This window comes from Coregonus clupeaformis, chromosome 29 (genome assembly GCF_020615455.1).
Source record: "Coregonus clupeaformis isolate EN_2021a chromosome 29, ASM2061545v1, whole genome shotgun sequence".
Classification (NCBI taxonomy): domain Eukaryota; kingdom Metazoa; phylum Chordata; class Actinopteri; order Salmoniformes; family Salmonidae; genus Coregonus; species Coregonus clupeaformis.
The window spans coordinates 64,955,149-65,243,506 of NC_059220.1; the positions used below are offsets into that span (position 1 = coordinate 64,955,149).

General features: G+C 44.3%; 4 protein-coding genes across 6 annotated transcripts; 3 read left to right on the forward strand and 1 right to left on the reverse strand.

Moving 5' to 3' along the window:
• The first annotated feature begins 19,728 nt into the window (after positions 1-19,728).
• Positions 19,729-89,791, forward strand: LOC121544762 (sprouty-related, EVH1 domain-containing protein 1). 2 transcript variants are annotated; one of them, XM_041854891.2, is made up of 7 exons: positions 19,729-20,377; positions 21,803-21,892; positions 62,820-63,033; positions 72,748-72,916; positions 76,674-76,720; positions 82,622-82,786; positions 85,281-89,791. In XM_041854891.2, the coding sequence occupies exons 2-7, from the start codon at positions 21,876-21,878 to the stop codon at positions 85,980-85,982; spliced, it is 1,314 nt and encodes a 437-aa protein (XP_041710825.1). In that variant the 5' UTR covers positions 19,729-20,377; positions 21,803-21,875; the 3' UTR covers positions 85,983-89,791. The 2 variants fall into 2 exon arrangements, with proteins under 2 accessions (XP_041710825.1, XP_041710824.1); XM_041854890.2 differs by lacking the exon at positions 21,803-21,892.
• Positions 89,792-103,856: 14,065 nt separating this feature from the next.
• On the forward strand, positions 103,857-115,136 carry LOC121544330 (protein FAM98B). The gene is made up of 8 exons (XM_041854252.2): positions 103,857-104,075; positions 106,401-106,549; positions 106,649-106,777; positions 109,026-109,192; positions 110,969-111,049; positions 111,164-111,280; positions 113,540-113,707; positions 114,265-115,136. Exons 1-8 carry the CDS (start codon positions 104,038-104,040, stop codon positions 114,598-114,600), a joined length of 1,185 nt encoding a protein of 394 aa, XP_041710186.2. The 5' UTR covers positions 103,857-104,037; the 3' UTR covers positions 114,601-115,136.
• Positions 115,137-121,687: 6,551 nt separating this feature from the next.
• On the reverse strand, positions 121,688-152,769 carry LOC121544761 (tyrosine-protein phosphatase non-receptor type 21-like). Of its 2 annotated transcripts, none has more exons than XM_041854887.1 (19): positions 151,726-152,769; positions 150,268-150,573; positions 148,391-148,560; positions 147,893-147,990; positions 146,473-146,540; positions 146,283-146,353; positions 145,385-145,472; positions 143,938-144,026; positions 143,100-143,187; positions 139,267-139,346; positions 138,608-138,668; positions 138,299-138,380; positions 136,530-138,043; positions 135,711-135,845; positions 124,940-125,158; positions 123,308-123,436; positions 122,914-123,148; positions 122,538-122,698; positions 121,688-122,307 (listed from the first exon to the last, which is right to left on the reverse strand). In XM_041854887.1, exons 2-19 carry the CDS (start codon positions 150,445-150,447, stop codon positions 122,179-122,181), a joined length of 3,597 nt encoding a protein of 1,198 aa, XP_041710821.1. In that variant the 5' UTR covers positions 150,448-150,573; positions 151,726-152,769; the 3' UTR covers positions 121,688-122,178. The 2 variants fall into 2 exon arrangements, with proteins under 2 accessions (XP_041710821.1, XP_041710822.1); XM_041854888.2 differs by lacking the exon at positions 151,726-152,769 and adding an exon at positions 151,501-151,640.
• Positions 152,770-178,799: 26,030 nt separating this feature from the next.
• Positions 178,800-210,987, forward strand: LOC121544329 (potassium channel subfamily K member 10-like). Its single transcript, XM_041854251.1, has 6 exons — positions 178,800-179,204; positions 206,062-206,179; positions 207,271-207,431; positions 208,471-208,663; positions 209,163-209,305; positions 210,049-210,987. The coding sequence occupies exons 1-6, from the start codon at positions 178,839-178,841 to the stop codon at positions 210,727-210,729; spliced, it is 1,662 nt and encodes a 553-aa protein (XP_041710185.1). The 5' UTR covers positions 178,800-178,838; the 3' UTR covers positions 210,730-210,987.
• Positions 210,988-288,358: the final 77,371 nt, after the last annotated feature.

Below are 288,358 nucleotides of genomic sequence, written 5' to 3' on the forward strand. Positions count from 1 at the left end.
GGTTGGATGGGGAGCATCGCTGCACAGCAATTTTTTTTGATGTGAGAATGTGTTTATCCTCCTGCAAACTTTAGACCATGCGTACGCACATTTTCTATTGGTTAAAGTATTGCATTGCAAGAAGGCAAAAGTAGTAGCCTTGTGCAAATGAGAATATATGACACTCTTATTCATAACAAAATAACTGGTAGCCTATGTAAATATAATAACAAGATGTAAACATTTGCTGTTAGTAAGAAGAGCGATTCTTTTGGATTCTAAAATAATTAGAAACAGGCATACAGTGCCTTGCAAAAGTATTCATCCTCCTTGGCGTTTTTCCTATTTTGTTGCATTACAACCTGTAATTTAAATGGATTTCTATTTGGATTTCATGTAATGGACATACACAAAATAGTCCAAAATTGTCATTTACAAAATAGCCTCCAACACTCTACTTAGCAAATTGGATGTAGTCTATCACAGTGCCATCCGTTTTGTCTCCAAAGCCCCATATACTACCCACCACTGTGACCTGTATGCTCTTGTTGGCTGGTCCTCACTACATATTAGTCGCCAAACCCACTGGCTCCAGGCCATCTATAAATCACTGCTAGGCAAATCCCCGCCTTATCTTAGCTCATTGTTCACCATAGCAACACCCACCCGTAATATGTGCTCCAGCAGGTATATCTCACTGGTCATCCCCAAAGCCAACACCTCCTTTGGCCGCCATTCCTTCCAGTTCTCTGCTGCCAATGACTGGAACAAATTGCTAAAATCTCTGAAGCTGGAGACTCTTATCTCCCTCACTAACTTTAAGCATCAGTTGTCAGAGCACCTTCCCGATCACTGCACCTGTACACAGCCCATCTGAAATTAGCTCACCCAACTACCTCATCCCTATATTGTTATTTATTTTGCTCATTTGCACCCCAGTATCTCTATTTGCACATCATCTCTTGCACATCTATCATTCCAGTGTTAATACTAATTGTAATTATTTTGCACTATAGCCTATTTATTGCCTTACCTCCATAACTTGCTACATTTGCACACACTGTTTATATATTTTCTGTTGTATTTTTGACTTGTTTTGTTTTACCCCATATGTAACTCTGTGTTGTTGTTTTTATCGCACTGCATTGCTTTATCTTGGCCAGGTCGCAGTTGTAAATGAGAACTTGTTCTCAACTGGCTTACCTGGTTAAATAAAGGTGAAATAAAAATAAAATAAAATAAAAAAACAAGTTAGTATAGGCTACAATTCGTCCCATCTCTCATGTAATTGGACCCACTTTACAGTAAATAAATAAATAAGCTAGTTCAAGTATTTTGTTCTATTCAATGTAATCCGACGCTCAGTTTAACGGATGGTTCCTCTTTTCTATTGACGTTTGTAGGCTACTTCTGAATACTGTAATGGCACATTTCTCGAGTAGACAATATTTCATTTATAAACATAATACATACTGTATATCATAACCATTGCAGAATAAATTCTTCACCTTTTCTGGCTATGTTGAGACAGTTTAGTTCATATTCATGAAGTAGCCATATAACATCTCTCATTTAATTTGGCCTATTAGACAGGCTATTATAATTTCAAGCTTTTGCTCTATGCATCCAACAGGGAGCACGGTTTATAACATACAGTGGAATTTAACGGGTGAACAGACAGTTGATATTTTGCATTGAAGTGTGTAGGCTACCACTGTAAGTAGGCCTACTATAGATTCCATTTTTTTTCTTCAGAGTAGACAATGTTTCAGAATTAGCGGGCAGTGCAACATATTTAGGTTTCGGAAAAAGTGAATGCAAACATTATTACATTCAAACGATCTGTTTGCAGGTCCACAACAATTTGCAATTGTTTTCGTCTTTCAGAAACGGTCAGATACAGCAAATGTCACTCCAAAAGAAAACATTCTGCCAACACCTCCAAAGACATTTGATTAAGTTTGCCATTGCTATTTCCTTTAGATACTGTCTTGGCCTAATTCCAATACTTCCAAAGTATACAGGAAATAAGGATGTTATTGTCACCATAAAAGGTGAATTATGGGCGTTTTAAAGCTTGTTCATGCGCACACCTTTTTACAACAGGTCTGATTTATAACGGGAAACATGTTGTATGTATGGCATGCACCAAGTTTACAATCTCAATATTTTTGTGAGTGCGCAGTCTTTTCAGAAATGCCTCATGCAGATATTTAGTGTTACATTTACGCAACGGTTATAAATGAGGCCCCCGGACTCTCTCCATTCAGAGACATCAGTATCAAGCCCATCTGTCAGATTGGACTTCATCACATCATCTTGCAAGTCTCCATGTACTGACTCCTACATGTTTCTGTGAACACTGTTCTATTACCAATGGCAGTTAGGGATAGGTGATATCTGACACACAAACATACAGTATACTATATTGAAGTTTGATCAAGTTAGACTAAACCTACATAATTCTGTTCTTCCAATCGATGACCGTTGGTGAGCAGGCAAGATGTGAGGCTGGAGGTGAGGTCTTTGCAAGAGCCCCATTCATGGGCATAGCAGCTTAGATCAGCTCCTGGCCCCTCATCAAAGATACTGGTCGGTCACACACAAACTCACACACACAGAGCACTGACTACATTATCAATGGTGGTTACGATTAGCCTGGTGGAAACAACCTGATCGCTGCGTTCACATTTCTATTTCACTTCAGATATCATAAAATGTGAAGTGAAATAGAATGGTGAACACAGCGATCAGGCTGGTTCCACCAGGCTAGGTTATGCCCTGGACATTATATGCATATAAGAAGTAGAAAATAAGCAACAAATAATGTCAGTTCACATAAATTATTTTTCACAGCTGGGTTATCAAATGTATCAAAATAATGAAGTGGGTTACCTTCTGTATTTGTACAAATGATGAGCCTGTGAAAGTTGTTGCCGCTGACAGGTGAAGGTTGCTGGCCGGATACTTGCCAACATGTGGCTGACTGTTCCATTCATAGGAATGCTCACAGCGAGGGCATGTCTGCACGATGCTGATGAGGGCCTCCTTGCTGACCTTCTCTATGCTTCATGTTCGGCTGCAAACTGGACATCTCTCGAACAACTGCAGCAGGCAATCTTATGAGGTGGTGTTGACTGGGAGGGCCTGTGACAAGATTATATAATAGAAAGCCAAGTGGTAAATTGCATTTTGTTCTAAAGAAAGGACAAATCTTTTTGCTAATGTATTTCACAACCAAAATGACTCTAATCGTTGTATCTGCTTGGCTAGGGAATTGGCCTACTATTTTATCAAGCCGGGCACAACTTTTTACATAACAGACATTACCTGTCATTGTTGATTAAGCCGTCTGTGTCATCAGGGCAGTAACTTGGGTCACTATCAGAGGCCTCATGATGGCGTATCCTTTTCATAGGAGTCGAGGGAGAGTCTGGCAATAACGGAGGAGGTGTCACAAGGGTACTCATAAACATAGCTTGAGAAATAAAGTAATCTCGTTTGGAAGCTAATTCTATGCTTTACAGATGTACAGTAAACTGACTGGCACCAGATTGGATTAGATTCAGGCCGGTGATGTCGTTACACTATGCAACCAACTGTGACATGTTTTGCTATGGCGCTGGGTTGGTTTGAGTTTGTTGCTGCTAGTTAGTACACTGTTGTAGTCAGACATTAGTTAGCTAGTATCACCATAGCTGCATCCAATAGTTATTGATAATGGCGCCGGAGGAGATGGCTGCCGTTTTACACGCTCCTAACCAATAGTTTTTTTAGGTTGTTTGTAACTTATTTAGTAAATAATGTTTCTGCCACCATCTCTTATGACCAAAAAGAGCTTCTGGATAACAGAACAGCAATTACTCACCTCGAACTGGACAAATATTTTTTCTTTAACGAGTCGGACGAGAAGGATTTACTGCAGATACTGGACCAGGTCCAAATCCCTGTCATTAGCATGAAGAAAAGACGCTGATACAGGGGACGCAGGTCCAGGTGCCTTGTGAGAATTAGTTGCGAGTGGCTAACCTGCCTCTACCATCCGTCCTATTGGGCAACGTGCAATCATTTGAGATAAACTGGATGAGCTCCGTTCAAGACTATCCTCCAACAGGACATTAAAAACTGTAATATCTTGTGTTTCACCAAGTCGTGGCTGAACAATGACATGGATAATATACAGTTGGCTGGGTTTTCCGTGCATTGGCAAGACAGAACAGCTGCCTCCGGTAAGAGAAGGGGTGGCGATCTATGTCTATTTGTCAATAACAGCTGGTGCGCAAATCTAATATTAAGGAAGTCTCAATGTTTTGCTCACCTGAGGTAGAGTATCTCATGATAAGCTGTAGATCACACTATTTACCAAGATAGTTTTCATCTATATTTTTCGTAGTTGTCTATTTACCACCACAAACCAATGCTGGCAATAAGACCACACTCAATGAGCTGTATGAGGCCATAAGCAAACAAGAAAATGCTCATCCAGAGGCGGAGCTCCTAGTGGCTGGGGACTTTAATGCAGGGAAACTTAAATCCGTTTTACCTCATTTCTACCAGCATGTTACATTTGCATCCAGAGGAAAAATAACTCTAGACCACCTTTACTCCACACACAGAGATGCGTACAAAGCTCTCCCTCGCCCTCCATTTGGCAAATCTGACCATAACTCTATCCTCCTGATTCCTGCTTACAAGCAAAAACTAAAGTAGGAGGTACCAGTGACTCGCTCAATACGGAAGTGGTCAGATGACGCAGATACTAAGCTACAGGACTGTTTTGCTAGCACGGACTGGAATATGTTCCGGGACTCATTAGATGGCATTGAGGAGTATACCACATCAGTCACCAGCTTCATCAATAAGTGCATCGATGACGTCGTTCCCACAGTGACCGTATATACAGTTGAATTCAGAAGTTTACATACATGAAAAAAACTCATTTTTCAACCACTCCATAAATTTCTTGTTAACAAACTATAGTTTTGGCAAATCGGTTAGGACACAAATAATTTTTCCAACAATTGTTTACAGACAGATTATTTCACTTTTATTTCACTGTATCACAATTTCAGTGGGTCAGAGGTTTGCATACACTAAATTGACTGTGCCTTTGAACAGCTTGGAAAATTCCAGAAAATGATGTCATGGCTTTAGAAGCTTCTGATAGGCTAATTTACATCATTTGAGTCAATTGGAGGTGTACCTGTGGATGTATTTCAAGGCCTACCTTCAAAATCAGTGCCTCTTTGCTTGACATCATGGGAAAATCAAAAGAAATCAGCCAAGACCTCAGAGAAAAATGGTAGACCTCCGCAAATCTGGTTCAGCCTTGAAAGCAATTTCCAAATGCCTGAAGGTACCACGTTCATCTGTACAAACAATAGTACGCAAGTATGAACACCATGGGACCACGCAGCCGTCATACTGCTCAGGAAGGAGACTCGTTCTGTCTCCTAGAGATGAACGTGCTTTGGTGCGAAAAGTGCAAATCAATCCCAAAACAACAGCAAATGACCTTGTGAAGATGCTGGAGGAAACAGGTACAAAAGTATCTATATCCACAGTAAAACCAGTCCTATATCGACCTAATCTGAAATGCTGCTCAGCAAGGAAGAAGCCACTGCTTCAAAACCGCCATAAAAAAGCCAGACTACGATTTGCAACTGCACATGGGGACAAAGATCATACTTTTTGGAGAAATGTCCTCTGGTCTGATGAAACAAAAATAGAACTGTTTGGCCATAATGACCATCGTTATGTTTGGAGCAAAAAGGGGACTGCTTGCAAGCCGAAGAACACCATCCCAACCGTGAAGCACGGGGGTGGCAGCATCATGCTGTGGGGGTGCTTTGCTGCAGGAGGGACTGGTGCACTTCACAAAGTAGATGGCATCATGAGGAAGGAAAATTATGTGGATATATTGAAGCAACATCTCAAGACATCAGTCAGGAAGTTAAAGCTTGGTCACAAATGGGTCTTCCAAATGGACAATGACCCCAAGCATACTTCCAAAGTTGTGGCAAAATGGCTTAAGGACAACAAAGTCAAGGTATTGCAGTGGCCATCACAAAGCCCTGACCTCAATCCTATAGAAAATGTGTGGACAGAACTGAAAAAGCATGTGCGAGCAAGGAGGCCTACAAACCTGACTCAGTTACACCAGCTCTGTCAGGAGGAATGGGCCAAAAATTCACCCAACTTATTGTGGGAAGCTTGTGGAAGGCTTCCCAAAACGTTTGACCCAAGTTAAACAATTTAAAGGCAATGCTACCAAATACTAATTGAGTGTATGTAAACTTCTGACCCACTGGGAATATTATGAAATAAATAAAGCTGAAATAAATCATTCTCTCTACAATTATTCTGACATTTCACATTCTTTAAATAAAGTGGTGATCCTAACTGATCCAAGACAGGGAATTTTTACTAGGATTAAATGTATTTGGCTAAGGTGTATGTAAACTTCCAACTTCAACTGTACATACCTCAACCAGAAGTCATCCGGCAACATCCACACTGAGCAAAATGGTAGAGCTGCCGCTTTCAAGGAGCGGGACTGTAACCCGGACGCTTTTAAGAAATCCCGCTATGCCCTCAGACAAACCATAAAATGCTAAATGACTACCAGATGCGCTTCGAGGCCAGCAACACTGAATCATGCATGAAAGCACCAGCTGTTCCGGACGACTGTATGATCACGCTCAATCGTTGACCCTGCTGTTTTTCTGTTAGACAAAGTGCACAGTTGGGTGCCAGACTGATCCCCTGGTCATGAACGGATGCCAGGACCTACCAGAACAGGTCAACATTCAGAAGGCAGCAGGGCCAGATGGATTAACAGGACGTGTACTCCGAGCAAGTGTCTTCACTGACATTTTCAATCTGTCCCTGGCAGAGTCTGTAATACCTACATGTTTCAAGCAGACCACCATAGTCCCTGTGCCCAAGAACACCAAGGTAACTTGCCTAAATGACTACCGACCCGTAGAACTCACGTCTGTAGCCATGACGTGCTTTGAAAGGCTGGTCATGGCTCACATCAACACCATCATCCCAGAAACCCTTGACCCACTCCAATTTTCATTCCGCCCCAAAAGATCCACAGATAACGCAATCTCTTTTGCACTCCACACTGCCCTTTCCCACCTGGACAAAAGGAACACCTACGTGAGAATGCTGTTCATTGACTACAGCTCAGCGTTCAACACCATAGTGCCCTCAAAGCTCATCACTAAGCTAAGGACCCTGGGACTAAACACCTCCCTCTTCAACTGGATCCTGAACTTCCTGATGGGCTGCCCCCAGGTGGTAAGGCTACAACACATCTGCCACGCTGATCCTCAACACTGGGGCCCCTCAGGGGTGCGTGCTTAGTCCCCTCCTGTGCTCCCTGTTCACCCATGACTGCGTGGCCAAGCACGACTCCAACACCATCATTAAGTTTGCCAATGACACAACGGTGGTAGGCCTGATCACCGACAACGATGAGAGCCTATAGGGAGGAGGTCAGAGACCTGGCAGTGTGGTACCAGGACAACAACCTCTCGCTCAACGTGATCAAGACAAAGGAGATGATTATGGACTACAGCACGCCCCCATTCTCATCGACGGGGCCGTAGTGGAGCAGGTTGAGAGCTTCAAGTTCCTTGGTGTCCACATCACCAACAAACCATCATGGTCCAAACACACCAAGACAGCCGTGAAGAGAGCACAACTAAGCTTATTCCCCCTAAGGAGACTGAAAAGATTTGGCATGGGTACTCAGATCCTCAAAAGGTTCTACAGGGGCTGCTTGGCCTCCGACCGCAAGGCGCTACAAAGGGTATTGTGTACGGCCCAGTACATCACTGGGGGCTTCCTGCCATCCAGGACCTCTATACCAGGCAATGTCAGAGGAAGGCCCTAAAAATTGCCAAAAACTCCAGCCACCCTAGTCATAGACTGTTCTCTCTGCTACCACACGGCATGCGGTACCGTAGTGCCAAGTCTAGGTCCAAAAGGCTTCTTAACAGCTTCTACCCCCAAGCCATAAGACTGCTGAACAGCTAATCAAATGGCTTGGACCCGGACTATTTGAATTGACCCCCCCCCCCCTTTTTAAGCTACTGCTACTCGTTGTTTATTATCTATGCATAGTTACTTTACACCTACCTATACAGTGCCAGGTCCTTCTCAATTATATATCCTTCTCAATGATATATCAGATGAGGTTAGGGTAGGCTACATCACAAAAAATACACACGGCATTGCACAATCAACAGACCTAAAGACACCTGGCAGGTGTGTTTCCTCTTGTCTTGTAGATCTGTCAGTCAGTCAGGCTTCCTTCCCCTCCAGCCTGACTCAAAGACACTTCACAAGGAATCCTCCAGGCTTGGTACTATTGCCAAGATGTGTAGACCTACACAACAGATTCGCACACAGCTCCTCAGCACACAGATATCCTATAAATCAGTTCTCTATGTAATTAATAGTTTCATCTCCCACTTCCAGCACCCATGAAAATAAGAAAATTAGGAGCGTGTGTTGACCAATAGGGTTGGCAGTGATGGTGATGCGCAGCATACCAAATATGGTTATATATGTATAGGGGAGAGTGGGGTAAGTTGAGCCATTTTTCACGTTCAGCCTCACTCCATCAAGGGAAATTTACATTTACATTTACATTTACGTCATTTAGCAGACGCTTTTATCCAGAGTGACTTACAAATTGGTGCATTCACCTTATAGCCAGTGGGATAACCACTTTACAATGTGTTTATTTTATTTTTATTTTTATTAATTTTTTGGGGGGGGGTGTGGGGTGTGGGTTGGGGTAAGGGAGGAAATATAGTATTATTTCTAACAAAGATATCTACATATATTTCAGGATGTTGTGTATCCCTGGAAATAATCAGCCATCTTCCTAAATTGAGAGTATATTTTAAAAAGCAAATAGACAAAAGGTAATAAGTAGCTTACATCATTCTTATTTGTTTTACAGTCTATGGTCAATCATTTTATTGCACTTACTTTCTCTTTACACTAGGTGGCAGGAGAGACCACAAAACAGCCTTATACAAGAAAGTAGTTCATATCAGTTTTTTTTTTCATTTAGCAGACGCTCTTATCCAGAGCAACTTACAGTTAGTGAGTGCATACATTTTTCATCTACACACCTATCTAGTCACTGTTCGGCACACGTTTTTTCTCTTCCACGTTCACATGCAAAAGTAATTAATCACAAGCACATACAAACAACCACATACAGGCACACCCAACATGTGCGTGTGCACTCTGTACTCCCCCCGCCACACAGAGACACACACACGCTCACTCTATTTGACTAAACAGTGAACTCTGCCATTTCCACTCTGAAACCTGAATTGAGAGAATAAGCCCCACCAGGCTCCAGCACTGGGGCAGCTGGGGGCTGTGCTGGGTTTGAGCTGGGTCTGTGTGACACCAAGCCTCTGTCAATCAGCTCAGCGCTACTGTCAGCACACATAAAGCCACTTTAAATGTGAAAGGAGACGCTTTGAGTTTGCTTTCTAGCCACGGTCAGAGTCAATGCAACAGGCCCCAGAAGGAATGGAGTTCCCCTTGGTTTGCCTTCCCCCCCCTCACCCCTTCCTCACCCTTCCTCCCCCTTTTTCCATCCTAAACAAACTGACAGCCCCTGCTTATTTGTCCCGTTTGAGAAAACAAATCCTAAAATCCTAGTGCTGTGCAAGGGATCAAAAAGCAACGCAAAAATCAATTGGCTCTGCGAGTCTCAAGACTGCCATGCAGCAAATTGCCCCTGAAAGACGGCACTATGCGAAGGCTTTCTTTTTATAGCTCCTCTCTTCAAAAAATATAACTAATCTTTAGGAGGGGAGAACAGAGTGCAGAAGGTCTCCTTCCTGAAATGCATTTGAATCATGTGGATGGAGGGACTCTTCATTAAAAGCAGTGTGTGTCTTGTGCCACATCCAATATCCCCCTAAAATGGATAAAAAGGGTACATTTAGGTAGAAGTTGCGCCAATACCACAGATCTAGGGTGAGATTACCCTACTCCCAATCCTAACATTTACAAGTATGAAGAAGAAAAATAGATCCTTTATCATTTGCTTCCACCTTTAATTTCTATATGTGCAACCAAACATACACTCACCGGCCAGTTTAGTAGGTACACCCATCTAGTGTTGGGTTGCTGCAGATTGGAAGGCAACACACCACTGGCACCAGCCTGTACCATTGACACCAGGCAGGATGGGTCCATGGACTCATGCTGCTTATGCAAAATCCTGACACTGCCATCAGCATGACGCAACAGGAACCGGGATTCGTCACACCAGGCGATGCTTTTCCACTCCTCAATTGTCCAGTATTGGTGATCGCGTGCCCACTGGAGCCACTTCTTGTTTTTAGCTGATAGGAATGGAACCCTGTGTGGTCGTCTGCTGCAATAGCCCATCCGTGACAAATATCGACGAGTTGTGAGTTCCAAGATGCTGTTCTCCTTCGACCTCTCTCATCAACAAGCTTTTTTTGCCCACAGGATGCTGTTCACACCACTGTTGTACTGTGTCGTTATTTGCCTGTTTGTGGCCTGCCTGTTATCTTGCACGATTCTTGCCATTCTTCTTCAACCTCTCTCATCAACGAGCTGTTTTCGCCCACAGGACTGCCACTGACTGAATTATTTTTGATTGTCGCACCATTCTCGGGAAACCATATGCACTGTCGTGAGTGAAAAACCCAGGAGGGCGGACGTTTCTGAGATACTGGATCCGGCGTATATGGCACCGACAATCATACCACGCTCAAAGTCGCTTAGGTCACTCGTTTTGCCTATTCTAATGTTCAATCGAACAGTAACTGAATGCCTCGATGCCTGTCTGCCTGTTTTATATAGCAAGCCACGGCCATGTGTCCGTACGAGGGATCCATTTTGGTGAACGGTGAGTTTATTCCCAGAGTTTTGGTCCCTGGAATCCCATTACTTTTTCCCAGCAGAGTTGAACTTTGTCCAGATAATCAAATTTGTCAGGACCCCGAAACTTCCCCTCCTCCCCCCTCCACGCTGAAGGAAACAGACAAATTACTCCTTATCAATTAAGAAGCCTAATTTTTCAGTCTGCGTGCGTTGTAAGTCCGGGCTGGAGGGGGCTCACAGGGGTGTGTTCATGCTGCCTCCCACCCACACAGAGGGGAAACGCTGACATCCTCAAAAAAGGTATTCTGCAAGGGGCCTAGCCTCACACCCCGAGTGGAAATGGTCAATGATACTAAACTATAGTTGACCGGGAGACCCATGGGGCGGCGCACAATTGGCCCAGCGTCGTCCAGGGTAGGGGAGGGAATGGCCGGCAGAGATGTAGCTTAGTTGGTAGAGCATGGCGTTTGCAACGCCAGGGTTGTGGGTTCGATTCCCACGGTATGGAAAAAATACAAAAATAATAATGTATGCACTCACTAACTGTAAGTCGCTCTGGATAAGAGCGTCTGCTAAATGACTAAAATGTAATGTAAATGTTAAAGTAGAACAGGGACTAAAACACACATCCAGGACTTGATTTGATCATTTCATTGTGATGCTGATATGTTCACTAAGGTCATATACTGTACATTCACATATCAGTCACATTGTGAGTAGTGTATACACTCTTAGAAAAAAGGTTCCAAAAGGTTTCTTCGGCTAAGGGTTTTACATTGAACCAAAAATGATTCTTCCTGAAACAAAAAAGGGTTATTCAAAGGGTTCTCCTATGGGGACAGCCGAAGAACCCTTTTAGATTCTAGATATCACTTTTTTTCCTAAGAGTGTATAATACTGTTACACTTAGCGTGCACGCGCACGCATACACACACACACACACAGACACACACAAACACACACACACCGGGACCAGAAAGTAGAGGATGAGGGTAAGGGTAAGTGGAGTGGGGGTTGAGCTGAAGAGAGCAGGGGGAGAGATAAGGCAGTTTCTAAAAGAGGCTGTAAGCTCACTTTGTTGGTTGGAATTTGCAGCACCATGGAACGACTTAATAACAATGCGTGAAGCAATGAAAATTACACAGCTTCTGCTCCAAAGGAACAATTAATTGCTCTCAGGTTGCACTCCAGATACATTTGTTCATCCAAGCACAAACACGCACAGGCAGGCAGGGAGGCACACTCGACCAAACACACACACATACATACACACGTACACACCCACAGTCTCTCTCTCTCACACACACACAAACACACACACAGGTGCATGTGGAGCCCTTGGCTGCAGGCTGATCCTGGCCTACAGACTATGAGGCCTGATAGTAGTGAGTGCAATCGTGTGTGTGTGTGTGTGTGAGAGAGAGAGAAAGACTGTGTGTCTGTGTGTGTGTGTGGGGTGTACCTGAACCTAGATCTCTGTGCAGTGGAAAGAAAGAGAAAGGGCCTGGGCCGCATTCCAGCCCAGCCTTCCTTGGTGAGAGACGGGTCTGCAGTATTCCACCGCCTGCCTGTCAGGCCAGGTGCATTCCACTCTGTGAGGAGGGGCCAGAACACACACATATACACATACACATACACACACACACACAGACACAGAGAGCACCCCCCACACAAACACACACACTATTCCCATGAATGCATCATACACCAGTGGCGGCTGGTGGGAGGAGCTATAGGAGGACGGGTTCATTGTATTGGCTGGAATGGAATCAATGGAATGGTATCAAACACATTAAACATATGGAAACCACATGCTTGACTCCATTCCATTGATTCCATTCCAGCCATTACAATGAGCCCATCCTCCTATAGCTCCTCCCACCAGCCTCCACTGTCATACACATATGGTATGTGGGGAAGGGTGAGACAAAATCCCATTGTCTGTGCAGTACTCCTTTGAGAGCTGCGTTAAAAAGCTGCTCTCTGTCTCTTTAATTCATGTATGATTTAGTCATTTCTAATGCATGGATTTTTCTGTTCGGAGGAGGTAGAGCTATTTAAAGAGCAGGGGTTGAATACACAGTGAATGTACAGCCAGACTCTTTTTGAAGTTCTCACGGTGCTGCTGCTGATGCGCTGTGAGTCACACACGGACAGTGCAGACGGGGGTGGTGTGTGTGTGTGTGTGTGTGTGTGTGTGTGTGTGTGTGTGTGTGTGTGTGTGTGTGTGTGTGTGTGTGTGTGTGTGTGTGTGTGTGAGTATGTGTGTGTTTGTGTGTGTATATGTGTGTGTGTGTGTGTGTGTGTTGCACCATAGGGGTCCTTTTCTCTCTGGTTCTCTCTCATCACCAGGTTTGCTGCCTCCGTCTCTGAGCTCTACAGGAATCACAAGGCAAAGGCCTGATGTCTACTTCCTCTCCTCTCCTGCAGGCTCGGTCAAATGTAAAAAGCCGCAACAGCCTCGGAAACAAAAGCGCCATTCAGCGTGAGCGCGCGGCTTCCCCTCCACACTACTCGACCCTCACACACAGAGAAAGAAAAAAAGTCTGCTGGTTACATGCTATTTGACAGGCACGGGACTCCATGCTTGAAAAGCCCTGAATCACACCCATTATTCACTGGCATGACAGACTATACATTCTTGCCAGACTATACACCCTTCACGGTTCTTCTTGCTTCCCCCTTTTCCTGCACCTCCCCCACCCCTTTCCCTCTTCTTCCACCCCTCCTCTCCTTCCATCCCTCCATCCCTGTTCACATCTGCTGGTAGAGTGGGCCAACTCCCACCTCATCCCCACCCCTGCCCAATACTCATCCATTTCCATACGGCTACTTTTCATCTCTGAATTGCCGCCCCCACCCAGCACCAAGCTTGTCTGAATGGATGTTGCAGGGAGCAGCCAGGGAGGATTCCTTCCTTTGCTCTCTGCATGCCACCCCTTTGGCTGCCTCCGCCGATCCCCATGTGTCTCCCCACCCACCCCAGGTGGCTAGGCGGCCCCGGAGAGGCTTTTCTGGACGGGCACCTGGTCTTCCTCTTTTCTCTTCCTCTTTTGTGTAGGAAAAGCTCCGACATCTGAAAACAATAAAATAATCTGGGCACAATGCGGCTCTTTAAGGAGGGGTCAGTGTGGTTCCCAGATGAAGCAGGGAGGATTAAGGGGAGGAAGGGGGGGTCACACAGCTGAAGTGGGAGAAAAAATATATAAATATTCTTGCATAGAGTAAGATGAGGAGTCATGTGTGACTCAAAGCTTTCGGTCAGTGAGTCCTCCTCTGGGTTTGAGGGCAGTCCGGAAACGTCTCCGGGCCAGGTTAGGCCCTGGGGGACTTAAATTGAAACCAGTTTTCGTAGAAAAAGGGAAAGGCCCCAGTGTTGAGTAATCACCACATTCATCAGGGGCGGACTGGGACCAGAATTGTTTTTCCTTGAGACCCCCAAACCGGCCTATTTTTTTTTTTTTGCCAGATAGTGATATTTGTGCTTAGAATGGACCAACTCATCTGGCATTTGCCCAAAATGCCAGATGGCCAGTCCGCCCCTGACATTCATAACTAATTTCAGTGTTTGTCAATGTATTTATCATATTGGCTGTCTCTATGTGCCTCTCTCTCTCTCTCTCTCTCTCTCTCTCTCTCTCTCTCTCTCTCTGCTCTCCGTAACAACCCCATGAGAATGATAAACAGTCATCTGTAACTTCCTCTCCAACGTGTTCATTAATTCCTTTTATCCTGTGGGGTCGGATGATTACAGGGAAGCCAACTGAACTGCCGCCGCCCAAATACCCCCCAGCAACAAAGGTCTGTCCACCTCACCCAAAACACAGTTCCCCCCTTTAGCAGGCTCAGCTTTCAATAACGCTAACATAGGATACAACCACAGAAACTAGTCTGAAACCACTAGGAAAGGCCCATTGTAGGTGAAATGAAAACAAACAGTCCAGGTATTCATTTCCTATAAGCCCACACACTGTGCTGAACTAAACAGGAGCTTTTTCAATTTGGTCAAGCACATCCCTCATGTGTCTTCTGAATGGCATTTAAAGTGTTATTACATCCTCATAGCGGGGTAAATTACTTATCTCCTTACCCAACATCATCATCTATGGATGCTCACATTGACACACATAGTTCACATTCTACCTATTATCTATTTCCATAGCTGGGGCCATCCAGAATAAGCATTTCTCTCTCTCAATTGCTTCACAGCAATGACCCTCCATTTGAACTTATACTGTATATATAAAAGTATGTGGCCACCCCTTCAAATTAGTGGATTCGGCTATTTCAGCCACACCAGTTGCTGACAGGTGTATAAAATCGAGCACACAGCCATGCAATCTCCATAAACAAACATTGGCAGTAGAATGGCCTTACTGAAGAGCTCAGTGACTTTCAATGTGGCACCGTCATAGGATGCCACCTTTCCAACAAGTCATTTTGTAACATTTCTGCCCTGCTAGAGCTGCCCCGGTCAACTGTACGTGCTGTTATTGTGACATGGAAACGTCTAGGATCAACAATGGCTCAGCCGTGAAGTGGTAGGCCACACAAGCTCACAGAACGGGACCGCTAAGTGCTGAAGCGCGTAGAAAAATGCAACACTCCATACAGAGTTCCAAACTGCCTCTGGAAGCAACGTCAGCACAAGAACTGTTCGTCGGGAGCTTCATTAAATGGGTTTCCATGGCCGAGCAGCCGCACACAAGACTAAGATCACCATGCGCAATGCCAAGTGTAGGCTGGAGTGGTGTAAAGCTCACTGCCATTGGACTCTGGAGCAGTGGAAACATGTTTTCTGGAGTGATGAATCATGCTTCACGATCTGGCAGTCCGACGGATGAATCTGGGTTTGGCGGAAGCCAGGAGAACGCTATCTGCCCGACTGCATAGTGGCAACTGTAAAGTTTGGTGGAGGAAGAATAATGGTCTGGGGCTGTTTTTCATGGTTTGGGCTAGGCCCCTTAGTTCCAGTGAAGGGAAATCTTAACGCTACAGCATACGATGATATTCTAGACGATTCTGTGCTTCCAACTTTGTGGCAACAGCTTGGGGAAGGCCCTTTCCTGTTTCAGCATGACAATGCCCCCGTGCACAAAGCGAGGTCCATACAGAAATGGTTTGTCGAGATCGATGTGGAAGAACTTGACTGGTCTGCACAGAGCCCTGACCTCAACCCCATCTAACACCTTTGGGATGAATTGGAACGCTGACTGCGAGCCAGGCCTAATCACCCAACATCAGTGTTCGACCTCACTAATGCTCTTGTGGCTGAATGGAAGCAAGTCCCCGCAGCAATGTTCCAACATCTAGTGGAAAGCCTTCCCGGAGGAGTGGAGGCTGTTATAGCAGCAAAGCGGGGACCAACTCCATATTAACGCCCATGATTTTGGAATGAGATGTTCGACGAGCAGGTGTCCACATACTTTCGTTCATGTATTGTACATTCTTGTGGTCACAAGAAACACTGTCTAAGCATGACACTGTTGACACACTTTACCCATCCATTTAGCCAGATCCTCTAACTGGCACATTCCCTGGATAAGCACACTCCCCTTAGGGGCTCAACAACAGGTCGAACACAGTCACGTCGCTACTAATATACCTAAAAGGTACCTCAATATTACCATGCAGTGTTGTCTTTGTTTACTCTAAACCAGTTTTAGTCACGTTCGGTTAAAAAAGTCCCACAGGCAGTCCCACATAGGTCTACATACATAGGCAGTAGTCAAACATGCCTGAAGGCCCTAACACTTCCTCTCCTTGGAGCAGCTCCACCTTTTCCGCCGGCCACACAGCAATTAGCATGCCTGGCAGCCACAGGCTTCCGAGGCCGGGCCCGCACTAATCATAGGTATGAATTGTTGTGTTCAGCTGGCAGCCCTTTAAACATCACCTCTTGTTTAAAGCCCCACCTCTCTGTTGAGTTGGGCACAGGCCCAGCCCTTAGACTAGGCTAGTACATTGTCTGGTTAGATGGCAAACTGAAGGGGAGATCTCCAGATTTAAGAATGGGCTGAGGAGAACAGAGTTGCTCCGCCACAGGTATGCTATTGGGAAACAGGAATCAACAACATCAACAGGAACCAACAACATCAACAGGAACATAAAGGGAACCCAAACCGGTGTGGCTTAAATTAAATAAACAAGAGAGGGAGGGACACAATGTAGATAAAAACGCAGAGGATCCTTAGATTAGTGTCTTTAGGAGTTGTTGTTTATCATACTTTCTACAGGCTCCAGGAGGTCTCCACAGACTGAATGTCTGATGTACACACACATCCAGTTCTCTCCATAATGTTCATACAAAGAGTGGCCTTCACTTCCCTTCACTTGTGACCGGAGGTTGTCTGTCTACTCTAGATCACTCTGCTGCTTACACTAGTGATCACCTGAGTTTGAGGTCGTCACCTGATTGTGGTCATGCATGAGAGCTAGAAACTGGTGCTGCTTTGAATAGAACACATTTTAGTTTGGACATTTCACCTTGAGCAGGTTCATCTTCCTTCAGTAGCCACGTTGTGTCCCTAGGCTGTGTGTTTCAATGTGTGTCTTGCTCTGCACAATCCTGACTTTCATAACTCACTTTCCTTGAAATGTTTTCAATGTTGGTGTGCATTCTTGCAGTATGTGAGTGAGTTGCTTAATCTACTGCATCTATGATATGTGTTTATAAAATGCTATGAGTCGTTGCTTCCTTAAAACTTGAGTAGGTAACCCTGGTCTAGATCTAATCTTCAGGTATTGAGGTCACCATTGAAAATCTTATTGATTCATTATGTTATATTCCCCTATGTGAAGGAAGTAGTGCAATGAGGCTTCTCTCTTTGAGCTAAACATCCTGTTGCCCTTGTGCTCTGTACACTGTGTTGTGTGTGAACAACACAGGAAATGCACTAGGCCATCCATATTTGTGAGATGAGAAAACAAACAGACTTCCTGAACTCTGAATAGCACTCCAAAGTATAGAGGCAATGATCGTGAGAAAATTCAAAGATGGTCATTGTTTTTCTGCTCAAATGAAACAAGGGACACTTTATTTGGGCTTGTGGACCTAAGCCTAAACATGAGGACACTTGATTCTATTAAAGAACGGAGGGGTGAAAAATGTACTACTGTAACCTACTTTTCAAAATGAGTTCATTTTATGAACCCATTGCCACAAATGTCTGTTTGGTGACATCAACATGCTTATAAGACTGCAAATAACATGGCCATCAAGACTGCACCATACTGATTTTTTTAAATAAGAAAAATAAAGAACTTCCAAGAATATCAGCAGCAAAAATGTATATTTTTGTCTTAATTTAAGGTTTATGTTAGGCATAAGGTTAGCAGGGTGGCTAAATTTAGGGTTTCCAATCAGATTTTAAGAAGAGAAATTGAAGAAATAGGTGGGGTTTAGCCAAAAGTTTGACTTTGTGGCTGTGGTAACTAGTGGCTGTTTGTGCCACAGCCTTATATAGCAGCCGTATAAAACAAGCTGTATTGGAGCCAGTGAAATACAAAGAAACTTCTCACACAACATACTGTCACTATGACAACCGGGCAGAATCATTTAACCAGATTCCTCGCTATTCCAGACAGCTCAGAAATCCAATAGCATTAAAGTCTTATATAACCACCCCATTGGTTTCTCATGGCATATGACACATCTTCCACGAGTGAATAAGATGAATGCATATCATATGAATTTGGGGTTAAGTTGTCAATTGGTATTGCTTTTGTTTTCTGGCTGTCTTTATCTCACAAAATGAAAATGTCCAATGGTTGTTTGCAGAATGCCAATGTAATATCACTATATACTACATTCATACTATCTTTTGGAGAAACATGTAGTTAGAACAATACAATAATCATAATAAAGTTAAAGATCTGTGGGTAGTGTTTTTCAAAGGCCTACACTTGCTGGTTAATGTAATTTTATAAAATAATCTCTTTTCTAAAGCTATGTGTGTGAAAGGCTAAAATAACTGTCTTCAAATGTCATTTCGATCAGAATAATGTTTATATTGCTGTCTATTATAATCGCCTTTTACATCCAAGACGACATATTTATTTTATTTTAAACGGATATTCTGGTCCGAAGCAAATATATTGAAGATTACTCATTTACCTGGCCCGATCAAGAAGTCACTACAGAGACAATATCATTTTATGGATTCTTTGTAGCACTTCCCATCATGGTCAACATGAAACAATCATTTTCTGGAATTCAAATAAATTACATTAATCATCATTCACATATCTGGCCTCAGACCTAAATGTGAGATCAAGCCTACAGCCAATGAATGAGAAAACGATTGAGGAATACAGCTGTAGCCGTCGTTCTCTGTTCTTTGAAATCATGAAGTGGAATCTGATGTAATTCCACGTGCTGCCCCATGTATTCGGCTCATATGTCTATACAATCTCCTCCATTTTATAGCACTAGTCTTCCAGTATGAAAGCGGTTGTTTTCTGTGATGCTAAAGGCGCGAAATGCAACCCACACCAACATAATCTACACATGATAGCCTATTGGTGGTGGTATCACACGCACAATCCTTCCTACAGATTATTTTATATTTTGCGTGCTATCACACAGACGCTTCCTTTTTCTGTATCACTGCGTGATTGAAGGGAAACTTCTGTTGGGAAGTGCAGGGACTACTTTAGGTCAATTTTGGATATAAATAATCCGAATATATGCCTAATGACACAGGCATATTTTATCATATTTTACTCACATGTGGTTCGGGTAGATGTAAACAATAGTATTGATAGTTGAGATTCCTTTGACATATCATATGTTTTTTTTGCAGCCACGCGGAAGGATTTCATTGTAGAACTGGGGGTGGACGCTTCCGCCCAGTTTTCCGATGTTCATTGCCCGAGTTGAAAATGGAGTTCGATTAAAGCAGATGTCCAACAACTTCTTCGGGAAAATGTAACTCACTGTCTTTACCTTTTGTATTTCAATTTCATAATTGAAATTCTTTTGTACCTTTTTCCAGTTGTGGAGGCTATAATTCAACGTACACTGACACATTGACGGACCAACCAGCGCTTTTCAAGTGTTGTCCTGGACCTGAAGTTGGAGAGGGGAATGCTCGATAGTTAGCCACTAATAACGTGCCAAATGTCTGGTTTATTGTGTACACTTTTTATCATCTGAACGCATTGGATTTCGTGTTGCCGAAGAGGATGACGAAGATGTGCATTTTGTTGTGGTTGGATTTTACTTCCAGGGAAGATAAAATTAATAATCGGTTGTCATTCCTCCTCGCAATTGAGTTACACAATTAGCTAGGCTACTTGGTTTTCCGAAGAGAGCTCATTTATGCATGCACCATTGTAAGACCATTAACTTTTATCCAATATCTAGGGGTTTTATGTGAAGGAAAATGTTGATATTTGCGGTTTATTTCCCCGCCGTCACTGCGTCCTCGATGCTATTGCCAGGATTTGGATCCCCGTGAGAAAAAATGAGCGAAGATTCGACAAATCCAAAGGAGTGAGTACATTTTTATCCCACATTCTAGAATGCGATGATGTCCTGCCTTCATGTATCTAATCTTCACTGCAATGATTTGCATGATTCTAAATGACTGTTCCACTAGGATAATTGGTTCTGCAAATACCATTTTGTGAACTTTCATATTTAAATGAGAACTATTGAAGCAATAAATACACATCCATTTATTTTGTTTGGTTTATTTTCCATGGTCACAACAACAATGTGTTTTGGGACTTGATGCAATAGAAATAGAGCCCTCGTATTATATTATGGCAACGAGAGGTGCTAAATGTAATTTTGACGACTAACATTAGCCTCATAATTAATGCAATATATATGATAGTTGTTTCATCAAGACTGTCTTTGAAGAAGACCTTATGATTGGACTGCAATTGGATAATATCTATTGATAGTTCAGATTGGATGTGTGACTAAATCGTGTATTTTTTTTTACAATCACTGTGGCTAGATTTGTTTGTTTATGCATAGGATTTAAGAAGACAAATTATATGCTTACTGTACCTTCAGATTCAGTATTATACGATAGTGTTTTCTTGACATTTGATAACAGGTTACTCTGTTAGTTCATGTAGAGGAGTTATAAAATGGTAAGGAATAAGTATCGATGTGGTTTAAAAAAGATATATTCCCTCAATATTATAATTTTTTCAATGGAAATGTGGCTGTAAACTGGTTGCTGCAAAAGTAGAAGACGCCATATTTTTTCACAATCGCACTCATTTGCATATCACAATCTCCATTCATAAAAAAATCTTAAAATAGACGTATTGCGTTCCGAATGCGGAAAGCAACATTTATGCGATTGTGAATTGAAATAAGGTCCTTTGTATACATCTCGCTTAATTCTCGCTGTAAATCCGTATTGTTTTAATGGGCTGATCCCTTGCGTTGCTTGTTGACAGTAAGTGAAAAATATCTGCTCGGGAGGTGCTGTGGTCACGTGACCGCTTCCATTCATAAAGAGTACCTGGGTGCCCATTCACAGTACGCTGTGCAGTACAGTGTCTCGCAACGCACTGGCGATCACACAAATATTATATCTGCATTTAGGATGAGCTTAATCCGGATGTAGACATGATAGACATCCATTCATTAGGAAACAAATAAATCATGCAAGGATGGTTTGCTCTTTTCGCAGTCTTCCGATGCTCTCAAAACTGGCTTCCATATTTCTTATTCTAGACGGTTGAAATCTGTTCCTAAACTGACATTTTCAGCGTTTTTGTGTCCGAAAGACGCCCATGTTCTCCATCCATCTGCCTCGCACACATCAGGTGGATTGATTTAATGTGGGACACTTTGTCCTTGAACTAGGAAATGTAGGCATATTGTTGTTTCATATTCAATATATTACATAAGCAAGGACTATGATGTATGGTGCTGTGCGTTTGTTCTTCCTAGTGACTGCAGCAGCACAACACATAAGATGGCCAACATATGATCCAATGTATCTGGCAATTGAAGATCAAGGAAGATGGTGGGAAAAGAACAGTAAGCCCCGCCTGATCCATTTTTATATTTATGCTGTCTGGAATTTACCCTCAGTCTAGCAGCTGTTGTACATAACATACGCTTCTGATGACAAAGAACACACAAACGCACAAAGAAGCAAGATTTTTTTAATGCCACTGGATGCCATTTTGACATATTTCAGCTACACTAATGTATCAAATGTTCAGGTCTATCAGGTTTTGTACTTGCGAAGCATATATGACAGAGCCATTGCCATGCGTATCTTACTATTTCTTCTCACAACAGCATTAAAGTTAACCATGTCAATGAGTAGCCAAAGACAGTCATTAAACCACACACTTATTGCTGTGAGCCGTATCTGTATGAATACAATGGGATGCTCAATAGGTTACATAGTCGTCTTGTTTTTTTTTTTTCTCTGTTAGCATCACGGGTCAAATGAGATGTATATGCTTTTATTTTGCATAGTAATATATAACACATTACAGCTTGTTGCTTCCTCAAATGATCACAAAGCTGTGTGATGAATAAAATGTGGTTGAATGTGTGTGCGACTCACCCACACGCGCGAAGACGCACACGTACAGGTTATTAAAAGCTTTTTTGCTGAGAATGTGAAATACATACCACCATGTTAAATATCCAGTCTACATGTTACACTGAAAAGAGGAATGACTAGGCCTAACATGGCCTATTCTCACTCTCCCTTTCTGTGTGTGTGTGTGGGGTCGAAGAAGGTAGCGTAGTCCTTCAGATAAGCAAAAATAATCACACAGAGAAAGTAGAAGAACCAGGTGGTGTCTGTCTTGGACTATAGGAGACATAACAGCATTCATCCCTATCCTTATGAGGGAGCTTAAAGTAGTCTTTCATTCCGTTCTTCTGCCATCCCAGGATTTATAATATTACCAGCATAGCACACAAGGGGGTGCTAAAAATGCAAAAAAATTTGCCCAAAATGCTAACAAAATAGCACAAGTAATAGCAAAATCACACCTGCTGTTAGCTAAATGCCAATGAGCGAAACCAAACAAAGTAATTGCAAAGAATGGTAAATCCAGCTCATAGTTATACAAGCATAGCTAGTAGCTACCGAATGTCATTTTTGGTGAGTGTGGACATTTTTACAAGCGAAAGTGAATGAGAAATTGTGCAAATTAACAAAGTTGTGATGCATGCTTTTCTGAAGGAAGAGCAGCATGTGTATACGGAGCAGAGGGGAGAAGGATGGAGAAAAAAAATGCTAGTAGGAAGCACAGGGAAAGAATGTCATATATATTTAGGGGTTAGCCTAATGGTTTTGGATTGTTGTTCTGTCTTCTGTTTAGCCTAGTTTGGCAGTCAGGTGATTCCTCTCTGACTCCTCTTCTTCCTATCTGGGTGATGGATTTGACAGCTCAGCTTTTGTCTGTCAATGCGGAGTGTCATGATCTTATCATCTGGGGGCCTGTTCTGCCCTTCGCTCCATTCCTCTGACGGGCTTCCCGAAACACATTGCACCCAAACAACCACTGATTGAATGTGAGTATCGTGCCTTGATGACAGACCATAGCTTCTTCAGCTGTTCGGCTAGTCGTTTATGGTGGTGGTAATTGCTCAGGTAATGTCCTGTGGAACTCTGTGAAATAATGTTTAGGAGGCTACCTTTTGTTCATCTCTTTAGGCTAGTGTTTTGGGTGATGCAGTATAGTGGGGGGAATTAATAGCCTACATTATTTTTTTTGTGTCATTTAGCAGACACTCATCCAGAGCAACTTACAGGAGCAATTAGAGTTAAGTGCCTTGCTCAAGGGCACATCAACAGATTTTTCACCTAGTCGGCTCGGGGATTAGAACCAGCGACCTTTCGGTTACTGGCACAACGCTCTTAACCACTAAGCTACCTGCCGCTAACACCACTGGTGCTTTTCCATCGAGACTTACCCCCACACCAGTGGGCAGCCAGTGTTTTAGGGCGGCAGGTAGCCTAGCGGTTAGAGCATTGGGCCAGTAACCGAAAGGTCGCTGGTTCTGGAAACAAAAGTCTGAGCCTTGGGTATAACATCAGGGTAAATCCTCAGTGGAAATGCACCACACCTGTAGTTCTGAAGCCTTCGTGTAGCCTAGGCCTCACACTCCTCCTAGGCCTGAGTTTCAAATACCCATTGGTGTGATGTAGGCTTGGGTGGTATCCAGATTTTCATACCGCTCTTCTGCCATCCCGGGATTTATGGTATTACTGGCATAGCACACAAGGGGGTGCTAAAAAAAGTCAATTGAGCCTCTACGAAAAAGTATGAAAATGTATGCATTCACTACTGTAAGTCGCTCTGATAAGAGCATCTGTTAAATTACAAAAATGTAAATAAAAAAAAAAATGGTTACCAAAATTAGCACAAGTAATAGCGAAATCACACAGATGCGGTTAGCAAAATGCTAACTTGCGAAAACGAACAAACTAATTGCAAAGGAAGGCAAATCCAGCTCATAAAGTTATAGAAGCATAGATAGTAGCAACCGAATGTCATTTTCGGTGAGTGTGGACTTTTACAAGAGAAAGTGAACAAGATAAATTGTGCAAATGAACAAAGTTGTGATGCATGCTTTTCTGAAGGAAGAGCAGCATGTGTACACGGAGCAGAGGGGAGACGAACGGAGGAGGATAAAAAAGTTAGTAGGAAGCAGAGGCAGCTGTACAGAACTTTGACTTCTCAAACATGGCAGAAAGCCGTTATCAGATATCTGATGGCAAACATTTAGTAGTGAATTGCATACAAGTGTAACTTCATCACCTCATGTGCACGGCACAACAGACTCTCCGATGTGTATATATTGAATGTATATAGAACGCTTTCTCCCGTTGTGCTCGTTACAACGAACACGTGACTGGCTCAACTGTTCTGGGGAACTAGGGTAAGCTTCATAGTGTAAAATAATGTGACTGGTGAAAGGAAGAACGCAATCTGCTTTATCTCTCAGCGTATTGCACAAATTGACTGCAGGTATTAACTTCAAAAGTAGCTACAAATATTCACATTTATTGAAAAACTTCAAATAAATCGTTTTGACGGTATTGAAAAACCATCCCGTGGCATTTTCCAAATACCCCGGTATACGGTATGGTCCTCAGAGTTGTCTGTAGTTTTGCTTCTGTATTCTTTTTGGGAACTAGCCTTTTAGAATATTTCTGGCCACTGCTCTGTATTGATTGAATTGGAACTTGTTATCTGTGCAACAAAATGTACAAAAATATGTTTTGGCTAACAACCTGACTTTGGATTGAGTCAGAGCTCATTGTTATTTTCTAACTATATCAGCTGGCTGGCTTAATAGGTTGTCAAACGATCACTGATTCTAGCTCCCACTGATCTCAAGATATATTTTACCAAATGTCAGAACATTCTGTCTGTTTTTCCTGCCGCAACATCATAATTTCTCCTTCGTTTTTTACAGATTCTTAACATATGATAATTAGCTATGGAGGATAGGCTTGGGCGGTATACCATATATACCGTATACCGGGGTATTTGGAAATGGCCACACGATGGTTTATCAATACCGTTAACTATTTATTTTGTTTAGTTAAATACATTTTAATATTTGTAGCTACTTTTCAAGCAAATACCTGCAGTCAACTGGTGCAATATGTTAGGAGATAAAGAAGATCACATTCTTTTGACCTGTCCAAAACATTTTCATTATGAAGCTTACTGGTAGTCCCCAGTCACTCACTCTTGTGCAGCATGAGCCAGGTGATCTAGTTACAGTATGGAATTCACAACTAAGTGTTTGCCAGCTAGATATCTTAACTATTAAAGGGACACTTTGGGATTTTGGCAATGAGGCCCTTTATCTACTTCCCCAGAGTTCGATGAACTCGTGGATACCATTTTCTATGTCTCTGTGTCCAGTATGAAGGAAGTTAGAGGTAGTTTCATGAGCCAATGCTAACTATATTTACATTTAAGCGTTACCCATAGGCTTCCAGTCATTGCGCCATCTACTAGCATGCTAAGGATCCCTTTGAATTAACTGTCTAAAATGTGCTAAATGCTCTGCAGTTGTTGATTTGGTTTGCTAATTTGGTAGCTAGTTAGCTAAGTGGTTAGCTTCTTCCTAAATCAATCTTTGTTTGGTAACAGCAGAGAATCCCCTCTTGGATCAAGAGCCTTGCTGTCTTAATATTTGTTTAATGCTTGCTGCAAACTGTGAGTAGCTTTTTTTAGTTACTTGTATAACTTTATGAGCTGGGATGTCGGTCCTGCAAATAGTTTAGGTCAGAGACTGTATAAAATGTTTGTAATGCACTCATTAGCATTTAGTTAGCATTCTCTATGGGATTTTACATGTACTTGTTAGCATTGCTAACTTTCAGTGGGGTTTGAAAATAGCGCCCCTTGTGTTCAATGCCGGTATTACTGAATATCCTGGGATGGCACAAGGTCTGTTACCGCCCAAGCCTAATGGAGGATGAGCAGTTGTATAATCTGTGAAATTACCCCGTGTACAGGCTATTTATAGTCTGCTTGTTCTGTTAGAGGGTGTTGTATTGTTTGCATGACAATAATCCTCTATAAACCTATCTGGCGAATGGGATGGTTTGTTACTGACTGTGTTACTGTGCAACTGAACAGGCCCTGTACAGTATGAATGTAGTCTGTTCTGGCTGTTCTCTTCCCATGGCCAGAGTTACGATTCGGTATATTTTAAACCCGAGCAACTTCCCTCTTATAATTCTCATTTCCTCTTAAAAGTATTTTAGGAGCGAACTTAAACTTGTAAATGTCATCAGTGTATTTGGAGCGTAAAAAAATAAAAAATCCTTTAAAAAAACACAGTACCTATTTAGTTGATTGTCATAACAATCAAGACAAAATTATAGATAACACGTATGCAATGCACATATTACCTTTGAAAATGCTTCTTACTAGGCTATGCTGTGTCCTATTAGGCCAGGCAAAAAAATTCCTCCCCATTTCTTTATTTTGTCACCAGATGGATCGTCACAACGTCTTTTTTTCTAGGAGCTCCACTCTCTGATGTGCCTTTGCCATATCTCAGAAGTTCTTTGAGCAGTAAAACGTCTGAATTGTAGATATTGTTTTCAGTTGTGCTGCTGCATGCTGAAGTATGAAGGCTTTGCTGGGAGCTGCTGCAGCTGGGGTAAGACGGTTCTTTCCTGTGAGACCACTGACATAAAAGGGCACATATGTCAATCCTAAACCTTGTCTTTTGATTGAGTTTCCAAACTCTTTGAAAACAGGAAGGAGTTGGGGCCTGTGTGTGTATTCGCATGTGTACATGCTTGTCTAGTGTGTGTTTGTCTATAACAAATAAGTAGGTATAGGCTTGAAGCAAACACAACTTCATTTTATAGAAGGAATCTTTTATGAACCAAACACCAGGTATGAAGCCTATTAAAGGGAAATGGATGCTCATCTGCTGAGTCATCTTATTAGCAGATTTTTATCAGGCCCGCTGCCATTTTTAGGAATTGAACCGGACTTTTTATGAGAAGCCACTTCTCCAAATGTGTAGCCTACACCTGTGAACTGTTTATCACAAGGTCTTCTAGCTAGAACACTTTTCAACGCAGTTTCTCTTTACAGCGTGATAAATTGTAATGGGCAGTACAGTAGAAGGTTTCTTTACAACTCACCACAATGTGATTATTATTTTTAAAAATTAACAGTATGCTGTGGTTGTGATGCTTTAACAACAGTATGGATTACAGGGATAGTTTACAACATACTAATGCTCCATTTCTGTGATTTTTACAACCATGGTGGATGGATGATGGCTTCTTTACAGCATGGTGGATTCCTTGTAATGAGGGTTTGCTTCTTCTCAGCCTTGTCCTAGTACCCGTTCCTAGCAGTCCCCAGTCTTGAGTCTGAGTTTCTGCAGTAACTATTACAATTAGAAGCAAGGTGTCCAAAGAATACTTTCACATCAAAGCCGCCCTGGAGACGCCGTAGCAGTCCAAATTTGCGGTTCCTCTTTCTGTAATGGCGAGTGCAAGGTTTTAGTTTTCCAAATGCTTGCGGTTTGAATTAAGATAATCTCAATATGTGGTGCTTTGATGTTTGAGAATAGTTTTGGGGCTTTTGATACACATATGGGATTCTTTTGATTTATTACAGTACACCGGTGCTGTGGTACCCACAACATTGTCGTTGGGTTTACAGGCTGAAACGTGTAATGAGAGGTTGGTTAGCTTTGGTGTGAGGCAGAAAATCATTGTTACAAAAACGTTGCTGGAGTAGCTTGGTATGGCGCTTTAGGGCCCGTTCAGATTTACTAGACTTGTTACTAGCACCGGTCTCTAAAATCACATATTTCATTTTTTGGTGTTCACATTAGCTACACTTACTGTGGCTTCAGCGACACTATGTTCTCTCTGCCCACCTCTAGTACTGTAAATCTCACAGAATGCTCTATGAGCAGCTTCTCATCTTAACATTTAGGCCTACAATACTTCAATAATACAACATGATACACCAATTCACAAGCATGTGCAGACAATTTAAGAGGGTTTATTTTCCCATTTGCAAACTCAAATTACAGGATTCAGACAATAACACGGAAGTCTGTTACGACGCCAAACTGCAGTCAGGTCAAGACCCTGGTGAGGACGAGAAGCATGCCGATCTGCTTCCCTGAGACTGGTCTTGACAGTTTGTGCAGAAATTCTTCGATTGTGCAAACCCTCAGTTTCATCAGCTGTCTGGGTGGTTGGTCTCAGACGATCCCGCAGGTGAAAAAGCCGGATGTGGAGGTCCTGGGTTGTGAGGCCGGTTGGACGTACTGCCAAATTCTCTAAAACAACGTTGGATGTGTCTTATCGTAGAGAAATGAACATTAAATTCTCTGGCAACAGCTCTGGTGGACATTCCTGCAGTCAGCATGCCAATTGCACCCTCCCTCAACTTGCGACATCTGTGGCATTGTGCTGTGTGACAAAATTTCACATTTTAGAGTGGCCTTTTATTGTCCCCAGCACAAGGTGCACCTGTGTAATGATCATGCTGTTTAATCAGCTTCTTGATATGCCACACCTGTCGGGTGGATGGATTATCTTGGCAAATGAGAAATGCTCACTAACAGGGATGTAAACAAATGTGTGCATCAAATTTGAGAGGCTTTTTGTGCGTATGGACAATCTCTGCAATATTTTATTTCAGCTCATGAAACATGGGACCAACACTTTACATGTTGCATTTATATTTTTGTTCAGTTAGATTATATTACAATTTAAGATAATTACCTCAACAAACCAGGCTTCGTTTTATACTATAATGCAAATCATTACAATCATTACATGGGATACAGTGCATTCGGAAAGTATTCAGACCCCTTGACATTTTCCACATTTTGTTAGGTTCTTTTTTTAAAACTGATTTAAATTGTATTTTTTCCTCATCAATCTACACACAATACCCGGTAATGACAAAGCAAAACAGGTTTTTAGATTTTTTTGCAATTTATGAAAACAAAATAAGGAAATATCACATTTACATAAGTATTCAGACCCTTTACGCAGTACTTTGTTGAAGCACCTTTGGCAGGGATTACAGCCTTGAGTCTTCACAGGTATGAGGCTACAAGCTTGGCACACCTGTATTTGGGGAGTTTCTCCCATTCTTCTCTGCAAGTCCTCTCAAGCTCTGTCAGGTTGGATGCGGAGCATCGCTGCACAGCTATTTTCAGGTCTCTCCAGAGATGTTAGATCGGGTTCAAGTCTGGGCTCTGGCTGGGCCATTCAAGGACATTCAGAGACTTGACCGAAGCCACTCCTGTGTTGTCTTGGCTGTGTGCTTAGGGTTATTGTCCTGTTGGAAGGTGAACCTTCGCCACAGTCTGAGGTCCTGAGCGCTCTGGAGCAGGCTTTCATCAAGGATCTCTCTGTACTTTGCTCCGTTCATCTTTCCCCGATCCTGACTAGTCTCCCAGTCCCTGCCGCTGAAGAACATCCCCACAGCATAATGCTGCCACCACCATGCTTCACCATAGGGATTGTGCCAGGTTTCCTCCAGATGTGACACTTGTCATTCAGGCCAAAGAGTTGAATATTGGTTCCATCAGACCAGAAAATCTTGTTTCTCATGGTTCGAGAGTCCTTTAGGTGCCTTTTGGTAAACTCCAAGCGGGCTGTCGTGCCTTTTACTGAGGAGAGGCTTCCGTCTGGCCACTCTACCATAAAGGCCTGATTGGTGGAGTGCTGCAGAGATGGTTGTCCTTCTGGAAGGTTCTCCTATCTCCACAGAGGAACTCTGGAGCTCTGTCAGAGTGACCATCGGGTTCTTTTGTCTACCCTTCCCCAGATATGTGCCTCGACACAATCCTGTCTTGGAGCGCTACAGATAATTCCTTCGAACTCATGGCTTGGTTTTTGCTCTGACATGCACTGTCAAGTGTGGGAACTTATATAGACAGATAGTCTGTGCCTTTCCAAATCATGTCCAATCAATTAAATTTACTACAGGTGGACTCCAATCAAGTTGTAGAAACATCTCAAGGATGATCAATAGAAACCGGATCCACCTGAGCTCAATTTCGAGTCTCATTGCAAAAGGTCTCAATACTTATGTAAATAAGGAATGTTTTACATTTATTTTTTCATAAATTTGCAAAAATGTAAAAATAAACTATTTTCGCTTCGTCATTATGGGGTATATAGGATTTATTTTATTTTATCCATTTTAGAATAAGGCTGTAACGTAACAAAATGTGGAAAAAGTCAAGGTGTCTGAATACTTTCCGAATGCGCTGTATACAGTGCCTTCAGAAAGTATTCATACCCCTTGACTTGTTCCATGTTGTGTTACAGCCTGAATTCAAAATGGGTTAAATTGATTTTTTTCTCACCCATCTACACACTACCCCATAATGACAAAGTGAAAACATGTATTTTTTTATTACATTTTGCTAATTTATTGTAAATAAACTGTAACTAGGCCACTCGGGAACATTCAATGTCATCTTGGTAAGCAACTCCAGTGTATATTTGGCCTTGTGTTTTAGGTTATTGTCCTGCTGAAAGGTGAAGGTCTCCCAGTGTCTGTTGTAAAGCAGACTGAACCAGCTTTTCCTCTAGGATTTTGCCTGTGCTTATTCAGTTTATTTTATCCTTTAAAAAAACTCCCTAGTCCTTGCCGATGACGAGCATACCCATAACAGGATGCAGCCACCACCATGCTTGGAAATATGAGGAGTGGTTCCCAGTGATGTGTTGGATTTGCCCCAAACAGAATGCTTTGTATTCAGGACATAACGTTTTTTTTCTTTGTCACGTTATTTGCAGTTTTACTTAAGTGCCTTATTGCAAACAGGATGCATGTTTTGGAATATTTTTTATTCTGTACAGGCTTCCTTCTTTTCACTCTGTCATTTAGGTTAGTATTGTGGAGTAACTACAATGTTGTTGATCCATCCTCAGTTTTCTCCTATCACAGTCATTAAACTCGCTAACTGTTTTAAAGTCACTATTGGCCTCATGGTGAAATCCCTGAGCGGTTTCCTTCCTCTTTGGCAACTGAGTTAGGAGGGACGCCTGTATCTTTGTAGTGGCTGGGTGTGTTGATACACCATCCAAAGTGCAATTAATTACTTCACCATGCTCAAAGGGATATTACATTTCTGCTTTATTTTTTATTATTTATAAGGTGCCCTTCTTTGCGATGCATCTGAAAACCTCCCTGGTCTTTGGTTGAATCTCTTTGAAGTTCACTGCTCGATTGAGGGACCTTAAAATTATCTGTATGTTTGAGGTACAGAGATGAGGTAGTCATTCTAATATCATGTCAAACACTTATTGCACGCAGTCCATGCATCTTATTATGAGATATGTTAAGCACATTTTTACTCCTGAACTTATTTAGGCATGCCATAACAAAGGGGTTGAATGCTTATTGAGCTTTTCATTTGTAATTAATTTATAAGCATTTCTATAAACATAATTCCACTTTGACATTATGGGTTATTGTGTGTATGCCAGTGACACAAAATCAATTTTAAATTCAGGCTGTAACACAACAAATGTGGAAAATGGGGGTGGAGGGGTGTGAATACTTTCTGAAGACACTGTAGCTAAGTAACAACTCCATTCGTAAAATGTATATAGTATGTGTAAGCTGGAGGTAGAAGCCTAAGTGTTGTTGCCCATTAGTTTACTCCAATTAGGGGAGGGATGATAGGGTTAGAGGAATATAATAAAGGAAAATATATTATTTCTAACAATATACACTACCAGTCAAAAGTTTGGACACACCTACTCATTCCAGGATCTTTCTTTATTTTTACTATTTTCTACATTGTAGAATAATAGTGAAGACATCAAAACTATGAAATAACACATATGGAACCATGTAGTAACCAATTTTTATTTTACACAAATCAAAATATATTTGAGATTCTTCAAAGTAGCCACCCTTTGCCTTGATGACAGCTTTGCACACTCTTGGTATTCTCTCAACCAGATTCATGAGGTAGTCACCTGGAATGCATTTCAATTAACAGGTGTGCCTTGTTAAAAGTTAATTTGTGGAATGTATTTCCTTCTTAATGTTTTGAGCCAATCAGTTGTGTTGTGACAATGTAGGGGTGGTATACAGAAGATAGCCATATTTGGTAAAAGACCAAGTCCATATTATGGCAAGAACAGCTCAAATAAGCAAAGAGAAACAACAGTCCATCATTACTTTAAGACATGAAGGTTAGTCAATGTGGAAAATTTCAATAACTTTTAAAGTTTCTTCAAGTGCAGTCACTATGATGAAACTGGCTCTCATGAGGACTGCCACATGAAAGGAAGACCCAGAGTTACCTCTGCTGCAGAGGATGTTCATTAGATTTAACTGCACCTCAGATTGCAGCCCAAATAAATGCTTCACAGAGTTCAAGTAACAGACACATCTCAACATCAACTGTTCAGAGGAGACTGCGTGAATCAGGCCTTCATGGTCGAATTGCTGCAAAGAAACCTCTACTAAAGGACACCAATATGAAGAAGAGGCTTGCTTGGGCCAAGAAACACGAGCAATGTACATTAGACCGGTGGAAATCTGTCCTTTGGTCTGATGAGTCCAAATGTGAGATTTTTGGTTCCAACCACCGTGTCTTTGTGAGACGCAGAGTACGTGAACGGATGATCTCCGCATGTGTGGTTCCCACCGTGAAGCATGGAGGAGAAGGTGTGATGGTGTGGGGGTGCTTTGCTGGTAACACTGTTGGTGATTTATTCAGAATTCAAGGCACACTTAACCAGCATGGCTACCACAGCATTCTGCAGCGACACACAGTCCCACTAAGCCCAAACCAGATGGGATGATCATTTTGTTTTTCAACAGGACAATGACCCAAAACACACCTCCAGGCTGTGTAAGGGCTATTTGACCAAGAAGGAGAGTGATGGAGTGCTGCATCAGATGACCTGGCCTCCACAATCACCCGACCTCAACCCAATTGAGATGGTTTGGGATGAGTTGGACCGCAGAGTGAAGGAAAAGCAGCCAACAAGTGCTCAGCATATGTGAAAATTCCTTCAAGACTGTTGGAAAAGCATTCATGGTGACTACCTCATGAAGCTGGTTGAGAGAATGCAAAGCTGTCATCAAGGCAAAGGGTGGCTACTTTGAAGAATCTCAAATAGAAAATATATTTAGATTTACTAAAAAACAATTGGGTTACTACATGATTCCATATGTGTTATTTCGTAGTTTTGATGTCTTCACTATTATTCTACAGTGTAGAAAATAGTAAAAAATAAAGAAACCCTTGAATGAGTATGTGTCCAAACTTTTGACTAGTACTGTATATTCTCCACATATTTACAAAAAAAATGAGGGATTGGAAATGATGCAGACATTGACGGGTACTAAGCTAACATATGGAATTGTTTTACGAAGGTCATACCAAGGATCATTTAGTTATTTGATTTTGAATTTTAAGACCCCTTGAAGTATAAAAAAAAATATATAAAACAATTATTTGATGAAGCATTTCGCTATACCTGCAATAACATTTGCTGAATATGTGTATGCGACCAATACATTTTGATTTACTGCTATTAGCCCATAAAAACATATTGAATAACAGATTCACCTACATGGAACAACAGAGTCCTCCCAAAAAAATCTAAAGAAAGTTTGCTGTCCTTTATCTGAGAGATATAAGAGATCAGGAAACTATTTTTTTGAAATGTATTTAACACCTTAGTTTAGTGCCAAAAATATCTCCATATATACTTCCATACATTTTTACTGGTACCAGGGGACCTTCAGATGAGTCTTGTGAGGGTGTCCTATAGCAAACCAACCAACATGTACATGTTTGTGAGAGTCTCGCCATATTAGTGTGTAGCCCAAACTGTTCTGACACTACAGACAGAAGTTGGCAGATCGGCTGTCCCAAGACTCTTGTGGGGGTCGTAGAGCAAAACGGATAACACCATCGTGTTCATGAGTCTCTTCTTTCCATAGAGTAATAGTTTGTTGGCCGTTTGGACGCTACAAACAATTTAGTGAGAAGACCAATTTTGGGGATGTCTCATGGTTTGCCACACTGCTCTAGCTCTGCCACCTTTCACCACAGATGTGGAAGTGCGACATCACCGGATGTTGTGGATTGAGACGCAGGCAATGCAAAAAAACGGATCTTTAGCTTAAACTGACTGATATGGATGGGGATTGTTTTATTATGCTAATTATTTTTCCAGGGGCCGTGGAATTCCACTTTAAGGGGTTAAGATTTTTACTGTACGAGGTTTGGGCTCAACGAGACAATTCACTTTTACACAGTCCTGCTTGGAGGGGGGCAGCTCTCTGGGAAGGGTCATGCGCTAACTCTGGAGGTAGCGTTCAAGACGTGAGAAATGTGCTGCTCTAACTGTTTTTCTGTGATTAGAGCTATAAAAGGTTGTCCTTCAACCAGTCTCTCGTTCCTTGTTACACTTCTATATAGGCTAGGATATGTAGCCTATTTATAGCCAACTTGATGGGTAGATTTGCTCTTGTGCGGAAGGCACGTTGCATTTCAGGATAGCTAGGCTCATTGCTAACTACCCTAATACTTGCTCTACATAGATGGGAGTAGGCCTATTTGATATTAACACTACATAGAACCCTTTAGAAGGTCCTGTGTGGCTGTTGGTAGAGCATGGCACTTGCAACGCCAGAGTTGTGGGTTCGATTCCCATGGGGAACCAGTATGAAACTGTATGCACTTACTAATACTGTAAGTGACTCTGGATAAGAGCGTCTGCTAAATGACTAAAATGTAAAATGTAATCGTGGGGTTCTGTCATTTGTCCAGCTTTCAAAGGGTTGTGCTGGTGTTTTGTTTTGGGTCTGCATGCCTGTTGTTTATTTGTAAAACATTAAAACAGTAGCCTATGTTCTTTTGGAAACGTAAAGATGTGTGTGTTAGCATATATTTGTCCTTGATGCAGTTGCTCAGTTTGCATGGAAGAAGATATCCAGACGTTTCAGCCACAAAAAAGAATGAGTCACTGCTAGTAAAAAAACAAAAACATTTCTGTCCTCTGCTAGCGTTTCCTTTCCCACTCTGCGGAAGGATAATCTATAGAATCCCATTGGGATAAGTAGCTTGTTTATTTTCGGAAAGATTTTTATTCTAAGTCTTAAACCCAAAGTGGACTGCTGAAGCTTGACGGCCTTCCTCCGGTTTAGGTACAGTGGGGGGTGTCTCTCCCCTTTTCTAATGCTAATGAAAGAGGAACGGTTTTCCAGCTTTTAGCTTGCAGAGTGTGTCTCTCCTGTAGCATGCTCCATTGCCTGGACATTGTGAGAGCACAAAACTCCAGGCCTGGGATCCAATAACGTGAAATTTCAGCAGAGAAGCAGCCATTGTGTAGAGAGGCAGCCGGGGAGGGGGATGGATAGGGGTGGGAGGATAGGGAGGACGGGTGGGAAGGAAGGGAGGGCGATCACCCAGGGCTAAGGCCACATCGTCCCTCTCCTCCTCCTACTCTCGCCCTCTCCTGTCTTACTTTGAGGCCTCCTTCCCCTCCTCCTCTCCCCTCGGGCTGGGAAGCCCGGGGGCTGAGGCAGAGCATGATGGCATGCTGGAGCTCTGTGAGCCACGGGCCAGGGCCACAGACAAACGGCCACTTTGTCAGGCCAGGAAATGGTTGTCCCAGGATCCCCCTTCTCCACCACACACTGAAGCAGCAAGACCCTCTGGGCGCAGGCCTGGCCAGCACGTGCTCTCAAGTACAGCCCTAGCCTACAGCCCTTTATGTTGCTGTTCCTGCTGTGTGTTTGCTGTGTGTTTGGATGGCTTGTACTGTGGTGGTGTGTGTAATGTATAGCCTAGTTTGGGGAAGTTGAGCTGGTTTAGCGGTAGTTCTGGGCTGTGGGAGTCCGGGAGGAAAAAACAATTGCAGAACAAGCTCTATTTTGGTGACCTCTGGTACATTCTAATGCCGTAATTCCATCCAAAATACACAGCTAAATAATTGATTACTTTACCTCCCATATTTACAGTTTTACTGCAAGGTATGAATTGCCACAATTATGTTTGTTTTTCAAATTATATATTTGGGTGAACTATCCCTTTATCAGTTTGGCCTGTCAATCAAGGATGTTTGTGAGTCACGTGGTAGGGTTTCAGACCTGTCAGTCAACCACAGTGGGTGGGACTTTGAGGGAAGGCACTAGATTAGTATTCTAGTCAGAAAAACGAGTCTAGTCTACCATTTCAATTTAATTTATTGTGACAAACTAAAACTAATCTACGCTTTTATATTTTGTTAATTTTGTTAACCTAAGGAAAAAGGTTGTGTTCTGTAAAGTAAACATGGATTCAATATAGAAATACGGGAAAACATTTTATTTTTTTTATGTTCAGGGGGAGGACCCCCAGACCCCCCGCCAGATTGTGCACCTCCACTTTTATACATGAATAGACTTAAAAGTTTGTTTTGAAGAATGAAGCAGGTGTTAAACATGGGCTTTGCCACACAGAAGCAGTTGACTACTCCATTGTTGACACTAATCAAATCAGTAGGCCTATATCAATATCTTTAACAATAACATAAGTACCTTCGGTAAGTATTCAGACCCCTTGACTTTTTCCACATTTTGTTAGGTTACAGCCTTATTCTAAAATTGATTAAATTGTTTTTTCCCCTCATCAATCTACACACAATACTCCATAATGGCAAAGCAAAAACAGGTTTTTAGACATTTTTGCTAATTTATTAAAAATAAAAAACATAAATAACATTTACATAAGTATTCAGGCCCTTTTCTCAGTACTTTGTTGAAGTATCTTTGGCAGCAATTACAGCCTTGAGTCTTCTTGGGTATGACGCTACAAGCTTGGAATGCCTGTATTTGGGGAGTTTCTACTATTCTTCTCTGCAGATCCTCTCAAGCTCTGTCAGGTTGGATGGGGAGCGTTGCTGTACAGCTAATTTCAGGTCTCGCCAGAGATGTTCGATCGGGTTAAAGTCCGGGCTCTGGCTGGGCCACTCAAGGATATTCTGAGACTTGTCCCGAAGCCACTCCTGCGTTGTCTTGGCTGTGTGCTTAGGGTTGTCGTCCTGTTGGAAGGTGAACCTTCACCCCATTCTGAGATCCTGAGCGCTCTGGAGCAGGTTTTCATCAAGGATCTCTCTGTACTTTGCTCTGTTCATCTTTGCCTCGATCCTGACTATTCTCCCAGTCCCTGCTGCTGAAAAACACCCCCACAGCATTATGCTGCCACCACCGTGCTTCACTGTAGGGAGGATGCCAGGTTTCCTCCAGACCTGACGCTTGGCATTCAGGCCAAAGAGTTGAATCTTGGTTTCATCAGACTAGAGAATCTTGTTTCTCATGGTCTGAGAGTCCTTTAGGTGTCTTTTTGCAAACTCCCAAGTGGGCTGTCATGTGCCTTTTACTGAGGAGTGGCTTCCGTCTGGCCAATCTACCATAAAGGCCTGATTTGGTGGAGTGCTGCAGAGATGATTGTCCTTCTGGAAGGTTCTCCCGTCTCCACAGTGGAACTCTGGAGCTCTTTCAGAGTGACCATCGGGTTCTTGGTCACCTCCCTCACCAAGGCCCTTCTCCCCCGATTTGCTCAGTTTGGCAGGGCGGCCAGCTCTAGGAAGAGTCTTGGTGGTTCCAAACTTCTTCCATTTTAAGAATGATGGAGGCCACTGTGTTCTTGGGGATCTTCAATGCTGCAGAAATGTTTTGGTACCCTTCCCCAGATCTGTGCCTCGACACAATCCTGTCTCGGAGCTCTACGGACAATTCCTTCGACCTCATGGCTTTGTTTTTGCTCTGACATGCACTGTCAACTGTGGGACCTTATATAGACAGGTGTGTGCCTTTCCAAATCATGTCCAATCAATTGAATTTACCACAGGTGGACTCCGATCAAGTTGTAGAAACATCTTAAGGATGATCAATGGAAACAGGATGCACCTAAGCTCAATTCCGAGTGGCATGGCAAGAGGTCTGAATACTTATGTAAATAAGGTATTTAAGTTTTTATATTTTAATACATTTGCAAAAAAATCACTTTGTCATTGGGGTATTGTGTGTAGATTGCTGAGGATTAGTATTTTATTTGATCCATTTTAGAATAAGGCTGTAGCGTAACAAATGTGGAGAAAGTCAAGGGGTCTGTATACTTTCCGAAGGCACTGTGTGTATATACAAAAGTATGTGGACACCCCTCCAAATTAGTGGATTCGGCTATTTCAGCCACACCCATTGCTGACAGGTGTACACAGCTATGCAATCTCCATAGACAAACATTGGCAGTAGAATGGTTTTACTAAAGAGCTCAGAGACTTTCAACGTGGCACCGCCATAGGATGCCACCTTTCCAACAAGTCAGTTCGTCAAATTTCTGCCCTGCTAGAGCTGCCCCGGTCAACTGTAAGTGCTGTTATTGTGAGGTGGAAACGTCTAGGAGCTACAACAGCTCAGCCGCGAAGTGGTAGGCCACACAAGCTCACAGAACGGGACCGCCGAGTGCTGAAGCGCGTAAACATCATCTGTCCTCGGTTGCAACACTCACTACCGAGTTCCAAACTGCCTCTGGAAGCAACGTCAATGCAATAACTGTTCGTCGGGAGCTTCATGAAATGGGTTTCCATGGCCGAGCAGCCACACACAAGACTAAGATCACCATGCGCAATGCCAAGCGTCAGCTGGAGTGGTTTAAAGCTCGCCACCATTGGACTCTGGAGCAGTGAAAACGCGTTCTCTGAAGTGATGAATCACGCTTCACCATCTGGCAGTCTGACGGACGAATCTGGGTTTGGCGGATGCCAGGAGAACGATACCTGCCCCAATGCATAGTGCCAACTGTAAAGTTTGGTGGAGGAATAATGGTCAGGGGCTGTTTTTCATGGTTCGGGTTAAGCCACAAAGCAAGGTCCATACAGAATTGTTTTGTTGATCAGTGTGGAAGAACTTGACTGGCCTGCACAGAGCCCTGACCTATACCCCATCGAACACCTTTGGGATGATTTGGAACACCAACTGCGAGCCAGGCCTGATCGCCCAACATCAGTGCCCGACTTCACTAATGCTCTTGTGGCTGAATGGAACCAAGTCCCCGCAGCAATGTTCCAACATCTAGTGGAAAGCCTTCCCAGAAGAGTGGAGGCTGTTATAGCAGCAAAGGGGGGACAACTCCATATTAATGCCTATGATTTTGGAAAGAGATGTTCGACTAGCAGGTGTCAACATACTTTTGGTTATGTAGTGTATCGTGACGTTAGCTTTTGTAACCTTCAATCTGTCTTCTTTTTATCGTATTTTGTACCAGAATGAGGCCCTCTCCACTACCTATGGTTCCTGCAGTGAGGATTCAACTTCTTCATCGAATGTTTTCATAATTGATCTGCAGATTATCGCCAAAAAACAGTAGTAGCCTACCAGTATGCAAATTAGGGAAACAAATGAACTGCTCTCTCACCTACGCGATTCAGGTTCCGTTGACCTAACAAATTAGTTCAAAAAGAGCAGTTCGTTCACGAACAACCCATCACTAGGCTACACTGACATGTCACTTTAGCAGTCATGGGCTTCGAATCCTAGGAAAATACAAACAAGATATTTTGGTTTACTTGTCCTGATGCGATACCATGGACATGACTATGTTGTATGTTTATGAATAGCAAAGGATATAGGAGATTTACTTTATTCAGTCAGTTCAACACTTTTTATAAGCTAGTCGACACAAGCTGTTCGGTCGGCAATCAAAGCGCAGTAAATAGCCTATGTTCCTTGACTACGTGGCTGGGTATATAGGCCTATGAAACACAGAAAATATAATAAATCAATGTGCCACAAAATAATATAATTAAAGGTGCAATATGCAGAAATCGCCCTGCCTTTTCCTGGTTGCTAAAATTCTAATAGTTCGCCTAATTTCATTTTTTGAGAAAACAAGCAATGTGTAGAGAATCATTGTACCATCTAAACCGCTGTGAAATATCCTTTTCATAACCAAAAATATTGTATTTTCAGCTCTTTTGAAGCTGGTGTACAATACCGAAGTAAAAGATGCAAAAACGAAACTTAAATCCAGGAAGCCTAGAAATAGCGCACATAGAACAGATCTACCACTTCTTAGATTTGCTTTCAATGAGTGACAGATCTATAACTCACTTTTCGATGTGAATTTGGTCGGGTTGCCCAAAAAGTATATATTGTTGCTTTAAGTGGGTTTCAACTCATCCTTACCACTACATGGGACGTGTAAATTAACTCACAGGAGACTCATCATGCTCTCTCTCCTCCGTGAAAATAAATTTGACTGCAGCCAACCACAGCACACAAAAATAACACAGGTGCCGAGAAGCCGGACAGACTGCAGACTGACAAACTAGCAGTGTTTTCCTGTAATCACTCACTTTTTGACTGACAGGTGCCTGTCCTACCAATAGAAAACTAGAAGATGCGTATCGTTATTCTATAGTTGGAGAAGGCGATACAGACTTTTCTGACTAGAGAATTGAAACTTTTAAATTAAAAGAAGCCTAGTTAATGAAATGGAAACAGTAGCCGACTGACAATGAGTCTGTTATCGGCTGTTTAGCGCTTATGGAAAACACTGGTTTAGGTATGAAATCACAGGCAAGCAGTTGTGGTATAACAAAAACTGTATGTGATTGAAAGTGTCTTTCTGTTTATTTCACCAAAGCTTATTAGGTAATTTAGACAGTTCTATAATTTTTTGTTGTTGACAAATACATTGTTTACAAACAATGGCGTAAAACCTTATATTTTTTTGCTTTGAAATCTCACATCTGTCTTCATACATCCAACTAGATTGTATTGAGAGGGGTGTTTGAGTGAACTCAACAAACCTGTTTGGCTAGCCTATGTTGAGGAAGATTATATAATCCTGAAATGCGCATATAGGCTACGCTCTTATACGAGAAGAGGAGACCTATGCCCTAGTTTGGTGATGAACTTGAGGGGTTTTAAATCCGGATGAGAGCTGTCGACTCCCTCCCTTCCCCTTCCCACACCCCCTTTCTCCCCCTCGCTCTCTCATTCCCTCTGTTTTCTTCTACTTTTTGTCGGAAATGAAGTCGGTCATCCATCAGAATAACTTGGAATAATTTTGAATGGGGGGGCTGAGGCAGGGCTCCTCTCTCTCTTTTCTCTCTCTCCCTCTCTGCTTGCGGGCCCAAGCCAGCTGATCCACTTCCGCTCTCATTGTGTGTCCAGTGGACTGTGCACCCAGTGAGGGGCACGGAGCCCAACCTTTGTCTCCATGGACCGCCCCGCTCTGTACAGGACAGGGGGGTTGTGTTTGTGCATGTTAGGGCCCTATAAAATCTGTGATGCAGAAAACACAGACGTAATCACGGAATCTAGATATTAAAACTGAATTCAACAATATAGAAAAATATATTGAACTTCGTAGGGAATCAACTAAATGTATTGAAAACGAATGTGCCTAAGTTGAACAGACATGAACATAATGCATCAGCGATTCGTATTTCCTGCTAGTTTCTGAAGAGGCAATGAGAATTGCCCCTGTCTGTATGTGCGGTGGCTGTTGGCAACGATGCTAATGAAAACATCTTCTAGTAGATGGAAAGGCTTTCCCAATAACCTTTTCAATCAATCACATGTATTTATAAATCCCTTTTTACATCAGCAGTTGTCACAAAGTTCTTATTCAGAAACCGAGCCTAAAACCCCAGAGAGCAAGCAATGCAGATGTAGAAGCACGGTGGCTAGGAAAAGCTCCCTAGAAAGGCTGGAACCTAGGATAAAACCTAGAGGGGAACCAGGCTCTGAGGGGTGGCCAGTCCTCTTCTGGCTGTGACGGGAGGAGATCATAGGAGTACATGGCCATAATGCCAGATCTTTCTTCAAGATGTTCAAACGTTCATAGATGATCAGCAGGGTCAAATAAGAATCACTGTGGGTTATAGAGGGTGCAACAGGTCAGCACCTTAGGAGTAAATGTCAGTTGGCTTTTCATAGCCGAGCATTTAGAGGTCGAGACACAAGATGCAGAGAGGGAGAGAGGGATGAAACAGCAGGTCCGGGACAAGGTAGCACAACCAGTGAACAGGTCAGGGTTCCATAGCTGCAGGCAGAACAGCAGGAACTGTATCAGCAGCACGACCAGGTGGACTAGGGACAGGGACAGCCAGGAGTCATCAGGCCACGTAAACCTGAGGCATGGTCCTAGGGCTCAGGTCCTCCGGGAGGGGCGGGGGGAAGAGGGAGATGGGAGAATTAGAGGGAGCATAGTTAAGATCACACAGGACACCAGATAAGACAGGAGAGTTACACTAGATATGCCAGATTGACCCTAGCCCCCTGGCACATAGACTATTGCAGCATAGATACTGAAGACTGTGAGCGTGTGGGGGGTTGGGGGACACTGTGGCCCGGTCCAAAGTTCAAGGGATATCAACAGACCACTAACCTACTACGCTCAGACAAGGTAAAGTATAGCCCATGAAGATCTCACCTACCGCCTGAGGACAGGAACGATGGGAGAGCGCAAGCAAGCCAGTGACCCAACCCCCGTAATAGGCTCAGAGGCAGAGAATCCCAGTGGAGAGAGGGGTTCCGGCCAGGCAGAGACAAAAAGGGTGGATCGTCGCTCCGGTGCCTTGCCGTTCACCTTCGCTCCCCTAGGCCAGACTACACTAAATCATAGGACCTACGGAAGAGATGAGTCTTCAGTAAAGACTTAAAGGTTGAGACCGAGTCTTTCTCTCTCACATGGATCGGCAGACCATTCTATAAAAATTGAGCTATATAGGAGAAAGCCCTGCCTCCAGCCATTTGTTAAAAAAAATTGAGGAACAATGAGGCTTGCGTCTTTGGCAGATAGGTAGGAAGAAGTCCATGTAATGCTTTGTAGGTTAGCAGTAAAACCTTAAAATCAGCCCTAGTCTTGTCAAGATTCAAATAGCTGTATTTTGGACTAGCTGAAGTTTATTTAGTGCCTTATCTGGGTAGCCGGAGAGTAGAGCATTGCAGTAGTTTAATCTTGAAGTGACAAACACATGGATGAGCTTTTCTGTATCATTTTTGGACAAAAAGTTTCAGATTTATGCAATGTTGCAAGATGGAAAAAGGCTGCTCTTGAAATATTTTGGATATGTTCGTCAAAATAGATCAGGGTCCAGAGTAACACAGAGGTCCTTCAATTTTATTTTAGATTACTGTACAACCATCAAGATTCCTTGTCAGATCCGACAGCAGATCTTTGTTTCTTGGGACCTAGAACTTGCATCTCTGTTTTGTCTGAGTTTAAAAGTACAAAAATTGAAGTCATCGTCTTTCTTATGTCTGAAATCGCATCTCTGCATGTCTGGCAGACATATCAGTATGGATGACGGATCACCACCTCAAGCTGAACCATGGCAAGACGGAGCTGCTCTTCCTCCCGGGGAAGGACTGCCTGTTCCATGATCTCGCCATCACGGTTGACAACTCCGTTGTGTCCTCCTCCCAGAGTGTGAAGAGCTTTGGCGTGACCCTGGACAACACCCTGTCGTTCTCCGCTAACATCAAGGCGGTGACCCGATCCTGTAGGTTCATGCTCTACAACATTCGGAGAGTACGACCCTGCCTTACACAGGAAGCGGCACAGGTCCTAATCCAGGCACTTGTCATCTCCCGTCTGGATTACTGCAACTCGCTGTTGGCTGGGCTCCCTGCCTGTGCCATTAAACCCCTACAACTCATCCAGAATGCCGCAGCCCGTCTGGTGTTCAACCTTCCCAAGTTCTCTCACGTCACCCCGCTCCTCCGCACACTCCACTGGCTTCCAGTTGAAGCTCGCATCTGCTACAAGACCATGGTGCTTGCCTACGGAGCTGTGAGGGGAACGGCACCTCCGTACCTTCAGGCTCTGATCAGTCCCTACACCCAAACGAGGGCATTGCGTAATGCTTCTACCCCCTTACCCCCCTCAAAAAGTCGCTCTGTATAAGAGCGTCTGCTAAATTACGTAAATGTAAATGAAACACAAGTTTCCAGGGTAGGCAATTTTGGGCCTTCACCAAGTTTCATCGAAATGTACAGCTGTGTGTTGTCCGCATAGCAGTGAAAGTTGACATTGTGTTTCCGAATGACATCAACAAGAGGTAGGATACAGAGGGAAAACAATAGTGTTCCTAGAACGGAACCTTGACGAACACCGAAATGTACAATTGATTTGTCATAGGACAAACCTTCCACAGAGACTAACTGCTACCTATCCGACAGATAAGATCTAAACCAGGCAAGAACTTGTCCGCGTAGACCAATTACGGTTTCCAATCTCTCCAAAAGAAGGTGGTGATCGATGATGTCGAAAGCTACACTAGGGTGTAGGAGCACGAGGACAGACGCAGAGCCTTGGTATGACACCATTAAAAGGTAATTTACCACCTTCACAAGTGCTGTCTTAGTACTATGATGGGATCTAAAACCAGACCAGAGCATTTCGTATACATTATTTTGTCTTCAGGAAGGCAGTGAGTTGTTGAGCAACAGGAATGGGTGATAAGATTTAGGCCAAATTTATTTAATTTTATAGGGGTAAAGGTTTGGCTTTTTCAGTACAGGCATTATTACTGCCACTTTTAGTGAGTTTGGTACACATCCGGAGGATAGGGAGACGTTGATTATTTTCAACATAGGAGGGCCAAACACAGGAAGTAGCTCTTTCAGTAGTCTAATTGGAATAGGGTCCAGTAGACAGCTGGAAGGTTTAGAGGGCAACACTATATTTGTGAATGTGTCAAGAGTCTCCATTGAGCCGACGTCCTGGCAGTTATGTGCTGGCTCAGGACAACTGAGATTTGGTGAAATACGCATATTCCGTAATTGTTTTCTAATTATGATATTTTCATCGAAGAAGTTCATGAATTTGTCACTGCTTGAAGTGAAGGCCATCCATACTTGGGGAATGCTGCTTTTTAGTTAGCCTTCCGACAGTATGAAAAATAAATGTTGGATTGTTTCTATTCTCCTTAATCAGGTTGGAAATGTAGGATGATCAATCAGCAGTGAGGGCTTTTCGATATTGAATGGTACGGTCTTTCCAAGCTAGTCGGAAGACAATTTTCTGGATGCTTGCTTCAAGGCTCAGGTATTTTCTGTATATCAGGAAGCTAGTTTTGTTTGACAATATTTTTTGGTTTTTAGCGGTGCAACTGCATCTAAGGTATTACGTAAGGTTACGGAAAGTTTATTTCCTCGGTTAGGTGGTTAACTGATTTTTGTACTTGGATAGGTGGAGGGAGTCTGGAAGGGCATCTAGGAATCTTTGGGTAGTCGAATAATTGTAATAATCCTTAGTTGGGGTCTAAGCGAATGATTTGTTGCGATTGCAAACGTAATAAGATGGTGGTCCACTATCTATTTCATGGGACAAAACTAAATCCAGGGTATGACTGTGGGAATGTGTAGGACCCGAGACATGTTGGGCAAAACCCAAGGGACCAGAGGGAAAGAAACTCTAGACCACCTTTACTCCACACACAGAGACACATACTAAGCTCTCCCTCGCCCTCCATTTGGCAAATCTGACTATAACTCTATCCTCCTGATTCCTGCTTATAAGCAAAAACTAAAGCAGGAAGCACCAGTGACTCGGTTAATAAAAAAGTGGTCAGATGACGCAGATGCTAAGCTACAGGACTGTTTTGCTAGCACAGACTGGAACATGTTCCGGGATTCTTCAGATAGCATTGAGGAGTACACCACATCAGTCACTGGCTTCATCAATAAGTGCATCGATGACGTCGTCCCCACAGTGACTGTACGTACATACCCCAACCAGAAGCCATGGATTACAGGCAACATCCGTGCTGAACTAAAGGGTAGAGCTGCCGCTTTCAAGGAGCGGGACTCTAACCCGGACGCTTATAAGAAATCCCGCTATGCCCTCCGATGAGCCATCAAACAGGCAAAGAGTCAATACAGGACTAAGATTGAATCGTACTACACCGGCTCTGACGCTCGTCGAATGTGGCAGGGCTTGAAAACTATTACAGACTACAAAGGGAAGCACAGCCACGAGCTGCCCAGTGACACAAGCCTACCAGACGAGCTAAACCACTTCTATGCTCGCTTCGAGGCAAGCAACACTGACGCATGCATGAGAGCACCAGCTGTTCCGGATGACTATGTGATCACGCTCTCCGTAGCCGATGTGAGTAAGACTTTTAAGCAGGTCAACATTCACAAGGCTGCAGGGCCAGACGGATTACCAGGACGTTTACTCTGAGCATGTGCTGACGAACTGGCAAGTGTCTTCACCGACATTTTCAACATGTCCCTGACTGAGTCTGTAATACCAAGCAGACCACCATAGTCCCCATGCCCAAGGACACTAAGATAACCTGCCTAAATGACTACCGACCCTTGGCACTGATGTCTGTAGCCATGAAGTGCTATGAAAGGCTGGTCATGGCTCACATCAACACCATTATCCCAGAAACCCTAGACCCACTCCAATTTGCATATCGCCCCAACAGATCCACAGATGATGCAATCTCTATTGTACTCCACACTGCCCTTTCCCACCTGGACAAGAGGAACACCTACGTGAGAATGCTATTCATTGACTACAGCTCAGCGTTCAACACCATAGTGCCCTCAAAGCTCATCACTAAGCTAAGGACCCTAGGACTAAACACCTCCCTCTGCAACTGGATCCTGGACTTCCTGACGGGCCGCCCCCAGGTGGTAAGGGTAGGTAACAACACATCTGCCACACTGATCCTCAACACGGGGGCCCCTCAGGGGTGCGTGCTCAGTCCCCTCCTGTACTCCCTGTTCACCCATGACTGCATGGCCAGGCACGACTCCAACACCATCATTAAGTTTGCAGACGACACAACAGTGGTAGGCCTGATCACCGACAACGATGAGACAGCCTATAGGGAGGAGGTCAGAGACCTGGCCGTGTGGTGCCAGGATAACAACCTCTCCCTCAATGTGACCAAGACAAAGGAGATGATTGTGGACTACAGGAAAAAAAAGAGGACTACGCATGCCCCCATTCTCATCGACGGGGCTGTAGTGGAACAGGTTGAGAGCTTCAAGTTCCTTGGTGTCCACATCACCAACGAACTATTATGGTCCAAACACACCAAGACAGTCGTGAAGAGGGCACGACAAAGCCTATTCCCCCTAAGGAGACTGAAAAGATTTGGCATGGGTCCTCAGATCCTCAAAAAATTATACAGCTGCACCATCGAGAGCATCCTGACTGGTTGCATCACCGCCTGGTATGGCAACTGCTTGGCCGTCTGACTGCAAGGCACTACAGAGGGTAGTGTGTACGGCCCAGTACATCACTGTGGTCTAGGTCCAAAAGACTTCTCAACAGCTTCTACCCCCAAGCCATAAGACTCCTGAACAGCTAATCATGGCTACCTGGACTATTTGCACTGCCCCTCCCACCCCCATCTTTTTACGCTGCTGCTACTCTGTTAATTATTTATGCATAGTCACTTTAATTCTACCCACATGTACATATTACTTCAACTACCTCAACTAGCAGGTGCCCCCGCACATTGACTCTGCACCGGTACCCCCCTGTATATATAGCCTCCCTACTGTTATTTTATTTTACTTCTGCTCTTTTTTTCTCAACACTTTTTTGTTTTATTCTACTTTTTTATTAAAAATAAATGCACTGTTGGTTAAGGGCTGTAAGTAAGCATTTCACTGTAATGTCTGCACCTGTTGTATTCGGCGCATGTGGCCAATAAAATTTTATTTTATTTGGTTGCATCACCGCCTGGTATGGCAACTGCTCGGCCTCCGACTGCAAGGCACTACAGAGGGTAGTGCGTACGGCCCAGTACATCACTGGGGCCAAGCTTCCTACCATCCAGGACCTCTATACCAGGCGGTGTCAGAGGAAGGCCCTCAAAATTGTCAACAACTTCAGCCACCCTAGTCATAGACTGTTCTCTCTTCTACCGCACTGCAAGCGGTACCGGAGCGCCAAGTCTAGGTCCAAAAGGCTTATCAACAGATTCTACCCCATAATCCATAAGACTCCTAAACAGCTAATCATGGCTACCCTGACTATTTGCACTGCACAAATCTGAGCTGACTACACAGACTGGGGCAGACTCCACTAAGCTGGCAGGCTGGCTATCTCATTGAGGAGTTAGAGCCCTGTCTATGTTGATGGATAAGATGAGAGCACCCCTCCAGCTAGGATGGAGTCTGTCACTACTCAGCAGGCCAATCTTGGTCGTGTTTGTGGGTGAGTCCCAGAAAGTGGGCCAATTATTAACAAGTGTGATCTTTTGGGAGGGGCAGAAAACAGTTTTCAACCAGCAATTGAATTGTGCGAGTCTGCTGTAGAGCTCATCACTCCCCCTAACTGGGAGGGGACCATAGACAATTACTCGATGCCGACACATCTTTCTGTCAAAGTAACACGCTGAAACTATGTTGTGCTTGGTGACCTGACTGTTTCATCCTAACATCGTTGGTGCCGACGAGGATAACAATATCACTATACACTCGCCAGTTTTAGCCTCAGCCATCACCATCTTCAGATTAGCCTTTACGTCGGTAGCCCTGCCCCCTGCTAAACCAATGTATGATCACTGGATGATTCTTTTGAAGTCTAATATTGTGGGTAATGGAGTTGCCAATGACTAGGGTTTTCAATCTGTCAGAGCTAATGGTGGGAGGCTTCGGTGGCTCAGACCCCGTAACTGGTGGAGGAGAGACCCGAGAATGCTCGGGTTCTGACTTTGACTCATTGCTTAGTGGGGAAAACCGGTTGCACATTTATTTTCAATTAAATGTTAGCTAGAATTAGCATATGCTTACCTGGCAGAATGATATCATGATTAGTTGCATCAATCCAGTGGGTATTTGTTTTGCAAACTCTACCATCATGTGCGCTACAAAAACACACCTGAACAACAGCCTCTTGCTAGGTACGCACTGGATATTAAGGGTAACTACACCCCAAAATCTAAATGTTTAAAAACATTTACCAGACTTCAAAAGTGGTCTCCTGCTGTGGACATAGAACATCCAATTTAGTTGTTTTTCTATTTAAAAAGTGTGATTTTGAGAGTGAAAACGGGAAAAAACGGAAACCTGCAAAAACTAAACGGAATTAGGCAGAAAATCTAACTGATTTTATAGGGCCCTAGTGTGTGTGAGAGGAGGGAGAGTGGAGGGTTTGTGTCCAGGCTTAAGATGCTTTTCTTTTCAAGAGATTGTGGGTTTCTGTTTTTAAGGAGTGGTGGAGGAGTTGTTGCATGAGAGAAAAAATATTAATTTAATTGGAATTAGAGGAAATAAATCAACAAGCAGGTCTGTTAATGTCTGGACAGTGCAAACCAATAGGCTAAGCTTACTTTTCAAGAGAAACGGTGCTCATTGCCATGTTGATGTGGGTTGCTTTAGTAAGCAGGGCAGAGTGTCAGTGTAGCATGTTGGGGGGCCATTATGGGAATGTATGCACTCACTAACTGTGGGTCGCTCTGGATAAGAGCGTCTGCTAAATGACGCAAATGTAAATGGAATAGTTGCACTGCTGGAAGCCTGATTGTGATGCCTCCACAGAAATATGGAAGTTCCTTTGTTTATGAAATCGTCAGGTTTATTAGACGAAACCGATTTACCAGGTTTCTGGGGTAACTGTCAACTTCATTCTTTGTGAGCTGCAAAAATGCATGTTAGCCTAGGTTTGGTTTCTTACGGTGTCAAACAATGGAAAACTGAACTGCATTCCAGCTTTCTGGCTGGAATGCTGTATGACTTATCCAGGAATCCGGGTAAGTGGCTTCAACAGTGTTGTGTTTGAGTTCAAATAGTGTTGAAAAGGCGACATTACGTGTTTACACACACCTGCCTATTTCCACTCTGTCAGTGCCCCTCCAGCCCGCATGGGTCTCCTGGCTGCTGGCATGTGAGTGATGGTGGGGCCTGGCTGTTGGTGGTCTGTTGCTGTGGGGTCAGACACTGGTCATTATAACCTGGTCATGGCTGAGTGACACCATCGCCTGCCTTCTGGTAGCCCCCAGGGACCCCCGCCTTGACTAACAGTTCCTCCAGGACCCACTGCCTTTATTGGGGGCTGTAGGGGCGGTGTTAGGGGTGCAATATCGCCCCCATGTTACTGCCCCCTTTACTACCCTACCTTTGCCCAAACTGGGTTGTTGTCCTCAGTGTCATCATGGTCCCATAGTGCTGCTGTCTCAGAAAAGGAGGAGCTAGGAAGGGGCTCAGAATAGGAGGAAACAAGAAAAGTCTCAGGCCAGGAGGAACCAGGAAGGGGCTAAGGTCGCCAGGAGGAAGTCAAGACCAACAGCGGTAGGGTTAGGAAAGATGTCCAAGATATGATATCTAGCAGGAAATGGTAAGGCAAGAATGGGTATGCGAACCAGCTAATTAAAAAGTTAAGTCTTCGTTGAATATTTGCGATGCGCAATTCAGTCATCATGGAATAGCCTACTTTGAAAATCAGACATTTCCTCTAGGCTCTGATTTAAAGTTCTACTGCGCCAATATAATTTATTGGATCCAGTTGCAGAGGGAGGTGTTTAGTCCCAGGGTCCTTAGCTTAGTGATGAACTTTGAGGGCACTATGGTGTTGAATGCTGAGCCGTAGTCAATGAATAGCATTCTCACATAGGTGTTACTTTTGTCCAGGTGTGAAAGGGCAGTGTGGAGCGCAATAGAGATTGCATCATCTGTGGATCTGTTGGGGCGGTATACAAATTGCAGTGGGTCTAGGGTTTCTGGAATAATGGTGTTGATGTGAGCCATGACCAGCCTTTCAAAGCACATCCTGGCTACAGACGTGAGTGCTACAGGTCGGTAGTCATTTAGGCAGGTTACCTTAGTGTTCTTGGGCACAGGGACTATGGTAGTCTGCTGGAAACATGTTGGTATTACAGGCTCAGAAAGGGAGAGGTTGAAAATGTCAGTGAAGACACTTGCCAGTTGGTCAACGCATGCTCAGGGTACACATCCTGGGAATCCGTCTGGCCCTGCGGCCTTGTGAATATTGACCTGTTTAAAGGTCTTACTCACATCGGCTACGGAGGGCGTGATCACACAGTCGTCCGGAACAACTGATGCTCTCATGCATGTTTCAGTGTTACTTGCCTCGAAGCGAGTGTAGAAGTAAATTAGCTCGTCTGGTAGGCTCGTGTCACTGGGCAGCTCATGGCTGTGCTTCCCTTTGTATAGTCTGTAATAGATTGCAAGCCCTGCCACATCCGACGAGCGTCGGAGCCGGTGTAGTACGATTCGATCTTAGTCCTGTATTGACGCTTTGCCTGTTTGATGGATCATCGGAGGGCATAGTGGGATTTCTTATAAGCTTCCGGGTTAGAGTCCCGCTCCTTGAAAGCGGCAGCTCTACCCTTTAGCTCAATGTGGATGTTGCCTGTAATCCATGGCTTCTGGTTGGGGTATGTACGTACAGTCACTGTGGGGACGACGTCATCGATGAACTTATTGATGAAGCCAGTGACTGATGTGGTGTACTCCTCAATGCCATCGGAAGAATCCCGGAACATATTCCAGTCTGTGCTAGCAAAACAGACCTGTAGCTTAGCATCTGCTTCATCTGACCACTTTTTTTAATTAACCGAGTCACTGGTGCTTCCTGCTTTAGTTTTTGCTTGTAAGCAGGAATCAGGAGGATATAATTATTGTCAGATTTGCCAAATGGTGGGCGAGGGAACGCTTTGTACGCGTATCTGTGTGTGGAGTAAAGGTTGTATAGAGTTTTTTTTTCCCCCTCTGGTCGCACATTTAACATGCTGGTAGAAATGAGGTCAAACGGATTTAAGTTTCCCTGCATTGAAGTCCCCGGCCACTAGGAGTGCCGCCTCTGGATGAGCATTTTCCTGTTTGCTTATGGCCGGATACAGTTCATTGAGTGCGGTCTTAGTGCCAGCATCGGTTTGTGGTGGTAAATAGACAGCTACGAAGAATGTAGATGAAAACTCTCTTGGTAGATAGTCTGGTCTACAGCTTATCATGATATATTCTACCGCAGGCGAGCACGGTTGGTTAAGAGTCCATAAAATGGCAGCCATTCCCTCCGGCGCCATTATAAACCTGTACTATGCAAATATGCATGTACTAACACTGTACCGTTTACACCTTCTGTATCCTGTGCATGTGACAAATAAACTCACATTTTAATTGATATAGCATGTGTTTACCACATGGCCTCACGTGAATCCTTAAAGAGATGGCTGGGACTAAGGCTTAAGAGGGTGTGAACGATGCTGAATGGGTGTAGACAAAGAAGAGCTGTCCAGTAGGTGTTCCAAAACATTCAAGGACCATTTTCTCAAAAGTGGGGTTATAAGTTTATCAATTTTCAAAGCAGAATTACTTTCCCATTGTTCCTCAACTGCAATGTAAAAAACACTATTTCAAAATGTTTTACATAAGACCGAATCGAGGTGGTCGGTTACATTTGCATCAATCCAGTGTCCATTTATTTTGGAAACTCATCACGAGTACGCTACAGAAACACTGCTAGCCAAACACAACTGTCTGGCTGGTTTGCACCTGAAATAAAGGGTAACTACAAAAAAAATCAAAATTTCTCAGATTTTTCCCAGACCTAAAAAATGGTCCCCTGATATGGTTTAATCTTTGTTGTGGACTTAGAACATCCAATTTAGTTGCTTTTCAATTAAAGTGTGATTTTGAGAACAAAAACCTGAAAAAAACGGGGGGATATCACAGTCCTCCCCGTTTTTTTTGGGGGGGGGGCCTTTGTATTGTTTTTGGTATCAAGTATAGTTTTTGCTAATTCTGCCTTCTAGAGGATTTCGCATAACACATAGCACTTTGAAACCTGGATAAATACATTTTGCACTTTATTTTAAGTATATTTTCTTTGCTGTTACAGTAAATCTACCACAATCAGTGTAAGATCACAAGGGCATGCTAATTTAAAAGATGGCTAGTCATTATTCGCCTGGTTCTGTATGGAATGCAGGCATATTATGGGACACAGGCCCGGTCATTATCAATTATTTTATAAAAAAATTGGTGTGACCAAATCATGTGTTGGTGCCACAAACTGAAAAAGTTGGTAGCACACCAGTGGAAATAGTTAGTGTAGAACCCTGTAAAGAGCTGCCAAATGGAACTCATCGTAAACTCCCTGTCTGCCTGCACTGTCAGGTCATCACAGCCCATTGTTATGGCCTTTTTACACTTCACTAGTTTGATAACACATACTAGTTCCAGGACACACATTTTTGTAGTGTAAAGAGACTGATCTAGATAAAAATCTCTCTTTCTCAAGCCACCTCCGTAGGTAGAGACACATCTACAGGCGCCAATGCTAACTGGCATTTGTGCAATGACTGGAAGTCTTTGGTATCTACTAGCATGCTAGCAGATACCATAGACTTCCAGTCATTGCGCTAATGCTAGTTAGTAATTGCGGCAACTATAGTTAGCAACTTCCTTCAAACTGCACGCAGAAACATACAAATGGTATCCACAAGTTCATCTGTCTCTGGGGAATTAGATAAACGACTTCATTGCCAAACTCCTGAAGTATCCCTTTAATACCAGTACACAGCATTTTTGTTGTTAGGCAAATTTGAAAATTAAAGGCTTTTAAAATGTCCACACATTTGTGCAACATTATGGGCGACATGGTTTAGATGAGCTCCTTTATAGTTTGATAGCTATCCTTTTTTTGTTTGTCTATACACTACTATGGTAGTTACGGTATGCTGAATCTACACACATATGAAGCAGAAATGTTGCTTTGGCCACACCACATCCAAGGATAATATAAGGATAGTGTAAACAGAAAAGTTGCAAATCTGATGTTGAAGAGAGGCAGATTTTACTACACATATTTTACTAATGTAAAGAATGCATTAGTTCACATCTCTCCTGTTTGTGTTACAAGCCCTAATGTTTGTAAGGAAGGCTACTTTTGATTAGCATGACCAGGAGCGTGTTACCACATTGTGTGCACAAGGGGTGTAATGCAGTAGGCCTCCTCCCCTCATCCCTCCTTCCTCCACTCCCACAGGGCCGGAATTGACTGTGTGGTCTCAAGGCTGCTGAAACCAACTTTCCTGTTTTGTTGGTTGATTTATTTTGGAGGTATTAACCTTGGTCGTTGATCATGGAAGGAACGTTAGTCAACTATTACCAGGGGTAGCTAGCATTTGTATGTAGGCCTACCTAAGTTTGGATGCTCGATGGCTCAAATGGATGAATCGATAACTAATAACCTCGGCATCAAGGTTTGCCAAGGGCGTGGATGTAGAGCAAAGGGCACCTGTTTGAGTTATTGCAGTGAAGAGACTTTACACTGGTATGAATGGAGAAAATGGAAAACGCTGCTCTACTCTTGTAACAGGAACTGCCTTGTGACGGAAACCATTAGCCTATTGGACATTGATTGAATAGGCAATCTCTTTGTAAACGTTTTGTAAACGTTCAGTCATCAAATTATTTAACGGACGGTATATATTTATTGATGGTGTTAAATCAGGTCTTCTGGACATAACAAAGGGTGTCCCACAGGGATCGATTCTTGGTCCGGTTCTTTTCACTATTTACATGAACAATATTGGTTTATCTGTAAAAAGTATATATACTTTCACCTGTATGCAGACTGTAGTGTATGCTTTGATTTTGATTTTATTTAGGATCCCCATTAGCCGACGCCAATGGCAACAGCTAGTCTTACTTGGGTCCGGCACATAACGAAAAAGACATTACAGGCAAAAATACATTACAATTGACATACATTTAAAAACATTAACATGTAGACCTTCCAGATTTATATATATATATATATATATATATATATATATATATATATATATATAAATTTTTTTATAAGAACAATAAAAGGCACACAAATTTGCTAAAAAATAAACAATACAGCGAAATAATAATAATAATAATAATAATAATAATGTGTGGGGGTGTGTGCATCTATCAGTTACACATACACTGAGTGTACAAAACATTAGGAACACCTGCTCTTTCCATGAGACTGACCAGGTGAATCCAGGTGAAAGCTTTGATCCCTTCTTGATGTCACCTGTTAAATCCACTTCAATCAGTGTAGATGAAGGGGAGGAGACATGTTAAAGAAGGATTTTTAAGCCTTGAGACAATTGAGAAATGGATTGTGTATGCGTGCCATTCAGAGTGTGAATGGGCAAGATGAAAGATTTAAGTGCCTTTTGAACGGGGTATGGTTGTGGGTGCCAGGCGCACCATTTTGTGTGTCAAGAACTGCAACACTGCTGGGTTTTTCACGCTCAACAGTTTCCAATGTGTATCAAGAATGGTCCACCACCCAAAGGACATCCAGCCAACTTGACACAACTGTGGGAAGCATTGGCGTGAACATGGACCAGCATCCCTGTGGAACGCTTTCGACACCTTGTAGAGTCCATTCCCTGACGAATTGAGGCTGTTCTGAGGGCAAAAGGGGGTGAACTCAAATTAGGAAGGTGTTCATAATGTTTTGTACACTCAATGTACATGTCAGTACATACATACACACAATAAGTAGGTCAGGTGTTGCTTCTTTTGTTTTCTGAAACCAGGTTTGCTGTTCACTTGCGCTACATGAGATTGAAGGGAGTTCCATTCAATCATTGCTCTATATAATATTGTAAGTTTCCTTGAATTTGTTCTGGACCTAGGGACTGTGAAGAGACCCCTGGTCGCATGTCTGGTGGGGTAAGGACTGTATGTCTGTCAGAGCTATATGTATGTTGATTGATTATACAGACAATTATTTTGACACATTAATATTTCTCACAAAAACAAGATTTGATGCAGTCAATCTCTCCTCTCCTTTAAGCCAAGAGAGATTGACATGATTTGTTTGCATTGAAGGGCAAGACATGCTGCTCCATTCTGGGCCAGCTGCAGCTTTTCTAGGTCCTTTTTTGCAGCACTTGACCATATCACCGGCCAATAGTCAAGATTAATACAAATTAGAGCCTGCAGGACTTGTTTGGTCGACTGTAGTGTTAAAAATGCTGAACTTCTCTTTATCACAGACAGACCTTGCCCCATCTTTTCAACAATTAAATCAATATGCCTTGACAATTTACAGTTTAAGATGACACCAAGAAGTTTAGTCTTCTCAACTTGCTCAACAGCCACTATGTTATTGCCCCCACAGCTGACCAGGCTCTGTCAGAGCTTCAATCTGCCTTTATTACCCTGCAGATAGCCTTTGTTGAACTGAAATGGGTACTTAATGAAGGTAAAACCAAGTATGTTCTTTTCCACATCATGTAAAAATGTATCTGATGATTTGTGCATACGTACAGTTGAAGTCGGAAGTTTACATACACCTTAGCCAAATACATTTAAACTCAGTTTTTCACAATTCCTAACATTTAATCCTAGTAAAAATTCCTTGTCATAGGTCAGTTAGGATCACCACTTTATTTTAAGAATGTGAAATGTCAGAATAATAGTAGAGAGACTGATTTATTTCAGCTTTTATTTCTTTCATCACATTCCCAGTGGGTCAGAAGTTTACATACAATCAATTAGTATTTGGTAGCATTGCCTTTAAATTGTTTAACTTGGGTCAAATATTTCGGGTAGCCTTCCACAAGCTTCCACAATAAGTTGGGTGAATTTTGGCCCATTCCTCCTGACAGACCTGGTGTAACTGAGTCAGGTTTGTAGGCCTCCTTGCTCGCACACGCTTTTTCAGTTCTGCCCACAAATGTTCTATAGGATTGAGGTCAGGGCTTTGTGATGGCCACTCCAATACCTTGACTTTGTTGTCCTTAAGCCATTTTGCCACAACTTTGGAAGTATGCTGGGGGTCATTGTCCATTTGGAAGACTCATTTGCGACCAAGTTTTAACTTCCTGACTGATGTCTTGAGATGTTGCTACAATATATCCACATAATTTTCATTCCTCATGATGCCATATTTTTGTGAAGTGCACCAGTCCCTCCTGCAGCAAAGCACCCCCACAGCATGATGCTGCCACCCCCGTGCTTCACGGTTGGGATGGTGTTCTTCGACTTGCAAGCAACCCCCTTTTTCCTCCAAACATAACGATGGTCATTATGGCCAAACAGTTCTATTTTTGTTTCATCAGACCAGTGGACATTTCTCAAAAAAGTACGATCTTTGTCCCCATGTGCAGTTGCAAATCGTTTTTTATGGCGGTTTTGGAGCAGTGGCTTCTTCCTTGCTGAGCGGCCTTTCAGGTTATGTCGATATAGGACTCGTTTTACTGTGGATATATATACTTTTGTACCTGTTTCCTCCAGCATCTTCACATGGTCCTTTGCTGTTGTTCTGGGATTGGTTTGCACCAAAGTAAGTTCATCTCTAGGAGACAGAATGTGTCTCCTTCCTGAGCGGTATGACGGCTGCGTGGTCCCATGGTGTTTATACTTGCGTACTATTGTTTGTACATATGAACGTGGTACCTTCAGGCATTTGGAAATTGCTCCCAAGGATGAACCAGACTTGTGGAGGTCTACACATTTTTCTCTGAGGTCTTGGCTGATTTCTTTTGATTTTCCCATGATGTCAAGCAAAGAGGCACTGATTTTGAAGGTAGGCCTTGAAATACATCCACAGGTATACCTCCAATTGACTCAAATGATGTCAATTAGCCTATCAGAAGCTTCTAAAGCCATGACATCATTTTCTGGAATTTTCCAAGCTGTTCAAAGGCACAGTCAACTTAGTGTATGTAAACTGGAATTGTGATACAGTGAATTATAAGTGAAATACTCTGTCAGTAAACAATTGTTGGAAAAATTACTTGTGTCATGCACAAAGTAGATGTCCTAACTGACTTGCCAAAACTATAGTTTGTTAACTAGAAATTTGTGGAGTGGTTGAAAAACGAGTTTTAATGACTCCAACCTAAGTGTATGTAAACTTCTGACTTCAACTGTGCTTTGGATGATGCCCTCATTGATCATGTTCCTGTTTATCTGGATTGACGAAAAGCCATCTTTCAAAAAGCTTGTTGATGAGTTAGTTAAGAAATTAAGAATCAAAATAGGCTCCTTCTATAGGAATAGGTATTGTCTTTCGTTAAATAGCAGAAAACAAATAATTCAGTCAACATTCATTCCAATTATGCAGCTGCCACTGTATTGAAGCCATTGGACGCAGTTTATCATAGCGCATTGTACTTTATTACGGGCGATAGGTTCAGTATACGTCATTGCATTTTGTATCAGAAAGTAGGCTGGCCCTCTTTTGAAGTCTCGTAGATTGATGCACTTTTATGACTCATAGAAGAGTCTTCAACTATAAGGTGCTTTTTTTTGTTCCCCTAGCTGTGCTGTTGAGGAACTAGAGCAAGCACACATGTAGTTGTTTACTTTGGAACATAGCCCTGCATTCCCGCCTTTTATATTACTGTTTACACAATCCAAAAATGGTTATTCTGTTCAGGACAACCCAGGGTATAACGCCATATCATCTTGTAACTGTACATCAAACATAGTGATCATAAACGTTGAGACTATATTAGCATACAAACGTTTTATGATATGGAAATTTGAGGTGCACATTTAGATTCCTGGGTGTTTGGCTTGCTTGTGTGTCGACAGACTGCAGCCAGAGAATTTATTATAAACCTCAACATCTCATCTTTCAAAATACATAGTCTCCGTAATTTACAGCATTTCTCTCACTCTGGCAACAAAAACTGCAAAAGTTCTTGTCTCACGCGGTGCTCAAGTTCAGAACGGCGGTCAGTGAAAACCCATACAGAGCTGTGAAGCAGAGACCCTGAGCTCTGACTTCATGTATACTATGTTACTTCACAGCCACTGCGTTCCAATTTAGACGCTTATCAGTGTCCAAATTTGCCATTTTCAACCCTTATACGGATACAAGTGTAAAGGGCCACAGCTGGTGGAGTTGGTGCCTCTAGGGCAATTCATGCAGATGTTAGAGGGCCTTTTTACTGAAGAATGTGTTTGTTTCATATGATTGTGTTTTGCTTTTCATGTATTGCATAATTGATGTGTATGTACAGTGCATTCGGAAAGTATTCAGACCCCTTGACCTTTCCCACATTTTGTTACGTTTCAGCCTTAGATATGTATAGTGTAATTGTTGTTTATTGATGTGTTCATGCAGGGCTCATCTGCAAAATCAAGCATAATTTGGCATTTTATCCCTCATCCCTGGCTCACTGACTACTACAATTGATTACATTAAACAGAAGGGGGTAAATACCCATTGTCAACCAAATCCAGTGGTGCTGGCTGCTTCATCAATAGGTTAATAAACTCTAACCCCTGTGAGGGTGCAACATGCCACAGAGAAAGACGTCTCGCGGTATATCTCTCACTCACTCACTCACTCCGCCTTTAATATGTTACTAGTAGGTTCTGTAACGTGCTGTCGTTTCCGGTGGCCCAGAGGAATGTTCTTATATAATCTGAGAGCCATCAGACTGCAGGGAGAGGGAAGATGGCTGGATACATTCACTACAGTAACCTAACAGTGACAGCCTCCGCTACCTGCCTGCTGTAGTGGAAAAGTGAGGCCACAGCATGAGCCTGACTCTGGAGTCTGTAGCCTGGCCACATGGTCACTCAACCACTGTTTGGCCTCCAAGAAGTGGGACACATCGTATGCACTGACTGACCACACACACACAAAGACAATGACTTTCTGGCTCTGACATACATTACCAGTCAAAAGTTTGGACACACCTACTCATTCAAGGGTTTTTCTTTATTTTTAAGAAATTCCACAAATTCACTTTTAAGAAGGCACACCTGTTAATTGAAATGCATTCCAGGTGATTACCTCATGAAGCTGGTTGAGAGAATGCCAAGAGTATGCAAAGCTGTCATCAAGGCAAAGGGTGGCTATTTGAAGAATCTCAAATGTAAAATGTATTTTGATTTGTTTAACACTTTTTTGGTTACTACATGATTCCACATGTTATTTCATCGTTTTGATGTCTTAACTATTATTCTACAATGTAGAAAATAGTAAAAAATCAAGAAAAACCCTGGAATGAGTAGGTGTGTCCAAACTTTTGACTGGGACTGTATGTTTGGGCTTTTAATGTGTCACTACTTAGTTATATCCATGGTGGGTTTTAGTTTATGGTAACCTGGGATTGATTATAGGTGTTGGTATCTTTACAAACTCTCTTAAACCCATAGGCCTTTAAAAAAAAACAGATGAGCCTTTTATGCTCCTGTCCATACCTTGTGGAGAACGCTGATGGAGTCATGGAATCCAGACATTAAAACGGAATTCAACAATATTCAAACATGTATTGAATTTAGTAGGACATCAACTAAATGTACTGAACTTATTTGAAAATGCATTAATTTGCCCAAGATTATCAAAACATGCTGACCAAACCACCCCTGTTTCGTGCGTGAGTGTTGCAAAATAAATGTACATGTTATTCAATCATTTCATCCAAACTGCTCGCACGCGTCAACGGGCGTCTGCGTAGCCCGGTGCTAAAATAGAACTTGGTTCTATTTTAGACACTTGACACACTGAAAGGCCTGCCTCTCTCATCTACTCATTGGTTTTTAGGAACATACTAACCCACGTGGGTGATTGAAAGATGAGCGAGGTCCACATTCCATTCCAGATGGTGGCGGTAATGTACCTTAAAGTTGGTTGCCAACCGCCATATAAAATCCATAGAAGAAGAATAAATATGAAGAGATTAATAATAAAATAAAATAAACTAGGTTTCCCCTTTTATCTGTGGATTAATTGTCGAAGTAGGGAACACATGATTTTGTGTGACTGAAAATGGGTCCAAATTTACAACGATCCAGTGGGAAAAAAGGAACATTCGTTTCAGGTAAAATGACAACCCAATGTTTATCTACGAGGACAAATTGGCTAGCAACAGCAAGTTAGCTAAATGTCCATGAATGTTTCATGTGTGTTTCAACCTGTCCTCAAATTAATAAACACTGAACAAAAATATAAATGCCACATGCAACAATTTCAAAGATTTTACTGAGTTATATGAACTGTAAGGAAATCGGTCAATTTAAGTAAATTCATTAGGCCCTAATCTATGGATGGATTTCACATGACTGGGAATACAGATATGCAGCTGTTGGTCACAGATACCTTAAACATATTTTTTTTAAAGTATGGCCGTGGATCAGAAAACCAGTCAGTATCAGGTATGACTACCATTTTGCCTCATGCAGCGCGACACGCTGTCTGCCATCTACCCGGTACAGTTGAAACCGGGATTCATCCGTGAAGAGCACACTTCTTTAGCATGCCAGTAGCCATCAAAGGTGAGCATTTGCTCACTGAAGTCAGTTACGACGCCGAACTGCAGTCAGGTCAAGACCCTGGTGAGGACAACGAGCACACAGATGAGCTTACCTGAGATGGTTTCTGACAGTTTGTTCAGAAATTCTTCGGTTGTTTAAACCCACAGTTTCATCAGCTGTCCGGGTGGCTGGTCTCAGACGATTCCGCAGGTGAAGAAGCCGGATGTGGAGGTCCTTGGCTGGCGTGGTTACACATGGTCTGCGATTGTGAGGCCTGTTGGACGTACTGCCAAATTCTCTAAAATGATGTTGGAGGTGGCTTATGGTAGAGAAATTAACATTCAATTCTCTGGCAACCGCTCTGGTGGACATTCCTGCAGTCAGCATGCCAATTGCTCGCTCCCTCAACTTGAGACATCTGTGGCATTGTGTTGTGTGACACAACTGCACATTTTAGTGGCCTTTTATTCATGAAACATGGGACCAACACTTTACATGTTGTGTTTTATATTTTTGTTCAGTATAGTTGGTAGTTAGTTAACCTGCGTGTCATGAACTGTCTGGTAGGGTTAGACAAAATCAACATGCGCACGATGGCACACACGGACGCACGCGCTGAGCCAGTGATTTTTGAGAGTTAAAACTTGAACTGGAAACCTGGAAAAACAAAACGGAGAAATCCGAATTTGGGAGAAAGTGGAATCGGGCAAAAAAAAAGATATAGGGCCCTACATCGGTCAGTGACATCTCATAAAAGCCCATGAGATACGGAGGTTGTAAATGATTGTTCAAGGTTTTAATATCCTCTTGTTTTTGGGATGTGTTGGGTTTTCAGGCCCTCCTGCCATTGTATTTCATGACCTGTCACTTCTAATTACTGTGTGTTTCTCTGACACCTCCAACTCTCTTTCTGTTGTCCTCTCTCTATTTCTCTCTCTCTCACTCTTACTGACATTTGTGAGTGTCACATTACGGTCGGTTATAGTGTGTGTGTGTGTTCTATTCTTTAGTGACAAGTCATGCATGTGTTGAAGCAGTGGTCGTGTTGCCGTCATTATGCCTAACCATGTTCTCTGTGTGTGCAATGGCAGCCCTGTACCCGTGAGGCGACATGGTTGTGTTGTCATAGTATCTGTGTTCTCTCTATATACAGAGGTAGTTGATGCCGTGGTCTTGTTACAGTCCCACCCTAACCATGTCTTTCTCTCTGTCTCTGTCTTCAGTGACAGTTATGCGCGTGTGAGAGCAGTGGTCATGACTCGGGATGACTCCAGCGGTGGGTGGCTGCCTCTGGGAGCCGGGGGCCTCAGCTGCGTCACCGTCTACAAAGTCAGCCGGACACCGGACAGCAACAGCAACAGCAGCACCACAGACCCAAACACCACCACCACCACAGCAGACTTCCTCATCAAGGGGGAGCGGCTCAAAGACAAATCGGTAAGGGTCCACCTCGCTTTCTACACACACACATCGAGTGCAATTCTCCTCATTTAAGCTATAAAATAACCGTCAAAACCGTTTAAACAGGCCTACATTCATTTTAGTATGTATTTAAGTTTTTATTAACGTTATTTTAATGTAGATAAACTTTACGTAATAGTGGGAGTGTTTACTAATGATTATAAGCAATTGTTTTTCTAACCTAGTCTGTATATTAAACTTTCTACATCTCCTATGGCACTTCAGTAAAAATGTATTTGATGTATGGACTTTTTTTTATACAATGCAGGTTTTCATTGCTTGCTAGTAATTAAATACATTGGTCTTTTAAAAAAAACGTTGGATATGTCTGACTATTGAGGCCTATAATGCGCTAATGTTGTGTCAAATGGACAATGCGGCAATCCTCTCCAACCTGGCATGGTATAATTTAATATGAATATTTTCTTAATTTCTAGACTAATCAACACTGATCATGCCCGATCCTGGCCAATATGCCGCCCTAGGCGAGACCAAGGAAATGACTGCCCTCTTATCCCTGCAAAGTAGAATCGTAGCCTAGGCTATACAGTATCAGCCGAAATACACTTTTATGAATGGCCATGTGGTAACCTACCGTTTGTAAAACAGGCAATTTACCATTAATCCCTGTCAGATGGTTACATTAATTTATGTTAATGCATGTATTCATTACAGTAATTTACCATTATCATTGTTGGAGTGGAAACGTTGTTTGCAGAGTTCACAACCTGCTACACTTGTGAGAAACAATTTTTGGTTTATTTTATACCATAATTTACGCACTCCATGTACGCAATGAGCATATGTCTGGTTTCTCTGTCCTGTTGATGTTGACGGAGCACGCATAGAAGTACCTGGCCTGCTTCTCGCAAATGTCAAAAGTAGGAATGTGCCCAACAGTGCTTATGTCATTGTTTTCTTCACCTCACACAGTAAATCAACCAAGTTATCCATTAAAATTATAATAGTTCCTCTCAGTATTTTAAAAATCATTCCAACACTACTCCTCGATAATCAGCATTACTGATTAATAGGCTATGGACATGTTGCATGTATTTGTTTCTATTTTAATGATTGTCAAATTCATCTTCATACTTTCCTTGTCAATTGATTATCTTATAGCCTACTTTCGGAAAGCCTAAGGTAGGCCTAGGTTTTTAAAACGTTTAAGGAAAGGATAAATATTTGCTCTCTTCTCTGACATACGCTGGTGGCTTTGATTGACGGGTGCTTTGACGGGGCTGTGGGTGTATGAGTTCGCTGATTCTCTGTAGGCCTACAATGTGGTCCTCTGTAGCTCAGCTGGTAGAGCACGGCATTTGTTACGCCAAGGTAGTGGGTTTGATCCCCGGGACCACCCATACACAAAAATGTATGCACGCACGACTGTAAGTTGCTTTGGATAAAAGCGTCTGCTAAATGGCATATTATTATTTATTATTATGCATTCGGAAAGTATTCAGACCCCTTGACTTTTCCACATTTTGTAAGGTTACAACCTTATTCTAAAATTGATTAAATTGTTTTTTTCCCTTATCAATCTACACATAATGCCCATAATGACAAAGCTAACAGGTTTTTAGAAATTTTTGCAAATATATAAAAAAAAATTAATAAATGAAATGTCACATTTACAGTATTCAGACCCTTTACTCAGTACTTTGTTGAAGCATTCTTCTCTGCAGATCCTGTCAAGCTCTGTTAGGTTGGATGGGGTCGCTGCACAGCTATTTTCAGGTCTCTCCAGAGATGTTCGATCGGGTTCAAGTCCGTGCTCTGGCTGGGCCACTCAAGGACATTGAGACTTGTCCTGAAGCCCCTCCTGTGTTGTCCCCTGTAGCTCAGTTGGTAGAGCATGGTGCTTGCAACGCCAGGGTTGTGGGTTCGTTTCCCACGGGGGGCCAGTATGAAAATGTATGCACTCACTAACTGTAAGTCGCTCTGGCTAAATGACTAAAATGTAAATGTCTTGACTGTGTGCTTAGGGTCGTTGTCCTGTTGGAAGGTGAACCTTTGCCCCAGTCTGAGGTCCTGAGCGCTCTGGAGCATGTTTTCATCAAGGATCTTGCTGTAATTTGCTCCGTTCATCTTTCCCTCGATCCTGACTAGTCTCCCAGTGCCTGCCGCTGAAAAACATCCCCACAGCATAATGCTGCCACCACCATGCATCACCGTAGGGATGCTGCCAGGTTTCCTCCAGATCTGACGCTGGGCATTCAGGCCAAAGAGTTCAATCTTGGTTTCATCAGACCAGAGAATCGTGTTTCTCATGGTCTAAGAGTCTTTAGGTGCCTTTTGGCAAACTCCAAGCAGGCTTTCATGTGTATTTTACTGAGGAATGTCTTCCGTCTGGCCACTCTACCATAAAGGCCTGATTGGTGGAGTGCTACAGAGATGGTTGTCCTTCTGGAAGGTTCTCCCATCTCCACAGAGGAACTCTGGAGCTCTGTCAAAGTGACCATTGGGTTCTTGGTCACCTCCCTGACCAAGGCCCTTCTCCCCCGATTGCTCAGTTTGGCCGGGCGGCCAGCTCTAGGAAGAGTCTTGGTGGTTCCAAACTTCTTACATTTGAGAATGATGGAGGCCTTCAATGCTGTAGAATTTATTTTGTACCCTTCCCCAGATCTGTGCCTCGACACAGTCCTGTCTCGGAGCTCTACGGACAATTCCTTCGACCTCATGGCTTGGTTTGTGCTCTGACATGCACTGTCAACTGTGGACCTTATATAGACAGGTGTGTGCTTTTCCAAATCATGTCCAATCAATTGAATTTCCCACAGGTGGACTCCCAAGTTGTAGAAACATGTCAAGGATGATCAATGGAAGCAGGATGCACCTGAACTCAATGTCCAGTATCATAGCAAAGGCTCTGAATAAGGTATTCTTATTCTTTATTTTTAATACATTTGCAAGAATTTCTAAAAACCAGTTTTTGCTTTGTCATTAATGGGTGTTGTGTGTAGATTGATGAGGAAATAAAATAATTTAATCAATTTTAGTAACAAAATGTGAAAAAGGGGAAGGGGTCTGAATATGTCCATTCAGAAGGTTTCCTAAAGTAGCCTGTCTGGACTCAATCTCATGATTTAGTCTTGTAAAAGGCCTGTTTTCAGTAGCTTAGGCTACATAATTTCTCTCAATATGGCGTCCTCTCTTTGAAGAATGACCGTAGTAGCAGGGTTTGTGACGTTATGCGAATATTTTGGGAAAGTAGGAGAACCCATCGGACTTTGTTTAAATGGTTTTGTTCGTCGTAATAGGATCTGTATTTTTTTCATATGCAGAAAAGCCAACAGACAAGGACATGGTAGGAATATATCTTTATTTTGACTCTGTTAATGTTGCGTCAATACAAAAATGCGACAGATCCTCTCCAACCTGTCATTTCTTTAATTTGTTTATTAATGTTTATAACTAATAACCTGAATAATAATAATGAAATGCATTGATAATAAAGAAGTGTAATGGCTTGTTTCAAATAGGTTTTTATTAAGAAGCATATCCATGTAAACAAGTGTACAAACAATTGTGACCTCCCCCTTTTTTTAAACCTGTATTCAAAGTGCCCACGATTAAATTCTTAATATAGAATTAGAATAATTATTCTATTTCCATTATTCCAACAGTTCACACAAGCGTTTTGATCTAAATCGCAATTGCAATATTTGGTTAAAAACAAGGCCTAGATTTTTTGCCCATATCGTGCAGCCCTATGTGGAAACGATCTCAAATGAGGAAATGCAGAAATTGCTGAAAAATGATTTTTGGTTGAAGTTTGATTGTTCTATACTGTTCAATCAGAATGGAGAAGGCCCCATTTTTTAAATCCCTTAGAATGTATGTGTTGCCACCCTAGAGTCATGCACTGCTCATAAAGCAAATGTAGAACTTTTATTATTCAAAAACATCAAATACCGTAAAAAATTTGGGAAATGTTGTGATATGATATTTGGGCCATATCACCCAACCTAGTGACATGTAGCCTAAGAATCATATAAAACTATACAAACCTCCCACTCAGGGAGTCACACACTCCTTACACAAACCTTACACACCTCACACTCCTCGCCATGCAACTCACACTCACTCTGAGGGCCTCATACACACCACACACACTAATCTATCACAATGGAGAGCAAGCATGTTCGCTATGTACTATGCATCGACTCAGCCTGTGACACATTCCACAGCGAGGGGGTCGTGGGATGAGATCACCATCAGCCTCCGCCTTACACACACAGTCACACAGGAAGTGGCTGTTTGGCTTTCCTCCGCTGCGCAGGGAAGGTATCTGTAAATAGGAGCGGGCTGAATGAGTGTGTGATGCATGCTGACATCATCAGAGAGAAGAGAAGGGCAGACTGCTCAGAAGAGGGGGATGAGGGATGTAGGAATTCAAACTAAAAAGATAGAGGAAAAAGGATGGAAAGAATTGAACGGATATTGGTGCTCTGAGCACTGATTCTAGTCAAATATTCCTATGCTCTCGTCCTAAAACTATCATGCCCTTACGTCTCTTTTTTCATGTTAAACAAATATATTGATGACCATTTCCTTTGACAAGAATGAAGAGATGACTGTCTTCATTAAGTGTCGTAGAGAAGTGGCTCCTGCCTGCTATGCCACTTTCAGTGTAACTGTCTATTCTGAGCCTGGGTCACCGTGCTACATGGAGCATGATTCTGGTGATGTCACCCACCCCAGTGGCTTGTTAAAGCGGGAGGTCCAAACCACCATTTTACTACAGACAATGGGAACATGGGAAGAGATGGAGACAGAGCCAGGGAGCGAGAGAAAGAAGGGATCAGTGAAAGAGATGGAGGGGAGGAAAAAGAGCGTGAGATGGCCAGTCAAACTGTAAAAAAAGAGACTGAAAGAAGAGAAAGTGAGGGGGAGATGGAGAGATGAGGTGGTGACTGCAATGTTGGAGGGGATCTGCCAATAAGCGTAATGATGCGGCACAGAGTGTACTGATGAGTCAGCTGGCTCCTGATATTGCCACCAATGGGCCTTCTCTCTCGCGTGCACACTTTTCTCTCTCGCGCTGTTCTCGCTCTGTTCTCTCTCTCTCTCTGTCCTATCTCTCTCTCCCTCTGTTCTCTCTGTTCTCGCTCTCTGTTATCTCTCTCTCTGATCTCTCTCTGTTCTCTCATTTCAATTTAAGGGCTTTACTGGCATGGGAAACATATGTTAACATTGCCAAAGCAAGTAAAATAGATAATAAACAAAAGTGAAATAAACAATATAAATGAACAGTAAACATTACACTCAGAGTTCCAAAGGAATAGAGACATTTCAAATGTCATATTATGGCTATATACAGTTTTGTAAAGATATAGTACAAAAGGGAAAATAAATAAGCATAAATATGGTTTTGTATTTACACTGGTTGCCCTTTTCTTGTGGCAACAGGTCACACATGTTGCTGTTGTGATGCCACTCTGTGGTATTTCACCCAATAGATATGGGAGTTTATCAAAATTGGATTTGTTTTCGAAATCTTTGTGGGTTTGTGTAATCTGAGGGAAATATGTGTCTCTAATATGGTCATACATTTGGCAGGAGGTTAGGAAGTGCAGCTCAGTTTCCACCTCATTTCGTGGGCAGTGTGCACATAGCCTGTCTTCTCTTGAGAGCCAGGTCTGCCTACGGCGGCCTTTCTCAATAGCAAGGCTATGCTCACTGAGTCTATACATAGTCAAAGCTTTCCTTAAGTTTGGGTCAGTAACAGTGGTCAGGTATTCTGCCACTGTGTACTCTCTGTTTAGGGCCAAATAGCATTTCTAGTTTGCGCTGTTTTTTTGTTGTTAATTCTTTCCAATGTGTCAAATAATGATATTTTTGTTTTCTCATGATTTTGTTGGGTGTAATTGTGTTGCTGTCCTGGGGCTCTGTGGGGTCTGTTTGTGTTTGTGAACAGAGCCCCAGGACCAGCTTGCTGAGGGGACTCTTCTCCAGGTTAATTTCTCTGTAGGTTCTCTGTGTTCTCTCTCTCGCTCTCTCTCTGTGCTCTCTCTCTGTTCTCTCTACCCCTCTCTCTGTTCCCTCTACCCCCTCTCTCTGTTCTCTCTCTCTGTTCACTCTCTCCCCACTCTCTCTGTTCTCTTTCAGTTATCTCTCTGTTCTCTTCCCCCTCTTTCTCTTTCGATCTCTTTCTCTCTGATCTCTTTCTCTTTCTGTTCTCTCTCCCTCGGTTCTCTCTCTGTTCTCTCTCTCTGCCTCTCGCTTTCTCTCTCACGCTCTCTCTCTGTTTTCTCTCTCTCTGTTCTCCCCCTCTCTCTTTCGCTCGCTGTTCTCTCTCTCTGTTCTTGCTCTCTCTCCTTCTCTGTTCTCTTTGTGTTCTTTCTCTCTCTCCCCCTCTGTTCTCTCTCCTCTCTCTCCCTAGCTTGTGCTCTCTCTCTCTCTGTTCTCTCTCTCTCTGTTCTCTCTCTCTGTTCTCTCTACCCCTCTATCTGTTCTCTTTCAGTTCTCTCTCTGTTCTCCCCTTCTTTCTCTCGCTGACTTTCTCTCTATTCGGGACAACAGTAACAACAATAAAATAACCATTGAACAATAACAATATAGAGGACATGTGCAGGTTGGTTGGTCTGTTCTCTCTCTGTTCTCTTTCTCTCTCTCTGTTCACTCTCTCTCTGTTCACTCTCTCGCTGTTCGCTTGCTCTCTCTGTTCTCTCTCTCTCTCTGTTCACTCACTCTCTCTCTGTTCTTTCTCACTCTGTTTTCTCTGCTCTCTCTCTGCTCTCTTACACTGTTCTCTCTCTCTCTATTCTCTCTCTCTCCCCCTCTCTCGCTCTGTTTTCTTGCTCTCTCTGTTCTCTCCCCCCCTCTTGCTCTTTCTCTCTCTCCCTCCCGCTCTCGCTTTCTCAGTTCTCTCTCTCTGTTCTCTCTTTCTCTGTTCTCTCTCCTCTCTCTCTCACTCTTTCACTCTGTTCTCTCGCTCTGTTCTCTCTGTCTCTGTTGGCTCTCTGTTATCTCTCTCTGTTCTCTCTCTCTCTCTGTTCTCTCTCTGTCCCCCCGTCTCTCTCTCTGTTCTCTCTCCCCCTCTCTCGCTCATTCTCTGTGTGTTTGTTAAAGAGCACAGATTTTATTGGCTGCTGAATTACCAGCTCTCAGATTATAACAGCTCTCTCTCTCTAAACTCTCTGACTCTCTCTAATATGGCAGTTCTTTCTCCACTGCTAGATTTAACCTAACCTTCTTAGATGTACTTATTTATTTGTGTAGCCTGCCTAATAGGCTACTTTTGTATTGGAGTGATTGAGAATGATTTGTAATCTTTTTTCCTGAACCAACGAATTTCCTTCAGGATTTTAACCCATAAATGAATAAAGATAAGAGATCGTACAAACTAAGAGGACTGTGCCCCAGTTACTCTATGTGTATCGGAAGTTGTTTTTGGAATTAGTTTATAGATATAGCATTGCTGCTTGGTAGATTATCAAATGGATAACTGAATGGATGGATGTGGCATCTATCTCTCTGATTTGGTGTGTCTGCTGTTTGGTGTCTGCTTGTCCTCTGCTCTCACACAGAGAAACAGTCCTGTCCTCTTGACAACAACCCAGAGTGGAATCAGTCCCCCTCCTTCAAACTCCCCCAATCTGTTAAGACTCTCACTGAATTAAATTGATCTTCTCTCTCCTTCTTTCTCTCACTATCTCATTACCAATCCCTCCCTCTCTCTCGCTCCACCTCTGTCTCCTACATACATAGGATCTTAATTTGATCACCCTGTTGCAGGAGAACTTGGTGTATTTGAGGTTTAAAAAGGCTTCTACAGTTTGTAATTTCCACGTTTAAGTTTCAGACTTGATTTTCCCTTACGAAAAATGTACCTCTACAAAAATGTCCATACATAAAAATTCACACTTCCTGTTGCTGCATGATTATTTTCCTGCTGTAGGAGACTGGCTCAAACTAAGAGCCTACATCTGTATTTTCACTTTCTCCCTCGCTCTCTAGGTCTCTCTCTGGTCTCTACTCTCCACCTTTCTGTGGCTCCACCTCTCTATTTCCCTGTGTTGAATGAATGTGGTATTGAGTGTCATCCTTCCTCAACAGCGATACGTCCTCCTCTCCCAGGCTAGCCGCTCACCTTACCCACTCCGGCTCCGCTCAGTCTCGCCTCCCACAATCAGCCCCAGAGGCAGACACCCCCTCACGCCTCCCTCTCCCTCCCTCCTTCCCTCTCCCTCCCTCCTTCCCTCTCCCTCCCTCCTTCCCTCCACAGGCTCTGTGTAAACACAAGGGCTAAACCCTTACTGCTCACTTTCTTACTGCTGTTTCTTATTCCTCTCTTTCTCTGGGCGAGCGAGACACACTCCTGTCTAATACACACCTGCATTTACAGCTAATAGGCCTATTTGTAATACATGAATGTTTTTGTGCACTACTCATGTGATCAGTCACACACCAGATATATCACATATCCACACACCCACACATACAGCTTCCACCTATGCTCTCTTATCAAACATAGACAAAGGTGTACACGTTGACAATGATTTAGATACTGACCATCATGATGCCGTAGGGGCTTGACTTTCTTTGACTGGTGATTTGTTTTAGGGGTTTCTTATATTGTTTTTGCATAGGTACAATTAAATGTTATTACCAATCTTTATTTACTAATACTGCCGTTTGGTTATAAACGTGACAATATAGCACAAATTACCATGTCATAGACAACCACCAAATAACGGTTTCAAACATGCACATCAAACAGAATGCACAAGTTACCACACAACAATGTCGTCCCTTCCTTCCCTCCCTCATTCTACCCAACGTGCACGCGCCCCCTCTCACTCACTCAGCCCTCGTCGTCGTGCACATTCACCCAAAGCCTCAAAGACTAATGGCCGTATCTCATTTCATTTAATCTGCCTAGAGGAAGGGCTGGAGACCATCTAGCAGTCTTGATTAATAATAGGCTTTTGGAAGCAACCGTCTCTCTTTCACACACTTAGTTTCTGTGCCTGGCTCCAAAACGTATCATAACTCCAGCTTTATCATTTGTAAAATAAAGCCCCACTATATTGTAATGTGTTTTACAAATGAAGAGGGGGGGAAGGGTTAGGGTTAATTATTGGGGACTTGGAGTGTTTCTATTTTTCAGAAGTTTCTCCTCATATCCAGTGTCGGGACAGGGTTGGGGCTTTTCATTTTTCTCCACGCGCTTCGTGTTGTGTTGTAATTAAACGTGACACATTTAAACAGCTTAGGGTGTTGAATAAGATGGAGGTTAAATGTCTGTTCCTCAAAGGTTCCCTCAGACAGGGGTAAATAGCATAGTTTCCATTGAGTGATTTTACACTCCTATACCATGCTGGATTTCTACTTAACCATAAAACGGCATTGCTTATTGAGTAAGGAAACTGATTTTGGGGCTTTCTTGCTGCTTCTGGAGAAAGCTATAAGCTAGCTTATTCTGCATTAAAGTAGTGGGTCCAACATTTTACCATCTGGGCAGGTAGCCTAGCGGTTAAGAGCGTTGGGCCAGTAACCGAAAAGTTGCTGGTTTGAATCCCCAAGCCGACTAGGTGAAAAATCAGTATGTTCTGTTGAGCAAGGCACTTAACCCTAATTGCTCCAGTAAGTCACTCTGGATAAGAGCGTCTGCTAAATGACTAAAATGTCAATGTAATAAAATTGGGAACTTCAAGTCACTAACAGATGGCTCTCTGTGTTCAGGTTGTTCTGGAGTGTATTCTAAAGAAGGACCTGGTCTACAACAAGGTCAACCCCATATTCCACCATTGGAGGATCAACGACAAGAAGTTTGGCCTGACATTCCAGAGTCCTGCCGACGCCAGGGCCTTCGATAGAGGGATCCGCAGGGCCATCGAGGACATCAACCAAGGTGGGTTAGGAAGGACCCCTGAGCTTCAGTCCACCTCAGTACAGTCTCACCTCACAGAACTCATGCTTTTGTAGACTCCTTGCCTCTGACATTATGCCTGTATTTGTATGAATTTGTGTGTGTTCGTTTCTGTGTGTGTGTGTCTGCGTGTGTTTGTGGGTTGGTCTGTGGCATGTAATGGTTGACCTGCTGTCTGTTCTCCTGGTGGTAGATGCTTAGTGTTGATTAGCTGTGATGACTTCCCCTGCTCCCTGCTCACTCACCCATGATTGGCTCTCCTATCTTATCTGTGCCAGCTGTGGAGGACATAATGGCACAACTTCCTGTACAGACTGACAACCCCAAGCCTGTGCCCAGACAGTTGAGTCAGAGGATAGGGGCACAAGCTGAGGGATGCATTTAGGTCAGGATAGGGGCTGTGTGTGAAATTTGGAGTTCAGGCTTTAAGGTACAGGTGTAGGATCTTAATTTGATCACACGTTTGTTGAGAATTTTCCTGCACCGCAGGAAATGCAGATGAGCTTTGTGATTTGCGTAAATTCACTGAAAACCCAAACTAAAATGGGAATATTAACAGTATTGCACATTTCCTGTAGCCTAATTTTGTCCAGCTATTTATTTTATTATTTATTTAACCTTTATTTAACCAGGTAAGCCACTTTGAGAACAAGTTCTCATTTACAACTGCGACCTGGCCAAGATAAAGCAAAGCAGTGCGATAAAAAACAACAACACAGAGTTACATATGGAATAAACAAAATGTACAGTAAATAACACAATAGAAAATCTGCAAATGTAGAAAGTTATGGAGGTAAGGCAATAAATAGGCCATAGTGCAAAATAATTACAATTTAGTATTAACACTGGAGTGATAGATGTGCAGAAGATGATGTGCAAATAGAGATACTGGGGTGCAAATGAGCAAAATAAATAATAATGTAAATAACAATATGGGGATGAGGTAGTTTGGTGGGCTAATTACAGATGGTCTGTGTACAGGTGCAGTGATCGGTAAGCTGCTCTGACAACTGATGCTTAAACTTAGTGAGGGAGATAAGAGTCTCCAGCTTCAGAGATTTTTGCAGTTCGTTCCAGTCATTTGCAGCAGAGAACTGGAAGGAATGGCGGCCAAAGGAGGTGTTGGCTTTGGGGATGACCAGTGAGATATACCTGCTGGAACGCATACTACGGGTGGGTGTTGCTATGGGGACCAATGATCTAAGATAAGGTGGGGATTTGCCTAGAAGTGATTTATAGATGACCTGGAGCCAGTGGGTTTGGCGACGAATATGTAGTGAGGGCCAGCCAACAAGAGCGTACAGGTCACAATGGTGGGTAGTATATGGGGCTTTGGTGACAAAACGGATGGCACTGTGATAAACTACATCCAATTTGCTGAGTAGAGTGTTGGAAGCTATTTTGTAAATGACATCGCCGAAGTCAAGGATCGGTAGGATAGTCAGTTTTACGAGGGCATGTTTAGCAGCATGAGTGAAGGAGGCTTTGTTGCGAAATAGGAAGCTGATTCTAGATTTAACTTTGGATTGGAGATGCTTAATGTGAGTCTGGAAGGAGAGTTTACAGTCTAACCAGACACCTAGGTATTTGTAGTTGTCCACATATTCTAAGTCAGAACCGCCGTGAGTAGTAATTCTAGTCGGGCGGGCGGGTGCAAGCAGCGTTCGATTGAAGAGCATGCATTTAGTTTTACTAGCGTTTAAGAGCAGTTGGAGGCCACGGAAGGAGTGTTGTATGGCATTGAAGCCCGTTTGGAGGTTTGTTAACACAGTGTCCAGTGAAGGGCCAGATGTATACAAAATGGTGTCGTCTGCATAGAGGTGGATCCGAGAGTCACCAGCAGCAAGAGCGACGTCATTGATATACACAGAGAATAGAGTCGGCCCGAGAATTGAACCCTGTGGCACCCCCATAGAGACTGCCAGAGGTCCAGACAACAGGCCCTCCGATTTGACACATTGAACTCTATCTGAGAAGTAGTTGGTGAACCAGTCATTTGAGAAACCAAGGCTATTTAGTCTGCCAATAAGAATGCAGTGATTGACAGAGTCAAAAGTCTTGGCCAGGTCGATGAAGACGGCTGCACAGTACTGTCTTTTATCGATCGTGGTTATTATATCGTTTAGGACCTTGAGCGTGGCTGAGGTGCCCCCATGACCAGCTCGGAAACCAGATTGCATAGCGGAGAAGGTACGGTGGGATTCTAAATGGTCGGTGATCTGTTGTTGCGGGGGGGGGGGCATGGGCAAGTTGCAGCGGAGGGTGCAGAGATGGTGGCCGGGGTAGGGGTAGCCAGGGGGAAAGCATGGCCAGCCGTAGCAAAATGCTTATTGAAATTCTCGATTATCGTAGATTTATCAGTGGTGACAGTGTTTCCTAGCCTCAGTGTAGTGGGTAGCTGGGAGGAGGTGCTCTTATTCTCCATGGACTTTACAGTGTCCTAGAACTTTTTGGAGTTAGTGCTACAGGATGCACATTTCTGTTTGAAAAAGCTAGCCTCTGCTTTCCTAACTGATTGATAATAAGACTGCTGCCTGGCTCTCAGCGCTCTCAGAGCCTGTTCTACTCCTCTCCTCTCTGTATCCTCTGATCTGTTCTGGCTTCCTCTGTATTCCACCAGTGTTGTGTAATGCCTCTTCTCCACACAAGCAGGTTCCTTTGTATTCCTGTTGCATCGCTCTGCTGCCGGACTGCAGTGTGGTGTGTGTGTGTTCTTCTTAGTGTGTGTTTAAGAGTGTGTGTGTCAGCCTTGCGGTCCTCAGTTGCCATAGCAACAGTGGACACATGGCCCTGGCAGCTCCGTGGCCCAGCACTAGCAGAGTCGTGCTGCAGGAAGTCTCTGTCTCAACGTGCTACAGACAGACAGACAGCATGGGTCTCACCGTAGCAGAGACTGACAGACAGGAAGATGGATACCCGCACACTGTTCAATACTCCAACAATTTTCTTGTGCAATGTTTCGACCCGACGGTCTTCTTCTCTAAACTAGACTGAGAGACACAGACAGATATACAGACAGACGTACAGACGGGGACAGACAGAGGTCCGGTTTTTCCTGCTGCCTGCCTGGCTCGTTTTAAATGAGGTCTTGGTGATCCTAATTAAGTGAACTGGGAGTCTTAAAAGAGCCTCTTGATGCCTCAGGTACAAACAGTTTCCTCTTCGTCCGTCCCAGTGGAAATGAGCTAATCTCTGTTTTCTACACTACTGCCAACATTTAACTTTGGACTAATTTATTTTCCCCAAGATTTCAGGAAAAGCTTGTTTTTAGACATGATGTCGGGTACAAGTTCAACAGTACAATTACTTAGTATTCTTATCATAAGTCAACTTACTTGAAACTTGTCGTCAGTGAATGCAACATTTTTGGACTGAGTCATGGCTTTTTAGCCTCGACCCGAGAGCAGATTTCATTAGGCCATGTGTCCCACTAACAGAGTAGCTTTCATTTCCCCTTTTAGCTGTTCTTGGGCGAATGTAAGTCTTGGCCTACCATACCTCCCTCAATGGCTTCCCTCTTCCTTCAATCACCAGTGGCGTACTTGTGGGGACATGTGAAGTCTGGGGACTTTTTGACATTTTAGGGAATTTTAATATATGGCTTGGTGACGTGGGGACATACTGTATGTTATGTGAACTCTTTCTGTCTCTTTCTGTCTCTCTCGCTGTAGCTCATCTGTATCTGTGTAGCTGGAAGTCTTATTGAATATCTGATTTTATTCAATCTTCTCCTTTCCAGGCTGTCCTGTGTTTGACGACTCAGACTCTCTTGAAGATGGATTACAGGTGAGTCCACGTACCTGTGTCTCTATTTGCTAGCACTGAGGTTTGCTGTAGGACTAACTTGACTTCTCACTAGTCTAGTGTGTTTCAGTTCTCTTGCTGGTGCTTGAATCCAGGAAGCAAAGCATTGGGAAATCTAAGCAGTCAGTGGCTCAACAGAACACTATCCCAGTACTACTTCAGGCCCTTTTGTCTTCTACTCTGCCAGTTGTCTTTAGGATTTGAGTCTGTTTGAACAGCCAGGACCTTACCTTCCATTGCTGGGGAGTTGTTGAGTGTGCCCACGGCTTAGGTGTGCACATCTGTCATCTGGTCAAAACTGATACCTGGGGGAACCCAATTGCGTAAAAAAAAATAATAAACATGGCGAAATGTCTCCCATTTGGCCTCATGGATTATCTGAAGCCACTCGTATTTACTCATGTTCCTCATCTATTAATAGATTGAGCTATGCTCGGACGTATTGTGTTCGGAAGCTGATAAAGGAGTTGGTTATCACTTTGACCTCCTCAGTCTGAGCTTTCACAAGCTACAGGTACTGTTTTCAAGTGTGGTTAGCAAGGTTTTCTCAATCTCAACAAGATGGAGTACAGGTATATGACTACACACCTAAGCTGATTTTGCTTTAGATATTGGGTGTGTTGTAGAAACATAACACTGCTCCTTGAAACACCACAAGTAGACACGACGGTACAATGCGTGGTATTTGCTAAGTATACATGGCAAACTGAACCTCTTAACGAAAGGCCTTGTTTCAGATGACCTGCCAAGCCAATCATTTAGTAGCTCCTGCTGCTCTTTAGTTCCCAGTATCTGTGGGTTTTGTGTCCGTCAGTGATCCGGTGGCTGGGCTGCAGTCACCTTTGACCCTCAGTATCTGACATTCACTGAGTGGAGTAGAGAAGGTCAGAGGGCGTGAGAGGGAGGCTGAATCTGTTCTTGTTCATGTGGAGAGCAGCTTTAAGGAATCAGCCATACAGGAAGTCCAATGGCACCGCTGTTGCTAAGCAGCAGAGGAGCAGGCAGTGGGAGGAGAGGGGGAGAGGGGTTCAGTGAGTGAGCAACAGAGGGTGTCGCCATAGTAATTTGGCATCCGAGTGTTGCGGTCCGAGACCTGAGCTACACGGGCGAGAAACCGTGAGGCTGGTCACTCTCTAACACCAAGCCACGCAGCTAGAGAGCGCTAACGAACGCTCCACTTAAATGCCACCACACAATGTGTGACATTAGTCTGCACCTCTTCATAATTTAACACGTTCCAGTCTTCGCTCCTTCACAGAATTTGACTCAGATGACGAGAACTGTGTGTACAGACAAAACATTTGTTCAGAGTTTTGTTCAGTTTCATTTCTTCATCGAAGGTCTGACATGAATTGATTTAGCTGAAAGTGACCTTGTGCTGTAGCCCAGCCGAGAGCCACGAGACGAGTCACTTTGACATGGGATGGAGGGCACTCTGGAGCGTCATTTGGGCCTTTATTGGATTTAGCCTAGTCATTCTCTGTATGAGCTGGACTGGACTAGGAACATGTCTGCCATGTAGAGTGTTTTGGGATGTCTGGTTTTCCCCTAATACTCTGATGGCCAGCCAGGTCTCTTGGTATCTGGAACCTCTTAACCCGCAGTCCGTGTGTGTGTGTGGTGTAGGACATTCTTATCAGCCCACATCGTGCCCAGCAGGGTTCAGCACCCTCTACCAGAACACCACAGTCTTCCTCTCTCACCCTGACACCACACACCGCACACCCACAGCCAGTCACACACACACATGCATAATCACACACACACACACGCATAATCACACACACACACACACACACGTATAATCACACACACACACACACACATGCATAATCACACACACACACACACGCATAATCACACACACACACATGCATAATCACACAGTCGACACATACAGTACCAGTCAAAAGTTTAGACACACCTACTCATTCCAGGGTTTTTCTTTATTTTTACTATTTTCTACATTGTGGAATAATAGTGAAGACATAAACTATGAAATAACACATATGGAATCATGTAGTAACCAAAAAAGTGTTACACAAATCAAAATATATTTGAGATTCTTCAAAGTAGCCACCCTTTGCCTTGATGACAGCTTTGCACACTCTTGGCATTCTCTCAACCAGTTTCGTGAGGTAGTCACCTGGATTGCATTTCAATTAACAGGTGTGCCTTGTTAAAAGTTAATTTGTAGAATGTATTTCCTTCTTAATGCATTTGAGCCAGTCAGTTGTGTTGTGACAAGGTAGGGGTGGTATACAGAAGATAGCCATATTTGGTAAAAGACCAAGTCCATATTATGGCATGAACAGCTCAAATAAGCAAAGAGAAACGACAGTCCATCATTACTTAAAGACATGAAGGTCAGTCAATCCGGAACATTTCAAGAACTTTGAAAGTTTCTTCAAGTGCAGTCGCAAAAACCATCAAGCGCTATGATGAAACTGGCTCTCATGAGGACCACCACAGGAAAGGAAGACCCACAGTTACCTCTGCTGCAGAGGATAAGTTCATTAGAGATAACTGCACCTCGGATTGCAGCCCAAATATATGCTTCACAGAGTTCAAGTAACAGACATCTCAACATCAACTGTTCAGGGGAGACTGCGTGAATCAGGCCTTCATGGTCGAATTGCTGCAAAGAAACGACTACTAAAGGACACCAATAAGAAGAAGAGACTTGCTTGGGTCAAGAAACACGAGCAATGGACATTAGACCGGTGGAAATCTGTCCTTTGGTCTGATGAGTCCAAATTTGAGATTTTTGGTTCCAACCACCGTGTCTTTGTGAGACGCAGAGTAGGTGAACGGATGATCTCTGCATGTGTGGTTCCCACCATGAAGCATGGAGGAGGAGGTGTGATGGTGAGGGGGGGCTTTGCTGGTGACATTGTCTATGATTTTATTTAGAATTCAAGGCACACTTAACCAGCATGGCTACCACAGCATTCGGTAGCGATACGCCATCCCATCTGGTTTGCGCTTAGTGGGACTATCATTTATTTTTCAACAGGACAATGACCCAACACACCTCCAGGCTGTGTAAGGGCTATTTGACCAAGGAGGTGAGTGATGGAGTGGTGCATCAGATGACCTGGCCTCCACAATCACCGGACCTCAACCCAATTGAGATGGTTTGGGATGAGTTGGACCGCAGAGTGAAGGAAAAGCAGCCAACAAGTGCTCAGCATATGTGGGAACTCCTTCAAGACTGTTGGGAAAGCATTCCAGGTGAAGCTGGTTGAGAGAGTGCCAAGAGTGTGCAAAGCTGTCATCAAGGCAAAGGGTGGCTTCTTTGAAAAATCTCAAATATATTTTGATTTGTTTAACACTTTTTTGGTTACTACATGATTCCATATGTGTTATTTCATAGTTTTGATGTCTTCAATATTATTCTACAATGTAGAAAATAGTAAAAATAAAGAGAAACCCTGGAATGAGTAGGTGTGTCCAAACTTTTGACTGGTACTGTACATACCCACTCAAAGGCTGACATACTGTACAAATTGCATACACCCGCCACCCTCCTTGACAGCCTATGCAGAACCTTGTTTAGGTGCACCATTTGACAGGTGTTTGAGACGCAAAACCACATCTGTTTTTTACTGCACGACCTCTGCTGAGAAGGATGGGTGATCCTCTCCTCATCTTAAATGTAGAAGATAGAACTTGTAGAAATGTAGTTTGTGTTTGCAGCGATTTCAATTCAATCAGGTTTTTGAGAGGAGGTGGGGTGCTATAGTCCTGGAGAGATTAAAGAAGTGGGTCAAACGGCGCCTGGAATGTTCTAGTCAGGTTAGGTAGTTTGGTTGAGGAGAAAGCGTACTGGAGAGAAGCCCCAGTAGAATCTTTGTAGAGCAGGGCTGAGCAGCATTACGAGGATGCATTCTAGGGATGAGTCATCATCCCTAACACTGAAGAACTCCTCATACACAATCCCACTCTCTCCCCTTCTCTCTCCCTCTCTTTAACACACATCTGAATTCTTTTTACTTGATGTTTCACAGTGAAATACTGTGAACATACAGATGCTTGGACCTGTGAGTCTTTATGAGTCACTGATAGAATATATGCACACACATAACGTAGGACACACTCACACACAGCAGGCCAGCCCCTTCCCCTGTGTGTGCCTGGGAGGGTGGAACTGCGTGGAGCTCTGATGTTGGTCCTGAGCCAGGCCCCCCCCACCATCTCCACCTCAACATCTCTGGGGTCAGATCGGAACCAGATTGGCCCCCACGCATGCCTTTGAATGGTGGGGCTCAGCGCAGCGCTTTAAAAGGAAGCCCAAGTCTGGTTCCAATTTCATCCCCCTAACCCCCTCTCTCTCTTTCTCACACAGTCACAAACACACACACACACACACACACAAACAGCTGTCATCTGGCATTTTAAATTCTGGCCTGCATTTCTCCAGCTGGAGTTGGTTTATGACATTCCCTCAGCAGACTTGTTGGCCGTGCTCTCTCTCACACACATGCATAAACACTCACGTATACATATGCTCACGTACACACACTTATTTTTTCCTGTTCTGTTCTTTCTCTCTCCCCTCCTCTCCTTATTCTGGCATTCCTGCTCAGACTGCTAACACACCGGGTGTGTGACACACACACACCACACACAGTATTTTAGCATTCAGAGAAGCCAAGAGGAAAAAAGACACGCGCACACACACGGTTTGTTAGCAGTCTGAGGGGGGAGAGCGAGAGAAGTGGGTAAGAAGAGAAAGGGGGGGTGGGGGGGAAGAGTCAAAGGAAGCATCTCTTAGCAACCACTAATTACTGTAGCAGCAGCTGGGAGCAAACCAGATTTCCGCTGTGCGTTAAAACACTGGCGTGGGCTACTTTACACACAGCACTGACTAACCAGAGCCAGCAGCCTCCTCCACACGCAGCGAGAGAGAGGCAGCGAGAGAGAGGCAGAGAGAGGCCTGAATGAGGGAAGGGTGTGTTTCTGCTTGTGTTTGAAATATAAAGTATATGCTTCTCTGTGTGAGAATATGCATCTTTTTGTGACTGCATATAAGGTTGTGTACCAATATGTGTGTGAGAATTTGTGTGCGAGTGCATGTCTGAGTGTGTGTTTGTGTCTGTGTGTACGTGCGCAGATGGGAGCTCCATGCTCGTGTGAGTGCTGAAATGTGCTGGCCATCATTAAGAACTCACCATAAGGCCTTTCTCTGTAATGGCTGCTTTTCTTCCTCTCCTCCACACCTGTTCTTCCTCTCTTCCACACCTGTTCTTCCTCTCCTCCACACCTGTTCTTCCTCTCCTCCACACCTGTTCTTCCTCTCCTCCACACCTGTTCTTCCTCTCCTCCACACCTGTTCTTCCTCTCCTCCACACCTGTTCTTCCTCTCCTCCACACCTGTTCTTCCTCTCCTCCACACCTGTTCTTCCTCTCCTCCACACCTGTTCTTCCTCTCCTGCTGGGGCTGGGCTCAGAACTCATAGTCCATTGTTGTCACCTAATAGGCAGGTGGGTGTATGTATACATGTATTTTGTATTTGTGTGTGTTCGAGTTCTTAACAGTAGTTGTCCAATACAGTTGACTAGGATCTGTCACACCGATAAAATGCCTGTGGGAACACATGGGGGGGCTGCTAGGAACTCTGTGTTCTCAACAGAAGGGGCTTGAGTCATCTCATCTCACAGGCAGAGGCACAAGGAGAAATGTGGTCTCTGGGCGCTACCTGGTGGACAAATGTGAGAGAAATATAGTTAGGATATCAGTGGTGTCTGTAGCTAATGTGAGTCAGTGGTATGCTTCTTATACCTACTTGTGAAGTATAATAATGGCGCCTTGTATAATTAAGGTGAAATGTGAAAAATGAATGATATATTGAAAATAGTACTTTTGTCGTTGTGTTGCAGACCCTGTGTGAGGAGCCGCCCTCCATCTGTACGCCCATGAAGGAGCCCTTTTCCCCCCTGAGTGTCCACAGTGTGGTGTCCACTGAACCCTGCCGGGGCTGCTACGTCCGCGCTCAGCCCTTTGACGAGTTTCCCTCCAGCAACCGCCGCTACCTGCCTCCTCAGGTCAGTACCAAACATGTCTGGACTAGAAGTCTTCACGGGTCCAACAGACCTGGAATTCTGAGATTCGACTCGGGAACCGAGCGGGACCGGGCCCTAAATTATTACTTTTATCTGCTTGTTATCTGTGTCAGCCAATTGCAACTCAATAAAACTGAATTTATGTCCAGCTGAAACTGGTTTCCGCCACTCACCTCACGTGCTCCTGCTGCTGAGGAGAGAGACAGAGGGAGCGAGTGAAAGGAGCCTTGGCCTAGGCTACTGTTGATTGCAAAGATGGCCTTTTTAATTGAAGTAAAACGAAAATTAGAGGAGAAAGAGTATAGTGAAAAGAAGCCGACCAGGGGAATATTGTGGACAAAGATGAGAATAAGGTTGATGTGGCCAAATGGACTGTGTGCAACTCGCTATTTTTATTTTTGTGTTTATTATCATTTGTTTTATCATTATTATTATTATTGTAGGCCTATTTACGAATCTAAACCAGTTCTTTAAACCATTTTCAGGTCTGGCCATAGATTTTCAAGTAGATTTAAGTCAAAACTGTAATTCGGCCACTCGGGAGCATTCACTGTCTTCTTAGTAAGCAACTCCAGTGTAGATTTGGCCTTGTGTTTTAGGTTATTGTCCTGCTGAAAGGTGAATTCATCTCCCAGTGTCTGGTGGAAAGCAGACTGAACAAGGTTTTCCTCTAGGATTTTGCCTGTGCTTATCTCCATTCTGTTTATTTTTTATCCTGAAAACCTCCCCAGTCCTTAACGATTACAAGCATACCCATAACATGATGCAGCACAGGAGGTTGTTGGCACCTTAACTGGAGAGGATGGGCTCGTAGTAATGGCTGGAGTGGAATTAGTGGAAAGGCCCTTTCCACTAATTAGTTCCAGCCATTTATTATGAATCATCCTCCCCCAGCAGCCTCCACTGCGATGCAGCCACCGCTATGCTTAAAAATGGAGAGTGGTACTCCCCAAACATAACACTTTGTGAATTGCCTTGCCGCATTTTTTGCAGTATCACTTTAGTGCCTTGTTGCAAATAGGATGCATGATTTTGAATATTTGTATTCTGTACAGGCATCCTTCTTTTCACTCTGTCAATTAGGTTAGCATTGTGGAGTAACTACAATGTTGTTGATCCATCCTCAGTTTTCTCCTATCACAGCCTTTAAACTCTGTAACTGTTTTAAAGTCATCATTGGCCTCATGGTAAAATCTTTGAGCGGTCAGATGCCAAGCAGTTGCCATACTAAGGTGTTCTCAATGGTGCAGCTGTATAACTTTTTGAGGATCTGAGGGCCCATGCCAAAACATTTTCAGCCTCCTGAGGAGGAAGGGGCATTGTCGTGCCTTCTTCACAACTGTGTTGGTGTGTGTGGACCATGATAATTCCTTAGTGATGTGGACACCTAGGAACTTGAAGCTCTTGACCCGCTCCACTACAGCCCTGTTGATGTGGATGGGGGCGTGCTCGGCCCTCCGTTTCCTGTAGTCCACGATCAGCTCCTCTGTCTTGCTGACGTTGAGGGATGAGTTGTTGTCCTGGCTCCACACTGCCAGGTCACTGAGCTCCTCCCTATAGGCTGTCTCATCGTCGTCGGTGATCAGGCCAACCATGTCGTGTCATCAGCAAACTTATTGAAAACGTTGGAGTTGTGCGTGTCCACACAGTCGTGGACATAAGTATTTTACATAAGTAAAAAAAAAAATTAAAAAAAAATTGCTTTTCTTTAGAAAACAAGAATTTCTATGTGACCCCAAACTTTTGAACGGTAGTGTATATATTTTTTTCAATATTAATATCAGACAGTGGACACCTATGCCGATAGGCATATATGCATGCAATGCCCTGGCGCATTTAGCACTCAAATCTCCGACAGCTGAACCGTGAGGTGGACAATTATTGTTTTAAAAACCAATATAACAATAGGCTATAAAGTTTTGAATATGCTACACATCAAAACACAACAAATATTTTGTATTTGTTTTAGGCAGGTTTTAAGGACACACAACTGTTGATCATTTGACTAATATCGCTAGTTTATTGATGGCGCCGGCAGCACCCAGTCTGAGGTTTCTTTCTTTCTACTCTGAACGGGTCTTCGGATCCAAATCGGAAGGGGTTTGTTCGAGTCTGTTTTTCCACAGGCCTTTTCGGAACGTGTCTCCATTTTTAAAAATGTTTTTTTATTCATATTGGGTCGGGTGGGAAAGCCATGTTCCATTTCGTAAGTTGGACCTGTGAAGACCTCTATTCTAGACCCACTATATTACAGTATATCATTAGCCCTTTATTGCCACTAGAGATTAAACCTCCATGTTAGATCTAGTTCAATAAGGTATACTTATTCTGAAGAATGTCTTACATGACATGGAAGGACAGTAAAGATCATTCAAGATGAATACTCAAATAAATTAAATATATACTGACACACTGCTAAAATGTCTGTTGTGTTCTCTGAACTGAATTAAATGAAATAACGCTATGTCTCCATCAGGTCTCCTTCAAGTCTACGCGCCACGTGAGCTTTCACATGGACGAGGAGGAGATTGTAAGGATCAACCCCCGTAAGGACGTTCTGATCCGCGGTTACGAGGACTACCGCCACCCCGTCATGTGGAAGCAGGAGGCAGAGCGAGAGGACCCTGACTTCCCTGCCCTCTTCCACAAACTGGACAGCAAGAAGTGTGAGTACCTCTTCCCCGAGGGGCCGGGAATGGAGTCCCACTCGGCCCCTGGAAGTATGGGCATGGGCACAGGACTGGGGCTAGGGCTGGGTAAAGACTCATCCATCAAGACGCAGCCCTCGCCGCTGCTCAAGTCCAAAAAAGGGCGGCGGAGGCGGGAGGACGGTGAGCGTTCGCGCTGTATCTACTGCCGAGAAATGTTCAACCATGAGGACAACCAGCGGGGCCAGTGCCAGGACGCTCCAGACCCCATCAAGCAGTGCATCTATAAAGTCAGCTGCATGCTTTGTGCCGAGAGCATGCTGTACCACTGCATGTCTGACTCGGAGGGAGACTTCTCGGACCCCTGCTCGTGTGACGCGGCTGACGAGCAGTTCTGCCTGCGCTGGCTGGCCCTGACGGCACTGTCCTTCATCGCTCCCTGTATGTGCTGCTACCTGCCACTGAGAGCCTGCCACCACTGTGGGGAGGCCTGCAGATGCTGCGGGGGCAAGCACAAGGCCGCCGGGTGACCTGAATGAACTCTGACCCCTCACCCGGGATGACCTACCCACAACACAGCTAGCTGACACAGGAAAGCGGAAAAAAGCTGGGTATTAAAATACCGGCAACCTTGTTTTTCATTCACCTCAGAGGGGGTGACGTTGTTGTAGACGCCTAGCTCTGGAGGTCTTTTGGAGATGTTTGTGTCTTCCGGCGCAGAGAGCAGCGGAAGACGAACCTCGTGCTTTACGGGCTCTGAGCGTGAAGTTAAGTTCGGGAGCTGAACGCGAGGAGAAGGCGTTGAGATTAACAGACGTGGAGATATTACTAAACACACACTCTTACTCACACTCGTACATAATAAACACAACAACCAGGCCACCATGTCACTCTCCCTACAAGTAATGTGTAACTTTATGAAGGAATATTGTATTTTGTACAGAGAGCAAAAACTACACAACAACAGCAAAAAACAAAACAAAACAATTGTGCATACAGAAAACATACTTAGTGTTTGAGTATGCTAAAAGGGATATGTTCTTGTGAATTTGCAGTTGGGTAACAGTGGCCGTTCCTTTATGACTCGAGCATTAAAGTGCACTATAAATGTTTTACCCCCCCTTCACACAATTCTAATGGTACATTAACCTTAAGACCATTCTTATTGAGTAAATTAACAGTTCAAAGATGTTGCTGTGGTGGATGTGTACGTGTTTCCTTATTTTTCCTATTCATCAAATGTTGAACAAAAAAAGAACGTAACACCTTTTTATATTTTCGTGGTACAGTCTGACATAGCTAGATGTTAGAGTGATTTGGACCACTTAATTGCATTCCAACATAAAGGGATCGATTCCATGAGCAGAAGCGAAAATATGGTAATGTGTTTTGCAATCCTCCATCTTCCGAACAAGTCAAGAATTAATGTTAGCACTTCTTGACTCACCTTCCTTGAGACCAAAATGTCACAATTCCAGGTACTTTACCAGATTTTCTATTTTGAGTCCATCACATCTTTGCTTCATGGTAAAACTGTTGTTTTTTATTTAAAGCTGAAGTTTTGCTCAACCAGCAAGTTTTTCAGTTTAATGTTGGTGAGTAAGGGGTCTTGAGTGCCCCTTTGTTGAACAAGGCACTTAAATCAGGCTAGTTTGGGGAAAACACTTTATTTTTTATTTTTTTTATTAGTCATCAACTAGAAATTACCAACTAAAACTCAAATTTAGTGTGCGAAAAGCCCACCTTGAAAGCACTGGTCTCCAAGCTTTGGTTACAGCACCATCTTCATATTTCAAACGTACTGGATGTCTGTCCCCTTGTGATTGAAGCATTTGTAAGGAGTCAAATGTACTGCTGTTATTAGGTCATTTTGCAGTTTGTCCACGGTAACTCCTAGAATACATAGTTTAACATTTGCCCAGTCATGAATGAACAGGTGCCTCATTTTTAAATGTCACAAAGTGCATTTGCCTATAGGTAATTATAGCATATGGGTATGATTGTTTGTTACACACTGTATGTGCATAGGTCTTCATATGCAGTGGCAGTGAGATGTCAAGCACAGTGATCATAGAAACTGATATGTGTTTACTCGTTGTAACAAACCTGACTTTGTTGAAGGCTGATGGGTAGATACAGTATGAAGGTCCTTGTTGAAATCCATATTTCACTCAGAGGAACATAGCCACGATAACAAACAATAACTGTAGACATACCCCCGGTTGTATTAATTCGATACTGCATCTTTAAAAGACAGTATGCTAATTCCACACATCAGAATGAACTGTTTTGATAAATCTTTCTGCCTGTGTACCTGAATAGTTTTTGAGAACAAAGAAATTAGTTTATTTGATCATTTAGACCAGGGGTGTCAAACTCATTCCACAGAGGGCCGAGTGTCTGCGGGTTTTTGTGTTTTCCTTTCAATTAAGACCTAGACAACCAGGTGAGGGGAGTTCCTTACTAATTAGTGACCTTAATTCATCAATCAAGTACAAAGGTGGAGCAAAAACCCTTAGACACTCCGTGGAATGAGTTTGACACGTGATTTAGACAAAATCGTTATCAAAAGGTTTGAAAATTGCCCTCCCCTATTTAAAAAGCTTGTCATTACAGCCCTGTACTGTAGCCAATAGATATGCACACCATCCCCCGGCCCGCCACTTCTTGAGAAAAGGAAGTGGCAACCCTGTCTCGTCTCCAGACTGGATGGGGGCAGTCAACTTCTTCCATATCCCTCCCTTATGCCCCATGCGAGGCACCAACCAACACTCTTTACTTTCTATGCAAACTATTGACCATGGGAAACACATAGACCTCTCTCCACACTGAGTCCGTGACGGGACACTTTAATAACGCTATTTACACGTTACCCAGGTACCAAACTCCAAACACCTGTAAATAAGTAACACTATATTTAAATACCTGATAATAATCCCATTTTGTTTTTTGGAAATGAAAAGATATAGCTGTATTTATCACTGCTGTCAGCATATACTGTAGCTTCAATTGACAGCATTATGTACATAGGTCACCTTTTAGTATTATTTCACATTGAAAGTAGAGGGCGTTCATGATGGAAATGACTATTGAGCTTTTAATGGAGTTTCTTTCTAGTTTTCTACGAAGGGAGGAAGGCTAGAGTGCTAACATGGTACAGTAGTGGCAGTCCACTTATTTAAAAAAAAGTTATATCTATATATATATAAAGCTGCTAGATACAATCACTAATTTTTTATTGAGTTGAGTGAAAAGTCAGCTACGAAAGACTGTTTAAACAATACCTAGTTCCTATGATAGCATATAACCGTGTGTGTGCGTGCGCATTTGGTTGGTTTATCAATGTTTTTGTTCTCCCATATTGTAATTTGGATTGCCCTGCATATTGCAAGCTGAACCCAAGATTTGATGAACCTGATTAAAAACTTGCTGGCTGAGAAGCAAAGTGTTGGACGTACATTCATACAAGTTTATCTGAGAGATACTGAAATCATCCGTTTCATTCTGCATTAACCAGCATAGTGTAACTCGCTATCATGTACTGTATTATATATGCAACATGTCTGTCTGCTTTAATATATTTATGTTTTACCTGTTAACTTTGCATAAGACTTCAGTTTTTAACCACTTTGCTGCTAGTCTTTTATACTTATTTCAATCTTGGAAAGTGTGCATATCTTTGGATTGCTTAAAAATGTACATTCTTGACTTTGTGTGCGTTAAAATAGAAATGCCTATATAAACGTATTTCTTCAGTGTATTGTTTAAAAAGGTTTATTTTCACAGCAGTTGAGTGGTTACTTTTCAATTATCCAACGCTTTGGTGCACTGATGATGTATGTATGCTTTTTTCTTATTACAACGCTTGATGATGTAACGTGATTAGTTCTAAATAGTGGAAAACATTTGTGTTTTGAAAATTGCAGTATAAATGGTACTCTAATTCTTCTGTAAACACTGCCTGTTTACTTTCTTTCTCATGCATCTTTTCTTTCAGTTTCTTAGTGCCCTTGGCTTCACATCCTGACAACCTTGAAAAAGTGCCTCACGTCCATCATAGTTTCCATCTAAAACTTAACAGCTCTTGTTCTGGTTATATTGGTTTATATATGTCTAGGTATTTCTATCATGGTTTGAAAATTCCAAGTATATGATGTAAAATGTATAGTTCAATAACTCATGTCATAGTTGTACTTTCTTTATACAGATGTAACTTGTTACTTTTCATAAATATATAATGTAAATATGCATACATATGTTTAACTGTTTTTATGTTACATCATACACTTGTAATTTGTCATATCAAATAACATTATCATAATAAAATGGTGAGTTTTAATCTTGTGTCATCTTGTGGGATTATTTTGAAGATTTTTATCATTCTCTTTCCACCTCAGGTTTCCTTATGATCCGAGGGGAGTCCATAGTGTTATATTTCTATGGTGGAGACATTGCATATGTACAATGCAACCAAATTGTACATAACATTGCAAACCATTAAAGAGTAACTTAAATGACAAATTCTGCTTTTCATTTTGTCAGTTCATTGCAAAAGTTATATTTTGGTCTTTTAGTAAGTAAATCTAGCTCTTTTTGCCCCTAGCAGTTCAAAATATATGCAAATTCTTAATTTCATGCATGCCTTGTGGTCTCCTGTTCTTCACCACATGAAGAGCAGTAGCCATTTTGAGCCAAAAAACACAACCCCGTTACTTGTTTGACCATAACAAGGTTGTGAGACTGTGACAGGGTTGAGTTTGTCACTTTGTGAAGTTATTCAAATTAATTATTATTGTTTATCTTTATAACGACATGCATATGTTGACTGTAATGTTGTCCATGTTAAGTATATACAGTGCATTCGGAAAGTATTCAGACCCCTTGACTTTTTCCACATTTTGTTACATTTCAGCCTTATTCTGAAATGGATTACATTTCCACTCATCAATCTACACACAATACCCCATAAATGTTTGCACATTTATTTTTTAAAAATTAAAAGCTGAAATATCACATTTACACAAGTATTCAGACCCTTTACTCCATACTTTGTTGAAGCACCTTTGGCAGTGATTACAGCCTCGAGTCTTCTTGGGTATGACGCTACAAACTTGGCACACCTGTATTTGGGGAGTTTCTCCCATTCTTCTCTGCAGATCCTGTCAAGCTCTGTCAGGTTGGATGGGGAGCGTCGCTGCACAGCTATTTTCAGGTCTCTCCGGAGATGTTAGATCAGGTTCAAGTCCGGGCTCTGGCTGGGCCACTCAAGGACATTCAGAGACTTTTCCTGAAGCCACTCCTGCGTTGTCTTTGCTGTGTGCTTAGGGTCGTTGTCCTGTCGGAAAGTATTCAGACCCCTTGACTTTTTCCACATTTTGTTACGTTACAGCCTTATTCTAAAATGGATTAAATAAATAAAAATCCTCAGCAATCTACACACAATATACCCCATAATATGAACCCACGTCACCGGCACCCGTGGAGCAGCTGTAGTAGAGAGACCGAGACGGATGCAGAGAGAGACAAATAATTTTACTTTCAAACTGACTGTCCTATCTGACCATAGGAAGAGACAGAGTGAACTAGAATGCAGAACTGAATGCCTCCTCCACTGTTGCCCAGCTTGTCCAGTGGAGGAGACCAGCACATGATGCCCATGACGTTGGGCACCACCAGTAGGATGCCCCCTGCCACGCCCGACTTGGCTGACAAGCCCACCTAGAGACACAAAGACACAGGGAGAGGTTACCCAAACTAAATAAATATATCTAGAAGAAGGGAAGAGGGGGAGAAAATAGTTAAATAAATACAGCTGGAAGAAGGGAGGAGGGGAGGAAATAGGTAAATAAATATAGCTAGAACAAGGGAGGAGGGGGAGGAAATAGGTAAATAAATACAGCTAGAAGATGGGAGGAGGGGGAACAAATAGTTAATTAAATACAGCTGGAAGAAGGGAGGAGGGGAGGAAATAGGTAAATACATATAGCTAGAACAAGGGAGGAGGGGGAGGAAATAGATAAATAAATATAGCTAGAACAAGGGAGGAGGGGGAGGAAATAGATAAATAAATATAGCTAGAACAAGGGAGGAGGGGGAGGAAATAGGTAAATGAATATATCTAAGAAGGTGTCTGATATCCAGCAGATTTCCTCCTGTAGCCTACTGTGTGGGTCTTCCTACCTTATGTCAAAGCTACTTCTCACTAGAATGAGCAGAAGAATGCTATGTAGCTAAAGAAGAAATGAAGTAATGTTATGTAGCTAACCAAGAGATGAAGTAATGTCTGTTTGGTAACATCGCTAATAGACCAGACACTAACTAGAGGCAAGAGACAGAACTAGTCTGTTTGGTAACATCGCTAATAGACCAGACACTAACTAGAGGCAAGAGACAGAACTAGTCTGTTTGGTAACATCGCTAATAGACCAGACACTAACTAGAGGCAAGAGACAGAACTAGTCTGTTTGGTAACATCGCTAATAGACCAGACACTAACTAGAGGTAAGAGACAGAACTAGTCTGTTTGGTAACATCACTAACAGACCAGACGCTAACTAGAGGTAAGAGACATAACTAGTCTGTTTGGTAACATCGCTAACAGACCAGACACTAACTAGAGGCAAGAGACAGAACTAGTCTGTTTGGTAACATCGCTAACAGACCAGACACTAACTAAAGTCTATGAAGTCCAAGTGGACATTCTCTATTTTCCCCCTGACCCATCTGTCTATCTCCTCATTTGAATTCCATGCTGTCACAGTCACTAGCCCATTCCCGGGGAAGGACTGCCCGCTCCATGATCTCGCCATCACGGTTGACAACTCTGTTGTGTCCTCCTCCCAGAGTGCAAAGAACCTTGTGGTGACCCTGGACAACACCCTGTCGTTCTCCGCTAACATCAAAGTGGTGACCCGATCCTGTAGGTTCATGCTCTACAACAGGGTTCTTCAATCCTGGTCCTGGAGGGCCGAAACACCTCTGTTTTTCATCCTCTCCTTCTAATCAGGGGCTAATTCAGACCTGGGAAAACCAGGTGAGTGCAATTAACTACCAGGTAGAAATAAAAAACAGAAGTGTTTCGGCCCTCCAGGACCAGGATTGAAGAACCCTGCTCTACAACATTCGCAGAGTACGACCCTACCTTACACAGGAAGCGGCACAAGACGATTATAATGGCGCCGGAGAAGAAGGCTGCCGTTTTACAGCCCTCTAACCAATTGTACTATTATGTCTGTTTTTCCGCGTTATTTGTAATTTATTTTGTACATAATGTTTCTGCCATCGTCTCTTATAACCAAAAAGAGCTTCTGGATATCAGGACAGCGATTACTCACCTCGTATTGGACGAAGATCTTTTCTTCAACGAGCTGGCCGCGAAGGATATCCTACAGACACCCGACAAGGCCCAAATCCCTGTCATTCGCATGAGGAAGAGACAGAGATATCGTGGACGTAGGTCGGGGTGCCTTGTGAGGATCCGACGGCGAGCGAGTAAACTGCCGCTCCCATCAATCCTATTAGCCAATCTTCAATCATTTGAGAATAAATTGGATGATTTAAGATTACGGTTATCCTACCAACGGGACATTAAAAACTGTAATATCTTATGTTTCACCGAGTTGTGGCTGAACAACGACATGGACAACATACAGCTAGCGGGCTATACGCTACATCGGCAGGATAGAACAGCTGACTCCGGTAAGACAAGGGGTGGCGGTCTGTGTATATTTGTAAACAACAGCTGGTGCACAAAATCAAATACTAAGGAAGTCTCAAGGTTTTGCTCGCCTGAGGTAGAGTATCTTATGATAAGCTGTAGACCACACTATTTACCAAGAGAGTTTTCATCTATATTTTTCATAGCTGTCTATTTACCACCACAAACCAATGCTGGCATTAAGATTGCACTGAATGAGCTGTATAAGGCCATAAGTCAACAGGAAAACGCTCATCCAGAGGCAGCGCTCCTAGTGGCCGGGGACTTTAATGCAGGGAAACTTAAATCAGTTCTACCTAATTTCTACCAGCATGTGAAATGTGCAACCAGAGGAAAAAAAACTCTAGACCACCTTTACTCCACACACAGAGACGCATACATAGCTCTCCCTCGCCCTCCATTTGGCAAATCTGACCATAACTCTATCCTCCTGATTCCTGCTTATAAGCAAAAACTAAAGCAGGAAGCACCAGTGACTCGGTTAATAAAAAAGTGGTCAGATGACGCAGATGCTAAGCTAGAGGACTGTTTTGCTAGCACAGACTGGAACATGTTCCAGGATTGTTCAGATAGCATTGAGGAGTACACCACATCAGTCACTGGCTTCATCAATAAGTGCATCGATGATGTCGTCCCCACAGTGACTGTACGTAGATTATTTATGCATAGTCACTTTAACTCTAGCCGGTGCCCCCGCACAGGTACCCCCCTGTATATATAGCCTCCCTACTGTTATTTTATTTTACTTCTGCTCTTTTTTTCTCAACACTTTTTTGTTGTTTTATTTTACATTTACGTAGACGCTCTTATCCAGAGCGACTTACAGTTAGTGAGTGCATACGTTTTTTTTTTGTTTTTTTTTCATACTGGCCCCCGTGGGAATCGAACCCACAACCCTGGCGTTGCAAACGCCATGCTCTAACAACTGAGCTACATCCCTGCCGGCCATTCCCTCCCCTACCCTGGACGACGCTGGGCCAATTGTGCGCCGCCCCATGGGTCTCCCGGTCCCGGCCGGCTACGACAGAGCCTGGATTCGAACCAGGATCTCTAGTGGCACAGCTAGCACTGCGATGCAGTGCCTTAGACCACTGCACCACTCGGGAGACGTGTTATTCTACTTTTTTATTAAAAATAAATGCACTGTTGGTTAAGGGCTGTAAGTAAGCATTTCACTGTAATGTCTGCACCTGTTGTATTCGGCGCATGTGGCCAATAAAATTTGATTTGATTTGATTTGAGGTAATAATCCAGGCACTTGTCATCTCCCGAAAGAAAGAAAAAATAATATTTAGAAAAATAAAATAAGATGAATTTAAAATTTAAATTTAAAATTAAATTAAAATTTTGAAAAAAGAAATAACAAATATATATAAAACTAATGAAAATTAAGAAACTACTCTAAAAATTAAAAAATATAAATTAAAAATAAATATATATAAAAAAAAAAAAAATGTAAAGTGGTTGTCCCACTGGCTATCATAGGGTGAATGCACCAATTTGTAAGTCGCTCTGCATAAGAGCGTCTGCTAAATGACATAAATGTAAATGTAATAATGATAAAGCGAAAACAGGTTTTTAGAAATGTTTGCAAATGTATTAAAAATACAAAACAGACCCTTTGTTATGAGACTTGAAATTGAGCTCAGGTACATCCTGTTTCCATTGATCATCCTTGAGATGTTTCTACAACTTGATTGGAGTCCACCTGCGGTAAATTCAATTGATTGGACATGATTTGGAAAGGCACACACCTGTCTATATAAGGTCCCACAGTTGACAGTGCATGTCAGAGCAGAAACCAAGCCGAGGTTGAAGGAATTGTCTGTAGAGCTCCAAGACAGGATTGTGTCGGCACAGATCTGGGGAAGGATACCAAAAAATGTCAGCATTGAAGGTCCCCAAGAACACAGTGGCCTCCATCATTCTTAAATAGAAGAAGTTTGGAACCACTAAGACTCTTCCAAGAGCTGGCCGCCTGGCCAAACTGAGCAATCGGGGGAGAAGGGCCTTGGTCAGGGAGGTGACCAAGAACCCAATGGTCATTCTGACAGAGCTCTAGAGTTCCTCTGTGGAGATGGGAGAACCTTCCAGAAGGACAACCATCTCTGCAGCACTCCAACAATCAGGCCATTATGGTAGAGTGGCCAGACAGAAGCCGCTCCTCAGTAAAAGGCACATGACAGCCTGCTTGGAGTTTGCCAAAAGGCACCTAACAACTCTCAGACTATGGCCTGAATGCCAAGCGTCACATCTGAAGGAAACCTGGCACCATCCCTATGGTGAAGCATGGTGGTGGCAGCATCATGCTGTGGGGATGTTTTTCAGTGGAAGGGACTGGGAGACTAGTCAGGATCGAGGCAAAGATGAACGGAGCAAAGTACAGAGAGATCCTTGATGAAAACCTGCTTCAGAGCGCTCAGGTCCTCAGACTGGGGTGAAGGTTCACCTTCCAACAGGACAACGACCCTAAGAACACAGTCAAGACAACGCAGGAGTGGCTTCGGGACAAGTCTCTGAATGTCCTCAATGTTATTAATGCCTGCTATGTTTTTAATAGTTTTTTATTGCAGTTGGGTTACTAAAAGTTTAATTTAAATTGATATCCATTGTCCTCATTACATGGTTATACAGTGGGGAGAACAAGTATTTGATACACTGCCGATTTTGCAGGTTTTCCTACTTATAAAGCATGTAGAGGTCTGTAATTTTTATCATAGGTACACTTCAACTGTGAGAGACCGAATCTAAAACAAAAATCCAGAAAATCACATTGTATGATTTTTAAGTAATTAATTTGCATTTTATTGCATGACATAAGTATTTGATCACCTACCAACCAGTAAGAATTCCGGCTCTCACAGACCTGTTAGTTTTTCTTTAAGAAGCCCTCCTGTTCTCCACTCAATACCTGTATTAACTGCACCTGTTTGAACTCGTTACCTGTATAAAAGACACCTGTCCACACACTCAATCAAACATACTCCAAGCTCTCCACAATGGCCAAGACCAGAGAGCTGTGTAAGGACATCAGGGATAAAATTGTAGACCTGCAAAAGGCTGGGATGGGCTACAGGACAATAGGCAAGCAGCTTGGTGAGAAGGCAACAACTGTTGGCGCAATTATTAGAAAATGGAAGAAGTTCAAGATGACGGTCAATCACCCTCGGTTTGGGGCTCCATGCAAGATCTCACCTCTTGGGGCATCAATGATCATGAGGAAGGTGAGAGATCAGCCCAGAACTACACGGCAGGACCTGGTCAGTGACCTGAAGAGAGCTGGGACCACAGTCTCAAAGAAAACCATTGGTAACACACTACGCCGTCATGGATTAAAATCCTGCAGCGCACACAAGGTCCCCCTGCTCAAGCCAGCGCATGTCCAGGCCCGTCTGAAGTTTGCCAATGACCATCTGGATGATCCAGAGGAGGAATGGGAGAAGGTCATGTGGTCTGATGAGACAAAAATAGAGCTTTTTGGTCTAAACTCCACTCGCCGTGTTTGGAGGAAGAAGAAGGATGAGTACAACCCCAAGAACACCATCCCAACCGTGAAGCATGGAGGTGGAAACATCATTCTTTGGGGATGCTTTTCTGCAAAGGGGACAGGACGACTGCACGGTATTGAGGGGAGGATGGATGGGGCCATGAATCGCGAGATCTTGGCCAACAACCTCCTTCCCTCAGTAAGAGCATTGAAGATGGGTCGTGGCTGGGTCTTCCAGCATGACAACGACCCGAAACACACAGCCAGGGCAACTAAGGAGTGGCTCCGTAAGAAGCATCTCAAGGTCCTGGAGTGGCCTAGCCAGTCTCCAGACCTGAACCCAATAGAAAATCTTTGGAGGGAGCTGAAAGTCTGTATTGCCCAGCGACAGCCTCGAAACCTGAAGGATCTGGAGAAGGTCTGTATGGAGGAGTGTGCCAAAATCCCTGCTGCAGTGTGTGCAAACCTGGTCAAGACCTACAGGAAACGTATGATCTCTGTAATTGCAAACAAAGGTTTCTGTACCAAATATTAAGTTCTGCTTTTCTGATGTATCAAATACTTATTAAGATTCCGTCTCTCACAGTTGAAGTGTACCTATGATAAAAATTACAGACCTCTACATGCTTTGTAAGTAGGAAAACCTGCAAAATCGGCAGTGTATCAAATACTTGTTCTCCCCACTGTATCTATGAAATAGAATGTTTATACAATTTGAGAGTAAACAAAACCAAATTATATGGAAGCCATATTTGTCTCTTCAACCCCGTTACCCTAGTCACAACCAATTATGTATATAGACCCTGGATTGCTGATGCAATGTATTGGCCAATGAGAGGCTTTGAAGCCACTGGTCGGCCATATTGGCACTCCTCAGAAAAGCAGATCTCCATAGGAATTAATGGAATTCTACAGTATTTCATTTAAATGTTTCAAGGACAAAATTACATGTATTTAAGTAGAGTAACATAAGTACTTTAAAAATATATATACTTTAAGGAAAATGTTAAGAAGAAAATTATGTTTAGCTCACATATCATTTAAAAGTATGCATTACGGTGTCTGTAATAGAATAAACATGTCAAAAATAAATGTAGAAATGTATTAATGCATTTCTATAGTTCCAAAATAATTTTTATAATGGTGGGGGAGTGCCAAGATGGAGACACGGTGGCTTCAAAACAGCGCCCCCTGTCAGTCATCTAGTGACGACACAACAGTGGTAGGCCTGATTACCAACCAAGACGAGATCTCCTACAGGGAGGAGGTGAGGGCCCTGGCGGAGTGGTGGCAGGAAATAACCTCCCTCGACGTCAACAAAACGAAGGAGCTGATCGTGGACTTCAGGAGACAGCAGAAGGAGCACACCCCATCCACATCGTCGGGGCTGCAGTGGAGAAGGTGAAAAGCTTCAAGTTCCTCAGTGGTACACATCACTGACAAACTGAAATGGTCCACCCACACAAACAGTGTGGTGAAGAAGGCGCAACAGCGCATCTTCAACCTCAGGAGGCTGAAGAAATTCGGCTTGACCCCTATGACCCTCACAAACGTTTACAGATGCACCATTGAGAGCATCTTGTCGGCAACTGCACTGTCCACAACCGCAGGGTTCTCCAGAGGGTGGTGCGGTCTGCCCAACGCATCACCGGGGGCACACTGCCTGCCCTTCAGGACATATACAGCACCCGGTGTCGCAGGAAGGCCAAGAAGATAATCAAGGACCACAGCCACCTGAGCCACGGCCTGTTCACACCGCTATCATCCAGAAGGCGAGGTCAGTACAGCTGCATCAAAGCTGGGACCGAGAGACTGAAAAACAGCTTCTATCTCAAGGCCATCAGACTGTTAAATAGCCATCACCAGCCGGCCTCCACCTAGTACCCTGCCGTGAATTTAGTCACTGTCACTAGCCGGCTACCACCTGGTTACTCAACCCTGCACCTTAGAGGCTGCTGCCCTATGTACATAGACATGGAATCACAGGTCACTTTAATAATGGAACACTGGTCACTTTAATAATGTTTACATACTGTTTTACCCATTTCATATGTACACTATACAGTGGGGAAAAAAAGTATTTAGTCAGCCACCAATTGTGCAAGTTCTCCCACTTAAAAAGATGAGAGAGGCCTGTAATTTTCATCATAGGTACACGTCAACTATGACAGACAAAATGAGAAAAGAAAATCCAGAAAATCACATTGTAGGATTTTTAATGAATTTATTTGCAAATGATGGTGGAAAATAAGTATTTGGTCAATAACAAAAGTTTCTCAATACTTTGTTATATACCCTTTGTTGGCAATGACACAGGTCAAACGTTTTCTGTAAGTCTTCACAAGGTTTTCACACACTGTTGCTGGTATTTTGGCACATTCCTCCATGCAGATCTCCTCTAGAGCAGTGATGTTTTGGGGCTGTCGCTGGGCAACACGGACTTTCAACTCCCTCCAAAGATTTTCTATGGGGTTGAGATCTGGAGACTGGCTAGGCCACTCCAGGACCTTGAAATGCTTCTTACAAAGCCACTCCTTCGTTGCCCGGGCAGTGTGTTTGGGATCATTGTCATGCTGAAAGACCCAGCCACGTTTCATCTTCAATGCCCTTGCTAATGGAAGGAGGTTTTCACTCAAAATCTCACGATACATGGCCCCATTCATTCTTTCCTTTACACGGATCAGTCGTCCTGGTCCCTTTGCAGAAAAACAGCCCCAAAGCATGATGTTTCCACCCCCATGCTTCACAGTAGGTATGGTGTTCTTTGGATGCAACTCAGCATTCTTTGTCCTCCAAACACGACGAGTTGAGTTTTTACCAAAAAGTTATATATTGGTTTTATCTGACCATATGACATTCTCCCAATCCTCTTCTGGATCATCCAAATGCAATCTAGCAAACTTCAGACAGGCCTGGACATGTACTGGCTTAAGCAGGGGGACACGTCTGGCACTGCAGGATTTGAGTCCCTGGCGGCGTAGTGTGTTACTGATGGTAGGCTTTGTTACTTTGGTCCCAGCTCTCTGCAGGTCATTTACTAGGTCCCCCCGTGTGGTTCTGGGATTTTTGCTCACCGTTCTTGTGATCATTTTTACCCCACAGGGTGAGATCTTGCGTGGATTCCCAGATCGAGGGAGATTATCAGTGGTCTTGTATGTCTTCCATTTCCTAATAATTACTCCCACAGTTGATTTCTTCAAACCAAGCTGCTTACCTATTGCAGATTCAGTCTTCCCAGCCTGGTGCAGGTCTACAATTTAGTTTCTGGTGTCCTTTGACAGCTCTTTGGTCTTGGCCATAGTGGAGTTTGGAGTGTGACTGTTTGAGGTTGTGGACAGGTGTATTTTATACTGATAACAAGTTCAAACAGGTGCCATTAATACAGGTAACAAGTGGAGGACAGAGGAGCCTCTTAAAGAAGAAGTTACAGGTCTGTGAGAGCCAGAAATCTTGCTTGTTTGTAGGTGACCAAATACTTATTTTCCACAATAATTTGCAAATAAATTCATTAAAAATCCTACAATGTGATTTTCTGGATTTTTTTCCCTCAATTTGTCTGTCATAGTTGACGTGTACCTATGATGAAAATTACAGGCCTCTCTCATCTTTTTAAGTGGGAGAACTTGCACAATTGGTGGCTGACTAAATACTTTTTTCCCCCACTGTACATGTGATTCAATCATTTCATCCAAACTGCTTATGTGTGTCAACGAGCATCTGCGTAGCCAGGCGCTAAAATAGAACTTGGTTCTGTTTTTGACGCTTGACGTGCTGTAAGTCCCGCCTCTCCCATCTCCTCATTGGTTTTTAGGAGCATATACCCACGTGGGTGATTGAAAGCTGAACTGAGGTCCACACTCCAGTCCAGTTGGTGGTGGTAATGCACCTTAAAGTTGGTTGCCAACCGCCATTTAAAGTCTGAAGAAGACTGAAGGAGGGGAGATTACTAGAAGCTAACTAGGTTTACCCTATTATCTGTGGATTAATTGTTGGAGTAGAGGACCTTGAGCATTTCAGGTAAAATAACAACCCAATATTTATATCCCAGGAAATAATTTCTAGCAACAGCCCGCTAGCTAAATGGCCATAAATGTTTCATGCCTTTCAACCTGTCCCCAAATTAATATAGTTGGTTCAGAGTTCGTTTTTGATATTTCTTGTCCTGATCGCGTCTGGTGTGGATGGACAAAATCAACATGTGTGCGATGGCGCACACGGATGCACGCGCGTGCCGGGTCTAGTCAGCATGTACAGTGGTGAAAAAAAGTATTTAGTCAGCCACCAATAGTGCAAGTTCTCCCACTTAAAAAGATGAGAGAGGCCTGTAATTTTCATCATAGGTACACGTCAACTATGACAGACAAATTGAGGAAAAAAAATCCAGAAAATCACATTGTAGGATTTTTTATGAATTTATTTGCAAATTATGGTGGAAAATAAGTATTTGGTCACCTACAAACAAGCAAGATTTCTGGCTCTCACAGACCTGTAACTTCTTCTTTAAGAGGCTCCTCTGTCCTCCACTTGTTACCTGTATTAATGGCACCTGTTTGAACTTGTTATCAGTATAAAATACACCTGTCCACAACCTCAAACAGTCACACTCCAAACTCCACTATGGCCAAGACCAAAGAGCTGTCAAAGGACACCAGAAACTAAATTGTAGACCTGCACCAGGCTGGGAAGACTGAATCTGCAATAGGTAAGCAGCTTGGTTTGAAGAAATCAACTGTGGGAGTAATTATTAGGAAATGGAAGACATACAAGACCACTGATAATCTCCCTCGATCTGGGAATCCACGCAAGATCTCACCCTGTGGGGTAAAAATGATCACAAGAACGGTGAGCAAAAATCCCAGAACCACACGGGGGGACCTAGTAAATGACCTGCAGAGAGCTGGGACCAAAGTAACAAAGCCTACCATCAGTAACACACTACGCCGCCAGGGACTCAAATCCTGCAGTGCCAGACGTGTCCCCCTGCTTAAGCCAGTACATGTCCAGGCCTGTCTGAAGTCTGCTAGAGTGCATTTGGATGATCCAGAAGAGGATTGGGAGAATGTCATATGGTCAGATGAAACCAAAATAGAACTTTTTGGTAAAAACTCAACTCGTCGTGTTTGGAGGACAAAGAATGCTGAGTTGCATCCAAAGAACACCATACCTACTGTGAAGCATGGGGGTGGAAACATCATGCTTTGGGGCTGTTTTTCTGCAAAGGGACCAGGACGACTGATCCGTGTAAAGGAAAGAATGAATAGGGCCATGTATCGTGAGATTTTGAGTGAAAACCTCCTTCCATCAGCAAGGGCATTGAAGATGAAACGTGGCTGGGTCTTTCAGCATGACAATGATCCCAAACACACCGCCCGGGCAACGAAGGAGTGGCTTCGTAAGAAGCATTTCAAGGTCCTGGAGTGGCCTAGCCAGTCTCCAGATCTCAACCCCATAGAAAATCTTTGGAGGGAGTTGAAAGTCCGTGTTGCCCAGCAACAGCCCCAAAACATCACTGCTCTAGAGGAGATCTGCATGGAGGAATGGGCCAAAATACCAGCAACAGTGTGTGAAAACCTTGTGAAGACTTACAGAAAACGTTTGACCTGTGTCATTGCCAACAAAGGGTATATAACAAAGTATTTAGAAACTTTTGTTATTGACCAAATACTTATTTTCCACCATAATTTGCAAATAAATTCATAAAAAATCCTACAATGTGATTTTCTGGAGAAAAAAAATCTCATTTTGTCTGTCATAGTTGACTGTACCTATGATGAAAATTACAGGCCTCTCTCATCTTTTTAAGTGGGAGAACTTGCACAATTGGTGGCTGACTAAATACTTTTTTTCCCCCACTGTAGGCTATGAGGATTATATATTTATCCACATAACTACATCCATCATAACAAGAAATAGATGACAATGATCATCATGTCAAATCTGAGTACTTTTTAGCTAACCGGTTTTGACTGATTGGTAGCTCAATCCGCTAAAACCATAGGGTCATACAGCAGTTCAATGGTTGTAAATTCTAATCCCACATGGGGCAGATGTTATTCAGCTGATGTGTGGTCCTCTGTAGCTCAGCTGGTAGAGCACGGCGCTTGTAACGCCAAGGTAGTGGGTTCGATCCCCGGGACCACCCATACACAAAAATGTATGCACGCATGGCTGTAAGTCACTTTGGATAAAAGCGTCTGCTAAATGGCATATTATTATTATTATTATATGTCCACACACTTCTAATTCTGAAAAGTGAAAGCATACCTGTGAGAGGGTTCGCCTTGGTAGTAGTTGTAGGTTTTTATACAGTACCCAAGACCAATGTGTGAGTAAATTTGACCATTGGAAAAATAGCTACTGTTTAAATACTACAATGCGGGTTGGATTTAGTTGAGCCCTTAATCTTAATTTTCAAGGTGATGATTGCACTTTTCTTCCCAACACAATACCGCAATAAATGTGAATCCACATTTCAAATATGTTTTTTTGCGCCCAATGGGGGATTCGAATTTACGCAGGAAATGGCAATAATGTCAAGAAGTCGGCGCCTTACCACTGTCTACAGCGGTATTTTCTCACGATGCTTTGGGAGAAGGTGTTGGCATCAGGTACAACTACATTAACCCTCCCACAAAATGAATATTTATGAACAATTGCCCCCACCCACAACTTCTCACCTGAATGTATTTAAAAAAAAGTTTTATTTGAAGGGGTTAGGCAAAGGCTGAAATTGTGGTTGAGTTACCCTTTAACCAGGAATATTTTTCATGTATTAGACTATCCCTAGCTAGTGAGCAAATATCAAGACTGATCAGCAGGATGATTTTATTATAGTACCAATTCCTTCCATTCGAGTGAAATGCATCGCATAATGTTTTCCCATGTGAAAGTCACATATACTATAATAGTATTCTGTTGAATTACCTGACAGATAATTACGGTTATATAGTAGATTGACAGCATTATTTATAGATCATGGGCCATGGCATAACACAAATAACACGTTTATTTTCATTCACATAAATTAATGGTAAATGATAACATTTCAGAATGGGATGTCATGTAACTCCCTTTTCAAAGTGCGCTTTTTGATGATATGTTGATACTTTTTCAGTCCACGGAAGATATGAAGATAGTCCGGGAGGTTATTAGCGGGAACACACTAAGCGGAATGGAAGTAACCAAGATGCATGTTCTATTACGGATGTAATTTTCGTTACTCCTGACTTGCGGCATGTTTTTCAAAACGGCGTAGCTAAATTAGCTAGTAGACGATGAATTAAGCTAATTATATGTTTGTATCACAATGTCAACACACTCAAGCTTCTATCGGTTACATCTTTAAAGTAGAAGGAATCTTCTGATATTGTTGTCTGCCGCAATGGAAAGTGATATTTTAGATGCGCTGGAACAAGTCGGGTAAGCAAGTCAGCACAACAACAACACCACTGATGATGCTGCTCGGTTAGGGTTAAGGTAGCATGGGTGTTGACAACATAACAGTGTTGGGGAGTAGTGAACTACATGTAGTTCAACTAGTAATTTAATTACATTTGCAGTATCTTGGTGGTAGTTTAACTAAATTCAAATATAGGTAGCTAGCTAACTTTAGTGTTTCAATTACTTTTTTTGCCATGTAGCGGTGTAGCTAGCTAACTTCTGGAACTGCACGCTACTTTTTTGTGCAAAAATAAAATCTGGGTGAATTAGGCAATCATTTCCTTTCTCTTTCGGCATCAGACCGGCCCAATTCTCACTTCAAACATAGTTTTTGTGTTTAAATGGGCTGAATAGAGCCCCACAGTGGAGGAATAATAATACCCATAAAACCTAGCGGTCAAACAGGCAAATGGATCCAATTGTTTATTTGTTTTTGGTTCCAATTGTTTTTCCACCATACATTTTTCCCATAGGGGATTTTAGTAAAAACTTTAAATAAGGGCTGTGTTTTGTGTAGGCGTACCCTGGCGTGACGTTTTGATAACCATGTACATGTCTCTCGGACAAGGTGACTTTTATCAATATATTCGGCTCTATTAACTCTGATTCGAAAATGCTAATTAGCATGAAAGTAGACCATGCAAAACTACAAATCCCTGCAAGCTCCCTCACGTCATCTTTAGCAGACACCTTTGCTAACAGGTATTGTGTCAGTTCACAGAATTGTCAATTTAAAGAGATGTTGCCAATTTATTCATTACTACATTTAGCTAACATTAGTTAATCCAGAGATTCTTACATTTGCCTAGATTCTGCAGTCTAGTCCATATCATCATGGCATTTGTAGTTCTATATGATAGTGACATTAGCAGTTAATTAGCATTTCATTTTGGGGGGGTAAATACAGGTGAATATATTGATAAAAGTCACCTTGTCCTAGAGAGATTTACACGGTTATCAAAACGTCACGCAAGGGTAAGCCTACACGAAACACAGCCCTTATTTATAAAAATTAATGGTGAAAAAACGATTGGAACCATTTCCCTGTTTGACCGCTAGGTTTGATGTGTATTATGACTCATACTGTGGTACTCTATTACACTTTCTGTTAACATATGACCCCAAAGTGTTTTTGATTTACATATGATAATTTTTCACTAAGTAGTTTGGATGTAGTGAACTACTTTTTCATAGTAGCTTTAGTTAAGTAAATTATATTTACTATAGCTTTAGTGTAGCTTAACTTCGTCCAGTGTGAAGTAATTGGTAGCTTGGTAAACTATATTTTCAGAGTAGCTTCCCCAACACTGCAATATACACTGAACAAAACTATAAACGCAACATGTAAAGTGTTGGTCCCATCTTTCATGAGCTGAAATAAAAGATCCCAGAAATGTTCCATATGCACAAAAAGCTTATTTCTCTGAAATGTTCTGCACAAATGTGTTTACATCCCTGTTAAGGAGCATTTCTCCTTTGCCAAGATAATCCATCCACCTGACAGGTGTGGCATATCAAGAAGCTGATTAAACAGCATGATCATTACACAGGTGCACCTTGTGCTGGGGACAATAAAAGGCCACTCTAAAATGTGCAGTTTTGTCACACAACACAATGCCACAGATGTCTCAAGTTTTGAGGGAGTGTGCAATTGGCATGCTGACTGCAGGAATGTCCACCAGAGCTGTTGCCAGAGAATTGAATGTTCATTTCTCTACCATAAGCTAACTCCAATGTTGTTTTAGAGAATTTGGCAGTACGTCCAACCGGCCTCATAACCGCAGACCACGTGTATGGCGTCGTGTGGTTGAGCGGTTTGCTGATATCAACGTTGTGAACAGAGTGCCCTGTCGTGGCGGTGGGGTTATGGTATGGGCAGGCATGAACTACAGACAACAAACACAATTGCATTTTATCGATGGCAATTTGAATGCACAAAAATACAGTGACGAGATCCTGTGACCCATTTTGAGGCCCATTTTCTTTAAGGTATCTGTGACCAACAGATGCATATCTGTACTCCCAGTCGTGAAAGCCATAGATTAGGGCCTAATGAAAATATTTCAATTGACATTTCCTCATATGAACTGTAACTCTGGAAAATAAATGAAATTGTTGCATGTTGTATTTTATATTTCTGTTCAGTATACTTAGCTAGTGTAGTCGTTCTAGACAGCGGTATAAAAATATTATGGACTTTGCTTATTCCCTCGCAAATGCATCCATGCAACATCCAAGTGCTATCATAGCTATGATTCTATGCTAGCGTACAGCTAGATAATTTTGTTGTTTGTTGGTGCGCAGGTATGACGGACCTCTGCAGAATGAGGAGACGCTTGTCAGAGCATGTGAAGGTGGACTGTCATCACCTGAGTATGTCAACCTATGCATGTGGTTAGCATCCCGTCTGAAACCGTTATGTGATCTGGAAGAGAGCATTACGTCAGGTTCAGGTGAGCCAAAAGACATCACCTCTCACTGTCCCATTTGATCGACATTTGTTTTGTTAAATCAGATACTATTGCTATGTTAATTCTGAAACGTGTGTTTAGGTGACACTGATGGCCTTCAGTTTGAGATGAGTGGCATGCTGAAGGAGTTGCAGTGCCCCTATCAAGGCCTTGTCTCCGGGATTCTACAGGGAGGGCTGCAGAATAATAAAGACTATCTAAAGCTAGCATGTAAGTATTGAATTTGCCATCTGTCCAGAATACTGGCCTGAGTACCATCATGTTATGATACCCTTTTTGGTATGTTGCGGCTCTGTAATAGTTCAGACAAATGTTATTGGTCGCATACACATATTTAGCAGATGTTATTGCGGGTGTAGCGAAATGCTTGTGTTCCTAGCTCCAAAAGTGCAGTAGTATCTTAACAATTCACAACAATACACACAAATCTAAAAGTAAAACAATGGAATGAAGAAATATACAGTACCAGTCAAAAGTTTGGATACACCTACTCATTCAAGGGTTTTTCTTTATTTTTACTATTTTCTACATTCTAGAATAATAGTGAAGACATCAAAACAATGAAATAACACATATGGAATCATGTAGTAACGAAAATGTGTTCAACAAATCAAAATATATTTTAGATTCTTCAAAGTGGCCACCCTTTGCCTTGATGACAGCTTTGCACACTCTTGGCATTCTCTCAACCAGCTTCACCTGGAATGCTTTTCCAACAATTTTGAAGGAGTTCCCACGTATGCTGAGCACTTGTTGGCTGCTTTTCCTTCACTCTGCGGTCCAACTCATCCCAAACCATCTCAATTGGGCTGAGGACGGGTGATTGTGGAGGCCAGGTCATCTGATGTAGCACTCCATCACTCTCCTTGGTCAAATAGCCCTTAAACAGCCTGGAGGTGGGTTTTGGGTCATTGTCCTGTTGAAAAACAAATGATAGTCCCACTAAGCGCAAACCAGATGGGATGGCGTATCGCTGCAGAATGCTGTGGTAGCCATGCTGGTTAAGTGTGCCTTGAATTCTAAATAAACCACCAACAGTGTCACCAGCAAAGCACCATCACACCTCCTCCTCCATGCTTCACGGTGGGAACCACACATGCGGAGATCATCCGTTCACCTACTCTGCATTTCATAAAGACACGGCGGTTGGATCCAAAAATCGCAAATTTTGACTCATCAGACCGAAGGACAGATTTCCACTGGTCTAATGTCCATTGCTCGTGTTTCTTGGCCCAAGCAAGTCTCTTCTTGTTATTGGTGTTCTTTAGTAGTGGTTTCTTTGCAGCAATTTGACCATGAAGGCCTGATTCACGCAGTCTCCTCTGAACAGTTGATGTTGAGATGTATCTGTTACTTGAACTCTGTGAAGCATTTATTTGGGCTGCAATCTGAGGTGCAGTTATTCTAATGAACTTATCCTCTGGAGCATATGTAACTCTGGGTCTTCCTTTCCTGTGGCGGTCCTCATGAGAGCCAGTTTCATCATAGCGCTTGATGGTTTTTGCAGCTGCACTTGAAGAAACTTTCAAAGTTCTTGAAATGTTCCGCATTGACTGACCTTCATGTCTTAAAGTAATGATGGACTGTCATTTGTCTTTGCTTATTTGAGCTGTTCTTGCCATAATATGGACTTGGTATTTTACCAAATAGTGCTATCTTCTGTACACAACCCCTACCTTGTCACAACACAACTGATTGGCTCAAACGCATTAATTTGTGGAATTTCTTTCCTTCTTAACTTTTAAGAAGGCACACCTGTTAATTGAAATGCATTCCAGGTGACTACCTCATGAAGCTTGTTGAGAGAATACCAAGAGTGTGCAAAGCTGTCATCAAGGCAAAGGGTGGCTACTTTGAAGAATCTCAAATATAACATATATTTGGATTTGTTTAACACTTTTTTGGTTACTACATGACTCCATATGTGTTATTTCATAGTTTTGATGTCTTCACTATTATTCTACAATATAGAAAATAGTAAAAAAAATAAAGACAAACCCTGGAATGAGTAGGTGTCCAAACTTTTGACCGGTACTGTATAAATATTAGGACGAGCAATATCAGTGGCATTGACTAGAGTACAGTAGAATACAGTATATACATATGAAATGAGTAAACAGTATTTAAATATTATTAAAGTGACCAGTAATTCCATGTTTATGTACATAGGGCAGCAGCCTCTAAAGTGCAGGGTTGAGTAACCGGTTAGTAGCAGGCTAGTGACAGTGACTAAGGGCAGGGTACTGGGTGGAGGCCGGCTAGTGATGGCTATTTAACAGTCTCTCGGTCCCAACAGAAGCAGTTTTTCAGTCTCTTGGTCCCAGCTTTGATGCACCTGTGCTGACCTCGCCTTCTAGATGATAGCGGGGTGAACAGTCCGTAGCTCGGGTGGTTTATGTCTTGAGTTTTCATTTTGCATTTGCATTTTTTACCTGTGGCTCCTATCTTTATTCTGCAGTGTTTTTATGCTCCGAGCTACAAGCTGCGCAGATAGTAAAGAGACGACCTGCTGAGGACAAAGAACACAAAGACAGAAACGATCTCCAGGCAATCTGTGAAACACTGAAGCTCCCAGAGCCAAGAGAGCATGGAGTAGCAGAGCTGTTCTCTGGGATAGGGAAAAAGGTGTGTTCACTTCCTCTCTTAGCTCAGAAGGTCTGGTATACCAAAGCTGCAAAAACGTCCTTAATTAACCCAATAGGCCTCCTGTAGCTCAGTTGGTAGAGCATGGTGCTTGCAATGCCAGGGTTGTGGGTTTGATTCCCACGGGGGGGCAGTATGAAAAACGTGTGCACTCACTAACTGTAAGTCGCTCTGGATAAGAGCGTCTGCTAAAATGACAAAAATAATAAGTCTGTGAGAAAGTCCTGAATGCATAGCCATCGATTTTATCATTGTCTTTGTATTCAATGGATGCATTGTATTGTATCCTGTAGTGCCTTCAGAAAGTATTTTTCCACATTTTGTTGTGTTACAGCCTGAATTTAAAATGGATTAAATTGAAATTTTGTTCGTCACTGGCCTACACACAATACCCCATAATGTCGAAGTGGAATTATGTTTTTTGAATTTTTTACAAATTAATTAAAAATGAAAAGCTGTAATGTCTTCAGTCAATAAGTATTCAACCCCTTTGTTATGGCAAGCCTAAATAAGTTCAGGAGGAAAAATGTGCTTAAGAAGTCACATAAATTGCATGGACTCAATTTGTGTGCAATAATAGTGTTTAACATGATTTTTGAATGACTACCTCATCTCTGTACCCCACACATACAGTTATCTGTAAGGTTCCTCAATCGAGCAGTGAATTTCAAACACAGATTCTACTACAAAGACCAGGGATGTTTTCCAATGCCTCGCAAAGAAGGCACCTATTAGTTGATGGGTAAAAAAAAAGCAGACATTGAATATCCCCTTTGAGCATGGTGAAGTTATTAATTACACTTTGGATAATGTATCAATACACCCAGTCTCTACAATGATACAGGCATCCTTCCTAACTCAGTTGCCGGAGAGAAAGGAAACCGCTCAGGGATTTCACCATGAGGCCAATGGTGACTTTAAAATAGTTCGAAATTAATGTCTGTGATAGGAGAAAACTGAGGATGGATCAACAACATTGTAGTTATGCCACAATACTAACCTAGTTGACAGAGTGAAAAGAAGGAAGCTTGTACGAAATATAAAATATTCCAAAACATGCATTCTGTTTGCAACAAGCCAGTTAAGTAATACTGCAAAAAATGTAGCAAAGCAATGAACTTTTTGTCCAAAATACAAAGTGATATGTTTGGGTCAAATCCAATACAACACATTACTGAGTACCACTCTCCATATTTTCAAGTGTAGTGGTGGCTGCATCATGTTATGTGTATGCTTGTAATCGTTTAGGAATGGAACTAAGCACAGGCAAAATCCTAGAGAAAAACATGGTCAGTCTGCTTTCCACCAGACACTTGGAGATTAATTCACTTTTCAGCAGGACAATAATCTAAAACACAAGGCCAAATCTACACTGGAGTTATTACCAAGAGGACAGTGAATGTTCCTGAGTGTCCAAGTTACAGTTATATGGCAAGACCTGAAAATGGTTGTTTAGCAATTATCAATAACCAATTTGACAGAGCTTGAAGAATTTTGAAAATAATAATTGGCAAGTGTTGCACAATCCAGGTGTGGAAAGTTCTTAGAGACTTACCCAGAAAGACACAAAGCTGTAATGGCTGCCAACGGTGCTTCTACAAAGTATTGACTTGAGTGTGAATACTTATGAAATGTGATATTTCTGTATTTGATTTTCAATTAATTCGCATCCATTTTGAATTCAGGCTGTAACACAACAAAATCTGGAATAAGTCAAGGAGTATGAATACTTTCTGAAAGCACTGTATGTATTTCCAGATAAACGCACTGCTTCAAGAGCTTCCAAAGGATCACATTGGAAAGCCAGTACTGAATAACTCTCTCGACAGTGAACAATGGGTAAGCAGACTGCATACAGAATGTCACCCATTTTTGTGGAGGCAAAGTGTATAATTCCTGCTAAGGCATGAGGGGATGCCAAGTGTGCATTGAATATGGGCCTTGTCTCCACAGGAGAGGCTGGAGCAGATCAACACGGTCCTGTCCTCAGAGTATGAGTGTCGACGGAGGATGCTGATCAAACGTCTCGACGTCACTGTGCAGTCTTTCGGCTGGTCAGACAGAGCTAAGGCAGGTGGAGTCCTTGGGTGCATCTTGATAGTCTCAACTTTAAAGTGTCCCCTTTCACTCAGTCACTGGCGTCATCAATAAGTGCATCGATGACGTCATCCCCACAGTGACTATACCCCAACCAGAAGCCATGGATTATAGGCAACATCCGCACTGAGCTAAAGGGTAGAGCTGACACTTTCAAGGAGCGGGACACTAACCCGGAAGCTTATAAGAAATCCCGCTTGCAAACTATTACAGACTACAAATGGAAGCACAGCCGCGAGCTGCCCAGTGACACGAGCCTTCCAGATGAGCTAAATTACTTCTATGCTCGCTTCGAGGCAAGTAACACTGAAACATGCATGAGAGCATCAGCTGTTCCGGACGACTGTGTGATCACGCTCTCCGTAGCTGATGTACAACCTTTAAACAGATCAACATTCACAAGGCCGCAGGGCCAGACGGATTACCAGGACGTGTACTCCGAGCATGCACTAACCAACTGGCAAGTGTCTTCACTGACATTTTCAACCTCTCCCTGTCTGAGGCTGTAATACCAACATGTTTCAAGCAGACCACCATAGTCCCTGTGCCCAAGAACACTAAAGTAACCTGCCTAAATTACTACCGACCCGTAGCACTCACGTCTGTAGCCATGAAGTGCTTTGAAAGAATGGTCATGGCTCACATCAACACCATTATCCCAGAAACCCTAGACCCACTCCAATTTGCATATCGCCCCAAAAGATCCACAGTTGATGCAATCTCTATTGCGCTCCACACTGCCCTTTCACACCTGGACAAAAGGAACACCTATGTGAGAATGCTATTAATTGACTACAGCTCAGCGTTCAACACCATAGTGCCCTCAAAGCTCATCACTAAGCTAAGGACCCTGAGACTAAACACCTCCCTCTGCAACTGGATCCTGGACTTCCTGACGGGCCGCCCCCAGGTGGTAAGGGTAGGTAACAACACATCTGCCACGCTGATCCTCAACACGGGGGCCCCTCAGGGGTGCGTGCTCTGTCCCCTCCAGTACTCCCTGCTCACCCATGTCTGCATGGCCAGGCACGACTCCAACACCATCATTAAGTTTGCCAATGACACAACAGTGGTAGGCCTGATCACCAACAACGACGAGACAGCCTATAGGGAGGAGGTTAGAGACCTGGCCGTGTGGTGCCAGGACAACAACCTCTCCCTCAACGTGATTAAGACAAAGCAGATGATTGTGGACTACAGGAAAAAGAAGAGAACCGACCATGCCCCCATTCTCATCGACGGGGCTGTAGTGGAGAAGGTTGAGAGCTCCTGGGTTTCCACATCACCAACGAACTAACATGGTCCAAGCAAACCAAGACAGTCGTGAAGAGGGCACGACAAAACCTATTCCCCCTAAGGAGACTGAAAAGATTTGGCATGGGTCCTCAGATCCTCAAAAGGTTCTACAGCTGCACCATCGAGAGCATCCTGACTGGTTGCATCACTGCCTGGTATGGCAACTGCTCGGCCTCCGACCGCAAGGCACTACAGAGGGTAGTGCGTACAGCCCAGTACATCACTGGGGCCAAGCTTCCTGCCATCCAGGACCTCTATACCAGGCGGTGTCAGAGGAAGACCCTAAAAATTGTCAGACTCCAGCCACCCTAGTCATAGACTGTTCTCTATGCTACCACGCGGTACCGGAGCGCCAAGTCTAGGTCCAAGAGGCTTCTAAACAGCTTCTACCCCCAAGCCATAAGACTCCTGAACATCTAATCAAATGGCTACCCAGACTATTTGCATTGCCCCCCCACCACTCTTTTACGCTGCTGCTACTCTCTGTTTATTATCTATGCATATTCAGTTTAATAACTCTACCTACATGTACATATTACCCCAATTACCTCGACTAACCGGTGCCCCCGCACATTGACTCGGTACCGGTACCCCCTGTATATAGCCTCGCTATTGTTATTTTTACTGCTGCTCTTTAATTATTTGTTACTTTTATTTCGTATTATTTTATATTGTATTTTTGTGTGATTTTTTGTTGTTGTTTGTATTCTTTCTTAAAACTCCATTGTTGGTTAAGGGCTTGTAAGTAAGCATTTCACTGTAAGGTCTACCTACACCTGTTGTATTCGGCGCATGTGACAAATAAAATGTGATTTGATTCCTCATCAGGGCACAGTGCTACCGTCCTTAATCGGCAGGCTACACCCTTTGCTTTTTCTATGCAGAATCTCATTGTGCATGTCATATGCTCAACAAACTGTCTTGTCTGTCTGTTAGGAGAGAGTTGACAGCATGGCCAGGGCCTACCAGCCTAAGAGACACTCCCTGGCCCAGAGTTCATCTGTAGGCATGGCTCACCTGTTGGCAGCCAGGGAGGACATATGCAACGTGGTGAAGACCAGCAGTGGCTCCAGCAGAGAGAATACTGCCTGTGCTGTCAATAAGGTACTGTAGCCTTCCAGACTGTGTAATGTGACCCAAGGTACATTGTGTCCAAATGTCTGAGTGTACAAAAGTCTTGAGTCCTTAGGCCAAGTACCGGTGTAAAACCCAGCAGTGGAATCGCACTAATGTTGAGTTTCCATCTTAGATTTACCCCAGTGTTTTACCCAAAAGGCTCAGACTTTTCTGTTTCCATCTATGCGGGCTAGCACCCGTGTCTCACTGGACCATGGCTCTGGTGGACCTGCTCTGACTTGGGGCCAAAGCCAAGCCACTGGTACTTTTCAGCTCGCATTTACATAACAATGGCTACCTGTGAACCTTAATACCTCACAAAGCAACTGTCTTGATGGTGCAGAAGTTGTTGATTCTGCTTGCCCCAAGTATTTAGTGTCACACTCCTGATGGAAACACAGTTATACTAGAGCTAGCATTAACATAAAACACTGGGGTGGGGTAATTCTTAGGTGGAAGTGCAGCATAACTGACTAAATTAAAATGTTCTATGGTCCCCATCCATTGTCCTGTCATTGACCTACCATTGTATTTATCTTCTATAGATCCTGATGGGGAGGGTGCCAGATCGAGGTGGCCGGCCCTCTGAGATAGATGCCCCCCTCCCTGAGATGCCAACCTGGCAGAAGAGACAAGACGGCGGAGGGGGTTGGGGTGGTGGTCGGGGAGGTGGTGGTGGTGGTCGGGGAGGTGGTGGTGGTGGTCGGGGAGGTGGTGGTGGTGGTCGGGGAGGTGGTGGTGGTGGTGGTTGGGGAGGTGGTCGAGGAGGTGGTGGTGGTAGTTGGGGAGATGGTGGTTGGGGAGGAGGGGGTAAGGGTGGCTGGCGAGGTGGTGGAACTGGTTGGGGTCATGGAGGAAAGAGAGGACGTTATCAATACTAACACCAGGGTTTTTTTAAACTGAAAAGCCAGACAGTGTTCAATAGGTGAACTGAAACCTACTCATGGGTATATGCGCCGCTAAGGGCAACACTAAGGGCAACGCTAAGGGCAACACTAAGGCATTGCTTATTTGGAGTGATGATGTGGACTGGACTGAGATGTACAGAATGTTACTGTATGAACTCTCCTAAATATTTGTCACTGATTTTTGTGTTCATTTTCAGAGTTCTTATGAACTGTGTTGCTGTGGAAAGTTGTCGAAGCAATACCGACAGTAAGTCAAACTCACTGACCATTTTTGATTTAGTTTTACTTATTTTCTACTAATTGTATGTTGGTAGTCTTATCAAATGACATTTTTGGAAATTGGAATCATGGTAATGACCTTTTTGATTTGAAGTATGATAAAAAAATAATGTATGCACTCACTAACTGTAAGTCGCTCTGGATAAGAGCGTCTGCTAAATGACTAAAATGTAGATGTAAAGACTTAATCCGATTGACTTGAATAATAAAATGCTTTCTTCAGATTTAAATGTCTAGGTTCCCTGTGTGTGTACTTGGGGGGGTCGTCGTCTATTTGGTGTTTTATGGATAAGACCGCTGTCTACTTTGTTTTGTTGTAATTCCTTATGCATAGATATTTAATTCATTTTACATGAGTTGAGAGTTCATTCACCCTCATGGATTGGCCTCTTGAATCAGAAGTTTGGCGTGCCTTGTGTCATAATGACCGTGACCTTACAAAGGCAGTGGCTAGAACGTTGACAGCATAGTGCTTCAAGTCCAACTACAGATAGGATGCATCCACAGGGATGCTGGCCCATGTTGACTCCAATGCTTCCCACAGTTGTGGCTGGATGTCCTTTGGGTGGTGGAACATTCTTGATACACACGAGAAACTGTTGAGCGTGAAAAACCCAGCAGAGTTGCAGTTCTTGGCACACTCAAACCGCCTGGCACCTACTACCATACCCCGTTCAAAGGCATTTAAATCTTGTCTTGCCCATTCACCCTCTGAATGGCACACATACACAATCCATGTCTCAAGACTTAAAAATCCTTCTTTAACCTGTCGTCTCCCCTTCATCTACACTGATTGAAGTGGATTTAACAAGTGACATCAATAAAGAAGCATAGCTTTCACTTGGATTCACCCGGTCAGACTAGGTCATGGAAAGAGCAGGTGTTCCTAATGTTTTGTACACAGTGTACGTAGGCACTTTTTTCCTGATGTAAAGAAAGTTCACTGTAAAGGGGTATTTGCTCGACAATGGTTATGGTACTCATTTTAAACACACCATTCTGTTTAAATTAGTCAGAACGGCCAACATTACCAAATGGCTAAATATAAAATAATAGTCCACTAAAAACAAACCTTTCCGCATCATTTCTCAATCCTTTTTTCACTATCTCATTCACATGAATCTGACTGACGTCACCAGTCAATGGCCATGTCTCAATACCTCCTTACTTACAAACACAACTGCTTTCTGATGTCTGTCCAATCCAAACTAGAGTCCACCAACCGTTTAGTCACACATCAGCTAGAATGGAATGTACTTAAGGCACAGTATGTGTGAGCCACCTCCAGTGTAGGACTATATGGGAGAAACATTAGCTTCAGCAACAAAATGCACTTCAATATGTTAAAGGGACTGTTCCTTTTCAAGGATATCAATAAAAAAAAGGGCTAATGTTCAGTGTAACATCTTGGATAAGCATTTGTAGGTGGACTAGGGGAGAACGACTGCCCCCTCTCATTGAAGCCACGGCAGTTCAAAGCCGGCCGCGGTATTGCAGGCTTTGTTAGCCGAAAACAGTGTCCCCCATAATAGTGAATGGAAAAATGGCAATCTTTGTGTAAATAAAACATTTTTTTGAAGGCTATCATGGTACCAACAATTGCTTCTAATACGCTAGATGTATGATCTTGAACCGATTATTTTTAAATTGCACACAATAAGTTAAGGATAATTTTGTTGCTAATGGCAGCCTGCAGTACCCAGGTCGGCCTTCAACTTGAGTTACTCAATGGGCGAGGCAGCACTGAGCTAGTCTGCAATGTCACTTCCTGGAGTAGCTCAAACTGTGCATGTTATGTCTCCATAGATGGGTTGGCTAACAATGTCACGAAAACTATGTACACGCTTCCATGGGGCAGAAGTCAGCCTTGACTGTGCCTTTAAACAAGCTTGGAAAATTCCAGAAAATGATGGCATGGCTTTAGAAGCTTCTGATAGGCTAATTTACATAATTAGCGTCAATTGGAGGTGTACCTGTGGATGTATTTCAAGGCCTACCTTCAAACTCAGTGCCTCTTTGCTTGACATCATGGGAAAATCAAAAGAAATCAGCCAAGACCTCCACAATTCTGGTTCATCCTTGGGAGCAATATCCAAATGCCTGAAGGTACCACGTTCATCTGTACAAACAATAGTACGCAAGTATAAACACCATTGGACCACGCAGCCGTCATACCTCTCAGGAAGGAGATGCGTTCTGTCTCCTAGAGATTAACGTACTTTGGTGCGAAAAGTGCAAATCAATCCCAGAACAACAGCAAAAGACCTTGTGAAGATGCTGGAGGAAACAGGTACAAAAGTATCTATATCCACAGTGAAACGAGTACTACACTGCTCAAAAAAATTAAGGGAACACTAAAATAACACATCCTAGATCTGAATGAATGAAATAATCTTATTAAATACTTTTTTCTTTACATAGTTGAATGTGCTGACAACAAAATCACACAAAAATTATCAATGGAAATAAAATGTATCAACCCATGGAGGTCTGGATTTGGAGTCACCCTCAAAATTAAAGTGGAAAAGCACACTACAGGCTGATCCAACTTTGATGTAATGTCCTTAAAACAAGTCAAAATGAGGTTCAGTAGTGTGTGTGGCCGTGCCTGTATGACCTCCCTACAATGCCTGGGCATGCTCCTGATGAGGTGGCGGATGGTCTCCTGAGGGATCTCCTCCCAGACCTGGACTAAAGCATCCGCCAACTGGAGGGCTGTGCGGCGCCCCAAAGAAATGCCACCCCACACCATGACTGACCCACCGCCAAACCGGTCATGCTGGAGGATGTTGCAGGCAGCAGAACGTTCTCCACGGCGTCTCCAGACTCTGTCACATGTGCTCAGTGTGAACCTGCTTTCATCTGTGAAGAACACAGGGCGCCAGTGGCGAATTTGCCAATCTTGGTGTTCTCTGGCAAATGCCAAACGTCCTGCACTGTGTTGGGCTGTAAGCACAACCCCCACCTGTGGACGTCGGGCCCTCATACTACCCTCATGGAGTCTGTTTCTGACAGTTTGAGCAGACACATGCACATTTGTGGCCTGCTGGAGGTCATTTTGCAGGGCTCTGGCAGTGCTCCTCCTGCTCCTCCTTGCACAAAGGCGGAGGTAGCAGTCCTGCTGCTGGGTTGTTGGCCTCCTCCACGTCTCCTGATGTACTGGCCTGTCTCCTGGTAGCGCCTCCATGCTCTGGACACTACGCTGACAGACACAGCAAACCTTCTTGCCACAGCTCGCATTGATGTGCCATCCTGGATGAGCTGCACTACCTGAGCCACTTGTGTGGGTTGTAGACTCCGTCTCATGCTACCACTAGAGTGAAAGCACCGCCAGCATTCAAAAGTGACCAAAACATCAGCCAGGAAGCATAGGAACTGAGAAGTGGTCTGTGGTCACCACCTGCAAAACCAGTCCTTTATTGGGGGTGTCTTGCTAATTGCCTATAATTTCCACCTGTTGTCTATTCCATTTGCACAACAGCATGTGAAATGTATTGTCAATCAGTGTTGCTTCCTAAGTGGACAGTTTGATTTCACAGAAGTGTGATTGACTTGGAGTTACATTGTGTTGTTTAAGTGTTCCCTTTATTTTTTTGAGCAGTGTATATTGACATAACCTGAAAGGCCACTTAGCAAGGAAGAAGCCACTGCTCCAAAACCGCCATAAAAAAGACAGATTACGGTTTGCAACTGCACATGGGGACAAAGATCGTACTTTTTTGAGAAATGTCCTCTGGTCTGATGAAACAAAAATAGAACTGTTTGGCCATAATGACCATCGTTATGTTTGGAGGAAAAATGGGGGGCCTTGCAAGCCGAAGAACACCATCCCAACTGTGAACCACAGGGGTGGCAGCATCATGCTGTGGGGGTGCTTTGCTGCAGGAGGGACTGGTGCACTTCACCAAAAAAAATGGCATCATGAGGAAGGAAAATTATGTGGATATATTAAAGCAATATCTCAAGACATCAGTCAGGAAGTTAAAGCTTGGTCGCAAATGGGTCTTCCAAATGGACAATAACCCCAAGCATACTTCCAAAGTTGTGGCAAAATGGCTTAAGGACAACAAAGTCAAGGTATTGGAGTGGCCATCACAAAGCCCTGACCTCAATCCTATAGAAAATGTGTGGGCAGAACTGAAAAAGCGTGTGCGAGCAAGGAGGCCTACAAACATGACTCAGTTACACCAGCTCTGTCAGGAAGAATGGGCTAAAATTCACCCAACTTATTGTGGGAAGCTTGTGGAAGGCTACCCGAAACGTTTGACCCAAGTTAAACAATTTAAAGGCAATGCTACCAAATACTAATTGATTGTATGTAAACTTCTGACCCACTGGGAATGTGATGAAAGATATAAAAGCTGAAATAAATTATTCTCTCTACTATTATTCTGACATTTCACATTCTTAAAATAAAGTGGTGATCCTAACTGACCTAAAACAGGGAATTCTTACTAGGATTAGATGTCAGGAATTGTGAAACTGAGTTTAAATGTATTTGGCTAAGGTGTATGTAAACTTCTGACCTCAACTGTATACAGTCATTGAGGTGGACAATTCCATCAATTCCAGGTATGTCCAAACACTTGAATGGGTGTGTATTTGTATTTATTATGGATCCCCATTAGCTGCTCCAAAGGCAGCAGCTACTCTTCCTGGGATCCAGCAAAATTAAGGCAGTTATACAATTTTAAAAACATTACAATTCATTCACAACAGATTTAAGTGTGTGCCCTCAGGCCCCTACTCTTCTACCACACAAAATCCATGTGTAAGTGTGTGTATAGTGTGTATGTTATCGTGTGTTTGTATGCATGTGTCTGTGCCTATGTTTGTGTTGTTTCACAGTCCCCGTTGTTCCATAAGTTGTATTTTTATCTGTTTTTTAAATCAAATTTTACTGCTTGCATGAGTTACGTGATATGGAATTGAGTTTCATGTAGTCATGGCTCTATGTAGTACTGTGCGCCTCCCATAGTCTGTTCAGGACTTGGGGACTGTGAAGAGACCTCTGGTGGCATGTCTTGTGGGGTATGCATGGGTGTCTGGTGCATTCAACATGTCAATACCTCTCACAAATACAAGTAGTGATGAAGTCAATCTCTCCTCCACTTTGAGCCAGGAGAGATTGACATGCATGTTATTAATGTTAGCTCTGTGTACATCCAAGGGCCAGCCATGCTGCCCTGTTCTGAGCCAATTGCAATTTTCCTAAGTCCCTCTTTGTGGCACCTGACCACACGACTGAACAGTAGTCCAGGTGAGACAAACTAGGTTCTGTAGGACCTGCCTTGTTGCTGTTAAGAATTCAGAGCAGTGCTTTATGGACAGACTTCTCCCCATCCTTGCTACTGTTGTATCAATATGTTTTGACTATGACAGTTTACAATCCAGGGTTACTCCAAGCAGTTTAGTCTCAACTTGCTTAAATCCACATTATTCATTACAAGGTTTAGGGTTTAGTGAATGATTTGTCCCAAATACAATGCTTTTAGTTTTTTAAAATATTTAGGACTAACTTATTCCTTGCCACCCATTCTGAAACTAACTGCAGCTCTTTGTTAAGTGTTGCATTCATTTCATTCGCTGTGGTAGCTGACGTGTAGTGTTGAGTCATCCGCTTTACTCAAAGCCAGTGGCATGTCGTTAGTAAAGATTGAAAGAAGTAAGGGGCCTAGACAGCTGCCCTGGGGAATTCCTGATTCTACCTGGATTTTGTTGGAGAGGCTTCCATTAAATAACACCCTCTGTGTTCTGTTAGACAGGTAACTCTTTATCCACAATATAGCAGGGGGTGTAAAGCCATAACACATGTTTTTCCAGCAACAGGCTATGAACTATAATGTCAAAAGCCACACTGAAGTCTAACAAAACAGCCCCAACAATCTTTATCATCAATTTCTCTCAGCCAATCATCAGTCATTTGAGTAAGTGCTGTGCTTGTTGAATGTCCTTCCCTATAAGCGTGCTGAAAGTCTGTTGTCAATTTGTTTACTGTAAAATAGCATTGTATCTGGTCAAACACAATTTTTCCAAAAGTTTACTAAGGGTTGGTAACAGGCTGATTGGTCAGCTATTTGAGCCAGTAAAGGGGGCTTTACTATTCTTAGTTAGGGGAATTACTTTTGCTTCCCTCCAGGCCTGAGGGCACACACTTTCTAGTAGGCTTAAATTGAAGATATGGCAAATAGGAGTGGCAATATCGTCCGCTATTATCCTCAGTCATTTTCCATCCAAGTTGGCAGACCCCGGTGGCTTGTCATTGTTGATTGACCATTTTTTCACCTCTTCCACACTTACTTTACGGAATTCAAAATTACAATGCTTGTCTTTCATAATTTGGTGTGTGTGTATGTACAAAGTTATTCTAATGATTTATCATATTTAGATATTCAAGCCTACCTGACAACTTCATAAGTTATATGTATTTAACAGTAAATATAATTTGGTGGACACCTGAAAAACTCAACATGATGTATGTGGCTATAGAATGACTACAGCTCTTTGGTTACAAAGACCCAGGTTTCCCCAAAGTGGGGTTTGTGGTACCATTTGGGTAACATAACAAAATGAACTCCTCTTGTGAATCAAAATAATGATGGTCTTAGTGTCAGACCTATTACTAGGTCAAATAGAAAAGGAGAAATCCTAAACCACCACAGGAGGAACATGGCAATACTTCTACACTCCTCCGATGCAAGTGCACTGCACCAAATATATATTTCATTTTTAAAGTAACCATTCTCATCTTTCACGGTCAAGCAGACAACAAACAGCAGTCCAACGTAATCAAAGAGTGATTTTAAGTTCCTTCAGGAATTCTAAATCAAAACATTAGTCAAGTCCATCATAAAAAACATCATCCAGCATACACATCGTAAAAACTCTAAAATCAGTGATAAAAATAGATCTGTAATTATATTGAAATGCAAAAATCAGATTTAGATTCTAATTGCAACTTCAACATGGTTTCGCTATATACAGCTAGGTACTCTACTGTAAAAGTGCTGGCTTTCATGTCAGTAATCATTTAGTGTAAAAACTCCACAGTGAAATCTCAATAATACTGTAAGAGGCAGACACACAAAGTCCTGTGATCCTTTCCTCAGGTTGCAGTCTCGCCTCCATTAATACTTTGAAAAAGGGCCATCTGCTAGCACCACCATTTCGGAGCTAGAGGCCACAGTTGCTCCAACGCACTGAAGTTCGGCTGGAGAATCTTGGTTCCTCGTCCCCGAAAAAACAAATGTTTGTGGGAGCTGAGGTTTGCACTTAGATAAGCCTGGAGTTGCGGAGGAACTGGATGAGGACTTTGTAAATGAAGCTGTATTGTGAGATGGTCTGCACCATCATCATACGCTGCTGCCGGAGCATGTTGAGAACGGTCGGGATGTCCAGCATCTGGAGGAAAGAGGGGGAAACAGGACACAGACACGGGTTTACAAAAGGAGTATGTTATTGGATTGGTTCATGGGCCGATTGATCTAAACTGTGGTGAGATGTGATCAATGCCTACATTACTGATGGAATAGACTAGGGTTCAATCCTGGCGACATTATTCATTTTTAGGCCTTCTACATAGCCCAGTAATGTAATGGTAATATACATGTAGACGTTAGTTAGGTGTTTACCTCGTTGTGTTCCAGACAGGCGATCATGATCTCAGAGAGGATGACCACCCCGGTGCGGCCCACTCCAGCGCTACAGTGGACCAGCACGGGCAGGTTGGTGTTCTTTGGGTCGCTGGTGCTGTTGGTGTGTCTCCTCACTGACTGGATCTCCTCCAGGTACACTGGGGATAACATTGAAATAAGATAATTATGTATTCTATTAACCAAACTAAATAAAAACAGTATTTTACAACACAAAATCTCAAGTTATCACTGAACACTCATTTAACTTTGACTGGAACTGCCTTCTTGACCTGCTCTCCCTTGGAATAGAGATTTCCTATCTTAAAAGGGACTTCCTGGTTTGAATACATGTTATTCCAACCGGTCCACTCACAGAGGAAGCCCTTGAAGTCCTCAGGGCAGCCGTGGTCGGGCCAGTCTGTGTACTGCAGGTGCCACACAGTGCGCTCCTGGCCCGTCAGCAGGTGTTTTATCTTCAGGCCTGTGGTGGCGTAGCAGCCTGAGTCTGTCCTGAAGCGCGTGGTGATCTTTAAGCGTCCGTACGTCACCGTGTTGTGGCGGGAGCCGAGCCGTGGCCAGTAGCGGAAACTCTTCTCCCTGCCACCCTCCTGCAAAGGGGTTAGAGGCCAAAGGTTAGCCAGGGTCAAAGGGTAATGTTATTGCTTAAAGCGCAGTATGCCTTCCTAGATCTGAGGTCATGCAATAACAGTAACAACAAACCATGGACATACAGACATAATAAAGTCCAGTGTAACACACACACACACCTCTTCAGCTGTAACCATGGCAATGATGGCCACGCCCTGCTCCCACACCATTTGCCAGAAGTCCTGACAGGTGTTGGAGAGAGGGCCTTGGGAAGCGATGTAGCTCCACTCGTCTCCGCCCACCGTGATCTAGGAAATGCCCGAGGAGAGATATGGTTATAAGTGACCTCAACCGCTGTAAAAGCATTTACAGTGCTTTCAGAAAGTATTCATACCCCTTGACTTATTCCACATTTTGTTGTGTTACAGCCTGAATTCAAAATGGATAAACAATTAAATAATGTCTCACCCATCTATACATAATTCCCCAAAATGACAAAGTAAAAACATTTCATTCGTTGCATGCCACTTATTACTATGGCTGGGAATTGCCAGGGACCTCACGATACGATATTAACACAATACATAGGCGCGGATACATTATGTATTGCAATGCTCACGATTCTATATGTATTGCAATTCGATACTGTGATTTTATTGTGATTTGATGTTCCAAACATATTGCTCACTATATGTCTGCTGAAGAGAGACAAGAGAGAACATGATATTTTGTTGTCTCCTGAGTGGCGCAGTGGTCTAAGGCACTGCATCGCAGTGCTAACTGTGCCACTAGAGATCCTGGTTCGAATCCAGGCTCTGTCGCAGCCGGCCGCGACCGGGAGACTCATGGGCGGCGCACAATTGGCCCAGCGTCGTCCAGGGTAGGGGAGGGAATGGCCGGCAGGGATGTAGCTCAGTTGATAGAGCATGGTGTTTGCAACGCCAGGGTTGTGGGTTCGATTCCCACGGGGGGCCAGTATAAAAAAAAATTAATAATATGTATTCACTAACTGTAAGTCGCTCTGGATAAGAGCGTCTGCTAAATGACTAAAAATGTAAAAATGTAAAATGTAAAAGATTGTTGTTGTTGATTAGTCATGGAAATAAAAGTGCTGAAAACATCCTGCCTCCATTTAAAAATGCTTATCAAAGAGACAATGAATGCATAAAGCCCTAAGCCATCAGCAGTCATCTGGAATGAAGAACATTTCTAGGAAGTGGAGAGGAGGCATTTATGGGAGGCTAACCCTAACCTGGGACCTGGGAAACACTGCACTAGAGCAAAGACATTCATAAATGTATGGTGTATGTACAGGTAACTGCCGAAATAATGGAACCACTTGAGTAAATAAGGGATACAAAGTATATTGAAAGCAGGTGCTTCCACACAGGTGCGGTTCCTGAGTTAATTAAGCAATTAACATCCCATCATGCTTAGGGTTGTGTATAAAAATGCTGGGCAGGCCATTATTTTGGCTATGCCCCAATAGGATGACAATGCCTCCATCCAAGGAACATTGAATTTGTTCTGGCTCTTGGTGGCCCAACGCCCTAATAAGACACTATGTTGGTATTTCCTTTATTTTGGCAGTTACCTGCAGGTCTGTGTTTTTAGCTATCATTGTCGGTTCACTGGGTTGGTTCACACTATGGAGCCGAGCAAAGCCATACTACTCTGAACTAGTTACGCATCCACCATAAAAATGCTGGAACCATGCAGGAAAAGAGAATGCGAGGAGAACATTTCCAAGCCAGCATGGTAGGGTTCAGGTCGGCACGGTACTATGAAAAGGGTATTAGTGTGTCCATTACCCTAATGTGCGAGGCGTTGATGTAGCCAGTGTTGTTCTCCTTGGTGGGCACCAGCTCCACACGCGTGTCGTCATAGGGCAGCACGTCCTGGAAGCGGTTCCTCTCGCCACTCTCCGGCAGCTGGGCGATGCTGCAGTTGCCTGCCGGACGCCGCTTGGCCACCTGCTCATACTCTGTGAACACCATGCCCTGCTCCATGCGCTGCTCCAGTACCTTACACTGAGAGAGAGAGACACAGACAAGGGTTAATGACAGAGACCTGGAATTGTTCCAGTAGGTATAAAATGATTGAAACGCTAGTGTTGTGAGTAACTCTGCAATAAATAAAGTTACTTTTCCTCATAGCTGTTAAGTTCATGTTTTAAGTATCCCTATATTTCTGTTATTAGAACGCCTGAGCAGCAGTCTCACGGGAGATGGACCTGGCCTGGAGTGTGATGGCGACTTTGTACTGCGGTAATACGGTGAAGTAAACGTTGTTAAACTGGAACCTAGTCGTTGTGTCATTTTCAGTTAACATTGGTAGCAGAGGATGGTTAATACCTACAATGTGCCACCTCGCTTCGACGAGAAGAGGTCGTATGAAAGTTGAATTTTTTTTACTTGGAATCTGGACACGGGTTACTAATCTGGACAAGAAAAAGCAAGCACTTGCGGTGGTATTATCGCTCAAGGGAAGAGCGAGAGATACAGCACTGGAAATATCCGTGGAAGATTTGAACAAGGATGACGGTATGAGAACTTTGATCAGAGCACTGGATTCTGTGTTTCTTAAAGAAGAGAAAGGCTGTGCCTACGAGGCATATTCAAACTTTGACAGTGTTACTAGAGACATTTCGGTAGCAATGACGGACTACATAATTGATTCCGAACAGAGGTACAATAGGATGCGCAAGTATGACGTGGTTCTCCCAGATTCAAGTTGCTAGATACTGCCTGTCTGGATGTTAGGGAGAAACAGTTGGCTTTGACTGATTGTACTGTGCTGACTTTTGCGTCAATGAAGTCAGCACTAAAAAGGATTTTTGGTGAAAAGACGTCTGTCGGGCCAATAACAGATGGATTGCAAGTGAGTGACGCGGCATATTACACTGAGCAGCAGAGAAAAGGCGACAACAAGTCACGTTCTCAAGACAACCAGACGAGGGCGCCATTGCCTGGCACAAATCCACTGGACAGGTATGGAAGGAGATCAACATGTGCTATTTGTCAAAGCACTTACCAATGGGTTAAAGACTGTCCTCATAAAAATTAACAAGTTAAAATAACAGAGGAAAATTTAAACCCAGATGGAGCAGTGTAACATTACACTGTTTTCAAACGAATCTGCTTCTGAGATCTTTATAGTTGAATCCTTAGGATCTGCTGTGATTGATACTGCATGAACACGCACAGTGTGTGGTGCAAAGTGGCTTGATAGCTATGTCAGTGAACTAAATACGAAAATATGATTGACACACCAAGCAACAGAGCTTTCAAATTTGGAGATGGGAGAGTCGTCCACTCTACCTAGAGAGTCAAGATACCAGCAAAAATTGGTCAGACTAAGTGTCACATTGAAACAGAGGTGGTCCCTGTAGATATTCCCTTACTATTAAGCAAGGCTTCCCTCAAGAAGGCAGGGCCTGTACTAGACATAAAAAATGACAAGGCAGTGATGGTTAAACAACCAGTGACCCTTGAACTCTATTGTATAAACATTTTAGACAAAGACATCACACAGAGTCCATGCAAAAATGAGATTCTGACGGACATAGAGCACATGGAGATTCTGACAGTCACAGTGAACATGACCACTGAGGAAAAACACAAAGTATTGTTAAAACTTCACAAACAGTTTGGACATGCTACAGTTGACAGACTTCAGAAATTACTCAGCAGTTCTGAGAATAATGATGACAGTATTTCCATTCTACGGTAGATAGTTGACAGTTGTGAGACATGCCAGAAATACAGCAAACCTAAGCCCAGACCAGCTGTTGGTTTGCCACTGGCTTCCAAGTACAATGAAACAGTGGCTGTAGATCTACATGAGCTAGGACCAAGTGTGTGGTACCTTCACATAATTGACCACTTCCAACGCTTCAGTGCTGGAAGCATTGTGAATACAAAGAATCCCAGTGAAATCGTCAAGCACTTCATTCATTCCTGGATAAGTGTGCATGGCCTGCCCCAGAAATTGTACAGTGACAATGGAGGAGAATTCAATAATAATGAAATAAGTAAAATGGCTGAGAAATTCCAAATGGAAGTAAAGACAACTGCTGCATTCAGTCCATGGAGCAATGGACTTCTGGAGAGACATAATCAAACACTCACAGAGATCATGCTGAAAGTGAAGCAAGACAATGGATGTGACTGGAAAACAGCCCTAGATTGTGCGTTGAGTTTTTTGCAATCAAAGCCCAATGTTCATGTGTTAAACGCTCTACAACAAAGCTTTCTTAGTGTCCAACAAGCTTTCTCTGCCCTTAACATTGTTCTGAACATCTCCAAAACAAAAGGTAATGTGGTTTGGTAAGAAGAATGCCCCTCTCCCCACCGGTGTGATTACTACCTCAGGGTTTAGAGCTTGAGGTAGTCACCTCATACAAGTACTTGGGAGTATGGCTAGACGGTACACTGTCCTTCTCTCAGCACATATCAACACTACAGGCTAAGGTTAAATCTAGACATGGTTTCCTCTATCGTAATCACTCCGCTTTCACCCCAGCTGCCAAACTAACCCTGATTCAGATGACTATCCTACCCATGCTAGATTACAGAGATATAATTTATAGATCGGCAGAAAAATGTGCTCTCGAGCGGCTAGATGTTCTTTACCATTCGGCCATCAGATTTGCCACCAATGCTCCTTATAGGACATATCACTGCACTCTATACTCCTCTGTAAACTGGTAATCTCTGTATACCCGTCGCAAGACCCACTGGTTGATGCTTATTTATAAAACCCTCACTCCCCCCTATCTGAGATACCTACTGCAGCCCTCATCCTCCACATACAACACCCGTTCTGCCAGTCACATTCTGTTAAAAGGTCCCCAAAGCACACATCCCTGGGTCTCTCCTCTTTTCAGTTCGCTGCAGCTACCGACTGGAACAAGCTGCAAAAAAAACACTCAAACTGGACAGTTTTATCCCCATCTCTTCATTCAATGACTCAAATCATGGACACTGTTATTGACAGTTGTGGCTGCTTCGCGTGATGTATTGTTGTCTCTACCGTCTTGCCCTTTGTGCTGTTGTCTGTGCCCAATAATGTTTGTACCATGTTTTGTGTTGCTGCCATGCTATGTTGTCGTCTTAGGTCTCTCTTTATGTAGTGTTGTCTCTTGTCGTGATGTGTGTTTTGTCCTAATATATATATATATATACACATATACATACACACACATACATACAGTGGGGAGAACAAGTATTTGATACACTGCTGATTTTTCAGGTTTTCCTGCTTACAAAGCATGTAGAGGTCTGTAATTTTTATCATAGGTACACTTCAACTGTGAGAGACGGAATCTAAAACAAAAATCCAGAAAATCACATTGTATGATTTTTAAGTAATTAATTTGCATTTTATTGCATGACATAAGTATTCGATACATCAGAAAAGCAGAACTTAATATTTGGTACAGAAACCTTTGTTTGCAATTACAGAGATCATACGTTTCCTGTAGGTCTTGACCAGGTTTGCACACACTGCAGCAGGGATTTTAGCCCACTCCTCCATACAGACCTTCTCCAGATCCTTCAGGTTTCGGGGCTGTCGCTGGGCAATACGGACTTTCAGCTCCCTCCAAAGATTTTCTATTGGGTTCAGGTCTGGAGACTGGCTAGGCCACTCCAGGACCTTGAGATGCTTCTTACAGAGCCACTCCTTAGTTGCCCTGGCTGTGTGTTTCGGGTCGTTGTCATGCTGGAAGACCCAGCCACGACCCATCTTCAATGCTCTTACTGAGTGAAGGAGGTTGTTGGCCAAGATCTCACGATACATGGCCCCATCCATCCTCCCCTCAATACAGTGCAGTCGTCCTGTCCCCTTTGCAGAAAAGCATCCCCAATGAATGATGTTTCCACCTCCATGCTTCACGGTTGGGATGGTGTTCTTGGGGTTGTACTCATCCTTCTTCTTCCTCCAAACACGGCGAGTGGAGTTTAGACCAAAAAGCTCTATTTTTGTCTCATCAGACCACATGACCTTCTCCCATTCCTCCTCTGGATCATCCATATGGTCATTGGAAAACTTCAGACGGGCCTGGACATGCACTGGCTTGAGCAGGGGGACCTTGCGTGCGCTGCAGGATTTTAATCCATGACGGCGTAGTGTGTTACTAATGGTTTTCTTTGAGACTGTGGTCCCAGCTCTCTTCAGGTCACTGACCAGGTCCTGCCGTGTAGTTCTGGGCTGATCCCTCTCCTTCCTCATGATCATTGATGCCCCACGAGGTGAGATCTTGCATGGAGCCCCAGAACGAGGGTGATTGACCGTCATCTTGAACTTCTTCCATTTTCTAATAATTGCGCCAACAGTTGTTGCCTTCTCACCAAGCTGCTTGCCTATTGTTCTGTAGCCCATCCCAGCCTTGTGCAGGTCTACAATTCTATCCCTGATGTCCTTACACAGCTCTCTGGTCTTGGCCATTGTGGAAAGGTTGGAGTCTGTTTGATTGAGTGTGTGGACAGGTGTCTTTTATACAGGTAACGAGTTCAAACAGGTGCAGTTAATACAGGCAATGAGTGGAGAACAGGAGGGCTTCTTAAAGAAAAACTAACAGGTCTGTGAGAGACGGAATTCTTACTGGTTGTTAGGTGATCAAATGCTTATGTCATGCAATAAAATGCAAATTAATTACTTAAAAATCATACAATGTGATTTTCTGGATTTTTGTTTCAGATTCCGTATCTGACAGTTGAAGTGTACCTATGATAAAAATCACAGACCTCTACATGCTTTGTAAGTAGGAAAACCTGTAAAATCGGCAGTGTATCAAATATTTGTTCTCCCCACTGTGTGTGTGTGTGTGTATATATATATATATATATATATAAATAAATAAATAACACACAAAACACACACACACACACTACCGTTCAAAAGTTTGGGGTCACTTAGAAATGTCCTTGTTTTCAAAAGAAAAGCAATTTTTTTGTCCATTAAAACATCAAATTGATCAGAAATACAGTGTAGACATTGTTCATGTTGTAAATGGCTATTGTAGCTGGAAACAGCAGATTTTTTATGGAATATCTATATAGGTGTACAGAGGCCCATTATCAGCAACCATCAGTCCTGTGTTTCAACTGCACGTTGTGTTTGCTAATCCAAGTTGATCATTTTAAAAGGCTAATTGATCATTAGAAAACCCTTTTGCAATTATGTTAGCACAGCTGAAAACTGTTGTGCTGATTAAAAAAGAAATCAAACTGGCCTTCTTGAGACTAGTTGTGTATCTGGAGCATCAGCAATTGTGGGTTCGATTACAGGCTCAAAATGGCCAGAAACAAATACATTTCTTCTGAAACTCGTCAGTCTATTCTTGTTCTGAGAAATGAAGGCTATTCCATGCGAGAAATTGCCAAGAAACTGAAGTTCTCGTACAACGCTGTGTACTATTCCCTTCACAGAACAGCGCAAACTGGCTCTAACCAGAATAGAAAGAGGAGTGGGAGGCCCCAGTGCACAACTGAGCAAGAGGACAAATACATTAGTGTGTCTAGTTTGAGAAACAGACGCCTCACAGGTCCTCAACTGGCAGCTTCATTAAATAGTACCCGCAAAACACCAGTCTCAACGTCAACAGTGAAGAGGCGACTCCGGGATGCTGACCTTCTAGGCAGAGTTGCAAAGAAAAAGCCATATCTCAGACTGGCCAATAAAAAGAAAAGATTAAGATGGGCAAAAGAACACAGATAGATTGAAAAAAAGTGTTATGGACAGACAAATCGAAGTTTGAGGTGTTCGGATCACAAAGAATAACATTTGTGAGATGCAGACCAAATGAAAAAATGCTGGAGGAGTGCTTGATGCCATCTGTCAAGCATGGTGGAGGCAATGTGATGGTCTGGGGGTGCTTCGGTGGTGGTAAAGTGGGAGATTTGTACAGGGTAAAAGGGATCTTGAAGAAGGAAGGCCATCGCTCCATTTTGCAACGCCATGCCATACCCTGTTGACGGCGCTTGATTGGAGCCAATTTCCTACTACAGCAGGACAATGACCCAAAGCACAGCTCCAAACTATGCAAGAACTATTTAGGGACGAAGCAGTCAGCTGGTATTCTGTCTATAATGTAGTGGCCAGCACAGTCACCGGATCTCAACCCTATTGAGCTGTTGTGGGAGCAGCTTGACCGTATGGTACGTAAGAAGTGCCCATCAAGCCAATCCAACTTGTGGGAGGTGCTTCAGGAAGCATGGGGTGACATCTCTTCAGATTACCTCAACAAATTGACAACTAGAATGCCATAGGTCTGCAAGGCTGTAATTACTGCAAATGGAGGATTCTTTGACGAAAGCAAAGTTTGAAGGACACAATTATTATTTCAATTAAAAATAATTCTTTCTAACCTTGTCAATGACTACATTTCCTATTAATTTTGCTATATTTCCTATTCAAACTCATTTCATATATGTTTTCATGGAAAACAAGGACATTTCCAAGTGACCCCAAACCTTTGAACGGTAGTGTATATTTTTTTTAAATTCCAGCCCCCGTCCCCCAGGAGGCCTTTTGCCTTTTGGTAGCCGTCATTGTAAATAAGAATTTGTTCTTAACTGACTTGCCTGGTTAAAGAAAAAGTTAAATAAAAAATTAAAATAAATGGCTACAGCCCATACCAACTAGAGTTCGGGCAGAACCCTAATCTTCCCTCTGTACTGGTTGACAAGCCACCAGCACTAGAAGGGACCAGTGTGAGTGCATGGGTGGGACAGCACCTTTCAGCACTACATGCAGCGAGAAAAGCGTTCACTGAAGCAGAGAGTTCAGAGACAATTCGCAGGGCTCTGCGTAAACAGCTTCGACCCACAGATGAGAAGTACGAGACTGGAAACAAAGTGTACTCCAAAAGAGTTGACTGTCAAGAGTGGAAAGGACCGGGAGTAGTCATTGGCCAAGATGGTGTGGTGATATTTGTGAGGCACGGAGGCACCATTTACAGGGTGCCTCACTCAAGATTGCGGAAAGTAAATGACGTGTATATTTTGGTGTCCGAATGAAATATTTTCCAATATCAACAACCAATTTATACACATTTTATGTTATGTAACTATGCCCTTTCTCTTTTATTGAGTCCTAAAAGAGTTAATGGTTAAATGTGAAAGAAAACCTGTTACTTTCGGTGCTCTAAAGTTAAAAATGTGTCCAATGACAAAAGCAATCTATATAAATGTAAATAAAACATCTCAAATCATAACAAAACTGTCAAACGATTATTCTGGCATGGTTTTTTAAGGGTCTATTGCACTATACGTTTGTATGGGTAAGACAGTTTAGGCAGAAAGGTTTTAAATACTTTAATACTTTTGTCTGGAAAAATAGCCTTCATGATTATAATTCAGTGCAACTGACATAAAGTCACCATTTTGGATCAAATCTCATGGTACTCATGTGACAGGATGTGACATCATTAAGATGCCTATAAGATACCCTTTAGTTAAGAATAAAGGTTAGCAAGTCTCTCGTAAATCTTTGATAAGTTTACATTTCCACTCCCTGTCAGGTTTTACCCCAAACATCTGATCATTCGGTGCGACCGCTAAAAAACTATTAAAATGTTGAATTATCTGAAAAGCGTATATTTTATTTAGATAATCAAGATACATCCTTGATGTCAAAGTCAAGTGTTCACATGGGTGCATAAGCAGTTGCCTCTAAAACATGTTTATGTGAGAAAAGTCATACGGTGTAACCAAAATGAACATTCGGAGTGACCAGAAATTCCGGTTATACCAAGACTAAACGGCTGTACTGAATGTTTGTCTTTGTATTAAGTTATCTATTAATCTGTATATCGCTTTTGTACACACAAATGCATCATATCTCCTTTTAAGTAAAAACACAAGTGTTTGTAGGGTAAGGGTGTTATGTCAGTTTTTTTTGTTTTAAAGTATAGCACATCAAGCAGCTAATACTGAAAATACGTTTACGTAAATAACTACTATCTATTCATCTATCTTAATTGAGGGTCAATTTGCAGATTCCTTTATCAAGCAAATTCCTTTATCTTCAGGACACATTACTGCTGACTCAGTTGCAAATTGACCACAGAAATCCAGGCTTTCCACTTGGGGGAGTAGACAGCAGGCTACGATCCATACAAGTGGTGTGTACACATCAGAGGGAAGCCAGTCCTACGCCACCATATCTGACTCCCTTAGACATGATGAGAGAGCAGTATGGGCTCACCTGGAGCCTGTCCTAAGAGATGTCAAGAACAACAATGCACAAATCATGACACTCCACACGATGAGCGATGGTCCCGTCACCCAATACAGAAACAAGAAGAACATGTACCTACTCAGCACTCTGACATACAGTACCAGTCAAACGTTTGGACACACCTACTCATTCCAGGATCTTTCTTTATTTTTACTATTTTCTACATTGTAGAATAATAGTGAAGACATCAAAACTATGAAATAACACATATTGAATCATGCAGTAACCAAAAAATTGTTAAACAAATCAAAATATGTTATATTTGAGATTCTTCAAAGTAGCCATCCTTTGCCTTGATGACAGCTTTGCACACTCTTGGCATTCTCTCAACCAGCTTAATGAGTTAGTCACCTGGAATGCATTTCAATTAACAGGTGTGCCTTCTTAAAAGTTAATTTGTGGAATTTCTTTCCTTCTTAATGTGTTTGAGCCAATCAGTTGTGTTGTGACAAGGTAGGGGGGTATACAGAAGATTGCCCTATTTGGTAAAAGATCAAGTCCATATTATGGCAAGAACAGCTCAAATAAGCAAAGAGAAATGACAGTCCATCATTACTTCAAGACTCGAAGGTGAGTCAATACAGAACATTTCAAGCACTTTGAAAGTTTCTTCAAGTGCAGTCGCAAACACCCTCAAGCGCTATGATGAAACTGGCTCTCATGAGGACCGCCACAGGAAAGGAAGACCCAGAGTTACCTCTGCTGCAGAGGTTAAGTTCAATAGAGTTACCAGCCTCAGAAATTGCAGCCCAAATAAATGCTTCACAGAGTTCAAGTCACAGACACATCTCAACATCAACTGTTCAGAGGAGACTGCATGAATCAGGCCTTCATGGTCAAATTGCTGCAAAGAAACCATTACTAAAGGACACCAATAAGAAGAAGAGACTTGCTTGGGCCAAGAAACACGAGCAATGGACATTAGACCGGTGGAAATCTGTCCTTTGGTCTGATGAGTCCAAATTTGCGATTTTTGGTTCTAACCGCCGTGTCTTTGTGAGAAGCAGAGTAGGTGAACGGATGATCTCCGCATATGTGGTTCCCACCATGAAGCATGGAGGAGGTGGTGTGATGGTGCTTTGCTGGTGACACTGTTGGTGATTTATTTAGAATTCAAGGCACACTTAACCAGCATGGCTACCACAGCATTCTGCAGCAATACGCCATCCCATCTGGTTTGCGCTTAGTGGGACTATCATTTGTTTTTCAACAGGACAATGACCCAACACACCTCCAGACTGTGTAAGGGCTACTTGACCAAGAAGGAGAGTGATGGAGTGCTGCATCAGATGACCTGGCCTCCACAATCACCTGACCTCAACCCAACTGAGATGGTTTGGGATGAGTCGGACCACAGAGTGAAGGAAAATCAGCCAACAAGTGTTCAGCATATGTGCGAACTCCAAGACTGTTGGAAAAGCATTCCAGGTGAAGCTGGTTGAGAGAATGCCAAGAGTGTGCAAAGCTGTCATCAAGGCAAAGGGTGGATACTTTGAAGAATCTAAAATCTAAAATATATTTTGATTTGTTGAACACTTTTGTTTAATACATGATTCCATATGTGTTATTTCATAGTTTTGATGTCTTCACTATTATTCTACAATGTAAAAAAAACAGTACAAATAAAGAAAAACCCTTGAATGAGTAGGTGTGTCCAAACTTTTGATTGGCACTGTGTATTCAAACAAATCACCTGGAACCTTTCTGAAAAGGCCCACGGGAAGGGGGCACCAGATGGCGTGGGTGGGGCTGTGAAACGTTGTGCAGACAAACACATTCAACAGGGGGAGGATGTGCAGATTCCCAAGTAGCTCTTCGAACTACTCAAAGAGTGGATTGAGCATCAAGTTCTTTTGGATTACCGATGTCACTAAGCACGATGAAGCTGTGCCAAACAACCTTTCTGGAGTCAAAGGAACCATGACATTCCTTTGACTCCAGAAACCATGAAATTGCAATAGATGCAAGACAATAACAGTTGGATAAGACATTACTCTGCCTGCTTGATGTTCTGTTTGGCAATCAAATCCATTTCAACAACATGCATAAACTCTGCAAATGTAAAGCAGTATGAATGTCTAGATTCTACAGAAAACATTACAGTATCCACCCCTAGAGCTAGAGCAACCCTTCTCTATAATACTGTTCATGTAAAATACCACACTGCCTCTGCGCATAGGTGGTTTCAAAACCAGTCTCTCTAGCTGCAAACCAAAACACACAAGAAGCGTTGAAGAGGTTCCTACTAAAACGAAGCATAAAAGAAACCCCATTCAGCAAACCAAAATAAACAGTGTTAAAGGGACAACACTAGTCTAGAGCAGTGCCAGTGCCTACCCGCTCGTCATTGGAGGCCTTCTCAGGCTCGTCATTGCCCCCTTCCTGCAGGGGCAGCCTGGACAGGGTCAGGCCGTTGAGGGCTGCCACCTTCAGAGGACCCATCTTCTTCAGCTCAGCCCGCTTCTTCATGCCCTGGTGTTACGGAGGACAGGGAGAGAGAGGTAGAGGGGAGAGAGAAAGAGTGAGTGTGGATGAAGCTGACAGTGTCAGTGAGGGAGATGAGGGGGAGGGACAGAAACGACATAGCCTGGTTGTGCCTTCCCGTGGAATGCTACCAGACCAGCTATTGAGGTCGCCAGCCACATTCCTTTCAGCTACAGGTGCACAAGGTGTCATGGTGAATTGGTCTGCAACACCCAACTGCCCTGAAACTACCCAGAATACCCCTGCATTGGTGGATCAGTGAGTTTAGGAGTGATTATGATGTCACATGTTTAGTCACCTGACCAACAGAGAGTGTTTGTTATTGGTTGAAATGAGCATGGCCCACTCCTGGCCTTTGGGACATTCCACTATGTGTTGTGTGACACTGTGGTGTAAATGATAAGATCATTCAAATGTCAGACATCTTAGCTATGAGGAAAAACTGATTTTAACTGACAAAGAAATTAAGAAGAGTCTCCATGACATTAAGATTGGGTAACAGCTGTTCCTTGAACTATGAAATACACACGGACACCTCTAGTCAAATTTAGTAGTCAAATTTACTTTGAAAAAACTACACTAAAAACACAGACAGCGAGTGAGGCAGTGGAGACTGGACCTACTATGGTGGAACAAAGGATACTATGGCGGAGGAGAGAGTGTAAGACTCACGGCAGGAGGCAGGCCATCAATGGGTTTCTTCCCAGCAGGAATGTTTGACACAGGCCTCTTCTTGATGAAGTCCTTCTTGGCCTTCTGTTTGTTCTGCCCACTAATGTCACCGTCAGACACCGAGGGAACCATCCTGCCAGGCTGCCCACCCGCCAACAGGTTCACTGGCTCCGCCTCCTGGATCAGTGTGTGCACCTGATACGCCGGGAGGCCTGACAGGACAGGGTCAAGGGAGGAGCTAATGGGATATGCGGGCGGGGGCTCCAGGGGAATCTGGCCCAGATTGGTTAGAAGCTGCTGCAGGTCAGACCCAGACAATAGTGCATCGTAGGATTTGGGGGTATGGCGTCCGCTCTCATCCTCAAACTCCTCCTCCTCGCTGCTGTGCACCAGCATGGTGGCGTCCGACAGGGACTTCTTGTGGCCGTAGCGCACGTCCTCCTTCCCCTCCCCCCCGTCGTCTGACTTGGTCCGCTCCAGGAACACGTTGAGCTGGGAACTTGAGGAGGGACCATGCGGGGCCAGAAGGGGGGTGTCAGCAGCCGAGACAGATACAGTCCTTTCCTTGACCCTCATGCCCTTCAGGCTGTAAGCCAGGCCAGCGATCTCGAGGGAGTTGCGTTTGTGTGTGTTTTGCTGGTGGGGGTCGTTTTGTGGGGGTCCAGCCATGAACAGGGGCTCAGATACCTCCTGCAGGGAGTGGGCTACAGGCAGACTGTCCTCCTGGAAGGTCTGGACAGAGTGGTGCACGCGCCGCGTGATGATCAAGTCCGGGTTGCTACTGCTTACATACAGGTGGCGATACAGGTCTGGCGTGCTGTTAGCGGGCCGCGGGTGGGCGTTGTATGGGTAGGGGGGTGGAGGGCGGTACACCTGGGTCCTCATGATGTTGGCTGCAGGGTACTCCTGCGCCTGCTGCAGCTGGACATTGGTCAGCTCGGGCACACTGACCGCCCCCACCACTGGCCTCCTCTCTGTGGGGTAGGGGTACGGGGAGGGGCTGTGGAAGCTGGAGTTGAGGTGGAAGGAGTAGTGGTGGTGCACTCCTCCTCCACCATGCTCTCCTCTGATCTCAGGCTGGCTGTAGACCAGGGGGTCCGGCCTACTGTAGGCGTACGAGTTCCCAATGTGCAGGTTCCTCATGGAGTGGCTCTGGCGGTGCTCGTAGGCCTGCACCATCCCCCCTCCACCTCCCTGGTTCTTCTGCCTCATGACCGTCTCGTAGTCTGGGGTGGTGCGGTAGGAGGGGGGGATGAGGGCACTGTGGCGGTGCGAAGGCACGTAGTCGGGCCGGGTGATGTCACTTCCTGTGATGGAGGGGTTGGAGGACATGGGCGAGGGCTGCATGTAGTGCTGGGGATTGGTGAGGGAGCTGGTGCTGTGGGCACTGTACACGCTGCCGTTACGCAGCCGCACGTTCCCACCGCCACTGTTGCCGAACTCGAGTGGTGAGCAGTCCAGGCTGGTCTGGGAGTGGTAGTAGTAGCCGTTCTGACTGTTCATGTACAGGTTGTCTGAGAGGTAGGACAAAGATAAGACAAAGGTCTTGTTAAAACTACATTATACCCATTCAAATAATCCATCAATCAAAGCATTGTTGCATGACTAAGCTCAAATAAAGATTCCATTTGGGTGCAGCAAACAGTAAGCTGACATTCACCCTCATCTCAGAGTTCATTAACAGGGCTCAGATAGATGCATGATGATGATTAAAAATAGAGATGAAACACCAGTGATCTTGGTAAGGTCAGACCTAACTCTATAGGTACCTTGTGAGGATGTGTAAGGCTCAGTGAAGTGGCCATTGTAGTGCATCTGTGGCGGGGGCATCATGTAGGCCGGGGGCTTTGGCTGCACAGAGGGGGATCAAACAACATGATTCAGTTACTACAGACATGATCTTAATGCAGCCCAACAGCATGGAATTACACACAAATCTAATAGTGTGCTGAAGCACTGGCCAGGGATGTTTGTCATGTGCTGCGTTTCACTGGCCCTAGATTAGAGGGTGAGCGTGTGTGTTTCAGAAAGAAAGTGTGTGTGTGTGTGTGTGTGTTTGTGGTTCACTGCCAGCGTACCAGAGACATCCTGGTGGAGGATTGCCGTCGCACTGGGTTCATAGCAGTAGGCTGGGTTTGGCTGAGAACAGGAACATAAAAACAACAATGAAACAAACAGGTAGTAGAAACAAACAGGCTTTCTTTCAAGTTGAAAGGGACTCAGGGGAAGTAGTTTGAGGGAGGCTGAATAGCTCAGCTCAACTCTTCTCTCTTAAATTAAATCTACCTTCATCGCATTGAAAGACGGGAGCAGTATTCAGGAGAGAACTCATTTTCTTACGTTTTTCTTTCACATACATCATCTCTCCTCACCCAAATACAAAATGTTTCGAAAGTGTTGAGGAGAGGATTGTTGATTATTGGTGCACGTCATTTAAATGTAGCTAGTGTGTTTTGGAGGGCTCTGGTTGGTTTTTAGGAGAGGGTGTTGGCTCTCTGAGGAGACCTGTACTGTAGACGGGTGGCCGCGGACAGCGTTGCTCACCACTTGTTAGAAGCCAGAAAAGGAAAGCGAGGAAAGGAAAGCGTGAGAATGGACTTCTGGGAACCCTCAGAAGGGGGGTCACACTCCTCTCTGGAGAGAGGGGAAGGGACTGGAGTGAGGAGAGCACACACACGCAAAGAGAGTCCCAAATACACAGGAACTGGGCTAGACTCATTAAGAGAGACACACTTACAGGCTGCTCTTGTTAATCTTGTAAAACTTGTGCCTGGCCAGACACATCCGGCACACATATTTGGAGGTTTCCATGTCTTCCTTTAGAGGGGAAAGAAAGCATTTACAATGTAAGACATTCAATACACTGGACTGGTGATGGTGCTCCACTTATTCACCAACCCAAATACAACTGCATGGGGCTTTAGCCAGCGGTTGTTGACCCTATACGCATGGGACTTAGTTACCACATACAGTGGCTTGCGAAAGTATTCACCCCCCTTGGCATTTTTCCTATTTTGTTGCCTTACAACCTGGAATTAAAATGGATTTTTGGGGGTTTGTATCATTTGATTCACACAACATGCCTACCACTTTGAAGATGCAAAATATTTTTTGTGAAACAAACAAGAAATAAGACAAAAATACTTTGTACCGCCACCTTTTGCAGCAATTACAGCTGCAAGTCTCTTGGGGTATGTCTCTATAAGCTTGCCACATCTAGCCACTGGGATTTTTGCCCATTTTTCAAGGTAAAACTGCTCCAGCTTCTTCAAGTTGGATGGGTTCCGCTGGTGTACAGCAATCTTTAAGTCATACCACAGATTCTCAATTGGATTGAGGTCTGGGCTTTGACTTGGCCATTCCAAGACATTTAAATGTTTCCCCTTAAACCACTCGAGTGTTGCTTTAGCAGTATGCTTAGGGTCATTTTCCTGCTGGAAGGTGAACCTCCGTCCCAGTCTGAAATCTCTGGAAGACTGAAACAGGTTTCCCTCAAGAATTTCCCTGTATTTAGCGCCATCCATCATTCCTTCAATTCTGCCTAGTCTCCCAGTCCCTGCCGATGAAAAACATCCCCACAGCATGATGCTGCCACCACCATGCTTCACTGTGGGGATGGGTGATGAGAGATGTTGGGTTTGCGCCAGACCAGGGGCGGTGTGTTCATTAGGGCGATATGGTCGACGCACTGCCAAACGGGAAAAGGAAGGGATTTTTTTTCTAATCAATTATATCACGGCAACAGTAGTTATCAGTGTTCTAATCTAGACGTCTGATCTGCCACTAAATGTCCAATCAGGCTAAAGTCGTGCTTCAAATGGCCCCGCCCGTTTTGGGGCGATTTCAGTCAGGTTGAAAATCGCCCCAGAAGTCTCTCATCGACTCTCATGTAAAATCTTTTTTTTTTCAAATATCAGAGCTTTCAATACAATCTCTATGGGTTCCGGGAGGGCTTGCACTTACGCGCTTTCGTCATACGTAACATAACCATGAACATAACTAAGAAAAGAGCGGGTAGCAGCGTCAATCAATTCACGTACTACTGTCAAGATGGCTAGCGTTCAGTGCAACTCGATTGTCTCTTTGAAAGAAGTTCCTTTTTGTCGGCGAACAAATCAAGATAAATTGGCAACGAAACAATTAGGACCTCCCAGACCAAATTTAATAATTCAACAGGTTTCTACTAAAGGGGGAAAGTCCTACACCCGAGGATTTTCCAAAAATTGGTACGAACGAAAAACCTGGCTAGCAGGCTGCGATGTAGCTAATGCAGTCTTCTGCTACCCCTGCTTACTATTTCACCCTGAAGGCGGCACGGCAGACAGCACCGCTTGGACAGCGACTGGTGTAACGGACATGCACCATCTTTCAGAAAAGATTAAGAAACATGAGCTGTCAAAGACCCACATGGATATCTGTTTGAGATTGTCTGCTTTGGGGAGAGTGAACATTGCCACTCAACTGGATGAGGGATACAGGCTAGCTGTCCGCCGCCACAACGATGAGGTTAGCAAGAACCGCCACATCCTCAGCCGGCTAATCCAGTGTGTGAAGTTTTGCGGAGTGTTTGAGTTAGCTTTGCGAGGCAAAGATGAAACTGAGGGCTCCACCAACCCTGGTATTTTTCTTGGACTTGTCAACTTTGTGGCACAATTAGATGAGGTGTTTGATGACCATCTTAAAAATGCTAAAGTTTTCAAGGGCACATCAAAGACCATTCAAAACGAGCTACTGGAGTGTATGCTAGCGGTCATGAGGGAACATATTGTGGAGGTGAAGTCGGCGAACTTCGTAGCTATCCAAGCTGACGAGACCACGGACGTTTCTACACAGACACAGCTGGTGCTTGTGCTGAGGTACATAGATAGCAAGAAGATTTTATTTTTTTCCTGGGGCTTTTTCACAAAATCATGCCCCACGTCGACATTCTGTACCAGAAGCTACAGAAGGACATCGATGCTGTCTTCATCAAACGTGCCCTCGACAGCTTCACAAGCAGTGTGCAGGCCATAAGGTAAGATTAAACAATATCATTCGATCTTTCTCAAAGCAGAGCTTTATTTGAAAATGTATGCATGAAAGGAGACATCATCATATTTACAAATCTATACAATTGGCCAGAATATGGTTGTTCATTTTTACAAAGCCATACAGATAGCTGTGTTTACCTTTTCTAGAAATTATTTTCAAATTCTGTTTTCAGGCAAAATGTCTATCACTGTTCATTTTCACAAATCTATACAAGAGGGCAGAATATGGAAGTCTATAAAAATTTCTTATTACCAATAACTTGCATCAATGTTTTCAGTAGCCTCTATCAAAAGCTCCTGCTTGCTTGTTGTGAATTATGCTCAGGTGCACATATTTCCAATTCAACCATGAGGCCTTTTTGAAGCAAGTAATGTGTATATCAGTATTGACTTATATGCTGCCCCTGTCTTCATGTTTTTGCTGGACATATCTTTTTTTAAATGTGTTTAGGTCACCTAAATCATCAGAAAAATTGCCCCCCCTGAGAATTTTTTCAGGAGCCGCCTCTGCGCCAGACATAGCGTTTTCCTTGATGGCCAGAAAGCTAAATTTTAGTCTCATCTGACCAGAGTACCTTCTTCCATATGTTTGGGGAGTCTCCCACATGCCTTTTGTCGAACACCAAACGTGTTTGCTTATTTTTTTCTTTAAGCAATGGCTTTTTTCTTGCCACTCTTCCATAAAGCCCAGCTCTGTGGAGTGTACAGCTTAAAGTGGTCCTATGGACAGATACTCCAATCTCCACTGTGGAGCTTTGCAGGTCCTTCAGGGTTATCTTTGGTCTCTTTGTTGCCTCTGATTAATGCCCTCCTTGCTTGGTCCGTGAGTTTTGGTGGGCGGCCCTCTCTTGGCAGGTTTGTTGTGGTGCCATATGCTTTCCATTTTTTTATAATGGATTTAATGGTGCTCCGTGGGATGTTCAAAGTTTCTGATTTTTTTTATAACCCAACCCTGATCTGTACTTCTCCACAACTGACCCTGACCTGTTTGGAGAGCTCCTTGGTCTTCATGGTGCCGCTTGCTTGGTGGTGCCCCTTGCTTAGTGGTGTTGCAGACGCTGGGGCCTTTCAGAACAGGTGGATATATACTGAGATCATGTGACACTTAAATAAAGTCCACCTGTGTGCAATCTAACTAATTATGTGACTTCTGAAGGTAATTGGTTGCACCAGATTTTATTTAGGGGCTTCATAGCATAGGGGGTGAATACATATGCACGCACCACTTTTCCGTTATTTATTTTAAATAATTTTTTGAAACAAGTTATTTTTTTCATTTCACTTCACCAATTTTGACTATTTTGTGTATGTCCATTACATGAAATCCAAATAAAAATCCATTTAAATTACAGGTTGTAATGCAAGAAAATAGGAAAAATGCCAAGGGGGGTGAATACTTTTGCAAGGCACTGTACATGCATGTTTACCTTTAAAAGTCAATACACATTCCCACAGCATGCACTGTGTGAGCAAAGGACCATGTGTTTAATGGGAAGAGGATCATTGCGGTGTGTGGTGGCGGCAGTGGTTTGAGACTCACGGTTTGGAACTGCACGCTCTCCTCTTTGTTGGCCAGCTCCAGGGCAAAGAAGGACTTATTGTGAGTCATGTTGTTAATTTCATTCCACCTACACAGCCAATTAAAACAGAGAGGGGCGAGAGCATGAGGCAGAGGCGTGGCAGTGGTCACATTTAGAACTGGACTCAGTTTCTACAGCCTACTGTGGGCGGGTAGTGACGTTAATAGAAACCATATGAGTCAATAGTAAGAGAAGTGTCTACATTCAACACTATTAGTAGCATTTAAACTAGGATATTCTACACAAAATGAGACTTCCTCTTGGTAAAATTGAAGGTTTGAGTTATTATATAGAGGAGTGTTTCCCCAACTCCAGTACCCCCAACTGCACACATGATTCAAATTGTCAACTAATCATCAACCCCCAATGAGTTGAATCAGGTGAGTTTTTCAGGGCCTACAACAAAAACGTGTGCTGTTGGGGGTACTGGAGTTGGGAAACACTGATAGAGGGTCAGGAGGTTTTCCTGATCATGTGACCTGAGGCCTAGTTTCTCCTTGCCAGGTCACATGGTCAGGAAACCCCCATGGCCCTATTTATAGAACATCACATCTGATCCAAAATAGCCAGAGACCACCACGCCATATAAGAATAGTAGCTAGCTAGCTGTGGACTGAACCAGACTCAATATGCAGTGTTATTGGATCTAACAGAATTACTGCTACAGGCTTCAGACACACAAATATCAGACAGGCTTTCATTCAGACAGCTCATATTTAGAGGCAGATCATATTGCAGGACTGGGGTATTATTTTTTTTTTTTTATGCTTCAAAATAAACAATTATTTCCAGCCTTACTTGAATACTAGGGGTGGCCTTCCGTTTTTGTGCTTGACAAAGATGCCGTCCAGACAGGCCCCAAGGAGGATATCAGTGCCTTGGCTGTCCTGTGGGGATGGAAATAGAAAAGAAGACCTATTGCTAATGAAAAAAGTGGACCTCACAGAGCTGTGTTTGTTGTGTGTGTGCTGGGCGGTCTACATTTATCCTTCTATTCATATATTCCAGAAGATCAGCACCAGAATCTGTTGCTTTTTGAACTGAAAAACGATTTGTTTCTTGATCCAGTTCAAATAGAGGTATTGACAGAAAATCATTAGAACTGGAGATCACTGACGACGATGAGACAGCCTATAGGGAGGAGGTCAGAGACCTATGGCTGTGAGACCTCTCCCTCAATGTCAGCAAGACAAAGGAGCTGATTGTGGACTACAGGAAACGGAGGGCCGAGCATGCCCCCATTCACATCGACAGGGCTGTAGTGGAGCAGGTCGAGAGCTTGAAGTTCCTCGGTGTCCACATCACTAAGGACCTGTCATGGTCCACACACACCAACACAGTTGTGAAGAGGGCACGACAACGCCTCTTTCCCCTTAGGAGGCTGAAAACATTTGGCAATGGCCCTCAGATCCTCAAAAGGTTCTACAGCTGTACCATTGAGAGCATATTGACTGGCTGCATCAACTCTTGGTATGGCAACTGCTTGGCATCCAACCACAAGGAGCTACAGATAGTGCATATGGCCCAGTACATCACTGGGGCTGAGCTCCCTGCCATCCAGCACTTCTATACCAGGAAGTGTCAGAGGAAGGCCCTAAAAAAGCCAACCAAGTCATAGACTGTTCTCTCTGCTGCCGCACGGCAAGCAGTACCGGAGCGCCTGGGACCAAGTCTGGGACCAAAAGGCTCCTGAAAAACGTCTACCCCTAAGCCATAAGACGGCTGAACAGTTAACCAAGTGGCTACCTGGACTATTTACATTGACGCCCTTTTTTTTGCACCTGCTCTATGCACACTACCCACACACTCACACACTACATTGACACTCCAACACACACTACATGCGCTCACACACATGCATATTGATGCCACACACAGACACACTTTCACATACACTGCTGCTACTCTGTTTATTATCTATCCTCATTGCCCAGTCACTTTTACCCCTACCTACATGTACATATTACCTCAGCTACCTCGTACCCCTGCACATTGACTCGGTAATGGTACTCCTTGCCTCGTTATTGTTATTTTATTGTGTTACAATTTCCTTTTTTTATTTTGCAAATGTTTCTTTCTTTTTAACTCTGCATTGTTGGGAAAGGGCTCGTAAGTAAGCATTTCAAGGTAAAGTCTAGACCTGTTGTATTCAGCGCATGTGACAAATTTGATTTGATAGAGCAATGGAGTACTGCAGTGAGGCTTTGGGGGAGCAGGTACTGTAGTTTGGTGTAGTTGTGTTCACCTTGGCTGGGGTACTCTCCTGGCCATAGCCCTCCATCTTCTCCACCTCCTGCATGTACAACACCTCAGCCTCTGGGGCAGGCAACCCCCTGAGAGAAACACACACATATGGCAATGTAAGTTAACATAAACCATAGACATGTCCAACGCAGGAAGACACATGGAGACACCAGCATCCATTAACCAGCACAAACAGAGAGTACACAGACACACCTTGGTCACATTCCGAAACAGAATTGATGACATGATCACATCCTTTATCTCAACAAACTGAACTGCTGTCAGTCTAGTTCAACAACCAGCATGATCAGCTGCTGATATGATCTATCCCCCATCACCTCCATCTTCTGTTCATCTGTCTCACTGCACCTTATTTGACAAACACAAAGCAGTGAAACCATTTCATACAGACCAACATCAACGCAAGCATCAACTCCTCACCTCTCACCTTCAGAACCAACTGACACCTACCTCCCCTGTAGATGGGGCCAAGGTATGAATCTAAACAGCTCTTTCCAGTTACCTATCTATCCAGACAGCCCATATGACGGATGAGCAGAAGGCTGGACACATGCAGGTTGGGATGGAGGGATGAAGGAGATGAAAACCAGCTGGCCTTGGACTGGAGGAGTGAGCAGGCTTAGTGCCAGGCCAGCACCAGCTCAGGGCTTTTCATCTATCTACCTGACAGCAAATCACAGCCGAGGACACCTGGACTGCCTGCTAACTGAAAGAAGCAGCATGGACTGCCCAATGCATGGATCCACCTGCAATCAATTAAAGGCACTGTCTATGTAAGCCTCAGGAGATGTGAAGGGAGGGTTCTGTGGAGAATGAAAGGCATATCTTCTTTTCCACAGATGGAAAATCAGGTGGAAGAACATCTGAAGGTTTCTCACCTGTAGTTCTGGTAAAGCAGAGCCACCTTCTGAGTAGCCTCTTCCAGTACTCTCTCATCCTGGATCCAGCCCTGTAAAAGAGATGGGGAAACACAGATTACATTGTGCATTCATGAACATATGACTACATGACGTAAAACATTAACTTTGAGCCGCAAAGTCAAAAATAAAATATTATACAACTGCTTACGATAGGAAACAGCACAAACTTCTGAAGAAACTCCTGCGAATCATAACGATTGAAGTCTCCGAAGTCAGCTGAAACACACAAAATAATAAAATACAATCGTATTGTTTGTACACTGGATGAATACATGTAAATAACAGTACAGTAATGTTTTTCCTAGAAGTGAACAGAAGTGAAAACCTGATTTAAAAACCAGATAGCTTTTCTTTAAATAGGTCAAAGTCCGTAATGTGTCTATTTCTGCAATTAGTGCAAGGCAGACTGAAAGTGTGCATGGATTTTGAGAATGGCGTGATGCTTTTTCGGAGGTTGCAGTATACAATGACAAAGCGGGCTAATTTAAGAAAAGCAGGGAGCCCGTTTGTGATTGCAGGGGGATTGCTTTAGCGTCTAAAACCGTAGTGATCCAACGTTACCAGCAATCTCAGTCTGCCCACCAGCTATGTTCACAGCTATGTTGAGTATGCCAGGCATTAGCCATGCTAGCTAAACAGTTACGTCCCTGCCGGCCAGGCCCCCAACAGCCCTAACCTCAGCAGCTAGGTAAAAATAGTCCATGTCCAACATCTTCCAAGCAAAAACCAAAGCAAACTTTTTTAAGTCAGCAAATTCTTTGGAGGTTTCTCAAAACTTTCAGTATTACTGGGATGCTATTTTGTTCTAGCTTGCTATGCAGGTTGGGCAGCAGAAGTTTGGACCTGGGATGCACTAGTAAGTGATCTCAGTTGCTGTGCTATGTTAACACCCAGGACAGTAACTTGCACTGCCTGATTTAACTTTGCCAGTAGTGTTTGAGATTCTTCTGGCTGGGCAAAAGTGCGAGCCCGGACATGTCAAGCTGGAGACCAGTTTATTGGAGGCCAGTTTATTGGTTGGTTTGGGCTTGATGGTGCTTATTAAGGTTTCTACATTAACAGACTTGTGAAAAGCTCAATAAACCCTAAATCAAGTGCTTGACCAGGCTTTTATAGAAACAAGGTTAGGATAGTAAAAAATTGTATTTCATAAGGACAATGAAATAACAATTATGTTCTCTTGAATATCAACTGAAAATATTCAGGTTTAAAATTCACATTTTCCCCTAGGTATGCTTTGAAATCCCATGATGAGACTCCCGACCGAGTCCTGAGTCTAGATTCAGTAATGATCCTTGAGACCATACTCTTAACGACATCACACCTGCTGCACTGGTGGACCATCAACAGCCTCAGGATCAATAAAGCATGAGGTGTGGAATTTACAACAACAGGCCATGACAGCAGTGTGTGTGAGAGTGGTGCCAAAACACCTGCTGTGGCCGCTTATGGCAGGACCTGACCAGTTTGAACAGGTGGTGATCCTCAGTCTTCCATCAGTAGATTAGAGTGTAGATTAGAGTGTACTGAGTTTCACATTCAGAGCCGGTGTTACGTATTCACATTACCTTGCACTGCCAAGCCAGCCAAACGGATGGCTTGTTCAATGGAGCAAGGGATTCTGCCTTCCAGAACATCCTTCTTTAACTGGAGGTAATACTGATATCTGTAGGGAGGTAGAGGAAGTTGGTTAATCTCATGGTGTGAACAGACGACAGCAGACCCCCTCCATTCAATTGGTCAGTTAGAGATGTGATGTCATACTGTGGTAGGTGAGCACACAGAAAAATCCATAATACTGGACTGAGTTGCTCAATGCTCAGTACCGGAGTAACTAAGTAGAGGAATTCTCTGATAAGGTACTGAGTATGACAAATTCCATTCCCTACATTCCATTCCCTTCTCCCGTCACTCACTACCTTTGACTGATCCAATAGGAATGGATAAATAAAATCAATATGGTGGGAACTATGTGGCTTAGAGTTAACCAGGGAATACATGAAGGAGACAACGTTTTGGCCTGAGAAGCAGCCTGAGCGAGTGTCTGTGTTAAGCGTATATCTGACCTGGTGATCTCCTGCTGCAGCTGGCCCACAGTGGGCACGTAGAAGACCACCCCGAAGTAGACAGTGGGCTCCAGGCCGTACTTGTCCAGCTGCTTCTTTAGGGGCTTCTCCAGGTCAATCCATCGTTGCTGGTTCTGCTTGTTGAAGTACCACAGGCTGAAGTATGTTATCTAGGGTGAGGAGGAAAGGAAATGTGGGGCGTTAATGGGGGAAACAGGAAGCACAGACTCTCTTGAAAGATGAGGGGATTGTGAAATCGTTACTTGTAATTTACATGAAAGTCATATGGTATATTCTGGTTTACAATGACAATAGCTTATCTTGCATTTCCTACACTAAATTATAGAAGACTTAACATGTTTGTGCTTCCTTCCTCATAAACATGCCGATACTACTAAACATAGCTTTTACTCATCTGAAACATTCATCTTGACCCACAAGCCCAAAGGAAAGGTACAGGCTGCTGTGCTGCTGCCACTCCCTGTTCAGTCTTGTGACTGTCTGCTGGAGTGGAGCAGTGTGCATCACACAATGAACAGTGGTTCTGGAGTTGACATGTATTGTTTATGATGAAGGGAGTCTGGCCACAAGGCTCACAGTGTGATTGCGCCTACTACAATTATAATATTGCTAACCCATTTACGTCTGAATAACGTCTATTTGGAGTGTTGGATTGCATATCAGAAATCACTGCTAGGCCATTTAAACCATCCGCTATTGCAAAAGTTCACGGTAAACATCCTCGACATCTGTGAGAGAAAACATGACATTCCAACAAAGAGCCTATAGTGGAGATTCTCTGAGGGCAAAACAGTCAGGCCAAAACATAAGATACTAGTTTACAGATTATGAAAGCATTTCTATTTCAAATAGACATGTCCTATATATTGTATGGTATCAGACCCTGCAACTGTGTGGCCATAGGTTTATTTCAGTGCCCTGTCCTATAGTCTTTCTGTCTATCTGACTGCTCACTGACTAACCGGCTCCCTCCTGCGTGACCATCCATGCCTGAAGTTCCTCCACTCCATTCATTTCATTTCAGTCATTTAGCAGACTCTCTTATCCAGAGCGACTTACAGGAGCAATTAGGGTTAAGTGCCTTGCTCAAGGGCACATCGACAGATTTTTCACCTAGTCGGCTTGGGGATTAGAACCAGCGAGCTTTCGGTTACTGGCACAACGCTCTTAACCACTAAGCTACCTGCCGCCCCATAACCACTTCAAGTCCTCAATCCATCATTTAACCGCTTCCAGTCCCTAACTTACGTTGTATTTGTTGTAGTTTGTTATGTGCTTTTGTATACGCAATTCAGCTGCCATATATATATTTAAAAAAAATATATATATATATATATATATATATATATATATATAATATATATATGTCATTATCAAAAAGTGATTTATGGACTAATTTATGGACAAGCAAGGTTATCCTCTAGTCTAGGCTTCACAGTTTGGACAAAATCCCAATGAATAGAGAAGCCATCGAGTCAGATTCTGATGCATACTGAATCACAGCATGGGTGTGTCCACTGTGTGTCCCTAGCAGAGGTGTGTCCACTTGACCTGTGCATGTTTGGCACAGTGTATCACCACTACTAGACCTTTGTGACTGAATAATGACTAATGACTCTGTCCATGTGGAATGCCTTTGGCTGAAACTAATTATTCTTTCCATACACTCAAGACAATAGCATAAGTTCTAGGTTTCTGATAGTCATGTCATTATAAAACAATCAGGTATGTTGGAGAACAGCTCATAGGCCATGATAGCCTAACCTTAGACTGAATGGCCACCCACTTGAGATGAGTAATCACAAACACAAAGGACAACAATCAGTGTTTCTGTTGTTTTGCCTGAGCATACATACCTCTCTTAACTCCAGTCTCTGTGCAACTGCCTCCAAACATTCCTGGCCGGTGCTCTCCACAGAAAGCGTAAACTCAACAAATTCACCATTGAGTAGCTGAATACGCGTGACCAGACAGCTCTTGCTTGAGACAGTATACCTTCGAGTTCTTTTGAGTTTTAAGCCGAATGGCAAGGGCATGTTTCAAAGTCCTTTGGCAAGGAGTCCTTCCTTGATCCAGAAATATGTGTCCTGTTGTCTCTTTAAACTTTGCCCGTCAAAATGTGAGTGGATAAGAGGCCATCCATACATTGGATACATGTATCCCTGCGAAAAGAGAAAGAGACAAATTGTTATTAAATAATACATTATTCATAACTAACACACATTTTCCACATAATATTTTCCAGACAAACATAGCCTAACTGATGATAAATGTGAAATCTCAACATAAGCAACATAGTATTACATGTTGTGCAGAATCACCTAATTTAGTTCTGGAGAGCAACAGGGTGTGCAGGCTTTTAGTTATCAACGTCGATAAATTGATTCAGTTGTGTAGTGTGTTTGGCTGGAACAAAAGCCTGCAATCCCTGACCACCAGTGACTACTGGAAGAGGTAACCAATATCAGAACATTAAACAGATGCCCTTTAAAGAACAACACAGTTTATTGGTCATCTTGGTTACCCAGAAGTAAAATTCTTGCAAAATTGAATCTGTCCTTGAGATTAGTTTATTGGTAATCCATTTAGCTAGTTAGACAGGGAGCATCTGACTTCTTGGTGCAAATCAGTCAGTGATTTTAGAATGTGCTGCGATAACTCTGCAGAAGGCAATGGTTCTCCATCCGAAAGTTATCAGTAGGACACTTTCATTACACTGGAATAACAGATCAACATTGATTGTTGACAGTGCAGTGATCTCCAGATTTAGCTAAACTAAAGTTGCTTGTTACAAAGAGATCAACGACTTCTGCTAATACGTAACATTCTATTACAATGTTTAATACAGGTTAGATGGTAGAGACGGACAGTCTCCATCAGATATCAGCATATTATTTGACGTTAGCTAGCTAGATAACGTTAACTATAGCTAAATTAGCACGTTAGCTAGCTGACTAACTAGGCTTGCTAATTTAGCTAGCTAACTTGGCTAGCTCATTGACCCTATCGACGTTAGCCAACAAGCTAACTTCAGTTGAAGCAACAAGTTACTCGGGTTAGATGAAACATAAACACTCTTTTAAACATACCAATACGGTTATAAATCAGAGAAGCTTCAAAAATAGCCGAAACGTGTAGCTAAGTATCCAGTTAGCTGGCTAGCTACAAACTAGATAGTACTATAGCTAATTAGCATGTAGACTAGCATAGCTAACGTGAACGTCGTCGGCGTCAAAACGGGCTCTTCTCTCAGGGGACCACCCAAAAACATCCCTGTAAATAGCTAGCTAGATAGCTGACATTATCACTGTTACCTTATTGATGTCCGCCAAAAGCAAATGAGTCCATTCGTAAATTGTGCATATCCAAAGCTGCCACCAGTCATAATAGGTGATATCTATGTCCAATATAAAACAAGTTTAGTTTGTGTTTCAAGTTTAATCTCCATCATGCCTAAATCAGCCAACGTGCTTCACTTCCTACCGAAAGAGCATCAATCTCGAACTACATCTGCTGATCTACATTCTACTCGTTAACACAACTCTTATCCTATAATTTTGATTTAAATGCACAAACAAAACTATGAACAATAAAATAATTCAGGTCCACTAGCTATGGTTTCATCGGCTGTATTCCTTATAGAAGTTTGAGTAGTTCTTCAACAATAGCGTAATACACGGCAGATTTTGATGCCATGACATCATACAGCTGGAATGCCAGGAACAGAAACGGGACAGCTGCCTCCCTGCTTATGACTACCTTATTCAGCACCATCACTGCAAATCTATAGTTATGCTCATATTGTACTCATTTGTGAACTGTCAGTTTAATTACTTCATGCCAGGTTGCTGTAAAATAATTGTGTAATACTGTCCCACTAGGACAGAGCTGAGACAAGTTCACTTTTGTGCAGAGTTCATAACAAAACATTTTATTGTAAACATGAAAAACACTGACAGTCACAGTGCCTTGATTGAAATTATATTAGGGGAAATTAATTTAATAAAATAACTGCTTTCCTAGATTACTCACAGATGCACCCTCTTATTTGAAATGAATAGGCTAGATAGTGAGCAAAACACTGATAAATATAAAGTACAAAATACATTTCTGGTCTAGTTCCTTCTAATCACTGTAACAATAATCCAAATATATATTGGTCAATACTTTGTACTGTAAATCTCCATGGCAATGGTGCCCAGAACAGGAATAGGCAAAAAGTATGAAATATACCTATCAGCTCCCATTTATAAAACACATTTGAGATGCAAAAACCTCAATATCAAATTGCTCTTATCGAAAATAGTCTCCTTTGACTACAAAGCTCACTAAACTCATCCCTAAAATACTAATAAAATCACAACTCATCATCACTGAAAGAGGCTACTGTGTTTATATTCTCAGTGACTACTGGCCCTGGGGAATCAGGTGCATTGGAAACATGCAATGACTCGGACAGATATCTCTCGAGATCTTCCAGCTCTTTGGATAGTCCACCATGATTGTCTTCTTGGTTTTGATTGTGGTCCTCCTCGAAGGTCAGAAGGGTGTTTTCACCAAGTGAAGGAGGAAAGTAATTTTCCCTGTCATGATTGTGCTCATCCAGGCCCTCTGCACCTCCATCAGCATCGGGTGAACCAACAGGCAGACTGACAGAGTCAGTCCTCTCAGGAGGAGGGCTACCATATAACGGTGTGGACATTGACAATGGAACGACATTCTCCAGCCCACCACTGTCCTGGTTAAACAATGCATTGGGAAAAAGGTCATTTTCCTCTTTGGTTTCTGATGGTGCTCCTCTGTCCAGAGACTCCAGAACCTGCAGATGACTATGATGAAGGTCAATATCTGTCTCCTCACCATTCTCAGGCTCTGCACTAAAGGTAGGTGTGTTGGCTGGACTTTGCAAGTCATTACGCAGAGTCTCCAGAAGGTGGCGCATTTTGTCCTTAAAAATAACAAAAACAGTTCACTATGACCCTGACAGATTTCAAGTACAGAACATATCAGCTTGTTTGGTTCTCGCTGTGCCATTTTGTATGTAGCATTAGTGTAAAAAACATGCTGCCAGTGCAGATGGCCATGTAAAGTTTAGACACTCACCTCATCTAATAGATGTTTATTTTTGTCAATGTGACGTTCAAACACCCGCTCTAAGACCCTTTGGAAGGAGAATAAATTAGTATGAATACCTACACGTGGTAACACATTCATATTCAGTGACACACAGTCTGCGTTTACACAGGCAGCCCAATTCTGATAGTTTTTCCCACTAATTGGTCAATTGACCAATCGCATGAGATCTTTTAACGTCAGTTCTTTTTCAGAACTGATCTGATTGGTCAAAAGACCAATTAGTGAAAAAAATATCAGAATTGAGCTGCCTGTGTAAAAGCAGCCAGAGAGCAGTGCAGCAACGTTGGATGCCAACCGCCGATAAACCCCACTGGAAGAAGAATGCAGCAACGTTAACATGCCCCCTATTACAGGTTTCATCAGGTGGGATTATTACAAATATCAGAGGCCATCACTTGTGATTTATAGCCTAGCATAAATACCAGATAAGGTGCTAGCTAAAAGGTCTCATGTCCTGAGAAAAACAGTTAATATAAAAGTGACATACCTGTCAGAGTACAGGCCCCTGGACAAGATCTCATTTGTTACATCAGCAATAAATTCAAGGTACATCAATTCTTCCTCTCTGTAGAGAAAGGAATGGTAAGTCTGAATGGTTACTTTACAGGGAAACTACGTAAGTGAGACTGCTTGGAGCTGCTAGGGTTCAGCAGTAATCATTAATTTATTATAGCAGCCTATTTCACACTTTATCATCTTTTCCTATATTTATAGAAAAGTAGTGATTAAAGGTGACAAGGTTAAAAAATGGTTCTTACTCTGCAGACACCCTCTTCATGATAGGAGATTTCATTCCTTCTGGTGAAACCCTGGAAGAAGCCAATTAAGACAAAATACATACTTTTTCACAAGAAGCACAGGTACAATACCACAGCATATACAGTCTGAAACCAGTATAAACATTACCTGAATGAGGAATGGAAGTGATCACTGCTTCCGCTCTTGTTTCCCTTGCTTCGTCGTCCAAATGCTGACAGATTCAGTGTATGGGACTCATCGTCTGCATCCGACCACTCATGCTCTGTACCATGACCCTATAATAACAGAGACTGAACAATTAATTCTGTTTTAAATCAGGCTCCATGTGTTTAATTAAGCTGTATAATATGTATAATTTGCTCTAAATTTGTTTAGTTGTTTAAGAGTTTGTTTCCTTATTTAGACCAGAGTTGTTGACTCTGCATCTGAAATATTATAGTCACTCCAATAACATTGACCTTGCAGAACAGCTAGTGTAATTGACCTCTCTAAATTTGAAAGAGTATTTTATTGGATGCCGTTCCTTGCTACTCCAAGCCAAACCAGGCTGTCAATATGATGGATGCTGGCTTAGTCATCTCCACCTTATGGCAAGACCTTGGCACTGCATCCATATCAATCATATTTGTCTCAATTCTCAGCCAATCCTACTTCTTGTCTATCATCTCCTTAGCATTTCCAAACACCACTTAAATCTAATTCTAATGTATGCTGATCTTGCATTGTCTTTCATTTGTGGTAGGTGCTCATGAATGACTTCTCTTTTTACTTCCTCTATTCACACTACTGTCTCTCAATATAACAGCAAAAAAATCAACTAATTCTACCACACTTTTTCCCTGACTATATCCTATAATACTGCAATATGTTCTTCCAGGAATGAATGGTTTAATCCAACTTGCCTGGGGTGGATCATCCCATTCAGCCGATGAGCATTCCTTGGTTCGTGTGCTGCAGGAAAATAAACAGGATTCAGGATATTGTCTGGACTACCTGCTGTGTGCAAATGTTGAGCATGCTCATCTTATTAGATCTTGTTCAAAGGTGAAACAATTATATGAAAGGATGTTAAGTAGCCAATCATCCTGTCTACATCTCTTTCTTTCTCTCACCTCATTCACACATACAGAAAAATAAGACACCTGTGCTGTCAAAGACAGGGCAACACGTTACCTTCCATGATAGGTGTCCTGCCGTGTCAGCCTGGGGATGCTCCTCTCCTGGTCCTGGGCTGGTTTACTGCGAGGAGGTGTGTAGTAGCGATACTGAGACAGATAGGACCTGCTGTCTGACTTCAGAGTCCTGGGAGTGAAGGGCTTGTCCTGGGTGAAGCGGTGGCTGTGTTTCTGAATCAGGTCCCCACTGTAGGTCTTCTGGACAGGGTCTTGAAAGGCCTTGTAGCCACTCTGGGTACTTGTGGTGGCGCAGGAGTGGGCTGGTTGCTGCCTCTGGGAGTTTGGGCTCCTATAGCTGTACTCTGATGCACAGTGGAAGAAGTGCGGGGGGCTCCCAGACCCACCGACTGTTTGGGACGGGTAAACTATTTGCTTGGCGTGAAAGGAGGTGTTGAGTCTTGGAGTGGAAATCTTTGAGCTTCCCAGGTAGAAATATGCATTTTCTTGACCTGCTTCGCTCTGGAAGGCAAGAGAGCCATCATTAAAATCAATACAATAATCTTTACCATATATTTCCATGTAATATTGCACCCTTATAATGACGGTGTGACTGCCAGTGTACACTTCAATAATTATTTAAAATGAGGTGAATAAGATAACTAAACTACATACAGTAATAGGGCTGAAATCACAGCAGTGGCTTCTTCTTACTTGGGTATTTTGTGATGGGCAGGAGGCTTTGGTGTTGGCTCTGCTGCTCCTCTGTGAGTGTGCGCCAGCTGAATGAGGACGTCTATCAGACCTGGATGCATCTTTCCTCAACTGCTCCCGCCGTAACTGGTCAATGTCTGTGAAGGTACACACAACAATGATCAACTAAATCAGATCATATAGCCTATGTGTGATTTATTTAAGATTTTGTGATAGATTTCAGACGTAAAAAAATAAGCTTACATTTTACACTGCTTAGCATACTTTTGGGTACTGATGCATCAATGGCAGCTGAAAGACATTGGCAGACAATATTTATATCGATAACCAAAGTCAACGTATGATTGAAATTCTAGAGGACACACAAGTTATTTTACTTCACCGGTTGTATCCCTTACCTTTAGCTGAATACACCTTTTTGTAATGGGACACCATATGGTCTTGAATAATGTACTGAGTTAGTCTGCTCGACGACCGAGGGCAGAACGCTGTAAACACAAGACAAACATTTTTATTGAAGCAAGTAAACACATATCACCCCTGTGTGGTGTGGAGCTGTATGTTGAGGTGTACATTACACTGTACACATTCTTATAGCCTAATACTTACGGCTGCTTTTTAAACTCATCTGTCCTCTGGGTGGTCCAGTCAGACTGTGCCCTGGGCCAGGCGATGCATTACCTAAAAGTGAATTTGTTTGTTAGCTAGTCAATGTTAGTTAACGTTGGTCAAAGGAGTGCTTAGCAGTTAGTGGGAGGAGTAATGTAATATTCAACCTCTCCCTATCCCAGTCTGTTGTCCCACCTGCTTCAAGAGGTCCACCATTGTTCCCGTACCCAAGCAAGCTAAGGTAAATGAACTGCTTTGAGAGGCTAGTCAATGACTATATCACCTCCACCTTACCCGACACCCTAGACCCACGTCATGTATAGAGACATTGAACATTTCTCACTTCACATACTGTTGTTTACTCACTGTGCAGGGTTCTCCCCAAAGAACGTGGACTGGCTGCGCCACTATGTATTTTTAAAAATCATATCATTATCATATAAGGCCATTTTTTGTCCTAGATTGCAGGAAATGGCAGTTACAGGTGTTCAAAAACGCACTGTATATACCATTTTATTTTCCAAATTATATACTGTCGTCTATACACATCACGTATTTATATTTATTTTCTGGATTCTAACACTGCTTTATAATTTATCTACTTGGGTTGTTAATTGGACTTGTTCAGAAATGTCTTGATTTCTTGTTTCATTAATCACCGTTTTCATTTCTCCTTTTTAACTCATTGAGTAAAAGGAGTTTCATAAGGAGGCTCATAAGAATGTTGCCAGATATACAACCAAAATGGTTTTACAGATGCTGGATGAGGAAGCCATTGGTGCCTCTGACTCAGAATCTGAGGTATCCAATTCAGATGACACAGACTATGTGCCTGTGGGTCAAGTTGGAGTTGTGGATGCACCTGGTAGTCCAGCTGTCCTAGATGATTCTACAGATGGGGAGGACTCCTCTGAGGAGGAGAGTGAAAACCAGTCAAATAGACTGAGTAAAAAGGGGTCTTACTGGAGTGAACACCCCCCCCCGCCCACTAAAGGCAGGACCAGAAGCCATAACATCCTGAGGAGCTGCCCTGGGCCTGTGCCAGGGTCAACAGTTGTGCCACCAAAAGATGCCTGGGAGCTGTTCATTAGTGACAACATCATTGAGGAGGTCCTAAAGTGTACAAATTTAGAAGGACTGAGAACAGCGACAGCAAAAGGGAAAGAGTGGAGAGAGGTCAACAAAGAAGAACTAAAGGCCTTTATTGGTTTAACCCTCCTCGCCGGTGTGGAGAAAAGCTGGGATGTCTCCACATGGGAGCTATTTTTGGATCCACTGCAGAATCCAATGTATATGGCCACCATGTCGGTCGGAAGATATCCGTCGCTACTTGAGGCTTGATGACAAGAGGACCAGAGTGTTCAGAGAGGCAACAGACCACCTGGCAGTCTTCCGGTATTACATTTACATTTTACATTTTAGTCATTTAGCAGACGCTCTTATCCAGAGCGACTTACAGTTAGTGAGTGCATACATATTATTATTTTTATTTATTTTTTCATTTCATACTGGCCCCCCGCGGGAATCGAACCCACAACCCTGGCGTTGCAAACGCCATGCTCTACCAACATCCCTGCCTGCCATTCCCTCCCCTACCCTGGACGACGCTGGGCCAATTGTGCGCCGCCCCATGGGTCTCCCGGTCACGGCCGGCTACGACAGAGCCTGGATTCGAACCAGGATCTCTAGTGGCACAGCTAGCACTGCGATGCAGTGCCTTAGACCACTGCGCCACTCGGGAGACTACTCGGGTATGTGTGGGACCTTTTCCTAGCAAACTGTAGAGGAAGATTCATCCCCAGCGACTGCGTCACAGTAGATGAGCAGGTTTCCTCCAGACGTGACGCTTGGCATTCCGGCCAAAGAGTTAAATCTTGGTTTCATCAGACCAGAGAATCTTGTTTCTCATGGTCTGAGAGTCCTTTAGGTGCCTTTTGGCAAACTCCAAGCGGGCTGTCATGTGCCTTTTACTGAGGAGTGGCTTCCGTCTGGCCACTCTACCATAAATGCCTGATTGTTGGAGTGCTGCAGAGATGGTTGTCCTTCTGGAAGGTTCTCCCATCTCCACAGAAGAACTGAGGCAATGGAAAGATGTGGGGTGATGAAAGAGAGCCATGTCACCACCACTCAGAGGAGCCAGGGCCAGAAGAGGTTCCAGCTCTGCCCAAGCACAAAGGATAGAAAAGTCAGCTGCTGGTGTTCTCAGTGCAACACACCCGTCTACAAAGAGCACTGTCACATGCTTGTGGTTTGTAACAAATGCATGGACTAAGACAGCATAAGTAAGCATGACACACACACTCACAATTGTTAGTGTTGTCTGTTATATTGATGATGAACTTTGGATTTTCAAATAAATGTTTTGAAATATTATAAAACATGCTTAAGGTGGTTTTATTTTTTTCTTCACACAAAGGTTGAATGTGAAACTTTGATTGTAAGATTGATTGTAAGAAAAATATGCTAATATTTTCAATAGCCGTTATGAATTTGCATAATATGTTATCATTGAAATGTGTATCAAACTGTTGAAGAGCGACTAAAAACAATTTCAAACAATAAAATAATTATTGAAAGGTCCAAATCATCACTCAAAATAATCATGTTCCACAAAATGGAGAATATTTTGACACGGCATATGCATTCTTGGGCCGTCATGTTTACTATGCATCCTAGGGTTAACTAGCTAGTTTATTTGTAATAAAACTAAGCTATATATTTGTTTTGATCTTTGTTTGGCGTGTATGATAGCATACCCAGTTCAGGTCTCTATTGACCTAGATAAAAAAATATATATAAAAAATCGTGTCATAGTATAACCTAAGCATACTATGGCACTGGAGTTAAAACATTTAGCTAACAGTTAACGTTACTATTGATCCTGCCCTATCTAACCTGGTTAGCTAGCTAGCTCATCCCATTTCATTTGCCTTGTTAAATGAGCTATCTAGCTAACTAGCCAGCTTTACATAATAAATCCCCATGCAGCTAAAAGTAGTTACAGTTTTGCCATACACTTGTGACATGACTAACGTTACTTGCCTTGTCTAACCGTAAACGTGTGACTTGTTGATGTAAACATGATGAGCTAACATAATTCAGAGAACCTTTGCTTGCTAACATGTGGTTAGTAAACTAACGTTAGCTAGCTAACCGTAGCTACCCACCTCTTTTTGGATCCATATACTCAGTGTATCCCATGCTCATACCAAGTTCTTCAGATACATCAATTGTATAGGTTGATTTACCAAGTGCTAGGTTATGGATTTACATATTTTAAACCCTCACATTTCTGGAGTCGAGCTAACAAATCCCTAAACTGCCGCTGACTCCCCAAGATTACGAAGCGTCTTTGTCTCCATGCCGGTTGCTATGACTGCGTCATTACGCTATACCTAGAATATGCGTCAAGTTTTTCACATGCAAAGAAAAGCATGCACACTGTACATTTCTCGGGAACATTAGTAAAGCTAATATATATTTTTTAAATGTTTAGCTGTCTTTGATGTGTAGTTGTCTCTTGAAAGCAGGCATGATTGATGTTTGAAATGTGCAACATTTACCTGTTTTTGATTGTGGCTTGTTTGATTTCTAGCAGCCTATGGAGGGATGGGACCTGCCCATGGTTCTGAAACACACACACACCTCTCTCTCTCTCTCTCTCTCTCTCTCTCTCTCTCTCTCTCTCTCTCTCTCTCTCTCTCTCTCTCTCTCTCTCTCTATCAGTAACACTAGGCTACCACATTGGGCCACAACAAACATTTTGTTGGACATGTGCACACACATAAGGCATTTTTTGAATATGGGGGGGTCAATGTAAATAGTCTGGGTGGCCATTTGATTAATTGTTCAGCGGTCTTATGGCTTGGGGGTGGAAGCTGTTAAGGAGCCTTTTGGACCTAGACTTGGCGCTCCGGTACCGTTTGCCGTGCGGTAGCAGAGAGAACAGTCTATGACTTGGGTGACTGGAGTCTTTGACAATTTTGTGGGCCTTCCTATGGGGGCATTGCCATGGTAGCCAAAATAATGGCCTGCCCAGCATTTTTATACATGACCCTATATACTTTGTATCCCTAATTTACTCAAGTGTTTCCTTTATTTTGTCAGTTACCTGTATGTCTCTTGGGGAGGAAAGCAAATCCAGACATCATTGAGAAGAAATGCTAGTGGGCATGGCATTTGGATGGGTATTCAGGCTAGTGTTTGAATGCACAACCCTTCATTTGCTTTAATATCAATTACCATTGAACAGCTGTGAATATACTGTGTAGTCTACCTTTAAGTCTTGGGAAGTTTAAGGTTATTGGAATAGGCCTAGTATAGATACTTGTGTAAAACATACAGTGAGGGAAAAAAGTATTTGATCCCCTGCTGATTTTGTACGTTTGCCCACTGACAAAGAAATGATCAGTCTATAATTTTAATGGTAGGTTTATTTGAACAGTGAGAGACAGAATAACAACAACAAAATCCAGAAAAACGCATGTCAAAAATGTTATATAAATTGATTTGCATTTTAATTAGGGAAATAAGTATTTGACCCACTCTCAATCAGAAAGATTTCTGGCTCCCAGGTGTCTTTTATACAGGTAACGAGCTGAGATTAGGAGCACACTCTTAAAGGGAGTGCTCCTAATCTCAGTTTGTTACCTGTATAAAAGACGCCTGTCCACAGAAGCAATCAATCAATCAGATTCCAAACTCTCCACCATGGCCAAGACCAAAGAGCTCTCCAAGGATGTCAGGGACAAGATTGTAGACCTACACAAGGCTGGAATGGGCTACAAGACCATCGCCAAGCAGCTTGGTGAGAAGGTGACAACAGTTGGTGCGATTATTCGCAAATGGAAGAAACACAAAATAACTGTCAATCTCCCTCGGCCTGGGGCTCCATGCAAGATTTTACCTCGTGGAGTTGCAATGATCATGAGAACGGTGAGGAATCAGCCCAGAACTACACGGGAGGATCTTGTCAATGATCTCAAGGCAGCTGGGACCATAGTCACCAAGAAAACAATTGGTAACACACTACGCCGTGAAGGACTGAAATCCTGCAGCGCCCGCAAGGTCCCCCTGCTCAAGAAAGCACATATACAGGGCCGTCTGAAGTTTGCCAATGAACATCTGAATGATTCAGAGGAGAACTGGGTGAAAGTGTTGTGGTCAGATGACACCAAAATGGAGCTCTTTAGCATCAACACAACTCGCCGTGTTTGGAGGAGGAGAAATGCTGCCTATGACCCCAAGGACACCATCCACACCATCAAACATGGAGGTGGAAACATTATGCTTTGGGGGTGTTTTCTGCTAAGGGGACAGGACAACTTCACCGCATCAAAGGGACGATGGACGGGGCCATGTACCGTCAAATCTTGGGTGAGAACCTCCTTCCCTCAGCCAGGGCATTGCAAATGGGTCATGGATGGGTATTCCAGCATGACAATGACCAAAAACACACGGCCAAGGCAACAAAGGAGTGGCTCAAGAAGAAGCACATTAAGGTCCTGGAGTGGCCTAGCCAGTCTCCAGACCTTAATCCCATAGAAAATCTGTGGAGGGAGCTGAAGGTTAGAGTTGCCAAACGTCAGCCACAAAACCTTAATGACTTGGAGAAGATCTGCAAAAGAGGAGTGGGACAAAATCCCTCCTGAGATGTGTGCATTTTTCTGGATTTTTTTGTTGTTATTCTGTCTCTCACTGTTCAAATAAACCTACCATTAAAATTATAGACTGATCATTTCTTTGTAAGTGGGCAAACGTACAAAATCAAATACTTTTTTCCCTCACTGTACATATTAAAGACATGCTCCGGAACTTTGGCAACTACGCTTTGGGCCGGATGTGTCAATGCGTAGTTCATACATGCATAATCTACTAACAGAATTACTGTCTTACCTCAATTAGGCTCGAAATCCCTAGTTTGAAAGCGACAATTTTTCCCTAAATTTTCCCTCACGTGGGCCAGCCTCCTAGCAATTTGAGTTCAAACAATGAGCTTCAGCCCCTCGCCATTTGAGTGAAAGCTAACAAGAGGCACATCATGCACACACAGCAGAGCTAGAGAGAGAGAGCAATGACGTGGTGCACATATCTGCACATATGCGACGTAGTACGCAATTTTCAGGGACCACTTTTGGCTCATGAGCGCTGCTATCAGAACTACTGACTAAAAAGTATACAAAAGTACAAGAGAATCTCTTCAAATTGTTAAGTACATGATCCATAGGGTCAAGTGTCATGTAAGCCAAACTTCTGAAATCATGACAACTTTGAGTACAACAATCTATTCCCACCGGGGGGGTGGTGGATGGGGTCTTCCTGGGGCATGATACATTTTATTTGTATTTTTACACACAATCCACCTGCAGTGAAGCCGCTCAATATTTACATTACATTTCAGTCATTTAGCAGACGCTCCCATCTAGAGCGACCCACAGGGACAATCAGAGACAAGTGCCCCACCCAAGGGCACCTCGACAGATCCCTCACCCAGTCGACTCAGGGACCCGAACCAGCGACCTCTCGGCCACCGGCCCAACACTTCCAACTGCCAGGCCACCCACTGCCCCCAGCCATCCAAGACCCCCCCACAGTCCCCCCACCCCGAAAACTTCCCCCTCCATTCCCCATCCCCAAACAGCCCCCATCTCCAATACCGAAACAAATGGTCTATTGATTCTGTATCCTCACAACAAAATCTGCAGAGCTGCTATGGTTGTATGCCCCAAATATTCAACATTTTGTTGGTGGCAAGAATTCTGCAAAATAATTTTAGCTGAAAAGCACAAAGTATTTCATCTTATGTCGTTTTATATATCAGCTTATACATCCTATGCCATGGAATCGGTAGATCAAAAATCTCTTCACAGCTATTTTGCAATTTTCATGGCACAACCGTCAACATCCTGGTCCTCAAATAAAACTGGTATACTTTCCTATTTATGCAACAAAAAAAAAAAAACTTTATATTGGGCTGACAGACCAGTTCCTTACCTCCTCCAACTGCCACTTGCCTCCTCCATTTTTGGGGTAGTGCTGTAATCAATTGCTTGTAATCTTGGATTGAGCAGACCTTCCCATACATTTCCGATAGCTCCATGTACGACATAACTCTACCATTCCCATTTACAATATAATTTAAAACAAAATACCCGTCTCAAACATATTTTCCATAAATACAGGTCTTTTATCAACCAGTACATTTGAGTTCAACCATAATATTTGTTGCAATATTTGTTCTATATTTTCTGGGGAATTAGATTTTAATTGTAACCAGCTCTGTCTTGCCTGTTTGAAAAAGAGAAATACTTTAAACAAGGTTTCATTTTCAATTAACTGAAAATGAGAAGTGGAAATCTGCATAAAGGCAATTTTTAAACAAGGGATGGGCATTTCAATTTACTTGAGAACCATTTTTGGTTTAAGTAAAACTTTTTTATATGTGAAGTTTTTAGTGAGAGGTTTACTGCTTTAACATTTAATAATCTCAGCCCACCCAGTTCATATTCATTATATAGATAGGCACACTTTATCTTGTCTGGCTCAGTGTCCCAGATAAAGCTAAATAAAAATTGCTCATTTGATTTGAAAAAACGAGTCATCAGGAGTAGGCATTGCCATAAGTATGTGAGTAAACTGAGATATGACTAATGAGTTAATCAGTGTAATTTTTCCATAAATAGACAGGTATTTAGCTATTCATGGTTGCAGGATCTCGTCTATTTTGACACATTTTCTATTGAAATTCATTGTGGAGAGCTGATTTATATCTTTTGTAACATGAATACCAAGTATGTCTACTTCACCGTCAGCCCATTTTATAGGTAAACTGCAGGGTAATGTAAAGGTTGTGTATTTTAAAGATCCAATACGTAATATGGGTTTTAGTCCAGAGAGGCCAGAGGAGGAGTATTTCTGCCTGTAATAAAGCTCTTTTGTGGGGAAAAACTCATTCTGATTGGCTGGGCCTGGCTCCCTAGTGGGTGGGCCTATGGCCTCCCAGGCCCACCCATGCCTGCAACCCTGCCCAGTCATGTGAAATCCATAGATTAGGGCCTAATGAATTTATATGAATTGACTGATTTCCTTATATGAACTGTAACTCACAAAAATCTTTGAAATTGTAGCATGTTGCGTTTATATTTTTGTTCAGTATAGATCTTCAATGAGACATTTCAGCGATCTAGCTTGCGGACCTAATATAAGACTTGAGTCATCGGCATACATAGACACCTTTGTTTTTAAGCCCTGGATTTCTAATCCCCTTATATTCTTATTTGATCTGATTTTAATAGCTAGCATTTAGATGGCCATAACGAATAGATATGGTGACAGCGGACACCCTTGTATAACTCCTCTTGACAGTTCAAAAATCTCTGAGAAGTTGCCATTATTTACTATTTTACACCTGGGGTTCCTATACATTACTTTTACCATTGAATAAGAGACTCACCCAAATTTTATTTTATTTTTATACAGCGCATTCGGAAAGTACTCAGACCCCTTCCCTTTTTCCATATTTAGTTACGTTACAGCCTTATTCTAAAATTGATTAAATAAATACAAATCCTCATCGATCTACACACAATACCCCATAATGACAAAGTGAAAACAGGTTTGAAGAATATTTTGAAAATTAAAGATAAAAAACAGAAATACCTTATTTACATAAGTATTCAGACCCTTTGCTATGAGACTCGAAATTGAGCTCAGGTGCATCCTGTTTCCATTGATCATCCTTGAGGTGTTTCTACAACTTGATTGGAGTCCACCTGTGGTAAATTCGATTGATTGGCCATGATTTGAAAAGGCACACACCTGTCTATATAAGATCCCACATTTGACAGTGCATGTCAGAGCAAAAACCAAGCCATGAGGTTTTTCCTAGCCACCGTGCTTCTACACCTGCATTACTAGCTGTTTGGGGTTTTAGGCTGGGTGTCTGTACAGCACTTCGAGATATTAGCTAATGTATGAAGGGCTATATAAAATAAAATTGATTGATTGATTGATGAGGTCAAAGGAATTGTCTGTAGAGCTCCGAGACAGGATTGTGTCGAGGCACAGATCTGGGGAAGGATACCAAAACATTTCTGCAGCATTGAAGGTCCCCAAGAACACAATGGCCTCCATCATTCTTAAATGGAAGAAGTTTGGAACCACCAAGACTCTTCCTAGAGCTGGCCGCCCGGCCAAACTGAGCAATCGGGGGAGAAGGGCCTTGGTCAGGGAGGTGACCAAGAACCCTATGGTCACTCTGACAGAGCTCTAGAGTTCCTCTGTGGAGATGGGAAAAGGACAACCATCTCTGCAGCACTCCACCAATCAGGCCTTTATGGTAGAATGGCCAGACGGAAGCCACTCCTCAGTAAAAGGCACATGACACCCTGCTTGGAGTTTGCCAAAAGGCACCTAAAGGACTCTTAGACCATGAGAAACAATATTCTCTGGTCTGATGAAACCAATATTTAACTCTTTGGCCTGAATGCCAAGTGTCACATCTGGGGGAAACCTGGCACCATCACTACGGTGAAGCATGGTGGTGGGAGCATCATGCTGTGGGGATGTTTTTCAGCGGCAGCGACTGGGAGACTAATCAGCATCGAGGGAAAGTGGCTTCGGGACAAGTCTGAATGTCCTTGAGTGGCACAGCCAGAGCCCGGACTTGAACCTGATTTGAACATCTCTAGAGAGACCTGAAAATAGCTGTGCAGCGATGCTCCCCATCCAACCTGACAGAGCTTGAGAGGATCTGCAGAGAAGAATGGGAGCAACTCCCCAAATACAGGTGTGCCAAGCTTGTAGCGTCATACCCAAGAAGACTCGAGGCTGTAATCGCTGCCAAAGGTGCTTCAACAAAGTACTGAGTAAAGGGTCTGAATATTTATGTAAATGTCATAATTTCTTCTGAAAACCTGTTTTTGCTTTCTCATTATGGGGTATTGTGTGAATATTGATGAGGGGAAAACAATTTAATCCATTTTTGAATAAGGATGTAACATATGAAAATGTGGAAAAAGTCAAGGGGTCTGAATACAGTGGTTTGCGAAAGAATTCACCCCCCTTGGCCTTTTTCCTATTTTGTTGCCTTACAACCTGATTTTTTGGGGGGTTGTATCATTTGATTTACACAACATGCCTACCACTTTGAAGATGCAAAATATAATTTTTTTGTGAAACAAACAAGAAGGATTACTGTTATACTATTCCAGGTATTCCTTAAAGAGGTAGGGTTTCAAGTGTCTCCGGAAGGTGGTCAGTGACTCCGCTGTCCTGGCGTCGTGGGGGAGCTTGTTCCACCATTGGGGTGCCAGAGCAGCGAATAGCTTTGACTGGGCTGAGCGGGAACTGTGCTTCCGTAGAGGTAGGGGGGCTAGCAGGCCAGAGGTGGATGAACGTAGTGCCCTCGTTTGGGTGTAGGGTCTGATCAGAGCCTGAAGGTAAGGAGGTGCTGTTCCCCTCACAGCTCCGTAGGCAAGCACCATGGTTTTGTAGTAGATGCAAGCTTCAACTGGAAGCCAGTGGAGTGTGCGGAGGAGCGGGGTGACATGAGAGAACTTGGGAAGGTTGAACCCCAGCTTGGCACATTTAGCCACTGGGATTTTTGCCCATTCTTCAAGGTAAAACTGCTCCAGCTCCTTCAAGTTGGATGGGTTCCGCTGGTGTACAGCAATCTTTAAGTCATACCACAGATTCTCAATTGGATTGAGGTCTGGGCTTTGACTAGGCCATTCCAAGACATTTAAATGTTTCCCCTTAAACCACTCAAGTGTTGCTTTAGCAGTATGCTTAGGGTCATTGTCCTGCTTAGGGTAATTATTTAGCGCCATCCATCATTCCTTCAATTCTGACCAATTTCCCAGTCCCTGCCGATGGAAAAACATCCCCACAGCATGATGCTGCCACCACCATGCTTCACTGTGGGGATGGTATTCTCGGGGTGATGAGAGGTGTTGGGTTTGCGCCAGACATAGCGTTTTCCTTGATGGCCAAAAAGCTAAATTTTAGTCTCATCTAACCAGAGTATCTTCTTCCATATGTTTGGGGAGTCTCCCACATGCCTTTTGGCGAACACCAAATATGTTTGCTTATTTTTTTCTTCAAGCAATGGCTTTTTTCTGGCCACTCTTCCGTAAAGCCCAGCTCTGTGGAGTGTACGGCTTAAAGTGGTCCTATGGACAGATACTCCAATCTCCACTGTGGAGCTTTGCAGCTCCTTCAGGGTTATATTTGGTCTCTTTGTTGCCTCTCTGATTAATGCCCTCCTTGCCTGGTCCGTGAGTTTTGGTGGGCGGCCCTCTCTTGGCAGGTTTGTTGCGGTGCAATATTCTTTCCATTTTTTAATAATGGATTTAATGGTGCTCCGCGGGTTGTTCAAAGTTTCAGATCTTTTTTTATAACCCAACCCTGATCTGTACTTCTCCACAACTTTGACCCTGACCTGTTTGGAGAGCTCCTTGGTCTTCATGGTGCCGCTTGCTTGGTGGTGCCCCTTGCTTAGTGGTGTTGCAGACGCTGGGGCCTTTCAGAACAGGTGTATATATACTGAGATCATGTGACACTTAAATAAAGTCCACCTGTGTGCAATCTAACTAATTATGTGACTTCTGAAGGTAATTGGTTGCACCAGATCTTATTTAGGGGCTTCATAGCAAAGGGGGTGGTCCTCTGTAGCTCAATTGGTAGAGCATGGCGCTTGTAACGCCAGGGTAGTGGGTTCGATCCCCGGGACCACCCATACGTAAAAATGTATGCGCACATGACTGTAAGTCGCTTTGGATAAAAGCGTCTGCTAAATGGGATATTATTATTATTATTATTATTATTATTATTATTATTACATACAGTATGCACACACCACTTTTCCGTTATTTATTTTTTAGAATATTTTGAAAGAAGTAATTTTTTTCATTTCACTTCACCAATTTGGACTATTTTGTGTATGTCCATTACATGAAATCCAAATAAAATCCATTTACAGTGGGGAAAAAAAGTATTTAGTCAGCCACCAATTGTGCAAGTTCTCCCACTTAAAAAGATGAGAGAGGCCTGTAATTTTCATCATAGGTACACGTCAACTATGACAGACAAATTGAGCATTTTTTTTCTCCAGAAAATCACATTGTAGGTTTTTTGATGAATTTATTTGCAAATTATGGTGGAAAATAAGTATTAGGTCACCTACAAACAAGCAAGATTTCTGGCTCTCACAGACCTGTAACTTCTTCTTTAAGAGGCTCCTCTGTCCTCCACTCGTTACCTGTATTAATAGCACCTGTTTGAACTTGTTATCAGTATAAAAGACACCTGTCCACAACCTCAAACAGTCACACTCCAAACTCCACTATGGCCAAGACCAAAGAGCTGTCAAAGGACACCAGAAACAAAATTGTAGACCTGCACCAGGCTGGGAAGACTGAATCTGCAATAGGTAAGCAGCTTGGTTTGAAGAAATCAACTGTGGGAGCAATTATTAGGAAATGGAAGACATACAAGACCGCTGATAATCTCCCTCGATCTGGGGCTCCACGCAAGATCTCACCCCGTGGGGTCAAAATGATCACAAGAACGGTGAGCAAAAATCCCAGAACCACACGGGGGGACCTAGTGAATGACCTGCAGAGAGCTGGGACCAAAGTAACAAAGCCTACCATCAGTAACACACTACGCCGCCAGGGACTCAAATCCTGCAGTGCCAGACGTGTCCCCCTGCTTAAGCCAGTACATGTTCAGGCCCGTCTGAAGTTTGCTAGAGTGCATTTGGATGATCCAGAAGAGGATTGGGAGAATGTCATATGGTCAGATGAAACCAAAATAGAACTTTTTGGTAAAAACTCAACTCGTCGTGTTTGGAGGACAAAGAATGTTGAGTTGCATCCAAAGAACACCATACCTACTGTGAAGCATGGGGGTGGAAACATCATGCTTTGGGGCTGTTTTTCTGCAAAGGGACCAGGACGACTGATCCGTGTAAAGGAAAGAATGAATGGGGCCATGTATCGTGAGATTTTGAGTGAAAACCTCCTTCCATCAGCAAGGGCATTGAAGATGAAACGTGGCTGGGTCTTTCAGCATGACAATGATCCCAAACACACCGCCCGGGCAACGAAGGAGTGGCTTCGTAAGAAGCATTTCAAGGTCCTGGAGTGGCCTAGCCAGTCTCCAGATCTCAACCCCATAGAAAATCTTTGGAGGGAGTTGAAAGTCCGTGTTGCCCAGAGACAGCCCTAAAACATCACTGCTCTAGAGGAGATCTGCATGGAGGAATGGGCCAAAATACCAGCAACAGTGTGTGAAAACCTCGTGAAGACTTACAGAAAACGTTTGACCTGTGTAATTGCCAACAAAGGGTATATAACAAAGTATTGAGAAACTTTTGTTATTGACCAAATACTTATTTTCCACCATAATTTGCAAATAAATTCATTAAAAATCCTACAATGTGATTTTCTGGAAAAAAAATTCTCATTTTGTCTATCATAGTTGACGTGTACCTATGATTAAAATTACAGGCCTCTCTCATCTTTTTAAGTGGGAGAACTTGCACAATTGGTGGCTGACTAAATACTTTTTTTCCCCACTGTAAATGACAGTTTGTAATGCAACAAAATAGGAAAAAACGCCAAGGGGGATGAATAGTTTTGCAAGGCACTGTACTTTCAGAATGCACTGTATAGAACTTCCAGTCGTACTTTACCAAAAGCCTTTTCAAAATCCGCTATGAATACCAGGCCTGGTTTCTTAGATGTTTCATTATCTATTATTGCTAGTAGTTGTTGTATATTGTCTCCAGTGTATCGTCCATGTAAAAAAACTGATCAGAATGAACAATACCTGGTAAAACCTTTTTAGTTCTGAGTGCTACGCATTTTGCCAGTATTTTTGCATCACAACATTAAAGTGTAGGAGGCCTCCAGTTTTTTTTAGATAGACTGGATCTTAATATTTAGCATGTGTCTTGTTTTAGTAATAGTGAAATCAGACCTTCCTGCTGATTACCTGACAGACTACAATTGTTATAGGAGTAGTTCAAACAAGCTAATAATGGAGCTTTGAATACGTTAAAAGCAATGGCTTGATATACATCTACCGGTATGCAATCAAGCGCTGGGTTTTTTACAGACTGAAAGGATTTAATAGCCTCAAAAAGTTATTCCTCTGTAATTTGGCCTTCACACTGATCTTTTTGTGCATTTGTTAATGTTCCTTTTATTATTGTTAGGAAATAAATATTTACAGTAATCGTCATTCAGAGGGTGAGGAAGAGACTGAAAAGAAAACATCTGCATAAAATATTTGGGGGGCCAGGACCGAGTTTGGGAAACCCTGCTCCATTGTACCGTTTTAATTGCCATCTACCTGTACTGTTAGTTCCTGTCACAGGAGGTTGGTGGCACCTTAATTGGGGAGGATGGGCTCATGGTAATGGCTGGAGCGGAATCAGTGGAATGGTATCAAACACATGGTTTCTATGTGTTTGATGCCATTCCATTCACTCTGTTCCAGCCATTATTTTGAGCCTTCCTACCCTCAGCAGCCTCCACTGGTTCCTGTATTTCCCTTGTTAGTGTAGTCTCTTTAGACCGAATCGTCTTTTTCTTTACTGATTAATATTGAGTTGAATGACCTGTGAAGGTACATTTAAAGTTATCCCAAACAATAAGGGGATTAGCTGAACATATATTGTGATGAAAAGATTCAGTTATAGATTATTTGGTCTTAGTTAACAACAAATTGTCCTCCAGTAGACTTTGATTCAATTTCCAATATCCCTGTCCAAGTGGAAATTCTGTATCACAGGAGGTTGGTGGTACCTTAATTGGGGAGAATGGGCTCGTGGTAATGGCTGGAGCGGAATCAGTGGAATGGTATCAAATACAGCAAACACATGGTTTCCATGGTTTCCAGGTGTTTGATGCTATTCCATTTGCGCCATTCCGGACATTATTATGAGCCGTTCTCCCCTCAGCAGCCTCCACTGTTCTGTATGTTATGTGAAGGCCAATTAGATGATGGTCCGATCGGATTCTTTTTTATTTCTTTATTTTATTTCACCTTTATTTAACCAGGTAAGCCAGTTGAGAACAACTTCTCATTTACAACTGCGACCTGGCCAAGATAAAGCAAAGCAGTGCGATAAAACCAATAACAACACAGAGTTACTGTACATATGGAATAAACAAAAACAAAACGTACAGTCAATAACACAATAGAAAATCTATATACAGTGTGTGCAAATGTAGTAAGTTATGGAGGTAAGGCAATAAATAGGCCTTAGTGCAAAATAATTACAATTTAGGATTAACACTGGAGTGATAGATGTGCAGAAGATGATGTGCAAATAGAGATACTGGGGTGCAAATGAGCAAAATAAATAACAATGTAAATAACTATATGGGGATGAGGTAGTTGGGTGGGCTAATTACAGATGGGCTGTATACAGGTGCAGTGATCGGTAAGCTGCTCTGACAACTGATGCTTAAAGTTAGTGAGGGAGATAAGTGTCTCCAGCTTCAGAGATTTTTGCAGTTCGTTCCAGTCATTTGCAACAGAGAACTGGATGGAATGGCGGCCAAAGGAGGTGTTGGCTTTGGGGATGACCAGTGAGATAGACCTGCTGGAATGCATACTATGGGTGGGTGTTGCTATGGTGACCAATGATCTAAGATAAGGCGGGAATTTGGATCTGTCTCCTATCAATACTTTTTAAACCTTTGGTGACAGAGAGAAAGAGACAAGAAAGTAGTTAAGACGACTAGCTTGATTAAATCTTCTCCATGTATATCTCACTAGGTCAGGGTTTTTTAGTCTCCATATATCCACTAGTTCTAATGTGTCCATGATCAATTTTGTTATCTCCTTAAGGGCACAGGGGTGATAGTTTGTAGTATGATTTCCTTTATAGTCCATTGAGGTACTTAACACTGTGTTATAGTCTCCCCCAATAACGATTTGATCATTTGTTTCCTGTAAAGTCAATAGATTGGTATACATATTTTCAAAGAAGTGTGGGTCATCCTGATTTGGACCATATATACATCTATACAGTTACATTATAATTTTTTATTATAGTTTTTTTTTGCAGTGGTGGCCTAGATTTAGCAGCAGTAGTGCGCCTCTGCTAAATGCATATAGGTAAAACACTGGATGATGTAATGGTTTTAGTAGTCTATTATTTAATTATGACTTTTACTCCTGTGCCATGTGCCTACAGTACACGCTGGTACCCAACCATGAGTAGAGTGGAGCCCTTTATTTTAACCCAACCGAAAGGAGGAGGATAGGCGGTATCCCTCCCTGGCACAAAATAGTAAGTAACCCAATTACAAACATTTGTTCATTATCATTTATAGGCCCATAATTAGCTTACAGTAGGCTATTATTGGTAATATAATTATAACTTTTAGAAAAACGTGCATTGATGGAGAGATAGACTAGTAGACAATAAACGTTGTTCCTCCTTTGTTGGGGGTGACATCCTCATTCGTGACTGTGAAGTTCGTTCTTCTAAAAGAGCTCAACTCACTGTCCACTTCTTCAAGTGGACTGGCGTGTGAAATGTGTTGTAGCCCATTGGGTGTTCCTGAATGGTGCGACAGACAGTAGGCCTACAGAAACCTTATTACGATCAATTTGTCCAGGCGTGCACCACGCGCCCATGTCAAGCTGAGAGAAGGATGGGTTACATGGCTCCAGACAATGCAATTTTCGCGATACTTTTCAGGAATATTTTATTATGCCATTCTAAGCAACTATAACACAGTTTTGTTATAAGGGCGCTGGCAGATTTGGTTTATTTTCCTACATTTTCTCAAGCGCTATTGAGCAGATTTATGGTCTTAGTGTGTATTGAGAATAATAATAGCTATGAAATTTCCACTGGAAAACCCTAGAAAACAAGTCAATTGGGACCCCGAACAACAAGGTTAGTAGCCTAAATACACATTTTCCTCAGAAAGTGGAGTTTGACCCTGAATAGTTTGTCTATGCTGACTGAAGAAATGCTTAGGCTGAGTGAGGCTAAGTACAGTTGTCTTTACCATCCACTATGTGAGATAAAATGTGAATACATTTGTTTAATTATTGTGATTGTGTGTATATATAACGCATCTTTCATAGATTTTATCTAAAAATAACAGCTAAAATAGCTTTTTATTCTAATGCAATGTGATCTTTATGTTGCCAGTCGGTTGGGAGTAGATATCTTTCTTCTCCTTCCCTCTTGGGCTCAGCTGTGTGGTACAGTAGGCTACAGCGCGCTCTTCGTTGGGGATACGTAAAGGGGGGATAGGACAGCTGCTGGGGAGATGCCCATTCAGACCATTGGGAATTACCGGGCAGACAGAGCCTTTTTTTACTGACATTCCGCATGCTATGATCTGATTCAGTATTTGCTTGTCGTCCTCTACTGAACCCACACATACAGACTCCTTTTATGATCCATGCGCACCACTAGTTAATCATTATCCTCAAGCTTAACGGAGGTGTTTCACCATACAGCTGCTAGGCTGAATAAATGAATATTCTGACCTCCCACTGTGCCACAATAGTGTAGACTGTTTAGGTGTCAGATTTTACATTGGGAATTTGTGTGGCTCAGCATCAGATGTTGCTGCCTGTTCTAAATGGACAAGAAGGTATGAAATGATCAATGATCATATCATAGTCACCAATCACCATGGCCTGTGGATACAAGTAAAGAAACAACTTCATTATCATCTTCATCATCTAGTAGCTTTTCTTGGATTTAGAAGATCCCCCAGTGCATCACCTCACACTTATCTTTGTCCTGTCAGCGTTCAGTATTCCTCTTGTACAGTCTGGATGAGAGACAGAGGTGGAAGACCAGGGGTATTAGGAATGTATTGGATAAAAGCATTAGCCTACTCTCCCACATAATCAAATCATGTGGAACTATGGAAATCAATAGGAGGCAGGTTCGGATCTTGTAACACAATTCATGATTAATGTTATATACAGCATTTTGTGAAAGCTGAACTTGGAGCACGATATTCATTTCAAAACCACGGTAGGTTTGAGATATAGATTACCGTTACAACCATGAATTATGCTAATAATGATGGAACCATTTGTTATTCAGAATGTGATTGGAATTGAATGGCTATTTTTAGACAGATGCGGACTTAGTGGTAGAAAGCTCAACCCTTTTCATAAAGCGCTCATCCAGGTATGCTGTACTGTAGTGCCCATTTATTCCATTCCATTCATTTATCAGAAGCGATGAAAACCAATTAATTAATGGTTATGTTAGATTAGTCAAGACACTTGACCCAGTTGGATGTCGAATGGGTGGGCTGTAAAATTGGATGTTCTATAAAGTCCATCAGCAGGCCCTTCTCTGCAGCTTGCAGGTCTGAAAATATTAGATAAAATGTCTTCCTAAAGCTAATCCCACCCATCCTAAGAAAAAGTTCATTGTGAATTCCTTTATTGTGAAGTTAATCTTTTTGGGGTGGTTTCCCAAACGCCTAGTCCTTGACTAAAAAGCAAGCTCAATGGGAAATATTCATCGAAAATATTTTAAGACTAGGCTTAATGTGTCCAGGAAACTGCCCCTTAATGTCCTAAAAATAGCTTGAGAATGTTCTCCTAGGCACCTGTAATGTGGCCATGTTGATGTTGGTGATTTTCTGGCCTTATGTTCCCATCCTGATGACATCAGTTTGTTTTGATTCATTTAAGATGTGATCAGTGTCAAAGGATGGACTAACAGGATTTAGATCCCTGGAAGTGAGTGAGACTTCCTTGTTGTCCTTGAGTCATCATGACCGGTTGTGTTGGTGTTAGTAGTGTTCAAGTTCATACAGAAGGGTGCTAGACAGTTGTTCCAGGAACATAGTATGTGGTAGTGTAGTAACTGTATAATACAGTAAAATACACAGAAATCCTACAGTGTATATTGAAAAATAAAATTATTCACAAATCATGCATATTCTCTCAGATATGCTGACACTACTGTATTAAATTAATACATTACATATAGAAAAGTATGACATATATACTGCAACCAAGTTGCACAGTTCCCCACCTTGGGTGACCTCCCCCATCTCCCTGCTGGCGTGCATTTATTACACACCCCATTTGGAAAGCAATGACCCAGAGTGGCATTTATCCCCCTCTCTTACGGGCCACGCTCGTCTATTAGACAGATTGAATCCTGCTTTTAGAGAAGAGGGCGGTTTAGCACCTCTTGCCAATGCTCTCAGTGTCTCTGTGTATCAACAACACCTTGTCCTGCCCTTGATATCAAAACACCCACCGCATAATGTTGTTTAGATACGGCTGTGGAAATTAGAATTGAGGATTGAATACAAAACAATTCTCACTGTGGTAGCATTATCACATACAGTCCCTTCAGAAAGTATTCATACCCCTTGACTCATTCCACAGTTTGTTGTGTTCCAGTCTAAATTCAAAATGGAATAGGAAATACAGAAATATTTCATTTACATAAATATTCACATCCCTGAGTCAATACTTTGTAGAAGCACCTTTGCCAGCGATTACAGTTTTCAGTCGTTTTGGGTATGTCTGTATCAGCTTTGCACATCTGGATTTGGGGATTTTCTTCCAGGCAGATTTTCTCAAGGTCTGTTAAGTTAGATGGGGAGTCTTCGCACAGATTTACAATGGGATTCAAGTCTGGGCTTTGGCTGGCCACTCAAGGACTTTGTTCTAAAGCACTTGCAGCGTTGCTTTTGCTGTATGCTTGGGGTCATTGTCCTGTTGGAATGTAAATCTTTGCCCCATTCTAAGGTCATTTGCACTCTGAAGTAGGTTTTCATCAAAGATTTGGCTTAGAGCTGACCCCATTTAGTTGACTGGTTGATTGTTTGGTCGATAGGCTGTTGGTCGACCAAGATTTTTTTTTAGTCGAGCTGTGGCAAATATATTTCAAAAATCACGGCACACGAGACACCTGTCCGATTTGCGCCTATCTCAGTGGACTAATCCATTGAGGAGACTGTGGCATCGGTCTAAGAAGAAGGGGAGTGTGGCTAAGATGCACAAGGCACATCTCTCTCCAGAATGTGCTCTCTCTCGTCATTTCGTGTGCATTCATTGTTTCATAACTTCGTTGTGTGAATTGTTTGCCCTTTGATTGTTAGTGTCTATTAATTCCCCATTACATATATCACCAGTAGTAGCCTACATTTACCGTTAATACCCATAATTTCTCATCTACAATGTTTGTTTGGTTACGGTAATTTCTGTTCATACATTCAATATATTATTGTTATTATTATTATTATTATTATTATTATTATTATTATTATTACAGTCGTTTACCATTTTCATTGTCTGAGTGGACACGTTGTTTGCAGAGCTCACAACCTATGCTACTACACTTGTGAGAAACAAGTTTTGTTTTATTTCATTCCATTTACGAGTTTTGTCAATTTATTCATTGTCTTTTGTTTGGAGAATTCCTGTCAATGTTGAGTAAGGACACGCACCTGATTACGCATATAAAGTAGGCCTAGGCTACCTGGCCTGCGCACAAATGTAGGCCTATAAATGTGCTAATTTGGGGATGTCTGATAGTATTTCTGATTGTGTTAACTCACCAGCACTTATGCCGGTGGAGCTTCTCAAAGTAAACAAAGTCTGTTTTTACAATCCATTGAGAATGACAATAGTTCCTCAATGTATTAGAGAAATATTTCCAGCTCTCTCTTCGATAACAACTCATCATGAAAAGGAAACATGTAATGCTCTGATCCAGTGGAAATACAGCTGTGTCTGTCTCGAGCTCACTGGCACAGGAAACTGAGGGCCAAGAATATTTTATACAATGTTGCAAGTTTGCTAGTGTTTCAAGTTCATTGCAGACAGGCCATGCATGAGGAGGGTTGGAAACAGTTTTTTTTCTTCAGGTTAGGCTATTGTCACGGAATCAGCCGAGGCTGCTCCTCCTCCTTGCTCGGGCAGGTTTCAGCGTTTGTCGTCCCCGGAGTACTAGCTGCCACCGATCTATGTTTCGGTGTTTGACTTGTTTTGTCCTGATTGTGTACACCTGTTCCCCATTATGTTGTATTGTTTCCCCTATTTAACCCTCTGTCGTGCATTGTGTGTTGTGTGTTATTGTATTCGTCTTCGGCAGTGTTAGTGTTCGGGTTGTTTTCCTCCTTGTATGGAGATGGTTTTCTTCTCTGGTTACTTTCAAGTAAAGTACGTTTCCAGTAAGCTCTGTGTCCTGCGTTTGACTTCGCCTACCGCATTTCACCGTCGCCTTCTGACAGCTATCTTGATCTCTTTATAAATACATTTGATTTGATACTATAAAAAAACACATAGTGTGTCTATATATGGAAAAATACACTTTTTTTTTTTAATTGGTCAAAAGAAAAGAAGACTCGGTCAATATTTTTGTTGTTGTCAGGGACAGCCCTAATTTTACACCATTTGTTGGTAAACGTTAATCAAATACAACCACCGACTGTTTCCTCATTGCTGTTGCTCTAAAATGGCAAATCTGTGTTAATCCGCATGTGCTAATTGAATTTCAACAAGGAAACATTCGGGTTGTATTTGATTAACGTGTTATAAAAAAGTATGGATTTCAGCAAACAAAGAAAGGCATGAAACAACAGAGGACAAATATAGGTACACAGTGTTTCAGAATGTACATTTTTGAAGTATCAATGCATAGCGACACAAGGGAGTCGGAGGTTCATTTCAAAAACTCTAGTCTGCGCTCAACTCTGTGGAGGTGTTGAAGTGCTTGGCAATGCTACCCCAGGCTATATGGAATGGGGCATCTGTCCAGGGCTGCAGGCTGGAGTAGTACACTAATGGCTTGTATCATTAGTCTGCTGGGATAGATGGATACAGTTATCCCATCTGCCTCTCTGTTTTTTTCTAGAACATTGATACTGAAGTTGCAGAGGACAATGCCCCATACCTTAGCTGATGTTGAGTATTATTCAGGAAAGGTTAATGACAACATTTTAGCTCCTAAAAGCTACATTCTCAGAGGTTAATTATGACAATAGTTTGCCAACTTTAATGCTCTCCACTTCTGTTTAGTGGCGGTACAGACCAACTTGGCCCCTCCCAAGAAGGTCCAGTCAGGGATGATCCAGTCTAGCCTGGTCCAGGCCAGTGTGGCGGCCATGCAGAACCCCATGGGCTGTTATCCCAAGGGGACCAACGGCCACTGCCCCTTACCCCGGCTCTCCGTCTCCTCCCGCTCCGCCAGCGTGGTGGCCAGCATGGACACAACCGGCGACCTCTCGGCCCTCCACTCTGTGATGAAGTGGAAGACGGTGGTGGCGGTGTTCGTGGTGGTGGTGGCCTTCTTGGTTGGGGGCGGCCTGGCCTTCCGGGCCATGGAGCAGCCCTTCGAGAGCAACCAGAAGGACAGCATCACCCTGGAAAAGGCTTCGTTCCTGCGGAGGCACCCCTGTGTCACACCCACTGAGCTGGAAGCACTCATCAAGGTGAGTGTTGGCGGTGGTTTGTGTGAATGTGTGTGTGCGTACATACGTGTGCGTACGTGTGTGTGCGCGTGGGTCATTGGGAGTGGGACGATGAATGGTGATGGTTATCAGAGGCATCATGCCCATAGGGGGCACACGGGCACGTGCCCCCCCCCAGATATGTTTCCAATCTCTCAACCTCATAACTAGCTACCAAGAAGCCATTTCAAGTTATCAGTCAAGTTAGAGTAGCTAGCTTGTCTAATTATCTTAGCTGGCATGCCTGCTGGCAGGGTTGGTAGACTTTAGAAAAGCAAACAATAACTAAATTTACTGAATAAGACTCACATTCCTTTCAATCTTTTACCCAGATTTTAGCAGAGATTCAGAGAAGCATATTTTGTTTCTGTTTATATGAACACTAACCTCTTCAAATTCTATTCTATGTTTTGGAGCAATTTTGAGTACCCATGTCATAGTAAATGGACTTAGGTATTGGCACATCTCAAAAGTTCTAGGTGTGCAGCAGTAGTGCAGAGGTACATACAGTGCTATGAAAAAGTATTTGCCCCCTTTCTAATTCGTCTGTGAGCTGAAGCTGAAGCGCAGCTGGGTCATGCAGCAAGACAATGATCCAAAACACACAATCAAGTCTACATGAAAATGGCTAAAAAGCAAAACATTGGAAGTTTTGGAATGGCCTAGTCAAGGCCAAGACCTAATCCCAATTGAGATGTTGTGGCAGGACTTGAAACGAGCAGTTCATGCTTGAAAACCCACACGTCACTGAGCTAAAGCAGTTCTGCATGGAAGAGTGGGCCAGAATTCCTCCACAGCGACGTGAGAGACTGATCAACAACTGCAGGAAGCATTTGGTTGGAGTCATTGCAGCTAAAGGTGGCACAACCAGTTATTGAGTGTAAGGGGGCAATTACTTTTTCACACAGGGGAATTGGGTGTTGCATAACTTTGTTTATGAAATAAATATGTAATTGTTGTGTCATTTGTTCACTTATGTTCCCTTTATCTAATATTAGGTTTTGGTTGAAGATCTGATAACATTCAGTATCACAAATATGCAAAAGTAGAGAAAATTAGAAAGGGGGCAAATACTTTTTCATAGCACTGTAGATCTGAGGAGTATCTGAGGAGTTACATAGATCCCCATCTATTGAAATGTAAAATAGGGTTGTTTGTATACATGTTACATTAGTAATCCTGCTTTAGCAGCTTGTTCCTCCACTGGTGCCCATGAGTCAGGGTGAGATATGAGCTAGGAACTTCCTGCCTATGAGCCTACCATGGACACACACACACCCCCGCTGACTACCCACTGGCTGGCTGTGTGTTCTAATTAATAAGTACATTTCATGTGCAGACTGACAGGTCAGGCCACCCTTCTTAAAGTAAGCACAATAAGAGCCCCAGGGTCTCAGTCAGTAGCCATGATTTTAACCATGATAGCAACAGTATAATGAACAATGACACATCATGTATATAAACATCCACTTCAGGCATCATATTAGTAAAGTGGCATAATCGACCAGCAGTCTTATGTTACATAACTGTCAGCAGAGAAAAAGCAAGGTTAATAACTGATCTTCTGGGTAAGAAATGCAGCCTTACGTAAAAAGTTGTAACCGCTGCGACCTCTAGAAATGTCCTTGGGCCTGATATTGTGAATAAGGAAGGCTATGTATTGATTTGTTGCTCGTTAACGACGCCCACACATTGCTAAATCAGGAAAATAAGCTGGTGGTCATGGTAGAGTTCATGTTTCTTTTATGTAACAACAAGCTGTAGAAACAGAGCTTTGTTTGTGTGCCAGACATCAGTTTATTGTGTGGAACATTCATCAGTGCCTTCAAGCCACTTAGTTTGTCTAGGTAGGAATGTAGTCTCCGTACATTCAACAGATATGAAAGATATACTGTAACCGATACCTACCTACCCATTGAACCCACATTCTGAAAGTAGTGTTGCTGGCTATATTTAATAAAGAACTAACATGAAATCATAAAATACCCAAGTCAGAAATTCTATCACAATACAGTGAAAAATGGTAAACAATGACAAAGTATTATTGGAAGTATGCTCTATGAGAAATTGTTTATATTGTATATACCAGTAAGCACACATCTCTAGCACAACCCTCCCAGAATATACCTTAGACTGACCAATGATGCCAATCAGTCTCTAAGATTAACCTGGATCTGAGGACCTGCAGTTGATTTAAAGCTAGAATGATGTTTACTGCCTCTAGTAAACAGTGACCTACACAGAAACGGATTAAATGTGTATTTTGGGCCTCTTTCTGCAAGGACACACCTGTTTATAGATGTAAAAACTAGGCTCATGAACCTTTCAGTTCCTGAGCCAGAACTTGTGAAAAATGGTGCAAATAACAAGCAGAAAAGACCAATCACAGAGTGGCTCTAAAGGGCCATCCACACCAAGGACGATAACTATATGGATAAATATAACAATAATATCTCTCTCTTTTGCAAAATTGTTGCCGAGGTCTGAGTGGCAAACAGCAAGGTTCATACAAACCTATGCTGCTGCAAACTAAATGCTAGCTAGAAGCAAGAGGAAATAACGTGTTTAATAAAAGCATACACACTTAGATAAAAAAGGGGTTCTATATAGACAGGTTGGTTGTTTAGCGACAAAACCGACGCATGTGCAACTAGGGGGCAAAACAGACGGGGTTGGCTTCGATCAGTGGTCACCAACCTTTTCTGAGTTAAGATCACTTTCTGAGTCAAAATGCAAGCCGAGATCTACCACTCAGATTTTTTTTTTTTGAACATGACTTAAACTTAAGCCTATGCAACATTAACCAATTAAAAACAATTCTGTAGCAATGAGGTTTGTGCAGTAGGCTATAGGCCAAATATATTCAGATTCAAAAACCAATCCATTCCAGCATGATGACTCGAGGACGTGGTTGAACTAACTTGCAAGCCTACCAATAAGCACTTTATTTTTCAATGTATTAAGGTAAGCAAAGTTTTTTGTTTCATTGTTGGTAAATTCAAACATATGAAGCCAAAGTAATATGATAAAATATAGTGTCACGGATTCAGCCGAGGCTGCTCCTCCTCCTTGCTCGGGCAGGCTTCGGCGTTCGTCGTCCCCGGAGTACTAGCTGCTGTCGATCGATGTTTCGGTGTTTGTCTTGTTTGGTCTTTATTGTTTACACCTGTTTCCCATTATGTTGTATTGTGTTCCCTTTATAACCCTCTGTTTCTCATTGTGTATTGTGCGTGATTGTTTTCGTCTTTTCGGCAGTTGCCTATGTGTGTGGGTTATTTTTGTTCCTCTCTGTAAGGAGGATGGCTTTTGTACTTTGTATTGCACTGTGTTCAGTAAAGTACGTGCCAGTAGCTCGGTGTCCTGCTCTTGACTTCGCCTACCGCATACACGTCGCTTTGACAGAATCACGCACCTTAAGACATGGAGTCAGCAGGAGCGGCGGTGCCAGCTGGATAAATGGAAGAGCGCGTAGAACAACAAGCGGCCATGATCCAGGCTCTCGGCACCGCCATGGAACGGGTGGTGAGCACCATGGAGCGATGGGAAAGAGGAGGTTTGCCTACACCTCCTCCGACGATACCACCACCATCAGCTATGCCCATCGCTTCACCTCCGGGGTCCAGTGGGATTCGGCTCTCGCTCCCGAGGGCTTATGATGGCACAGCTGTCGGGTGTCAGGGTTTCCTGCTCCAGGTGGAACTCTACCTGGCAACCATCCACCCGGTGCCCTTGGGATACGAGAGCGTGTCCGCCCTCATCTCCTGTCTGTCCGGCAAAGGTGCTGGAGTGGGCCAACGCCGAGTGGGGGGGAATAGACGCCGCTACTGTCAACTATGCGGAGTTCACCCGCCGCTTCAGGGCAGTATTCGATCATCCACCAGAGGGTAAAGCGGCGGGTGAGCGTCTATTCCACCTCAGACAGGGGAAGAGGAGCGCGCAGGAGTTCGCACTGGACTTCTGGACGCTGGCTGCCAACGCGGGATGGAATGAGAGGGCCCTCATCGACTACTACAGATGTAGCCTGATGGAGGACGTGCGTCAGGAATTGGCCTGCAGGGACACCAACCTATGCTTCGATCAACTGGTGGACATGTCGATTTGCCTGGATACCCTGTTGGCTACCCGCGGACGTCCGGATTCTGGGCCGTCCATTCCATCCCCCAGCACTTCCGATCCGACCCCTATGGAGCTCGGAGGTGCTGGTACTAGGAGAGAGACCAGGAGAGAGGCCGTCCCCTGCACCAACTGTGGCCGCAGAGGACACACTGCTGGTCGGTGCTGGGGAGGGTCTCCTAGGAATCGAGGCAGTAGGCAGTGCACTGATGAGTCATTCCAGATGAGTAGGCACCCAACTCACCCAGAGCTCCCTGTTGCGCATATGTGTATTAAAGTTGTGTTTCATGAGGTTTCTCCTCATTCCCAGCATAAGGCGCTCGTAGATTCAGGCGCAGCTGGGCATTATATCGATCGCCAGTTCACCTATAAGTTAGGGATTCCTATTGTTCCAGTGGATGTGCCCTTCCCTATCCATGCCCTAGATGGCCACCCTTTGGGGTCTGGGTTGATTAGGGAGGTCACAGCACCTCTCAGGATGAAAATGCAGGAGGGCCATGAGGAGATAATTTGTTTGTATTTGATTGATTCTCCTGCGTTTCCCGTGGTGTTGGGGCTTCCCTGGTTAACGTCTCATGACCCCAACATTTCATAAATTACATTTCATAAATTACATTATTTCATGGCAACAGAGGGCTCTCAAGGGATGGTCTGATCAGTGGGTCGGGAGGTGTGTGGGTGTTTCCGTAGGTGCCACGACGGTGGAAAGTCCGAACCAAGTTCCCACCATGCACATTCCACCTGAATATGCCGATTTGGCTCTCGCCTTCTGTAAAAAGAAGGCGACTCAATTACCACCCCATTGACAGGGGGATTGTGCGATAAACCTCCAAGTAGGCGCTGCGCTTCCCCGAAGTCATGTGTATCCTCTGTCTCAGGAGGAGACGGCGGCTATGGAGACATATGTCACCGAATCGCTGAGACAGGGATACATACGGCCGTCCACTTCCCCTGCGTCCTCAAGTTTCGTTTTTGTGAAGAAGAAGGATGGGGGTTTACGCCCGTGTATTGACTACTGTGGTCTCAATCAGATCACCATCAAATACAGCTATCCTCTCCCTCTGATTGCAAGTATGACGGAGTCATTACACGGGGCGCGATTCTTCACAAAATGGGATCTCAGGAGCACGTACAACCTGGTGCGCATTAGGGAGGGAGATGAGTGGAAGACAGCATTCAGTACCACCTCGGGTCACTATGAGTACCTCGTCATGCCATACGGTTTAATGAATGCTCCTTCAGTCTTCCAATCGTTTGTGGATGAGATTTTCCGGGACTTGCATGGACAGGGTGTAGTGGTGTATATTGATGACATTCTAATATACTCCGCTACACGAGTCGAGCATGTGTCCCTGGTTCGTCGGGTGCTTGGTAGACTGTTGGAGCATGACCTGTATGTGAAGGCGGAGAAATGTCTGTTCTTCCAGGAGTCCATCTCCTTCCTGGGACACCGGTTGTCCGCGTCAGGGGTGGAGATGGAGATTGACCGCGTTTCAGCCGTGCACAATTGGCAGACTCCCACCACGGCAAAGGAGGTGCAGCGGTTCTTGGGTTTATCCGGGGCTTTGGGCAGGTAGCAGCTCCCATTACCTCCCTGCTAAAGGGGGGTCCGGTGCGTCTGCAGTGGTCGGCTGAGGCGGACAGGGCTTTTAGGCATCTGAAGGACCTGTTTACCTCGGCTCCAGTGCTGGCACATCCGGATCCCTCTTTGGCGTTCCAAGTTGAGGTGGATGCGTCCGAGGCTGGGATCGGTGCTGTACTGTCTCAGCGCTCGGGTACGCCACCTAAACTCCGCCCCTGTGCTTTCTTTTCTAAGAAGCTCAGTCCGGCGGAGCTTAATTATGATGTGGGGGACAGGGAGCTGTTAGCTGTGGTGCAAGCCCTGAAGGTGTGGAGGCATTGGCTTGAGGGGGCTAAACACCCTTTTCTCATTTTGACTGACCATCGTAACCTGGAGTACATCCGGGCGGCGAGGAGGCTGAACCCTCGCCAGGCTAGGTGGGCTATGTTTTTCACCCGATTTGTATTTACGCTCACCTATAGACCAGGGTCACAGAACGCTAAGGCAGACGCACTGTCCCGACTATATGACACAGAGGAGAGGTCCATTGAGCCCACTCCCATACTTCCGGAGTCTTGTCTGGTGGCACCGGTGGTATGGGAGGTTGATGCGGACATCGAGCAGGCGTTACGTACCGATCCTACTCCCCCACAGTGTCCAGAGGGTCGGAAGTACGTGCCGCTCGAGGTTCGTGATCGATTGATATATTGGGCTCACATGTCACCTTCCTCTGGTCATCCTGGTATTGGTCGGACAGTGCACTGCCTTATTGGGAAGTACTGGTGGCCCACTTTAGCTAAGGACGTGAGGGTTTATGTTTCCTCCTGCTCGGTGTGCGCCCAGTGTAAGGCGCCTAGACACCTGCCGAGAGGGAAATTACAACCCCTCCCCGTTCCACAACGGCCGCGGTCTCACCTATCGGTGGATTTTGTCACGGACCTTCCCCCCTCCCAGGGGAACACGACGATCTTGGTCGTTGTGGATCGGTTTTCGAAGGCCTGCCGTCTCATTCCTATGCCAGGTCTCCCTACAGCCCTACAAACTTCTGACGCCCTGTTTACACACGTCTTCCGGCACTACGGGGTACCTGAGGATATAGTGTCTGATCGGGGTCCCCAGTTCACCTCTAGAGTCTGGAGGGCGTTTATGGAACGTCTGGGTGTCTCGATTAGCCTTACCTCAGGTTTTCACCCCGAGAGTAATGGGCAGGTGGAGAGAGTGAACCAGGATGTGGGTAGGTTTCTGAGGTCCTATTGCCAGGACCGGCAGGGGGAGTGGTCAGGATATATCCCCTGGGCAGAGATAGCCCAAAACTCACTCCGCCACTCCTCAACTAACCTTACGCCTTTCCAGTGTGTGCTAGGTTATCAGCCGGACCTGGCACCTTGGCATCAGAGCCAGATCGAAGCCCCTGCGGTGGACAAGTGGTTTCTGCGCATGTCCATCTACAGCGGGATATCAGGCGGCAAAAGGCGAGCGCCGATCGCCACCGCAGTGAGGCTCCGGTGTATGCACCGGGAGATCGGGTCTGGCTCTCGACCCGAAACCTGCCCCTTCGCCTGCCCTGCTGGAAGCTGGGTCGGCGGTTTGTGGGGCCATTTAAAGTCCTGAGGAGATTGAACGAGGTATGTTATAGGTTACAACTGCCCATTAATTACCGCATTAACCCCTCGTTCCATGTGTCTCTCCTCAGGCCGGTAGTAGCTGGTCCACTCCAGGAGAGTGAGGTACGAGAGGCTCCTCCGCCCCCATTGGACATTGAGGGGGCTCCGGCATACTCAGTCCGTTCCATCTTGGATTCGAGGCGTCGGATGGGGGGCCTGCAGTATCTCGTGGAGTGGGAGGGGTACGGTCTGGAGGAACGGTGCTGGGTCCCTAGGAGGGACATCCTAGATCCCTCCATGTTGAGGGATTTCCACCGGAGTCATCCGACTCGCCCTGCTCCGCGTCCTCCTGGCCGTCCCCGAGGCCGGGGTCGGCGCATGGCTGGAGCCGCGCGTCAAGGGGGGGGTACTGTCACGGATTCAGCCGAGGCTGCTCCTCCTCCTTGTTCGGGCAGGCTTCGGCGTTCGTCGTCCCCGGAGTACTAGCTGCTGCGATCGATGTTTCGGTGTTTGTCTTGTTTGGTCTTTATTGTTTACACCTGTTTCCCATTATGTTGTATTGTGTTCCCTTTTTAACCCTCTGTTTCTCATTGTGTATTGTGCGTGATTGTTTTCGTCTTTTCGGCAGTTGCCTAGGTGTGCAGGTTATTTTTGTTCCTCTCTGTAAGGAGGTTGGCTTTTGTACTTTGTATTGCACTGTGTTCAGTAAAGTACGTGCCAGTAGCTCGGTGTCCTGCTCTTGACTTCGCCTACCGCATACACGTCGCTTTGACATATAGGCTAGATAAATAAAGTTGAACCATAATTAGAATTTGAGCATGTTCGTAAGCTAGCTAGCTATAGTTAGCTAGCTAGCTAACTTAGCTAACGTTAGCTAAACAAAAAACACTAGGCTACGTTCATTCGCCACTTTACAAGCTAGCCAGCTAGCTCTTTCAAATAAACATACTTTTTTTAACGGGGTATGTCAAATAGAGCTACAGACCCAGCCTGACAATAGGCAATTAGCTAATTGTTTATTTTATTCCAGTATTTCAGTGTGGAGTCATTTGAAGGGACTAGCCTATGTTTCATGAAGCAATTAGAAGACTGTTGCTGACTGAGAGGAGGTATTTATAATAAATGAACTATAATAAGTCTTGGTGATTCAATAGCATAGTTCATCATTACATTTCTTGTTTTGCTCAGTCTGGCAGTAACCCAGAACTATCACAGGCAAAGGATCTCTCTTTCGGCTGCTGCTGACAACAACTGCATGTAAGTTGTTCTTCAACATCATCATAATTATATGTCTGCATAGCATTTTGTCTAAACTCATGTTTTTGCTCCTTTTTTCTTCTTCTCTGGAACCAGTCAAGCAGGTAGCCCAGCGGCTAAGGAGTTGGACCTGTGACAGGAGTTGGACCTGTGACTGAAAGGTGGCTGGTTTGAATCCCGGGCCGGGTACTGGAAAAAAATCAGTGGAATGATCTGACAACTGGAGGGCTGTTCCCGTACCGTTGGGCCCTTGAGCAAGGCCCTTAACCCCGCAACATGCTCTCTATCCAGGGGCGCTGAACAAGGCCCTCAATCCCCCCCACCCCTTTTCCCTCAGAACAGCCTCAATTTGTCGGGCCATGGTCTCTACAAGGTGTCGAAAGTGTTCCACAGAGATGCTGGCCGACGTTAACTCCAATGCTTCCCACTGTTGTGACAAGTTGGCTGGATGTCCTTTGGGTGGTGGACCATTCTTGATACACACAGGAAACTGTTGAGCGTGAAAAACCCAGCAGCGTTGCAGTTCTTGACACAAACTGGTGCGCCTGGCTACTACTACCATACCCCGTTCTGAATGGCACACATACGCAATCCATGTCTCAGTTGTCTCAAGACTTAAAAATCCTTCTTTAACCTGTCTCCTCCCCTTCATCTACACTGATTTGAAGTGGATTTAACAAGTGACATCAATAAAGGATCATAGCTTTCACCTGAATTCACCTGGTCAGTCTATGTCATGGAAAGAGCACGTGTTGTTAATTTGTTGTACACTCAGTGTACACTACCAGTCAAAAGTTTGGACACACCTACTAATTCAAGGGTTTTTCTTTATTTTTTACTGTTTTTTACATTGTAGAATAATAGTGAAGACATCAAAACTATGAAATAACACATATGGAATCATGTAGTAAACAAAAAAGTGTTCTTCAAATAGACACCCTTTGCCTTGATGACAGCTTTGCACACTCTTGGCATTCTCTCAACCAGCTTCACCTGGAATGCTTTTCCAACAGTCTTGAAGGAGTTCCCACACAAGCTGAGCACTTGTTGGCTGGTTTTCCTTCACTCTTCGGTCCGACTCATCCCAAACCATCTCAATTGGGTTGAGGTCGGAGGATTGTGGAGGCCAGGTCATCTGATGCAGCACTCCATCACTCTCCTTCTTGGTAAAATAGCCCTTACACAGCCTGGAGGTGTGTTGGGTGATTGTCCTGTTGAAAAACAAATGATAGTCCCACTAAGCCCAAACCAGATGGGATGGCGTATCACTGTAGAATGATGTGGCAGCCATGCTGGTTAAGTGTGCCTTGAATTCTAAATAAATCACAGACCGTGTAACCAGCAAAGCACCCCCACACCATAACACCACCACCTCCATCCTTTACGGCGGGAACTACATATGCGGAGATCATCCGTTCACCCACACTGCGTCTCACAAAGACACGGCGGTTGGAACCAAAAATCTCCACAAATTTCCACCGGTCTAATGTCCATTGCTCGTGTTTCTTGGCCCAAGCAGGTCTCTTCTTCTTATTGGTGTCCTTTAGTAGTGGTTTCTTTGCAGCAATTCGACCATGAAGGCCTGATTCACACAGTCCCCTCTGAACAGTTGATGTTGAGATGTGTCTTTTACCTGAACTCTGTGAAGCATTTATTTGGGCTGCAATTTCTGAGGCTGGTAACTCTATTGAACTTATCCTCTGCAGCAGAGGTAACTCTGGGTCTTCCATTCCTATGGCAGTCCTCATGAAAGCCAGTTTCATCATAGTGCTTGATGGTTTTTGCGACTGCACTTGAAGAAACTTTCAAAGTTCTTGAAACTTTCCGTATTGACTGACCTTCATGTCTCAAAGTAATGATGGACTGTCATTTCTCTTTGCTTATTTGAGCTGTTCTTGCCATAATATGGACTTGATCTTTTACCAAATAGGGCAATCTTCTGTATACCCCCCTACCTTGTCACAACACAACTGATTGGCTCAAACACATTAAGAAGGAAAGAAATTCCACAAATTAACATTTAAGAAGGCACACCTATTAATTGAAATGCATTCCAGGTGACTACCTCATGAAGCTGGTTGAGAGAATGCCAAGCGTGTGCAAAGCTGTCATTAAGCTAAAGGGTGGCTATTTGAAGAATCTCAAATATAAAATATATTTTGATTTGTTTAACACTTTTTTGGTTACTACTTGATTCCATATGTGTTATTTCATAGTTTTGATGTCTTCACTATTATTCTACAATGTAGATAATAGTAAAAATAAAGAAAAACCCTTGAATGAGTAGGCGTGTCCAAACTTTTGACTGGTACTGTATATTGTATTGTAAAGAAGTCAGCCAGAGTGGACTGTGCCATCATTCAAACAGAGATGCTTCCCTGGCAACCAGTGCATATTTCCAAACTATGTTTGCATATAATGACAATAAATTCTAAAAACTATGCTGGTATTCTTTTATCCATTATTTAATTGTTAATTAAATTATATTCTTAACTCAAAATATTAGTATTCAATGGTATTAACCATAATTAATAAATGGCACCATACAGAGTTAGATATGGAGCCATGCAGCGTTCAGTGAATAAGAACCTCTAGGGTTCAGATCAAAGAACCCTATAAAAGGGTTCTATATAGAACTTTTAGGGTTTCCATATATGAAGCAAGCGATGGAACCTTTTTTGGTTCTATAAGGAACCTTTTTTTCTAAAAGTCTCTCCACTGTTCCTCTTCACGTGAAATCCCAGGAAAAGCTATAGGCTACAAAAGCGATTTATTTTTAGCCTTTTTTATACCAAGGCTAATAGTTGTTTCGTGAAGAGAAGCAGGCTTGCTCTTGCTAATTGCTGAATGTAAAATTGGCCTAGGCCAAATGAACTATATGGGAACGTAAAGGAGAGAGAGTGCGTTGGTGTTATCACTTTGGCCAGTATGATAACTTTGTTGCACTGATGCATCGCAAATGGTTGCACAAGATGAAGATCCAAATAAATTGACAATCATTAGAAAAATTGAAATCACTTGCAAACTACTTGAGCAACCACTTGAGGCACACAATGAAATGATGTAAAAGATGTGCAGGCTAAACAGTGTTTGTTGTTGAATTGCTACATTTAAATATGAGTTTATATTATTTTTCATTTCATGTACATTGAAGTATTATTTGCAGTTGTCACTATTACAATAAACACACCCTGAAGCACTGAATGGTCGGTGTTACCACCTTATTAATAAGTCTACAGCGTGCAGTAAGATGCGCTGATCAGTTGATTGACAGGTGTACTGCTGAACGATATACGGTCAAGTGGTGTGGATGCTCCACAACGTTTATAGTTATGGATAATTTATCGTTATATGCTGAACAAAAATATAAACGCAACATGCACCAATTTCAACGATTTTACTGAGTTACAGTTCATATAAGGAAATCAGTCAATTGAAATAAATAAATTAGGCCCTAATCTATGGATTTCACATGCCTGGGCAGGGGCGCAGCCATTGGTTGGCCTGGAAGGGCATAGGCCCACGCACTTGGGAGCCAGTCCCACCCCCTGGGGAGCAAGGCCCAGCCAATCAGACTGAGTTTTTCCCCACAAAAGGGATTTATTACAGACAGAAATACTCCTCAGTTTCACCAGCTGTCCGGGTGGCTGGTCTCAGACGATCCTGCAGGTGAAGAAGCCGGATGTGGAGGTCCTGGGCTGGCGTGGTTACACGTGGTCTGCGGTTGTGAGGCCGGTTGGATGTTCTGCCAAATTCTCTAAAACGACGTTGGAGGTGATTTATGGTAGAGAAATTAACATTCAATTCTCTGGCAACAGCTCTGGTGGACATTCCTGCAGTCAGAATGCCAATTGCACACTCCTTCAAAACTTGAGACAACTGTGGCATTGTGTTATGTGACAAAACTGCACATTTTAGAGTGGCCTTTTATTGTCCCCAGCACAAGGTGCACCTGTGTAATGATCATGCTGTTTAATCAGCTTCTTGGTATGCCAAACCTGTCAGGTGGATGGATTGTCTTGGCAAAGGAGAAATGCTCTCTAACAGGGATGTAAACAAATTTGTGCACAACATTTGAGGGAAAAAATATATATATATTTCTGAGATATTTTATTTCAGCTCATGAAACATTGGACCAACACTTTACATGTTGCGTTTATATTTTTGTTCAGTATAGTTATCGTTATCGTCCTTGGTGTGGATGGCCCTTTAGTGTTGATTCTACCAGTAAAACAGTTCACACCAGGACTGTGCTCTCATGTCTGTACTGTAAAAGCACACCTGTAAATACTGTAGGCCTACTGAGGTCAAAAATGAATCCAGACAAACTGTCAAGCGAAGAACTGGGATTAGAAAATAATTTAAGATCTTCTGCTGCTGCAGTTGACTGAGTTAAATTGTGAGGTGTGAAGGTGTCAGATGATGGAAAAAGCTGAACTGGAGATTAGGGCTGTGGTGGTGGTTGTTGATTCAGTTGACAGTATCATACAGCTGTAACACAGAAGATGTAACAGAAACATAATGGGGATATCCTGTGTCAAATCACATCAGGTTATTTGTCTTAGACAGCACTGTTTAGCTGCAAATGTCACAGTGTTTTAGTGAGTGTCCGCTAGGATCTTTGTTATTATCCTGGAAACAGATGACTGTCTCTAAAAACAGTAACGACCAAGGGTCAATTTGCATATTTTCCTATCCTCAACATATGATATGGCTGGCTAGTTTATGTGGATCCAACACACGTGGTGGCCAGTTTACTACTATATGTGAATCCAACCTCCAACATACTATGATATGGCCTCCAAGCCTACAGAGCCTTGTAGGAGCATATAGTGCCATGCTGTGTAATTCACGTGATGAATGAGAATGGTAGAGGCAAGCTTCACTTAATTGTCTGAATAGGTCCTTTTTTTTGTCTCAGCTTTTAGGTATGAACCCAAAGACCGAAGCAGCCAAATGGCATTTGGTTTGCTCCAGTTTCCACTTGACGGTAGCATCTTCAACACTGCTCCAGTGAATATCTGAGTGCCCCTCTTTCTTTCTTTTTTCCCCACACCCAGCGCCATTCCTATTAGTGGAGCATTATCCCTGCAGTGGCCGATATTCCAACAGGGGAAAAACAGGCTATCGCAGCCAACTGCATTTTTTGTAGAAATCATGGCAGTATTTAAAATGAAAACCTTTAGTATGGTGTGCCTAGGGGCTCCATGAGGAATCTATTATTCATGGCATGGTCCGGCAGTCACAGAACTCCTCCATAAGCAGCAGCAGCAGCTGAACCAGCAGAGCGCATTTCTCTAGCATTACATTTAGATTATTATGGTATTGAGCAACTAGAACGTTAGCTTATTTTTTCAAGTGAATTCCATAGTATCCATGGGACATCAAGCATTTAGAATAAGTGGCACTCTTGCCTTTTTTGCTTATTTTTCTACAGTATAAAACCACAGAAGGTTGGTCGCACCTTAATTGGGCAGGACGGGCTCGTGGTAATGGCTGGAGCGGAATTTGTGGGATGATATCAAATACATCAACCACATGGTTTGATGCCATTCCATTCACTCGGTTCCAGTGTCATGATTTAACTGGATAGAACCCAAATGCAGACAAGTACACCAAGCCAGAGAAGGTTTAACAGGTTTATTTACAATGTTCAAAAAGTCCAGGTTTCCAATAATAGGGGAAGAGCAAGTCCAGGTTACAGGGAGGGTAACAGATCCAGGTCAGGGCAGGTGTGGTACCGTAATGTCCTAGTGTCCGTGGTGAGTCCAAAAGGGAGGTCCGGTAGTGGGGAGCAGGATGGTGGTGGCAGGAGTGAAGCGGAGGCAGAAGTCAGGTTCCCATAATCTGTGGCACAGGAGAAAAGTAAATAGAACAGGCCAAAAACACAAAGAGCGAAAACAAACAGGTTGAGTCGGCAGCGAGACTAACATGGTCGTCTTGACTATGATCTGACGATGAGTGGAAAGTTTGACCGGGTCTTAAAGGCTGAGGTGATTATGGTGAATGAGCTGCAGCTGGAACCCTGACTCCCGCACACCAGACTTCACTCCTGCAATCAAGGACAGACAGAGGGGAGGGGGAGAGCAGAGAGAGAGCTACCTAGCAGCAGTAGGCCTAACAGTACGCCCCCCTCTACGGACGCCACCTGGCGAACGACAGGGTTTATCAGGATGTAACCTATGAAACTCACGGACCAGAGCAGGATCCACAATGAAGCTCCTGGGCACCCAGGAACGTTCCTCAGGACCATAACCCTCCCAATCCACCAGGTACTGGAAACCACGACCCGGCGGCGAACATCCAGAAGTCGCCGGACAGTGTAGACCGGACCCCCACCCACGATCCTGGGCGGAGGAGGGGGACGAGAGGGCGGGCACAGAGGGCTAACCGACACAGGCTTAATCTGGGAAACATGAAAGGTGGAATGAACCCATAGGGAGGCAGGAAGCTGTAGCTTAACCGCGCAGGGGTTAACAATAGACAGTATCTTGAACGGTCCTATAAAACGAGGCGCCATCTTCTTAGACTCCACTTTCAACGGAAGGTCACGTGACTTAAGCCATACCTCTTGACCAGGAGAGTAACCGGGAGCCTGGGACCGGTGACGGTTGGCTTGCCTCTGCATGTACGCCGAAGCTTGGGACAGAGCTACCCTGGCCTTCCTCCAGACCTTGAAGCAGCGCCGCATGTGGGACTGCACCGAGGGTACCGCCAGTTCCCTCTCTTGAGAAGGGAACAGGGGAGGTTGATAACCCAGAGCACACAGAAAGGGAGACAAACCAGAGAAAGCATTAGTCAAGGTGTTATGAGCATATTCCACCCAGGGGAGCATGGAGCTCTACGACCCAGGGTTAGACCCTGTGACACAGCGGAGAGCGGTCTCCATCTCCTGGTTCGCTCTCTCGGCTTGCCCATTGGTCTGGGGGTGATATCCAGAGGACAGGCTGGATGTAATGCCCAAAGCTTTACAGAAAGCCTTCCAAACCTGGGAGACAAACTGGGGACCCCTGTCAGAGACAATATCCGTGGGTAGACCATGAGAGCGGAACACATGTTCAACCAAAATATCAGCCGTTTCTCTGGCAGTGGGCAGTTTAGGTAGGGCAAAAATTAGCAAACTTAGAAAAACGATCAATAACAGTAAGAATGACAGTCTTTCCAGACGAGGGGGAAGTCCAGTGACAAAATCCAAGGCAATGTGGGACCAGGGCCGGCTGGGTATTGGCAGAGGTCTTAGATGACCAGCGCTGGCCTGGGTGGAGTTCTTACTACGTGCACATACCGTACAAGCAGCAATGAAGGCTCGAGTGTCCGCCTCCATCCTGGGCCACCAGAACTTCCGTCGCACAAAGTCAAGGGTCCGAGTAACTCCAGGGTGACAGGTAAGGGGAGACGAGTGAGCCCACTGAAGTACCTGGGAGCGAACAGACTCAGGGACAAACAACCGGTTAGGAGGACCGCTCCCAGGGTCAGCTTGATGATGTTGAGCCTGTCTAACAATCCCTTCGATGTCACATGTAATGGCCGCAATACTACAGGTAGGAGGCAAGATGGGTTCAGGGTTACTACCAGTATCAACAGCAGAAAAAACACGAGACAGGGCGTCAGGTTTGACGTTGCGTGACCCAGGACGGTAAGACAGAGAAAAATTGAATCTACCAAAAAATAGTGCCCACCTGGCTTGACGGGGGTTGAGCTGCTTCGCTGACTGGATGTATGCCAGATTCTTATGATCCGTCCAAACGATGAAGGGTTGTTCCGCCCCCTCCAGCCAATGCCGCCACTCTTCGAGAGCCAGCTTCACGGCGAGCAGTTCACGATTGCCAACATCATAATTCCTCTCTGCCTGAGAAAGTTTCCGTGAAAGGAAAGCACAGGGATGCAGTTTGTTATCTTCCGGTGAACGTTGTGACAACACCGCACCTACCCCAGTGTCGGATGCATCCACCTCCACGACAAACTGGCGGTCGGGGTCCGGCTGCATCAGAATGGGAGCCGAGGCGAAGCGATGTTTCAGTTCTTCAAACGCTGCTTCGGCACCTTCATTCCAAGCGAACGGTCGTGCGATGGAGGTGAGAGCGGTGAGTGGCGCCGCAATGCGGCTGTAGTCCTTGATGAACCTCCTGTAGAAGTTCGCAAACCCCAGGAATCGTTGAAGTTGTTTGCGGGTGGAGGGGGCTGGCCAGTCCGTGACAGCAGAGATCTTAGCTGGGTCCATCCGCAACTCCCCCTGAGCTATTATGTAACCCAAAAAAGAGGTCTCAGACACATGAAATTCACATTTCTCCATCTTCACAAACAGTTTGTTCTCCAACAACCTTTGCAACACCTGGCGCACATGCAGTTCGTGTTCCTGGGAGGACTCTGAAAAAATCAGGATATCATCCAGATAGACAAAAACAAACCGATTCAACATGTCCCGAAGGACATCATTGACTAGTGCCTGAAAAACGGCAGGGCATTGGACAACCCAAAAGGCATAACCAGGTACTCAAAATGTCCCAAAGGTGTGTTGAAGGCAGTCTTCCATTCATCACCTTTACGAATGCGCACCAGGTGATACGCATTTCGTAGATCCAGTTTAGTGAAGATAGTTGCACCATGAAGGAGGGGAAAAGCAGAGTTAATTAAAGGCAGACAATATTTGTTCTTAATGGTGATGTTGTTAAGTCCACGGAAATCAATACAGGGTCTGAGGGTCTTATCCTTCTTAGCAACAAAAAAGAATCCCGCTCCTACAGGTGACGAGGAAGGACGAATAATACCTGACGCCAAGGAGTCCCGAATGTAGTTCTCCATAGCCTCCGTCTCCGGGCGGGAGAGATTGTACAGGCGACTGCTGGGGAGAGGGGCTCCTGGCTGGAGGTCAATGGCGCAGTCGTAAGGCCGGTGAGGAGGAAGAGAAGTAGCTCTGTGTTTGCAGAAAACGGATGCCAGGTCATGATACACGTCAGGGACAGCAGAAAGATCCATGGACTCCAGTGGAGGTTGAGGCACAGTGCTGGCAGGGGTCTGAGCACAACACAAACAATTCACATGACAAAATGTGCTCCATGAAACAATTCTACCGGTCACCCAATCAATGTGTGGATTGTGTCTTATGAGCCAGGGGATACCAAGGACCAGGGGGGTCTGTGGGCAGTCAATTATATGGAATTGAATGTTCTCCTGATGATTACCCGACACTCTGAGACAAACAGGAACAGTCTGATGAGTAATACGGGTCAACAATTGTCCATTTAGACCCTTAGCCTGCAGCGGACAGTCCATAGGAACAGTCTCTAACTCCATTTGTTGAGCCAACTCTCGATCCAAAAAGCTTTCATCGGCACCAGAGTCAACCAGCGCACTAACCGAGAAATTCTGGGACTGCCACTGGAGGGATGCCTGGAGCAGAATGCGGGGGAGAAGAGGAAGAATCCGCTGCTCAGCTCACCAAAACTTCTCCCAATAATGATGAGCCGGCCCTTTTCCCCGGACGAACTGGGCAGGAAGGAACGAAATGACCAGCTTCTCCACAATACAGGCAGACCCGAGCCTGAATACGACGTGCACGCTCCTCTGAGGACAACCGTGCACGACCCACCTCCATGGCTTCGGGTTCAGTGCTCCTCGTATCGACTCGGGAAGACTCGGCTTTCGCCGTAGGGAAGATGCGGGAAGGAGTTTGTTGACGACAGACCAGTTGCTTGGAACTAACACTCCTCTCCCGGCGGCGCTCCCGAATCCGATTATCCAACCTGATTGTGAGTGAAATAAGATTATCCAGCGTAGGCGATACATCATATGACACCAACTCATCTTTTAAAGTCTCAGACAAAGCATTGATGAACACTCCTTGTAAAGCCTCGTCATTCCAACCGCTCACTGCCGCTAACGTCCGAAACTCCACTGCCATCTCCGCCACACTGCGAACCCCCTGCCGAAGAGACAACAACCGTTTCGCAGCCTCCTTGCCCCGTGCAGGGGTGGTCAAAAACCTTCCTCATCTCAGTGGAGAAGGCCACGTAAGCGTTGCAAATGTCTGACTGACTCTCCCAGACCGCGGATCCCCAGGCACGAGCGGAACCGCTAGTAGAGTTGATAAGGTAGGCAATACGGGCTCTTTCTGAGGCGTAGGTGAGGGGCTGTTGTTCAAACACTAACGAGCATTGAGTCAAAAATTCACCACAGGTTCCCATGTTCCCATCATAGCGCTCTGGAGCAGGAACAAAAGGCTCTCTGATCTGGGCTGGAGGGCCAGGAAAAACAGGTGGAGCAGGAGAAGGGGCAGTTTGTATGCCATGCCCGAGGGTTGCATTATTAACTTGGGTAGTAAGGACAGACACCTGATTGGTGAGTAATTGAACCTGATTAAACAGCACCTGACTGTTCTCAGCAATAGTCTTAAACAGGGTATCATGTTGGCCAAGTAAAATGTCCTGATTGGCTATAGCAGTCCGAATTTGAGTGCACTCTGGGGTGGTATCCGAGCTACTGTCTGCTGGGTTCATGTTGGTCAGATCATACTGTCATGATTTAACTGGATAGAACCCAAATGCAGACAAGTACACCAAGCCAGAGAAGGTTTAACAGGTTTATTTACAATGTTCAAAAAGTCCAGGTTTCCAATAATAGGGGAAGAGCAAGTCCAGGTTACAGGGAGGGTAACAGATCCAGGTCAGGGCAGGTGTGGTACCGTAATGTCCTAGTGTCCGTGGTGAGTCCAAAAGGGAGGTCCGGTAGTGGGGAGCAGGATGGTGGTGGCAGGAGTGAAGCGGAGGCAGAAGTCAGGTTCCCATAATCTGTGGCACAGGAGAAAAGTAAATAGAACAGGCCAAAAACACAAAGAGCGAAAACAAACAGGTTGAGTCGGCAGCGAGACTAACATGGTCGTCTTGACTATGATCTGACGATGAGTGGAAGGTTTGACCGGGTCTTAAAGGCTGAGGTGATTATGGTGAATGAGCTGCAGCTGGAACCCTGACTCCCGCACACCAGACTTCACTCCTGCAATCAAGGACAGACAGAGGGGAGGGGGAGAGCAGAGAGAGAGCTACCTAGCAGCAGTAGGCCTAACATCCAGCCATTATTATGAGCCGTCGTCCCCTCAACAGCCTCCACTGTATAAAACAGTGAATTGGATAATGTTCAGTTTAAGTCACTCTTTAATTGATGTTGAGAGCGACCAACCATTGATATGTTGCTGTTTGTCCAGCTTCTTTCATTTATAACAACCCATATATGTATATTAGCCTTCATTTGAGAGATCAAACCATATTCCAAAGCTCAGCTAAAGGAGGTTACAGCAAAAGCAGTAACTGTACTCACTTGAGAGATGGCCCGTGGGGTGTGCGCTTTTAAAACAAGCACTCCATCAAAATGTCTGGGACTTATCTGTTCCCCTAACAGGTTCTATATCGTGGCCATTAGTGCTGTGTCAAGCCTGTCATTCAGCCATCTTTCATCCTAATGGGTGACTCACTGTTGTCAAACTGTTTGACGGGGGAGTCAGCTGCGAAATGGCACTTTTGAGAACAGAGTGTGTGTGCGTGTATGTGTGTCTCTGGAGTGTTTCAGCTGCCCACCCACTGTGTGCCCACCGGGACGTTGGGCCTAATTGGTAGGGTTGGTATGACTCAGTGTGTGTGGCACAATGTAACTTCATGGTGTCATCCACTCCAATCAAGACCTGTTGTTTTTCATATCAGCTTTTAGCTCGAAAATAGAGCTTCTGAGTGTTATACTGTCCAAAGGCAGTTGGTTTTTATAGTAAGTAAGTATATTATTTGCCCTATAAGCTGTCTTTACCGGGTGGAAAAGCTGTAATTTACTGCACAACTATAATGGGTTGTATTACCAGCTTCTCAAGATGTTCCTTCTGCAGGCATGCACAAACACACTCCTGCGACATTACAATGACCTTGGTGAAGTTGCAGTCACTACCTCTTTGTGGCACTAGTCATTTGTTAATTTGATTAGCAAAATACGCAATTGATTAAACCCATTTTCAACAAATATTATAGCTGAACTCAAATGTGCTGGTTGATAAAATACCTGTATTTATGGAAAACTGTATTTTGTTTTTAATGAGATTGTAAATTGGAATGGTATAGTTATGTCTTTCATGGAGTAATCAGAATTGGATGGGAAGGTCTGCTCAATCCAAGATTACAAACAATTGATTACAGCATTACCCCAAAAATGGAGGAGGCAGGTGGCAGTGGGAGGAGGTAGGGAACTGGTCTGTCTGTCCAATATAAAGGATCAAAACTGGCGGAGGAATAAAAATAGCATAAATAGTACCAGTTTTGTTTGACGACCAGGATGTTGACAGCTGTGCCGTACAGATGGCAAAATAGAGATTTTTGTTGTACCGATTCCATGGTACAGGGTGTATGAGTTGATATATAAAACAACCCAAGATTCAAGACTTCTGGCTTTTCAGCTAAAATTATTGTACAGAATTCTTGCCACCAACAAAATGTTTAATATTTGGGGCATACAATCATCACAGCTCTGCAGATTTTGTTGTGAGGATACAGAATCAATAGACCATTTGTTTTGGTATTGCCCTCAGGTAGCCTGTTTCTGGTCTCAGGTTGAAAAAGCATAACATGAATCTAAAATTGACCATAGAAATAGCATTGTTGGGAGTTCTGGAGAGACCTGGTCAGTCAATTACTAATAGACTAATACTCTTAGTAAAAGTATTTATCTTCAACTCGCAATCTGTGGATTCTGTTCGATTTAGATAGATTCAAGTTGTATTTTAAACATTACATTTTAAATATCACAGCATAGTTGAAAGATATACAGTACCAGTAAAAAGTTTGGACACACCTACTCATTCCAGGGTTTTTCTTAATTTTTTGACTATTTTCTACATTGTAGAATAATAGTGAAGACATCAAAACTATGAAATAACACATATGGAATCATGTAGTGAGGTCGGGGGGTTGTGGACGCCAGGTCATCTGATGCAGCACTCCATCACTCTCCTTCTTGTTCAAATAGCCCTTACACAGCCTGGAGGTGTGTTTTGGGTCTTTGTCAAATCAAATCAAATCAAATCAAATTGTATTGGTCACATGCGCCGAATACAACAGGTGCAGACATTACAGTGAAATGCTTACTTACAGCCCTTAACCAACAGTGCATTTATTTTAAACAAAAAAAGTAAGAATAAAAAAAAAAAAAAAAAAAAGTGTTGAGAAAAAAAAGAGCAGAAGTAAAATAAAGTGACAGTAGGGAGGCTATATATACAGGGGGGTACCGTTGCAGAGTCAATGTGCGGGGGCACCGGCTAGTTGAGGTAGTTGAGGTAATATGTACATGTGGGTAGAGTTAAAGTGACTATGCATAAATACTTAACAGAGTAGCAGCAGCGTAAAAAGGATGGGGTGGGGGGGCAGTGCAAATAGTCCGGGTAGCCATGATTAGCTGTTCAGGAGTCTTATGGCTTGGGGGTAGAAGCTGTTGAGAAGTCTTTTGGACCTAGACTTGGCACTCCGGTACCGCTTGCCGTGCGGTAGCAGAGAGAACAGTCTATGACTAGGGTGGCTGGAGTCTTTGACAATTTTGAGGGCCTTCCTCTGACACCGCCTGGTATAGAGGTCCTGGATGGCAGGAAGCTTTGCCCCAGTGATGTACTGGGCCGTACGCACTACCCTCTGTTGAAAAACAAATGATAGTCCCACTAAGCGCAAACCAGATGGGATGGCATATCACTGCAGAATGCTGTGGTAGCCATGCTGGGTAAGTGTGCCTTGAATTCTAAATAAATCACTGACAATGTCACCAGCAAAGCACCCCCACACCATCACACCTCCTCCTCCATGCTTCACGGTGGGAATCACACATACAGAGATCATCCGTTCACCTACTCTGCGTCTCACAAAGACATGGCTGTTGAATTAAAAAAGTATTGTGAGGAAAAAACTAAGACCTTGGTAAACTTGTTAAATACAGAGTTTGATTAAATGGTTATTAAGAGTAAAAAGTGAAAAAGTTTGGCAGGTGGGCTAGTAGCAAAAAACAGTACAGCAGTACGCCGACAATCCGGAAGTGCGTTGCGTCACTAGTCACGTGATCATCAGTGCAATGGAAATGATCAAATCCTGGTTAGTAGGGATCAGCTCCTGTATCGTTATTCACAGTGGAGAGGAGCCATGCAGATGCAGTAACAATCACCTGCTGGTGAGTCTGAACCTCAGTGTTAGAGTCGCCTTATCCCTAATGAGGCTGCATTGCGCAAATCTGACCATGACACATTCAGAGATGCTAGGAGAAAATGCAGTTGTCGCTTTTGGTCTTGAGATCTGAATCTGAATGGAGAAAAATGTGATATTGTACTTATTTTTTGGAGACTACAGTACAGATTAAGGAGAGAGTGTGAGGCAATATGTGACTGCAGTTCTCTAATGTTAATGCCATGCCTCGGAGGAGGAGCCGACGATAAAAAAGCAGAAGAGACTTAATAAGAGATAAAAGAGATAAAAGTATTCCGGTAGGTGACGGTCTCCACGGACGTTCGCTGAGTGTAGGAGGAAATACCAAAGCAAGTGGAACAAACACACACACAACAAACCAACAGACATTTTAACAGTCTTTGCAGTAGAAGAAGTTGCCATTCATGTAAGGATGTGCTAAGAATGGAGTTGTATGGTGTGAGTATTGACTGTGATACCTCAATGTTCGTTCCTTTGTTTATGTACACACTACACAAGATATTATGGACTAATCAGCTGTTTGGCATGCAACCGTCTTTCATTCAACACTCAGTGAAAACAAAGCCCATAATGTCCTGATAGTAATCATTACAAAGGAAGTGATCCCTCCCTACCAGATCCTTAGGGATGTACCCTAACAGTGGTTACCCAACCCTTTAGATTAGCTGACTCTGAATCTCACACACCTGGCCAGTTCGGACCCCTGCTGCTGCATGCCTTGCACATCACAAGCACACAGCTAACCATCTGGACTCTGGAGAACACTGATCATCACCACACCCTGTCCTGCCTCACTCCTCACCGCATCCCCCCTCCATCCGTCCATCCCTCCTTCCCTCGCTCCCTCCTATCACTCGCTCCCTCCCGTCACTCCCTCTGTCCTTCCGCCACTGGTGACCTTCCAAGTTCATCTGAAGAGATAGTCACAGTCGGGACCATCATCAGTCATCTGCTCTCACATGCATTAAATAACCCATGGTTTGTATGGCACACACAGGGCGGACGTTTACGCCACGGTGAGTTTATAGTGGCAATTCAAATGCAGTCAGACACGTGTTAGGCCTACGGTTTTGTCTTTACATCAGCTGAGGGCTTGGGGTGGCATGGTACTGTCCTCTTTACTGTCTAGTATGTGTTGAAAGACAACAGGTTATTCCATTAATATCAACCAACTGTGTTTGGTTCTGGGTTAATTTTGTTCTTCATTTGTATGTTTAAGTAGATAAACTACACATTGAACTGTATGCTATGTACCAGTTAAGATAACTCACTCTATGCTCTGTCTGTAAAAATCTCGGTTCGACAGATGCTGGGAGACGGGAAGCAAGTACAGGGTGATCATTTAATAAATAAAAGACATGGAACAAAACACGGACAGCGTCTGGACAGGGGAAACAAAACAACATCAATGCAGACATGGGGATCAAACTGAGGAACAGACAGATATAGGGGAGGTAACCAAGCAGTGATGAAGTTCAGGTGAGTCCAATGAAGCGCTGATGCGCTCGAGGGGGAGCGGTAGCAGGCGTGATAGTACACCCCCCCCTCTAGGGACGCCACCTGGCGTCCCACCTGGGCAAGTCTGACGGGTTGGCCGAGGCATGGGAGCTGGACGAGCCGGCCGAGGCGTAGGAGCCTGACGGGCTGGCCGAGGCGTGGGAGCTTGACGGGCCGGCAGAGCCGTGGAAACCTGATGAGCCGTCCGAGGCGTGGGAGCCTGATGAGATGGCTGAGGTGTGGGAGCCTGATGAGCCGGCTGAGGCATGGGAGCCTGACGAGCCGGCCGAGGCGTGGGAGCCTGACGAGACGGCTGAGGTGTGGGAGCCTGACGAGACGGCTGAGGTGTGGGAGCCTGAAGAGCCGGCTGAGGTGTGGGAGCCTGACGAAACGGCTGAGGTGTGGGAGCCTGAAGAGCCGGCTGAGGTGTGGGAGCCTGATGAGCCGGCTGAGGCGTGGGAGCCTGACGAGCCGGCTGAGGCGTGGGAGCCTGACGAGACGGCTGAGGTGTGGGAGTCTGATGAGCCGGCTGAGGCGTGGGAGCCTGCCGGCTGAGGCGTGGGAGCCTGACGAACCGGCTGAGGCGTCCTCGGTTGCTTCGGCAGCGGCACCCGGACCCGACGTCACCAACAGAAAAAAACTAAAGAAACTCCCTGATTCTTCCAATTGGGGTGTCTGCATTTGGTAACGACAGACACTGGGAGACAGGAAGCAAGTACAGGGTGAGGATTTATAATAAATACACATGAAACAAAGCAAGAACAGCGTCTGGACGAGAGAAACAAAACAACATCAATGCAGACACCAGGATCAAACTGAGGAACAGAAAGATATACACTACCATTCAAAAGTTTGGGGTCTCTTAGAAATGTCCTTGTTTTCGAAAGAAAAGCTAATTTTTGGTCCAATAAAATAACATCAAATTGATCAGAAATACAGTGTAGACATTGTTAATGTTGTAAATGGCTATTGTAGCTGGAAACGGCTGATTTTTTTATGGAATATCTACATAGGTGTACAGAGGCCCATTATCAGCAACCATCAGTCCTGTGTTCCAATGGCACGTTGTGTTTGCTAATCCAAGTTGATCATTTTAAAAGGCTAATTGATCATTAGAAAACCCTTTTGCAATTATGTTAGCACAGCTGAAAACTGTTGTGCTGATTAAAGAAGCAATAAAACTGGCCTTCTCGAGACTAGTTGAGTATCTGGAGCATCAGCAATTGTGGGTTCGTTTACAGGCTCAAAATGGCCAGAAACAAATAACTTTCTTCTGAAACTCGTCAGTCTATTCTTGTTCTGAGAAATGAAGGCTATTCCATGCGAGAAATTGCCAAGAAACTGAAGATCTCGTACAACGCTGTGTACTACTCCCTTCACAGAACAGCGCAAACTGGCTCTAACCAGAATAGAAAGAGGAGTGGGAGGCCCCAGTGCACAACTGAGCAAGAGGACAAATACATTAGAGTGTCTAGTTTGAGAAACAGACGCCTCACAGGTCCTCAACTGGCAGTTTCATTAAATAGTACCCGCAAAACACCAGTCTCAACGTCAACAGTGAAGAGGCGACTCCGGGATGCTGACTTTTTAGGCAGAGTTGCAAAGAAAAAGCCATATCTCAGACTGGCCAATAAAAATAAAAGATTAAGATGGGCAAAAGTACACAGACACTGGACAGAGGAAGATTGGAAAAAAAGTGTTATGGACAGACGAATCGAAGTTTGAGGTGTTTGGATCATAAAGAATAATATTTGTGAGACGCAGACCAAATGAAAAGATGCTGGAGGAGTGCTTGATGCCATCTGTCAAGCATGGTGGAGGCAATGTGATGGTCTGGGGGTGCTTTGGTGGTGGTAATGTGGGAGATTTGTACAGGGTAAAAGGGATCTTGAAGAAGGAAGGCTATCACTCCATTTTGCAACGCCATGCCATACCATGTGTATGGCGCTTGATTGGAGCCAATTTCCTCCTACAACAGGACAATGACCCAAAGCACAGCTCCAAACTATGCAAGAACTATTTAGGGAAGAAGCAGTCAGCTGGTATTCTGTCTATAATGTAAGGTGGCCAGCACAGTCACCGGATCTCAACCCTATTGAGCTGTTGTGGGAGCAGCTTGACCGTAAGAAGTACCCATCAAGCCAATCCAACTTGTGGGAGGTGCTTCAGGAAGCATGGGGTGAAATCTCTTCAGGCTACCTCAACAAATTGACAACTAGAATGCCAAAGGTCTGCAAGGCTGTAATTGCTGCAAATGGAGGATTCTTTGACGAAAGAAAAGTTTGAAGGACACAATTATTATTTCAATTAAAAATCATTATTTCTAACCGTGTCAATGACTACATTTCCTATTCAAACTAATTTCATGTATGTTTTCATGGAAAACAAGGACATTTCTATGTGACCCCAAACTTTTGAACGGTAATGTAGGTAACCAAGCAGTGATGAAGTTCAGGTGATTCCAATGAAGCACTGATGCGCGTAACGATGGTGACAGGTGTGCGTAATGGTGGGCAGCCTGGTGCCCTCGAGCGTCAGGGAGGGGGAGCGGAAGCAGGCATGACACTGTCTGTTTCTCTCTTTCTCTTTCCCAGCATGCCATAGACGCTGTTAGTGCAGGCGTCAGTCCGATCGGAGACACATCTTACAACTCCAGTCACTGGGACCTGGGAAGTGCCTTCTTCTTCGCTGGGACCGTGATCACAACAATAGGTAACCCCCACCACCAACCTATTAACTCATGACTCACTCCTCTGATTAACTGAGTAGAATAAAGCAATGTCACTGGTCTACTTTGACGTGTAGGCTATGAGGTAACCTACAGGTGCTGTGTCTCAACGTTACACAACTGTAATGTAATGTGTGCTATTTATCATAGCTAGCAGGGAAATCGATAAAAGAAAGACTGGAAAAATAAAGCATGATTCACAGGATGTACTTCATGCTAATGTGTGTGTGTGCGTGTTTACTGTTCAAGTCTCACAGCGTGGGGCTCCCGAGTGACGCAGCAGTCTAAGGCACTGTATCGCAATGCTAGAGGCGTTACTACAGACCCTGGTACGATCTGGGGCTGTATCACAACCGGCCGTGATCGGGAGTCTCATACGGCAGCGCACAATTGGCCCAGCATCATCCGGGTTAGGGGAGGGTTTGGCCAGGGAGGCTTTATTTGGCACATTGCGCTCTAGCGACTCCTTGTGGCGGGCCGGGCGTCTGCAGGCTGACCTCGGTCATCAGGTGAACAGTGTTTCCTCCGACACATTGGTGCGGCTGGCTTCCGGGTTAAGTGGGCGGGTGTTAAGAAGCGAGGTTTGGCGGGTCATGTTTTGAAGGACACATGACTAGACCTTCGCCTCCCCAGCCTGTTGGGGAGTTTCAGCGATGAGACGATCGAAATTGGGGAGAAAAATAAAATAAACAAATTATAATAATAAAGTCTCACAGCGTGTCTTCACAGTACATCATTTACTGATGATAATAGCTTTCTATTGGGAGGTGGGAAGGAACAGTGTCACTAGGGTGTGTTTTTAGCAGAACATATGAATACCATTTAATCTGTTTACACAATTACACTGCTTCTCTCACTGTGGATAGGGACACACATCCCACCGTGCTGGTTCAGATTAAGCTGTGCCCTAGTCATCCCCGCCCTGTTCAATCTCTCCATTCACTGCAAGTTGTAATTAATGTCATGTTTCTCTGAGTCCAACCTGATTATTTCCTCTCTTGCTGCTTATTTACCTCTAACCTCCAACTCCTGGAATATAACACATGCCTTACATAACAAAACACCACTGTGACAGGTTATGGGAACATAGCGCCCAGCACAGAGGGAGGGAAGATCTTCTGCATCCTGTACGCCTTATTTGGCATCCCGTTGTTTGGGTTCCTCCTGGCTGGCATCGGAGACCAACTGGGGACCATATTTGTCAAGAGCATCTTGAGGGTGGAGAAGATATACAAGGTAAGTTGGATTTCTTGAGAATTTGGGATTGTGTACATGGGATGTACTGGAACTGCATATGAGCACATGATGCTTTAAGAGGTGTTTCAAGTTAACTATAAGAAACTTTCGATCAGACTGTTATGAATTGATTTAGACACACCATGTTTGATGACTTATTTGGTGAAGAAAAGGGTATTTGAAAATGAGTATTTGGCGCCTGCTATGTAACTGAGCAGTAACTATAATAGCACCTATAATAACATAAAATGTTCCATTGACTCTAAAGAGGCAATATGCTTCCCACAGTGAAAACCAAGCATGTTACCTCCACCCCATAATGACCCTATTCACTGTAAACGGCACGATGCCTTTGATACAGTATCCCTGTAAAGGCTATAGGTCTGTTGTCCAGGTATTAGGCCAGGCTCAGTGAATGGATTTGAACTATTGTTCCCCCTCCAAGGAGTCAACACATGAGTCAGGCTAGCTGAGGCTGAGATTATGATGTGCTCTTTGTAGTGAGGGCAGAGGTGTTTGATGGAGTGTGGAGGCAGAGAAGGTAGAGGGCCAGGACCTGATTGAGATTCTGTGAGCAGGTTGTATGTATCAAGTGTCTCAGAGTAGGAGTACTGATCCCTGTCCATATAATCATATTTATTGTGATCTAAAAGCTCAAACTGATCCTAAATCAGCACTCCTACTCTGAGATGCTTGATACATACGGCCACTGGTCAGACAGGAGATAAGCACAGAGCTGAGCCCCTCTTCACTACTGAAAGCCCCAGGGGGGTTGAGTTTCTGTGACAAAGGGGGAACTTGGGAATTAGGCTTTTCCTACTGGATCAATGGAGGGTGGTTTTGGAAGCTTTTCCCTTTGGTCTCTGGAGTGGTTTAGCTAATGGGTATATTGATGCATAGGGCCATTGACTAAACTAATTATCTTCAAGCCTACTGTGTCTTTCAGCTAGAAATGTAGTGATTGTATTTAGTAAACAGTTTATCTTTTGAGTTCTTGTTGACTTACCGTTCACCTCTGACCAATGTCATTTTTGTCAAGCAAAAACAGAAACAGATAAGCCAGACCAAAATCAGAGTCACCTCCACCATACTCTTCATCCTGGCCGGGTGCATAGTCTTCGTCGGCATCCCGGCGGTCATTTTCAAACACATCGAGGGATGGACGACTCTGGATGCCATCTACTTTGTCGTCATCACGCTAACGACGATTGGCATTGGGGACTATGTGGCAGGTATGATAGTGTTGTAACAGGTTTATGTACTGTGTCTTTAGATAAACATTTGTTTAGTCTTCCGTTGCTACTCACCATTTTCAGCTCTCCTACTCACTTCTCTTCTCTTACATTTGCATTCAATCCACGTAAAGTGAAATTCGATTATCTCTATGAAATTAGCTAATGGAGTCTCCAACAACCCAAGGTGTAATGTACTTGTGTTTTGTTGTGTCTGCATTGCATTGATAATCCCTTGAATAATGATGCTATAATTGACTGCCGGTAATTATAATTGAGACAATTTTATCTAGAGGAATATTAGAGCAAGACTAATCCAAAATAATTCAGAACCCAATTACAAACTGTGTGTTTGTCAAACTGAACCTTTCTGCCTCCCTGGTCCTATTAATCTGGCTTTATTGTTGACAATAATTTGGCAGTAGCAGGCATCTATGTATATACGTAGATAATCCAGTATTTGGCATCCAATGTAACAACTCTTCCGCTGTTGTCCCAGGTGGGGATCGGAAGATCGAGTACATGAAGTGGTACAAGCCCCTGGTCTGGTTCTGGATCCTGGTGGGCCTGGCCTACTTCGCTGCGGTCCTGAGCATGATCGGAGACTGGCTCAGAGTGCTTTCCAAAAAGACCAAAGAGGAGGTGGGTACTGCTCATTCAATTACAGTGCCTGTCATTACATTATCTAAAGCAGTGGAAACTAAAAGGTCACTCTTTCCCTCCCCCGCCTTCCTTCCATGTCTGTTTTGTTATTATGCCTCGTTGATGCCCCTGAGACACTGAGACAGACAGACAGACAGACAGACAGACAGACAGACAGACAGACAGACAGACAGACAGACAGACAGACAGACAGACAGACAGACAGACAGACAGACAGACAGACAGACAGCTGTGTAAGAGAAGTGGTTAGAGAGCCAGTCATTACCCACTGGGCACAGACGTCAGTTCAACGTCTAGTTTTGATTAACATTTGGTTGAGTTGTCAACTAACGTGAATTCAACCAAAAATTTCACCATGTCATTGGATTTAGGTTAAAAGTTGTGAAAAAAATATGAAATTCCCTTACGTTGATTTACTTTATTCAAATACAATCAGTTTTCCATGTTGATTCAACGTCACATACATTTTTTGTTGCTGAAGTGACGTGAAAACAACGTTGATTCAACCAGTTTTTGCCCGGTGGGCTGATGAGTGAATAGTGAGCTTACTGAGCTATTGATCTGTACATACAGTATGGATGGATACTGTGATTACTTTCTATGGAAGGAGCCTTGCTTTTGTCTGAGGGGGAATTTGTAGAAGATCCAACCAATTAGATTTCCAAAGCACCCCCTCCACCCTCCTGCGTCATGACTCTATCTCCATCTTTGTGTGATTGCAGGTGGGGGAGTTCAAGGTCCACGCCGCTGAGTGGAAGACCAACATGCGAGCCGAATTCCGGGAGACGCGTCGGCGGCTGAGTGTGGAGATCCACGACAAGTTGCAGCGGGCTGCCACCATCCGCAGCATGGAGCGCAGGCAACTGGGCCTGGAGCAGAGGACCCACTCCCTGGACATGCTCTCCCCAGAGAAGAGGGCCGTGTTTGCCAGCCTGGACCAGGGCCGTTTCAAGACCTCCTCCCAGGAGAGCATCGACACCAAGCTGAGTAACTTGAGGTTGAGAGGGGCAGGGGAGCTTTGTTATGAGCAGCGGAGAGGCAGCGAGCAGACCCAGCAGGCCTCATCGGAGGACGATAACCTCTTCAACCTACGCTTCCGCTCCCTCACCAAGCTAACCAAGAGACACAAGAACCGTGACCTGAAGAGTAACATTCCCGACGATATGCGGAGGGCCTGCGAGGCGATGGAGAGGAGGGAGGAGAACGTGGAGGAGGTGAAGGAGGAGGAAGGGAGCGAGAGGAAAGAGGGCAACACCAGCTTGACAAATTTGGAATATGCAGACGAGCACATTAAACTAAATGGTTTTGTACTGGCTCTGGCCAAAGAGAGGGAGGACGATAGAATGTTGGAAGGAAGAGAGCTTCAGCCCCAGCTAGAATGTGCAGATACAGAGAGAGAGTGAGAGAGAAGGGGGCTTTTTTGATGTCTCAAAATGTGCCTTGCTGTTTTTTCTATGCTTATACTGTTCTGAGTAAATGGGACTGTTCTGTTCTAAGTCAACAGTCACTGTGCCCTAGCAATGTAAAGACTAATGTTGCCAAAAAGTGGAGAGAAAAGAGACAGAGGCTATGGTCTAATTTGGCGAAGACCTCTTATCTCTTGGATAGTACTGGACCTACCAGAATCTCCTTTCCTTTTTAAAGAACACCCACTTGCTACCCAATCCTACCCACAATATCCAACAAATAAAGCAGACGCAACATGGGATATATCTTGTCTTTGTTACCTGAGGCTTATGCAAGCAAGTAACCCAGTGAACTAGTGTTTCACCATCCCAGTGAAATCTGTACCAATGATATAGATCTTCACTTATTATTATTCATTTCACACCAGCTATTTTTAGCCCAGGCTGCTGAACGGACTGCAACAAATATGACTTGAGGGGGTGTTATGATGAGTTTCTCGGGTATCAAGTAATTCAGGATGCAAGAATATACTTAAACAATTATATGGAGAGTTCATACAAATATTTAATAGACACGGTACCGTGGTTCGTCTAACAAACGGCACATGCTTTGCCTCTTGTCATCCAAACTACTAGACAAAGAAAATATCTCTCTTCTTATAGTCCCGGTTACATATTGCTTCCACAACATCTGGTAACCATCAGTTGGCACTCCCTTCTTTGATGGTATTACACTGTACCCAAGTCAGTATATTATATCTATCAATCATTCTAAGATAAACCAACAGTAAGCTCCCTTGACATACTGGAATCCTTGTTATTCAGACCCTGCAGCACCAAGAGTCACTTATCTAATAAATGTAACCTTGTTCCCACAACACCATGAAAAGACATCATAACAATCTTTCATTTTGTTCTCTTTGTGGTAAGTAACATTCCTCAGATATAACATTTACTTAACCCCAACAATTCACATAACTTCATATAAAATAAAATATTCTCCAATCAGTAATATAGATAGATGATTTAGAGACTAAACTATGCCAGATAACTGAGAATTCATTCCCCTCTACCTTCTATACCTTAATCCAACCAGATTCTCAATATATTTAATCAACAAAGGTATACATTCTCAGTCACCTGTCTCATGCACAATCAAACATCTCAAACCTGCTATGGACTCAGTCTGAGTAAAAGATAGATACACGATGAACTACTATATATTCATGCTAAAAATCTATGTAGTCAAAACCTTACTGATATATAAGGACAAAATCCCACATAGACCATCCCTATTTCTTAAATGACACCCTTGTATACATCATTTACAAATATACCCATCCTCTTAGACATGCTACCAAGAAAAACATACATATAAATACATTCTTAACATCATGACATCATCCACACAAATACAATGAAACATGACATTCTCTAAATTACATGGAGATTATAATATAGTCAGATGAATATATCTCAATAAAAATAACGTCAGTCTTCTTCACCCATGTTCATTCAGAGGAACCCCAAGCTTTTCTCTGGTCACTTGGGGCGCGTTATACAGTTCCAACTTAACATTCCCCATTCCTCAATCAACATTATCAATGGACTCTACACTTGAATAAGATGATATAAATGAATAATTAGTACTTTCCCTCCTTACATTAATATTGACTGATACATCTATATTCTTAATACCTTCCTGTATGTCTCTAATATTTCCCATAGCTTTAGTTAAATTCCCAATACCTTCCTATTCTGATGGCAAGCATGTACAACATGCATCTCCCCCTGTAATCGCATACATTCCCCTTTTATCTACTGTAATAGCATCCAATGCTATGCGATTATCAATTGCATATTGTCTAATGAGTGCCATCTCAGAACCAATAGCTTGAAAACCCATGACTGTTAAAAGGTACCATCTTCAATTCTGTTCAACCCTGACTCTGTTCTGATAATATGCCTGAGGAGGGATACACAGGATAACACTCTGGTTTCAGTCCCTGTTAAATCATTACCTCCTTGGACTAGTTAGGATTGAGGAATTCAACCAAATGTCAGATCAGATGAAAATAGCATGAACATTCCTATGTCTCAAATACACCAAAACCCCATGATAGGAACCAATTAAGTTCTTGCCTAGCAACAAAGATATGTACCACTCTAAACATCCATATCAATCCCCCCTCTTTGGGAATACATAGTCACCTATCAATACCTCCAAATACTTCAAATGTATATAGTGACTAATATGTTAATACGGTAACCTAATAATCAACATGTTCATGATATCAGTCACAAACCTTACATTAACTTACATGTTTCAAACAGTAAGATTCAAAAGTTTATATTCGAAATACATCATATTAGTGTATCCTAAGACATTACCATAATGTATTGCTGTTTTAACCATAATATCTATATAAGACAGTTATCTCAATTGTACAATCAAAACCCTCCATGCTGAAAATAGTTAGTTACTAATACATACTAATGATTCACTTAAATCACTCAGTCATCTTATAAATTATAACCAAAACCAAATTACTTAACTCAACCAAATGTAGAATGACAATTCATAGTGATTCACATTGGTCCTATCACTCAAAATTAAAACCCTCAATTTTAGCACCCATTACAACTGTCAGAGTGTACACGTATATTAACATACCGTATAAATATCCATAATTCTATTATGACCTTCCTAATCCTGAGAATAAATACAGATCATTATCATTATCTACTATTCATTTAGCAGTGTATATACCTCCTACCCAAATTAGCAATTTTAGATAAATCCAAATGTATTATCAACACAGCTAAGCAACCCCTTTTTTCTCCGGCATGTAAATCTTCTGGTGTCTCTTCATTATGATCTTCAGACAGCTTTATAGTTCAAAATGAATTGCCCATGACAGTGTCACAACTACAATGTCTCATCCGAGTCACCACCATCCCTACAACCTCATTGTGTCTTATCTTTCTCCATTCTCACTCACTGGTGGACTCCTGTCCCACTCCCTCGAGATAAAAACATGAGAGAAAATCAGTTGATAGCTTCGATTGGCTGTTGTATACCGGTTGCAGGTAGAAGTGGTACTGTACAGGAACGTCTTCAACGCCTCTGATGTTCATCTTCAGCCGGTTCAGAGGTTGTTTCTTTTTTTTTAGGTTCACACCATTCTAGGCCAAATTATCCCTGCTATGCATCAAGACACCATCTGTATTTACCTCAATAGAAGACAGAACATAACAGTTTAATTGAGTTCATTCCTAATCCAAGAAATCCATATAAGCATGAACTATTTACCAGTTATTCTTAATACCAATTTCTAATATATTTTCCAATTTCTGTTAGGGAAACCCTCCACAGACAGCGAAATGAATGGTGTGAAAGTCAGGTGATTCTTGAAATTCTGGAAGATCTTGAAGTTCTTGGAGGTCTGTCCCTCCACCGAGGGAATCAGCTAGAACACGTAGCTCATCTGTAGCATTCCCCTTGCCATCGTCTCCCATCACCTGATCCTTGTCAGCTCCAGCATCCTCAACTCCCTCATCTCTAGGTCGTCAGTTTCCTCGTAGTACTCTGTTGCAGTGTTTTAAATGATACCAGGTTGAGCTCCCCTCTATCCATACATCCGTTGGTATAGACTGTGTGACGAGGTATGGTCCTTTTAGCTCTGAACCTTCTTCCTTCACTAGGGTTTAGGATCATGCAGAGTCCTTCTCCATTTATCAACATCATTCTGTGGAGTGTGCCCTTCTGTCAGCGTACTAATAGGGAATTTGAGAGTCCCTGCTGCAAAGACACACAGACACAGACACAAAAGAAAACAATGCTCCGCCGTGGCGTTTCCATCTTCCTCCTCTGAATTAGAATACTCCTACAGTGGTACACATAGATCTAAATATCTGTCTCTGCCACTTTCCCCTCCATTGAGGTAGCCAGCAACACCTAGTACTGACCTCCTCACCCAGATTCTCCTGTTAGGTTGGGCAGAGTTGCCTTCACCCTTGGGAAGAAAGTCTTAGCAACATTGTTAGGTGAGACACCATATGCTACCATACCCTGTCTTCTCATCAGTCAGGAGAAGCCTTGATTTAGGAAGTGCACATCCTTGCATCTTGTTATAGGTCACTAGTTTCATAGACAGGCCTCCTCTACATCCTGCCTTATACCACAAATACATTTTCACCTAAAACATTTAATCTAACCCATAACACATTAATTACTACTGCTCATATTCTTAATACAATTTGCATATTTACCAAAAAGCCTAATGCGAGCAGTCCTTCCCCCCTTTGGACATATGACTCACATCGTGATTAATGCGTTCAAAAACAAAACAACAACATTGCCTGTTAAACCAAAATAATAATTGAAATTAAAATGACAACATTTGATAATACCTTAACTTAATTGTATCCCATAAAGTAACTCAAGTAATATCAAAATTGACTAGCGCCAGGTGTTCCTCATTCAGGACTAGCTCTCTCACTCTGACCTTATTATGGTCCGAATCATATACAGTGGGGAAAAAAAGTATTTAGTCAGCCACCAATTGTGCAAGTTCTCCCACTTAAAAAGATGAGAGAGGCCTGTAATTTTTATCATAGGTACACTTCAACTGTGAGAGACGGAATCTAAAACAAAAATGCAGAAAATCACATTGTATGATTTTTAAGTAATTAATTTCCATTTTATTGCATGACATAAGTATTTGATTACCTACCAACCAGGAAGAATTCCGGCTCTCACAGACCTGTTAGTTTTTCTTTAAGAAGCCCTCCTGTTCTCCACTCATTACCTGTATTAACTGCATCTGTTTGAACTCGTTACCTGTATAAAAGACACCTGTCCACACACTCAATCAAACAGACTCCAACCTCTCCACAATGGCCAAGACCAGAGAGCTGTGTAAGGACATCAGGGATAAAATTGTAGACCTGCACAAGGCTGGGATGGGCTACAGGACAATAGGCAAGCAGCTTGGTGAGAAGGCAACAACTGTTGGCGCAGTTATTAGAAAATGGAAGAAGTTCAAGATGACGGTCAATCTCCCTCGGTCTGGGGCTCCATGCAAGATCTCACCTCGTGGGGCATCAATGATCATGAGGAAGGTGAGGGATCAGCCCAGAACTACACGGCAGGACCTGGTCAATGACCTGAAGAGAGCTGGGACCATAGTCTCAAAGAAAACCATTAGTAACACACTACGCCGTCATGGATTAAAATCCTGCAGCGCACACAAGGTGCCCCTGCTCAAGTCAGCACATGTCCAGGCCCGTCTGAAGTTTGCCAATGACCATCTGGATGATCAAGAGGAGGAATGGGAGAAGGTCATGTGGTCTGATGAGACAAAAATAGAGCTTTTTGGTCTAAACTCCACTCGCCGTGTTTGGAGGAAGAAGAAGGATGAGTACAACCCCAAGAACACCATCCCAACCGTGAAGCATGGAGGTGGAAACATCATTCTTTGGGGATGCGTTTCTGCAAAGGGGACAGGACAACTGCACTGTATTGAGGGGAGGATGGATGGGGCCATGTATCGCGAGATCTTGGCCAACAACCTCCTTCCTTCAGTAAGAGCATTGAAGATGGGGTCGTGGCTGGGTCTTCCAGCATGACAACGACCGAAACACACAGCCAGGGCAACTAAGGAGTGGCTCCGTAAGAAGCATCTAAAGGTCCTGGAGTGGCCTAGCCAGTCTCCAGACCTGAACCCAATAGAAAATCTTTGGAGGGAGCTGAAAGTCCATATTGCCCAGCGACAGCCCCGAAACCTGAAGGATCTGGAGAAGGTCTGTATGGAGGAGTGGGCCAAAATCCCTGCTGCAGTGTGTGCAAACCTGGTCAAGACCTACAGGAACGTATGATCTCTGTAATTGCAAACAAAGGTTTCTGTACCAAATATTAAGTTCTGCTTTTCTGATGTATCAAATACTTATGTCATGCAATAAAATGCAAATTATTACTTAAAAATCATACAATGTGATTTTCTAGATTTTTGTTTCCGTCTCTCACAGTTGAAGTGTACCTATGATAAAAATTACAGACCTCTACATGCTTTGTAAGTAGGAAAACCTGCAAAATCGGCAGTGTATCAAATACTTGTTCTCCCCACTGTATACTACACTCTGATTGTGTATGGTTTTGACACTAAATTGGTGTTCTAAAGCTGTCTAGATGAAGTATATAAACTTTAAAGCTCAGGGCCAGCTGTCCTATTTGTTGTAATTTCAACCAAATGAAATGTACTGCATTCACATTTAGTACTGTTTAAGTGGACCTACAATTTAAACTATTTTTACTTATGAGGTTTTGATGGCCATTGAATCCAGTTCATTTCTGTACATCATAAGAACGATTTATTAGTATGACATTTTGTTACTTTGTTCTGTGATTGAAGATTGTTTGATTATGAATGTCATGTTTTTGATGAATGATTTTGTATTTTACACAGCATTGTTGTGTATGTAGTATCCATTCCTGCAGTTAAATGTTTTCTTTCACAGTAAATGGAATATGATTTTATATGTCCACACCATATGCTATGTACTGTATGTGTTGGTGTTTTCCCCTCACACAATCAGACGATGGGTGTCATTCACCCAGGAACTTACCCTGTGGCCTGTATTCATTTTACAGATGATCAATGTTTTTGGTCCTCTGCTATGTCTTTGTCTCGTTGATGTACTTCCTGAGGTTTTACTCAATGAAATGTTTGTCAATTTGCCATTTATATATTTTATTCATTTTTATTTTGCCCTATGACGGAATGGAGCTCTAGTAATCAGAAACACTATGTGAATGGTGGCTATACAACCTTTACTCTGTCAAATACAATTACAGAATGTTTTTTGGTATGAATGAGGTAGTCTCCCCGCTGAGATTCGGATGAAAGCAGATTTTTCTATTTCATGATGGAACAAATTATTATTGGATTTTTAGTATTCCTTTACGGTGGAACACAGAATTTTGTCTTTGGTCTCTGTGTTCTTCTGCATAGTCAAAGAAGGAACTGTTGCTGTTGGGACTTAGGCTCACTCATCATATCAAAACCACAACCAAAAATATTGGATTGATTGCAAAGCATGTAGTCCTGAGAATGAATAAGTACTGTTTGTAACCTCTAATTCTTGTATTGTATTTTATCATAAAAAATGGCTTACAATGACCTTTCTAAGAACCAGAGTGGATTGTCTTTGCTCAGTCTTTTTTGTTGTTCACAATTTATATGTGCAAACATTATATCAAATGTAGTGAGTGCCTTTCTGGGAATAAATATCACTAAAGAAAATGAAGCTACTGTTGAGAAATTGCTTCTTGTCACGTGTATCGTCTGTGACTCCATTCCCACGTGTCTCTTAAAGTCCCCAACCACCATTATTTCCAAACCTATCATTAACATTAACATCGTTGGATTTCTGATAAAGGAAATTATCAGATTTGACTTCCAGAACAGTTTCACTTAGATAGCTTTGCTTTCCGTCACATTGTTGACCTTGGGTGAACTGTAAGTAATTCCAGGAGAAATGATGATATGCCTATATGATCATAGCCAGTGGTGACCTGTCATTCAGGGCAGGTGGAGCCCCACCTGTTTAGCATTAGTACGTCACATATCAGTTTGCAAACATGGTCTCTTTTTTGCTTTCTTGAGTAAGGCAGCTCCAAAATGCAGGTGTTTCAGCCTAGCTCAGTGCTTTCTGTGGTGGTGGGGCAGCCAACGGAAAATACGGAGTTTAGGGGTTGGTAATGTTCTCTAGTTGCGCCGTGATTGGCTCAGTGTTCTGTCCCTCATGGGAACACTACGTCAACACAAAATCAACGGTGAGAGCTCAATAATTAAAGTGCCTTGGGTGCTGCCATAGAGTTAGATTAGAAGTGCCCATCCTAGAAGGCACAAGGTCATTAGCCACAGATAAAATGACGTCAACTCATGTAATATCTACAGTAGTTTTGATTGGACTGATCATGTCAACATCATACATTCAAAATCTTAGCTAGCAAGCAGTCATCATCATGAATCAAGTCAACAATCTACTGGCAAATCCTTTTCAATCCTTGTCATAATATAATCGTCTAGCTAGCTACATTTTCAGATATTACATGTTTCTAATTTTGACAGAAAGAGCCATTTGCTTGGCTAGCTATAGCCTAATGTTAGCTAGCTAACATTGAACCTGGTTGGTTAGCTACCTTCAGATTCATGCAGGGTAGTAATGTCATGATTGTGATTATGTTCATTGTTTACCTAGCTAATCTGGCTGGCTCGCTAGCTAACGTTACGTGTATGACCTTATTATTCGTATCTCAGAGCCATTTGCTTAGCTAGCTATAACCTAATGTTAGCTAGCTAACATTGAACCTGGTTGGTTAGCTACCTGCTGCAGATTCATGCAGGGTAGTAACGTCACGATTGTGATTATGGTTCATTGTTTACCTAGCTAGCTAGCTACATGTCTTAACAAAAGACATTTCGGGTGCGTTCGTAAATTCAGTCTGGCCATCTACTCCGATTTCAGAGCACTCTCGTCTGAGTGTACCAGAGCACCCGATTAGACAACAATCACCCCATTTAAAGGTGGAAACATCTTACCAATCACACCATTCATATGGAGAATTTACAAATGCTCAACTCCCGTTGAATATGGCCGGTGTCAGTAAACGTCGGCAAAGAAGTGTAATTAAATTGTTGCCAGCAGCACAGTTACAGTCACCAACACTGCATAACATGAAAACAGCCTAACCAGCTCTGCTAGGGCGAGTAAAATGGTCAGAGTGGGGTGTTCTCTCATTATGTGTCTGGAAGTAGCTTGCAAGCTAGCCGATGTTAGCTTGGGTGGTTGACTGCCGTTGTGAGGTCAGAACGTTCGGATCAACCGTACTCATCGGCCAGAGTGTCCGGTGTGCGCTCTGAACACTCCGGGAGCAACACGTTTTGCCATTTTCTCAAAAGTGAGTTTATCAACTTTCAAAGCAAAATTACTTTCCCATTTTTCCTCAACTGTTGTGTATGATATACCATTTTGTAGCTCCGAGTCTCTACTTTCATCCAATGTAAAAAACACAATTTTAAATTCTGCTACATAAGACCGAATTGAGCCGGTCGGTCACATATGAAGACAAATTATGAAGACAAATTATAGATAATACGTATCGGTGCTCATTGGCCATTGGACATACACAAGTTGGAAATCGCAAATTCAATAATGAGTGGTTTGGAAGGAATCAGTGGCTAACTGCAAGCATTGCAAAGCAATCACTAGCTTGCTATTCAGTGGAGTGGATGTGTGGTCCAAGTCTGGGTTTAAGGGTCTCTTTTCCAAGCTTAAAAGGATAAACATTCAACATTGGCCATGCTGTCATTCCAGCATGACTTCTGCCACGTTCAAAACAACTGGAAACTCGGAACTGGGAAATCTCAGACATCAGTGAGTTCAAGACAACTGGGAACTCGAAAAAGAACGAGCTCCGACTGGGAAAATACGTTCTGAACGCTCATCCAACTCGGAATTCCAAGTCGGGAACTCTGGCCTCTTTCTAGAGCTCCGACCTGAAGATCACTAACTTTTGACCTTGTTTATTTCCGAGTTCCCAGTTGTCTTGAAAGCACCATAAATCCAGAGAATGCCAGACTTGATGACAAAATTTGCCCACGAAGGACCGCCGCGCCACCTTCCTGTTCAAGTGAGCACAGCACAACAAGGTGAGTCCAAAACTGTCTTGTATGCTGCTGCATAAATGATGTAATATTCCAGGGAGATATGTATACTGAAGCTAAGAAAGTAATAATAAGTGTATGTTGTGTAGTAAGCTGTTAGTAGCCCATGTGCCTCACCCTAATAATTTGGTCCCTTTTCCCCTCATAATTTAGCCTACTGTTCTGACTTGGTGGTGCACATGTAGCCTATAGCCTGTTTTAGAGAAATTTCAACATCGAATATTGTAAGAGCTTTCATTGTCTGCTTATATGCCCCCTTTATTTGTCCTATGGTTCTGACTTGGTGTACAGGGAGAATACTGTAAGAACATGTTCAGAATTCTGTCAATGTACATTTCAAATAGTTATATTGACTACGCCCATCCTAGCTTGCTCATTAATGTCTTAATCGAAATTAAGGATTGCGTCTTACCCGCTCGTCGTCCCCTTATGCCATAGTTTGTACATCTCAATTGTCAGTAGAAACCACATTTGTTTAAGCAAGTCAGCCATATCAGCTATGTTTTTTTTAAAGGCAGTAAATGAGGCTGAATTAACTGTTTCGCTGCCAGACAAGGCTCTGCTGATAGCCAGGTGTAGCGGTGGTAAGGTGTTGGGACTCTGCTGTTGGGACAGCTGTATGTAGGCCCTAACAGTTTGTGGGCACCGTTTGTCACCTTTATAGTCCAATTAATGTACTGTTTAGTGTTGTGTTGTGAAGTGGCTTTGCTGGCATGTGTCTGTAAATAATTTGGGGTGTTTGCCCCACCAAGATCTACATGCTAAAATCGCCACTGATCATAACCTATGCCTAATGTACAGTTGAAGTCGGAAGTTTACATACACGTAGATTGGAGTAATTAAAACTCGTTTTTCAATCACTCCACAAATATTTTGTTAACAAACTATAGTTTTGGCAAGTCGGTTAGGACATCTACTTTGTGCATGACACAAGTAATTTTTCCAACAATTGTTTACAGGCAGATTATTTCACTTATAATTCACTGTATCACAATTCCAGTGGGTCAGAAGTTTACATACACTAAGTTGACTGTGCCTTTAAACAGCTTGGAAAATTCCAGAAAATTATGTCATGGCATTAGAATATTGTGATAGGCTAATTGACATCAATTGAGTCAATTGGAGGTGGCCTGCTGGCTCCCCTTCCTCTGCGGAAGCATAGTTCCCGCTCAGCCCAGTCAAAACTGTTCGCTGCTCTGGCACCCCAATGGTGGAACAAGCTCCCTCACGACGCCAGGACAGCGGAGTCACTCACCACCTTCCGGAGACATTTGAAACCCCACCTCTTTAAGGAATACCTGGGATAGGATAAAGTAATCCTTCTACCCCCCCCCCCCAAAATTGTAAAGTGGTTATCCCACTGGCTATAGGGTGAATGGACCAATTTGTGAGTCGCTCTGGATAAGAGCGTCTGCTAAATGACGTAAATGTGCCCTTGAGCAAGGCACTTAACCCTAATTGCTCCTGTAAGTCGCTCTGGATAAGAGTGTCTGCTAAATGACTAAAATGTAAATGTAAATGTGTACCTGTGGATGTAATTCAAGGCCTACCTTCAAACTCAGTGCCTCTTTGCTTGACATCATGGGAAAATCAAAAGAAATCAGCCAAGACCTCAGAAAAAAATGGTAGACCTCAACAAGTCTGGTTCATCCTTGGGAGCAATTTCCAAACGCCTGAAGGTACCATGTTCATCTGTACAAACAATAGTATGCAAGTATAAACACCATGGGACCACGCAGCCGTCATACCGCTCAGGAAGGAGACACGTTCTGTCTCCTAGAGATGAATGTACTTTGGTGCGAAAAGTGCAAATCAATCCCAGAACAACAGCAAAGGGCCTTGTGAAGATGCTGGAGGAAACAGGTACAAAATTATCTATATCCACAGTAAAACCAGTCCTATATCGACATAATCTGAAAGGCCGCTCAGCAAGGAAGAAGCCACTGCTCCAAAACCGCCATAAAAAAGCCAGACTACAGTTTGCAACTGCAAAAAGAACGACAAAGATCGTACTTTTTGGAGAAATGTCCTCTGGTCTGATGAAACAAAAATAGAACTGTTTGGCCATAATGACCATCGTTATGTTTGGAGGAGAAAGGGGGGGCTTGGAAGCCGATGAACATCCCAACCGTGAAGCACGGGGGTGACAGCATCATGCTGTGGTGGTGCTTTGCTGCAGGAGGGACTGGTGCACTTCACAAAGTAGATGGCATCATGAGGAAGGAAAATTATGTGGATATATTGAAGCAACAGCTCAAGACATCAGTCAGGAAGTTAAAGCTTGGTCGCAAATGGGTCTTCCAAATGACAATAACCCCAAGCATACTTCAAAAGTTGTGGCAAAATGGCTTAAGGACAACAAAGTCAAGGTATTGGAGTGGCCATAACAAAGCCCTGACCTCAATCCTCTAGAAAATATGTGGGCAGAACTGAAAAAGCATGTGCGAGCAAGGAGGCCTACAAACCTGACTCAGTTACACCAGCTCTGTCAGTAGGAATGGGCCAAAATTCACCCAACTTATTGTGGGAAGCTTGTGGAAGGCTACCTGAAACGTTTGACCCAAGTTGGCAATGCTACCAAATACTAATTGAGTGTATGTAAACTTCTGACCCACTGGGAATGTGATGAAAGAAATAAAAGCTGAAATAATTCATTCTCTCTACTATTATAAAAAAAATATTCTGACATTTCACCTTCTTAAAATAAAGTGGTGAACCTAACTGACCTAAGACAGGGATTTTTTACTAGGATTAAATGTCAGGAATTGTGAAAAACTGAGTTTAAATGTATTTGGCTAAGGTGTACAGTGAGGGAAAAAAGTATTTGATCCCCTGCTGATTTTGTACGTTTGCCCACTGACAAAGAAATGATCAGTATATAATTTTAATGGTAGGTTTATTTGAACAGTGAGAGACAGAATAACAACCAAAAAATCCAGAGAAACGCTGTCAAGGCTGAGGTGTATGTGGTGTGGGAGTCAGGCGCAGGACACCGAAGCTTAGTCCAACAAAGTTTACTTGTGAAACCACAAGGCAAAGATACAATGATCGGCCTCAAAACAAAACAGAGGCGAGCAATTATGCAACTATGCATAAAACAATAAAACAACAAAACAGAGACAAACACGCAGCACTACGGACAGGCGAAAAACAACACACAACATAACCAATACAAAACAGGCAACTTATAGAACACGTAATCAGACACAAATGGACACAGGTGTAATAGACAGACAAAAGCAATCAAACATAGAAACATTCAACGGTGGCAGCTAGTACTCCGGGGACGACGAACGCCGAAGCCTGCCCGAACTAGGAGGAGGAGCAGCCTCGGCAGAATCCGTGACAGTACCCCCCCCTTGACGCGTGGCTCCAGCCGTGCGCCGTCCCCGGCCTCGGGGACGGCCAGGAGGACGCGGACCCGGGCGCGTGGGATGCCCACGGTGGAACTCAGTCAGGAGGGATGGATCTAGGATGTCCCTCCTAGGCACCCAGCACCGTTCCTCCGGACCGTACCCCTCCCACTCCACGAGATACTGGAGACCACTCATCCGGCGCCTCGAGTCCAAGATGGTCCGGACCCTGTACGCCGGGGCCCCCTCGATGTCCAAAGGGGGCGGAGGGGTCTCTCCTATCTCATCTTCTTGGAGTGGGCCAGCTACCACCGGCCTGAGAAGAGACACATGGAACGAGGGGTTAATATTCTTGTAATCAATAGGCAGTTGTAACCTGTAACACACCTTGTTCAATCTTCTCAGGACTTTAAAGGGCCCCACAAACCGCCGACCCAGCTTCCGGCAGGGCAGGCGGAGGGGCAGGTTTCGAGTCGAGAGCCAGACTCGATCTCCCGGTGCGTACACCGGTCCCTCACTGCGGTGGCGATCGGCGCTCGCCTTTTGTCGATGGATGGCCCGCTGCAGATGGACATGGGCAGCGTCCCACGTCTCCTCAGAGCGCCGAATCCACTCATCCACCGCAGGGGCCTCGATCTGGCTCTCGTGCCATGGTGCCAGGACCGGCTGATACCCTAAAACACACTGGAAAGGTGTTAAATTGGTGGAGAAGTGGCGGAGAGAGTTCTGGGCCATCTCTGCCCAGGTGATATACCTAGACCACTCCTCCGGCCGGCCCTGGCAATAGGACCTCAGAAACCTACCCACATCCTGGTTGACTCGTTCAACCTGCCCATTGCTCTCTGGGTGGTACCCCGAGGTAAGGCTCACCGAGACCCCCAAGCGTTCCATGAACGCCCCCCAGACTCTGGAGGTGAACTGGGGACCTCGGTCAGACACAATATCCGCGGGGACCCCATAGTGGTAAATAGGGCCTCAGCGGTCTGTAGGGCAGTAGGGAGACCCGGCATTGGGAGGAGACGACAGGCCTTGGAAAACCGATCCACAACGACCAAAATGGTGGTATTCCCCTGGGAGGGGGGTAGGTCGGTCACAAAATCCACCGAGAGGTGGGACCATGGTCGTTGTGGAACGGGCAGGGGGTGTAACTTTCCCCTGGGCAAATGTCTAGGTGCCTTACACTGGGCGCACACCGAGCAGGAGGAGACATAAACCCTCACATCCTTAGCTAACGTTGGCCACCAGTATTTCACGCTAAGGCAGTGCACTGTCCGGCCAATACCTGGATGTCCAGAGGAGGGTGATGTATGAGCCCAATAAATAAGGCGATCACGAACCTCGAGCGGAACGTACGTCCGCCCCACAGGACACTCGGGGGGAGTAGGGTCGGTACGCAGTGCCCGCTCGATCTCCGCATCGACCTCCCACACCACCGGAGCCACCAGACAAGACTCCGGCAGTAGGCTCAATGGACCTCTCCTCTGTGTAATACCGCCGGGACAGGGCGTCTGCCTTACCGTTCTGGGACCCTGGGATGTATGTGATCTTAAAAACAAACCGGGTAAGGAACATGTTCCACCTAGCCTGACGAGGGTTCAATTTCCTAGCTGCCCGGATGTACTCCAGGTTACAGTGGTCAGTCAGAATGAGGAAAGGGTGTTGAGCCCCCTCAAGCCAATGCCTCCACACCTTTAGGGCCTGGACTACAGCTAACAGCTCCCTGTCCCCTACGTCATAATTACGCTCCGCCGAGCTGAGCTTCTTAGAATAGAACGCACAGGGGCGGAGCTTAGGTGGCGTGCCGGACCGTTGCGACAGGACTGCCCCAATACCGGCCTCGGACGCGTCTACCTCTACTTGGAATGGTAAAGAGGGATCCGGATGCGCCAGCACCGGAGCCGAGGTGAACAGGTTTTTCAGTTTGGCAAATGCCCTGTCCGCCTCAGCTGACCACTGCAAGCGAACCGGACCCCCCTTTAGCAGGGACGTAATGGGAGCTGCAACCTGTCCAAAGCCCCGGATAAACCTCCGGTAGTAATTAGCAAAACCCCAAGAACTGCTGCACCTCTTTTACAGTGGTTGGAGTTTGCCAATTACGCACGGCCGACACACGGTCAACCTCTATCTTCACACCAGACGCGGACAACCGATAACCCAAAAAGGAGACGGACTCCTGGAAGAACAAGCATTTCTCTGCCTTGACATACAAGTCATGCTCCAACAGTCTCCTCAACACTCGGCGCACCAGGGCTACATGCTCGGCTCGTGTAGAAGAGTACACTAGGATGTCGTCGATGTATACTACCACACCCTGCCCATGCATGTCCCAGAAAATCTCGTCAACAAAGGATTGGAAGACTGAAGGAGCATTCATTAACCCGTATGGCATGACGAGATACTCGTAATGACCCGAGGTGGTGCTAAATGCTGTTTTCCATTCATCCCCCTCCCTAATGCGCACCAGATCCCCGCTCCTGAGATCCAACTTTGTGAAGAACCGCGCTCCGCGTAATGATTCTGTCATAGTCGCAATCAGTGGAAGAGGGTAACTGTACTTAACCGTGATCTGATTGAGACTACGGTAATCAATACACGGGCGCAAACCCCCGTCCTTCTTCTTCACAAAGAAGAAACTCGAGGAAACCGGGGAAGTGGAGGACCGTATGTATCCCTGTGCCAAGGACTCGGCTATGTAAGTCTCCATAGCCGCTGTCTCCTCTTGAGACAGGGGATACACACGGCTCCGCGGAAGTGCCGCTCCTGTTTGGAGATCTATCGCACAATTCCCCTGTCTATGAGGTGGTAGCCGTGTTGCCCTCGTTTTGCTGAACACAAGTGCTAAATCCTCATATTCAGGGGGAATGCGCATTGCGGGCATTGGTTCGGACTCTCTACCGAGGTCGCCCCTAAGGAAACACCTAGACATCTCCCTACACACTGGGCAGACCACTCCATAAGAGCCCTCTGTTGCCACGCAATGGTAGGATCATGGGCGCTTAACCAGGGAAGCCCCAGCACCACGGGATATGCAGGAGAGTCAATCAGATAAAACTGAATGATCTCCTCATGACCCCCCTGCGTCGTCATCTTAAGTGGTGCTGTGACTTCTCTGATCAACCCCGACCCCAACGGCCGGCTGTCTAGGGCATGAACAGGAAAGGGGGCTTCTACCGGCCGAAGGGGAATTCCTAACCTATAACAAAATGCACGATCAACAAAATTCCCAGCTGCGCCTGAATCTACTAGCGCCTTATGCTGGGAATGAGGTGCCACCTGTGGAAATCTCACAGGTATACACATGTGACCAACAGAGAGCTCTGGGTAAGTGGGGCGCCTACTCACCTGAAATGACTCCCCAGTGCGTGACCTGTTGTCCCCTCTCCCAGGAGACCCTCCCCAGCACCTGGCCGCGGTGTGTCCTCCACGGCCACAGTTGGTGCAGGGGATGGCCCCCCTCGGGTTCTCTCTCCTCCTCTCTCTAGCGCCAGCACCTCCGAGCTCCATGGGAATCGGCTCGGAGGTGCTGGAGGGTGGAATGGACGACCCCCACTCGGGAGATGTCCACCAACTGGTCGAAGGATAGGTTGGTGTCCCTGCAGGCCAGCTCACGACGAACGTCCTCTCGTAGGCTACACCGGTAATGGTCGATGAGGGCCCTCTCATTCCACCCCGCATCCGCCGCTAGAGTCCGGAACTCCAGGGCGAACTCCTGTGCGCTCCTCTTCCCCTGTCGGAGGTGGAACAGACGCTCCCCGCCGCCTTCCCCTCAGGTGGATGATCGAAGACAGCCCTGAAGCGGCGGGAGAACTCTGCGTAGGTGATGGTAGCGGCGTCTATTCCCCTCCATTCGGCGTTGGCCCACTCCAACGCCTTGCCGGATAGACAGGAGATGAGGGCGGAGACGCTCTCGTATCCCGAGGGCGCTGGGTGTATGGTGGCCAGGTAGAGTTCCACCTGCAGGAGGAACCCCTGACACCCGGCTGCAGAACCATCATATGCCCTCGGGAGCGAGAGCCGAATGCCACTGGGTTCCGGTGCTGAGAGAGGAGGACTGGCCGTTGGTGATGGGATGGTGTGAGAAGGCGTGGACACCTCTCCCGTAACCAACCGGCGCAGAGTGTTGGACACCTCGTTCATGGCGGCCCCAAGTTGCCGGATCATGGTGTCTTGGTCGCTGATCCGAACCTCCAGCGACTTGGGTGCCGCCACTGCTCCTGCTGACTCCATACTGGTGTGTTGTTCTGTCAAGGCTGAGGTGTATGTGGTGTGGGAGTCAGGCGCAGGACACCGAAGCTTAGTCCAACAAAGTTTACTTGTGAAACCACAAGGCAAAGATACAATGATCGGCCTCAAAACAAAACAGAGGCGAGCAATTACGCAACTATGCGTAAAACAATAAAACAACAAAACAGAGACAAACACGCAGCACTACGGACAGGCGAAAAACAACACACAACCTAACCAATACAAAACAGGCAACTTATAGAACACGTAATCAGACACAAACGGACACAGGTGTAATGGACAGACAAAAGCAATCAAACATAGAAACATTCAACGGTGGCAGCTAGTACTCCGGGGACGACGAACGCCGAAGCCTGCCCGAACTAGGAGGAGGAGCAGCCTCGGCAGAATCCGTGACAACGCATGTCAGAAATGTTATAAATTGATTTGCATTTTAATGATGGAAATAAGTATTTGACCCCCTCTCAATCAGAAAGATTTCTGGCTCCCAGGTGTCTTTTATATAGGTAACGAGCTGAGATTAGGAGCACACTCTTAAAGGGAGTGCTCCTAATCTCAGTTTGTTACCTGTATAAAAGACACCTGTCCACAGAAGCAATCAATCAATCATATTCCAAACTCTCCACCATGGCCAAGACCAAAGAGCTCTCCAACGATGTCAGGGACAAGATTGTTGATCTACACAAGGCTGGAATGGGCTACAAGACCATTGCCAAGCAGCTTGGTGAGAAGGTGACAACAGTTGGTGCGATTATTCGCAAATGGAAGAAACACAAAATAACTGTCAATCTCCCTCGGCCTGGGGCTCCATGCAAGATCTCACCTCGTGGAGTTGCAATGATCATGAGAACGGTGAGGAATCAGCCCAGAACTACACGGGAGGATCTTGTCAATGATCTCAAGGCAGCTGGGACCATAGTCACCAAGAAAACAATTGGTAACACACTACGCCGTGAAGGACTGAAATCCTGCAGCGCCCGCAAGGTCCCCCTGCTCAAGAAAGCACATATACAGACCCGTCTGAAGTTTGCCAATGAACATCTGAATGATTCAGAGGAGAACTGGGTGAAAGTGTTGTGGTCAGATGAGACCAAAATCAAGCTCTTTGGCATCAACTCAACTCGCTGTGTTTGGAGAAGGAGGAATGCTGCCTATGACCCCAAGAACACCATCCCCACCATCAAACATGGAGGTGGAAACATTATGCTTTGGGGTTGTTTTTCTGCTAAGGGGACAGGACAACTTCACCGCATCAAAGGGACGATGGACGGGGCCATGTACCGTCAAATCTTGGATGAGAAACCTCCTTCCCTCAGCCAGGGCATTGAAAATGGGTCGTGGATGGGTGTTCCAGCATGACAATGACCCAAAACACACGGCCAAGGCAACAAAGGAGTGGCTCAAGAAGAAGCACATTAAGGTCCTGGAGTGGCCTAGCCCTGGTGGCCAACTACAAGAAACGTCTGACCTCTGTGATTGCCAACAAGGGTTTTGCCACCAGGTACTAAGTCATGTTTTGCAGAGGGGTCAAATACTTATTTCCCTCATTAAAATGCAAATCAATTTATAACATTTTTGACATGTGTTTTTCTGGATTTTTTTGTTGTTATTCTGTCTCTCACTGTTCAAATAAACCTACCATTAAAATTATAGACTGATAATGTCTTTATCAGTGGGCAAACGTACAAAATCAGCAGGGGATCAAATACTTTTTTCCCTCACTGTATGTAAACTTCCGACTTCACCTGTAAGTATACTGTAGTGTGTGTAAAGACTTTTCAAAGACATTCTGACTTCTGTGTTTAGGGAATCTTCCTGGGGTGTTCCTGAGACACATTAGAAATAGGAAAGGTGGTTTCTCAGCAGTCATTCATCACTCTCATGCCACACTGCATGTGTTAAAGATGCTGCAGAGCAATACCTGCAGAAGGGAGGGCCTTGTGCGGAACCAGAGAGAAAAAGTAGAGAAGAAAGAGATGGTTTGAAATTAATAATATTAGCTTCTTAGCTCACATTTTCAATGTTTTTTTTTCTGTGTGTTTTGTTTATATGTACAACAAGCACCATTTTGAGTTCAGCCTTTACAAAACAAATGATAAGGTATCTACAGATACCAGTTACAACAAACAGCTTAACGCTAAACAAATGACAACATAATAATAATAATGCATAATGTTACATAACTAATGACTGAGGTGGTTAACAGGGCGGCAGGTAGCTTAGTGGTTAAGAGCGTTGTGCCAGTAACTGAAAGGTCGCTGGTTCTAATCCCTGAGCAGACTAGGTGAAAAATCTGTCTATGTGCCCTTGAGCAAGGCACTTAACCCTAATTGCTCCTGTAAGTCGCTCTGGATAAATAAATAAAAAGACTGACATAACATCTTCTGACATTGTGTAGGAGCTAGATAACTGTCATAATACCCCAGGGCTCTGACTGTGTCTCTCTTACAGGCAGCTGGGGTCACTTGTGACGTTTTGTGCTGGATCTGGTAAAACCTGCTGACTGGACCACAAAGGAAATTTATATTTTTTACAACTTTTACTTCACTAATTCCTTAAGAAAATAATTTTCCCTGACACCAAAAAGTACTCGTTACATTTTGAATGATTAGCAGGACAGGAAAAGGGTCCAATTCATGCACATATCAAGAAAACATCCCTGGTCATCCCTACTGCCTCTGATCTGGCGGACTCACTAAACACACATGCTTCATTTGTAAATTATGTCTGAGTGTCGGAGCGTGCCCCTGGCTATCCGTAAATAAAAAAAACTAGAAAATGGTGCCGTCTGGTTTGCTTAATATAAGGAATTTGAAGTGATTTGTACTTTTACTTTTGATACTTAAGTATATTTTAACAAGTGCATTTACTTTGATCCTTAAGGATATTTAAAACCAAATACTTTTAGACTTTTACTCTAGTATTTTACTGGGTGACTTTCACTTTTACTTGAGTTATTTTCTGTTAAGATATCTTTACTTTTACTCAAGTATGACAATTGTGTACTTTTTCCACCACTGACAATGTAGCAGTGGCAGGTGCGCAGACTACCTGGGGAAAAGTCAATGTGCTGACAAAACACAATCTCACCTTTGGGAAATGGGAGGTGTTGGCTGATGTTGTTGTGGGCTGGATTAATAATCTATGGGTGTAAGATCCATTGGAATGATCTGATCATTATTAGTAGTAGTTGGCATAAATATCAAGTTGTATTATCAATGTTTGTCTGTCTTTTGTCTGCCAATCTATCTAATATTATTATCTTCTGGTCTGTCCCCTTTCTCTATCCATTTCCTTTACTAGGCGGTAGACTGAGCTGCTGATCATAAAGAAACTAAGTGGTTTTTGGTGGTATATTATAGCTTACATGTTGCCAAGTAGTCATGTCCAGCATTGAGCAAAAAAAAAACTTTGGGTCCATACTTTCTTGTCTGTCTGCAGGCCTGTCTGTCTGGACCACAGCTGTCTGCCTCTTTCCATGCCCTGCATGCTCAGTGTTTGAGCCTGGAGCTCTCACCTATCAGCTCTTTCTGTTTGTAGCTCTAGGGAGAGCCAGAGAGCATGAGGGCAGCTGAACTAACATTTGGAGTCACAGCAGCGGCCCCAGCCTGCGGTCCGAGGGACCCACAATCCAACAGGGCCGACCTCACATGACATGGCCACAGAGTGAGGCGTGTGGGAGCATGTAGGAAGGCCTGGTTAACAGCGTGAAAAGCTCTGTGACCCATCTAAAGCCCTGTGACTTATCTAAAAGAAAAGGCCAAAGCCTCTGGATGTGATCAAAATGGCATACTGTGGCAGACTGGTAACAATAATACATTCATTAAACTTGTGTATTAAAGGCCCAGTGCAGTGAAAAACGTGATTTTCCTGTGTTTGATATATATGTCCACACCATGAGGTTGCAAAAATACTGTGAAATTGAAAAAATTATGATAATGCACTTTTAGTGTAAGAGCTGTTTGAAAAGACCGCCTGAGATTTCAGCCTGTTTTGGTGGGATGGAGTTTTGGCCTGCCTGGTGACATCACCAGGCAGGCCATTAAATTATTTAATAGACCAATAAGAAAGAGAGTTCCAAACCTCTCTGCCAAGAACAGATGGTTTTCAGTTTTCCCCTCCCCACATTCAAAGACAGTCCTAGCAAAATGATTGCCTGAGAAATTGCTCTTCGCTGGTTCGAATCCCCGAGCTGACAAGGTCAAATATACTTTAATGTGCCTTTGAGCAAGGCATTTAACCCTAATTGCTTCGGAGTTGTCGTTGAACAGCAGACCCTGGCTGTGACCCCACTCTCTGTGGTTGTCTCAGGGAGAGTGGGATATGCAAAAAAACACATTTCCAAATAGGACAAATATAAGCACCCACCAAATGTATTATGATTCAAACAACTCCTCACAAATATTAGGTTCAGTTTGATGAGAGAGCCACATTTGAAACATGTCCTGACCATGCAGTTGCCCTCACATCATGGAACTGGAAAAATACCTCTGTATGTGTTCCACATATTCTCGAAAAGGAAGTGACTCCATTATTAAATGGTCCATGATTAATGTCAACAAGAATTGAATCTGTTGTCGTCATGCTGAGTTGCTGCAGTGCCGGTGGCTCACAGTTTCTCCTCCATTAGGGGATGTAAATGACACTGAAGGGACTGGACCAGGGTAGACCAGGGGCTGCAGAGAGAGAGAAAGAGAGAGACCCTGCCCATCTTTAGAAAATGTCTGAAACTGTACCTCTTCAAAGTGTATCTTAAATAGTCACGTTAGTCATCTTATCTGCAGCAGTAGGTTTAAGCCCTGTATTCATTAGCCATGTTTAATCATGTGTCATGCATTTTACATAGGTAGTCCCTCCATGTCGGTCCATCTCGTAGTCTAGTAGTTTTCAGTGACAGCAGTGTGACAACTATTCTACCATATACTATTGTATTGTATGTTAATTAGTGATTGCTTCATTCTAGTTTCATGTAATTAGCTCCTGTTATTAATTCATCTTCTGTTGCATTTTGTTAACATGTCTTACATACTGGTTCTATAATGTGTTATGCTGCAAATCTTAATGGTGTGGTGATGCTCACACACTCAGGTTTTAACTAATATTCTTGCTTCATTATCTGCACACAGTGTTGCATTATGGCATGGCTGCCGATGTTTAATTCGTGGGAGCAGGTGCATGTTTAGGCTCCGCATCCATCACCTTGCGAGGTGAATGTTGTGCTATTCAAGCATTGGGGGTTATGTCCCGTATCATCTGCACATAATCGTTGGCATGGTTGCTACTATTGCTATTGGTAAGAGCACATGGTGAGGTCATGGTGACATACAGGCAACACTAGCCACCCCTTCCACAGCATCTGCTTGGAGCATCACAGTACAATGGCAGACAGATTCATTTTATCCAGGTGCTGTCACGCCATGGCTCTGGGGACTCTGAAATGTTGAGCCAGGGTGTGTAGTTTCCGTGTTGTGTTGTTTTCTATGTTTAGTTCTAGATCGTTTTGATCTATGTTGGCCAGGGTGGTTCCCAATCAGAGGCAGCTGTATCTCGTTGTCTCTGATTGGGGACCATACTTAGGCAGCCTGTTTGGCACTAGTCGGTATGGGATCTTGTTCCGTTAAGGTTTGTTTTGTGTAACCTAGGACTTCACGTTTCGTTTGTTTGTTGTTTTGTCGTGAGTTAAGTAATAAATAAAATGTACGCTTATCACGCTGCGCCTTGGTCCGTATCTTCAGTAAACGATTGTGACAGAAGATCCCACCAAAGGAGGACCAAGCAGCGTGTCCAGGAACAGACAGCCTGGACCTGGGAGGAGATCCTGGACGGGAAGGGATCCTGGACTTGGGAGGAGATTCAGGCCGGACTGGATCGCCGTGGAGGCGCGCTATAGAGAGGAGCAGCGGCAACGCAGAGGGTACCGGCCGAGGAGGAAGCCCGAGAGACAGCCCCAAGAAAAGTTTTGGGGGGGGCTAAAAGGGTGGTTGGCGGAGCCTAGGGTTAGAGCAGAGCCAACTCCCCGTACTCAGGCTAGGAAGTGTGTGACTGGGCAGGCTCCGTGTTATGTGGAGCCACGTACTGTGCCGCGAGTGTTCCGGCACAGTCCTGTACGTCCTGTGCTAGCACCACGCACGTGTCATGCAAAGATGGGCATTCAGCCAGGACGGGGTGTGCCGGCCCAACGCTCGTGGTCTCCAGTACGCCTCCTCGGTCCCGTATATCCTGCGCCAGTGCCACGTGCTGTAGCGCCAGTACGAGTGCACAGCCCCGTACGTCCTGTGCTGATGCCTCACACGTATTGTGTGGAAGTAGGCATTCAGCCAGGACGGGTTGTGTCAGCTCTCCGCTCCAGACCTCCAGTCCGCCTCCACAGTCCGGCCCGGCCCGTACGCGGCTCCCCGCACCAAGCCAGTGGTGTGTGTTCCCAGTCCAGCCCGGCCTGTTCCTGCTCCCCGCACCAAGACAGTGGTGCGTGTTCCCAGCCTGGTCCGGCCTGTTCCTGCCCCTCGCGCCAAGCCAGTGGTGCGCGTCGCCAGCCCGGTCCGGCCTGTTCCTGCTCCCCGCGCCAAGCCAGTGGTGCGCGTCGCCAGCCCGGTCTGGCCTGTTCCTGCCCCTCGCACCAAACCAGTGGTGCGTGTCGCCAGCCCGGTCCGGCCCGTTCCTGCTCCCCGCACCAAGCCAGTGGTGCGCGTCGTCAGCCCGGTCCGGCCCGTTCCTGCTCCCCGCACCAAGCCAGTGGTGCGCGTCGTCAGCCCGGTCCGGCCCGTTCCTGCTCCCCGCACCAAGCCAGTGGTGCGCGTCGTCAGCCCGGTCCGGCCCGTTCCTGCTCCCCGCGCCAAGCCAGTGGTGCGCGTCGCCAGCCCGGTCCGGCCTGTTCCTGCCCCTCGCACCAAACCAGTGGTGCGTGTCGCCAGCCCGGTCCGGCCCGTTCCTGCTCCCCGCACCAAGCCAGTGGTGCGCGTCGTCAACCCGGTCCGGCCCGTTCCTGCTCCCCGCACCAAGCCAGTGGTGCGCGTCGTCAGCCCGGTCCGGCCCGTTCCTGCTCCCCGCACCAAGCCAGTGGTGCGCGTCGTCAGCCCGGTCCGGCCCGTTCCTGCTCCCCGCACCAAGCCAGTGGTGCGCGTCGTCAGCCCGGTCCGGCCCGTTCCTGCTCCCTGCACCAAGCCAGTGGTGCGCGTCGTCAGCCCGGTCCGGCCCGTTCCTGCTCCCCGCACCAAGCCAGTGGTGCGTGTGTCCAGTCCGGCACGGCCCGTGCCTGTTCCACCGGTGCCTGGTCCGGCACCGGTCAGCTGCTCCACTCCGGAGCCAGAGCAATCCGCTCCACCGGGATCCGGTCCAACTCCAGTCAGCGGATCCACTCTGGAGCCCGAGCAATCCGCTCCACCGGTGTCCAGTCCAGCTCCGGCCAGCGGCTCCAGTCCGGAGCCTGTACGGTTTGATCCACCGTCGTCGGGTCCAGCTCCAGTCAGCGGTGCCAGACCAGATCAGGGGAGCAACGGGGAGGTGGAGAGAAAGTGGTGGTCACGCCCGGAGCCGGATCCGCCTCCGAGGCGGAATGCCCACCCGGCCCCTTCCCTGTTGTGTTTGTGTGGCGCGGTCGCAGTCCGCGCCTTTGGGGGGGGGGGGGTACTGTCACGCCCCGGCTCTGGGGACTCTGAAATGTTGAGCCAGGGTGTGTAGTTTCCGTGTTGTGTTGTTTTCTATGTTTAGTTCTAGATCGTTTTGATCTATGTTGGCCAGGGTGGTTCCCAATCAGAGGAGCTGTATCTCGTTGTCTCTGATTGGGGACCATACTTAGGCAGCCTGTTTGGCACTAGTCGGTGTGGGATCTTGTTCCGTTAAGGTTTGTTTTGTGTAACCTAGGACTTCACGTTTCGTTTGTTTGTTGTTTTGTCGTGAGTTAAGTAATAAATAAAATGTACGCTTATCACGCTGCGCCTTGGTCCGTATCTTCAGTAAACGATTGTGACAGAAGATCCCACCAAAGGAGGACCAAGCAGCGTGTCCAGGAACAGACAGCCTGGACCTGGGAGGAGAGCCTGGACGGGAAGGGATCCTGGACTTGTGAGGAGATTCAGGCCGGAATGGATCGCCGTGGAGGCGCGCTATAGAGAGGAGCAGCGGCAACGCAGAGGGTACCGGCCGAGGAGGAAGCCCGAGAGACAGCCCCAAGAAAAGTTTTGGGGGGGGCTAAAAGGGTGGTTGGCGGAGCCTAGGGTTAGAGCAGAGCCAACTCCCCGTACTCAGGCTAGGAAGCGTGTGACTGGGCAGGCTCCGTGTTATGCGGGGCCACGTACTGTGCCGCGAGTGTTCCGGCACAGTCCTGTACGTCCTGTGCTAGCACCACGCACGTGTCGTGCAAAGATGGGCATTCAGCCAGGACGGGGTGTGCCGGCCCAACGCTCGTGGTCTCCAGTACGCCTCCTCTGTCCCGTATATCCTGCGCCAGTGCCACGTGCTGTAGCGCCAGGGTGTGTAGTTTCCGTGTTGTGTTGTTTTCTATGTTTAGTTCTAGATCGTTTTGATCTATGTTGGCCAGGGTGGTTCCCAATCAGAGGCAGCTGTATCTCGTTGTCTCTGATTGGGAACCATACTTAGGCAGCCTGTTTGGCACTAGTCGGTATGGGATCTTGTTCCGTTAATGTTTGTTTTGTGTAACCTAGGACTTCACGTTTCGTTTGTTTGTTGTTTTGTCGTGAGTTAAGTAATAAATAAAATGTACGCTTATCACGCTGCGCCTTGGTCCGTATCTTCAGTAAACGATCGTGACAGGTGCAAACATAACGTTTCCGCAGATATTTTTTACACATGCCATGAGGCATTTACATGAACACTAGTTTATATTAATTAACTATGTTTATAGTGTGTTATGTGTCCTGTAGCTCAATTGGTAGAGCATGGCTCTTGCAACGCCAGGGTTGTGGGTTTGATTCCCACGGGGGGCCAGTATGAAAAAGGTATGCACTCACTAACTGTAAGTCGCTCTGGATAAGAGCGTCTGCTAAATGACTAAAATGTAAATGTGATGTGTGATGTATGTATTGGATGGCGCAATCAAATTTTATCCTCTGGTTTATCCCAGATTGCCCCTTTACAGGATAAACATGCATTCTTTCAGTTGTCTATTAATTAGTTCTGTCATCTTCATTCTTGCTGTAGTGCTCATGAAGCAGTAGGTTAGGCATATTTTAGGAGTGTATTATTTTAAGGATAGTAGTAGCCAGTTACGCGCTTTATCATGCATGTTTGTACATTGTGCGTATGCAGGCATCTTATAACCTGAAGCAGTCATTACTGTACCTGAGCATGACTCATATCTACCACCATCGTGCTGGCCCAAATGCTGTGGATAGCTAAGTGCGCTGTCAAGCAGTCGAGCAGTGTGATATCTTGTGATACTCGGATGGCGTCAGTCTGTCGTTGGCTATACATTCCTGGGTCTTTCATAATTTAGCATATATTTCACAGAAATACAGCTAATTTTAAGATGATTACTACTGCTAACCCTAATCCTAACCATAACCATAATCCTAATATTTTTTCCTCAGATTTCAGTTATACCTTGGAACTTAGTAGGGAAGCTTACGCTGTATCGCGTTGCGATGACCAATCATGGCTCGCTATAGGTTCCAGCCGTGTTGCATTGGCTGTTGATACTAGTGTCATGACTCTCTCCTTGGTGAGGATCAAAGGTGCCAGATCAGCTAGGCAAATGGCTGACAGATAGCCAGACCCCCCCTCTCTCCCACAGGAGAGGAGAAGGGGGAGTTGGGCCGGTTTTATGACAACAGCCAGTCATAAATAGTTTGCAGAAAATAACTCCTTTTGGTCTCTAGTATGGGAACACTGAGATTTTCTTTGTTCCAGAGACTCTTTGCCGCCTAAAAACTCTTACGTCAATAAAAGTGGAGATTAGAACATTATTTCTGACCTCCAAATGATTGGAATGGTCAGTGGGGATCTAAAGAATAATCATGTCATATTGTTTATTAGTTTGTGATGTCATTAAGGACAATATAACGGAATAACTGTAACTCTGAAAGTGTGCACGTTCTATTTATCAAGTTTGCATCTGAATGTTGTATAAAATATATGATTAAGTATGAGAGTACTTTTGTGAAGAGAGCAATGTGATTGTATTATTCTAATGAGATAATTGTTCTAGATAAACTTTTGCCCAGTCAGTAACCACGCCCAAGTGAGCACAGACATTGGGTCGGTGTGATGGAACACCCCCTTTTTACTTGAAGATAAAAGCCTTAGTAACGAAATTTACATTTAGACCAGGAAACGTGGAGCTGTGGCTACACGGCTTTAAATGGTTAGACCAGATAGACCAGCCGACGTACAGCGTGAGCTGAACGATACAAATGGTTGAAACTCTAAGACCAGGAAACGCGAGACGTTAGTCCACACGTTTGAAATGGTGAGAAACTCTGAAACTCTCAATCTCTACACAAGAAGAAGAAACTCACTAGACCGTAGCATTACCAGTCTGCAGCTGGCATGTAAAGTAGTCTAGAACTTTGACTAAAGACACGAGGTGTCAAGGACAATCCCATCTCAGACAACCGTTGGTACATCTGAAGTATCAGTCTAATAATCACTTCACTACCAAAGAAGCTCTACAAAGGACATTATGACCTCTAGTGGACAAACCAGAGCCTTACATCCATCAACGCCTTCCCCATAGGAGTGATTGGTTTCAACAGAGAGACAACGAAGAAGACATTCTACAAGTATATACATTGCATTTCTTACCCAAACGGGCAGTGGTTAGGGTGCTAAGTATTCTGATTACCATGAGCGTAGTTTCCAAATGTATGTACGATAAGCTTGACTCTCTTTGTCCCTCTCTCCCTGCTTCTATTGATCCCTCCCTTTTTGATAACTAAGCAGTCATGCTGTTGTTAGTCCGCTAGGGACTTTTCTCATGTTTTAAGTATGTATGTATTCTGTGTTATTATTTAGTTAGCTAGTAAATAAATAATTAAGCCAATTTGTGTATTGCTGACTCAGAATGAGACTGATGAGGTAATGATTAATAAGTGACTGTTATCGATATATAACATATATATATATATATATATATATATATATATTGTGATGTCACGAGAGGCTGTGTCCTGGAGGGACGTTACATCCCCCTGAGGTGGCTGCAAACCCAGACAGCTATGGCTCCATCTGCTGGTATGGTCGGGAACTCCACCCCTCTATGGCCAATCTTCCCACGCAGCTGAAACAAATGAGGAGCTGATGAGCTGAAGGTTTGGGAAGGGAAGAGACACACTGAGGGAGTGTTTGGGGGTGAAGAGACACAGTCTCCAACCTGGGCTCTCTGGAGGACAAGAGTGCTGCACGTCCACTTCCATGAGGAATATAAGGATTTGGAGATACTTACCTTTGGGAAATACTCACCTTTGGATATATGCACCTGTGGAAATACGTGAGAGACATTTGGAAGGACTTTTTGCTGGGTTGGCCACTAGCTGCAACGTGGACTACAGTAAGGCTGGGGAAAAGTTATCTGAGCGAGTGAGAATTATGATTTTGGATGTGGAAGAGACATCCCTGAACTGTTAACCCTTAAAGAGCCACAAGAGAACAGAATTTTGTTATATTTTCGTTAATTTCCCAAGACCTATAATAAAATCCTTGTTTTGTTTGAACCTTGTCTCCTTGCACTACTTGAGCAATCCCGCTGAAAGCTGTGTAGCCTCTCGTGACGTCACAGATGGTGGAGAATACGGGCACGCTCAAGCGTTAATAGTGCATGTCAGAGGAGGATACCGAAGGTTTGATCACCCAGTTTTCCAAGTTGGCCGTAGGCTCCCCGCCGACTGAAATGGAGGACATATTGAAAGCCCTTGTTGCTGGCCAGCAAGCCCAGATGCAAGCAAACGTGGCTCTCTTGGAGGAGCAAAAGAAAGCCAACCTTCTGAAGGCAGAGGAATTGCAGTTGCAGAGACAGAGGGTGGTCCAAAATACCCGCCCAATAAAGGCAAGTGACTTTATATCTAAGATGGGAGCTACCGATGACATTGAGGCATACCTGCATGCATTTGAGGCCACGGCCACTAGGGAAGCCTGGCCCAAGCAACAGTGGGTTGGTCTGTTAGCCCCCTTTCTAACCGGGGAATCGCTGAATGCTGTCCGGGACCTGGGCCCTGACCAGGTTACTGACTATGATGCCCTGAAGTCTGAGATCCTCAGCAGATATGGACTCACAAAGTTTGGTATGGCCCAGCGCTTTCACAGCTGGACCTTCCAACCAGACCAACCTCCTCGGGCGCAGATGCATGAACTTGTCCGAATCGCAAGGAAATGGCTGGATCCGCAGAGGAATACAGCAGCGGCGGTGGTGGAGGCCGTTGTGGTGGATCGTTACCTACGCGCCCTGCCTTATGAGGCAAAACGGTTCATCAGTCAACAGGCCTTGACCACGGCTGATCTGACCGTGGAAGCTGTGGAAAAGTACCAGGCCACAGCGGAGATGCTGAATGCTTCCCGAAAAGACCCCAGGAGTGCGGCCCCACCACAAATGGGAAGAACCCGTCCAAAGGACCCCAAGGTCTTGAACCCAGCCACGTCAGGACTTATCCCGGCTCCAGGGGGAGCCAGAAACCAGGCGGGTCCAAGAAGAGTACACCAGGAGGGGGAAACTCGACAGTGTTACCGGTGTGGGGAGATGGGACATATCTCCTGGCAGTGTGGGAAACCAGCCGATGAACCTATGCCCACTGCGGAGTCCTCCAGCTCAGCACCCACACACCGTTTTGCCTCGCTCTTGGGAGTCGTAGATGGCGGCCCAGATCGACCCCCCCACCTGCCCGGTAACTGTGAATCACCATGATGTGGAGGCCTTACTGGATTCTGGTAGCCGGGCCACCCTGGTGCGTAAGGATTTGGTGGGCCCAACGTGTCTGACCCCGGGGAAAGTCCTCCCAGTTTCCTGTGTCCATGGGGACACCAGAGAATACCCCATTACTGAACTTACAATGACCAGCACATGGGGAACCATACACACGACGGCGGGGGTGGTTGATTCCCTCCCCGTCCCTGTCCTAATTGGACGAGACTGCCCAGCCTTTTACCCACTCTGGAGAGAGTCTCAGGAGAGGATAACCCGAGTACCTCGGAAACGGAGAGGCAAGACTCATCCTGGGAAGGCTCCGGTGCAATCCTCCGAATTACTCACTCCCGCCCGGGCTCTGATAGGGATGGCAGGTGCCCAGACCGACACAGAGACGGAGCTACAGAATCTGGACAAAGAACTGTCTGGTCTGAAGGGGACCGCTGAGAGGTATCGTTTGTTAAAGCAACAGTTAGACATGAAGACAGAAGAGTTAGATATCCTCCAGGCTAAACTCCAACAGAGCTCCTTCCATAAGCAACAGGAGGAGCTGGAGAGGCTGCGCAGGACCATCGAGGAGTGTGAGGAGACCCTGCGCAGTAGTAAGGAGGTCCAGAAGAAGGCAGAGGAGAAGTACAAGGTGTTGGAGAACAAGATGAAGAATGCGGAGGCAGAGAGAGAGAAGGAACTGAAAGCTGCTCAACAGAAGCTAAACTCTGCTAAAACCAAGGCTGATGCGTTCAGTAAGAAACTCAAGGAGAGACAACAGGAGGCTGAGTCCCTGGTCCTAGAGGTGGAGGAGTTGAAGAGAGAGCAGGCTGGCAAGCACCACGGCAATGCGGACGCCCTCTCCCGGCGTGATGCCTTCTTCGCTGCCTTTACCCCGACGAGGACGTCGGTCCCGAGGAGGGGGATGTGATGTCACGAGAGGCTGTGTCCTGGAGGGACGTTACATCCCCCTGAGGTGGCTGCAAACCCAGACAGCTATGGCTCCATCTGCTGGTATGGTCGGGAACTCCACCCCTCTATGGCCAATCTTCCCACGCAGCTGAAACAAATGAGGAGCTGATGAGCTGAAGGTTTGGGAAGGGAAGAGACACACTGAGGGGAGTGTGGGGGGGGTGAAGAGACACAGTCTCCAACCTGGGCTCTCTGGAGGACAAGAGTGCTGCACGTCCACTTCCATGAGGAATATAAGGATTTGGAGATACTTACCTTTGGGAAATACTCACCTTTGGATATATGCACCTGTGGAAATACGTGAGAGACATTTGGAAGGACTTTTTGCTGGGTTGGCCACTAGCTGCAACGTGGACTACAGTAAGGCTGGGGAAAAGTTATCTGAGCGAGTGAGAATTATGATTTTGGATGTGGAAGAGACATCCCTGAACTGTTAACCCTTAAAGAGCCACAAGAGAACAGAATTTTGTTATATTTTCGTTAATTTCCCAAGACCTATAATAAAATCCTTGTTTTGTTTGAACCTTGTCTCCTTGCACTACTTGAGCAATCCCGCTGAAAGCTGTGTAGCCTCTCGTGACGTCACAATATATATATATATATATATATATATATATCTTCTAAGAGTTTAATTCGGGAGATGGTAACTCATTAAAAAACGTATGTCGTGGTGCCACAAATTCATAATGAGTTAATTGTTACATGATTAATTTAATCGAGTAACAATTAAACATTGTTAATTGATTTGATAAATAACAGTCATCACATTAATGCAAGTCACGTCACAACACTAGCATTACCTAGCATGCCATGGGCTTGCTAGACACCCACATGGCGATCAGCTGTTGGTGATCAAGCATTCATCGCCCTTAATGGAAACGTTCTGTTAAGAGCTTGTTTCAGACACTCTAATATGCAGGCATATTTCAGTATCTATGGGGTCTATTTCTTCTTGTTATCAGGTCATCATCTAACCCATTCATATTGACGATAGTATCTTCTGGCCAGAAGAGTTTTGTTAAGAGCCCCAACGCTTGTTCTGAACGTTAAAATGCATCGCTTGCAGTACGATTTTGGAAACATATCTTTCATATCAGCGAAAGAACAAAAACATAAATTACTACACATCTTTGTAGGGTTAGGGTTAGTGTTCCCACACGGCCATATCTCCATGTTACAACTCGTGTTTATGGATGACAGACGGAAGACAGAGGTGGCCACCTGTGCTAATTATCTATCTAGCGTGCGTCAAACACCTGTGTGTAAGCGTAACTGGGGCGGAAGTGTGGTTTGTCAACTGGAGGGATACACAGCAAATGGATCTGTGCAAAACTGCTACAGTAAGTCTATCTTTTTTATTTGAACAATTCTTTCTCGCTGATATGAAAGATAAGGGGCACATCAGCATCTGTTTCGAAAACCATTTTGCAAGTGATGATTTCTAAAGGTTAAAACACAGAGTCAGAATTGTAGTTCACGTGCAGCCAACTGTGGGCAAAACTAACCGCTGAAAACCCTATGTAGAAGGGTTTTCGAGAGCTAGTCATCATGTACAGTGCCTTCAGAAAGTATTCACATCCCTTTACTTTTCCCGCATTTTGTTGTGTTATAGCCTGAATTTAAAATGGATTAAATTGAGATTGTTTTGTCACTGACCTACACACAATACCCCATAATGTCAGTGGATTAAAAAGTAATAGTGTTTAACATGATTTTTGAATGACTACCTCATCTCTGTACCCCACACATTTAATTGTAAGGTCCCTCCGTCGAGCAGTGAATTTCAAACACAGATTCAACCAAAAAGACCAGGGAGGCTTTCCAATGGCTCTCAAAGAAGGGCACCTATTGGTAGAAGGGTAAAAATAAAAAAAGTGGACATTGAATATCCCTTTGAGCATGGTGAAGTTACACTTTGGATGGTGTATCAATACATCCAGTCACTACAAAGATACAGGTGTCCTTCCTAACTCAGTTGCCGGAGAGGAAGGAAACCGCTCAGAGATTTCACCATGAGGCCAATGATGATTTAAAAAAAGTTACTGAGTTGAATGGCTGTGTTAGGAGAAAACTGATGATGGATCAACAACATTGTAGTTGTAGTACCAACCTAATTGACAGAGTGAAGAGAAGGAAGCCTGTACAGAATAAAAATATTCCAAAACATGCATCCTGTTTGTCAGAAATAATACTGCAAAAAATGTGGCAAAGCAATGAACTTTTTGTCCTGAATACAGAGTGTTATGTTTGGGGAAAATCCAAAACAACACATTACTGAGTACCATATTTTCAAGCATAGTGGTGGCTGCATCATGTTATGAGTATGCTTGTAATCGTTAAGGACTGGGGAGTTTTTCAGGATAAAAAATAAAAGTAATGGAGCTAAGCATAGGAAAGGAAAACCTGGTTCAATCTGCTTTTCTCGAGACACTGGGAGATGAATTCACCTTTCAGCAGGACAATAACCTAAAACACAAGGCCAAATTTACACTGGAGTTGCTTACCAAGAAAACAGTGAATGTTCCTGAGTGGCCGAGTTACAGTTTTGACTTAAATCTGCTTGAAAATCTATGGTATGACCTGAAAATCATTGTCGACCAATAATCAACAACCAATTTGACAGAGCTTGAAGAATTTTGAAAAGAATAATTGGCAAATCCAGGTGTGGAAAGCTCTTAGAGACTTACCCAGAAAGACTTACAGCTGTAATCGCTGCCAAATATGATTTACTCGGGTTGAATACCTAACTAATGAAGATATATTAGTGTTTTATTTTTCATTAATCTTTTAAATATTTTTAGAATTTTTTCTTACACTTTGACATTACTGAGTATTTTGTGTAGATCGTTGACAAAAAAAAGACAATTAAATCCATTTCAATCCCACTTTGTGACACAACAAAATGTGGAAAAAGTAAAGGGGGATTGAATACTTTCTGAAGGCACTATATCTCTCATGTATCTATGTCTTACTGGCATAGAGTACCAGTCAAAAATTTGGACACACCTACTCATTAAAGGGTTTTTCTTTATTTTTACTATTTTCTATATTGTAGAATAATAGTGAAGACATCAAAACTATGAAATAACACATATGGAATCATGTAGTAACCAAAAAAAAGTTTATTCAACAGATTCTTCAAATAGCCACCCTTTGCTTTTTTGACAGCGTTGCACACTCTTGGCATTCTCTCAACCAGCTTCACCTGGAATGCTTTCCCAACCATCTTGAAGGAGTTCCCACATATGCTGAGCACTTGTTGGCTGCTTTTCCTTCACTCTGCCATCCAACTCATCCCAAACCATCTCAATTGGGTTGAGGTCGGGGGATTGTGGAGGACAGGTCATCTGATGCAGCACTCCATCACTCTCCTTCTTGGTAAAATAGCCCTTACACAGCCTGGAGGTGTGTTGGGTCATTGTCCTGTTGAAAAATAAATGATAGTCCCACTTAGCCCAAATCAGATGGGATGGCATATCACTGCAGAATGCTGTGGTAGCCATGCTGGTTAAGTGTGCCTTGAATTCTAAATAAATCACAGACAGTGTCACCAGCAAAGCACCCCCACACCATAAAACCACCTCCTCCATGCTTTACGGTGGGAACTACACATGCGGAGATCATCCGTTCACCCACACGCGTCTCACAAAGACACGGCGGTTGGAACCATAAATCTCCAATTTGGACTCCAGACCAAAGGACACATTTCCATGTCCATTGCTCGTGTTTCTTGGCCTAAGCAGGTCTCTTCTTATTATTGGTGTCCTTTAGTAGTGGTTTATTTGCAGCAATTCGACCATGAAGACCTGATTCACACAGTCCCCTCTGAACAGTTGATTTTGAGATGTATCTGTGACTTGAACTCTGTGAAGCATTTCTTTGGGCTGCAATTTCTGAGGCTGGTAACTCAAATGAACTTATCCTCTGCAGCAGAGGTAACTCTGGGTCTTCCATTCCTGTGGTGGTCCTCATGAGAGCCAGTTTCATCATAGCGCTTGATGGTTTTTGCGACTGCACTTGAAGAAACTTTCAAAGTTCTTGACATTTTCCGTATTGACTGACCTTCATGTCTTAACATTGTCACGGCCCCTCCTCTGTAGTGCAGGGGCAGTTCCTCCTGCAGGCAGAGGAGGGTCGTTAGTGATTGGAGTTGGTGTGATTGGAGCCACCTGGGCTCAGGGTATTTAAAACTGCTTCACTAACCCCTCTCTCTCTCTCTCCCTGCTCCTCCAGGTATGATCCTGTTTTGTTTGTTCCTTTGTAGGTTTACTTAGTTTCCACTCAGTCATGTTCACACACACACAGAGATTCATGCATCCATGCACCTTACCTACACCCTACATTATTACATTTCCACTCCTCATTCCTTTTTCTTTGTTTAAAGTTAATAGTTTTTGGTTTACAATAAAGAACCTTTTGATTGGCCTATACCTGTTGTTCATGTCAACACTTCTTTGGTTACGGCATTATTCCATATGTGTTATTTCATTGTTTTGATGTCTTCACTATTATTTTATAATTTAAAAAATAGTACAAATAAAGAAAACCCTTGAATGATATATGTTAGATGTAGCCTTAGGTAGACTATATATTGTAAGCCTAGGTAGTTTTTTTGTGACAAACTTTTTTATTCAGTTTTGTCATTATTTTCAGAGGGGGGGCTACAGGTACAACAATTATCAAAGAAATTAATACAAAGATAACCACAACCATTCCCCCCCTCGGTCCCCATCCACCTGCCCGCATCCTCCCTCCCCACCCTTTCTAACCCCCCTCCCCCCATCCCACCCAGCAACCGAGGTTACTTATCAGTCCCCCCTCACCCATCCATCCCCTGTCTCCCCTTATATTTCCCCTAATCCCTCCCGTCCTCCCCGCCTCCCCCCAATGACCAGAGACCCCCCCGTACCACCCCTTCCCCATGGGCCTGAAAACAAAGAAAGTATGTGCTTATGTGAGTATTTTGTTACATTACAGCCTTATTCTAAAATTGATTATATAGTTTTTTCCCCCCTCATCAATCTACATACAATTCCCCATAATGACAAAGCAAAAACTGTTTTTTTAGAAATGTTCGCTTATTTATTAAAAATAAAAACTGAAATATAACATTTACATACAGTGAGGGAAAAAAGTATTTGATCCCCTGCTGATTTTGTACGTTTGCCCACTGACAAAGAAACTATCAGTCTATAATTTTAATGGTAGGTTAATTTGAACAGTGAGAGACAGAATAACAACAAAAAAATCCAGAAAAACGCATGTCAAAAATGTTATAAATTGTTTTGCATTTTAATGAAGGAAAGAAGTATTTGACCCCTCTCAATCAGAAAGATTTCTGGCTCCCATGTGTCTTTTATACAGGTAACGAGCTGAGATTAGGAGCACACTCTTAAAGGGAGTGCTCCTAATCTCAGCTTGTTACCTGTATAAAATACACTTGTCCACAGAAGCAATCAATCAATCAGATTCCAAACTCTCCACCATGGCCAAGACCAAAGAGCTCTCCAAGGATGTCAGGGACAAGATTGTAGACCTACACAAGGCTGGAATGGGCTACAAGACCATCGCCAAGCAGCTTGGTGAGAAGGTGACAACAGTTGGTGCGATTATTCACAACTGGAAGAAACACAAAATAACTGTCAATCTCCCTCGGCCTGGGGCTTCATGCAAGATCTCACCTCGTGGAGTTGCAATGATCATGAGAACGGTGAGGAATCAGCCCAGAACTACACGGGAGGATCTTGTCAATGATCTCAAGGCAGCTGGGACCATAGTCACCAAGAAAACAATTGGTAACACACTACGCCGTGAAGGACTGAAATCCTGCAGTGCCCGCAAGGTCCCCCTGCTCAAGAAAGCACATATACAGGGCCGTCTGAAGTTTGCCAATGAACATCTGAATGATTCAGAGGAGAACTGGGTGAAAGTGTTGTGGTCAGATGACACCAAAATCGACGTCTTTGGCATCAACTCAACTCGCCGTGTTTGGAGGAGGAGGAATGCTGCCTATGACCCCAAGAACAGCATCCCCACCATCAAACATGGAGGTGGAAACATTATGCTTTGGGGGTGTTTTTCTGCTAAGGGGACAGGACAACTTCACCGCATCAAAGGGATGATGGACGGGGCCATGTACCGTCAAATCTTGGGTGAGAACCTCCTTCCCTCAGCCAGGGCATTGAAAAAGGGTCGTGGATGGGTATTCCAGCATGACAATGACCCAAAACACACGGCCAAGGCAACAAAGGAGTGTCTCAAGAAGAAGCACATTAAGGTCCTGGAGTGGCCTAGCCAGTCTCCAGACCTTAATCCCATAGAAAATCTGTGGAGGGAGCTGAAGGTTCGAGTTGCCAAACGTCAGCCTCGAAACCTTAATGACTTGGAGAAGATCTGCAAAGAGGAGTGGGACAAAATCCCTCCTGAGATGTGTGCAAACCTGGTGGCCAACTACAAGAAACGTCTGACCTCTGTGATTGCCAACAAGGGTTTTGCCACCAAGTACTAAGTCATGTTTTGCAGAGGGGTCAAATACTTATTTCCCTCAATAAAATGCAAATCAATTTATAACATTTTTGATATGCGTTTTTCTGGATTTTTTTTTTGTTATTCTGTCTCTCACTGTTCAAATAAACCTACCATTAAAATTATAGACTGATCATTTCTTTGTCAGTGGGCAAACATACAAAATCAGCAGGGGATCAAATACTTTTTTCCCTCACTGTAAGTATTCAGACCCTTTACACAGTACTTTGTTGAAGCACCTTTGGTAGCGATTACAGCCTCGAGTCTTCTTGTGTATGACGCTACAAGCTTGGCACACCTGTATTGGGAGTTGCTCCCATTCTTCTCTGCAGATCCTCTCAAGCTCTGTCAGGTTGGTTGGGGAGCGTGACTCCTGGCATTCAGGCCAAAGAGTTCAATCTTAGTTTCATCAGACCAGATAATCTTGTTTCTCATGGTCTGAGAGTCTTTAGGTGCCTTTTGGCAAACTCCAAGCGGGCTGTCATGTGCCTTTTACTGAGGAGTGGCTTCCGTCTGGCCACATTCTACCATAAAAGCCTGATTGGTGGAGTGCTGCAGAGATGGTTGTCCTTCTGGAAGGTTTTTCCATCTCCACAGAGGAACTCTAGAGCTCTGTCAGAGTGACCATCAGGTTATTGGTCACCTCCCTGACCAAGGCCCTTTTCCCCTGATTTCTCAGTTTGGCCGGGCAGCCAGCTCTAGGACTAGTCTTGGTGGTTCCCAACTTCTTCCATTTAAGAATGATGGAGGCCATTGTTTGACCTTCAATGCTGCAGAATGTTTTTGGTACCCTTCCCCAGATCTGTGCCTCGATACAATCCTGTCTCGGAGCTCTACTGACAATTCCTTCGAACTCATGGCTTATTGTTTGCTCTGACATGCACTGTCAACTGTGGGACCTTATATAGACAGGTGTGTGCCTTTCCAAATCATGTCCAATCAATTGAATTTACCACAGGTGGACTCCAATCAAGTTGTAGAAACATCTCAAGGATGATCAATGGAAACAGGATGCACCTGAGCTCAATTTCGAGTCTCATAGCAAAGGGTCTGAATACTTATGTAAATAAGGTATTTCTGTTTGTATTCTTAATAAATTTGCAAAAATTGTCTAAAAACCTGTTCTCACTTTATCATTATGGGGTATGATTTGGTAGATTGCTGAGGAAAATGTTTTATTTAATCAACTTTAGAATAAGGCTGTAACGGAACAAAACAGGCACTGTATATTCATTCCAGGCCTCAATTGCTGTTTGACTAGCACCATTCATTCTCGCTGTTGATAATTCTAATGTTATAACTTCTAATAGTAACTGTATCCACTGGTTAAATGGGAGAGAGTGAGATGGTTACCATCTTAGAGCAAAACAAATTTTTGCAGCAGTGCTTTCTGCCAGCAGTAAGCTTCTCTGATTGATTGAGAGCTTCAAGGGGCTATCATCGGTAAGTAACATAATAGATGCAAATCACTGAATATGTAATTTTGCCCCAGAAACATTTAACTGCAGGGCACTCCCACATCATATGTATGCATGTGCCAACCTGATTTAGGGGACACAGTTGTCACGGTTTCGGCCGAGGCGGCCCCTCCTCCTTGTTCGGGCAGGCTTCGGCGGTCGTCGTCTCCGGAGTACTAGCTGCCACCGTTCGATGTTTCATGTTTGATTGGTTTTGTCTGTTTGTCACACCTGTTTAGTGTTTAGTCTCATTAGGCACCATATTTAGTTCCTTGTGTTAGTTTAGGTGTTGTGTGTAATTGTTTTACTGTCGTGTGGTATTTTTGGTCCGCTGTATTTTGTTCTCTCTTTATTTCGTGTTGTATTAGAGAGTCCTGCACTTTGTGCACACTTACTTTGTTCAGTTTAGTGTGCGTTTATTTCGCTTGTGGCCTGTGGCCGTTGTTGGCGTGTTTCTACGGACTTCACTAAAGACCTTTGGATTTATATCTCTGTGTCCTGCGTGTGATTCCACATCCCACTACACTCCACTCTTGACAGAATTACACACCATCTCATGGAATCAGCAGGAGCACCCACACCCACCGACATCATGGAGGAGCGCTTTCGTGGTCAAGAAGATCGGATCAACCAAATCGGGCACGCCCTGGACCGGGTGATGAACATTCTCCATCGATGGGAGATCAGCGATGTATCCACACCTCCACCTACCGCACCATCACCATCGGTCAGCCCGCCCGTCCAACAACCGGAACCCAGTGGGATTCTGCTCTCGCTCCCGAGGGCGTACGACGGCACCGCTGCCGGGTGTCAGGGGTTCCTGTTACAAGTGGAACTCTACCTTGCCACCGTACACCCGGCGCCCTCGGGACACGAGAGCGTTTCCGCCCTCATCTCCTGTCTCACCGGCAAGGCGTTGGAGTGGGCCAACGCCGAATGGAGGAGAATAGACGCCGCCACTATCACCTATGCGGAGTTCTCCCGCCGCTTCCGTGCGGTCTTCGACCATCCACCGGAGGGGAAGGCGGCGGGGGAGCGTCTATTCTACCTCCGGCAGGGGATGAGGAGCGCTCAAGAGTTTGCGCTGGAGTTCCGGACTCTAGCGGCAGATGCAGGGTGGAATGAGCGGGCCCTCATAGACCACTTTCGTTGCAGCCTCCGGGAGGATGTCCGCAGAGAGTTGGCGTGCAGGGATACTACACTCTCATTTGACCAGTTGGTGGACATGGCCATTCGGCTGGACACCCTGCTCGCTACCCGCGGACGTCCCAGGTGGGGTTCGCCCATTCCACCCTCCAGCGCCTCCGAGCCGAGCCCGATGGAGCTCGGAGGTGCTGGCGCTAGAGGGGGGAGAAGTAGGCGCCCCACTTACCCAGAGCTTTCTGTCGTACACATAACTATACCTGTTTGTTTTCCACAGGTTGCACCTCGTTCCCAGCATAAGGCGCTAGTAGATTCAGGCGCAGCTGGGAATTTTGTAGATCGTAAATTCTGTGTTGAGTTAGGGATTCCCCTCCTTCCGGTTGATAATCCTTTCCCTGTACATGCCCTAGATAGTCGTCCGTTAGGATCTGGGTTGATTAGGGAGGTCACGGCGCCACTTAGGATGAAGACGCAGGGGGGTCATGAGGAGACGATTCAACTCTATCTGATCGACTCTCCTGCGTATCCGGTGGTACTGGGGCTTCCCTGGTTGATTACCCATGATCCTACGATTTCGTGGCGAGAGAAGGCTCTTAAAGGGTGGTCTGCTCAGTGTGAGGGCCTATGTCTGGGTGTTTCCGTAGGGGCGACCTCGGTGGAGAGTCCGAACCAGATGCCAGCACTGCACATTCCACCTGAGTATGAGGATTTGGCACTCGTGTTTAGCAAGACAAGAGCGGCACGGTTGCCGCCTCATAGACAGGGGGATTGTGCGATAGACCTCCAGGCAGGAGCTGCGCTCCCGCGGAGCCATGTGTATCCTTTGTCACAGGAGGAGAAGAGGGCAATGGAGACATACATTGCCGAGTCTCTGAGACAGGGATACATACGGCCCTCCACTTCTCCCGCGTCCTCAAGCTTCTTTTTTGTGAAGAAAAAGGATGGAGGTTTGCGTCCGTGTATTGATTACCGCGGTCTCAATCAGGTGACTGTGAAATATAGTTATCCACTCCCGCTGATTGCGACCATGACGGAGTCCTTACACGGGGCACGGTTCTTCACAAAATTGGACCTCAGGAGCGCATATAACTTGGTGCGCATTAGAGAGGGCGATGAGTGGGAGACAGCATTTAGTACTACCTCCGGTCATTACGAGTATCTCGTCATGCCATACGGGTTAATGAATGCTCCATCAGTCTTCCAATCTTTTGTAGATGAGATTTTCCGGGACATGCAGACGCAGGGAGTGTGGTGTACATAGACGATATTCTGGTGTACAGTTCTACTCGGGCCGAGCATGTAGCCCTGGTGCGCAGGGTATTGAGGAGATTGTTGGAGCATGACCTGTATGTCAAAGCCGAGAAATGTCTGTTCTTTCAGGAGTCAGTCTCCTTTTTGGGTTATCAGTTGTCTGCGTCAGGGGTGAGAATGGAGGTTGACCGTGTGTCTGCCGTGCGTAATTGGCAAACCCCAACTACGGTTAAAGAGGTGCAGCAGTTCTTGGGTTTTGCGAATTACTACCGGAGGTTTATCCGGGGTTTTGGACAGGTGGCAGCTCCCATAACGTCCCTTCTGACGGGGGGTCCTGTGCGCTTGCGGTGGTCAGCTGAGGCGGACAGGGCTTTTGGGAGACTGAAGGACCTGTTTACCTCGGCTCCAGTGCTGGCGCACCCGGATCCCACTTTACCATTCCAAGTAGAGGTAGATGCGTCTGAAGCCGGTATCGGGGCTGTTCTTTCACAACGGTCCGGCACACCACCTAAACTCCGCCCCTGTGCTTTTTATTCTAAGAAGCTCAGTCCGGCGGAGCGGAATTATGACGTAGGGGACAGGGAGCTGTTAGCCGTAGTACAGGCCCTAAAGGTGTGGAGGCATTGGCTTGAGGGGGCTCAACACCCTTTTCTCATTCTGACTGACCACCGTAACCTGGAATACATTCGGGCAGCTAGGAGACTGAATCTCGCCAGGCTCGATGGACTATGTTTCTCGCCCGGTTTGTGTTTAAGATCACTTACATCCCTGGGTCCCAGAACGGGAAGGCAGATGCCCTGTCTCGGCGGTATGACACAGAGGAGAGGTGCGTGGAACCCACTCCCATACTACCTGAGTCTTGTCTGGTTGCACCGGTGGTATGGGAGGTCGATGCGGAGATCGAGCGGGCATTACGCACCGACCCTAGCCCTCCACAGTGTCCGGTGGGTCGGACGTACGTCCCGCTCGAGGTCCGGGGATCGGCTTATTTATTGGGCTCACACGTCACCCTCCTCTGGACATCCAGGTATTGGCCGGACAGTGCACTGCCTTAGTACAAAGTACTGGTGGCCAACGTTAGCCAGGGATGTGAGGATTTATGTCTCCTCCTGCTCAGTGTGTGCCCAGTGTAAGGCGCCCAGACACTTGCCCAGGGGTAAATTACAACCCCTGCCCGTTCCACAACGACCCTGGTCTCACCTCTCGGTGGATTTTGTTACCGACCTTCCCTCCTCACAGGGGAATACCACCATCCTGGTCGTTGTGGATCGGTTCTCGAAGGCCTGTCGTCTCCTTCCCATGCCGGGTCTTCCTACTGCCCTACAGACCGCTGAGGCTCTATTTACTCACGTCTTCCGGCATTACGGGGTACCCGAGGATATAGTGTCTGATCGAGGCCCCCAGTTTACCTCCAGAGTCTGGAGAGCGTTTATGGAACGGTTGGGGGTTTCGGTGAGCCTTACCTCGGGTTACCACCCGGAGAGTAATGGGCAGGTCGAACGTGTCAACCAGGATGTGGGTAGGTTTCTGAGGTCATATTGTCAGGGCCGGCCGGAGGAGTGGGCGAGATATGTGCCCTGGGCCGAGATGGCACAGAACTCTCTCCGCCACTCCTCCACTAAACTAACCCCTTTCCAGTGTGTTTTAGGGTACCAGCCGGTTCTGGCACCTTGGCATGAGAGCCAGATCGAGGCCCCTGCTGTGGATGAGTGGGTGCGGCGCTCGGAGGAGACGTGGAAAGCTGCACACGTCCATCTGCAGCGAGCCATCCGTCGACAGAAGACGAGCGCCGACCTCCACCGCAGTGAGGGGCCAGTGTACGCACCTGGAGATCGAGTCTGGCTCTCAACCAGAAACCTGCCCCTCCGCCTGCCCTGCCGGAAGCTGGGTCGGGCGGTTTGTGGGGCCTTTTAAAGTCCTGAGGAGATTGAACGAGGTGTGTTACAGGTTACAACTGCCCATTGATTACAAAAATATTAACCCCTCGTTCCATGTGTCTCTCCTCAGGCCGGTGGTAGCTGGTCCACTCCAGGACTTTGAGATAGAAGAGACTCCTCCGCCCCGTTGGACATCGAGGGGCTCCGGCGTACACTGTTCGGGCCATCCTAGATTCGAAACGCCGGATGGGGGGTCTCCAATATCTCGTGGAGTGGGAGGGGTACGGCCCGGAGGAGCGGTGCTGGGTGCCGAGGAGGGACATCCTGGACCCGTCCCTTCTGACCGAATTCCATCGTGGTCATCCTACGCGCCCTGCTCCGCGTCCTCCTGGTCGTCCCCCGAGGCCGGGGCGGCGCACGGCTGGAGCCGCGCGTCAAGGGGGGTACTGTCACGGTTTCGGCCGAGGCGGCCCCTCCTCCTTGTTCGGGCAGGCTTCGGCGGTCGTCGTCTCCGGAGTACTAGCTGCCACCGTTCGATGTTTCATGTTTGATTGGTTTTGTCTGTTTGTCACACCTGTTTAGTGTTTAGTCTCATTAGGCACCCTATTTAGTTCCTTGTGTTAGTTTAGGTGTTGTGTGTAATTGTTTTACTGTCGTGTGGTATTTTTGGTCCGCTGTATTTTGTTCTCTCTTTATTTCGTGTTGTATTAGAGAGTCCTGCACTTTGTGCACACTTACTTTGTTCAGTTTAGTGTGCGTTTATTTCGCCTGTGGCCTGTGGCCGTTGTTGGCGTGTTTCTACGGACTTCACTAAAGACCTTTGGATTTATATCTCTGTGTCCTGCGTGTGATTCCACATCCCACTACACTCCACTCTTGACAACAGTGAACAGTTGGAAGTTAAAAATGTTTCCTTGGTGTTAAATACAGTCTGTGAACACACTTAAAATGTATAAATTGATGGTTCGGATTACGGGATGCCAAGGTCATATTTTCCCATATTCTGTTCCAGTTAAAGGGTTGTTCAGATTTAATTAGATATGTGGACCATACTTTTTTAATGGCTAGCTCAGAATATGAGCTTTCCAAAAGCTGTTTATATATTATAGAGATTAGTCCTAGCCTAGATAATTTATTTATAAATCCCATCATTAGATGGTTCGGTAGTTGCTTTTCCCAAGGGACTCCATAGGCCAGCATAGCTGATTTAAGTTGTTAATATACAATGAGGTGGCTCTTTCCATGACATAGACTGACCAGGTGATTCCAGGTGAAAGCTATGATCCCTTATTTATGTCACTTGTTAAATCCACTTCAGTCCGTGTAGATGAAGGGGAGGAAACCGGTTATAGAAGGATTTTTAAGCCTTGAGACAATTGAGACATGGATTGAGTATTTGTGCATTCAGAGGGTGAATGGGCAAGACAAAATATTTAAGTGCCTTTGAATGGGGTATGGTAGTAGGTGCCAGGTGCACCGGTTTGAGTGAGTCAAGAACTGCAACGCTGCTGGGTTTTTTCATTCTCAACAGTTTCCCATGTGTATCAACAATGGTCCACCACCCAAAGGACATCCAGACAACTTGACACAACTGTGGGAAGCATTTGAATCAACATGGGCCAGCATCTCTGTGGAACGCTTTGGACACCTTGTAGAGTCCATGCCCCGACGAATTGAGGCTGTTCTGAGGGCAAAAGGGGGTGCAACTCAATATTAAGAAGGTGTTCCTAATGTTTTGTACACTCAGTTGAAAAAAGGAGGAGTTGCCTGGTAATGCGTATGTATCTTTCAAATATTGGAATGTTCTCAAACCATTACTGTCCATGAAATCGGTATGGGTACAGATTCCACATTTCTGCACGACATTATTGTGAAATATTGGAGTATGAGCAGCCATTTAGATTCCTAGTTGCATTGTTTTTCAATTTTGCACCCAATAGAAATTGTGTGAGCAATAATAGGACCAAAGTGTAGTTTACATTGTTTAAGGGACATATCAGTGAAGACCACCTCTTCCAGGGCAATAGGAGACACCATATTTCTCTCTATACTCAGCCAGGGGTCATAAGAATCATGCCTAATCCAATGTAGGATAGGGCGAAATGCTAGTGCCTGGAAATATAATTAAAAGTTTAGTACTGATAGTCCTCCTACGTTTTTCCCTCTTTGTAAATGTGTTAATTTTATCTGGGATCGTTTACCTTGCCATATACATTTTGAAACCTCACTATGAATTGTATCCCAATAGCCAGAAGGGGGAGGGATTGGACTACAGAAATTCAGCCGTGGCAATACAAATTTTCACAATAGATATGCTGCCAGTCAAGCAACTGGGATATTATTCCATCTACTAAGGTTGGATTGAATTGATTTGAACTTTCTGTCAATGGTTTTATCTAAGGAAGGAAATATCTACTTCCAAATATTTAAAATGGGAAACAATTGGGATTCCATAAGTAGAGATGGAGTCCTCCATCGGGGTCTTGAGAGGCAGTAGGGCTGATTTGGTTCAATTAATTTTATAACTTGAGATGAAGCTGAATTGATCTATGATCTTCAGTGCGTTTGGGAGTGATTGAGATACATTGTCTAGCTATAGTAAAATATTGTCTGCATATAATGAGATGAAGTGATCAGTACATTTTAGTGAAATTGGTGTTATTTCCTTTGATTGACGAATTGCCTGGGCCAGGAGTTCCATGGATAATAAGAATAGCAAAGGCAAAATTGCTGCTTCTAGTGATTCTGAATGGAGCAGAGCAGATATTGCCTGTTGTAACTATGGCTGAGGGATTGGCATATAGTATTTTAATCAAATTAATTAAACTGGAGCCAATTCCCATATGTTCCAAGACAGACCAGAGATATGACCATTCTAGTCTATCAAAAGCGTTTTCTGCATCGAGAGATAATACAGCCCAAGGAGCTGTTGTTTCTGATGAAGCATCTAAGACAGGGCTGCCCAACCCTCTTCCTGGAGATCTACTGTCCTGTAGGTTTTCAGTCCAACCCTAATTTAACATATCTGATTCAGCTAGTTAAGGTCTTGTTGAGCAGATAGTAAGTAGAATCAGGTGTGTTAAATTAGGGTTGGACTGAAAACCCACGGGACGGTAGATGTCCAGGAAGAGGGTTGGGCAACCCTGATCTAAGATATTTAATAGTTGACGTAGATTATCCGAGGATAAATGCTTTTTAACAAACCCGCTTTGGTCCGTGTGGACCAATTTGGGCAAGTAAGTCGGGAGACTGGACGACAACATTTTGGAAAACAGTTTTATATCGGTGTTTATCAAAGATAGGGGGCAATAGTGAGAACACTGGGTGGCATCCTTACTAGTTAGTCCTTATTAGTGCTGTATTCTCATCTTTCCCAAATGAACCTTTGTGAACGGCTGTATTAATCACTCCGAGCAATAGTGGACCTAATTGATTCAACATTTTTAAAGAGTAACTTTCATGAAAAAGGTTTAGTTATAGTGAAATGTTAATTTTGGCCAGTTCGTTGCAAAAGTGATATTTTGGTATTCTAGTAGTAATTCTACAGTGGGGAAAAAAAGTACTTAGTCAGCCACCAATTGTGCAAGTTCTCCCACTTAAAAAGATGAGAGAGGCCTGTAATTTTCATCATAGGTACACGTCAACTATGACAGACAAATTGAGAAAAAAAATCCAGAAAATCACATTGTAGGATTTTTAATGAATTTATTTGCAAATTATGGTGGAAAATAAGTATTTGGTCACCTACAAACAAGCAAGATTTCTGGCTCTCACAGACCTGTAACTTATTCTTTAAGAGGCTCCTCTGTCCTCCACTCGTTACCTGTATTAATGGCACCTGTTTGAACTTGTTATCAGTATAAAAGACACCTGTCCACAACCTCAAACAGTCACACTCCAAACTCCACTATGGCCAAGACCAAAGAGCTGTCAAAGGACACCAGAAACAAAATTTTAGACCTGCACCAGGCTGGGAAGACTGAATCTGCAATAGGTAAGCAGCTTGGTTTGAAGAAATCAACTGTGGGAGCAATTATTAGGAAATGGAAGACATACAAGACCACTGATAATCTCCCTCGATCTGGGGCTCCACGCAAGATCTCACCCCGTGGGATCAAAATGATCACAAGAACGGTGAGCAAAAATCCCAGAACCACACAGGGGGACCTAGTGAATGACCTGCAGAGAGCTGGGACCAAAGTAACAAAGCCTACCATCATTAACACACTACGCCGCCAGGGACTCAAATCCTGCAGTGCCAGACGTGTCCCCCTGCTTAAGCCAGTACATGTCCAGGCCCGTCTGAAGTTTGCTAGAGTGCATTTGGATGATCCAGAAGAGGATTGGGAGAATGTCATATGGTCAGATGAAACCAAAATATAACTTTTTGGTAAAAACTCAACTCGTCGTGTTTGGAGGACAAAGAATGCTGAGTTGCATCCAAAGAACACCATACCTACTGTGAAGCATGGGGGTGGAAATATCATGCTTTGGGGCTGTTTTTCTGCAAAGGGACCAGGACGACTGATCCGTGTAAAGGAAAGAATGAATGGGGCCATGTATCGTGAGATTTTGAGTGAAAACCTCCTTCCATCAGCAAGGGCATTGAAGATGAAACGTGGCTGGGTCTTTCAGCATGACAATGATCCCAAACACACCGCCCGGGCAACGAAGGAGTGGCTTCGTAAGAAGCATTTCAAGGTCCTGGAGTGGCCTAGCCAGTCTCCAGATCTCAACCCCATAGAAAATCTTTGGAGGGAGTTGAAAGTCCGTGTTGCCCAGCGACAGCCCCAAAACATCACTGCTCTAGAGGAGATCTGCATGGAGGAATGGGCCAAAATACCAGCAACAGTGTGTGAAAACCTTGTGAAGACTTACAGAAAACGTTTGACCTGTGTCATTGCCAACAAAGGGTATATAACAAAGTATTGAGAAACTTTTGTTATTGACCAAATACTTATTTTCCACCATAATTTGCAAATAAATTCATAAAAAATCCTACAATGTGATTTTCTGGAGAAAAAAAATCTCATTTTGTACCTATGATGAAAATTACAGGCCTCATCTTTTTAAGTGGGAGAACTTGCACAATTGGTGGCTGACTAAATACTTTTTTACCCCACTGTAGCTCTTTTTTCCCCTAGTGGTTCAACTCTACCACTGAAATCGTGATGTAGAGGCACCTTGAATTTGGTCATATGTGGAAATGTGCCTTTTGAATTTTGTACAAGTGTAATCAAGGAAGCATCAGGCAAATTATAATGGCACAATCCACTTACCAAGACCATTGCCAAATGGTCACCTGCTTTTATAGTAAGCCTTGAGGTGGTACCACCCAGCACATCTAGACGGGTCCCTCAAACTCAGCTCTGGACCTCGAAGCCAGTTCCACTGCGTTTTTTCATTGTTCCCCTCTAAGTATGATTTATTTATTTTTACAAATGTATGCATTCACTAACTGTAAGTTGCTCTGGATAAGAGCGTCTGCTACATGACTAAAATGTAAATGTAATCAGGGACTGATTTAGACCTGGGACACCAGGTGTGTGCAATTAATTATCAGGTACAACAGAAAACTAGCAGGCTCTGGACCTCGAAGGGTAAGAGTTGAATACCCCTGCTCTATGTTATCTCAAGGGAGGGGTTTGTATGAAATACACTCCCTTCTAAATCTGCTGGGTGGTACCACCTTAAGGCTTACTATAAAAGCAGGTGACAGCGCGCCTTATATGGTAATGGTCTTGGTAAGTGGAGTATGCCATTATATTTTACCTGATGCTTCCTTGACTAGACTTACACAAAATTCAAAAGGCAGTAAGGCACAGTTCCGCCAACAGTATGACCAAATTCAATGTTTTTGCTTACCGTTTCATACACATCTATGTGCTTTTACGAAGGAAATGTATATTTCTATTACAGCATATTGGATGACTGTCATTCATATTCCATTCACCCAGCTCAATGTAATATCGATAGGTTTAGGCTACTATCTGATACTAAAATGTTCCCTATACCCATCATGAGGTTGCTTTAACCTAGCCTGTAATTCCTTTTTGCATCTTCGCGATCTCCTCCTCTCACATTTTCCCTTCGCTTGTGGACTTCAGTGCACAACACATCAGCTGTCTGTGACCAGGCAAAAAAAACTTTCCAAGCCAAACCTTCATATCATAACCGCTAACCGCTACACACAGCCTTCATCGTTGTCACCATATTAGCTAACGTAATATTCAACATAGCTACTAGAACTAACGTGTTCGATTTGTTTGCGCCCCATAGGGGATTCGAATTTACACCGCAAGTGGCAGTAGATGTCCATCTTACCACAGTGAGCTAACTGTCCAAAGCCATATTTGCTTGTGATGCACATCGTTTGATTATCAGAGCGTGCCAGTGGACCTCTGGTAAGTATGCTTACTGAGAAAGTGTTGGGATCAGGTACAACTATGTTTACCCACCCCCAAAATGAATATTTATGAGCAATTCCCCCCACCCACAACTTCTCAACTGAATGCATTTTTGGAAAATGTGAGTTTGGGCAAAGGCTGAAATTGGGGTTGAGAACCTTCAGATAGACCTCAGGAGGAATACCGTCCCATCCATCTACTGCTTCACCCTCAATATCATGGGCCCATGATCCTCTGCTGCTACGATGTTACATTTGATTGATTCTAAGATTGTGGCGCCTACCTGAGTTCCTGTAGTATTACTATATGATCATGATTGTGTCAGCCCTATGATCCACTAGCAATCTATGTTGCATAGGTAGAATATCCTGATATACCAAGATGACAGCTCATCCTGCCTCAGCGACGCCACCCGGCGGTGCATTTAATATTGCAGGCAGTTGGCTAATGGCAGGCGGGTTCATACTACTTACGGTTGCTTAGTTAGATAGGTAGAATACTTTCCATGTACCAAGATGACAGCTCATCTTGCCTCATCGAGGTTACCCGGCGTTGCGTCATATGAGAAATAGACATACAGCTGCGCTAGCTCATGCTACACATTGTTAGTATTCACACATAGGCCTAGTAGACAGTGACGTAATGGTAGAATAACCTTCACTGGTCTATTGAGAGCTCCTAAATGGCGATGAGTTTACCTGCCAGTACCATATGTCATTAATTTTGCTATGATGGTGTCAGCCATAGACCCACCTGTAGTTTCAACGGGAGCATCCGGCGGTGCGGGTTCGTACTGCTTACGGTTGCTAGTTAGATAGGTAGAATATTCCCACATACCAAGATGACAGCTCATCTTGTCTCAAGTGAAGGTACCTGGCGGTGCGCCATATGAGAGATATAATGCACAGCTCATGCTACACATGGTTAATATTCACACATAGTATACAGTCTTGTTATGGCAGGATGACTTTAGCTGGTCTATTTGATCATATGTAAACAACGCTTTCTGCCATAGCTACACATAGTCATCTGGCGTATGCTTCTGCTGTTTTGGGAGATTGGTGTAGTTTACAGCGCTCAATGCTTGTAGGTAATTTTATATATTGACGCCTTGCTTGGGCAGTGTGCTACCCTGAACGAGCAGAGCCTATATCGCCAAGACTTGCATTATTCATTCTTTAATAAATGGTTAAACATATTTCTACGTGGTGTTTCCTTTCTGAACTGTCGTTTCAAGTTTACTATGTGAATAAAATGTAGCGAGGATGAAAATCAGAGACAATGAAGGACTGGTTGGGTTTTAAACATATCTGAAACATATCTGAAATATACAAATCTGAGCTGATAATGATCGTATAAGAAGTTCTCTATGAAATAGACAAGGAGTAATTGGTATAGACAGCCAGGTACACATTGTGAACGAAGATCAAGAACAGAAACATCATCCTCTGCCAAAAGTTACAGTAGGCTACTCCTAAGGAAACACAGACAGAAACAGACTGACAAACTTTTATTTAACAGTTTTTCCCCACCAAAATACTTCAAAGTAGGCAGCGGGATGGCCAGAGAATGGGAGATAGAGGTGCAGTAAAAGTGCTGGGAGCGACAGGAAGGAAGAATGATTAAGAGAGGTGAGAGGGAGTGTTCCTGTGAGACAGAGCCTGGAGCCCTGAGTAGCCTAGAGCTGGGTAGAGCCGAGTAGAGCTGGGGTCTGGGGTCAGCTCACCAGAGGATTGCTGAGGGGCCCGCCTGTCACGCTGTCTGGCAGGCATGGAGAGGATAGCAGGGAGAGGAAAGATACAAGCTGAACCCACATAAACCTTGCTACAGTAGGAAACCAATACATCCCCACTGCCATGTGATTTTGTCAAAGTAACAACAAATGGTGTCTTTTGGACAAATGTGGATGTGCAGTGAAGAGCGCGGTAAAGGCTTTTACTGTATAGTAAAGAATAAATACGTACTAAAAGCACTTATAATATTTACAAAATAATAAACAGGACAAAGAGCAACATAGCCTGTCGGAGCACTGACGTAACCCATGCCTATAATGCCTGATAACAATGTGCATGTGCATGTGCATGTGCATGTGCATGTGCATGTGCATGCACAAGCATAGCATAGCCATGACCCCATGACTGGTCAATCACAACAGGGAATGAGGGGGTTTAAATACATTTTACCCACAATGCATTTCACCATGGAACATTCCATTCCTACACAAATGACCAATTAACTTCAAATAGGCTTTCTGACAATATCAATATTGTAAGGGATCGGGGGTTGGCTGGGTCTAGACAGAGTCTGACACTTCCCCGATCTACAGAGAGGGGGAGTCATCAGACTCGATCTGGTTCACCTGAGTTCTGAGCACACCTGTCAGTAATTAGTGTAGGATATAAGGTGTGCTCAGAAGTTCAGTCGGTGCGAGGTATTGTTCCATTGTGACTTGCTAAGCGTTTTGTTCAGAGAGAGAGAGAGAGAGAGAGAGAGAGAGAGAGAGAGAGAGAGAGAGAGAGAGAGAGAGAGAGAGAGAGAGAGAGAGAGAGAGAGAGAGAGAGAGAGAGAGAGAGAGAGAGAGAGAGAGAGAGAGAGAGAGAGAGAGAGAGAGGAGAGAGAGAGAGAGAAGAGAGAGAGAGAGAGAGAGAGAGAGAGAGAGAGAGAGAGAGAGAGAGAGAGAGAGAGAGAGAGAGAGAGTTGTTTTGATTACCCGTGTACCCGACCTGTGCCTCGTTGTTTGACTCCCCGAATTGCTTAATCCTCTGCTTGTCTATCCCAGTGATTACCGTCCTCTGATCCTGTGCCTGTGCCCTCGACTACGACTAAGCCCGCTCCTTTGGTACCTCTGCCTGTCTCTGCCTGGCCCGGTTTTGACCACAGCCCGCCCGACCACGATTAAGCTATTCCCTTGTCTGTACTCTAATAAAGCATCGCTATCCTGCGATTGGATCTTACCACTCTGTCCGAGTATTCATTACAGAATACCTCGCCAAAACCATGGATCCAGCGGAATTACAGAGGCGATGGGAGATACAGGAGAAACGGATGGATGAACTCCTGCAACTACTCAACGCTGGTGCGGCTGAAGGCACCACCCCGAGCACGGTCAGTCCTCGTCATGCACCTCCGATTTCTCTACCGACAAGGTACGACGGGGAACCTGGCAAATGTCAGGGGTTTCTACTCCAGACGTCCCTGTATATGTCGTATAATCGTACTATGTTTCCCGATGACCGTAGCAGGGTGGATTTCATGATTTCTCTGCTAACGGGAAGAGCACTGGATTGGGCTACTGCGCTTTGGGCAGCTGAGGTCCCCGAGTTGAATGCGGAAGTTCAGTTCAAAAGACTGTTCCAAGAGGTGTTCGACGACCCAGTATCTGGGCGTAGTGTGGGAGACCAACTATGCGAACTTCAGCAGGGCCGTCGCACAGTAGCCGACTACGCTTTAGAGTTCCGTACTATAGCAGCCGGTAGCGGATGGAGCGAGACTGCTTTGCTCACCGTTTTCCAAAGAGGGCTGCGCAAAGACGTACAGACTGAGTTGGCTTGTCGAGGAGATATCACTGCGCTACATGAGTTTATCAACAGCCATCTCTATTGATAATCTGATAGTGCAACACAAGGTATCCACAGCCCGGGAGCCCTCGATCACTGGTCCTAAGCAATCGACAGAGCGGAGGAGAGAATCTGAGGAGGAACCTATGCAACTGGGACGGTCACCCCTACAAGGTTCGGTGAGACAACAACGTCGGCAAGACGGACTATGCCTGTATTGTGGTCAGTCGGGTCATTTCGTTCGTCAATGTCCGGTACGACCAAACCGTACCCCAGGATATCGCCTCGGAACTGCCAAACCGGTCAGTGAGACTCAAGTTTTGAACATTACATCTAAACAAATGTATGTGCCAGTTACCTTATCTGTCGGAGAGAAAGTGCGCAGGTTGGAAGGGCTTATCGATTCCGGAGCGGCTGCCAGTTTTCTGGATATGGGTCTCGCTGAGGAGTTGAGAGTGCAACTTATCCCAATTCAACCTACCCTGCGAGTCAACGCGCTAGACGGTGAGCCCATGGGCACTGGGTTCATTACGCACCATACAGAGATAATCAAGTTACAAGTGGGCTCCATACACCATGAGAACATCATTTTTTTCATCATCTCCGCTCCACGGGAGCCGCTAGTTCTCGGTCACCCCTGGCTAGTCACCCATGATCCGGTCATCTCCTGGAAATCTGGCGATATCACGGCTTGGAGTGAGGTATGTAGGGCAGAGTGCCTCAATTTACCGTGCAAAATGTCTACTGTGGAGGATGCGCAGGGTGCGGTGTCTACTGTTGTTCCTACAGAATACCAGGATTACGCGCAGGTGTTCTCCAAGGAGAGGGCTACCGTGTTACCACCTCATCGGGCCTGGGACTGCGCGATTGATCTGCTATCCGGGGCTACACCTCCTCGTGGAAGAATCTACCCGTTGTCACAGCCGGAACGAGAATCGATGAGCAAGTATATTGATGAGGCGCTACAGCAAGGGGCCATTCGCCCATCTACGTCTCCCGCCGCATCCAGTTTTTTCTTCATGAAGAAAAAGGATGGCGGACTGCGTCCTTGTATAGACTATCGAGGTTTGAACGATATTACCATCAAAAATCGTTACCCTCTTCCTTTGATTCCAGCAGCCCTCGAGCAGGTGGGACAGGCCTCAATCTACAGCAAACTGGACCTCAGGAGTGCGTACAATCTGGTGCGCATTCGAGAAGGGGATGAATGGAAGACCGCCTTCATCACACATCGAGGGCACTACGAATATTGTGTCATGCCCTATGGACTTACCAACGCGCCCTCAGTATTCCAGGCATTCATGAATGACATTTTCAGGGACATGATTGATCGTTTTGTTATAGTGTACATTGATGACATCCTAATATATTCTAACTCTCTGAGTGAACATGTGTCCCATGTACGACAGGTTCTGGATCGGCTCCTACAACATTCTCTGTTCGTGAAGGCAGAAAAGAGTGAATTCCATGTCACTACGATTTCCTTCCTTGGGGCCATACTCACTCCCGACGGGGTTAAACTGGATGAATCCAAGGTGCAAGCGGTACAAGACTGGCCTCAACCCCAGACGGTGAAAGAGCTCCAGAGATTCTTAGGGTTTGCCAATTACTATAGACGGTTCGTGCGTAATTTCAGCACAACCGCAGCGCCCTGTCGGCGATGACCAGCTACAAGGGTCGCGGTCTGAACTGGACGGAGGGGGCAGTGCGTGCGTTTGAGACGTTGAAACAACGCTTTACCACCGCTCCTATTTTATGTCAGCCGGACCCTACCTTGCCGTTTATCGTGGAAGTGGACGCCTCGGAGGTTGGAGTTGGAGCCGTGTTATCCCAACGCCAAGGTGAGCCACCTAAATCACGACCCAGTGCTTTCTTTTCAAGGAAACTGAATTCGGCCGAGCAGAACTATGACGTGGGTAATCGGGAATTACTGGCGGTGAAGTTAGCACTGGAGGAGTGGAGACATTGGTTGGAGGGAGCAGAGCATCTGTTCCAAGTGCTCACGGACCACCGCAACCTGGAGTATCTTCACAGCGCCAAACGACTGAACTCCCGACAGGCAAGGTGGTCTTTATTCTTCAACCGTTTCCGATTCACTGTCTCTTATATCCCCGGGTCCAAGAATGGTAAGGCGGACGCGCTTTCCCGACGGTTCGAGCGCGCGGAAAGACCCGTGGAGTCAGAACCTATTCTCCCCATGAGTTGCCGTGTTGGTCCTGTGAGGTGGGCTATCGATGACACTATTCAGGAGAGCCTACAAGCGGAACCAGCCCCTCCAGAAACCCCGGTGTCTAAGGTGTTTGTACCAGCTCCGCTTCGACCTCAACTGATGGAATGGTGCCACACGTCGCTGGGATCTGGTCATCCCGGAATCACTCGAACTACACGACTCATCAGCCGAAAATACTGGTGGGATTCCCTCACAGATGACGTCAGAGACTATGTATTATCCTGCCCCGTATGTGCTCAGTCCAAGGCGCTCGTGCACTACCGGAGGGTAAGTTGATGCCATTGCCTACTCCTCAACGACCCTGGTCGCACATTGCTATGGACTTTGTTACCGATCTACCAGAATCAGAGGGCCATACTGTAATTCTCGTGGTCATCGATCGATTCTCCAAGATGTGCCGGTTAGTACCCATGACCCGTTTACCTAACGCCACTCAGATGGCTGAGACGATGTTTAACCAGGGGTTCCGGCAGTTTGGTGTTCCGGAGGATATTGTTTCCGACCGGGGACCCCAGTTTGTATCCCGGGTATGGAAGGCCTTCTGCGAACGCTTGGGCATCTCGGTGAGCCTCACCTCCGGATATCATCCCCAGGCCAATGGGCAGACAGAACGGCTCAACCAGGAAATTGGGAAATATCTACGGCAACAATGTTCGCGGCAGCCGCAAGAGTGGAGCCGATTCCTTCCTTGGGTAGAGTATGCTCAGAACTCACTCATTCACACCTCCCTACGTCTAACGCCCTTCCAGTGTGTTCTAGGGTATCAACCACCCCCTGTTCCCGTGGGATACCGCACCAGGGATGGTACCGGCTGTGGACGAGTGGTTCCGTCGGAGTGCGCAGGTCTGGGAGACGGCCCATCAACATCTCAGTCAAGCCTCACAACAGCAAAAGACCTACGCCGACCGACGCCGGAGACCTACTCCCACTTATCAACCCGGGCAACGAGTGTGGCTGTCTACCCGAGACCTGCGGTTCCGACGGAGCTGCAAGAAGCTCCAACCCAGGTACATCGGTCCTTTCAAGGTACAGAGACGTATTAACCCTGTCACCTACCGTCTGTTACTCCCTCGACACTACAGGATAAACCCCTACGTTCCACGTCTCCCTGTTGAAACCTGTCCACTATAGCCCGATGTACCCCCCAATCGCTCAACAACCTACTACACCACCTTTGGAGGAGGAACAGGACACCACCTATACAGTCCACGAGATACTGGAGTCAAGACGGAGACGAGGGGGCATCGAATATCTCGTGGACTGGGAGGGATATGGACCTGAGGAACGGTCCTGGGTCCCTGCTAAGGACATACTGGATCCCGCTCTCAAGGCCACTTTCCACGCTGAACACCCAGATCATCCAGGACCCCGACCCAGAGGAAGACCACCCGGTAGAGGTAGAAGGCCGTCAGGAGCCGGCCCTGGGGAGGGGGGATACTGTAAGGGATCGGGGGTTGGCTGGGTCTAGACAGAGTGTGACACTTCCCGATCTACAGAGAGGGGGAGTCATCAGACTTCGATCTGGTTCACCTGAGTTCTGAGCACACCTGTCAGTAATTAGTGTAGGATATAAGGTGTGCTCAGAAGTTCAGTCGGTGCGAGGTATTGTTCCATTGTGACTTGCTAAGCGTTTTGTTCAGAGAGAGAGAGAGTTCGTTGTTTTGATTACCCGTGTACCCGACCTGTGCCTCGTTGTTTGACTCCCCGAATTGCTTAATCCTCTGCTTGTCTATCCCAGTGATTACCGTCCTCTGATCCTGTGCCTGTGCCCTCGACTACGACTAAGCCCGCTCCTTTGGTACCTCTGCCTGTCTCTGCCTGGCCCGGTTTTGACCACAGCCCGCCCGACCACGATTAAGCTATTCCCTTGTCTGTACTCTAATAAAGCATCGCTATCCTGCGATTGGATCTTACCACTCTGTCCGAGTATTCATTACAAATATATTTAGGCATTAAATATAGCCTACATATAACCAATAGCAAACACTTCAGTCAAGCTCATAAACCATGCCTGAAGTTACACATTTTAATGTTAGTCAAATATCCTCCCCAAGGACAATCTATAGGATGGCTGGCATGAACCACAACACAGTTTAAACATGGCACTCTCGCATAGTCTATCTCCATATGACTGACACAATCTCCAACCAGGAGCAACCCCAATACAATTATGAAGATAAACCAAGCTTTACTCTTAAACATGATCACCTTATACTTTTAATCAACAAATGCATGAAGGGAAGATGGATAAGTGCGGCTTGAGCTGCAGACAAAATATTTGGTGGCAAAATGAAAAAAAGGAATCGGCATGCACAACCAATGAATTAGGGGCGTGTGTGTATTGGTAAATTACATACAACTGTAGGCTACCTGACACTTTTATATACAAACCTATGAGATAACTCACACAAACAAGAAAGAACAGGCATTTCCTCTGCAATGACAAAGGACGCTGTTAATAGGCTGAGTCAGCCAGCCAATGCTAAAAGCAGTTCTGGCAGGTGGCAGACCTCTTCTTGGTGCACTTTCATTTCCCAACCCATCCCAATTTAAGAGGGCAAAGATAACTCCAAGGGCAACAACACAAATAGAGCTCTTACTATAATTAATACAACACAATGAAAGTGAAGATAGTTAAGGATTGCAGCTAATTAACTAAGTAATGGAAATGACAAAACAAATCCTTGTAAATATTCCATGAATGTTCCATGTTTAATGTTCCATACCAAGTTCTTGTTTAGAGCAAAAAAGCTGAGTTATCAGTTGTATTTAAACGTTCATTAGTAGGAAATAATACTTTTTTGTTCTAGTCACTTCTCAAATAGAAATCAATGCACACTGTACAGAAGGCTGCCAATAAAACTACAACTACAGTAAGAGTATTTTTATTTATTTTTATTACAGCAAGCTGAGAGAGAGAGAGAGAGAGAGAGAGAGAGAGAGAGAGAGAGAGAGAGAGAGAGAGAGAGAGAGAGAGAGAGAGAGAGAGAGAGAGAGAGAGAGAGAGAGAGAGAGAGAGAGAGAGAGAGAGAGAGAGAGAGAGAGAGAGAGAGAGAGAGAGAGAGAGAGAGAGAGAGAGAGAGAGAGAGAGAGAGAGTTTTAGTCTGGCTCCAGTGTGCAGTGGATGAACATATAGAACAGAAGAGGGCGCCAAATACATTTAAATAAACTGCTTTCCCATTACTGCCCATTTGATGGCCTCAGATGCCTCAGTTTACATGCTGCTCTTCAGTCAGTGTAACATTTCTAACATGATATAGCACAAACACTGGGACAGCATGAAGGTGGACAGTTAAACTTTGATTTGATTTTATGGCAAGGATTTGTCAAATAACAATGCTGATGGAGTAAAGTGGTCAAGGTCTATTTTTGTGTGCTATTGGTATATTTCAGGGGTATTCATTCCGCGGACCCCTGAGGTACTGCTGGGGGTCCGCGAAAAAATATATGCTACCTGTCAAATGTTTGGACACACCTACTCATTCAAGGGTTTTTCTTTATTTTTACTATTTTTTACATTGTAGAATAATAGTGAAGACATCAAAATTATGAAATAACACATATGGAATCATGTAGTAACCAAAAAAGTGTTAAACAAATCAAATATATTTTATATTTGAGATTCTTCAAAGTAGCCACCCTTTGCCAGCTTTGGACACTCTTGGCATTATCTCAACAAGCTTCATGAGTCACCTGGAATGCATTTAAATGAACTGATGTGCCTTCTTAACATTTAATTTGTGGAATTTCTTTCCTTCTTAACGCGTTTGAGACAATCAGTTGTGGTGTGACAAGGCAAAAACCATCAAGCGCTATGATGAAACTGGCTCTCATGAGGACCACCACAGGAATGGAAGACCCAGAGTTACCTCTGCTGCAGAGGATAAGTTCATTAGAGTTACCAGCCTCAGAAATTGTAGCCCAAATAAATGCTTCACAGAGTTCAAGTCACAGACACATCTCAACATCAACTGTTCAGAGGGGACTGTGTGATTCAGGCCTTCATGGTCGAATTGCTGCAAATAAACCACTCTTAAAGGATACCAATAAGAAGAAGAGACCTGCTTGGGCCAAGAAACACGAGCAATGGACATTAGACCGGTGGAAATTAGTCCTTTAGTCTGGAGTCCAAATTGGAGATTTTTGGTTCCAACCGCCGTGACTTTGTGAGACGCGGTGTGGGTGAACGGATGATCTCTGCATGTGTAGTTCCCACCATAAAGCATGGAGGAGGAGGTGTGATTGTGTGGGGGTGCTTTGCTGGTGACACTGTCTGTGATTTATTTAGAATTCAAGGCAGACTTAACCAGCATGGCTACCACAGCATTCTACAGCGATACGCTATCCCATCTGGTTTGGGATTAGTGGGAATATCATTTGTTTTTCAACAGGACAATGACCCAACACAGCTCCAGGCTGTGTAAGGGCTATTTTACCAAGAAGGAGAGTGATGGAGTGCTGCATCAGATGACCTGGCCTCCACAATCCCCCGACCTCAACTGAATTGAGATGTTTTGGGATGAGTCGGACGGCAGAGTGAAGGAAAAGCAGCCAACAAGTGCTAAGCATATGTGGGAACTCCTTTAAGACTGTTGGAAAAGCATTCCAGGTGAAGCTGGTTGAGAGAATGCCAAGAGTGTGCGAAGCTGTCATCAAGGCAAAGGGTGGCTATTTGAAGAATCTCAAATATAAAATATATTTTGATTTGTTTAACACTTTTTTGCCTACTACATAATTCCTTTTGTGTTATTTCATAGTTTTTATGTCTTCATTATTATTCTACAATGTAGAAAATAATAAAAATAAAGAAAAACCCTGGAATGAGTAGGTGTGTCCAAACTTTTGACTGGTACTGAATATATGTGTATATATGTATGTATGTACAGTGCATTCGGATAGTAGCAAATGTATTAAAAATAAAAAACAGAAATACCTTATTCACATAAGTATTCATACCCTTTGCTATGAGACTCGAAATTGAGCTCAGGTGCATCCTGTTTCCATTGATCATCCTTGAGATGTTTCTACAACTTGATTGGAGTCCACCTGTGGTAAATTAAATTGATTGGACATGATTTTGAAAGGCACACACCTGTCTATATAAGGTCACACAGTTGACAGTGCATGTCATAGCAAAAACCAAGCCTTTCGGTCGAATAAATTGCCCATAGAGCTCCGCTCTGCAGCATTGAAGGTCCCCAAGAACACAGTGGCCTACATCATTCTTAAATGGAAGAAGTTGGGAACCACCAAAACTCTTCCTAGAGCTGACCGCCCGGCCAAACTGAGCAATCGGGGGAGAAAGGCCTTGGTCAGGGAGGTAACCAAGAACCCGATGGTCACTCTGATAGAGCTCCAGAGTTCCTCTGTGGAGATGGGAGAAACTTCCAGAAGGACAACCATCTCTGCAGCACTGCACCAATCAGGCCTTTATGGTAGAGTGGCCAGATTGAAGCCACTCCTCATAAAAAGGCACATGACAGCCCGCTTGGAGTTTGCCAAAAGGCACCTAAAGGACTCTGACCATGAGAAATAAGATTCTCTGGTCTGATGAAACCAAAATTGAACTCTTTGGCCTGAATGCCAAGCATCACGTTTGGAGGAAAACTGACACCATCCCTACGGTGAAGCATAGTGGTGGCAACATCATGCTGTGGGGATGATTTTCAGCGGCAGGGACTGGGAGACTAGTGAGGATTGAGGGGAAGATGAACAGAGCAAAGTACAGAGAGATCCTTGATGAAAACCTGCTCCAGGGCACTCAGGTCCTCAGACTGGGGCGAATGTTCACCTTCAAACACAACATTGACCCTAAGCACACAGCCAAGACAACCTAGGAGTGGCTTCGGGACAAGTCTCTGAATGTCCTTGAGTGGCCCAGCCAGAGCCCGGACTTGAACCCGATCGAACATCTCTGGAGAGATCTGAAAATAGCTGTGCAGCGACGCTCCCCGTCCAACCTGACAGAGCTTGAGAGGATCTGCAGAGAAGAATGGAAGAATCTCTCCAAATACAGGTGTGCCAATCTTGTAGCGTCATACCCAAGAAGACTTGAGGCTGTAATCCCTGCCAAAGGTGCTTCAACAAAGTACTGAGTAAAGGGTCTGAGTACTTATGTAAATGTGATATTTCAGTATTATTTTTAGATTTTTTTTGCCATTATGGGGTATTGTGTGTAGATTGATGAGTGGGGAAAAAACGATGTAATCCATTTTAGAATAAGTCTATAAAGTAACAAAATGTGGAAAAAGTCAAGGGGTCTGAATACTTTCCGAATGCACTGTATATAAATACTGAACCAAAATATAAACGCAACATGTAAAGTGTTGGTCCCATGTTTCATGAGCTGAAATAAAAGATCCCAGAAATTTTCCACACGCAAAGATAGCTTATTTCTCTCACATTTTGTGAACAAATTTGTTTTCATCCCTGTTAGTGAGCATTTCTCCTTTGCCAAGATAATCCATCCACCTGACAGGTGTGGCATATCAAGAAGCTGATTAAACAGCATGATTATTACTCAGGTTTACCTTGTGCTGGGGACAATAAAAGGCCACTCTAAAATGTGCAGTTTTGTCACACAACACAATGCCACAGATGTCTCAAGTTTTGAGGGTGTGTGCAATTGGCATGCTGATTGCAGGAATGTCCACCAGAGCTGTTGCCAGAGAATTGAAGGTTAATTTCTCTACCATAAGCCACCTCCAACGTCGTTATAGAGAATTTGGCAGTACGTCCAACCAGCCTCACAAGCGCAGACCCATGTATATGGCTTCGTGTGGGCGAGCGGTTTGCTGATGTCAACGTTGTTAAGAGAGTGTCCCATGGTGGCGGAGGGGTTATGGTATGAGCAGGCATATGCTACGGACAATGAACACAATACTGTGACGAGATCCTGAGGCCCATTTCCTTTAAGGTATCTGTGACCAACATATGCATATCTGTTTTCCCAGTCATGTGAAATCCACAGATTAGGGCTTAATGAATTTATATCAGTTGACTGATTTTCTCACGGATCCCCCCGGTACTGCTGCTCATTCCGTTCACCAGCTCCAGAGGTCTACGTCACTGACCTTCTAGGTGTCACTGACCTGGTTCATTACCACCAACCCCGGACTGTCTTGTCTCATTACGCACACCTGGTTCCCATTCCCCCTGATTAGTATGCGTATATATGTGCCCTCTGTTCCCCATTGTCCTTGTCGATTATTGTCCCATGTCCATTGGTCTCATGAGTACTGTGTATTTTGCGCTTGTTATTACGGGTCTCGTCCCGTGTACCTCACTCTTTTGTTTGTGTTACATCCCTTTGTTATATATATACGTGTTTGTTTTGGGCTTCGTCCCTGTCGTTTTCCATGACGTACCTTGTGTTGGGTGGAGTAAATAAAACCCCTAATACGTATTCCTGCGCCTGTCTTCTAATCATTATACAATGTGACAGAATAATTGACTCATAAAAATGGAGACAGCAGGAAAGGCCGAGCTGACGACCATCCTAGAGACAGTCCAGCATCATGAGGACTGTCTCTCCAGACTTGGCAGCACCATGGACAGTGTGCTGGCAACCATCCAGCGGTTGGAGGGGAAAGTGCAGTCCCTCCAGTCTCCGGTACCGGTTCCGGCACCAGCCCCAACACGACCACTACCTGCCTCCGTCCCATCTGAGCCGGTCTGCGGAATACCCCTGTCCCTCCCGGAGCGCTTTGACGGCGCGCCAGCGAGATGCAAGGGATTCCCTCTGCAATGCGACCTGTACCTTGCTCGCTACACCAAGGCTGTCTCCGGGAGAGACAGGGTTGCCACAGTCATCTCGGCACTGACCGGAAGGACAACCTCCTGTGGTCCCGACGAAGACCTGCGCGGAATCCGGAGCCCATGGCTACACCTGCTCCGTGGCTAGAGCCGACGGAGGTGGGCTCTGCTCCATGGCCTTGGTCTCCGCGTAGGAGGAATCTGGGTTGGTCGCAGGAGTGTCAGGGGAGGTGTCTCGCGGTGTCTGTCAACACCACTACGGTGGAAAGTCCGGACCACGCCACTCAAGTGGATTTACCGGAGGAATACCAGGATCTGGAACAGGTTTTCTCTAAGACCCAGGCTACACGCATGCCTCCTCATCGCCCCTGGGACTGACGCAGTCCTCCCGAGAGGACACGTCTATCCCCTCTCCTACACGGATCCCTACGTACTGGAGAGCCTCCAGCAGGGTTTTATCTGCCCCTCTACTTCACCAGCCTCCTCAAGCTTCTTTTTTGTTAAGAAGAAAGATGGGGGACTGCGCCCCTGCATTGATTATTGAACACTGAACAAAGCCACCGTTAAGTTCAGCTATCCTTTACCCCTCATCCCAACCATCATCGAACAAATGCACGGGGCGCAGTACTTCACAAAACTGGACATGAGGAGTGCCTACAATCTGTTACGCATTCATGCAGGTGACGAATGGAAAACGGCCTTTTCCACGACCACGGGGCATTACGAGTATCTGCTGGTGCAGCGCGTCAGGGTTGGGGGTTACTGTCAAGGATCCCCCCGGTACTGCTGCTCATTCCGTTCACCAGCTCCGGAGGTCTACGTCACCGGCCTTCTAGGTGTCACTGACCTGGTTCATTACCACCAACCCCGGACTGTCTTGTCTCATTACGCACACCTGGTTCCCATTCCCCCTGATTAGTATGTGTATATATGTGCCCTCTGTTCCCCATTGTCCTTGTCGATTATTGTCCCATGTCCGTTGGTCTCGTGAGTACCATGTATTGTGCTCTTGTTATTACGGGTCTCGTCCCGTGTAGAGGTTACACCTCGCTCTTTTGTTTGTTTTACATCCCTTTGTTATACAGTGGGGAAAAAAGTATTTAGTCAGCCACCAATTGTGCAAGTTCTCCCACTTAAAAAGATGAGAGAGGCCTGTAATTTTCATCATAGGTACACGTCAACTATGACAGACAAAATGAGAAAAAAAAAATCCAGAAAATCACATTGTAGGATCTTTAATGAAGTTATTTGCAAATTATGGTGGAAAATAAGCATTTGGTCAATAACAAAAGTTTCTCAATACTTTGTTATATACCCTTTGTTGGCAATGACACAGGTCAAACGTTTTCTGTAAGTCTTCACAAGGTTTTCACACACTGTTGCTGGTATTTTGGCCCATTCCTCCATGCAGATCTCCTCTAGAGCAGTGATGTTTTGGGGCTGTCGCTGGGCAACACGGACTTTCAACTCCCTCTAAAGATTTTCTATGGGGTTGAGATCTGGAGACTGGCTAGGCCACTCCAGGACCTTGAAATGCTTCTTACGAAGCCACTCCTTCGTTGCCCGGGCGGTGTGTTTGGGATCATTGTCATGCTGAAAGACCCAGCCACGTTTCATCTTCAATGCCCTTGCTGATGGAAGGAGGTTTTCACTCAAAATCTCATGATACATGGCCCCATTCATTCTTTCCTTTACACGGATCAGTCATCCTGGTCCCTTTGCAGAAAAACAGCCCCAAAGCATGATGTTTCCACCCCCATGCTTCACAGTAGGTATGGTGTTCTTTGGATGCAACTCAGCATTCTTTGTCCTCCAAACACGACGAGTTGAGTTTTTACCAAAAAGTTATATTTTGGTTTCATCTGACCATATGACATTCTCCCAATCCTCTTCTGGATCATCCAAATGCACTCTAGCAAACTTCAGACGGGCCTGGACATGTACTGGCTTAAGCAGGGGGACACGTCTTTAGCACTGCAGGATTTAAGTCCCTGGCGGCGTAGTGTGTTACTGATGGTAGGCTTTGTTACTTTGGTCCCAGCTCTCTGCAGGCCATTCACTAGGTCCCCCCATGTGGTTCTGGGATTTTTGCTCACCGTTCTTGTGATCATTTTGACCCCACGGGGTGAGATCTTGCGTGGAGCCCCAGTTCGAGGGAGATTATCAGTGGTCTTGTATGTCTTCCATTTCCTAATAATTGCTCCCACAGTTGATTTCTTCAAACCAAGCTGCTTACCTATTGCAGATTCAGTCTTCCCAGCCTGGTGCAGGTCTACAATTTTGTTTCTGGTGTCCTTTGACAGCTCTTTGGTCTTGGCCATAGTGGAGTTTGGAGTGTGACTGTTTGAGGTTGTGGACAGGTGTATTTTATACTGATAACAAGTTCAAACAGGTGCCATTAATACAGGTAACGAGTGGAGGACAGAGGAGCCTCTTAAAGAAGAAGTTACAGGTCTGTTAGAGCCAGAAATCTTGCTTGTTTGTAGGTGACCAAATACTTATTTTCCACCATAATTTGCAAATAAATTCATAAAAATCCTACAATGTGATTTTCTGGATTTTTTTTCCTCATTCCTCAGTCTGTCATAGTTGACGTGTACCTATGATGAAAATTACAGGCCTCTCTCATCTTTTTAAGTGGGAGAACTTGCACAATTGGTGGCTGACTAAATACTTTTTTCCCCACTGTATATATACGTGTTTGTTTTGGGCTTCGTCCCTGTCGTTTTCCATGACGTACCTTGTGTTGGGTGGAGTAAATAAAACCCCTAATACGTATTCCTGCGCCTGTCTTCTAATCATTATACAATGTGACAGATTTCCTCATATGAAATGTAACTCTTTGAAATTGTTGCATGTTGCGTTTATATTTTTGTTCAGTATATATTTGACTTTGGACTATATTTCACTACTTTGCTTAAGTAAAAAAAATTTAAACTTCATCCAGAAGTCCTAGAATATTTCTTCATGCAAAATTACCATCTAGTTGAGGGCTCTCGAACCCTGTTACTGGAGATTTACCGTCCTGTAGGTTTTCACTCTAACCCTTACCGAGCTCACCTAATTCTAATAATTAGCTGGTTGATCAGCTGCATAAGGTTAGTTACAACTGTGGTTGGAGCGGAAACCTACAGGAGGGTAGGTCTACAGGAACAGGGTTGGAGAACCCTGATCTAGCCACATTACATTTTCACTGTAAAATACTTTTTATGGACTTATCAATAACTTATGTGATTGTGTAAATGTTTTTGGGCTTCTTTAACCAACTGATCCTTCTCTTGCATCTTTGCAGCACTTTAGTAATCTCTGAGACCGTAGAAAATAGGGTCCAACATGCTGTTGAGTGTCGTCCAGGGAACCAGCACCTAATATGGGTTCCTGAGCTTCACAGCCATGCTACAGTCCCCCGACTCCAGCACCCCTCTGAGGAACATGGTGGCCTGGAAGGGGGCAAAAGTCACCACATATGTCACCAAGAGGAGAAGCAACAGGAGGCTGACTTTCCGCCTCTTCCAGGTCAGTATGGAGGCACTGCTTCCAATGTTCTGGTTTGAGGATAAGCATCACTACACTACACCTCCACATGAGCGTTCACCTCTCTCTTCCCCTGGAGGTAGTATACTACCTGTGTGACATTGGCCTCGCCAAGTCTGGTGATGAAACAGTAGAGGAGGGGGTCAGCCAGTCTAGGGCTGATTTCAAGCCATACTGGCTTCCTGTTAAGGCTAGGGCTGATTTCAAGGTTTTACTGCTAACCTACAAAGGACTTGCTCCTACCTATCTCTCCGATTTGGTCCTGCCGTACATACCTACAAGTACACTACGGTCACAAGACGCAGGCCTCCTTTTTGTCCCTAGAATTTTTAAGCAAACAACTGGAGGCGGGATCTTTCTCCTGTAGAGCTCCAATTTTATGGAGTGGTCTGCTTATCCACGTGAGAGATGCAGACTCGGTCTCGACCTTTACGTTTTTATGAAGAATCATCTTTTCAGTAGGTCCTATGATTGAGTGTAGACTGGCCCAGGGGTGCGAAGGTGAACGGCAAGGCACTGGCGTGATGAACCGTCCTTCCTGTCTCTGCCTGGCCGGCTCCCCTCTCTCCCCTGGGATTCTCTGCCTCTGTCCCTATCACGGGGGCTGAGTCACTGGCTTACTAGTGCTCTTCCATGCCGTACCTAGAAGGGGTGCGTCACATCGTGCCAGGCTTTTTTCGCCATACTCTACTTGAGAGGGTTGAGTCACTGACATGATCTTCCTGTCCGGTCTTGCACCTCCTCGGGCTCGTGCGGTGGAGGAGATCTTCGTGGGCTATACTCATCCTTATATGATCCCTCTAATTTCTTGCTTGCTCGCTCTCTCCCATGCCTCAGGACTACCTGGCCTGATGACTCCTGGCTGTCCCCAGTCCACCTGGTCGTGCTGCTGATTCAGTTTCTGCTGTTTTGCCTGTGGCTATTGAACCCTGACCTGTTCACCAGACGTGCTACCTTGTCCTGGACCTGCTGTTTTCGAACCTATCTCTCCCCCCCCTCTCTCTCTCTCTCTCTCTCTCTCTCTCTCTCTCTCTCTCGCTCTCTCTCTCAATTCAATTTCAATTCAATTTCAATTTCAATTCAATTTCAATTTAAGGGCTTTATTGGCATGGGAAACGTATGTTAACATTGCCAAAGCAAGTGAAGTAGATAGTAAACAAAAGTGAAATAAACAATAAATATTAACAGTAAACATTACACTCAGAAGTTTCAAAAGAATAAAGACATTTCAAATGTCATATTATGTATATATACAGTGTTGTAACAATGTGCAAATAGTTAAAGTACAAATGGGAAAATAAATAAACATAAATATGGGTTGTATTTACAATGGTGTTTGTTCTTCACTGGTTGCCCTTTTCTTGTGGCAACAGGTCACAAATCTTGCAGCTGTGATGGCACACTGTGGTTTTTCACCCAGTAGATAAGGGAGTTTATCAAAATTGGGTTTGTTTTCGAATTCTTTGTGGATCGCTGTAATCTGAGGGAAATATGTGTCTCTAATATGGTCATACATTTGGCAGGAGGTTAGGAAGTGCAGCTCAGTTTCCACCTCATTTTGTGGGCAGTGTGCACATAGCCTGTCTTCTCTTGAGAGCCAGGTCTGCCTACGGCGGCCTTTCTCAATAGCAAGGCTATGCTCACTGAGTCTGTACATAGTCAAAGCTTTCCTTAAGTTTGGGTCAGTCACAGTGGTCAGGTATTCTGCCACTGTGTACTCTCTGTTTAGGGCCAAATAGCATTCTAGTTTGCTCTGTTTTTTTGTTTGTTCTTTCCAATGTGTCAAGTAATTCTCTTTTTGTTTTCTCATGATTTGGTTGGGTCTAATTGTGTTGTTGTTGTTGTTGTCCTGGGGCTGTGTGGGGTCTGTTTGTGTTTGTGAACAGAGGCCCAGGACAAGCTTACTTAGGGACTCTTCTCCAAGTTCATCTCTCTGTAGGTGATGGCTTTGTTATGGAAGGTTTGGGAATCGCTTCCTTTTAAGTGGTTATAGAATTTAACGGCTCTTTTCTGGATTTTGATAATTAGCGGGTATTGGCCTAATTCTGCTCTGCATGCATTATTTGGTGTTTTACGTTGTACACGGAGGATGTTTTTGCAGAATTCTGCATGCAGAGTCTCAATTTGGTGTTTGTCCCATTTTGTGAATTCTTGGTTGGTGAGCGGACCCCAGACCTCAGAACCATAAAGGGCAATGGGTTCTATAACTGATTCAAGTATTTTTAGCCAGATCCTAATTGGTATGTCAAATTGTATGTTCCTTTTGATGGCATAGAAGGCCCTTCTTGCCTTGTCTCTCAGATCGTTCACAGCTTTGTGGAAGTTACCTGTGGCGCTGATGTTTAGGCCGAGGTATGTATAGTTTTTTGTGTGCTCTAGGGCAACGGTGTCTAGATGGAATTTGTATTTGTGGTCCTGGCAACTGGACCTTTTTTGTAACACCATTATTTTTGTCTTACTGAGATTTACTGTCAGGGCCCAGGTCTGACAGAATCTGTGCAGAAGATCTAGGTGCTGCTGTAGGCCCTCCTTGGTTGGTGACAGAAGCACCAGATCATCAGCAAACAGAAGACATTTGACTTCAGATTCTAGTAGGGTGAGGCCGGGTGCTGCAGACTGTTCTAGTGCCCTCGCCAATTCGTTGATATATATGTTGAAGAGGGTGGGGCTTAAACTGCATCCCTGTCTCACCCCACGGCCCTGTGGAAAGAAATGTGTGTGTTTTTTGCCAATTTTAACCGCACACTTGTTGTTTGTGTACATGGATTTTATAATGTCGTATGTTTTTCCCCCAACCCCACTTTCCATCAATTTGTATAGCAGACCCTCATGCCAAATTGAGTCAAAAGCTTTTTTGAAATCAACAAAGCATGAGAAGACTTTGCCTTTGTTTTGGTTTGTTTGTTTGTCAATTAGGGTGTGCAGGGTGAATACGTGGTCTGTCGTACGGTAATTTGGTAAAAGCCAATTTGACATTTGCTCAGTACATTGTTTTCACTGAGGAAATGAACTAGTCTGCTGTTAATGATAATGCAGAGGATTTTCCCAAGGTTGCTGTTGACGCATATCCCACGGTAGTTATTGGGGTCAAATTTGTCTCCACTTTTGTGGATTGGGGTGATCAGTCCTTGGTTCCAAATATTGGGGAAGATGCCAGAGCTAAGGATGATGTTAAAGAGTTTAAGTATAGCTAATTGAAATTTGTGGTCTGTATATTTTATCATTTCATTGAGGATACCATCAACACCACAGGACTTTTTGGGTTGGAGGGTTTGTATTTTGTCCTGTAGTTCATTCAATGTAATTGGAGAATCCAGTGGGTTCTGGTAGTCTTTAATAGTTGATTCTAAGATTTGCATTTGATGATGTATATTTTTTTGCTGTTTGTTCTCTGTTATAGGGCCAAAAAGATTGGAGAAGTGGTTTACCCATACATCGCCGTTTTGGATAGATAGCTCTTCGTGTTGTCTCTCTCTCTCTCTCTCTACCGCGCCTGCTGTCTCGACCTCTGAAAGCCAACTGACAATTACTCCTGAGGTGCTGACCTGCTGTTCGTCTATGAACGTTTGAACATCTTGAAGAATGATCTGGCCTTAATGGCCATGTACTCTTATAATCTCCACCCAGCACAGCCAGAAGAGGACTGGCCACCTCAGAGCCTGATTCCTCTCTAGGTTTCTTCCTAGGTTCCTGCCTTTCTAGGGAGATTTTCCTAGCCACCATGCTTCTACATCTGCGTTGCTTGCTGTTTGGGGTTTTAGGCTGAGTTTCTGTATAAGCACTATGTGATATCTGCTGATGTAAAATAGGTTTTATAAATACATTTGATTTCATTTGAGTGCTGACATCGCCATGCTGACCTTATAGGGCAGGAAGAGCCAGGAGGGCTCCCACAGTTCTCCAGCAGCCCCCACAAGAGCATCATAACGTGGATGGGTCCGAATCAGAGCCCCAGGGTGAGCAGCACCACCGCCAGGAGTCTGGACACTCATCTCCTCTCCTGCTCCTCCGTGGCCTGGTTAGAGCAGACCGCCACACAGATCCTCCGGTAGCAGAACGACACCAGCAGGAAAGGAAGCAGGAAACCCAGGACGAAGCGAGCCACGTTGACCTGCGCCAGCCTGCCCCTCAAGGGGAACACGTCTAAACACATGGCCCTCTGCTCCTCCGAGTTGTACGAGTCAATCCAGATGATGGTGGCGGCGTTGAAGGAGACCACCAGCACCCAGATAGCCACGCTGATCACCACGGCAGTGTCGAGCCTCCTCAGGATGGGGTACTTTAACGGGTGGACCACAGCCAGGTAACGGTTCAGGGCAATACAGCAAAGCAGCCCATCGCTGGTGTAGAAGTTAGTGAAGAGGAGGATTACAGAGAGAATACACACTGCATCCCCGTGAAACCAGACACCATGCCACATAAAGTTCACCCACAGAGACAGGCCCACAGTGAATAGGAGGCCAGACAGGGCCAGGTTAAACAGATAGATGCCCAGGGCGTTCCTCTTTCTGATGTTCTGCCAGGACACATAGAGGAAGAAGGAGTTGGAGGGAATCCCGCTGATAATGATGATGAGGTACATAAAGAGAAAGGGCCACCTCTCCTCGGGGTAGTCAGCCGGATTACACAGTTTGTCTGGGTCATATGTGGTGCTCAGGCTGAAATTCTCCATCCCAACTGTGGAATTCATGGCCCCTCACCTTTCAGGAAACAAAACAATACAAAACAACATGACTCTATTTCTGAAGTGTAGCAAATACAATTTCAGACTGCATAATTTAAACATGAAACAGTACCATATGTCCATATAGAAAAATGCAAAAAGCAGTATTCACAGTTGACCGTGTACAGGAGAGCATTCGATAGGCCTTTAGTTATTGATTAAAGTTATACTATTTACTAGTTTGTTTCTCCCAAATGATAACCCTACAGACAGACACGGTACACACATGTAATGTCATTCAGAGGCTTGGTCAACAAGCTCAGAGAAACAGGAAGAAAGAAAGCACTGCTTTGTGAGACCTTTACTTTACTACCATATATACTGAACAAAAATATAAATGCAACATGCAACAATTTCAAAGATTTGACTGAGTTACAGTTCATGTAAGTAAGTCAATTGACATACATTTATTAGGCCCTAATGTATGGATTTCACATGACTGGGAATACAGATATGTATATGTTGGTCACAGATACCTTAAAAAAATGGTAGGGGAATGGATCAGAAAACCAGTCAGTATCTGGTGTGACCACCATCATGCAGCGCGAAACATCTCCTTCGCATAGAGTTGATCAGGCTGTTGATTGTGGTCTGTGGAATGTTGTCCCAATCCACTTCAATGGCTGTGCGAAGTTGCTGGATATAGGCAGGAAGTGGAACGTGCTGTCGTACACGCCGATCCAGAGCATCACAAACATGCTCAATGGGTGACATGTCTGGTGAGTATGCAGGCCATGGAAGAACTGGGACATTTTAAACTTCCAGGAATTTTGTACAGATCCTTGCGACATGGGGCTGTGCATTTTCATGCTGAAACATGAGGTGATGACGGCGTATGAATGGCACGACAATGGGCCTCAGGATCTCATCACGGTATCTCTGTGCATTCAAATTGCCATCGATAAAATGCAATTGTGTTCGTTGTCCATAGCTTCTGCCTGCCCATACCATAACCCCACCGCCACCATTTGGCACTCTGTTCACAATGTTGATATCAGCAAACCGCTCGCCCACACAATGCCATACACGTGGTCTGTGGTTGTGAGGCCGGTTGGACGCACTGCCAAATTCTCTAAAATGACGTTGGAGGCGGCTTATGGTAGAGAAATTAACATTCAGTTCTCTGGCAACAGCTCTGGTGGACATTCCATACACAGTACTCATGAGACCAACGGACATGGGACAATAATCGACAAGGACAATGGGGAACAGAGGGCACATATATACGCATACTAATCAGGGGGAATGGGAACCAGGTGTGCGTAATGAGACAAGACAGTCCGGGGTTGGTGGTAATGAACCAGGTCAGTGACACCTAGAAGGTCAGTGACGTAGACCTCTGGAGCTGGTGAACGGAATGAGCAGCAGTACCGGGGGGATCCGTGAGAAAATCAGTCAACTGATATAAATTCATTAAGCCCTAATCTGTGGATTTCACATGACTGGGAAAACAGATATGCATATGTTGGTCACAGATACCTTAAAGGAAATGGGCCTCAGGATCTCGTCACAGTATTGTGTTCATTGTCCGTAGCATATGCCTGCCCATTCCATAACCCCTCCGCCACCATGGGACACTCTCTTAACAGCGTTGACATCAGCAAACCGCTCGCCCACATGAAGCCATATACAGTGGGGAAAAAAAGTATTTAGTCAGCCACCAATTGTGCAAGTTCTCCCACTTAAAAAGATGAGAGAGGCCTGTAATTTTCATCATAGGTACACGTCAACTATGACAGACAAATTGAGAAAAAAAATCCAGAAAATCACATTGTAGGATTTTTAATGAATTTATTTGCAAATTATGGTGGAAAATAAGTATTTGGTCACCTACAAACAAGCAAGATTTCAGGCTCTCACAGACCTGTAACTTCTTCTTTAAGAGGCTCCTCTGTCCTCCACTCGTTACCTTTATTAATGGCACTTGTTTGAACTTGTTATCAGTATAAAAGACACCTGTCCACAACCTCAAACAGTCACACTCCAAACTCTACTATGGCCAAGACCAAAGAGCTGTCAAAGGACACCAGAAACAAAATTGTAGACCTGCACCAGGCTGGGAAGACTAAATCTTTAATAGGTAAGCAGCTTGGTTTGAAGAAATCAACTGTGGGAGCAATTATTAGGAAATGGAAGACATACAAGACCACTGATAATCTCCCTCGATCTGGGGCTCCACGCAAGATCTCACCCCGTGGGGTCAAAATGATCACAAGAACGGTGAGCAAAAATCCCAGAACCACACGGGGGGACCTAGTGAATGACCTGCAGAGAGCTGGGACCAAAGTAACAAAGCCTACCATCAGTAACACACTACGCCGCCAGGGACTCAAATCCTGCAGTGCAAGACGTGTCCCCCTGCTTAAGCCAGTACATGTCCAGGCCCGTCTGAAGTTTGCTAGAGTGCATTTGGATGATCCAGAAGAGGATTGGGAGAATGTCATATGGTCAGATGAAACCAAAATATAACTTTTTGGTAAAAACTCAACTCGTCGTGTTTGGAGGACAAAGAATGCTGAGTTGCATCCAAAGAACACCATACCTACTGTGAAGCATGGGGGTGGAAACTTCATGCTTTGGGGCTGTTTTTCTGCAAAGGGACCAGGACGACTGATCCGTGTAAAGGAATGAATGAATGGGGCCATGTATCGTGAAATTTTGAGTGAAAACCTCCTTCCATCAGCAAGGGCATTGAAGATGAAACGTGGCTGGGTCTTTCAGCATGACAATGATCCCAAACACACCGCCCGGGCAACGAAGGAGTGGCTTCGTAAGAAGCATTTCAAGGTCCTGGAGTGGCCTAGCCAGTCTCCAGATCTCAACCCCATAGAAAATCTTTGGAGGGAGTTGAAAGTCTGTGTTGCCCAGCGACAGCCCCAAAACATCACTGCTCTAGAGGAGATCTGCATGGAGGAATGGGCCAAAAATACCAGCAACAGTGTGTGAAAACCTTGTGAAGACTTACAGAAAACGTTTGACCTGTGTCATTGCCAACAAAGGGTATATAACAAAGTATTGAGAAACTTTTGTTATTGACCAAATACTTATTTTCCACCATAATTTGCAAATAAATTCATTACAAATCCTACAATGTGATTTTCTGGAATTTTTTTTCTCATTTTGTCTGTCATAGTTGACGTGTACCTATGATGAAAATTACAGGCCTCTCTCATCTTTTTAAGTGGGAGAACTTGCACAATTGGTGGCTGACTAAATACTTTTTTCCCCCACTGTACATGGGTCTGCGTGTCACGGTTTCGGCCGAGGCTGCTCCTTCTCCTTGTTCGGGCAGGCTTCGGCGGTCGTCGTCTCCGGAGTACTAGCTGCCACCGTTCTATGTTTCTATGTTTGATTGGTTTTGTCTGTTTGTTACACCTGTTCCTTGTTAGTGTTCATTATGCGTCCTATTTAGTTCTCTTGTGTTTGGTCAGGTGTTGTGTGTAATTGTTCGATGTCACGTGTTGTATTAGTTCGCTGTTCTGTTCTCTCTGTATTCGTTTTGTTAGAGAGAGTCCCGCACGTTGTGCGCTTTTATTTTTGGTACTTACCAGTGTGCGTAATTGTTCGCCTGTGGCCTGTTGCCGTGGTTGGCTTGTTTCCTGGGACTTCACTAAAGACATCTGTTTCGAACCTCTGTGTGTCCTGCGTGTGATTCCACGTTACCTCTACACTCAACCCTGACATAATTACATACCATCTCAATGGAATCAGCAGGAGCAACCGCACCCACGGAGATCATCGAGGAGCGCCTTCGTGGACAGGAGGACAGGATTAACCAAATCGGGCACGCCCTGGACAGAGTGATGAACACCCTCCATCGATGGGAGACCAGCGGAGTGCCCACACTCCCACCTACCACACCCTCACCGTCGGTCAGCCCGCCTGTCCAACTTCCGGAACCCAGTGTGATTCGGCTCTCGCTCCCGAGGGCGTACGACGGCACCGCTGCCGGGTGTCAGGGGTTCCTGTTGCAAGTTGAACTCTACCTCGCCACCGTACACCCGGCGCCCTCGGGACACGAGAGCGTTTCCGCCCTCATCTCCTGTCTCACCGGCAAGGCGTTGGAGTGGGCCAACGCCGAATGGAGGAGAATAGACGCCGCAACTATCACCTATGCGGAGTTCTCCCGCCGCTTCCGTGCAGTGTTTGACCATCCACCAGAGGGGAAGGCGGCGGGGGAGCGTCTATTCTACCTCCGGCAGGGGATGAGGAGCGCTCAGGAGTTTGCACTGGAGTTCTGGACTCTAGCGGCAGATGCAGGGTGGAATGAACGGGCACTCATAGACCACTTCCGCTGCAGCCTCCGGGAGGACGTCCGCAGAGAGTTGGCGTGCAGGGATACCACGCTTTCATTTGACCAATTGGTTGACATGGCCATTCGGCTGGACACCCTGCTCGCTACCCGTGGGCGTCCCAGATGGGGGTCGCCCATTCCACCCTCCAGCACCTCCGAGCCGAGCCCTATGGAGCTCGGAGCTGCTGGCGCTAGAGGAAGGAGGAGAAGGAGCCCGAGGGGGGCCGTCCCCTGCACCAACTGTGGCCGTGGAGGGCACACCGCGGCTAGGTGCTGGGGAGGGTCTCCTGGTGGAGGAGAAGGCAGGCCACACATTGGGGAGTCCTCCCAGGTGAGTAGGCGCCCCACTTACCCAGAGCTTTCTGTCGTTCACATAACCATACCTGTTTGTTTTCCACAGGTTGCACCTCGTTCCCAGCATAAGGCGCTAGTCGATTCAGGCGCAGCTGGGAATTTTGTAGATCGCAAATTCTGTGTAGAGTTAGGGATTCCCCTCCTTCCAGTAAATAATCCTTTCCCTGTACATGCCCTAGATAGCCGTCCATTAGGATCCGGGTTGATTAGGGAGGTCACAGTGCCACTTAGGATGGAGACGCAGGGGGGGTCATGAGGAGACGATTCAGCTCTATCTGATCGACTCTCCTGCGTATCCGGTGGTGCTGGGGCTTCCCTGGTTGATTACACATGATCCTACTATTTCGTGGCGAGAGAGGGCTCTTAAGGGGTGGTCTGCTCAGTGTGAGGGGCTATGTCTGGGTGTTTCCGTAGGGGCGACCTCGGTGGAGAGTCCGAACCAAATGCCCGCACTGCACATTCCCCCCGAGTATGAGGATTTGGCACTCGTGTTTAGCAAGACGAGAGCGGCGCGGTTGCCACCTCATAGACAGGGGGATTGTGCGATAGACCTCCAGGCAGGAGCTGCGCTCCCGCGGAGCCATGTGTATCCTTTGTCACAGGAGGAGAAGAGGGCGATGGAGACATACATTGCTGAGTCTCTGAGACAGGGATACATACGGCCCTCCACTTCACCCGCGTCCTCAAGCTTCTTTTTTGTGAAGAAAAAGGATGGAGGTTTGAGCCCGTGTATTGATTACCGCGGTCTCAATCAGATTACTGTGAAATATAGTTATCCACTCCCTCTGATTGCGACTATGACGGAGTCATTACACGGGGCACGGTTCTTCACAAAATTGGACCTCAGGAGCGCATATAACTTGGTGCGCATTAGAGAGGGCGATGAATGGAAGACAGCATTTAGTACTACCTCCGGTCATTACGAGTATCTCGTCATGCCATACGGGTTAATGAATGTTCCATCAGTCTTCCAATCCTTTGTAGATGAGATTTTCCGGGACATGCAGGTGCAGGGAGTAGTCGTGTACATAGACGATATTCTGGTGTACAGTTCTACCCGAGCCGAACATGTAGCCCTGGTGCGCCGAGTATTGAGGAGGCTGTTGGAGCATGACCTGTATGTCAAAGCAGAGAAATGTCTGTTCTTCCAGGAGTCGGTCTCCTTTTTGGGTTATCAGTTGTCTGCGTCAGGGGTGAGAATGGAGGTTGACCGTGTGTCAGCCGTGCGTAATTGGCAAACCCCAACCACGGTTAAAGAGGTGCAGCAGTTCTTGGGGTTTGCGAATTACTACCGGAGGTTTATTCGGGGTTTTGGACAGGTGGCAGCTCCCATAACGTCCCTTCTGAAGGGGGGTCCGGTGCGCTTGCGGTGGTCAGCTG

What these genes read in the sequence shown, in the direction of transcription:
- LOC121544762 (XM_041854890.2), top strand. Translation starts at nt 20,349, where the DNA reads ATGAGCGAAGATTCGACAAATCCAAAGGA. An exon ending in AGCGGCTCAAAGACAAATCG is followed by an intron (nt 63,034 to 72,747) that starts GTAAGGGTCCAC and finishes CTCTGTGTTCAG; the next exon opens with GTTGTTCTGGAGTGTATTCT. An exon ending in GCCGCTACCTGCCTCCTCAG is followed by an intron (nt 82,787 to 85,280) that starts GTCAGTACCAAA and finishes TGTCTCCATCAG; the next exon opens with GTCTCCTTCAAGTCTACGCG.
- LOC121544330 (XM_041854252.2), top strand. Translation starts at nt 104,038, where the DNA reads ATGGAAAGTGATATTTTAGATGCGCTGGAACAAGTCGG. An exon ending in GATGCGCTGGAACAAGTCGG is followed by an intron (nt 104,076 to 106,400) that starts GTAAGCAAGTCA and finishes GTTGGTGCGCAG; the next exon opens with GTATGACGGACCTCTGCAGA. An exon ending in TCTCTGGGATAGGGAAAAAG is followed by an intron (nt 109,193 to 110,968) that starts GTGTGTTCACTT and finishes ATGTATTTCCAG; the next exon opens with ATAAACGCACTGCTTCAAGA.
- LOC121544761 (XM_041854887.1), bottom strand. Translation starts at nt 150,447, where the DNA reads ATGCCCTTGCCATTCGGCTTAAAACTCAAAAGAACTCGAAGGTATACT. An exon ending in AGGCCACCCCTAGTATTCAA is followed by an intron (nt 143,188 to 143,937) that starts GTAAGGCTGGAA and finishes TTGGCTGTGTAG; the next exon opens with GTGGAATGAAATTAACAACA. An exon ending in GGACTTCAAGGGCTTCCTCT is followed by an intron (nt 122,699 to 122,913) that starts GTGAGTGGACCG and finishes TGTTATCCCCAG; the next exon opens with TGTACCTGGAGGAGATCCAG.
- LOC121544329 (XM_041854251.1), top strand. Translation starts at nt 178,839, where the DNA reads ATGATCCAGTCTAGCCTGGTCCAGGCCAGTGTGGCGGCCATGCAGAAC. An exon ending in AGCTGGAAGCACTCATCAAG is followed by an intron (nt 179,205 to 206,061) that starts GTGAGTGTTGGC and finishes TCTCTTTCCCAG; the next exon opens with CATGCCATAGACGCTGTTAG. An exon ending in CCAAAAAGACCAAAGAGGAG is followed by an intron (nt 209,306 to 210,048) that starts GTGGGTACTGCT and finishes GTGTGATTGCAG; the next exon opens with GTGGGGGAGTTCAAGGTCCA.